Source organism: Cyclopterus lumpus, chromosome 18 (assembly GCF_009769545.1).
Source record: "Cyclopterus lumpus isolate fCycLum1 chromosome 18, fCycLum1.pri, whole genome shotgun sequence".
NCBI lineage: Eukaryota > Metazoa > Chordata > Actinopteri > Perciformes > Cyclopteridae > Cyclopterus > Cyclopterus lumpus.
The window spans coordinates 9,223,460-9,488,600 of record NC_046983.1 but is presented as its reverse complement, the minus strand read 5'-3'; the positions used below and the strand labels follow the sequence as shown (position 1 = coordinate 9,488,600).

The 265,141-nt window shown below is 40.7% G+C and overlaps 4 protein-coding genes across 8 annotated transcripts in view; 2 read left to right on the top strand and 2 right to left on the bottom strand.

Annotated features, from left to right (window-relative positions):
- The window catches only part of LOC117747994 (caspase activity and apoptosis inhibitor 1), a 6,448-nt gene extending 4,373 nt beyond the window's left edge, over positions 1–2,075 (top strand). For all 5 annotated transcript variants that reach the window (XM_034557558.1, XM_034557557.1, XM_034557561.1 and 2 more), the window contains exon 6: positions 1–2,075. This exon is cut by the window's left edge and continues 978 nt beyond it. The gene's annotated coding sequence lies outside the window, so the exon portion shown is untranslated.
- A 111,390-nt stretch (positions 2,076–113,465) lies between these two features.
- elavl2 (ELAV like neuron-specific RNA binding protein 2) lies at positions 113,466–140,460 on the top strand. Its single transcript, XM_034557170.1, has 8 exons — positions 113,466–113,529; positions 124,676–124,766; positions 125,661–125,904; positions 130,651–130,754; positions 134,209–134,362; positions 137,380–137,605; positions 138,265–138,303; positions 140,130–140,460. The coding sequence occupies exons 2-8, from the start codon at positions 124,695–124,697 to the stop codon at positions 140,458–140,460; spliced, it is 1,170 nt and encodes a 389-aa protein (XP_034413061.1). The 5' UTR covers positions 113,466–113,529; positions 124,676–124,694.
- Positions 140,461–158,404: 17,944 nt separating this feature from the next.
- Positions 158,405–259,537, bottom strand: LOC117747775 (glucosidase 2 subunit beta-like). The gene is made up of 15 exons (XM_034557223.1): positions 259,411–259,537; positions 258,115–258,231; positions 256,011–256,106; positions 254,379–254,436; positions 253,310–253,423; positions 249,266–249,399; positions 242,601–242,670; positions 238,738–238,816; positions 225,149–225,235; positions 214,118–214,181; positions 189,848–189,917; positions 188,144–188,233; positions 176,008–176,079; positions 163,036–163,135; positions 158,405–159,420 (listed from the first exon to the last, which is right to left on the bottom strand). The coding sequence occupies exons 1-15, from the start codon at positions 259,490–259,492 to the stop codon at positions 159,283–159,285; spliced, it is 1,371 nt and encodes a 456-aa protein (XP_034413114.1). The 5' UTR covers positions 259,493–259,537; the 3' UTR covers positions 158,405–159,282.
- A 767-nt stretch (positions 259,538–260,304) lies between these two features.
- On the bottom strand, positions 260,305–261,997 carry LOC117747765 (doublesex- and mab-3-related transcription factor A1-like). Its single transcript, XM_034557209.1, has 2 exons — positions 261,450–261,997; positions 260,305–261,214 (listed from the first exon to the last, which is right to left on the bottom strand). Exons 1-2 carry the CDS (start codon positions 261,919–261,921, stop codon positions 260,430–260,432), a joined length of 1,257 nt encoding a protein of 418 aa, XP_034413100.1. The 5' UTR covers positions 261,922–261,997; the 3' UTR covers positions 260,305–260,429.
- Positions 261,998–265,141: the final 3,144 nt, after the last annotated feature.

The following is a 265,141-nucleotide window of genomic DNA, read 5'->3' as shown; positions in this document are numbered from 1 at the left end:
CAGGGTTTCTTCACTGAACACCTGTTTGACTTGTCGGGCTGAAGTGTGCATAGTAAGAGCATGCAGTGCCTCTCTTTCATATTTGCATCTTCTATATTTCGAGGGTGGTTCCAGATAATGCAGATAAGGCAAAGACAACAGGAAGTAGTTCCCATGAATCCCAAAAAACGAAATAAATCCAAGATAAATTCGTCCCGCTGTCCCCACCTACACGTCAACTTACAGACGCTGCCAGAGTTACTTTTATGTTTGCGTTCTATTGGTATGTAGCAGCAGAAATATATAAATATATATATATATATATATATATATATATATATATAGCATCCTCCCGCTTAATAGAGCATCTTTTCTGCAATTTATTCTGACGCTGCTTTGTTCTAGTATACACTGTAATGCTCTGCTCTGTGGAGCAACATGGCTCTGCCCCACTGCCCCGAAGGAGACAATGGCACGTATGATAAGAAGCCAATTGCCTCCTAGTTATTTGCATTTAAAAAAGGGTTATTCCATTGGAGGAATGGGGGTGGGGGGGGGTAAATTAGTCACTATTCTTCTATGCGCAGGTGTCTTTGTACTTATTGATTATCAGAGTAAAAATGTCCACTTAAAAAAAACAGGATGCAACAATTTTAAAGTGCTCATAGTGTCTATAATTGGTGAGTTGTTTTTGGAATTTATTTTTTATCCCTGTCGTTTTACTGCAATCGGAATGCCGATTACAATTTGATATGAGCAGACAAATGGCTTTTTAAGTAGACATCAAAATGAGTACCCTAAAAACACGATTGGAGGTGAGACGATATTGTTTTGTTAAGTACCTTTTTCGATTTTCAAATGAACATCGTGATCCATGTTAACATATTGAGGTGTGATGCTTCCACCAATGGTGCTGTGATGAAAGTAAAAAAAAAAGCCTCACCTGACATTCCCCTCATTGTTACCACCAGGCCTTCGTTTGCATTTCTCCTTTTTTATTCTTATTACTACTACTTTTAGGGTGGTGTATCCTCTCAACTTTATGTTAAACTTTTTCTGTGTGAAAATCTCTCAAAACCTTAAGAGACTCTTTGCTTTTCTCCAAAGCCAAGTTTTCTAGACGGCAGTGTTCAGTGGAGCAAAGTGACTGTGCGTTGATCGTGCTCCACGTTCACTTTGCTGCGTATGAAAGTGTTCAACACTTTGGGACAGAATGACATGGCTCAACAAGTACTGAATTGATTGCCACTGAAATCTCGTAAGTCATCCATAGTCGTCAGAATATGAATAATTCGAGCCTCTTACTTCTCATCTAGCTCTGCCAATAAGGTGTCACATGTCATTTTATGTCTCAAACATTTCAAATGAACATTCGGGGGACTTTGAGAATTATAATGCTTGACATGCTAACATAGATGACCGCTTGCTCACTGGTATCCTGGATGTTTGCCGTACGTCGAGCCCACCGATGTGCAGGCTCGACGCGTACATGCAAACGTGCGCGTTTAGAAAACGCGCACAGCTGCAGCCCGGCGGCACGTCGACGCCTGTTCTGAGCACAGCTGTACGTGTGAATGGAGCACATCTGGATGCCGACAGCCGAGGCTGTTGCATGTTGCTCCTCGGCTTGTCAGGCTCAGCTCGACGTGATCGGACACGCTGTGCGATGTTTTGGGACAACCAAATGTTGAACGACAACACGGCACCGCGCTCTTGATTCTTTTCTCAGAGACGGCGGTGAGATTCGATGTAGAAAAAGCCGTCTTTCTGAGTTGTACTAATTCAACAATTTAGTTGTATTGTGTGCGGTGAAGAGAAAGGTTCCCGCTTCCTTTGTTTGTTTTGGTGCACATTGCTGCTATTGTGATATTTAGTATTTATTTGAGGCACTTTTTTTTTCTTCTTTTTGTGCTTTCCTTCTTTCTTTCATTCAGTGTTTTGGGGATTTGGGTTGAATTTCTCTTTTAATATTTGTGCTTGGTTCTTAGTAGCCGCAGGTACACGTTGCTGGAAGCACACGCATATTTTTGAAAAAGAAGACAAAAAAGGTATTGAAAAATGTCATTTCCCCCCTCTCTCCTTTTTTTTTTTTTTTCTTTTTTAAGAACACATCCTGTTTGCATAAATAAAATAATTCTCTTCAAATTTCCTCTCCCGTCTCTATTCTTTCTGCAGCAACACATTATGAATCAGCACCTCATGCTGACGGGCAATAAATAACTTGGCAAATGAATTGATTTCCCCATGCAATGGCTCATCAGACACATTTCATTTCCTTCAAGTTCCAGACAATGTTTTCCTTTTAAACTAGAAGAGATGTTTAATTTGAAAGTAGTTTGTTTCGATTACATTTGCAATTCTGTGTTAATGCCATTGCATTGGCAATATTCATCATTTGCTTTTTTGTAAAGAGGTTCTTATTCTAGAAATTATGGCTCCATGACTTGCACATGTCTCTGTTGATTTCTGTGGCCTTTCTGTTTTTAGATTTTTGTGGACTACATGTGGTAAGTAATTTGAATTGTGTCCCCAAAAAAAAGCCAGATCCATCTGTTCCCTGTAGTCTTCTCTGAAAAGAATGACCATTGTGGTCGTTTCGTCTCAGGTGTGCAGCGCACCTGTTCACTATTCATTTAATTTGCGTGCATTTCTTTTTTTTTCCCCCCTCAAAGAGTCATCTGCTTGGAGGGACCCCAAGCGGGCGATTGTACTTTGGTGCTATTGAAAGAGAAGAGCTCACTTTTTTTCTTTTCTTTTTTCCAGTCACACTCCAAAATCCCTAGAAAAAGATTTGAACATTTGATATTCCACTCCTGTGGTTTCTGCGTTTTGAGAACAATTCTCCCCTTCGCTGACTCCTGACATCTGACTTTCAGATTCCATTCATACTCTCATCGCACGGGTTCCCCCCCTCAGCTTCAGGGTCTGCATTTAAATGGTGCATTAATACCATGAAACAACCATTGGAATTCTGTCAGGTAGACCAGCAAGCCAATCAAGCCTCCTTCTCACCAACATATGCTGGTCGATGGCCTCAAGTGAATATATCTGACCACTGATGGAGTGAGCTCAGTGTACATCTGTAATACCTTTTAAATGTTCATGCTCTCGCTGGTTAATCTTTACTGAAATAAGTATGCAGACTGCAACCCTGATGAATGATAGTAGAGCAAAGATTTAGCACTCCTTTTGAGAATTAAGAGTTATAGTGCTCAACATGATTATGGGAGCATCAGATTAAATTTTTTCCTACATCAATAACACCAACAAAAAAAAAAAAAGCTCATTTGGTTATGATACCTATAAATCAACGTTCATGTCATTAAATATTCTGTCACCATGCCCATTGGAAATGCATCACCTACTTGTGCAGCCGTGGAAATTTGATTAAACCAAATTAGGAATATATTTTACGACGTGGATGTGTGTTAATTGGGTGATTATTATTTTTATTACTACTATTATTTCAAACGTGTTGAATTTTTAAAGAACGGTGTCTCCATTACAACGGCAACATTGTTCGTTCTAGAGGCGAGACAAAGTAGTGCCCAGGTAATAGAATAAATAATCGGACGGTAAAAAGACAAAGCATTGGATGTGATGCACCGTTAATCGGAGCGTATATCAACTCCCGTCGAGCGCGTGAGGTCGAAGGGTCACTTGAGTTCTGCTTGGTGGTTAAAACATTATTGAGGCGGTTGCCATATTTTTAGGAAGACTTTTCCCTTATTGGCTTGTTATCGAAGGCCTTCCAACATGAATTACCTTTCCAAGCTCCCTCATCCGTTGGTGGGGGGAAAGAAAAGAGTCTCTCCTCGCAATCATTTCCTGTCAAATAGTTTATTGAATTTCACAAATGTGCTTTTCGATTCGGATACAAATAACCACACAAACCTTCAAACTGTTCTCCGTCATCGCATCTTTTTGGTACTTCACTACAGCAAGTATAAACGGCTCGTTTTTGAGAGATCTTACGAACCCTCCGCGATGAAAACTCTATGCACTGTAATGGAATACGCACTTTATGTGGCGTAGAAGGAACAATGTTTAAGGACCGAGAAATGTAAGGAATACAACCTGAAGCCATTCTAAATCCAGTTTCTTTCAACGGTTTCTGTCAAGCTAAGCTTTAAACTGCTGTCTGGATACAGTCCATTGCTGTCCTATGAACAGCATTGGACCAGTGAAGTGTCCCCCAGACAGATGATGGGTCACTGCACACGGCCCTGCTAGCTCCCACTTTTATGACGCTGGGTTCAGACGACACCATTTGTGCTCTGGTTGGAAGACATTGAACTGTCAAATCCTGGTGGGGTGCCATTTATTTTATTTATTTTATTTTTATGATTTATTTCCCGCAGAAGCACAACAGAACTGAGCCGAGTAAATTACTTTTGTCAAAGTTGTGATGAAACTGTCAGATTTCTTCCCACCTCCAGCTGGCAAGCAATTGTATGACATAAGTAATTGTCAAAAGGAATGTCAGGAGAGGAGTATATTGCTGAATGAGTTTCTGTCTCTTTCCATGAAGGTTTTGTTTTTTACGTTTCCTTTCCTCGCTTTAATGGCCTTGTCGTGCCTTTGAACTACTGCAGCATGTAGACGTCGGCGGGGTGCAAATCCGACTTCTTTCTTTTCATTTTAAGTCGGACATCAACAGCAATGAACACATCTCTTTTTTGCATTTCTCTTTTGGTCCCTGCGACACAGCTCAGCTCTTGTTGCACCTTCTTTTTATGGCCCGCAGTGACAAATGGGGCTTTTTTTTATTGATGGCTGATAACTTTTCTGTACTTTTTCCTTTTTCGTAGAACTAAATTCTTATAATCTTCTCTAGCGTCTAAAAGCTTATAATCCAAGACGTGTGAAATATGTTGTCTTAGACGCCCAAATTCTCAGACGATAGGCATGAGTCACACAAAAGCTCACGCTGACGCCACTTCAAGCCCAAACTTCGAATACTCTCCTCTTCTTCATCACATGAAGCCTGTGCTATTTCAGTTGCACTTTTTGACAGCCAATTAAGCAGCCAGTGTCTACTTTACTCTTTCCCAAAAGACCTATTGCTGCAAGAAATAAAATAAATGCTAAAAATCCTCAAGCTTATCCTAAAAAAAAAAAGGCATTTGTACTCACCTTCCAGACGTTCTCCACAGACAGGAACGGGCTAACTTAGATGTTCCATGGAAGTCTAGTTTTTCACATCTATATACTTGTCTGTCTATATACATATTATGCAGTTTCAACATTGAGTGTGAGAATGCATGACACTTCCTGTGCGGTCGGTCAACCCTTCGTTGTGACCAGAGTTTTCATACTTTATTGGATTAGTGGCACTTAATTAATGCGACGTCAACATATCTGTAATTGTGAAAGCGTGCACAGATTCCGTGAGGGATTGGGGGAGGGGAACAGATGTTAAAATGTCGTTCCTGATGCCGCAGCAGGAACAGGTGTTACTGGGGCCTGCTGGTGAATAGAGTGCGCGTGCTGGGAGGAGAAGATGGGCGACCGTTCATCTCCCAGTTCAAGTGCCCTGAAGCTTCTGGACCGCCTCCAACTCCTTCGGGACCTGCGCAGCCTGCCTGAAGCGGTACGTTTGGCCGCACTTTGTTATTGGTTTGTCGATGCCCTCTGCAAATAAAGTCGGCGTAAAAACAATGTATTTGTCAAATGAGTTCATGCTTGTGCGACTGCTCGCGAGCGTCAGAAATCAACAATTTGTTTGTCGGAGGCTCAAACTGTTTGGCACACAAATAGCGACTTCCTTGGAATTAATCAAGGTGAGCTTGAAGTGACTCCAACATTAATCAGCGTTCCCTCGCCATTCAGATTAATCTGGCCCAACCCAAACTAATCAGTCGCAGGCAACGCAGCCCCTCTCAGGACTTCACGATTGAGCTTCGATGCCATTTTTTCCTGCAACGATGAATTGACTATCACTTTGCTCAATTAAAGGTCATACGGAAGTGATGAGTCACTTCAAAAATCAACATCTTAAAACCAAAAGATCCATCACGAGTCGTTCTGTATTCACAGCAAAGGTCCACCTATGATGGCGCCGCTCAGTATTGATGAACTCTCCTATTTCCGAGGTGACTCATTAGTCACAGAGGTAATGATATGTCATAATGGAGCAATCAGTGTTGAGGAGGTGAGTGATGCCTGTGAAGTAGCACGCGTCTCTTCAGAGGAGGGTTGGTGTTTGCAGTAGGGGCCAAAAAGATGCTCTGCTCCCAAAGGTAAACAAACAACACCCTGTCACTGGGAGTTAGACTCCGCATTCACCAAAGTCTTTTTTATTTATTTATTTATTTTCAATGGCCGAGAAGTCGTAACGGCTATTTTGGATGTTTCATCGAGGCTTCATCCTCTTTCCGTCAGCCTCATTACATGGATGCAGAGACGGCATAATAACAACGTGACTTAATCAAAAGCGAGCAGGCCTCCAGGATAATATCTCCCCACAGCAGAATATGTGCAACAGTCGGGCTACCGGTGTACTTAACCTCATCAAGGACCATTTAGGTGATGGAGGAAATAGATGCTGAGACGAGGGGCTGCCAGAGGGTTCTTTATTTTCAATTCATGCTTGATGAAATTAGTCAGCAGTTTAGTGCATTTTATTAATATGATATTCTGTATGAAGGAAAAAGTGCTGTTTTTCTTTCTTTTTGATGAAAACTACCTGGACAGCCTTAATGTTGAACAGAAAACCCTTAAAAGGCTCCAACAAAGTGTCCCACATATCGATTCAGGTTTCACATCTGAGCAAAAGACAATTGCAGTATTCTTTTACACTGGGATTGAAATCTTCCCCCGAAAGCTTTTTTTTTCGGAAGTGATGTGCAAGTGTCTGTTTCTGTAATGGGCTATGCCATGGGAATGTTTCCATGGTAACATGGCAAAGGCGCTAGTACAGCTCAATGCCGCTCTCTGGGGAGTATCTGGGGAGCTTCTGCTTAGTGGGAAATTATGATAATAGTGCAGAGTGTTGGATAAAGAGTCTTGGATAAAACTCAACTGGGGAAGACTAACCCCTTCATATTGCAGGGAAAGAAGACAACGTTCATCTTCTTTTTGCATCGTCTCTCGCCGGCATTTTAGAACCAGTCTCCCTAGTTACCATACGATGGATTGTTCTGCATCCATCGCTTTCACGGTTGTAATTTCAGGAATCGCACTTTGACAGAAGTGGAACTAACTCTCATAAAGATAAGGCATAAAGAGCACAGAGAAACAGATTCATACTTTTTTTTCTTTCTGTTGTGAATTTATTTCATTGCGAATGCCTCTTGACGTTTTTTCTTTTTACAATTATTTTGAACAGAAGAAGGAACGTGTCGTTAATGCAGTCGTTGCACATTTTGTGGAACATAGTTATTACTCTCATACATTAAAGACATCGACTGAAAGCCACAGTCTGTGAAACTCGTTGACCCGGCGACTGCTGGTGAGAAGCCTCAAATCAGATACCCGTTTGTACCCCACCGCCACACTGTTGCTCTTTCACCGACGCTGATGTGCGCGCACATGTGCGTGTTGTTCGCCGTTAGATGTCGGATTCCAGCAGCTTAGAAAACACAGCTTTGTATAAGATCACAACTGTGCATATATTACATGCGCAGCGAGTATTAGGCGCTGAGAAATAGCTGAAAACTGAAACTCTTTGGAGTTGAAAATGTCACATTAATTTCAAACATTACCCCCTGCTGAAAGACTTAATGAAGAAGCCCATTAGAATGTCATACCTGCTTACTTGTGAATTTTGTAGAAAGTTTATTTGACATGTCGGAGTCAATTATCCAAAGTCTTTGTGATAAGGAACTGCTCGGTGAACCTGAACCCCCCCCACCCCCGGTTCTACTCGGGGAGCACTTGGATATTTTATACACGGCTGCGCTTTGAATAATTTCCAGGTGCAAACGTGTCTTTGGCAAGGCACTCTATTTTCCCCCTGCCAGCTTAGAGGTTTTGTCCTTGACGTCACTTTGCAAACTGAGCAACTGATGCAAAATAAAGACTTACATGTGTGTTTTAAGAGGAGCCGATGCTGCTTATTTTTTCCAGACCCTGCATATAAAAAGAATGACGGGGTGAGGAAAAAGAAGAAAAAAAATCAATCGAGTAATAGTCTCATGTCTCTTAAATGGTACAAAAAGGTTCTTTTTTAAAAAAACTTTTCTTAAAAGCTTCCTTTTCTGTTGGAATACAAATGTTATTTCATGAGGCCACATTGTGGAATTATTCTTCACGGTTTAAAGGGATAATCTCTCAGTTTAGCTGAAGTTGTGGGATGCGACAAAGAAGGTTTTAAATTGCAGTAGAGGCCACCGTATCCCAACTTGGTCCTACATTTCCCATAATGCAACCGGAGGTCCCTCAACTGTTTTTACTCCCACGTTTACGTGTGAAATAGTTTGATAAAGTGCTGCATATCTTTACGTTTCAATGGACACACAACATTATTCCATACATGTTTCTACGTACAGAAGAGTGCTGCTTGAAGGCAGCCGGACCAACACGTAGACGCGAATATGCATTTTGGTCCAAATATTTGCGCTGAGTTCTTGTGACAACTGGCCTACTTGTATTTAAACTCCACCCAGAGTCATTCTCATTTGTCAGCATTCTCGCGGTGGAGTTGTGTCTCTCTGTGGACGGGGAGCGTTTCATGTCCTCCTTCGGCACATCGCGGGAGTGCTGGGGACAAACACCGGATGAGTGACTAAGAAAACAATTCCCCTGGATATGCCCGTTGTCTCGCTCTTCCTCTCTCTGTGTCTCTTCGGGGTTGAATCACATTTCTCTTGCTTCCCTCCGATGTGTTTTTTGTCATATATATATATATATATATATATATATATATATATATATATATATATATATATATATATATATATATATATATATATATAGGTGCATGGGCACATGCACACGTACACAAATACTTACTCCTCTGGCATACACACACAGACTGACAAATCCCCCCCTGTACCAAAAAGTCGATAAATAAATGCATTGTCTCTTCACTTTCTGCTGTCTAAATTGTCTGAGAAGGCAGCGGAGTGTGAAATTGGGTTCAGAACTGTACGCTGTGTGAGGGGTGGCATAAGATGAGCGTATGTTTGCTTATTTATTCATATTGCAGCGGCGTTCGGTGGCAGGTTTTTGCAAGAGAGGGTCAGTTAAACACGTCGAGGTGTTGTTGGTTCTAAATTTGACAAGTTTAAAGGACGAGTCTTTTAGCCTTCCAAGGGGAGCACTAGGTCATACATCTAAAGGGTACGCCTTTTTGAAAAGTGAAATCATGCAGCCACAGAGAGTCCAGTAAGTTGTGTATTCCTTCAGTCCCTGGGTGCTGTGAACCAGGGCGACTTCTTTTTGACAGTCGCTATCATTGTTCTAAATGCCATCGACACTGAAGCTCAGTAGTTGCATACAAAGCGAAAAAGGGTAATTTTACTTGAATCACTAGGCAGTGATTGAATTACTTCACAGTGATTTGCTCCCTCCTCCTTTTCTGAAAAGATGAATTTCTTTCTAAAAGCCAAAGAGATCATGCGAGAATATAATGGCACCTGCCCACACTAATTTGCCAAGAACAAATGATTTTGCTTGAATGTAACTTTTGTGCCGCTTCCCCCAGATTTAATCGGAGGTATTACGCAGACGTTCCCCTTTCCCTCTGCTCTTTACTTGCCATTCTGTGATGAATGTGTTGTTACCGGATGATTTATGTTTATAGATTGCCGGCGATAACTGCTGTTTTGAAGAGTTATAGCTTCCCCTCACATCACAGAAACTGCCTCTGTGTGGAAATCATTTCAGGTTTGTCTCTCCAGTTTTACTGAGCACAACACATGATGAATGTGCATTTGTTTAATAAAAATAAAAAGACATCCCTAAACTTTGTTTCCAGACTTTTTGACAACGCTGTTTGAATGTCAGGCCCCACTATAAAGGCTTTTTTTTAAATAAAGATTAAAAGTGTCCTTCACTGTCGCCACATTCACCAGTACGGAGGTCATCCTATTGAACATTTTTATTTTAGAGTGACAGAAATTGTAATGGCAGCATACATCCCATCAGTCTTTGCATTCTCACCTAAGAACTGACCAGAGGTCATCTGTTAGTGGAGCTTCCATTTGAGCTCATCCATCTGTGACGCTAATGCATTATCATTTAGAAATGTATACAAACAAGGTAACCACATTATTTGACTTGTTTCCCCTTATCTACATTTAATTAGATATTAAAAAATATAATATATAACGTGAAAGACAATTTTACAGAATAATAAATGGCAACAGAATATGAAACTTATATGTGAAACTTAAAGCTGCCCCTTTTTTGTTTTATTGTTTATAAACAATGTCATGTTTACATTTAGTCTCTCAACAAAAGGCTTTGTGTGTCCTCAACGTCTAACAAATGGATTTGGATAAAAAAATGTTTTAATGCATTTCCCTCATTTTTAGGATATTTAAAATAGTTTGCATCCATATTTAGTCGTCTTCTGCCTTTGTTGGATAATTTCTACAATGTTATGTGAACTTATCTCAATCAATCCAGGTTTCCATTGCTCAGTATCACTCAACATAGCCCACATATTCGTTTATTATCATACCATTGAACACAATGAATTAAGATCATAAACCTTGATATGGAGCGTGACCATGCCTGAGTGTGGAAAAAAAAAAAAAAGAAAGCTCATTTAAAGTTATTCACAGTACCTTGAGGACATATTGGCCATTATCTACTTTTAAGCATCTGCACTCATTAACTGAGTAAATGGATAATTAGTGTCATACTAATGAACGTGTCATTTGGCCCCGTCTTTAATTTGCACACAGCTACCTTCTCCTATTACCGCGACACAATGACACACAAGCTAGCAAACCGATTGCATTTCATGCTATAGAAGTAATTTGCCCTTTTTTTCAAATGCAAAGTTGTTTTAATGTGGCTAATGATGTAATTAGTTCTTCTTGAAGGAAAAAAAAAAACTATCCGCATCTCGAATGCCTGTGCCAGTTTGATTTTCCATAAGCTGTCACATTGAACGGAGAATATATTCATCTTGATTGGCTCGAGGCTTTGCTTTTGTGGCATGAACTTGAAAAGTGCAAAGCGCATAATAAACACCAGCGTGAAGCGGTGCTGTTTTTTGGGGATGTTCTTTGAACATATTATATCCTTTGGTTGATCTGATCTGTTCACCGTCACAGGCCACGGTGAGGAAATGCCATCCGTTCTTCCAACAAAGCCCCGGGCCTGCAAATGTCAACACTCTCTCCAAAATGGTTATCGTTGTTCGCTTTAACCTTTTTTTTTTGCTTTTTGTTTAAACTCTACTTGCTTCACTTGGACATAACTGTGATGAAGGAGTGTCAATAGGCAATTACCAATGCATTCTTTACAACCACTTCCAGTGTTACTTTTCACCTAGCCTGCTAAATATACAGTCTTGTCTGTATTCTTTGAGTCTCGGAACGCCATCCGCTCTATAGACACTGCCGTTATACCCCTTGGCGTTTACTTGAATCAATATTTTAGTGCTGAATGGCAAGTTTGTCCTTAAACAAAAATGATTGTCCTTGACAACCTGAACAAGTGTAAAGCCAGTTAGAAGAGGTTTCCCCTCTTCAGAGCCCATTAAACAGGTTTTAATGAGGGGAGAGTGGCAGGCAGCAGCAGGCCCCCCACTAGCTTTTGATACAATGCACTGTCACCTCATTAAATCCTGATGACGTTCAGAGATGTTCCAGGACAGTTGTGAGACTCGCGTGTAACTCTGCCGACACTCAGTCGCCATGGGGGAGCACCGGGGAGGGGGGGGGGGGGGGGGGGAGTACCAGCTGGACTTGGCACCGCAGCTTGGCCCTAGACCGTGATGACGGCCTCCCTGTTTCTTGTTCACATCACATGCTTTGTCATTTTAAACTGCTCCGTAATGGGATGCGCTGCCAACGTGCAACACAACCGGAATAGTAAGCATGCTGGGAAGTTTTAACTGGGGAGGCCGGCCCGGCGGTCGGAAGGTTGCTGGTTTGATGATGGCTTGTACTTCCCTAAGTCATCAAGAATGATAACTTAAAATGAAAACAAAAATCAATATCCGTTTCAAATGACAACTCTGTTAAAGGTGCCTTGACTATTAACTCCATGTCCAAAATCTCAGCATCCTCACCAGCTGAAGATCCATTTATCCAATCTAGCTCTTATATTTTAGTGTAGAACTAGTTAGTCTTAGTATTATGAGAAAACATGTAAGCTGGCTCCGGCTGTTTTGATCTAACATAACCTGCGTGCAAAGGTTTTCACTTCACGTTACAAGAGAAAGTGTTTTTAGAATATGGACTATTCAATGTGGTTGGCACACTTATATCAGGTAACATTGTGGTAAACTTAAACCAATAGAGAGCGTGACAGAGCTTCTAATTTCACTTTAAATTGAACACAACCTCTAATGTAGTTTTGTGAATGATGTGCACTTTGGCCCTGGAGCAATGCGCTGCTACTTCTGGTTAGCCGGGCACGCTAAATATTGCAGCTCCATCCTATGATGCAGTACATTGTTCAATTGCATTCTTTTGTTCTTGTTTTGGGGTTTGCAGAGGTTAGAAAAAAAAGACACCATCCTCAGAATTCCTTCCGTGACGTGCTATTAAAACACTGCTTTGGCATTTGGGGAAAATCTGTCAAGTTGTACAAGCTCCAAAGCTAAATTACATATTAAATGTACGATTAAGCACCTCAACATAAACTGTAGTGAACTCAAGTTTGAAGAAAGGATTTCATTTTGAATATGACAACAGAACTGATGTGCATCGTAGACCCTATTTTCTCTCGCTTTCCTCAGAAATACATAATTTCCAGCAAAAAAGCATTTCATAAATTGTTGTCGGGGGAAAAGAAAGCTTATTGGTTTGCTCGCTTTGTATGTAGGTTTTGTGCACGATACAATTAATATATTAGCATACAACAATATCATTGTTTTTGTTTAAAATACGTTAAGTGCCCCAGCTCCTCGATTTTAAGACGTTTTTCAGCTCAAAGCAAAGCCATCGCTAAAAACAAGCATGTGCAAATCATGTCACCCTTCTGAGCCGACATTGTTTTTCAATTTGAATCGGAGCCTAAATGAAGCATTATGATACACGCACACAACCTCTTGGTTTATCATCCCAGCCTTTTCTGCAGTGGCTGTTATTATAATTACCTTGAAGCATGTTTTAAGCAGAATAATAAAAGGAATGGAGAGGCTAATTGTGACAGCTTTCATTTTTCATTTGAGTCAACCAGGAGGTATATTTGAAGGCTTTTTGTTATTCCTATGCATGCTGAATATTATGCTGTTTAATGTCTTTAGACACTTGAGGCTCAGCAGCCCCATACTATAGACATGATATACATTAAATACAATCTATCTTCAAATGTCACACTGAGTTTTTCAATACAGGAATGACACATCTGCTTTGTTTCTTTGTATTTTTACATGGCCCCAGGTTGTATACGTGGGAATATCATATTACAATATTGAGACTTAGCAGGTGGGAAACACAAGGCAATATACTGGTTGAATATTATTTACCTTCAGACAAGCTTCTTTCTTTGTTTTGCTGTGTACCGTGTTGAACTGTGTATTGCATTCTGCCCTCCATACATTCCTATAAAGGATTATTCCAGTGTGATTGCAGTGCTGGCTTATTTCCTGCCTGCCTGTACTGTTTTACATCACATTGCATCACATGTATCTTGTACCAACGTGTATCATGTTGTATTGGTTTACTGGTCTCGATTTTATTTTAAAGTGAAATAGTCAGACTATTTATTCCCAGTGGGAAATGATAACCAGTTAATGCTAATTGTGTTAAATCAGGTTTTCCCCCCTGCCAATGTAATGAACCACACACAGCTCAACAAAGTGGGTCTGTCTGTGTGCTTGGATGTGCTGTGATTGACAGAAGCCAGGTCTTAATGAGACAACTGAGAGTGTAGCTTGATTTTGGAGTTAAAAGTCTGAGAAACTGGGTGTAATATTTCCACCTTGGCTGTCACTGTGTTCATCAACCTGTGCACCTATTTAAAAGATGTATGTTGATATACACAGATGATGGCACTTTCTTTTGAGACTGTATCACAGAGGTGGAGCGACTTGGTGACTACAGAGATGGACACTAACACTAAACCTTCTGTTTCTTTATCCTTCTTTACACATGCATCATACTCGTATTACACAACACACTGGAGAGACGCCCGTATGGCGTCAGTTATGAATTGTAACTCTGGGTTCTGTGAGTGTAGGCGTACAGACGTGAGGATTTTAGTTTTGCAACTCTCTTACATCTGCACTTGAGATATGTGACAGCCGTGAACCCTTTTTCTGCTCCCACTTTGATCGAGCACGTCTTCAGCTGGCGCAGGTGTAGCCAGAGGCGACCCCAGCTCAGAGGGCGATGCCTATACTCAGAGACTGGAGTTACAGTGTATTACTAACCTTCTATTTCGCATTCTAAGGACTTTCGCTATTCGGATTAGGGCAAAGCTGATGTAGTCCATGCCCCACTGTGACACCCAGGTCCGCTAGCAGACAACATGCATCACAAGCAATAAGGCAGGCATGCAGCGAGACTGAGCCACGGTGTACACCGTGTCAGCCCTGTGTGCAGAAGTGAATACGTTTCACTCTCTACACCCTGCACTACTGCTGCAGAAGAGTCCCCATGTAGCCCACTAATCCTCGATGATCAAATTAGAGGCGCATCGTCGCGCACATGCGTAAAAGCGCCAGATCGGGCAGCGCGGCATCTGCTGTATAGCACATTTACCACTGAAGGAGTCAGGAAGGCTTTATATCTTGCGGAAACGGATGAGCCCAGGATGCCACTGCGCAGATGTCTGTCTCTGTCTTCCCTCTGAGGAGGGCCTTGGATGAGGATAAAGTTCTCTCATTGTGCACCTTGGGGGCAGGCAAACAAGAATGTGTAGCCCCTTGAAATTAGCCTCAAAAACCATGTAATTATGGATAGCAGGCTGTGCCGCGCTGGGCACTCACTTCTGTGGAGCGTCTATCGAGAGTGTTCTCTTTCTCTTCATTGTCCTTCTCCGCCGTTGGCTACCTTCAGATGGGAAGCTGCCTTTTTTTAAAAAAGGGCCGGTGCTGGTAGTGAACATGCATGACCGCGTCAGCGTTGTGCGCTAGGTGTCCAAAACCTGAGACCGACACGGGTCGTGCTGGAATGCCACCAGTAACTCGCCCCGATGGGTGAGACCAGGCAGGGGCAGGCCGCCTGCTCTTAATGCCACGGGTTAGGATTAGCGGTGGCGTACTGGAGGAGTGGTCCAAACAGTCCACCAGGGGATATGCACCATCCAACATCTCCCCGTCTGGTCAAGCTGCGACCTGTGGGGCCGGCAGTAACGGTGCATCATCGTTTTGCTATGCCGTTATTCTGGACACCTCTATCGTCATAGCCGGGGTGAGGTTCAGCACAGCTGTCGCAGCCTTCCAGATGTCCACGTTTATGGTCTGGGGAGAGAGCCCCGGGCTTAGTGGTCATGGTGGAGATGTCGGCTGATGAAGTTGATGCTCTGCCCATCTGCTGTGCCACCACTTTCAACTTGAGGCATCGGGAAGTCTTCAACTCAACGCCACAGATTCCCTGAAGGCAAGCGGGCACAGACTGGCAGGTGGCCTACGGGGTATCTGTTGGCTAACCCAGCGTGGAAAGCAAAGAGGCAGCTCTACAGATGGGGAGGTACGACGGGAGGTAGAAGCCGACCTGGAAAGCCGGTACACTGGCGGACACCTGTGGACACCTTCATCTCTTTTACTTCTTCACTTGTTGACTGCTCGACGCTGAAGAAAAAGATGGCAGCAGAACTATAATCGCGCGGCTGTTATAAAGGACGTGAAAGAGGCCAGTGCAGGGATAGACCCAATAGCATCATCTCTTAGAGGGCTCTCAAAGCTCTTCTCCAGCCTTCCTTCGCTTCGTCTGCTCCTCTTAAGACAAAGCAGGGCGGGCATCAAGGATAAAGATGCGGTAACGAAGGCAGTATACGATGACATAGCATAGACTGTTGGTAATATCAGTTTTGTGCATTTATGGTCTTAAGTTGGTATTTTAAAGTCTGTATGACCTTGAGTTTGAGTCTGCCATTTTCAACAAATGCATGGCATGCTGTTGGATTAAGAGAAGGATTGTCAGAACCGAGAAGAGTTTGTCAGCGGAGTGGATAAGAAAGCAAAACAAGGCAAATTAGTGCTTATGGCTTCTTTCAAACACAGGCAATGTGAAAGGCCTCAGAAAAAGCAACATAACTTCAGCCGTACATAACAATAGGCTGGCTAGTTTATCGAAACGGATGCATTTAAAACAGCGAAGGGTGATTTACTGCTCATTGAAACCTGAAGCGGCTTATAGTTTGGTCACTCGGGAACAGCACGAACAAGCTGTTCACGGAACACGAAACCTTTATCATCTTTCAAGTTGATATCGCGAACTTGTTCGCATACAGACACCGACAACTAAAACAAGATGCTGAAAGACGCTAAAACGCTCAGTAGGGCTCAGGAAAACTGCAACTTTTCTCTGGGTTCAACATTACAACAGCAATAAATAAATGAAATTTACTTTTGTGGGTGACATACGCTCAGCTCAGACACTAATCTTCTTATGCCTCACGTTTCATTGAAAGCACCTGTATTCACCTGGTTAGCCACCTCCAGAAATGTTTTTTTTGACATGTCCTACATGTATCAGCAGTGAAATGATTGCGTTTGTGTGTATAATGTCTCACACATTAATTTGTATCAATGTTTGTAATATGGTTTCAACTTATTAAACCATACATACAGTGTTCACAAAAGAAATGAGTCTACGAACTGTCCTCTGCCTAATTTCCCTGTTTACATGTATAAAACCGTCTCCGTTTGACAACAGCCATTTGCCACTTTGGCATTTGTTGTAGCAATTAGATACGAATCTCCTTTTTCATTCCCATTGCTTTTCAGTCATCTGGACGAAGACAGAAGGCGCCATTCTTCATAGCATTCTGCATGCCCACTGACTCACTGACAGAGGCACTGTTTGTAATTGGACTACTATTACTGCCTGCCAAATTACTGCTTGTTTTTCCTTCAGAAGCTTCAAACCACCATATGCCTATATTTGCCGACTGAAACCGCTTTGTCCACACTGGGAGAGATCCATAATTGATATTGTGAATTTCATTTGAAATATGTAACTTGGCTGAGAAGCTGTTCCTGGCTGCTGGAGATTTGATAAGCCTCGTGCCCTTTTGTCAAGTTGAACAGACTGTAAAGGCAGAGCGATGCACCCCAGGGACCAATGAACAGCTAAACAGATGACATGATTCCGAGCAAGACTTCCAATGAACTTTCCTTGAACTGGAGACGACCGGTGATCCATGGCCATATCTTTCCTCTCGCTCTCTCGTTTCTCTCCTCGACTACAACTACTCTTTATGCTCCCACACACTTTTTTTTCCCTCCATTTTTGTTATTTCACATTCCCAGCTCTTTTCTCTCACTGAAGGAGCCAAATGCTGTAGTAGTTCTTAAGCTAAAGTCACTAACAAGGCGCTGTCACAGTGTAGTGCCACTTCACTGCTTTCCCATCATGTGGGATTTTGGTTTGAAAGACAGCAGATAATTTTCCAATGTGTGGGCTTTCACTCCTACCATCCCCTTCTCTCGCTCCCATTGCGGCTGACCAGGAGTGTTCCCGGGCCATTGGTTTGATTTATCCACTCTGCTCAGGCAGTAAGCAACAATAGACCACATAAAATGAAAATTCCCCAACCTCTCAAGATAGGGTTTTGCGTTTCAGCCTGGAGTATACGATTTGGCAGCATTACACAATGGCTTTTAAAGAGTCATATATTTTCAATAAGCCTGTGGATGTTTGTTTGTGTTGTCTAAATGGCACACAAATCGTGTCGCTATTAAGTTGGAGAGCAGAGCAGCCTGTCATCCCATATTTGATGTGCACAGCCATGTTAAAGGCCTGAATAGTACTTGCCTTGTAGAGGTACATCATTTACAGTGGCACATGTGGTCTGAATATATTTATTTATTTTTATTAAATGCCATAATCCTCATCTAAATAACCAGCCATTTTCAATAAGTTCTTAACCAGATGATAATTGCGTCCATGCCTCACTGTGCACGCCTGTGTACCTCCAACAGGGGGCAGTGTAGGAGTTCATAACAATGCCCACTCTTTCTTTCTAGAGACGGACACAGCTTGTCTGACACACAAAGGAGTGAAGAGGCATCTATTTACATACATCAGCGGTGTCTTTAAAATACTTTTCAGACACTCATTGCTCTCGCTGTCTTTGTGCTTTATTTTCGTTGCATCTTCATAAAAGGAGCAAGAAATATTTTTAACCCTTTTTCAGCTACTTAAATATAAGATATACCTGTGGTTTTAATGTAATGAGTGCAGACTAATACACACTAACATGTGCCATACGTTGCCCCGGGATTGGCTTTTAAACATGCTGCTATAACAACTAATGCTTTCATCCAGTAGTATTAGCACAATCTAAATTTGCTGTAATAACAAATTCACATTGGAAAAGCAAAGCGGCTTCTTGAATCCCATCCACGTACTCCAACAATAGACCCTTCGGCTGTGAAGATTCCATGTTTGTAGTTTTCTGTCGCAGAGTTGATTCTTGTTATCGAAACCTTTCTCGTCCATCTTGCGTGTTTGCATTCGTACTTTTAATGTTGGCTCCGAAAAAACATCCACATCTATGACATGTACACGCTTGTGTTGATTGCACAGATGTGCACTAAACTCATTGAGAGGAATTGCTTGCATTATTGTATTTGTTGACGACAGATCATGTACTCCTTAGTAAATTTAACAAAGCAAAAATGGCGATTGGGCATTTTGGAGTGAAACGTTATTTATGTGTTATCTTACCTATTTCTTTTACTTTTGTATCTGCTATTATGGCTTGTTGTCCTTAAGACTATATTGTGAATAAGAGCTTCACAGATCCATTTTGTTTCCTACCTGTTCCACCTCCCGGCAATATAAACAATTTACAGAGTGCATTTAGTAATTTATAACTTTCATCAACCTCTTTTGGCAACCAAGGAATTGGCAATAATATTGACACGCCTCGGGCACAGCTTTATGTTGGTTAAAGATGGGCCGTAATATGAAAGTGACAGTTTAACAATGGAACAAAGAAGCTAGCTAATTCGAGCAGAGATCCAATCGAAGCATTGAGTAAATATAACAATACTACTTTTAAGTAGTTGTTGGTAGTAATCAACAACCCAAAGCCCTACTTGTGTATTAAGGTATTAATAGGCCATGTTGTCCAAACCTCTCCTGATTTTTACATTTGTTAAATGTTTAAGAACATAGTATACAATTATTACTAATGTTCATGTATCATTGTTAATCCAAATACTTCATTTTTTGCATAAGAAAAGACAGTCCTAAATTGTTTTGCCTATTTAAACATATTTCGGTGGTCTCTCTGTACTCGGTTTGACTGATCTTGATGCCCTTTGGACCTGGTCTTGATCCAGAATCGATTGGACCTGGTCTAGTGACTTGCACATAACTAAGGTAGACGTCTTGGCTGCACCCCGGGCTCCCAAGGATGCAGGAGAGCGGTTCACTAGATGATTTGTTGGCATAAGAAATCTACACCTGTCAGTGCTAATATTTAATATAAGCAGTCCCTCAGGGTGAAAATGTCATACTTGTTTGCAAATCCCCTAGTGTTTCACCGTTTGCTGAATCTAAAGAACAAAACCCAAGAGAAATGTTACACTGGTGCAATATTTGCTCATAATACTGCCTAACACACAGTATATTCAGGGCCATGCTGTAATGCTTAATGATGAGTAATGAATAGATGATGAAGTATTACCTTTGCGTCTGACAATGCATTCAGCCTTGCATGTACTGGAAGCTCACTGAAATTATTAATGTAACATAATTGTAATTATGGACTGAGTAGTTAGTCAAGTTTTCAGGGTGGCACAGCAGGTAGATTACCCATTAACTGCCAATTACATATTTAATTGTTGTCAAGTAACTAATTGTCTACAAATAATCCATTGCACACAATAAACTGAAACCCCAATATAGATGTTCCGATAATTTATTTTCCTTCCCGACTCTAAAACCTGAACCAGTGTTTTGTCTAATACCAATTACTGATCGGATACCAGCACATGCATTTGTGCAACTCGCAACAGTCGAGAAATAAGCGCCATTGCTCACACGCGTTTATCCATTCTAAGTAAATTGTGTTAAGGCTGAACTAAAAGTGACAAAGTCAACTTCGGTTTCTTTGGTCAAACACTTTCATATGATTTCTTGAGAAGGACCTCTTGTGGCTGTGAAATAAGTAAGTGGAAGTAAAGAAGTAGCTAATGTGGTATTGTCTTGGCAGTACCAAACCTCTGAGGTGAAGAACTTAAGGCCTTTCACCATTGGGGACATTTGTTGAAATTTGTGCAATATATTTGCATGTCAACATATTGCCTTGACAATATATGTTTTTTACTGTTAATTTTGTCGGATATACTTTCACACGGAACGAATAAAATCAGGTACAGAGTTTCCATTTAGTTACATTATGGTGCGTTCATGCTCCATTCAGTGAAAACTATCACTGGACAAAGGAGAGGAAGTTAAGACCTTAACCTCCCTATCTAACACAAATGGCATTGTTTACTGAGAAGTTGTTGTGGGTTCTTTGTAAGAGCACCGGTTGACCTCTACTGGTTGGTATTTCTCTGTCGCTTTTGTTTATATTACAATTCTGATTTACCTTTTTCTATTAGTGTTTGAGCAAAAAGAAACCACTGTGATCTTATATGCCATTTGCGGACACATGCGAAATTTACCCACACTACTCCGCTCCTCCGCGACCTTCACTGGTTACCGGTGGCCGCCCGCATCCGCTTCAAAACATTGGTACTTGCGTACCGTGCTGCGAACAGATCGGGTCCGGTCTACATCCAGGACATGGTCAAACCTCACACCCCAGCTCGTTCACTTCGCTCGGCTTCTGCCAATCGGCTTGTAGCTCCGTCACTACGAGCTAAACACTCAACAAAGTCACGACTGTTTGCTGTGCTGGCTCCTCATTGGTGGAACGAGCTCCCCATTGACATCAGGACAGCAGAAAGTCTCTATATCTTCCGTCGCAAACTAAAAACACATCTTTTTCGACTATACCTTGAATAGGGAAGGTAGAGCCGGAGTAGCACTTTAGTAGCACTTAAATGTCTCTTACTGATAGCACTTTGTAGTTAAGCACTTTAGTAGCACTTAAATGGCTCTTACTGATAGTACTTTGTAGTTTAACGTTATTGAAGAAATTGTACTTGCTTGAATCTTTTTGTTCTGAGTTTGGACTCATGGTTTAATGCACTTATTGTAAGTCGCTTTGGATAAAAGCGTCAGCTAAATGACATGTAATGTAATGTAATGCTGGATACAATTTTTATGTTGTCTCTCGACCAAACTTAATAGTGTAATGAGCCAAAATATAAATGTCACTGCAAATAAAAAGTGTATTACCTGCACTGTAATTATATTCCATGGGAATTAACTAGCTGCTGCCAATGAAAATAAGTGATATCTTGAGGGTGTTGTTTTTAAAGGATCCCATAAACACTGATGCCCAGCTCAGCCTCTCTTACTTTTTAAAGCAATGATTTAAGACACATTGGAAATCATCACAAGTCTGTTTTGCAAATAGTCACCAGGAAGCAATTATATCCATAATTGTGATTAGAGCTGGAGCTTTCGCAGAGCGTTTTGTTTACATCACTTTAAAAAACAAAACATTTACTAGCAGAATGCATCATGATAAATTAGCAGAGTGGTACTGTAGAGATTGTAGTGGGTATTGGTAGACTGGCTGGTGGTACTGTTTCCTCTGACTTCCTGAGGCCACAGGAAGCTCCATTTGGGGGATTAAGGTCACACTATTCCTTATCTGTAGTGCAGTCCCCCCCACCCTTCAGCCAGCTGGTACTTACAGATGAGATCTGGACCTACACTGCTTCTGATAGCTGGATTGGCAGTCTATATCCTGCTACTCCACACCTCTTATCCAAAGCAGCAAACTGGACATCCTGAAGAAACTCGTGTAAATCCAGAATCCCAATGTTATCGTTATGACACAGACAAAAATGACAATCATTGCTTTCTCAAGTATGGATGGGCAACGTTGTGAAAAGAAAAAATAGTTGCAGGACTTGAGGCAAATGCGTATTCTCAGTGAGCAAAATGAGCTTGCGTGTTTCCTTTTTACCTCAGTATTGTTTGGAGGCGCCTTCATCAATTCCATATTCAGTATATGGGAAAGCGTTTGGCCTTAAATGTACATTTAAATAGGCTTCATTAAAGAAAGAAATAAAGCGTTCTTCATTTTTCCACAGTTCTGTATGTGGTGGATCATTAAAACAGCATTTTTTCTTCTTGTTCACAATGCACAATTAAAGCATAACATTGATTTTGCAAGTCATTAATGCAAATGAACACATTGAGAGTGCCACCAAAAACAAACCGCAAGGAAGGAATCTTGAACAAAAAGAGGTGGATTATGCCTCTCTTTCATGTAACAGTGAGGTCATGCTTTCTGGTTTCTACCAGTGTTGTGTATGGAAGTAAAAGATTGGTGGTTCAACTTAAAATGTAAAAACAATTACTACACCCTAACCAACAGCAGCTTTGTGAGTCTTGTACCAACATTAAGATTTGAGAGTTACAATAATCAGATAATAAATTGTTGGCAGATATTTTTTTATTTATTTACATAAATATACACAGGCATTTTTTATACTATTATATTTGTACCAAGCGGGACATTATAACTAACAAAACATATCTTTGGCTAGTCCATTACTACAGATTCTTGTTATTTATGAGATAAATGCTATGATATGCTGATATATCATAATAAGCCAATTTATGCCAATATATTAGTCTGTCTCTTGTATCAGTCTAGTTGTAAAGATCTCACGTTTGCACTTGTTTAATTTGACTGGTGATTTTAGTTATTATCATTATATATAGAATTTGTCTGGCCATTTCATTCCTTCAGATTGTGGAGAGATGGCAGGAACGGAGGAAAAGAGCAATGCAGCAACGATCCCGGGTAGAATGAACACTCGGTACGTTGTGGTTCATACATGGCTGCCATCTTAACCCCTGAGGTTTGAGGGCGCTATATCAACAGTGTTACAATATACCAAAAAAAAAAATTAAACCTGGCTTGGATGTGAAACACTGGAAGCAGCTACAGTATATGAGAAGGGGAAAGGTGGCGTATAACTTCCCGCTACCATGGCTATTTATACATTCCTGTCTTAGTCATGAGATGAATTTATACTTTAGGCTACTCACCAGTAGATTCCCTTTTCAACTATACTGGTTTCTCCTCTCAGCTGCTTTGGAATTTACCTTTTGTGACTAAACTTAAGCCTGGCTGCTAGGACGTCTGTGACTCGCTGTATGAACAGGTGGTGGATGTAGACGGAGCGTTTTCCTGGCACCGGCTTCCACGGGATCGTCCTTGTGTTTTCAGCCTCGCCGCTGAGCCTCAGATGTTACTCTGTTGTATTTGTGTTTTCATTTGTATATATATGACATTTCTTTGTCTGGTATTTTGCTGGCGCTGACAGTTTTCTCAGTATCTGTTCTCTGCATCTGTCTCCTCACACTTCTTCTTCTCAATATTTCTCTTGTGCATCATCAATAACTACCTTCCAACTTGTTCTCCTTTTATGTTAAAAGCCAGTTTGATGCAGGTCTTCTGCCAACCAGAAGAATTGCCTTTTGGTTTTCATCAAAACTGTTGCTGCAGAACATTTTTGCTTTGTCCTTGGTAAAAGCTTAACATCCTGACAGGGAGTCATTTTTTTAGACACAAATACACTTTCTATTGTTACAACAGTCACTACTAGACTAACATGTTAGCCATCTGCTCCAATAAGACGGCCCTTCCCTCTTGATTATTTTTAAAACACTGGGTTTTTTCTGAGATTGTTTCCAGGATGTGAAAACTACCGAGGTTATTGCTGATTTCTCATCTCCGAGCCCACATTTTAAGAAGGCTAAGAAATGTAGTCCAACCACATCTGAATACTTGTGTCCCTTTGTACTCCGTCACTGCGAGCTAATCACTCGACAAAATCACTTCTGTTTGCTATCAGACTATACTTTGAATAAAAAACGATTAGCACTTCAGTGGCACTTGAATGGCATTTATTTATGGTAATTTTGCATCAGCTAAATAAAATGTAATATGTAATGCAATATTATAATTTTATAGTTAATCTTACGCGTATGCATTTGACCTTTTTCAGTGACAACTCACTGGTTGTGTATAACATTAATGATCCTGTTGATATATATTTAGTTGAGTTATTTACTACTTTACCTAATGCCTATTAACCAGTGTTTCAAACTCCAAAAAGTGCACGCACACATAACTCAAGAGTTCCACTAAGAGATAAAATGGAGGCTGTCCAACTCCCCCTTTGTGGTTTCTGTATTTAAAGCTGTGTGGGTAAGTTCATAAATCACTCACTTAGCTAATGTGGATATCCTTTTTGGAGAAATTGACTATGGATTTGAAGGTGATGGTGATTGCAAAATGAAAGTAAGCACATTTGTCATTGTTATCATTCAGACCGGGGCTGGCCGCTGAGGATGCTATTCAGGAAATGATGACACGGGGGACCTGAATAGGCTGGTCGAGCTGAAGATAAATGGGAAATGCACTTAAATCCGTCCCTTACATCCGCTAGCTCTTCTTTTTAGGTGTCTTCAATGTGGCTGGATAAATGGTTGTGTAATAGAACTTGTGAAGAAAAGGTATCGAGGCAGAAAATAATTTGAAGCGGTCTGTATCCATAGTTGACTGCAGCACGGATATCAAAAAACCATCTTGAGATTACACATTTCCAAGAACATTGGCTTCAGTCGGAGCTGTATCACCCCTCGGATTGTCGACTTCAACCCAGAAGCTGTTCTGTTTGCTTTGTAAAAGGACAAACGTATTGACAGGTCCATCGTTTGAAAAGGAGAACGGGTCGCCTGCTTAAGACACATCCAACGTCGGCGCGTTTTAAACACTTGCCTGTGGCGATAAATGATAATGCAAAGTTTAGTATCGGATTGATACAGCTCCATTTAAAAAAAGTGGACGCAGTTTGATTTTTTGCATGAATGGGCGAATATTTGAATACTCCATTAGCAACTGTAGACGATGCTCATCATTCTCCTCAGTTCCTCATTCGTGGGCAAAGCAATCGCACCTTCAGGTCCATGCTCTCGATCACATTGCATCTATATCAGCAGTTTACGCAGCTGTAATGTAATTAGAGATCTTCATTTTTTTTCTTCATTTTTCTGACATCCATTTTATCTTAAATGATGAGGTCAAACATTTTTTGACCTTGGATACATTTTTCTAATCCCATGCGCAATTCCTTATTCAAGATGATATCCAGACACGTGTTTTTCTCATCTAACAACCTTGAAGAAAGGGTGACATCATTTGTCACTGCTTTCCAGTGCCTTTTACAAATTACAATTGTGTCATGGATAAAGGAAACGTGTGTTGACTGTTTGTATCGGAAACGGGAAGCCGTGGTCTCTTGTTCAAAAGTCCAACTTTTTATCAACTCGTTCATCCACCCGGACCGCCTCCCTCTGCAAACGTTGTGGCTCGTTATTTTGGGGGTTAAAAAATAGATACATCATTCATTTATCTTATTTTCTGAATTAATCACACTTCAATGTGAACATTTGTGATCTTCTCACAATTTAATATGCATTATATAAATGTGTTCTTTTCTTCAGACTGGAGAAGAGTAACAATACCGAGTAAGATGCACTTTTACTGTACTATGATGATGACAGTGGATGCCCACTTTCTGTTGTCTTGTATTCATTCGCCCTTTAAAGCCATTCCCGTGGGCCACTGGAAAGTTTTGACGGAATCAAATCTGATACAAATTGCATTTGCTCCCAAGGAGGAGACATTGAAGCCTTTTCGCAAGAATAAGCTGACAGTGATTTCATTTGTCTAAGTAGATAAATCATACATATTGAACTTGTCTCCGTCTCTCACGGCGTGTCACTGCTCAGAGCTGATTTAATTTGCCACTTTCTGCTGGAGCAAGAACCCGGCTTAAACATTAAACTCTGAAGGTTAAACCATTTCAGCATTTTAATTAGTTCCACAGTCGCCCTCCTATTCCCTTTCCTTCAACCAGATGAGTTCGAGCCCACTGACATTCTTCCTTTTCCTATCCGTGGAGTTCGTCGTCTACTTTTCAAACGTCTTTGAATTACAGATCCCCCCCCCCCACACACACACACACAAAAATCATTTCTCGTCATTTACCTTTTGAGACTTTGGACATCTGTAGTGTCTTTGTGCATCTTCCGCTCACTGTCGAGGCATTGCATGGAAATCCAATGAGAGAATTCAAATAGTCCTAGTGAATGCTCTGTGTATTGGGTGGGAGGGTTCAAGTGTACCTGATGTGAGATCAATTGTATTGAAGTGTGGCCGTAACACTTACTATGCTCTTAGCAACGGGGTGAGGGTGACGGGTGCCATGTCTGACAAGAGGACGGAGGCAGTCCCAGAAAAAGCGGTGATGAAAGACAAACCATTTGTGCCCACGATCGAATACTGAAAGCTATGTTTTACGGCTGCTATTCTACCAAATTGCTTTTGTGCGTTGGGGTTGGCTTTTTAAATAATGCAATCGGTTAAAAGCTCTCTGTGCTTGGATGGTGTGGGAAGCTGCAATGGAATGGAGTGCATTTTTAGGAGAGAGGGTTATAATTCATGCACCATTGAAATATGACCACGTTGTGCTTTTTCTTTTTCTGCCACTTTGATGCAACAGGGTTCACCATAAACACAATCGGTTTTGAAGAGGAGTTCAGAGACCCTTTGGTACCCAATGTCTTTAACAGTCATTCAGACGAGTCTGGACTGTTTTTGATAGCGGGGTTTTAAGAGTATTATGATATGATGATGGCAACGTGTGGCCTTTGCTTCATTTAGTCTTTTCAAGCAAATTATTCCAATTCACACTTCACACAAAACACCATTACCGTGTTTTGTATGTACTGAGCTGCATTCACCTCTTTTACCTCTGCCTCCTGCTCTAATGTCATTAAAAGCTGTAAATGGCTGTTTCTAGCATGGTCAGGGAGGAGGAGCTTGTTGACCCTCCCCACCACCACCGCCTCTGCTGCTGCTTCTCATTGGCTAAACACATGGTTCACCCTCTGGATAAAATGATGGATCAGTTCTTCTATATTGGCTTGTTGATCCATAGTCACCCCTCCCTTTGCCCCCACCCACAGAGTGGATATTGGCATTTGCCACTCAGGAGGCTGTGCCCCCGAGTCCCGTAACTGCTGATTAGTCAAATGAGTCCCGGCCCGCGGAATAATTAATGTTTAACATTGGGGCCTTTACTCTGTGGATGATCGAATGGCACCGCGGTGAGAGTGGCGGTGGAGATTTGACTGCAGGGGCCCAGCGCCCTGTGAGGAGGGAGGCTGATCAATGTTCACGTTAGCCCGGCTAAACCTGTGCATGCTCGTGAGCAGCCGCGTGGTGAGGCTAAGGGAGGGATTGGTGTCTGACATTGGACATTAGCATTTAATTGTCTCTTAATTCATTTGTTTATTACTTGTTGAATCACAACGGGGGCTCTTTTTTGCAGCAGGAAGGGGCCACGAGTGTTTGTCTTTGCCATGCCATCCACACACATTCATGTTCCTCACAGGAGGAATCCTAATGTCTTTGATAATCGTCTGACATTTGTGCCACCAGGAGGTTTACATTTGCGGTTCAGAGTGAAATACTCTCCAGCTGATGGATGGATGATTTGCAATTCGATGCAGACATGTACGGTCTTTGTTAACTTCCGTGTTCCCCTGATTTTTTATCTAGCAACCATCATCCAAAATTACAACTTTTCCCAATACCTTTTGTTTATTCAATAGTTTGGTTTTCTTTACAAGCATTACAGCCTCAGAGCTGGTGTCTAGACTCTTATGCCTGTTGGGTTTGTGCCCATCCATATCTAATGCATTATATGGCATTGACTAATTGTTCAGTTAAGCAAAGTGTTAACATGTTTTGGACTGTTAGGCAAACATTTGGACTAGGGGAAATTTGTATGCCGTATTAATCCAAAACTTATAAAACAAGATCTCTAAAACAATATACCTCTTCCCCTGTTTTACTAATCAAATGGGCTCATTCAGAACGCAACCTGTCCACTTTTAATAGTTACCTTGATGCCATATTTTCCATTTGAGATATTACTTATGATAAATCACTCTTGCAAGGATGATGGAGAACAAATAAACGCAATAATCTAAACATGACCAAAAAAATGAAAAGAAAAACTCAACCCTGCTTATATTGTAAACACAACATCTGAAAATCCCTCTGAATGACTTGCAGGTATGTTTAAATTGGATGTACTATTTTTCATTTTGAAGTAATGAAATATTTAAGGAGCAGCGAGAGGTCTATGCGACATGCTTGACCTTCGCACCAGAAATTCTGCCCTGTTATTACAGTATTTATATGGCTGTCCCCATCCTCGCAAGCAGGGATATAAAATATATTTAATTACTCAATTAACTGAGGTCGAATATAATCCTGTGGAAAACTAGTGAGGGAAGAGGTCACGCATTACCAAATTCAACAATAGAGGAACACATATTAAGAGAAAAGATGCTTTTAAAGTTATGCTATTTAGTCAATTTGCATGGTAACATATGAATTGAAGCAAGATGAGGTGACATTAAAAAGAACAGTTAGATTTCCATCATCATCCTGAGACAGTTCCACATTGAGATGACACCTCTGAATGACATTGATGTAGAAATAATGGTGGGCTCAGTGGATGGATACCAATGGATTCATGAATGGTGGTGAGTGCTGCATTGTCTTTTTAGTTTGTAAAAAAAAGAAGAAGCTCTGTGCACTGAGAGCATATTCTCTCATTAGCTCAGTCACTGCGTTTCACCCGTGATGTTATGGATTTATGGGGGGAAGAGAGCATTCATATCCCAGATGGGGGCTCTAATATGGCCACATTCAGTTCATTATCGATTGTTCCTCTTTTAACTGCACTGAAAGCGTTCAAAGGAGTGACGAGAAAGGGATTACCGCCAGCAGGTTGGAATAAAACTTTCATAGGGAGCCGTTTGCTATCCCTCAATGCTCCAAGCTACTTTAAAAGTAAAATTCCGAATTTGCATTTCACCGCCGATCCACCAACCGGTCTGAAACTATCCAGTCCATTGGCTAAAAGCTTGGTGATGAAAGATTGTATTTTTCTGGTGAAATTTCTTATCGACACTGAAGTTACACACTAGTTCAACTGGAAATATTTGCACAAACTTCATTGAAAGCCCGTCTCCTGCAGATTAGATTTGTTTTCTGAATCCTGCAAGTGACCTTAATCACCTCTAATGTCAATTGATTATTTGTCGTTAATTAATCAAATGGCACCTTTCATTCAGGCGGCGTCAAAGGTTCCTTCTGTATTCATTTTCAAAGTGGCTATTGACAATATGTGTGTCAAGTAAGGATGGTGAATACCAAGCCAGACTGAAAGAAATAACTTAATTATATTCTGCAATTCTACAGGGGAACTCGAAGCTGACAAAAGTCGTGCATTTCCCTGAGAAAATGAACGTTTTGTTCTGTATTCAGCAGACATTGATTAATCTTCTCTTGAGGAGTTTGAAGGTCGATTCCTAAAAAGGAGGCTCCGTTCCACATACTTTATGGGAGAGATTAATCATGTTGTGATTTGTTAAGACTGCTGACTTGAAGTTGTCACATAAACCAATTGTATCTTTTCTGTAGACATATTCAACCGCACAGTAATGTATTTCCTTCATTTTTACAAGATGATACGATACAGGCAAAAAAAGACTAAAAGACAAAAGTACTTTGAATACTGTGGTACCTTTTTATAGATTATAATGTTCATTAAACCCCATGATTTTTAAATATAGGACATACAAAAACAATGATTGTGATGATTTTCCATTTACTAAGTCCAACCAGTAGTTGCAAAAAATAGTATGTGGCCTAATAGGGGCGCTGTAAGAGCTTGAATGAGACCATGGATAGCCTGCCATTAGTTTTTGATATCTTTGGTACCCAGTTAAAACAGGACCTCAGGTTAAAACCTGATCAAGATTATGAACTATGAAGGTTGTTCCTAGGATATCTTCACATTACATTTACATTTATTTGACCTTGGCTTCTTCTTCTTTGTGTATGATGCCTCATCCTAAGGGCACTATGAATATCCATATCAAATTTCATGGTAAAAAAACTAATCCCCTGAAGTTTTTACTCTTAATGTCAGTTGATTTGGTGACATCACTCTTCATATGAAGCAGTAGGATGTATCATTTGGATTGGCAGTAATTTAATACAGCTTTAACAAAAGAAATAAAGGAACAAAAACTGTAATGAGTGAGGCTGTTATCAATGAAATTACATTTCCCTCGATTACGTGCTGAATAATTTTTCTGTGAATGCAAAGTGAGGCGGACTCAGCCACTAACGATAAAAAACAAAGTATAGAGAGATACTTACTTGATGTAGATACATTGAATGCTAAATGGCTGAACATTATGACCAAAAATCATCAATCTTTGTAAATAAATAAAAATGTTGGCCCTTAACGAAAAGTCACCAAACTGATTTAATTGATTCATAGGGACCTACATATCTTAGTTTTGGATAAACTTTCAGATGTATCCCATAAACCCAGCTGCTAGGACTGAAAATGTCACAACCTTATTAGCTTACATTTGCTAACATAAATATCCCCAAAAGTGAAGTACAGGAAGAGCACTGCATTACCACTTAATGGGAGCATACCAACACAACTGAAATGACATTTTGTGAGCATGGATCAAACCGCGAAGCGTGAGATCTCAAGGAGATGCCATGACGGAGGCATGATCAGGAATAGTTTAACACCTATGAGCACCCCCCACACATCCCGGTGGAGGCTAACTATTTGGATGTAAAGACAGACAACATCTTGCATATTGATGGACTCCCAGCGGTGTCGCCCATTCATCTTCCTCTTGTCACTCCTTCCCCAGTCAACAAGAACGGCATTCTGACCTTTTTGAGCAGTGACATTAATGTAGTGATAAATATCTGCACATTGTGGCATTGATAGTCATGGTCTAAAGCTGGTAACGAACCAAAAGGAGATTGTGTGTGCATCATAGACCGCCTCACTGGTAGATTTGGAAAGCAGTCTTCCCCCAAGCCAATTTGTTTAGGAGGACTAATGCCAGACAGCTGCGCAATTACACCTCAGCACAAAGCTAAGCCAATCTACTCTAGAGGGTAATGGCTCGCATTGATATGCCAGTGTCTGTCTGAACAGTCCCCACACACACAATTGTCAACATAATGTCACACTCGCATCTCAGGTTGAGCGGTGGAGCGGCGTCCCCTTATTTTTTTCTTCTTCTTCTTTCTCCAGCGCTTGTTACTTGATAATGCGAGCGAGATGATGGCAGCGAAATGCACCCATATTAATCTCTCGGCATTTTCTACCATGACAGCGCAATTTTCAGTGCCTCCTCGAACAATCAGCCGCCTCAGTGTATATGTCTCTCAGAGCAGATGCAGACTGCGCTCGCATCTCCCAGATCCCCAATTTGGATATAATGTTTAAGGTCTGTCATTGTGGAATGGAGAGAGAGAGAAATGGTCTTTTGACATGAAATACAGTGTGAAAAACATGTAACATTTCTGGATTTTTTCTTTAAAGTTATTCTGCACAAGTTTGATTGCTGTAGTTTTGTGAATATGTACTCTCAATTCATTTCCCATACTATGGATACAAATACGCACCTATAGGGAAATGACTGATTGAGGATTTGACATGCTCATAAGAAGAACAAAAAAAAGCCATTTCCTGGTCTGTTCTGATTACTTGCAGCTTCATTATTTGTCTCTGAAAAATTGAATGTAGTCCAAATTACTGCTGCTTACTGTTCATCTCTTTCTCCAGATTGAATTCTGTAGGGCTGATGGGAAATATGGCTATCTTTTGCTGCACTATAGTGAACAGAATTAGAAAATCATGCTGGTTCTATTCCATCATAGAGTACACGCATCATTTCCAGGGCGCTAACCACATTTAATGAAAGCTTCATGCTGTTTCAAGACCTCAAGAAGGCAACAGCATATTTGAACTATCTAATGATATTCAATATTTTCAACAACTCTTGTGAAAATACAAGAAAAATAACAATGATCTTTTTGAACAATTGATCCTGACTTTCTCTTGTCTATCCAAAGCCGGATATAGCTTTTTTTCTCCGTGCCATGTTATCCAAAAATAGTCAGCAAATGTGTTTTAATCTGTGCATTAAAATAGTCCCCAAGAAAAACCTACAGCATCCTGCTGTTTTGGGATATTATTGAGCCTTAAACTTCTTGACCTTCTGAAAAAATAAATCATATATTTCATAAACAAATATATCCAACTTCTGAGGGAAATATCCAGCTATTTTCCACTTTGGTCACCATCTAGTAAAGTTCTCTAACTTTCTCTGTTTGGTGTGCAGTGTCAACAAGTGACATCTTTACCGTATCTTTTTTTTCCCCATTGGTAATATAAACATATCGTTTACTGCAGCTTAAAGGATGTGAACTGAAGAAGTCATTATAAGAAACATTAATCTCAACCAGGTGGTTTATTGTCATGCATTCTTGCAGATTGTTACTATAGTGCAACACAAAACATCGTCATTGCAGCTGGTGAGATACAGTAAGTACAGCCAGCACACAAGGACGTTTGTATTCTTTCTGAGGTAGTTGTTGCTGCTTTTTTCACATTCGCTTGCTTGCTGTATATTCTTCCAATTCTTCCAATTGTTGCCTTTGTGACAAGTGTTGAATGGACTGAATGCAGAATTTCCAATGCAAACAAAACTTACCCCCTGTAGCCGAATGAATGCACCGCAGACAGAAACAGAACCAATTATGTAACGTCAAAGCAAGTATATATCTATAGATATCTCTCTCTCTCTCTCTCTGTATGTATGTATGTATGTATGTATGTATGTATGTATGTATGTATGTATGTATGTATGTATGTATGTATGTATGTATGTATGTATGTATGTATGTATGTATGTATGTATGTATGTATGTATGTATGTATGTATGTATGTATATATATATATCTCATGTAGATACCATCTTAAGTCATCATGCTCTGGAATTTTCTCTTTTTCAAATTCTGGTAAAGTGACAAGTAGGTGAAATTCTTTCTGACACTTTCTGAACATTTGTCTTCACAGTCTAACTTGGCATTGAGTGAGTTTATAGAAATCTAAAGCCAATCTTTTTCTGTGACATCGAAAATAGCAACAGGCTAACCGGCTTTATGAGTGACATGCCGTGCATAGAATAAATGCCGGCCGCCACGGTGTCTCCTTAAAAGGCAACATGTAAGCACTAGCATCAGAATTATGATGCCATTCTGTTTGCTTATTCTGTCCCACGACCACCAAGTTTTCAAAGAATCAATAAGAATAAGCCGTTTTGAATGTTGCTTTGCTCTGCTGTGCACATACACACCAAGGCTCCGTGATTGCCTTTCTGTCTTACTCATAGGTGTAGGAAAAATGGGATGAGACTGGCGATATAAGGGGAAGGCAGGGGAAACAACAACAATAAACCTGCTGTGGTTCTGACTGTGGACTGTGATATTTCCCATAAAGGTTGTCTGCTTTTCTCCGTTATCTCCTCTTCCTCTCACTCAGTCTCTTATTCACACTTTCGCTTTCTCTCCCTCTCCCACATCTTATTTCCCGGCACCATTTTCTGACAGGAAACATTACCGCCATTACAGATCGCTAGATACTGTTCGCTAGATGTCAAAAGAATCGGATTGATCACGTGGCACAGCAGAAGTGTTACACTGTGGCAGAGGGGACAGTCAAATGGCAGAAAATAATAGGGTGCTTGCCAGGCCTGACAGATAACTTGGAGGCAGCCATACAATAGGCAAGCAACAATGGAACAAGCAGGAAATGGTTTTGCATTTCAACCGTCCTCTCATTTCAGCTGACATCCCAAATAGTATATGACACACTGTAGAAACATATCTATGCAAGGGATATGGTGAATCACAGCTGCAGGCAGCCGGCGAACTCCTATTACAGCTCAACCTGCACATGTAATAAAAGCTCAACGGTTGTTTTTGCGCGCTCCCAATACGAAATGATTTCCCCGGATTTATGCTCGGTTAGCTTTTAATTTGAAATCAATTTAATTTGTATAAAAACATCAATCCTCATTAAAAAAAAAAAGAAGCAATTTATTCTCAATTAACAAATCCATTAAAGCATAATTAGACTTTCTCAATGAAAACAGAGCATTTCTCAGTAAATCGTCAATGCAGAGTCGTCTGTCACTTTCTCCAGTGTAGGCGGCACAGTGTTGAGACTTCATTAGCGCTGACATGATTAGTCAATTAATTGATTAGTTGATTGAAATAATATTAATCGCCAACAATGTTAGGTCTGTCCTCTCGGTTATTTTTAGGGATGGAAATATCGATTGCGCAGTCAGCCACTTTCGTCCTAATGGAAAAATAAACCATAACAACCAGACTTGAGTGAAGCGAATACTGTTTTCTAGATATCAATAATATATGCATACACATGTGATTCAGATGACCATGTCCTGCAGCTCAATGGTGGGGTCAGAGCGCCACGGTTGCGTGCCAAACTTGGTGGGCTCAAGTCGGGACACCACAGGTCCACAGTGAAATATATCAACAACTATCTGATGGACTGCCATGACATTTTGTACAGACATGTGTGGTGCCCAGAGGATGGATCCTACTGGTTTCCGTGATCATTTGACTTTTCCTGTGGCCAATCCAGTATGTTGACATTTTTTGGTGTTGGTAATGAACTATCTTGACAACTATTGGCTGGATTGCCATGACATCAGCATTACTTTTGGTTTGGTGCTAATTACAGTAGCATGTGTTAGCATGCTAACATTCAACTAAGAGGGTTAACATGTAACCTTCTAAACATCAACTCTTTAGCTGTGTCACCATTTGCCTAAGTACAGCCTCAAAGAGCCGCAAGCATGGCTGTAGAGTGAGTCTTGTTTTGAGGAAAATGCCAGAAATGTAGTGATTTCATTATCTCACATGTCAATACTTTATGGTTTCCATATCTTTGATAGTCAACTGAATCTCTTTGGGTTTTGGGGTGATGGGTGGGAAAAAAAACAAGCATTTTGAAGAAGAAGTCAACTTGGGCTTTGTGAACTTGTGATGACCCTTTTAGTTTTACTTGTTGTGACATTTTGTCAACCAAATGATTAATACAAATGAAATGATGCTTTAGTTGCAGCCCTACACAACACATATTCATTTCTTTACAGCTGATTGTCAGAATTTGGGCACATAAGAATGGTTTACAACATCAGGACAACATTGCATAAATCGTTGCCGAACCGAGCCGAAAAATAGAGAAAACAATTCTTAGCTGGTAAAAAAAAAAAGTAATGATCATTGATTTCCATTGAAAGCCTGATGGTTAAATGAATGAACAAATTGTGAAACGCTTCGTGTGGTGAGCACACTCAATTCGGCACAGGGTGTGAGATTGATCATATTGTACATTCGGTCTTCTGAATGTCTCAGCCATCACATCTCATCTGCAACGCTCCTTGTGCTGAGTATTTGTAGCAGCAGCAGCAGCATGCCCTGCAATAAAATCTCAAAGGCTTCTCCTCCCCGTGTGGGTGTTGGCGTCCCCCCACATCCCCCCCCCCCCCTCCTGTCATAAAGAACAAACTGCGAGCGCTGTTTAACCTTGAGCTGTTGCAGCTCGGGGCACATATCACCTTTGCAGCCCCCTCAACGACCGAGATCAATCAAAAATGTCCCCTCGCCGTTTTAGGATGAATCAGCAGTTTTGGGGGATTGATTGAATTTTATCTTGATTTCATAAAACATTTCGACAAACCAATTAAAGAGGTGGCTGACTGCAGCCACCGGCACTTAATCCATCATGTTGTCAAGGGGATGACATCGGATTGACACTAATGTAGTCGATATGTTTGTATATGTGCAATCTGGTACCAAAGTGGAAGTTAATTAGAATAACCCAAGGAAAGAGTCATGATTGGTATGATAGTGGTTGCTCCTTTGACAACTAACTTTGATTATTTTAAACCCTGAGGTGCACTATTTTAACTCTGTTGGTTTATCACAGAACTTTGTTGTGCTCCGTTTACTCCAAACCTTTAATGTTCAATGTATTCCACCTCACAATGCAGCAAATCCATTGCAGGCCAATGGTATTATACTGCAGTGCGGTCCAAATATTATTATAAGATGGATGGCTACTGCACATTTTTCTGGAGGACTGGCTTTCTTTGGTCTTGTCCACCAACTGCAGGTGAAATACAGCATAACCATTAACATGCAGTGGTCCTCCCCTGGAGTTAACGGCATACTCCCACAGAACTCCTTCTCCCTTTGTTTTAAGGCGGGCTTCTTAATTACTAGCTGTCCCATTCAGGTTGTAAATGGCCCTTTATTGCCATTCTGTAATCAGAATAAATCCTCAAGCCTATTCACTGGCCTGATGCCCCTCCATTGATTTACAAATGAACCATGTATTATTAATCCAATGTTTTCCCCCTTTTTACCTCATTATAAGCCCTATCTGCAAGTAAAGGGCACCTCACCACAGCGTTATCGCACACCACGGTGTTTCTCGAGAATTCTCTCCGAGGTTTTTTTTTTTCTCGATATGATACTGTGTTGTGTTGATAACAAAGAGCAGGCAAAGGACTGTGGTGATATCAATGTTTCTCCCTACAGTTAATATGAAGCATATCGCTTTTATCTGCAATGTTCCTTTGTGCCTTTTCTGCTTTACTTTAATCTTTGTCTTTAGGGAAAAGACAAAAATTACCTGGTGACAAAAGCCGTATAAAATGTACTTAGGCAGGAAATTAAAGTGTATAGCCGTATGTGGCAGCGCCAGGATTCATTCATTAATGTCTTTCAGAGAAAACAAGCAAACAAAAAGACTGCTGCTTTGATAAATGATGTTTGACAATCTTATCAAAATATTGCCTTTGGATTCACGAAATGTGCGCACCAGACAATGTTGTCTTCTGTATGTTAGTGAATCAGAATCATTAAAGACTTCAATTGTTGGACAGACATCAATACATGGAATATGTTTAAGAAAATTCAAGTTTTATGACATAATGTTTCACTATTATTTTAGTATTCTACTATTTGTAGAATAACATTTCACGCCTGCGTTGCTTCTGACTTGTGTGATCCAAATATTTAGAAAAACTGCAGAGCTGTAAAATCTAAAAGTCAACATTTATTGAAAAGAGATCATTTACAAAATGCACCACATATTTTTTTATCTGGCGATATATTCTGCTTCAATATTTGTTGACATTTAGCTTTTCAAAAACATCTCGCGTGCCGCCGTTCTCTTGTATTAACTCGGCGGTTTAACCTGCAATCTGACAGAACATTAAGTTATATCCATAACCAAAATAGCATCAAATACATAGTTTTTTCTTTTGCGTGTGATGGCATCATAACATATGACCACAATACCAATGCATAATATGAGATGCATTTATTTCAAGGTGTGCGTTTGCATTAAAACAGCTGTCTGGGCGTCTGCCTATGCATGATCTGAGGCAGTTCTACAGTTCGCAGAGTAAAAATACATTCAGGTGAGAAAACTCTTTTGAATCCCAGATTAGTCCATAAAACAATACACAATGTTTGTGAATGAGGCCTATTGTTATGACAAAACCTTTTGATAATGGCTTTCAAACCAAACAATACTGTTGAAGTCACTATCTGCTGCCATTTCTATGTCAGGTGGCACATATTCATTCAGCAATATGAATTTATCTTTTATAGTGTTTTGCAGTGTTTACGTTGTTAAAGAAAAACTTTTTAGAAATACAAAATCTGACCATTATACATGAAGCCAACAAAGACATGTAATATGCCAAGAACATGGAGACAAAGTACTATAACACAAGGCAAGAACGAGTGCAACCTGAAGGGAATTGTCATTTGAAACCAAGCAAACGTATCACTGCGACACAGCCGGTGATGGGATCGCCCGCTCTTCAATGAAACTGAAGATGTTTATCATAGAGATAAACATCTTCAGTTCCTCCAAACCACTGAACCAGCCATATGTGGGAATGAAATAAGACATCTTTATTGATCCTTTAGTTTCACATTACAGCCTGAAATGTGATCAGAGGAATGATATAAGCTCTGATCGATATCTCAGTGGAGCACTGGCATTAATAAAAGTCATTGCTGTATTGATGAAGCCTTTGGCAGAGAGGCTGTAAAGAGCATCGCAGTATATAAAATGATACCGTCCAAACATGTTTGTAGAGCAACATGCATTGACTCCATAGACTGAGGGAGGAAATAAATAAATATTGGGTTGATTACAAACCAGAAGGTTGCAGTCCTGCTTAATGTTATCGTATCTTAGCAGGTAACAGTAAGAAGTTGGTGTAGGACAATTTTCAATTGAAGTTATGCTCATTTGGTTGCCCAAAATGACCATGACATTTCAAGGCAAGTGTCTAATATGTTACATGGAATGTACTTTAAAGGAACTTAAAAGTTCACTTTTTCCACCATCTTGGAGCTCACCATTGACACGCTCGTTTCATTGCACAAGAAATGTAAAGACGCTGAATGCGCTCGTTGATTCTAATCAACATGCGGCCTCGAGTCCATTGTACTCAGTTTCTTCTCCTTAAATTTTTAATCAACATTAGTGAAAGTAGGTACGGTAAGCGTTAGTCACATGAACTTATTATCTTTTGATTGTATTTTATTTGAAGTGGATATGTTTTTAATAATACCTGCAGCAGATTTATTCTTTCAGGAGTCTTGGCACTTAAGAGGGGAACTGTTTGTATACATTGCACGCCACGTCTCGGCGTTGTTCAAACAATGAATAACAAAGAGGGCTCAAGGAATAATTCCATACGGAGAGCAAAGAGTGAAAAGACGCTTTGCATATCCACAGTCTGTCAGAGAAATAAATAAATTACCCCAGCGCTTCTACAAAAACAAACTGCTGTCAAAAAGTCACTCAGGGGCACCTCAACCCCCCCCCCCCCCCCTTCCGGAAATCAAATTCCAGCAAAGAGGAATCTTTTATTGTATTCCACTTTTTTTATTTTTTATTGCTCCATTCCTTTGTATGTTTCCATCTAAGAAACAAATCAAGCAAATGCCATCCGAGGAGGTGTCTGTGTTTTAATGTGATGTCTGCGATGCCAGTGTCTCTCTACAGAGTAATGCTTCTTTAGCCCAAGGATGTGCCTATGATTTCCGCTTTGAGGGAGACAAAGAGACTCGGCAATAAAAATGTCATTATTATCATGTAGTACCTCTCAGTAAATGCAAATAACACAAATGAAGGGGGAGAGGGAGCTGTTTGTAAACCAATAAAAGAGTCGGAAACGAAAGCGAACAAGTGTTTCCTCCTCTGTTTTCCGAAAATAGTGACGCGGGTGGATTTGCTTGTCCCCCCCCGCCTCTGAACTGACTGGAGGACGGAAACAGGAAGACTTGTAGCCTGCTTTTGTTGACTGGAGTATTTGCACATTGTTGATTCAATGATGAGCCAAAAGCTGCTGCTTTTGAGTTCTTTTTGACATTTCATAGAGCTCACATTCTCTCGGCTGAAGACATACATCGACTACATTACATATATGTGGGCGGGTTTAATTTACTACACTTACTATTTACTTTATATACTTCACATTTTGTTATTTAATTTTGTCACGGTTGGTTGTATCAATTTCTGAGTTAAGGCGCTGAGAAGTGGGTTCTTTTTAAATACACAGGCGGTGTATTTTGACTTGACATATTGTTCATTTGCATATAACCATATCCATTTTGTAAACTTGTTCATGTCTGAAAGGTCACAGAGGCAGTCGACTACATTATGCAGTCAGGTGCTCTGTAAATATCTCAATCCATTCTGACAACATCATTTTCGTCTGACATGAAGATGACTGCCGGCTCTCTGTGTTTCACACCCGCCACTTAATGAAGTCACCTGTCCATGTAAATCTAGATTACGTAGAGAGGTCTTTATACATCTGATGCAACGCGCATGACAACAAAACATCGAAATTATTACGAAACGTTGGAATACATGAGAAGTCAAACATAATTGAAATCTAGTGAACCCATGTTTAGCTACATAGTAAGAGTCGTCCATTTCTTGATTGTTCCGAATCACAGGAGCTAAATATGAAGATGGAGCCTTGACAAGTAAAATCCTTCTTGTAAAAATGAATTTCAGGTTTTATCTATTTCTTTTTGAAATTGTATTATAGCTGGAAATATAATGCAAATTAAAGAGATATGTCAGTTATTTTCTTCCCCTCAAGGTGTTAAAGACAAGTGGCAGAAATACAGACGGCAGACATGTATGCACTGGGCAGATTTAAAGCATCCGGGACTGGTGACAACAAATGCACCTATTATTAGTAGCTGCGGGTAAGCCTCCTGTCGAGGGATTTTAAGAGTAAATCACGGCTGATTTGAAGCAGGTATTCGACATCAGCTGTCAGACGCACAACACCTGCTTTGGCATATGATTGAGGTGTGGTGAGAGACGCAACATGCTGGGAAGTTTAGACGCCTACAAAGCAGCAGTCTTCCTTGATTCAGTGTTGATTTGCCAATTATATTTGGTGGTGAGCAATAGGTGTGGGCCAAGTTTGCAGCTTGAATATAATTTGTAGATTAAAGTACATTCTCTAAAGGGGGTCAGTGCGTATGTGTTTTTTATGTTAATATGAGCAGTTGTTTCTAATTAAAAGACTCTGGGTGTTGATGATTGAAAATGTAGGCTCTAACCCTGTTAGTGATTCACTCTGAATGCTGGACCACAATAGAAGATTATTAACTGAGTGATCCAATTTACCTCCCCAGCTGATTTCCTTTAAATTCCCACACAGTTTTATATCTCTCAAAACCGACCACATTTGCAATTCAAATTTAGACTCGATGAGCTGCACAAGCTATTTCAAATCTTGAGATAAATATGAGCTAACGATCATTCCAAACCTCAGTGACAAAAGCTTGACCTCTATTGTATCTAGTCATTTCATTTTGTTCTATTTTTAATAGGAATGTTGTAATTACCAAATCCAATTACCCACCTATTTGTGTCAATTTTAAGATTTTAGATAATCTAGCGGCCGAGTGCTAGAAGAAAGTTTGCATTACATTTTTAGACATGAGTAGGTGGTTTGCAGCTGGGTTGGCCAGCTCCCTTGGGGAATGAACATGTTTCACCCGTTATAACCACCTCTGCAGAGCATGTATGATTCCCAAATCAACAATGAGGCTTAAATGATGGTAATGCATCAATCCACTGTTTCCACTGCTCTATATAGTATTCGTTATGTTGGCCTTGAAGCAAATGCTAAATGGACTTTCTATTCTTCCAACCACTTAAAGCGCTGTGCCAACATGTCAACATTCACAACACAGCGTTTTGGAGCGTTTTGGAGGTTTAGTATCTTGCCCAAAGACACTTTGACATGTGGACCGTAGCTCGGAACGGACAAAGTAAACTCTTTTAAAGCCTGAAGGTGCTAAACGCCTTAGTAGGGCTGAGAGATCATTTTGTATTTCATATCGTCCAATTGTGGTTACTCAATTTCACAAATGGGAGATCCGATTGCCATGAGGTGTTGTGCCGTGGCTCAGTCTGCCGGAGCTTTAATAATTGGACCTGTAAGCTGCCTGCCACCAATACACTTAAAGTTACGTGACTAAACATGTACAAAAGAGTGTGATCACTTTATTTAATCATTTTAATAGCAGTAATATCACAATCCGGACCCGATGCATAACATTAACTACTCTTATGAAGTGCAGAGCAAACTAACGTGAGCAATAGTGGTGTTTTACTGCCGGTTGTTATTCGCCAATGTTCAATAAAACATGCGATCAGGACATCGCCATTCATGCTTTCTGTTCGCCGATCCCTGATCATGTCACACTGTAACAACCAATCAGAGTAAAGTGGCTGATGGACAACCAACACAGGTTCCATTTAGTTACAATATGATGCGTTCAGGCTCTGTTCAGTGAAAATGACTTCTTGGGCGAAATCATAACGTGTTCACATGTAATCTCGTTAAATGTTATTTTAGTTAGAAACTTTAATAAATCCAGTTGTTTGAAGGAGATGTTTTCACAACAACGTTAATAGATATTAGAGAGGGAACTATGATCTGTTTAAACTCGCTCTACACAGCTTATGAACTGCTAATGACAAGATTGTTTTTAATCAATGAAAACACAATCTTTTAAATTGTGTATCCTTTTATTCAGAGTTGACATTATGTTTGGGATGGTGGCAAAAAAAAAAAGCCTGGAGCCTTGCAGACCAGCTGCTGTAATCAAACAACAAAGCGATCTGTGTCTGCCAATATGCATCATCAGTGATCTGCAGTATCATCGGCAATACAAACATGATCCCTAAAAGTGATATTTGATTTTTCTTCTGTGCTGATCCCATTTGTGATCCGATCCATGAGTTTCATGATCCTTCGCATCACTAGTGAGCAGGCATTTGGAGAACAAAGATGTGGGGATTCATGGAAATAGAAGGCAAACTGATTTATAATTAAGGATTTAAAATACGTGGAGTTCCAATGGAAAGTACTTGCTTAAACTATAACTACTAAAAGAAATAATGCAGGAATTCTGGGCTCCAGAAATGTCCATTGTTCCCCCTATATTAGAAATGATAATGTTGTTGCTTTCAATTCTACTTGTCTTTAATAATTTATCCCTAGGGCCGGCTTGATAGCGGATTTTGTTACCCATCTCTAGTTACAAATGGGCATGGGAAGAAATATATAATTTAATATCCACAGTTGTGAAATGGATGGGAAAGAAAAAAAATCGATGATGGAAGTGTGAGAAAGTGTATAGGGAAGGAAAATTCAAATAAACTGAAAAAAGTTGAGGCCCATCAATCCTCTCAGCCAGGTGTCGGAGGTGACATTTCATTAGTACACTTTGTCAATAGAGAAATTGTCTGCAGAGAGAGCAGTTGGGTGCAAGTAACAAGGAAGGACAGAGACACATAGAGATGCAGAAAGCCTATAAAGATGAGGGAAAGAGCACAGTTCTTTTTCATTAGACCCATCCTGATTCCAGCCAGTGGAAATTACGGATGCTGTGGCTATATAGGCGTGATGAGAGTGAAGGTGGGTGTCCCACTTCCATTTTAAGTCTCCATCAATCACCCACCCTACGCTTTCTACCCCCTGCCGATGTGGCATTGGCACATGTCTTTCTGTCTGTTCAGGGTCCAAGAGAGTTGTTGTTCATTCTCTCCTCCACCAGCCAAGTGGTAGATACATTTGAAGGAAAATCACCGGCATAACGACTGCCATTTCCCATAAAATCCTCATCCATCAATTAAGAGGTTTCCAGTCAGTGGGAGATGGATATGGCAGAATAAGGCCAGACCTTTTGATGACTATAGCAGAGGGGGAGTCAAGGGCCCCACTGTTACCCCCATGTAGGCCTATAATCACAGCAAGAGGGGCACTGTTGGTCACAAAACTCACACACAGTAGCGTGTTGTCATCACTAAATGATTCCGAATGCAAAGTATTTGTTTTTTTCTTCAAATGTCAAATGCTAAAATAGTCCAAGTGGCATTTAAGTTCCTAAAAAGAATCTGCTTTTAACCCTTCAGTCAAATAGTTTTTATTCTTGATGAAATGTGTTGTTGATACATTGATGCATTTCCAACAGTAGTTGGGCTTTAGTTATGTCTATGGATGTGTCAGACCATTTTGAATTATCATTATTTTGTGCCATAATTCCAAGACGCGTAACGCTCTCGACCGCATTCATCAAGTAGAAATGGCTAATATGTGGATTTTGTTATGGAATATCTACCATATTAGTGACTAAAAGAAAAACATATTGCTTAGTTGCTGATATTTTTTGGCAATGTTATAATGGAAATATGACTTTTAGTCCTTCAAGCCTTTATGTTCTCCAGGCCTAAGGATTATAGGCCAGTTTGCGACTAGAAATTGAGCCTTTACTCACAAACAGTGACAAGACTTAGTTTCATAAGCTTTGATCAACGGCCAGTTTAATATAACTGACTGTTATACTCTGAATGACTCTGTCTTTCACACATTTATAACCATCCAGATATGTAAATAGAAGCGTCAACTTGTCAAACCCTTCACAGCCCACTTAGCCCATATTCCCCCAGCTCCTCAGCACATCCTTTGCTGTTACTAGTTCAACAGCGATCCATTGGGCTTCTCGTTGACTTCTCCTAAACTGCCTGCACTTAGAAGCTTGCAAGATGCACATCATAGGCAGCAAAAGGGGAGAAGTCGTCAGTTTTCAGTCTTTTCAAGTGCAGAGCAGAATACCTTGAGGCTCTCGCGGTGTGAGACGGCGATTCCAGACATTCCTCCTCACTTCTCTCCTTTCATATTGGTCCAAGATGTTTTTCTCTTCACATGTGCCCATCATGCTCCACTGGGTCTGCATCATGCTGGGAGGCACAACACAACAGATAGCAGAAATACATAGAAAAAAGGCTGTGTTAAATTGTTCTAGGTTGGGGGCCTCTGTAGATAATTAGACCTTTTGGGCTAAACAAACAGCACTCCGCTGTTTCGGAGCAATTGGCGCTGTCTATTATGTTAATTTACATAGTAGAAGATACATACTAATTAAGTACCGATAATCGGTATGAGTGCCGGAGATTTGTGTTGTCCAGAAGGACCTCCACCTCTGAGTATTTATGTCCATTGGACAAAGCTCTTTAGTCACATGGTTGTTGCTTCATACTCGACACTTAAGTTTCTTTACTGTTGAGAGAGAAACATTTTCTTTTTGAAGCATGCAAACAACAACGGTTAGTTCCAGCATTTTAAGTTGTCAACATGTGCATGCCTCTGTGCCGGCGACAGCCATAGCTGGAGGCATTATGCTTCGGGTTGCCCGACGGTGGAGTCCATTCTCGTCAATGTGATATCGCAGTGATGATGAGAGGGGATTTCTTCAAATTTGGCACAAAGTCCACCTGGAAACCGAGGATGATTAGATTTTGGAGGTCAAAGTTGAGTCCCATTCCTTCATTATCATATTGTAAATGAAAATAGGCAGTAAAGAGTTATTTTCCAGAAGGATGATGTATTGTATTTTTGCTATGCTAATAAGGTACGGAAATGTGAGTCTTTTATTAACAAGTCAAGTAAAATCAACATGCGCATCATCTACTGACACATTAAGTTCTATCCCGGCTCTACCATTCAGCCTATTAATTAGGGTTCGCCATTAAACTGTGGACTGTGCCACTTTGATGACTGAGTAATCTCTTGAAACTGTCAGATGTGGTCTGCTCTAACGCATAAGAAGGAAATTAGAAGACCGTGGGATTGTGGCACTTCTCTGTTCTCTGTCCAGGGATTACAGATGAAAAATAGCCTCTTGGCTAACTCTGGCGCATTTATAGTGATGCTTTATTAATGTGCATTGTCCCTACCAAATAAACCAATAGAAAGAAACCAGAAAAGACCTTTGTTTTAGGGATCTGACATGGGCGGAATTCTTAATTGAATTCATGATAAATTGTTTTCTTTCACAATACTTAGAACCCTCTTTGTTTTGTTATCACATCAGCCTTCAAGATACACACAGTTCTCCACACATTATTATAAATGATAATATAAATGCCCATTTTCAAGCTTGGACAGTAAAACAAAACACGTTTGCTATGCTAACACGCTGATGCTAAGCAGCTATACTGTTGACCACTTTCACCATCTAGCTATAAGTAGAATGATTTTATCTCAAGGAATCAGTAAATTGGAGAGAGAAGGTCCTAAAATCCACATATCAAAACACTCTTCCTTTTACTAAAGATAACAATCTTTTTCAGTCTATCCAGGCACGTGTTAAGTTAGACTTATTGACCCGGGGGTCCTGAGAACATTTTCTGGAAGAAGTTTTTTGGTTTTAAAGATTCTTTATCATTGTTATAATCACTTTTCACTATGTATCAGCTTTCCGTTGACATCCGCAACCATCTCTGTTATCATAAGCATCAATAGCCAAATCTACAATACAGTATCCAATACTAAATTTGCTTTTCAATAGTTTTTAATCAAGCTCTTTTTTGTTTTTGTTTAAATTGCATAGCTGGATTCTGCAAGATGGATTGCTAGCAACGTTGTTATTGTCACAAGAATATACTGTAACATTGCATTGTCCAACAAGCTACATCTCAATTCCATCAACTTTCTTTTCCTCATAATGTTTATCCTTGAGACAGACATGTCATGGTCCATTAGGGTGATCACGGAATTTCTGGATGTTGCGTGTGTGATTACAGCCACTCAGAGAAGCCGTTTATATCTCAACACGACATGAAGAACAGATTTTGATCAAACTCACTTCATTTATGCCCAGTCTCCTAGATGAATATGATTAGTCTTTGAAACAAATGTTCAACAGGATAATGGAGAAACTGTGAAAAATGTTTCCTGAGTGCACATTGTGTTAAGCCACCATTTAAAGTCCTGTCAATACTTGCGGGAAAGTATTGATCTCCTGAGTCTTCTTGAAGGCGCAAAGCTTTACAGCATATTGATAGATTATGTAGATGTGCGTTGCAGTGTTTGGATGAGCTGTCTGTGCCATCAGACCATGACAACAATCGCATCCATTTACATGACTTTGAGTTGTTGGGAAATTTGAAATGGGCCTTCCCATCGGAAAAATGCAAATACATTTTGATTTTTAGAGGAATCAAAATGGATGGAGAAGACACCGTATATGGTCCATATGACTATATGGACTTTATTTTACTATTCAGTCAGGAAGCTAAATATCATTGTTAGCACTAAAAGCGTTTTGAAGTGACTGAGAACACTATCTTAGTTCCCTTTAAGTAATGCAGGTGTTGATGCTTCTTTCGGGCAGGGTTGGGCGGGGAGACAGGATTAGGGAGTAAAATAAATTGCCCTGTCACTTTGTGATGGGTACTGAGGCTGTATTTCCCTGTGACACCAGTGCTGCAAAGACTGACTTCACCACAGATGACAAGGTGTTGCTATGGAGACCTTAGCGAGGAACCTGCAGCAGCCTATCCATGGACAATTTATGCAAACACAAAGATGAGTGTATCTATAGCACTGCTTTGTGGAAAACATCAAAGGCAGCTAGGTCAAAGTATTCACAACATTTGGTATTTCAATTAAAACAAAGGAGCTATGTGACAAAATATTGTTGATGAAATATACAGACAATACTGAATACCATTTTAAAGGTTAATGGACAGCATATCACATGGTGAATACTGTTAGACTTTGTATTCAAAAGGTCTCATTCGTATGGAAGCGTAAAGCATTAACTTGAAACAGATCAGAGTCGGCTTCACATTTGAATGCATGCAAAGTCCAGCGGTGCCTGCATCCAGTTGACAAACTAAAAATACCGAACGGGTCTCCCAATGTCTCCAACCCAAACCAGAATAAAACGTATGAACTAAACGGGCTGAAAGAAGAAAAAGAAAAAAGGAGCAGACATTTATTCCCACGAAAACGTTGATCAGGACTACTGAGATAATTATCTTGTTATTTCAGAAAAGACAAGAGTAGCTGTTTTTCCAATGAAGACTGTTCTCAGAATTGCAGAGATAATTATCACGACATTACAAAACAGATTATTTTTTACATGAAAAAAAGATAATAATCTTGTTAATTCAGAAAATTGGGCAAATATAGATTCATATTTAATACATTAACCTTTGATAGGTATTTGATGTAACATCATGATGCAATCTTTTTCTGGTGCTAATTAGCAAATGTTAGCATGGTAACACTTAAGAAGATAAGCGTGTTTAATATCACCTGCTAGCAGCTGCCATCTTCAGTGTATTACCTCAATACTAGATTATTTTTAAGATTAAGATCAATATTTTCGCCTTAGACACAAAAACATAGACACACACCCCGGTTTGTGGAGAGACACTAGCATGCAGTGGAAGCAGTTTGGGCGTAAGTGAACGCTGACTGCTTCTGAAACTGGTTCGCTCAGCTTCTGCTAGTTGGTTGGGAATGTGTGATTTATGGAAGTATTGGTATGTTATTGATGATGACAGGCAATGGTGAGAACTCTCAGCAACTTCCAACCGGCTAAAATGGCCAATTATTTTTCCTATTAAATTACAATAGTTAGTAGTCACCAAACTACCAAGAGTCTGCCAATAAACACGTAACGCCCTATCTTTTTTTTTAAAAATGTAGTCATGACCCACATCAAAACAGAGTTTATGACTTTATTTCTCTTTGTGGGTAAAATGACCTAACAATTAAATAAATCTGGGAACTATGCAAATAGGCAAAGCAAATGACCATTATGATTATGCATCATTGAAATTTAGATGAAAAAGATGAAGCGCCTATTTTGTAACATCCATCAATATGGTAATTTTAACATTTACTCCCCCTGTTCTCCATTTCTTGGTTCTGTACTTTATACTCTGAGACTTGAAAGCAGTGCAGCTGCCTTTTTTTCTTCTCATCTACTTTTTGTGATATTAACATCCCAAAATGAGTTCACCAAATTATCTTTACTCAAAGTTTCATTTCATTATCTCTTGGTATTCTGGTTTCTGAACTATTCCTGATGGTCAAAGTATGCAAATCGCTGAGGTAATAATGAAAGAATTAAAGAAAATAACGCTTAAACATAATGTCATCTCAAACAAACTGAGGAGATTAACATTATCAAAGACAAACAGAGGGATTTGTGCTGGTAGACTCTTTAAAATAAAAGCATGGCTAGGTGGAGGGATGCTGGGAAAAAATGTTGCAATGTTGTCCATATCAACAACACACAGCTAGGTTTCTCCTCTTCAGTCCTACTAAAAATAAAGCTGAATTGCAGCCAGGGAAGGTCAGTATGGATTATGGAGCTCTGCGCTCCCCGTGGAAGAGAGTTGTTTGTTGTCCGTCCCAATGTCAGATCGAGAATCAGGAGGGAAAGTGCCTCTCTCAGCAGGTCCAGACTTCCTGTCAATGATAATCCGATGGAATGGTTGATCTGGGCCTGATGGACCGAGGCCAGCATCGAAGAGACAAGCCAGAGAGTCTGCATGCAGCTTGTATAGTGCTCAGAAACTGTCCAGGCTGATGAAGCAAGCAGAAGGAATTGATTGTTTACACAGATTTTATGCTGGACGTGGCTTTTTTCTTCTTCATTTTTGTATTTAAAAAATAAAGCAGTTAAGCGATGGAACATTCATTGGATTCAGCGTGTTTGTAGTCCTTTAATTAGGCCTTAAGTCTTTAAATATAGTGATGTTGAGATTTATGTGTGTTTAAGAGGACAAAGTAGCTTGTGCCCTTTCAGTCTGTACAGGAAAGTTATTTCCTCTTATTCACTGTGGCACGGGAGCACATCTACCAACACCTATTGGGCTCTGAACATCACCTGGGAAGGCCAAACATTAATACTATTTATACATTCCCTCAATTTGATTCTAGGCCAACCAGAGTTGTAGTAGAGTTATATTAAGTTCCGTGAATGGAAGAAGAAGAAAAACAACTAATTCACTAGGGGACATGGAATAGCATCAATGGGAGCTTGGCAGAGATGGAGGTCACACCTGCGTTTGCTGATGGGACGGCATGTTCCACACTCAGGGCCACCACATCCAGATGGTGAAATCTCATCGAGGTATGAGGTGATGCCCAATTACTGGAGCTACCGAGTGAATCTTCTGCACCAGTATGCTTTTAAATAGTGGCCAAGATCTGTCTCTGTGTTTTGTGGAATGAGCACAAACAACACCTGGCAGCTCAAACCGCTTTGCTATGAAAAGGAGTGGTGGCTGTGCTCTCTCGTATCGCAGCAGTGCACGACCGGGTGCCGTCGAAGGTACGACGACACCTGGTGTGTGACAAGCAGGCCACCTTTTATTTTCAGAAATCCTGAAATGAGAATAGCTGGTCCAGGTCAGTCCACCTTAAGTGAGCCTGGGCCAAAGTTGTCACTAGCTTTGGGCTAAACCTCCCTTCTTTAATCGTCGGGTGCCTAAGTTGCTTACAATACACTAGCAGAAACCCTGCTAAAGAACTGAAAGGATATCTTGGCAACTATTATTATTATTATTCAATAGACTTATTGCCTCAGCTCTAAAGCAATACTTTTATTTTCATACAATTAGTCCTGGGTATCTGCAACGAATTATTAGGGTCCTACCCGAAAAAACGTTGTGGAAAACAGTGCCACATTTTTTTGCTTTTATGGTAATTGTGTTATTGCCTTATATGCAGAGAAAAACAAGACCCACCTTCACCTGCAAACAGCAACAGAAACGTTGCAACGTGCTATCCAACAGATATGGCCAGTGTTTGCCCGATATTAGTGCACAGAGGCAAACACTTCAGAGTCATTAATATCTTTTGCTCTTGTGTTTCACTGAGTGCGGTGGAGCCACATACACACACACACACCCACACACACTAAGGGCGAAGCAGAGGACATATGAAGGGAAGTCGGTACTGTTTACAAACGGGCTCGGTACTAAATGACACGTGTTTTCGAGCTAAACAGAAAATATTTCGTCAAAACAGATCGAGGATGCTGCTTCCATCCATCGTGAAAAGTGACATGTTTATTTCTGCTCGTGGAGTTCGTGAAGTGACGGATACATTTTTTGGAAAAAGAAACTCTTCAGTGTTCCATTTGGTCGGGTGGTAGCAGCTCAAAGTGTTATATGTATAGAACTAAAGGTATCAGAATTTGGTATTGAACATTTTTTAAACAATACCCAGCCCGACATACGAGATATGAGCCAGAAACGCTTTCATGCTGGCATAAAACCTTGCAAACTGTGATGGAAGGGAGACCGTTTATCACACCCCAACCTTCTCCTCCGCACCGCGCTGTGAGCACGGCTCATTCTGCTGATCATGTGTCGAGGGCCTTCGTCCAAAGCAGCAGATCTCATAGTCAAAACGCTGAGGTTAAGGGAGAAACGCTCTCAACCCACAATGGGATAATTTGTGATTTTCAGTCCCCGTCCTTTTAAAAACCTAGTTTCCCAGTCTTGATGCAGAGAATGGAGGCTCGTATAATTTGTGCCGAATCGACGCAGTGCAAGTGAGTCACTGAATAAATGATGCGCTGAACGCCACACATGCATTTATCAAACTCACCTCATTTTAAAGATCATTGCTCACCCTCGTCTTTATCGCCGATGTTGAATTACTTGTCTGCTCAGCATGACAAAGCATTAATGTCCAGTGTTACCAACAGTGACTCTAAAGGTTGACGCCGCCCATTTGTGTTCGCCCCCGTGTGATTCGGCCACTTAGGCAGCTGCAGCCTGTTGTCTTGCTGGGGAAGGAGAGAGAGGGTGTAATTGCGTCCTTGACTAATGCTAATGCATGAGTGATTGATGCTTTAGGTAGAAATCAATAAGTGTGCCTGTTCAGAATGATGTGCCTTAAGTTTTGTTTTGGTTCCATCTCGAGTAAATAGTTTGCGGCACAGCGGCTTGTATTGTTGATGTTTGTGAGCAGAATTGTTGTTCAAGTCTACCGCATTCATAATAACCCTGTGGAGCAGAGAATGGTTGCTTACCTAATGTCCAGTGCCAATTTTTCCACTTTGTTTATGTGTTCCATCTTCCCTGCCTCGCATAAACAGCTTCAGCAATGTGATTCATGCTCGTGTTCCACCAGTTGAGCTGTGTCTAAATGTGTTTCATCTTCAACTCAACTCCAAATCCTCTTTTTTCATACTCTTTTTATACTGTTTTGTTCAAATGGTTGTCATACATACATTAAAAAAAAAAAGAAATCTCTTCTGTTGAATATTTTGTGGGTTTGGCGCTGATCTGTACAATAATGTTGTACATGAAGGAAAAGAGGTCCGGTGTTATGACAGCCAGCATGAGTCCAAAGCACAGCTTTTACGATATCATTCTTCATCTGTGATGACTAATAAAATTACACTGACCCATGATTACCAGTCCTCTACCTCTGTTGTAATTGTGCTTTCGGATTTCCTCAGGTGGCAGATTTAATTGTAGACTAAGACATAAATATGTGGAAGGACAAAAGTTGAATCATTTCCGGAAAGCAGGCCATTAATTATGATGAGCAGTAATTGCAGATCTTTGGGGCAGGCCAATTATCATATTGAAGTGAGAGCTGGCAGGCCCGCTCGTGTTTTGGGAACAGCCAACTCTACTACCTGCTGGATTGCCACTGCTGCAAATCAGTCAGATCAGATCATATTTACCATGAATATAGCTGGGGTTATGCGGTTGGAAATGAGCACATGGCATGTCAGGACATTTCAGGGAAACATATTATGATGGTATGATATGATTTCAATAGTTTGTGGAACAGGGTTGGTGATGCGTTCATCTTTTCCAGAAATGAGGAGAAAGATATACTTCATCATTTTAAATATTATACAGACCTTTAAGAGTTTAATTAAATGATATTTGGGATGGATCTGCTATTAAAGCTAGCTGACTTTATGTTGTCAGCTCACATTACTGAAGTTGTGGAGAACTGTTGCCCTACGTAGTACCTATAAATTCATATTTACAATCGTATTTAGTGAATAAAGACCGAAACATTAAACACTTTTTCATAATGCTGGTGTAGAGTTTGGTTGTGTGGTTATTTTGAGCAAGATTCTGAAGATATCATATTTATCATTAACAACCACTGATTCCAGTTTGTGTCATTTGCATATTGACGACGCTAGAGGCACGGCAACATTATACAAATTCATACACCAAACTGTTTTTTTTTTTTTTTGGTGAACATTTTGAGAAAGCAGATGGCCGTTTGTGTTTTGACTGTTGATGAATGAAAGCTTGGTTTAGAATGCACCCGGTTCTTGTTCATCATTTCTTTTTCCACCCTAGTGCTTTTAAAAAAAAACAAAAAAGCAAACAATCTCTGGAAAACATTGAGACCTTCTGATGAAAGTTTATTGCACACTCGTCAGACCTTGAAAAGTTATTTTTACTGTCCCCCCCACAGACACACACACACACACTTCCCAATTACAATTCCTGCGTGTATCTCATCTGTTTTCGTTTAGCTATGCATACGCCTTCTCAACCCCCATGTGACCTGACTCGCTCACACATCCATAATGAAATCAATTGTCCTGAGTCACTAAACAATTATTGCCACCTATTAAATAATTCTCATGTTCAAGTAAAAAAAGGGATCCCTTAGTTGGCTGATTAATTTGCCATTTGTCTTGGATTTCCTATTGAATGCATTAGTTACCGTACACGGATCCCTTATGGGGGTCACCGCCATTAGACGGCGCTTCAGGCCCTTGTGTCCTTTACCGGTGCTAGTGGACACACATCAGTGACAGGGTGATGAGAGGGAGGCATGACTGCCCTTTCCTCTACGTCTTTGTGACCTTTTTAAAGTTTGGAAATAGTGCTCGGGGCTTTCAGTTGACAAATATTAGCCCGTGGTGCTGAGAAATGAGCTCCTCTCCGAAAAGTATGCAGCTCTTAAAAGAAAGGCCTTGGTACTTCTTTTGTCCAAGGAAGTGAGGGAACTGCATGGAAAACCTACCACGCTGTGAAAACACAACATCCCCTTTTAGAGATAAACTAAAAATCTCTGTTCTCCTTCGCTCCAAAGAAATCATGCGGTTCCGTTTTGTATCTCACTACATTATAATCGGAATCATGCGACAGAGTCTTATGAGTCAAAACAAACACTACGGACACAGATACGGAATTCTTAGCAAACATTAATTTTCATTTCAGTTCAAACCTGCCAGTGTCTAACATTTGATTTGACCCTGTACTTTGTGGCTGTAAACACACCATCACCAGCTAATCGCAATGCTCATGTCAAATTTTAGTGATGGAAAGCATGCTTTCCCTGGCGGCTTGCTTAAACACACTTGCCCTTTCAGCCATACTTACCTAATAGCTGTTGGCACATTGATCAACCCCCAAGCTGTCTGTCACCTCCCTTGTGCCCACCCCGAGCACTGATGAGCATGGACAGGCAGCGACTCTCGCATGGCGTTCCACGCACGGTACCGCGATCCGTGACCTTTACAAGTTTGGACCACAATTTACTGGAGATTAGCTGAGTCCAACACGTAAATTATCTGGAGAAAGGGCAGTGGAATCAATTTCTCTTTACTTTAGATATTACTGTATCGTCTGCGAGGAGAGGCAGTGGGACAGAACACAAAACAATTACGGAGACTTTCAAGCAAAATGAGGAGGGCGATGAGCAAAATCGAGATAGAGAGACATGACCTTTTTAGTTTGAAAAATAAAGTGTTGGGCTTCTTTCAGAACTGTGCACTTACAAGTGATCATTACCGCAATTCGTTCACGGCCAGCAGGGACATTTGCACACTGATGTGGTTCGCTATAATTTACAAAGTACAATTTTCAAGTTTTTTTTTCTCCTTATGCCAATGCATTTTCTCCCATTTAAGTTAGTTGAAGGTGCAGTTTTGAACACAGGAATGGTTTTGGGACTACATATGCTCTCCCCCTGCTTCATGACCGCTCTGCGCTTTTGCGGGAGACTTGCTCTTGGTCTGAATATCAAGTATTGATGAGCTCCTGCCGATGGTACGATACTTTTTAAACCAATTAGGTGGCCCGGCCTCCCAAGGCATAACCATCGACAAGTAGCCAATGCAATTTCCATAACAGAGCGATTAGCACCCTCAAGGCCAGTCCACAACATTGGGCAAGGCGCCGCCATGCATCTCAGCGTTGTTCTCCATTTACTCGTTTGGAAAGTCAAATTGTCAACAAGCCAGAAACTTAAATGTCTGAAAAGATTTCAGTCAGCAAAGTTTTGAGCTTTAATTGCCCGTCCGTAATAATGTTGTCAGTGTAACTCACGACTGGCTTGATTACTCAACCGGTGGTGTTTCTCAAGGACAATTACCAGTTTCCCTCCCTCTCTCCGTTGTCTGAGAACACTGTGACCCCCATATTACAGCAACGCAGTGAATCAGCTTTATTGGATTACCGCCCAGCCTTGACCCCCCGTCTGTCTGAGGAGGAGGAGGAGGAGCCCATCTCGATGTGGGAACTCATCTCCCACTAAACTGCTTCAGCCTGACTCCATGCTTCAGTAATGTATTAGATCCTATGGACACTCTGGGGGTTGTTTATGTTGACCTCTTATCAGGCAAAGTTGGGATAATGGATGTGAACAAAAACTTCAAATGAGAGTACATGGAAGAATTATGATACAGCAGATACCTAATTAATCATGAGAGGATTAGCCATTGTTACTAGTCACTATTTACAAGCTGGTTGTATCTTAAATATCATGGATACATTAATGCTTTAAGCTTGTCTGCATGTTCTGAAGCTCTGAATGTTTTTTTTTGTCTTTTTTTAATTGAGATGCAAATGTTGTGCTATAAAGCAATGACCCCTAATGGATCATTGGATACTTCTTAGAGGTCATGAGATGATTACCAGAATAAGACCAATGTTCTTCCTCTCGTTTCCTTTTCCGGATATAGTTTCACTCCTTCAAGCCTTTAAAATGATTAAAATAACACATTCCAAGAAAGAAACACAATTGCGTGCAGTAGGCAGCATGCAATGGAGGGTTGTATGTAGATATCGCTGTGTTTTAAACACTCGAGCATGTGACGGCTGCCTCGAATGTCCTGGACTGTATTCCTTAGTAGCATTGATTTAGCCCATTCTCAGAAATTAAATTTAAGGTACGTGTCCCCAAGATGCAATTAAGCCTAATTTAATTTTGGGTTTATTGGAAACAAGCTACTTGAAAGTATAATTATGAATGTGGCTTTAATTACATGTGCACAGCTTGAGTTAAATTTATTTAATCAACATAGAATATCGATGGAAGTGTTTCAACTTTCAAAAGGGTTTGTAAGTGACGGCATGAGTATAAATCCAGCACCCGCATCTACGGACGTTTTCCCTTTTTTTTCTCATGAATTGTTAGTAAATGTCATGATTCAAACATCAGCCTGTCTTCATGGTCACCGCTGCCCTTTAGAAAGCCTGCAACACGTTGCATTCACCGGCTCAGGCCAGCACATAAATAGATGGCAAGAGATGTTATCACAAACATTTCAACCTTTTTGAAGTATCAAAAGCCTGCCTAAACATGTCTGAACATGCGGCTGAATTACTTAAGCCTGCCAGGACCCCTCTGATGTCCTTGATGGGATGTGATATCCATGTAATCAATCCCGTATGGATGCCTCATGCTCCGAACACTCCTTGCATTGTAATTTCTATAGATGTATAATCAGGGTGACACAGACGGCGGCACAATAGGTGAGCTGAATGTGCAGGCATATGACATTTTACATTATATGCCTTTTTAAAACATCTGCTTTGTGATAAAAGTGTGTCTTATCAGAGATGGTTGCTGTGATAACAGGCTACGATGTGAAATCAGTCTCTTGGTAAAACTCTAAAGTGACCTTTGTGGCAGCTTTTCTATGACTGTTATGAAAGATGCTTGATTTAAGCCAGTATGTGGAAAAGAGCAACTGAAAGAGGAAAGCAGTCGCCTCCTATTAACGAATGAACATTTAATAACAATTTATTTTAATCAGAAATGGCAAAGCGCCCTTGTTCACCGTGTCCATCATGTTCCAGTTTTAAAAAGTACAAAGATCCTGCGACAACCACATACAACCATCAAAACAGACACATAGTCACTGAAAAGGAACCTCTTGACACTGGTCAGAGCATGTTGCTCTGTAATTGACACCAAAAAAAACCCAAACCCCAATTGAAAATCATTTCCAAACAGCAGGAGACTGATGTAACAGACATCCAAGGCAGCAGCAGTGGCAAAGAGCTGCTGCATCCACAGTCTCAGGCTCTTCAATTGAGTCTAGTCACGTAAGGTGCGTGGGCGAGTGAAGGCTCTGGTTTCTATGTCTTTGCCGGCCTGTCGGTTTCATCAGCGGGCGCACCGCTCTGTTACTCGGCATCCTCCTCCAGAGAAGACACCTGCTGTTTTCATCTTGGAATCTCATGTCGGCCTGTGATCAATCACTCCCTGTCAAGAGAAAGCAATATTGATCCATAGCTGTAGCGTTTGGCTGTTCTGAGTGTTTTGGTGACGTCGCAGCCTTACGGTCCTTCGGTTTGCATGTGGCTTCCCTTTTTCAATAACAGCAAAGATATCGGACATTTGAAGCGCTCGTGTTGCTACCTTTAACACGCCAGCACCACTTTCCCCCCCCCCCCCCCCCCCCCCCCCCCCCCCCCCCCCCCCCCCCCCGATAACTTTTGGGTAACGCAGAGCTTCAGATGCGCCACGAGCAAGAAAAAGAAAGTGAGGGGAAGACGGCCCTTAGAGTGGGTGACTTTTCTAGCTAATGGTGCTGTCACTGGCTAATCACACTGCCAGCTACCATTACCGTTAAGGCGTTCATCTTGTCTCTGTATCGCTCTTTAGCCTGAACTTTAAAGGACTTCATTTCTTAGATGGGCACAATGACATAAACCTTAAAAACCCTTTAAAACCTTTACTACATTAGATTGTATCTTTTGCAGGTTATTTTTCGCGTTTTATTTGCTGTTATTTTGCTGCATGTTTTTTTCTTTTCTTTTTGTCTTTGCATTGCTCTGAAGGCATAATCAGTTAATGCTCATGTGGAGTTATAGGTTTTAGATGATACTCCTATTAGCCCCCGTGGGGAAATTTTTTTTCTGAGCATTTGACCCTTCCTAGCTATGCAGGAGCAGTGTGTAGGTACGGGACAGTGCCAGGGGAGCAACATCAGTTCTGAGGCCAGCGTCTTGATCAAGGGCCAAGACCCACTCTAACATGCATGTCCTGAGAGTGGGGAGAAATCACTTCAAGCCACTCTGCTGCCTGTCTTACACACATAGAAATGAGGATAAGAAGGACGTAGTAACAGCCTCCCGCTGGCGTTTATGGTGTCATCATAGAAATTAAGTGAGAGAAACATGGATATGTATTTTATTTTATTTTTCCTCAAATTACTTGATTCGTCTGACCAACAGTGAAAAACTCAAACATGCTCAATTTATAATCATATAAAACAGAGAAGAGAAGCACTTTCTGTCGTTTGCGAAGGTGGAAAGAGGGAATGTTTGGTACTTCTGGCGTAGATAGCAATGTTGCTCTAGTGTTAGTTAGCCGGTCTTAGAATGCTAACACTAAGACGGGGAATATATTACATATCTTCGCTGCTTAACATCAGCATGTGAGCGTTGTCACTGTGAGCCCGTTCGCTTGCTGATTTAGCTCAAAAGCACAGCTTTACAGCCTCAGAGAGCTGCCGGCATGGCCGTGGACTATCTAATTTCGTCAACTGTAGATATCACAACTTGTAAGTGCTAACTTGCTACCTTTCCCTTCAGCAATGGCCCCCTGCAGACATTTCCCCTTGGTTATAATGTTTCCTTACAGTTATTGATGCATGGCTGTCAGAAACTGTATTGCATCCTCAATTAGTTCAATCGGATCAACCAAACCCACTTTTTGAGGGGACTGTGTGTCAGTTTTCTCCTTGCCCCTTGCATGCTACATCAAAGCGGCTCGTAAATGGATTCCTCCCCCAAATCCAGGCAGATCAAACATTGTTGTTTGTCACTGTGCCGACGTTTGAGTGCTCTTATTAATCTCTGTAATTTCAACAGACGTAAGTGGGGATGCCATCGTTTTTGTGTCACAGTCTGGGCGCTGGAACATTGGCTTATTGGTTATGGTTGAATAATTCATTTGAACCACAGGATTGCTGCTTGGCTATGTGGTCCACGTCAATGACTGTCTCTGGGCTGACGAGCCAAGTGCTGGGAACCGTACAGTGACTGTAGAGGTAAAAGGATCCATGCTCTCTTCAGCAGAAATGCTATACTTGTTTTTTTTTTTTTAGCAGCATTCAGCATTGCTTTTTAAAAATGTTTTTATCCACAACCATGAAATATTTTCAACATGCTCAGGTATCTGCTGATGAATTGATCTCAACCGCTGCAGCGACCGAGTAGTATGTCATGATGATGCGTGTTTTGGTGGAATTGATCATCTCAAACTGCTACGGCTAAGGCAATTTATGCCAACTGTTTGACAGTAGCATGTATCTAAAGGGCTGCACGGTGGTGTAGTGGCTAGCACTGTCGCCTCACAGCAAGAGGGCCGCGGGTTCGATTCCCGGTCGGAGCGGTCCTTCTGTGTGGAGTTTGCATGTTCTCCCCGTGGCAGCGTGGGTTCTCTCCGGGCTCTCCGGCTTCCTCCCACAGTCCAAAGACATGCTGCAGGTTAATTGATCTCTAAATTGCCCATAGGTGTGAATGTGAGAGTGAATGGTTGTATGTCCCTACATGTGCCCTCGATGGACTGGCGGCCTGTCCAGGGTGTCCCCTGCCTTCGCCCTATGTCAGCTGGGATAGGCTCCAGCGCCCCGCGACCCTAATGAGGATAAGCGGTATTGAAAATGGATGGATGGATGGATGTATCTAAAGGTCTTCTTTGGGCAGGACAAGGTGAAACTGTCATTGTCTTTGAGATGAAACTTTGATTGTGCTGGTTTCTTTTCATACATTTTCCCTTTTGACAGCTAATAAAGGAGTCTTGGGATCGAAAGGCAAAATTGTCTTTTTAGTCACAGTAACCTTTATTTGTTACTTCATCATACGATTATTTGGTACCACCTCCTAATAAGGCACCTTGGAAGAAAGGTTTCGAAGGAAATCATGTTTTTGTAATGTTTAAATCATTAAGCAATGCTATATAGAGGAGCTAAAAGCCATTAATATGATCAATATTTGTGTTAAGTTGTGAACAATCTCTGGTTGGTGCGTTATCAGTAGTCATGTTATGACTGACTTTTAATTGGCCATCAAATCAGCTGTTATGAATGTTACCAAGTCATTAATAAAGCATCGGGTCTGCGGCGCAGGTTGTTCCTGAATGGAGTAATACATTAGGACTTGATAGGATTCAGCTAAAAAGAACAGATACAATTAGTCAAATAAATTGATGAAATGACGGAAGATTCTGCGGTGACTATCTTGAAAATAATTTTTGGTTTCTCAATTTTTCATTCAAAAATGCTAAAAACTCTCAAGTTCCTGCTATATAATGCGTAAATCAAGTAAATGGTGACTAAAGTCCCTTTCTAGAGGGTGCCTTATTAGAATGTAGTGCCTAATATGTTTCTTTAGCGATCTGTTACTCTAGCTTGGTTGTCATATATTTAGAAAACATTTGTGGACAGCCAGTTCTGAAACGGACGTCCACATTGGTGCCAGATATGTTTGGCACTACTAGTTGATATGGAACTTTAATTCCATATGTTGACTAAAATGAATATCTGTGCCCTTAAGCCCACCAATGATAATGCCAAATAAAATGTAATATCCCCAGAGCCTGTGATTCATGACTTGATCCCTGCAGCTACATTAAACAAGCATTGATCGTCCCCAACGCCCACCCTAATCCTAATGCAAAAAATAAATACCGTGTAAATTCCCCAAGCAGATATTTCTCCGCTTTATCTGAGAGAGGGGCGAGTGCATGCAATCAATATGTGCTTTTGGGTGTAAAATAACCTTTTTGATGACCAGTGAGGAAATGCAAGCTATTCCAACCGCTTCTCACACACCATTATTGATTTCCCCATCTGTGTGTTTTTTTTTCCTGCCTCCTCTCTCCGTACTCCAACATGCCGCCGTGGTCTCCACTTTATTCTGGCGTTCAGTGGAAATCCTCTTTACAGCACATGTGGAGCTGTGAGTTTAACTGCATGTGTAGTTGTGAGTGTAGGCACGGGGGGGGGGGGGGGGGGGGGGGGGGGGGTCCTGTTCCACCCCTTCTCTTTGCCTCGGTGGTTTTAAAGGTTAGTTTTGCAAGTTCACGTCCCCTCTGCGGTGAGGGGATATCCGTCCTGCTGTGCTTCCTCAGCTGAGCAACCATCGCTACAGTCCACTTAGCCATTTATTTTCCAAATCAACACTTTCCCATCCCTTTTGGTTGGATAAGTAGTGGGAAATATGCAGTTGTTCATATTGTTTGTGTTTGTTAAACAGATCTCAAATGGGACTTACAGTCCCTGTATTGGACAATAGTGATTATTATAGTAATATAAATATATACATATATATATATATATATATATATATATATTATAGTAATGTATTTATATACATATATATATATATATATATATATATATATATATATATATATATATATATATATAAATAATAGTGCATTATTTAGGACTGGGCAAATAATAATGCAAATTAATGTGATTGGTCACCCGCATGCCATTTGCTAATAAATGTTCACATTCTGGCATTTCCTTTAATCATACTTTCCAATCTTTTATTCAATGTTTGGCAAGGGATGGTTTACATTCTCTAAAGAACATTTTGACTCACTGTGTCGTTTTGATCAAATTTCCCTTGAACTTCCCATAAGAGATGGCTTCCGGCTATTTAAACCCATGGTCCATGGCTGTTCAATATATTTAATGAAATATGTTAATACATCTCCCTTTTCCACCAGAGTAAGCAGTCCTGCTGCACACTCAGCTTTCTGTGTGGACTTTGGCGCCATCCAAATAAGATTGGAGCCCTACAAGGTGGTCATTTACTTTGTCCGACGGCTTTAATACCGTGCCCGTGTTGCAACATAATTTACAATGGGATGGAAGGCTAAGAATAATTTGCTAGGTTGTTAGGTTAAGGGTAAATCTGTCAGAGGGTACAGGTCTACTGCAGAAAAGCCAGTGAACAATACATATATATATATATATATATATATATATATATATATATATATATATATATATATATGTCGCCTCACAGCAAGAGGGCGGCGGGTTCGATTCCCGGTCGGAGCGGTCCTTCTGTGTGGAGTTTGCATGTTCTCCCCGTGGCAGCGTGGGTTCTCTCCGGGCTCTCCGGCTTCCTCCCACAGTCCAAAGACATGCTGCAGGTTATTTGATCTCTAAATTGCCCATAGGTGTGAATGTGAGAGTGAATGGTTGTATGTCCCTACATGTGCCCTCGATGGACTGGCGGCCTGTCCAGGGTGTCCCCTGCCTTCGCCCTATGTCAGCTGGGATAGGCTCCAGCGCCCCCGCGACCCTAATGAGGATAAGCGGTATTGAAAATGGATGGATGGATGGATATATATATATATATATATAGCGTGATTGGGGTAAGTAGGCATTTGGACATATCTCATTATTAGGTTTGTGGTTATGCATATACAGTAAAAACAAGTCAAATAAAAAAAAATCACTCATAATTCACAAAAGAGTGCTGAATGAAGCTGCAGGTGAAGTAATCGATCTACCCATCACTTGGATGTTTGCAGTACACGTGCCGGGGCCCCGTTGTCCGTGTTGGAGTCGATATCAGCCATTGATTGTACATGTGTGGAGTGCATGAACCTTTGTTTGAGCTGGGCAATGACAATCTTAAGTGCTTCATGTTAAGTGGTTTGGTTAAAGTGAGTGTCAAAAATATATGCAAGCTTCTGCTTTATGGAATTTTTATTATTTGAGACCGGTGTATTTGTGACGCAGGATATTATAGCTAATTTACCTGAGAGCCTGTACTTTACGCGGCTTCGTGTCTGGGATGCTTTTAGCGCGTTGGTGGGGGAGCTTGGCTCCCATCTCTTGGCGGAGCTGTCCCTGCAGCAGCTGCTCCAAGACATCGTCATCACTCTCCCCGTAACGAGCCCACGGTGAGATGGGAAGGTTGGGCTGTAAGGGTGGGCAGTGTCACTCTGTGTTGAGGGAAAAACCCTGCCGTCACACAAGCTGTCTACATGGACGCGTGTGAGCGCCAGACTTTCTGGGACTCCTCAGGTGAGGCAATGAGGTGTCCTCATTAATGGTGTTCCAATAAAGTTTTACAGAATCTAGGTCTGACTCTAGGTCTGTCTGTTCTCTACCTATCCATCTATCTATCTTGTCACGTGCAAACGCATCGTAATATACTAATGATCTCATTGACAGTGAGATAATACAAGTGCAATTAACAAACCTTTGACAGTGGTTGACAATTTTGCCACAGCACATCATAATTTCATGCACTCTTTGCCTCTAATCACTTCTAGCAGGCAATGACGCCTAATCGGCCGCAATTGTTGTTAATCAGTTGAACGATCCCATCATTTTCTTGAGCACAACTGCCTCTTTGTTTCCCCTCTTCTTCTGTTTTCTCAAGGCCCAGGAACAGGAACTCTGGGCAGAGAAAAAAGGCAATTAAACTAATGCAGTGTGGGTGTCATAAGGTTGTAGATATTTCAAGAGCAGAGCAATTTACCACTTGGAAAAAGAGGAGAGGGCTTGCATAAAACCTTCCACTCCCTCCCAGATTTATTATGCTTTTAGTTGTGTTATATGTGATATAATTAGCGGTAGGTGCCAATAAGGCTCGCGGCTCAAGGACGTGGTCATCGCCTGGCCATCTGTCATTAATTGCATTCTCTTGTTATGCTGCAGGTCGGCCGGCGAGGGGGCGGGCGGGACCAAGGGGAAGAGTTGAGCTGTGTGTCACTAGGCACATCACACCACAGGTGTGGATGGAACATTCATGTCACTGTGGATTTGTGCTTTAGTGAATGAAAAATAGGACGTTGGACTTGTCCTAGAAACAGTTTAAAGATATGAACTGAGGTCTGGCTGTTCTTCTGATTGCTATGTAACTTTTTGGGCAGACTTTAAAGGAATTCATATTCGGCAAAGATTGTATCATTGTGCATGGCATGTTTTGTATTTTTAAGAATTCATTTAAATTTAATTAAGCTTTTTTTACTAAAACGCCATCACGGGGCAGTAAAAGCCTGTCCAATTTAGAAATGTGACATTGTCATACAGCAGCCCATTACAGCCTTATCAACTCATTTCACTCTTCTTCATTAGGAAGCAAATGAGTGTAGAACTGCAGAGGGCAGCAATGATATATACAAGGAAGGCCCCCCGAGTGCCATGTTTGGGTGAAAAGGGAGGGGGAGAGCAGACTGCACATTCTCTCATAGTGCTCACACACAGCGGCAGCGAGTATGACTTATGTCTACTGTGCAGCCATGCTGGCTCTTAATCTACTCTTTTTAATCAGGAATCTGGGCATGCTTGCTTTATGGCTTCTGGTTTATGGGCTTTACATTAGCATGTAGTCTGATATCTGAGTGAAAACAGGACACCACAACACCCAGAGAATACAAAGCACCTTTTTACCACTGCGGTAATGGACATGTTTTTTTTGTTTTGTTTTGTTTCTGGCGAATGCCAGAGATATTGGTGTTCGTTTTGCTTTTTAACAGCTTGTTTCTATGACCCAGCGGCATGACAGTAACATCCTTTATCAAGAGCTGTTAAGGTGCACTGTGAAAATGTCAAAGCAGGTGTGAAAAGCTTCCTATAGGTCAAATAAACCCTGTGTCAGGCTAATGTGATCTCCTCTACAAAGTCTTTTGATTCGGAAATGCTCGCAATAAGCTTACTCACAGCCAAGTAATGTATTGTTATCTAAAAGCAACACAATCAGCAATGCAATACCGTACATTGCTTGGATCACCAAAAAACGGTGCAAAAATTATTACTTTTGTGGACAGCAGTACCCTATTGTTGTAATCTCTGCAAATATTATTGTTGAATTGCATGAATTGTACATTCAACACACATAATGCACTTTTAGTTCAGACAGTGTGTGAGAAGCATACTACAATAGATGACAACTGTCAAAGAGATAATGCAGAAAATAAGAGTGCAGTGCACAAGCATGTTGTATTAGAGTCCACACCCTCCAACAGTGTGTCACTGATGTTTGCAAGCTTAATGGGATTTGATCTAAATTTAGAGGGATCATGTCTCGCTTGTATTTAAAATTTGGATTGCGGCTACCTGGGCAAATTGCTACTTTGCGTAGCTTTCTGACAATGTGTCATGACAAGGAAGACTCACTGCTTCCAAGAAGGACGTGAGACACGGGGTCTATTTTGGGGGATTCGGGAGGGGAACGGCGGCGTGTCCCACCCCCCCCCCCCCCCCCCCCCCCCCCCTCCCCTCTCATCAGCGAGCGCGAGTAAAAGCGGGATGGCACCCCGTGGCGTTGTTGAAGGACAGGTGCGGAGATGAGTTCCTGACACACTTTGGCGTGTGCACGCAAAATTGCCCATCAAAATCAGGGCTTGACAGCATTCATTTTGTCGGTGAGGGTTCGACCTGACAGGTTGGCGGAGATGCAAATGATCATTTCCTGCTCCCTTTTTTTGGGTTCCATGAAAACCAAAGGTTGGCAGGTAAAAGTTACTTAAGCATTCAGGGCTCTAAGATTGGGTGTAGGGCCCATCTTTGGGTGGGTTGATGGACTTGTGATTGACAGATATTATTATTTTGGTCTGGTGAGGGAATCCTGTTGTTTTCATTGGCTTATTAACACATGTTGGTCAATACAACATGTATTCAGCACGCTTGTGTTAATATCAAACGGAAACTGTTGTATGAAAAACAATATGGCATCTACCTCAATCTATTATCTATCTGTTATTAATTAATTCAAACACATGTTCAAATTGTGTCACACAAGACACTTTTGGGTTGAGGGGTTCAGGAGAAAAAGCACAAAAGGGGTTTGCTGATGGGCCGGGGAATATCAGGCTGGAATACGCCATCTGGCCCATTCTGCATATTCTCTCAATTTAAATTGCAGATTGCAGGTAGAAGGAACATTTTGGAATCTGAGCGGTGGCACACCAAAGCAGCAACAACAAATGGTTTGAAGCCAGTAGTTTTACTGAACTATAATGCCTTCAGGAATACCATTGTATGGGCTTCGGTACTCATAAACAATGAATATTTGGACCTTTAGTCGGAGGAAGGGGCGACTAAAGCTGCAACGGGGGACCGCTGCGACTAGAAGAGCGTCTTTCACCTCCTGGGAGAAGGCAGCACAGACTCATATCATTAAAGCAGTACGTTTCCTGTCACTTCGAGGCTTCCCTCACACATTTTTTAGAACAATATTGTTTTTTGTCAAATATCCAAATGCCAAAAATGTTTATCTGAATACTTACCCAATAAACAAATATCCAAATCGTCAAAAAGTCAGATCCAGCCCTAAAGACAACAAAGACTATTTTTGAGAACATGTGACTTTTGGTGCTCTTTTTTAACTACATGTGTTTACATGTTATTCTTTTAGTGGGAAGAACTAACTGAAAAGCAAACTAAGAACCCATTGGCTAGCAGTCTGTCAGATATGTGGGGGGAGGGTTATTTCTCCGGGGTTCTGGTGTAGCCAGGGGATATCCGGGCTAATACTTCCTTTTCCGTGCGCCGCTCAATGTTTACACTCCGATCGGCAACTCAACATGCAGAGTAAAGAGGCGATGGGTACGACCAGCGCCTTTCAGAAGTAGCTAGTTTACAAGCTCATTTTAAACCAATCATTGTCAGGCGACAGCCGGTGGGTTCCCAAGATTGCCTTTCGGGCCCCTCTTGTGGTTCCACAAGGACGGGTTACCTGCATTCATTCTCAGAATTTCCTGTTTCTTCCTAAATTATATACATTTAAAGTCCTGCCGAGATGTCTTAACTACAGAGGTATAGTAGATCCAGACGGTCATTAGCCTAGCTTAGCATAACGACTGTAAGCAGGGGGAAACAACTAGCCTGACTCACACCTCCAAACTCCTTGAAAGCTCCCTACAAAGTTATTTCATGTGAAATCAAACAATTAGTTTGTGAACTTTAGAGGCGTTTGTAGACATATATATTTGAAACTTTGGATACATATGTCTTGCTAGTTGGTCATCTTGTTCCTAATTCAGCACACAGGTAAGAGAGTGGCATCAATCTTATCATTTAACCATATGCATATTCTCAAAACTATTCTTGAAATACTTCTCGAAAAAGTTTTTAGATGATTTAAGAAATGGTGAGTTAGTTTCTCACCATTTCTTATGACGAAGAATCATTTGGTGTTTGAAAAGTTTATTATTAACTCATGGTCCTCTTGCAAGGTCAATTCTAATCACATGACCAGTTTATGGGACTTTACGTGATGACAGGTTGTGTCGGGGCTTTATAACCCTTGTTTCTTAAGATGTATGGCTGTTTTCACAGATACTTAAACATTTCCAGCAAAATCTTTTTTTTATGTCCCGATTTGTTTATCAGTGCATGTATTGTAGATGCAATTTATTTTATTTAATGGTTAAAAACATTTTATTCCCAAGGATTTATCACAATATCTGTGATGGGATCCAAACACCCCATCACAGATCATTTCAAGGACTTTGTTTGACTTAACACTTTAAAAATGTCGCCCATAATGTGCAGCTGTGGTCAATGTTTATGAACACCCATAAAGGCAAACTTAGTGTAGCGTCAAAGCCAAGCTATTATACAATAAAAGTTAATGTGCATGAAGAGAGGGAAGAACAATGCAATCATTAAATACGAAATTACTGCTGTGTCACTCAAATGAATGCTGTGCATAATAAGAGCATTGTGGGTTTTACAGCAATGATAACTGCAGAACAAAAACTTCAAGCTGAACTGACAAAATGGGAAAATTGCTGTTTTTAGATAGCAAGAAAATGACGATGAAGACAAACCTAGAGTACATATTGCGATTTCTCAAAAGCAAAACACTTAACACCATGTGACATTCAAAAACATATCCGTGGAGCAGTTGTGTGAGGGAGCCAGAATGTATGAAACTCTCAAAACTCAGAGCAGACACAGGAAAAATCCATATTAGCAAATGTCTTTGTTTTGAAAACGGATATATATATATATATTTTTAAAAAATCCTGATCTTAAAAGGTTAATGCCTGTTCTCTCTGCCCATGTCGGAGCACTTGAGCCTGGGGACGCGAGCTCTGATGGATGTGGGAACTGGGATACGGTGCACATGATCAGCAACATCTCTGGCATTTCATCCTCAACTGGAAGTGATGCAACGCTGTCCGGACTTTACTCAGCCTTGAGACGATAAATCAAGTGCAGACCGAGCTTGAGCCACAATGCATTCTCTGTTTTTTGAGGCCATGTAAACCAGCATAATGAGGATGTCAAATGGATTTGATAAATTTAGTCGTCAAAAGCACTGTGAACCAGAATTTCAATGTTTTAACTCGGGGTGAGGTCATCGAGGATCACGGTGCTTTCCCGATTCAATCTGTGGCCAACGGGTTCATTTATAAAACACTTTCTATCTTCATAGCATTATTCAGCACTAAAAGCGGTGCACTGAGATAATGGAAAATTTCTGGAGGTTCACATAATATAAATCTTTTCTTGCCCTTGACCTAAAAGCTTTGCCGTATCGTAAGTTGCATGGTTTGAGAGGTTGAAGTAATACGAAATATTATCTGAATGAGTATCATTGGGTTCCAAGTGGGTTACGGGCCACTTGATGTGTGGGTGGCTTTCAAGAGGCATCGCTGTGAAAATGCAGTGCAGCTATACTCATCAGGTATCGACGTTAACTGTTTCTTCGCCTCGGTTCAAGGTCCCAGCCACTGTACGCCTTCGCGTCGACAGTTACTTCATCAAAAGAGCTTTGCATAACATATTTGTTTGCATGAAGCATTGCATCCCACGCTTCCCAATGGCTGCTTCTGACCATCTAGTTGTTAACACATGCTTTGGGGAAACTGTACCTTTTTTTGGATGATTCATTTTAATGGTGAAGGAAATTATAATCTCAAACCATCAACATGCCATATTTCAGACTTTGATTTCACGAGCTTTTCGGATAGAGGGAAAGACTGCACACGAAGGCGTCGAGCAGGCTGACCTCAGAAAAGGACACACAGCTCGCTGCCACAGACAGCAGATTACACTTTATCACATTTAAAGGACTGGGACCTTGAAATAATGCACCTTTAATATAATTACCTGCCAATGGTGCAGGAAGGGGAAAAAAACACACATCTTTTGAGTGTCACCTCGTATCTGACCTGACCCTCGGTGAGCCACTTAGAATTTCTGCTGCCGTATAATCTTTTGTCCGCGCGAATTTGATTTTCATTTGAATTGGGGACCTGAGGTGAAGCGAAGGCTTTTAATCTCAGACCAAAACGATTAATTAAATCTATTTCTTATCCGTATTTTTATGATAAGGCATGTAGAATTTGTTCAAAAAGTATATATTGATTAAGGTAAAGCTTATTTCAATTCTCAGCTCCTCCTAAGGAGTTGGAAGATCGTAGATATCAAGGAGGAAAAATGATGTCTGTTGGAGATGGGTTCACTTAGTATGAGTGAAAATGTGTAAAGAAAACTTGTATTAGAACTAATAATGTTAAATGATTATATAATGTACAAAACAACTAAAGGCAATGTTTCACTTCCCCACTCTGGTTGAAAAATTCAAGTCTGTTTCACCTCTGACTGCAACGCCGGTGTCATTGATTGGTAATAAGTAGCCACGCCCAATAGTGATGCTGCAGACTACTCATATATCCCCCACACTGCATCACTGTAGCAAACGTGATCAGTAAAAATGTTTAAAGTTGCTCTATTAAGTTAAAATCCTTAGGGTTTTCATTATGTCCAATCCTATTGTTTGTAAAATGTATGCGTTTCAGCAAACGCCATTCTGTAATTGCCTCTATATATAGCAGTTTATGGCAGAGATCGCCTTTACCGCACTAAATTGTAATTTTGTACCCAAATATTAACGATTCATGGGAACAACGTATGTGCAATTTAACTTAAGTACATGCAGGTATTTCAGGAGTGGAAGACGACGTTCATTCTGTAGTTCAGTGCTTTTTTTTGCCTGCCTTCTCCTTTTTGATGGGACCAGCCAGTAAAACAGTCCGTACAAGGACAATTTTTTCAACATTGATGAAGTCCTGGGAAACATTAGCCTGCTGTATTTCACAGGGAACAATTAGTTTCATGTAAAAGCTATTGCTTTTCCTGTTGGGGTCAGCTGCATGTGTTTTCCCGGCCAGATTACAACCTGATTGGCTCCGTCGGTGATGATCTGCATTAGACTCTATTATTGAAAACTATAAAACTCAGCAGAGAATGAACTCAATCGTGTTAATATCAATTTCCTTAACATGAAAAGCACTGAGGTAGATAGCTAATGGGAGATGTAGCGGAAAGGGAAGAGGAAAGAGATGCACTGCAGCAAAGCCAAAGCGTATCTAATCTGACACCTAGCACTCCTGGCTAATGTCTTGGTAGGCCATAAGTGGATCATTCCTGCCCTTAGATGAAACACATTCCCTAGTGCTGCTTGAAAGAAAGACACAATCCCTGTGCCTTTTATTAGCTGAACTGTGCCCCCTGTTTTCTTACTGTTCCTTTTAATATTTCCTCTGTCTCCAACTTTATTGATTTTGGATTATGTTTCCCTGTATTCTGAGTTTTGGGAGAGTAAAAAACACCTTTGGCCTCGTGTAGATTTCCATCTCATCCAGCCCAAGGGCTGTTTATAGTCCTCTGTTGCATCGTGTCAACACAAATTCCTTAACGCTACATTGTTCAGCAGTGTGTCTTCCTATATGAAATGCTTTTCCAAGTTGATGCAGGAAGTAGAGCACAGGCATCCATCACAGTTGCTTTGTCATGGCTAAAAGGGAAGTACATCTCGCTAGGTGGAGCTTGTTGGAGTGTTTGGTTACCCTGCCTGCCAGCAGTGGTGCAGACGTCTCCAGTTGCACTGCAATAATATGCCTCTTCTAAACTCCACAAGGTCGAGATACACAAATCCCTATTTTCTAATTATTTAAAGATTCGTAGCTGTGCTGTGAAGGTTAAAGTACCGAACACTAGCCAAAGTCTTCTCCTCCTGCTTTGCCGTGAAGCGAGAGTGAATGCTTCACCAGGAGAGTGACGCACCTCTTCATGTATGCTTTCATATGTAAATATTTGACTGATGCATTATTTAGGAAACGGTACCCACGCTTTTTAGTATTCGCAGGACTCATCACATATAGGAGGCGAGTGCAGACAATGAGGCGATGCTGCGAGTCAACAATTACCCAACGAACGGTGGAAATGACAGGGTGGACGTCAGCTGTTCCCGTGTCCGCACTCTCCAGAATTGATGAGTTCATTTATCTCTCCCTGGCCTGTCTTCTGCCTTTTCGCCCCTCTGTTGCTATGAAAATGAATAGCCTCCGTAAAATGGAGAAATCATGCGCTGGAAAAAAGAAAAAACCTGTCTTTACAATACCACAGAGGCATATTTATTTCATCTTAAAGGGGATGTTTGAGGTCACCCTCCAGTCCTTCCCCAGTGACATTTTCCGACTTGACATTCTGTGACATTTCCAGTTAAATGTTGCTGATATTCCTGCAGAGGAATTAAAAGCATGTCTGAAAGGGACACCAGCATTAAAGCTCTTTCTCTCCCTCTCTATCCTCCTTCTTTCTCCCTCTCTGACTCTTCATCACAAACACTCTGTTTGCCTCCTCTCCACGCAGCAACACAGGCTTACATGCACTACCTACTAAGTGCGGTTGACTTGCATCCCCAGGTATTAGAGGAAGTCTTTTTAATCCAAAAGGATTACCGAAAATTCTATCACCCAGAATATACAGGAGATATACCCAAAGTGTGTGACTGGAGACGGCTGATGATGCTATTTTCAGCAAAGAAATTCAACGATTAACATGCAGTAACATACCTAGAGGGACGCATGCAGGAGAGACAAAATAGCCTGAACAAGTGACTGATCAATCACAGTGTAGCATCGGCCAACAGGGTGCGACACGTATACGTCTCCGCTCCATCAAGTCCGATGCAATCGTTTACGATTTTCTTCCTTTTCAGTCCGTTTTTGTTTGATTTTGCGCTAGTCAAAGTTAGACGCGGTGCCTGGCGCACCTGTTATAGTGATACTCGCAACCCAGCAAACTCAGCATCCCCTATTTAATAAATCACTAGTTAATACGTTTAATAAGTCAGGTTAGTAGCTACTGAGAACTTTGGAGGGACGTTAAACACAAACTTATGGTCCACTGCAATTTAAGGTAAAATATATTGGTACAATTTGTCAAATTTAAAAGTGCAATGCTAATCTATGTTGACAACCACCTGTCAACCATAAGTCTTTTACTCCATTGCCTCTTCAGGGTTGCATGATTTAGCCTGTTACTCACTAAAAGTTACGTACATAAATTGGACCTCTGCTCTTAATGTCAATGTTTTTTGCATACAGGGTTCTTTAAGTGTTTCCTATTGATTCATTGGACCATTAGCTCTGATACACCACAGAATCCCTAAAAGCTATTACTGACGTACTATCACAGTCATTAACTTCGTTAAACAAAGCACCTTCTTAGTTCTGTCATCATGATTCACATCCTTTCCCACCCTAATATGACGTGAGCATGAACTATTGCTCCCACTGTTAAGAGTTTGTTTGTCATAATAACACGTACAAATACATGTGTTTAAGTATCTAATTTAAAGGAGGAATCAAAACATCCCTCCATACAGTAATTATAACAGTAATTTTAGACTTTGTTTGGCTGCAGATTATGACAGAAAAGTATAATTAATGTCATATTTCTATTCTGTGCCCTGTATTTCATTAAAAAAAGTTTCATAACAAATATTCAGGCTATAAAACCAAAACAAAGACATGAAAAACGCTGAAACGCTTCATCGAACTGAGTTGGGTGTACATTTTTTCGACACCTTTCATCTTAAACATATCTGAACATGTGTTAGCATAAACATATGCACTAGAGAATCTTTAAATCAATGCGTTGGATTTGAGTAGTTCTATGTTCGTTGTGTTTGTCGGCTTGCTCTTTTGTCCTTGTTGCTAGGGTCCGACAGTATCCAGCTCAGACTGATTCATGTGCCTTGTCTTCACTCCACACACATCATCCACACTCATCACAGAGAATCTCTCTGTGATAAATATGGTACGACACCCTCCTATAAATTGTTGTCATTAGAGCTCTCCGGATTTCATTTTTTACTTCCATTGCCAACAAGATAATGATCGGCCCGATAGGGTCGCTGAATGAAACCATAAATGCAGATGATTTCAAGGCCCTTTAATAGTTAGTGACTCAATTTTCACTATATTAACCCGCTGCTCGAGCCTACACAGTCGGGCATTTTAACATTTGGACCAAACCGCAGAATCAGATCTGCGACAGGAGATAGTAATTGATTGTAATCAAAATGTAAAGTAAGCCTGAGCTGTCTCGCTAATGGATTTAATAGTTTATTTGACTGGAGAGGTGAATCAATCTTAAAATATTGACCACAGGATCCTGAAGGATCAAGGATGCGCCAAGGGGTCGCAGGGCAGACCAATGTGTTTCCTGCGAGAAGGCTAGTGCTTGGATTAAAGTCCTGGGTTCTAAGCAGTTTAGCATATTGAATGGGAATTAACCTTCCTAAAAGAAGAGCCCAAGACAAGTAAATCCTCTTCCTTTTGTTAATCATTCATTATTCCAAGAATGGCAGGACCACTAAACGCACTGCGACACTCAGTTTGCTAAAGTTTGTCAAAGACAAAATGGTTTCAATAACTTACAGGGAGTTGTTTACCACATTCCCCCAATAGGACGTTATTAATATTGGATGGGTTTCATTTTGAAATGCAAACACCAAAAAAATGTAAGTGTTTATAGCCTGTGGCTGAATAAAGGGCTCGCCATTAAAGTTATGTGTGCTCTGTTGCCAGGTTCCACTGCGAATATTTCCTTGAGGATAATGGAGGATCAAGCGCTCATGATATTGACAGTGTAAGCATGATGGAGGGTCTCAGCGGTTAGTCGTCCTCAATGGAGCACAAACAATAACTTCTCTTGCAGCCAGTGTCAGGACCAATCAATGGCGCAATAATAATAATAATCAAACTCTCAGGAATAAAATATGGATTTTGTGCACTCTGTCTTCAGCTTGCATCCATGGAATCTGTACGCATGTGTCACATTTTCTCAGTAAATGGAGATAAACCAGCAACCTTTCTATTTACGTATTGTTGACGCTGGCAACCGACCATGCAATCAACACAAAGCACTCGCGTCAGTTTGCAAAATTAGAAGTGAAATTTTTGATTGTGCCATTAAGGAGGGCCCTCATTACGACTTGGCAAGGACAATTTGCATGCTCTATCCCACAGAATCTGAATGAGGGTCCAATCAATTATACTCATTAGCCAGGCAACTGATTGGTATGTGGTCAGACGCACACCCTGCCGAGGCAGTGCTGTGGTTACCGGGCAGGCTAACAACTCACACGCAAGAAAAATATTAGAAACAAAAGACTCCCCCCCCCCCCCCCCCCCCCTACACACACACACATAAGACCATGAAACAATGCGTGGGTAATGCATTATGATGCCACTGGCCCACATTAATTAGCTTTTTGAAGCATCTTAAGTAGGGTTTCTTTGTTTTGTTGTTTCTCAGCCCAAAGTGTGTGCGTGTGTGTGTGTGTGTAAATGTGTTGATCCACCAAGGGTTAATCTGCATATTTACACTGATAGGGACATATGCACCCTTCATTAAATCATCAGTTCCATATTGGACTTTTAATTCAAGCAGGAAAAGACATGGTAATATATTTTAAATTGTGTATATATATATATATATATATATATTGGCTTTGCTCTGTGCAATGTTGAACTCGTACTTTTCGAATGAAAGATGAAATATTCAGCAGCAGATAAATTGCATTGAGTGAATGTACTATATTTGTACTTCAACCTTCATTCCAACATATTTCCAATGAAAATATAATGCAGTTAATGGCAGTGGCAATCATAGCTATAGCTAATATAGCATGTCTTCGATGTGATATTAGTAGTAGTATTTTCTATCAGTGGGCTCGTCAGGAAATATCATAGCATTGATGACCTGTAACTGCTGGCAGCTGCTGGCAAACATTAAAAAGGTTGCTCCCGCCCACACACTGTATCTGTACTGTAGATGAGAGAAGCCTCACCCACCACCCAAGTTTAAATATGAATTAGAACGTAAGTGACCTGTGTTTTTTGGAGCTTCAGATGTATCCCCCTGTGAGCCTTCCCTAACAGCCAGAAGAAGTGCTTGCGAACATAATGCCCGCCGACACTTCGCCAACTTGAGGAATGCCTTGCCAGTTCTTAGGAAAGGTTTCCTTCGCCTTGTGCTAGCCGAACCAGACAGCTTCCCTGCCTCCGGCTCAGTTAGGCTGCAGGGCAATATTTGCTCTCATGAGTATCTCCAAGATCATGCTGCTTTTGGGAGGCTAATTGAGTGGATACCAGCCAAATGCAATGGCCCCACCACAAATCAGCTCACCCCTCTTGCAAATACAATTCTGAGGATAAACACAGTCGGGGACAGAGGCTGTGTTTTTTTGTGTTTGTGGGAGAAAAGAAAACATGGTGGCCTCAGTAATCAATGCTGGATTAACCTCTCATCAAAGAGATATTTGCAGCCTCAATTTAAGCTACTAGCACTCCTGTTGTGTGCATTAAACCACAAATGCCATGATTGCTTCACCTATTTGCGCTCATCTATAGAGAGTTGTTTCTGTCGACAGAGCTATTAGTCTGAGGGATACCACAAAATTCATCATAGTCACCCTGCGGTGGTTTGACAAATTCATCATTTCATTACTTTTCCACAGAGGGTTGCGATGGGGAAGGGGGGCTGGTGGAGACATCATGTTTGTGATAACATCAAACTCCTGGAAGAAAACGGGACCCGGTGGTGCTGTTTTGGGGTGTGGCGTTGAAATAGAATCAACAGCCTGAAACGAGGGCAGGAATGAGTATGTAAATTTGCGGGCGCTTGGTTGGAGAACCTCAAAAGGTTTTCATTATATCTTGATCAGAAAGCCATTTATCTCAAGGCTCTCAATAAGTCTGGCCCCCTAATCTGCCGGACGGATAATTAATATCTGCTTATTGAGTACATGGAAGTCATTACCTTGATTTCATTCAGATAATTTATCTCCCTGTGTTTCATGGAGATGACACTTCATGGTGTGGGCCACTTTACCTCAGCAGGTATTGATTACAGTCTAGTGCTATAGGGGCTTTTTGGATATACTTAGCTGCAAGGTCAAGGTGTCCTTTTGTCAATAAAAACAGATTAGCCAAACACCATCAAAGCAATACATTAATATATCTCTACAGTCTCAAAAAACACTCCAGACAGTCTGGAGCTATTCCTTCTATTCTTGTGAACATGAATCACAATCACTTTTCTTCTATTGCAATGCCCCCACATCACTACAAAGCCCACTCTCAAATGTAGATCTCAACTCACAGCACACATTAGGACTAGAAACCATGGCAACCAGCATACATACATTGATTGCCACTTTTACTGACTGCACAGGGGAAGTTCTTCAGACAGAAAAGAGAGGCTGTAATTTGAAAATGGGTTTTCAAATAATGTTGTAATCACTGATTTTCACATCTCACATTTACATAATAAATGCAGCTTAGGCCAACTGGTATTTCGCCGCTCTCACTTTAAATGTCACACACTGATGTGCATGAATGGTCACTGATTCAAATAGTTCTGGAGAACTTCAAAGCTTATTTTGATGGAAACACTGCATAACAAATTGGTTGCTTCCAGAATACATGCATATACTGCAAAATGATCGACGGTGTTTGTTTTTTATCATTCTACAGTTTGGTTTAGAAAGGGAGTGAGCAGATGTGAACTGTAAAGCACGTCAAATTCACCGGTTAGTGCCATCAAATACCTGCAAGAGGTCATTTTTAGGAGAAAATAAGTCACCTCAAACCAAAAAATGTAAGTACACTTGAGAAAATCCACTACATTTCCATATATATTTTCCTTATTTTTGGTTTGACAATTCTTTAACATTGTATTTGAGAGAAGCAACCGTTCCGTATCCACGACCTGCTGACAACTCAGTGGTTGGGGTCTGTGGTGATTATGACATGCGTGGCAGAGCTCCGTCTACAGACAGATTTCAATCAAAAGTGAATTATTTGTTGAGCCAAAAACTTAAAATGTATGAGACAATACAACTGCAGTTAGTTTATTTGATTTTATTATAAAATAACAACCTAATTTCAAGGTATGACAGCTGCCATACATCACCCAGATGTGCCGATAATCGGGACAAGGAAAAAAATAGACCCCAAATTGTTTATACTTTGCTGCTTTCAAGCAGCCTTTTGACGCAAAAGCAGACATAAACGTAAACAAAAATTACAGAAGTAATTGTCATTTACATTATAGCAACGGTAGTTTATTTCTACAGCATATTTAATTTGAATATTTATTACCATTCATATATAAATAGTCATACAAATTAAAACAATTAAAACAATGATAGCAGTATAGAAATTCAGTACATCAAATAGAATAAAAAAAATTTAAAAAACATAGTAGCTCAGTCATAGGCAGGAGGGGAAAGTGCTTGTTCAGTGTTCGTACAGTGTAATACAGAAGGGTTAGTTCATATTTTCATCATGACAAATACTACCAAAGTTGTAAGTTGTCAAACTGGTTCCTCGGTCCCCGTGAGGCGTAGTAGTAAGGATTGTCAGTGTGGATTTGGAAAAGGAGACATTGAGCAGACTTAATATTAAAGTGAAAAGAATATTAACTTGTTTAATAAAGTTGCAATACTGCATTTAAAAGCTTACATTAGTAAAAGTACAAAGGTATTGGCGTCAAAGTATACACATTATGCAGAATTCTGCATAATGTGTATATGTGTTAATCACTTTACTGTTACAGCTGGTAAAGGTGGAGTTAATTTTAGCTACATTAATTTAGCTATATTCTAATTAAAATACTCAAGTAAAGTACAAGCACCTCAAAATTGTACTTAAGTACATGCCAGAACAAGAGCACACTATTGATTACAAGACCAAGTTCTTGATCTAGTCTTTATTTTGCTCTCAAAGTGCACACGATTGATGCATTTAACTAAAGAAATGTACAGAATTCTGTCCCAAAGGGATGGAGCTCCACCCACCACAGTCTTACAAAATCCAATGTGAAACACTGCCCCGAGGTGACTTTGCACCATCACCACATGTCCCCGCACAACCTGGACACCCAGTTAAAAAACTGCACCCCACCAGCACCCACGTTATCGCCCCACGTAGACATCCAGCCAGAGAGGCTCCCTCGGCTGGGCCATGCGCACCCGCTGGCAGGCTTCTGGCTGCATTGCATGCCTTGGCTCGGCGGCGCCATGTCCTCTGGCTCTGCGGGTGGTGCTCGCTAACCGGGGTTCCCTCCCCACCCCCCCGTCAAGCCCAGTGGAGACAAGGGTGAAAAAAAGAAAAAAAAAGAAGTGTGACTTCTTATCTAATGGGCTGAGGAATTACAGCGAGATTGTGCAACTGATGGTGTTGTTAACACTTGTGTGCAAAGCCAAGCAAACATACAGTTGGTGGTTGGCAGGGTTGCGTGGGTTTGTTCACACCACGGGCATAAATTTAAACCCACTGTACAGTAGTAGCCATTGTAGCTGCCCTCCTTTATCGTGCAACTGATTACGTTTCTGCTGGAGACGATTCTCTGTTGGATGTTAGAAGCAAATCAGTGCACTGTCGGACGACAACATTTTTTATTTGTATTTTTTAAATGAAAAGAATGCAGCAGCAACAGTAGGAAGCACTAGGAGGAGGGTTAGCAAACTACCATGTGAAAATACAGATGTTCTGTACCCTTCAGACAAAGCTAGGCTAGCTGTTTCCATCTGATTTCAGTCATTATACTACGCTAACTATAACCTGGCTTTAGCCTTCTAATTAACAGATATAAACAAGAGTGATATCATTCCTCTCATCTAACTGGGCAGGAAAACAAAGAAATGTATTAATAAGGTGCCAAGTTATTCCTTTAATTTGGAGCTGGGGACCTGCACCGCTTAGCCTAGCATAGCTTGAAGACTATAAGAAAGGGGAAAGAGATTTCTCTAACACCTCTGAAGCTAACTAATACAATATTTTTGCATTTATTTTATCTGATATAAAAACATAGTCATAAGTTAGCATTAGAGTCGCTGGTAATTATTAATTATTTAACTTTGAAAAGAGCTAGCTTCTAGACATCATGCCAGGCTGTCCTAACTGCTTGCTGACTCCAGCTCCATACTCAACTTAAATGACTTGGCTCTTTGGGGTTGAATGCGAAAAGCGAATATTTCTCATTTAATTTTTTCTTTGTTGTCCCCTTTGTTTAAGTATATACAGTTATAAGTTGTAGGTCACCCGAGTCACTCAAGAGTCTTTATCAATGGGTTCTTGCTTCTTTCAAATACCAAACAGTTTATTTTGAAGGACCAAACCTTTTGCCCATGTCAATAATCTGATGTTTTCATCTTTGCTATATTGACATTAATGCAACTGCACATTACACTTTTTTTACTTTTTCCCTTTACATTTGCATATTGAGAGAATATTACATGAAGTGTAAAATCACATTTGAAATCTTCTCTTACAATCAACAATACAACAATCGTAAACACTGGTAAAGAAAGAAGAAATTTACGCTTGTATTGATCCCAGTGGGGAAATTCTTCTTTGACCCATCATTAGTTATTAAGGAGAAGTGGGAGCAACTGGGGGTTCAGTGCCTTGCTCAAGGACACTTTGACATGCAACTGTGGGGAAAGCGGGGATCGAACCGGGTACCTTGTGGTTACGGGACAACCACTCTCCCCCATGAACTACAGCCGACCCCAAATTGAAGTCGATTTAAATTAAACTGAAGTCGATTTAATTATGAATGAAAACTCCAAACCTGTCCTGGAGCTTTTTCTTGTCAGTGAACCATCTCTGTCCTGTCAGCAAAAGTCAAAACCTGAATGGTAATATAGATTCCAGGCTGCCAGAGCGAGGGAGATTGAAAAAGAAGCTGAGGGCTGATGCCTCTGCCTCTTTACTAAACAGATGTTTGGCTTGTGTAACGTTGAGGAGCTACGTGGTATTTAGGATCTCTTCTTCCCTGTCTGCCAGGTCCCTCGGGGGAAGCAGGGTGGTGGGGGTTGGTAGAGATGGTGGGCAACGCTTGCTAGAGACTGACAGGAAGCGTTATCTCGACATCTCTGTCACTCACCCGTTAGACCTTCCCTCTACATTCGGGGAGCTGTCATGCCACAGTTTGCCGCTCAACTCCTCTGCGCCCCAACGCTGCCTCTCTTTTGTTACGTAACCTGCCACCCTTATCACAAAGACCCATCACAAACCTAAGCCTTACACACACACACACACACACACACACACACACACACACTCAAACACACTCATTCAGAGCACACCACGCCCGGAATGTGATATGACTGCTTTGAATGCTCGCAGTATAGGCCGTTATATGGAATATGTGGGTGAATGAGGTCCTTTGCGTTGATAATACTGATCATACAGTGCTGTAGTCCAAAGCAATTTCCTCCTCTCTCCCCAGCACCTCCGCCTCTGTATTAGACATAACATCCTGAGACGGCGGAGATTGGTGGCCAGGATACTGAATTTTTCATGAGGCAAGAAAGGTTAGATAAGATCCTCCCACATATTCGTGATAGTGCACTTACAGATCTGTCTGCGAAATAGTATGAATGGAATAGAATGGCTCCGATTTTGAATGTGACCTCTTTACTGAAAGAACGTTCAGAAATGAAATGTTTCTGGAAGTGTCACAACAGGTATTGAAGTGGCACATGCAAGACAGGTTTGCCATGATTGTTTGCATCGTATTGTTCAGCCAGACTTAAGTGAAAATTAACTATTTGTCCTCATTCGAGTTGCGGATATGACAAGCATTACATTGTAAATATTGCTTGGCATTCAATCAAAGTTAATGTTTGCAAAGTGTGAACATCAAGCTCACACAAACGGATAACAAAACTTCCTCTGATACTTCATATTTCATTACCCACCAATTTCAATTGGTTACTTGGCAATTCAAAGAAAAAAGAAGAAATTACTCTGATTATTGGGTGTGTTGTATTTTTTTTCCATTTGCACAGAAGAGGTAAGAAAATAAATATAAACTGAGCCGAAAAGAATCAAACTGACAATGTGATTGTATGAGTAATACCATCGCTGATGCAATAGAAGGTGCTCGGTCACAATATTAGGTTTTGTTCTCACTAGATTGGAGAAAAAAAAAAAAAAAAGAGTTGTTCCTCAGTCACTTATTCAATTAGATTTCATTTTAATTAGGCATTGTTTACTTTTAGATAATACGTACTCCATCAGCCAAGGTTTGAGAGTGTGGATATAGGATTATTGTGTGAGAAGTTCCCTGCTTTTCATGTTTGAGAGAGAAATGTGTTACTTTTAAAACAGAAGCATCCCCATGGTGATACTTCTGTTTTACTCAAGATAGTTTGTTGGGGAGAAGATTACAGGCTGAAAAACGACCACAAACCCGCAAGGAGGAATCCAACACAGACATGGGGGGGGAGGGAGGGATCTTGATGTTAGCCCTGATAAATGCTCCCCTGGGCTTTCTCCCGGCGGAGACAACTACAAATATTTCCATAATCACCAAATGGCCCAGTGACTGCCAGGCGCAAAGCCCAGATGTAGCAGACAACATGTTATAGCTCTTAGTCGTAAAGGTCAGTAGCTGCCTCCTCAAACATGGATAAAAAGCCACGCTGCCATTTCAAATTGCGTTCTCAACCACCGGTTGCAGTCGTTTTCTCGACAGGGATGAGCCTTTTTTTTTCTCCGTTCACCACAGCAAAGACGAGATAAATAAGGCCAGAGGAGTGTTTTATCACTCAGGCTTCCCAGCATTGTGTCGATCTGTTTTTACTTGGCAGTAATTTCATGCTAATTGGCGAGATTTGTTTTGGCCCAGACCATTTGAACATTTGTCTGTGTGTGCGTGCATCCAACATCATTATGTTGTGTATCAATACCTCTGGTCATATTTAGCCACAGCTTTTCCTTGCAGGCATACAATACAGTATCCCACCTAATTGACTCAATCGCAGCTCAGCCTCTCACCGCCTCACCAGAGGCCCTTCCATTGAAGACATGTTTTGATATGCAGGTCAGCACTAAATTAAGCTTGTATGACACAAACAATAATCAAGAAATGGCATCCCATTTGCATTTAGCTCTGCTAGTTGAGCTGACCATTAACTGGCTATGACTCACCACACAGTGACGTGTGCCAACGCTTTTGCAAATGGTGTTTAAATTACTTTTATTAGAGTGAGCCTTTCATGTTGCGGGATAGAAATGACCTTTGAGTGCTTTTCAGAGTTGAAGAGTTGTCAAAGCATAATGTGGGAGGGTGAGTTGATGGGCATGTAATTTCTGGGGATGCTGTGAATTTGTTTTCACATTGGTGGCGGCAGAAAAGTCTCTAATTTCGGAACTTCATGAAAGATATTATTCACATAGCCCATTGTTAAGCAAAAAGTGTTTCATTTTTAATCATTCTTTTGAACAATTCAGGATGAATGTCAATTCCTGTCCACAGGGCTTGTTACCTCAGCTCATTTCACCATATTAAGGATCCCTTTGATAATGGTTGCAACTGCCAAATCAAGAAAGTGGAGGTATTCACCTCCTTTGACACTCAAGGACATATTTAGTATAAGCAGGCCGGGGAGCTGTGCGAGAGTCCACACGACTCGTTTGATAACCCCTATAAACGTGTGCTGATAAATATGTATGTGTTCGTGAGGTTTCGTGCAGCCGGGCAATGTTAAATGTAAAAAGGTGAGCATTAGTGAACCCAGGACGGACACTGTTGTCCTATTGTTATATGAATAATGAGACCTTTTGAGAGGTTGAAATCCTTTTGTCACAACCATGGCAGGACATTTACCATTTATTGTTATAACTCCATTGTGCATCCAGTTTCAGATAGGCAAAACAGCCAGGTTCGCTTCCTTATAATCTTTTTTTCTCTCGTTGCTCTTTTCTTGTACTGGCCATACCTTTTCCCAATTAAAATGAAAATCATAGCTACAATTATAAAACCGTAATCTGTTGACAATATGTTCAATGGCCACACTGAAGCTGATGGCTATTGTCTACTTAGCATGCTCTCTGCAAGTCGTCTATACTAAAAAGTTTATTTAAACAATGGCCAAATGCAAAGTTTATCAATATTGAGGTCGAAAAACTGACTTTACTCGGGGGTTTCTGTCTCAGTGAAGAAAGAAAACAAATGTAGGTGTGAAAGTGAAACGAACTAGCAGGCCTCACTGGCCACTGTTTAACGTTGCGCAACCATACCGGAACTATTGGTCAGATCACATCTGCGGATGAATAATATTGAACTCCAAGTGGTCCACCAGTGAAACTAGTTACCTCAATCAAGCTCCTCATGGATTCGGCTGCATGTCCTGATTCCACAAGTTGACATAATCAAAGAGCCAAGTGTTGGGTAACGGTTTTATAGTCACGACAAGATCATCAATTCCCCCACGTCACACAGGCAAACACGCATACATACACAAAACACACACACTGTACATACACAAACACGCATACATACACAAAACACACACACTGTACATACACAAACACGCATACATACACAAAACACACACACTGTACATACACAAACACGCATACATACACAAAACACACACACTGTACATACACAAACACGCATACATACACAAAATACGCACACTGTACATACACAAACACGCATACATACACAAAACACACACACTGTACATACACAAACACGCATACATACACAAAACACGCACACTGTACATACACAAACACGCATACATACACAAAACACGCGCACTGTACATACACAAAACACGCACACTGTACATACACAAAACACGCACACTGTACATACACAAACACGCATACATACACAAAACACGCACACTGTACATACACAAAACACGCACACTGTACATACACAAACACGCATACATACACAAAACACGCACACTGTACATACACAAACACGCATACATACACAAAACACACACACTGTACATACACAAACACGCATACATACACAAAACACACACACTGTACATACACAAACACGCATACATACACAAAACACGCACACTGTACATACACAAACACGCATACATACACAAAACACGCGCACTGTACATACACAAAACACGCACACTGTACATACACAAAACACGCACACTGTACATACACAAACACGCATACATACACAAAACACGCACACTGTACATACACAAAACACGCACACTGTACATACACAAACACGCATACATACACAAAACACGCGCACTGTACATACACAAAACACGCACACTGTACATACACAAACACGCATACATACACAAAACACGCGCATTGTACATACACAAAACACGCACACTGTACATACACAAACACGCATACATACACAAAACACGCACACTGTACATACACAAACACGCATACATACACAAAACACGCACACTGTACATACACAAACACGCATACATACACAAAACACGCGCACTGTACATACACAAACACGCATACATACACAAAACACACACACTGTACATACACAAACACGCATACATACACAAAACACGCGCACTGTACATACACAAACACGCATACATACACAAAACACGCGCACTGTACATACACAAACATGCATACATACACAAAACACGCACACTGTACATACACAAACACGCATACATACACAAAACACGCACACTGTACATACACAAACACGCATACATACACAAAACACGCGCACTGTACATACACAAACATGCATACATACACAAAACACACACACTGTACATACACAAACACGCATACATACACAAAACACGCACACTGTACATACACAAACACGCATACATACACAAAACACGCACACTGTACATACACAAACACGCATACATACACAAAACACGCGCACTGTACATACACAAACACGCATACATACACAAAACACGCACACTGTACATACACAAACACGCATACATACACAAAACACGCACACTGTACATACACAAACACGCATACATACACAAAACACGCACACTGTACATACACAAACACGCATACATACACAAAACACGCACACTGTACATACACAAACACGCATACATACAAACACGTATACATACACAAAACACGCACACTGTACATACACAAACACGCATACATACACAAAACACGCACACTGTACATACACAAACACGCATACATACACAAAACACGCACACTGTACATACACAAACACGCATACATACACAAAACACGCACACTGTGCATACACAAACACGCATACATACAAACACGCATACATACACAAAACACGCACACTGTACATACACAAACACGCATACATACACAAAACACGCACACTGTACATACACAAACACGCATACATACACAAAACACGCACACTGTGCATACACAAACACGCATACATACACAAAACACGCACACTGTACATACACAAACACGCATACATACACAAAACACGCGCACTGTACATACACAAACACGCATACATACAAACACGCATACATACACAAAACACGCACACTGTACATACACAAACACGCATACATACACAAAACACGCACACTGTACATACACAAACACGCATACATACACAAAACACGCACACTGTACATACACAAACACGCATACATACACAAAACACGCGCACTGTACATACACAAAACACGCACACTGTACATACACAAACACGCATACATACACAAAACACGCGCACTGTACATACACAAACACGCATACATACACAAAACACGCACACTGTACATACACAAACACGCATACATACACAAAACACGCACACTGTGCATACACAAACACGCATACATACACAAAACACGCACACTGTACATACACAAACACGCACACATACACAAAACACGCACACAAGCAATGACGGTGACCAGATGAGCAAGTCGGTAATTGGCGTTGAACAACATCGAGTTATTCGTAGTCCGAAAATACCCACGTCTGGACTTCAGTCACCTCAATGGTGGGTACGGCCATGCACTCTACGGTCAGGAGTGGTCCATGTGTTGTGACTTCACTGGTGCCATGGTGGTTGTGGCAATCACACTGGTGGGCTAGATTGCTCGTGACATCAATGACGTTGTAGGACTTGTGATTGCTGCACTTGCTTTGATATGTAAGATGCATGCATGTGTCGTCCTTCCCATTGCTATCAACTGTCTACCGTTTTTAAAAGAAAAAGTACTAATTCCATAATTAATTCATGTTTACTACTGAGAGTCTCAATATGGTTCCTGAAAATTAGTTTATTTAAGGTTTTTTCTATCAGTTTTGTTCTTCATATTTGGACAGAAGAGTCCCTCTTCCGAACGCTTTGGCCTTCTCAAGTCCCAAAGGGGGCAGTCACAAAATGTCCCACTGAGGCCTGCTCGGCTAAGCAGTTTTAATACACAAATCAATTTTGCATTACCCCCTTCTGGCTGTGAGTGCTCATAGTGTGAGAGCCATGAAAAATTGATGGGCCTTAGCATGCAGATTGCAACCCCAGTGAATCTTAAATCTGGCCTGGCCTTTCTTTTTTTTTTACAAGACAATGTCAAAGGGGTGGGATGACTGTTTGTTTTTCTTGAAAAAAAAAGACAGCTGCTTCATTATGAAAGAGTAAAACCAAGTAAAGTAAAACAAGTTTTCAGTAACCCCAGATGTCACACACACACACACACACACTATAAACAAGTAGTCTTAAATATGATGACCAATATCTTAAAGAGCATTTGTTTTTGCCACGGCAATTATAATGTTTCATTTGGCGAGCCGCTCTTTATTTGACCAGCTGATGACTTCACTGCAGAAAGAAATTATAGCGCACATAATTAGCTTTCACTATGAAATGAAGCTATCATGAGAGAGAATGAGGAAATTTCACACTTTATAAATTACATTTTGCAAGGTGCTGTGCCGATGTCCTTGAGTATCGGCACATTAAAGGTCCCTTTCTTCCCCTCTAACGCGGCCCTTTCTCTGATATATATGTACAGACAAAAATCTGCAATGAACAGCAAAGTCATCTTGAGGACCTAACTGCCACATTTGTTAATGTAATGATTCCTTTCAGAGACCTCTTCATTGATGCATTGCTATTTAAAGATGCGGCATTATTAATCCAAAGTCATTCTTTTTTTTTAAGCATGACTTTGACATTTTGTGTTCCAATCTTTGTTGAACATAAATTAAAATCACCTAGCATGTTTATCCATAGCAGTGTTAAGGTACGTGAATGTACAAAAAATAAACTAAAAGTTGTAAAGTAAAAAATGACCCTATGCTTGAGGCCTAACTTTGTGTTTTCTCTCTCAAAAAACATGTGCAGTCATTAACTGTATACCTAAATGTTTACATTGTTTACATCCATGGTTGCTATCCGTCAGTTGTATGTACTTGTATCTGTGCATTACTCAGTATTTCCTTATCAAAACTACAGATAAAGGTAATATAGCTATAATGAACGATATATTATACACAAGTCTCTTCACAATGTAAATGTTAGAAATGCCCATAGAAGGAGGTTGCATTCGTCCAGAATATGTAGTAGAGATTGTAAATATAGTATAGTTTCCTCCAGTTTAGCTCGCATGGACGGTGCAGGCAAATTGCATTTCTGCCATTTAATCTGTCAAAGGCATTTTCTGTTTGGACATGGTGCCGTGAGCAGTGTGACATGCAGACAAGCTGACTGACATAGACGACCGTTCACACAGATTGTCAACCTTTAGTGTACCGGAGGATGTCTTTTGTGGTAAAAGTCCTGATTTGTAGTGTGCACAAATCCATAACTGCTCTACCTGACTCCGAAAACAGGATGCTGCGCTCTATAGTTTCTCTATGGAGAAGGGGCTTTGTTGCCATGACAATAGTAATGTTGCTTCAATTGCAGAGATGTTAAGATGGAGGGTGTGTTGCATTTCATATGCAGGTGCTATGCACAGAGGAGAAGCGTTACAGATAATGGAATCAATTTCCTGTGATTTCTGATGCAGAGAGCTTGCTGAGAAATAATAAAGGAATTAAATGAGCTAGCGCTAAACATAATCCACCGGTTACCGGCGGCTATTTGACTTCAGATTGCTACTTAGCCGGTAGAATTGGAAAAAAAGGTAGACTTTGCTTTCATTTTTCAATTGTGATTCCTTATAAACTCACTTTTACCTCCATGAGCAAAATGTACAAGGGGCTCCTGCATCTTTTTGAAAGAATGTGGAGGAGCAGATTTGTATGAAGAGAGGGGGGGTGCTGACTAGAAAGAGGAAAGAGGCCCTCAAGACAACAAACTAAAAAGCCCCTTAAGACCTTGTGCTAAAATAAAGATCCGTAATTGACCCAGTGATATTGTTCCCTATTTAACGCATGGCAGACTCGCGGGTCGTATTATTGGTCGTACAGTGGCACGTAATCTGATCACTTTGCTGCTGCATGTGGATTTCTGGAAGTTCGTTGCAGCTCAATGACAATGATTTTCTTACCATCTGCCGGCTCGATACTAACATGCTTATCTTGTACTTTTGACCTGCCCGGCCTCGTGAGCAGCGATGTCACCAGAAACGCACACATCTGTCCCGATTGAATTTTCTACGGACACAATATTCTCTACAGGCTCAGCCGTGCACACTTTTTATTGAATCTAATTTCAGCTCAAAGCAAGAAGTATAGAAACTGACAACTACAAATGCTACTGTGTCAACATCTTTTCGGCTGGTATACAAACGGACAGAAACACATTCTTATCAAACTTATGGTTTGATAAGAATGTGTGTGACTGTGGGAAGTTGGTTCGGTTATACCTTCATGAATTTGCCTTCTTGCAGTATTTGTGCTTCACTGCACAGCAGCATCCACTTGAGCCAGGACCTGTCTTCGCACGTCACTCTGCATACTAGTTGTTGCAGAGAGTTGTCCCTATTGAATTGCTACAACGGCCTTCTTTGAATGTTTTTTTTTCTTTCTTTTGGAGTGTTACTATTTTCACAGAATATATGAAGAATGTAAATCTATGTAAGAAACCCAATTGGTAGACGTAGTGGATCCCCTTATTTAAATAAAAAATTGTTATTATGATGTAGATAAAGAGAAGCAAAAAATGTTAAAGCTGCATCTATTAATAGTTTCATATTAACAATGGATTAAATGACTATGTGTAATGTGAAAGGGGCCGTCTGTCGTGCCGAACCCTCAGAGAATTATCACCACACTTCACAGTTCCTTTCATCTCTTCTGAGAATGTTGGCCTTTTTCAGCTCAATGTTATTTTTTGTCCCTTTTTATGCAGCTTCCCGGTTTCGGGTCCCTTTCACTGCTCTCATGAACCTCAGCACCTGTTTGCGAACACATTTGACATATCAACGTTATACAGTAAGGTGAGGATGTCTCAATGTCGCGTAAACAGCTTCCCCATCGTGGCGGATTGCACGTTACATGCAATTATCATTGGAAAGACGAATCTTTACCTTTTTTAAGGCTTTTTGGATGTTGATGGTTAAAAGTAAAACAAAATCAGAAATCTATCTTTATATGTTGCCCATTCAGAATATGTCTTAGAAGATCGATAATAAATAGAAAGTGTATAGAAGCCTAATGTGTGACAGCACTAATCTAAACTTCTACATTTGAGCCCTTTTTTTATGTTTAGACTCTTTGCAACCTTTCCAGTAATTTCATTAACTGTCTTCCATCTTCTTCATCAAGCTAACACACTGAGGCTGTAGTCAGTTTTCGTGTCTCCTACACTGCAATTATCTTTGTGCTATCTGGAAATAGCAGAGGAGAAAACTATCTTCCTCCTGCTCCTGCCAGACGACTCCTGCAAAGACCAATTCGGGTGCTGCAATAAATTTAGCTCACCATTATGAAACACCGACTCATTTGGCTGCAAGGTGGCTCGGTCTCCCATCGCTGGACAGTCCCATTGATTGGACAATCCTCTGAACATAATTTCAGACGTGTTGAAAGGAACATTAGCTGCCCGTGCAAGCTGTTCCAGGGAATATTGGTCCTCTTCATCAAGTCAAAGTGGCCGGGACGCCAAGACATTCTCTCTGTCTGCTCGGCGGAGCCGCATTACAACAACTTATATCACGACGGTCATTATGTTTACTGCATACATGTCACTTCAAGGTGTGATTAGTGTAGCAATTAGGCAATTGACAATAAATTGGAACGGTTGTGGCTGAAACGTTTTCTTCTTTTTTTCTGTTTTCCGGCCTGAATTTTTCAATAAAAAAAAAAAAAAAGGAGTTTCAAAGCTTTTGCGCTTTGAAAATAGATTTTTGGCTTGAATTTCCATCCGATTTTGACTTTACTACATCAGTTAAAGATCTATTACATGTTACAGTATCCGTGGTATATCATCCTATTGATTTCTGCATTTGAACTGGGCTGCAGAAGATATAATGGACTTACGGTATGGTTTGCTTCGTAGCAACACCTAAGTCTGTAAGCCAGGGATTATCTTTCGCATCTTTTTATATAATGGACTGTATTGTATGACATTATATGTCTATTTGTAACGAGAGCACTTGAATATGATTGACCTATTGCATAACTAAATCTTGACAGTGAGAGTTAGGTTACATTCATCATCAGATAAGTGCCATGTCTGTACAACAAGGTACACAAAACCTTAGCCACATACCAAGGATTAACTTCTGACTAATAAATAGTTGTTTTTTACTTTATTTTTATTTGGGTTTGCCATCACAGTTGCTTCCACATAGCGACTGTAAAATCACAGAACTGGTGGAACAGAAAAAAAGCAATTTAAAAGGTAAACAGTAGATAATATGCAATGAAAACCAAAACAACAAAGAAAAGAAATGGTCCCCAAAGGTCCCTTTTATCAAGTAGATTAGGGCTACAATTTACAATTTGTTTTATTCATTGATGAATCCACCAAATATTGTTAAATCTAATTAACTGAAATTGAGGGGGAAAATTAAAAAATTATTTGCATCAGGCAGTTAATTTAGCTTTATTTCTTCAGGAGCTGTTTCATCTGAGAACACATGACGTCAACAATATCAACAGGTCTGTCATATATTACTTATTATTCCCATCACCACCGCTTTAAAGCCTTTAAGAGGAATAACTTAGAGTGCATTTTAATGTCTCTACCCTCAATTTATTTAGCATGTTATTCATGAACTAAGGATGCATTTCCTTTTTAAAATCTCAGCAGGTATTTACTTACAGTTCTTTAATAATAGTAATGCTTTAGAAAAGGTGACATTAAAATAGTAACTAATATGTAGTAACGTACTGATTCATTCGTGGTTATGGGCTGTTAAGCAGCTGATTAGGAATTAATGAAAGAAAATGAATCAAGAAAGTGTTCAATGTGATTTACATATGTAGGAACTAATCACTTTAGTTAATTCATGCAGCATCTAGCAGTATGTTCTCAAGTAACTTCTCTCATAATTTTTCATTTCAGTCAGTTCCTGATTTGTTCTGGTAACTATGCTCCAGATGTTGTGTACCTTATTATAAAGGGTTACCGGTTAGGATTTAATGCTTCTTATTAAACGATGTGTGTGTGTGTGTGTGTGTGTGTGTGTGTGTGTGTGTGTGTGTGTGTGTGTGTGTGTGTGTGTGTTACAGTACATGTGCTATATTTCTACGAGTGTGTGTGTCTGTTATCGAGACAGGGGAAGGGGAAAAAATGGTGAAGGAGAATGGGCGAGATGTGAGTGTCCCATCTATGAAAGCGCCATTAAATTGTCAGTTATGATGGATGTTCCGCCTTTTCTGCATTAACTGGTACATTAGAAGTCATTAATTCTTCAGGATGTGCACTGGAGATCAGAGCCTCCCAGGGGGGTCTCACTGCCTTGATAAAGCAGGGAGGGAGGGAGAGATGGAGAGATAAAGAGGGTGGAGTGCACAAGCTGAAAGAAGAGAGCGGGGGGGGAGAGATCCTTGCAGTGTGAGGACCATTTTTGATTTTGATGCCTGCTCGTTTTGTTCCAGTGGCCTTGAGCAGAGAGACGCATCCAAGGGCGACTCAGCCTGTAATGGACAGCGGAGGAGAGACGCCTTTTGTTCTGTCAGAAGACACAATTAGCACTTTTTCTAACAGAAAATGATACGTCGGCATGACATCTATCACGGCTCTCAAGCATGCTTTTAAGATCACATCGCATTTATGTCCTCTCCTTCCACCGTGCCGTGTTAGTCGCACCTCCAAAAGGGCACATTAAACCGGCAAAGATAGTAAATAGCACGCTTTTCTTTTTTTATCTCATAAATTAATCCTCAATTACACACCAGGGGGTGCTTTCCATTATACAACACTCTGTTGCAATTAGTTACCTTTAGTTGCTCATAAGCATTAGATGTGGATATAGTGGGATCAGTGGAGTCACTTCCCTCCTAGAATCCTTTACAAGTTGTCAAACCAGAAAACAACATTTCACTACCAATTAAACCACAATTACTGGACATGGTGCACTTTGATGGCTGACTAAGAATTGTTCACAACATTGCTAATGTGTCTCTCTCCTTCTCCCACACACAGGCCACTCTGTTTTTAGTTTTTTTTTAGCAGAACCTTGAAAGCAGACGAGCGCCGAGCTTGAACTTCATTAAAAATAAATAAGAAGGAGCAATCTAATAAGGATTGAGCATTGCTCTTGAAAACTAAATAACACCCTGATGATTTCAAATAGTTTTCTGGCTCTGTGTGATTTTATTTTTGTGACCTGCGTCGTACAAGAGCAACCCCAAAACCATCTGCTGTGTTTAAAGGCTGTAAATATGTTGAGTCAGGGGGGGGTCAAGAGAGACAAATAGGGGAAGTGAGCACTTCCTCCTGCCCAGCTGAAACAAAGCTCCCATCAGTGTCCCACAATCCCCCAGTGTTGTTCCAGTCCACCGTATAGTCAGCGCCAGGTATTCATCATGCCGTAACAGCAGAGGCACACAACTATTGGTACTGTCCTCTGTATTTGCTGTTCCACTTTCCTTGATCAGGCCATAGCAGCTTCTTCACAGTTTTTTTTAATTTTTATTTAATAAGTAACCACCCTAAAACTAAAACATAGAGCGGAATGAAAACGTGAATAAAAGTCCATGAACGTTAGCGGTTTTCTTCTTGCTCACCTTCATCATGCCGGTGTCTCCAATATCCTGTATACAGTTTAATAATTTAGTCATGTAGTTTATGAATAAGCATAACTACAAAATATTCAGAATAACATAATCTGCCAAAATCAAAAAGTCCACCAGTTGGCAAAAAGTTTGAATCTCCATTTCCCATTACAACAACTTATTTCAATACTCTGTATTCAATCTGCAGTTATTATGAACACATCCCTCATTTAACCAATGGTTATCTTGTTATCTCAGAAAACAATATCTACAAAAAATAGTCTAGCTCTCCTGTTTGACCCTCTTAGACTAGATGACTCGTCCTTATAATGCCCTACGACTGGATTCATCTTGTTCCATTTGTTTTGTTGGGTCCAGTTGTTGTTTTCCATGTATCTGTTAATATGTATTTTTCCACATGGATATGTTTTACAAATAAATTGCACTTTTCTTATTACATGAAATCTCTTTTTTTATTATTGAACCTGTTTACCCACAATGCCAAGGGTCAGCACGTCTAGGTCCCTGCCTTTGATAGCCGCCCAGTTCACAATGCACCCAATAGATCCCCCAAAATGTTACACGCTGTTCATTTTAATTGGCCGTCTTGGCTATGATTATTAAAAATGAATGTTGGAATTTGTATCAGATCGATAAACTCGCGCTAAGTAGCTCCATGGAGACCCAAGGTGATTCAAGATCTTCAACGGCTGATCACATGAAACATTTTTTAAACTAAAATCCACCTTGTTTAAAAAAAATTAAAAAAAACGGTCCTGTAGTTAAACTCATTTTCTCACTGCCATGGAAGTCCTCAATGTATAAACAGTGCGAGGCTTCAGTTCAGTGAACTATTTTCAGTCACCATTGCTCATTTTCACCGGTGATAACTGCCTCACTGGGTCACACCTTTTTTACTTTTGCTCTCATCAGCAGAAAACCATACGGTCCACAGCTGAATTTTTCCCACCTATTAAAATGTGTTAGAAATATTTCATATCTATTACGCGGAATAAAGTCATCTTGTGAACCTGCTAGATCTTTTCCGCCAGCCCCCTTCGTCCTATTTAATCTGTCAGCAACAATGTAGTAGCAGCATGTAGAAGGAAAGGAAAGCCCTCCCAGTGTTGTTTTCCCTTTATGGTTCTTGTCTGATGATGATCGTGGCTCACCCCGGGGGGTGGTAAGCGTGCCTAACCTTCACTCCATTACTCCACTTCAATGCAGCCCACACATTTGGAGCACAGAGTTGAATGGACAGGGCCCCTCTAAACACTACACCCTCCGCTGAGCTGGCTGACCTGTGGCAGATCTCTCTCATCTCCCAATACCCTCCTGGAATACACACTGGGCCTGACTAATTACTCTTAAAAACAAGTGGGATGTGGGTGGTTTGTAATTGGCAAGTGTCAGCATTCGGTGAAAGATCACTCGTCTTGAGGGCACGTGTGTCTGAGTCTCCCGTTCATGTTTTCTCTCCGCAGCCGGCTGATGTCTATGCTGCTGCCCATTACCACTGTTTTATTACGCACGTCAGGAATTTGTTTAAATCCAGGACTTTTGTAATGATGGGATGAAGAAAAAAATAATACAGATATACAGGTGGGAATATGCAGAAAAATACGCTTTTTTTTTAGCGTATGCATGAAAAAGGAAATTGAAATTGAAAAAACAAAAATTGTCTGTGTGCCCATAAGTAATGTGGACAACAAGCTCAACATTGAGCCATGGTGTGATCTCAAAGTGAGTGGGTGAGATGCCATATATTACAAATGGCATCTCCACTGACATGAGGCAACCAGAATAGAGCACTCTGTTTCCAATTAGAATCCAACAGGAAGCACATAGCCAGTAATTACAGTGAACCATGTTCTGGTAAACTGGACTTTTATTTTTCTCTTCTTAGAACGACCGATAATTATTACGTGGATCGGAAAGTGGTGCATCCACCGGGAGATGTTTTATTTTGAAAAGGAGCATTGCTCCTTTGGGAGCTTCTCTTTTTGCACTGTGGCTGGGTGGACGTTGTTTTACTTGGTACGATAAGGACTTGCATGGATGTGCCCTGAAACTTGTGGGACACCATCCGTGGGAAATTGTGATATAGGTTTCCCCCGCCGCACAAGGAGGCAGCAGCCGAGGGACGCTGTTTAACTCAGCATTCATTGGTTCATCATTCTCAATAAAGCCGTGCGTCCAATACCCTTTTGAGGGGATGTATAATTACAGCTCATTCAGGGTGATTATGCAGGGGCACAAGATGGCAGGCAAATAATGAAGGAGATTTCACTTTAGCCGTCACATGTCATCCGGCTGAAAGACGAGGGGGAAACACAAAACGAAGACGAACAAGGTTTCAATAGATGTATATGAGATATACGCCGAGCACATGAAGAGCGACCTTAAACTTTTAAAGGAAAAGATATTGGAAATGAAATTATGGACCGTCACGAGCGGGAAAAAAAAAAAAAGCAGTACGTCATTTAATTTCCCCTCATGGCCATGCATGGCCTTTTGCAGTGACTCTCATATTAGAAAGTATTACTGCAAGAAATATTTTCTGACATTCAAATGTTATTACTTCCACCAGGATGTGTGCGTTGCTGCTTGTTCATTCGGATAGTTGACAAGAATGACGGATAGAAAAAGAGAGACGACGTTGGGGATGTTGTTTCTTAAGCCAGTAACCCCCCCCGCGACGTCCTGCTGGCCTATGTCTTGGACAGACCATAAATGTATCAATAATTGAGTGAATTACTCAAAAGGGTGGGGTGTGTGTGGGGGGGCATTACAAATGTTATGGCTTGTCATTATCTTCTCTTTTCCCCCTCCGCGGTGTCTTTCTTCCTCTGCAGCAGGAAGCGCTGTGATATGGAGACGTCTCTCAGGAGCGGAGTATTCCCACTCCAGTCAATGTCCTCCGCTGCACAGTTGACTTTATAATGTGTTGATATGTTTGGGAGAAATTTTCGGTTTAGTTTGGTTTGGTTACTTTATTAGTACCCGTAGGTAGACTTGGTTTGCAGTAGAAAACGAGGCATCCATCTCGACATACATTACAACAAACACATACAACCGGACAAAAACGATAAAAGTACTCAAAGCTACAGATGTATAATTCTAATAATAATAATGTCACCTGCGTGGTGGCTGCTGGAACAAAGCTGTTTTTTATACCGCTTTGTTCTGCACCGTGGTACTACATGTCTCCGTCTGGAGGGGAGAAGCTGAAATTCCCTGTGCAAAGGGTGGGAGTCGTCCCTTAAAATGGAGCCGGCTATCCGTTCTAACTGTCTGGTGTACAGGGACTCTGGACTAAGTTGTGTCTCACCAATCAGCTTGCTGGACCATTTCACAGTCTGATGCAGAGAGTTCCTGTTCTTTAAAGACAGGTTTCCAAACCATGACACCAAAGAAAAATATCAAATCGATTCAATAAAAGCACAATAAAATAAAGTCATCATGATTTTTCAATGGTGTTTCTTTGCAGAGTTTGATTTGTCATCAATATGTAGTCGACAATGCATTGACCTTTAGAGTGCTGCGGGAACTTCTCCCAAAACACAGAAATGAGTTAGCATTTTTTTGCAAATCCGTTTTTACCTCGTCTCAAAGTCAACAGCTTTGGTTTTAATTGGGTTTTTGGTGAGATGTCTATTTATTAGTTTTATGGTAAACACCATTTTAATGTTTTGGCAGTAAACACCGCACTCGTCAGCTGACACAGGTGTAATGTGGAGGCCCCCATGTGAAATAAGAGGGTTTATTGAACTTCATATGTCAAAAATACAAACATGTCAGACACATTAGTACTCAAAAGAGAATTTGCATATGTCTGAAAACACATGCGGAGCCCAGTACCTTTATAAAGCTGTCCGGTGGTTCAACAATGTTGTTTACTTTAACATTTATTTTATTTCCAAATTCATTGCGAGGCTCTAAGGATAGTGAATTCAAATGTGTGCCTGTTAAAAATGTTGAATTCACATTATAGTTAGGTTTTGTATTTATGTATCACATGAGAAAAGGGGCGTAGTTTGGAAACCTCAACAAAAACATCCCAAATTAGTCTGTTTTAAAAGTATTTTTGACTTACAGTAATTAAGTCAAAATGCTCACTTAAACATACAGGACATGGGAGCCAGTCACTGTAATCAGAGTCCATCTGGCTGAGCAAATATGCAAATACTTGAGTGCTGGCACATCAACCAGTCAAGCGTTGGTAATACAATGTTGTGTCTAGACAAGGCATTTAGGGTTTTTTCCCCCCTGTGTTTTTTTAGGGGGTTTGTCAGACGTTCAATAATGTATAGCTGTTTCCCATTTCCCCCTTCTTGTATGTTCTCAGCTGGCAAACAAGCAAGACGGCGAAAGTCTTTCTGCTCGTGTGTTCAGGTTTTATTGTGTTAGGGAGCTGTGTGAAAACACCGTGCTGTTGAACACACACTGCCTCACACTCTCATGTTGACCACTCTGCAAATGGAAGAAAAAAGGCTCCAGATTGACGAGTTTCCTTTGAGTCCGGTTGTGGCCGCACTCGTCCCTCTGACCTCTCTCGACGGGACGCCATTTTGTGTCTCTCGGTGTGAGTCAAGACCCTCTACTTTTTTTGCACTTCGCGGTCTACGCTGTGGCGCGGTGGTCCTTGCATGTTTGCCGGAGCATGAAATGCTGTCGTTACAGACAGCAGGACTCTGGTACGGTACCTTCGACAGCCTCTCACACTGTCTCTGCATTTGATGACAGTGCTTCTGTGCCAGCCGCTGTTTTTTTTAAAATTTATTTCACCACGCATACAGATTGGGCCTGCGTTTTGCCCCCCCCCACCCCCCCCACCCCTCCTTCCCCACCCCCGTTCCTTCCCTCCCTTGTCAGAAACTGTCAAATGTGGAGTTTTGTAAGGTGAGACTTGCACACTCCCACCATCAACACGACTGTGTATGTTTGCGATGGCTCTATACATATTCGGAGGAGGAGGATTCCTGCGTGTGCATTCTATTTACACCCACAGAGACTTTTTTTTGTTTTCAAACTGTGGGGGCGGCGTCTCCCAGAGCTCACCCTGCAGTTGCAGTTACCTCCGGAAACAGCCCTGCTAGTGAGTCAGTGGGTCAGGGGGATTCACCCAGCAGCCTGTCATGCCACAGCTTCCAATTACTTGTCTTTTACCCACCCAACCTTCCTCTCATGGAGCTTTGTTTTACCAGCACCATTCCCCTGAAACATATCTCAGCTACACCAAAACTGTCGGTGCTAGGGCTTTTAGGAGCCCACTTTGCCCTTCCTCTTCTTCTCTTGTTTCTTGCATCCTCCTCTGCCTCATTCCCAGAATCCTCCCCTCTTCCTACACTGCCTGTGTGTCATCCCTCTGTTCTAATGAGAGGCAGGGATCAGCAAGGCAGACCCCTGGAGTTTGACAGAGCTACCTGTTGTGCCTCCACATTTCTTCCTCCATAGCTCGCTCACTGCTCTCTCTCTCTCTCTCTCTCTCTCTCTCTCTCTCTCACTCACTCTCTCAACACCAGAGCTGTCGACTCCTGGCAGTTTGATTCTAAACTGTTCCCCCGTGTCGGGAGTAGCTGCCATGACAGAAAATAAAACGAGTGAAATGTTGAGTTTGTAGTGCAACAATGTGAGGATTGGCTTCTTCTCCATGTGGCGTGTGGAAGGCCATGATATTATTTTTCTTCAACCAGTCTAGGAGGCATTGTGTGTAGATTTCTGTGAAGGAAATAGTTCAAATTAATGTGGATCTTATGTCTGCATTAAGTACAGACCTGTAACCAGGACCAGATTAGCCTTGTGTAGCATAACCACTGACACCAGTTTTCATGCTCAGCCAGACTCGACGTCCTGACACCCCGCATAATTATTCCAGACTTTAGCATCATACAGAGCTGCCGTCGGACCATGTTGAGGCTAGCACTAAGGCATCGGGAACACATCTAGCCTGGTGCTGTCCAACGTTCATTAAAGGGGATAGAAGCCTCTCAGCAGCTCTACAGCTCAAGGATTAACATGTTGTATCTCATTGGTTTATTCTATACACAAACTAAAATATAACACTGACAATTTGTGTCCAGTATCTTTTGGTGGTATTTCTGGCTCGACAGCAGTTTACCGATGTGCGTGTGTCTATTTCATGGACGCAGCAATGTGCAGTTGTCTGGTTTGGCATCCCTTGTCGTATCTGGCAAAGCAGCGCTACAGCTGAAGATACTGGGAGGACAAACAGAAGCCGCTCCAACACATAACCCATAACGTTTGTTCATCCAGCCTGCCAAATACACTTTTTTAGGCTTTTTTTTGTGTGTGTTCCACAAGTGAGACAAGAGGATTCATACCAACTGATATCAATCTTCTGTTTTTTCTGTTTCTGGTCACATTGTTGATAGCAGAATGAAAGAAAACTTTTTTTTCAAAACAAAACTTTGGTGTTGCGTAAAAGTTTGTCTGTTGGATCCGGCTTGTGTGAAATTCAGAAATGTCACTGCTCCAGTGAAAAGTCCAAAAGTAGCATGAAATGCAAGCTGTAGGATTCAAATCCCACGTCCTCTGCCTCGACACTTACTCACTCGCACATCAAACCACTCACATCCAGGTACAGCCACGAAAAAAAGAGGAAAAAACTATTTTTCATGTTCGGCCAAAATGCTATTTAATAGGGTTTTTAGCCTCACCAACAGTTACTATGGCAACCATATAATAAGTGACAGCAAGGGTCTCTGAGCAATTATTTCTGTCTTGATATTTCCAGTGTTGACGTCAATCTACGTCAAGTCAGTTTATCTTCCTTATTTGAACTGTGACACGTTACCAGGAAAGCTTTAATTGCCTTCAATATACAGTGAAATCAACATGTATTTACTGTAAGAATTCAAAATATGATAGCAGAGGTGTAAAAAAAGTTGCAGCAGCACAGCATCGTGTTTACCAACTCGCTTTCAGTGGGGCCCTCTGCAACTTCTTCTTCTATTCCTTCTTGTCAGAGACGTCTCAGCCAGTTTTCCTTCCACCCGAAAGCTTCTGATTTGATTCCTAAATACACCAAATCAGAGCTTTGATAGTTATTTAGACTCATGAAACTTTGTAGTCAAAGTAAAATGCCCACTTTTCCCTTTATGGTAATGGTTTTATTTATGTTGTGATAGACGAAAAGCAGCGAAACAGAGAAAAGAGGAAGAGGAGACAGTGAGGAAGAAAAAGACAAGACACTGACTTCTCATGCGCAGCTCACACTGTCAAGTAGGTCAATGCGACAGGCCTGACTGATTTCTCTTCTGTAGTGTTTTTGCTCAGGCTCTCGCTGAGTAGGTGCCATGGTGGATTCACCTGTTTGATAACGCTTACACAAATGCAGAGTGAACTGCGTGTCTTGTGTGGAAAGCCCTCCGCGGCTTCGTTCTGCCAACGCAATAGTTCTCCATCCGTCAGAAAAAACACGGGAAACAATCGCTGGATCATCAAGAACTTTAAACACCGCGATGAAGTTCGTCTGAAGTTCATCGAATGCCGCGGGACATATGGTGTCCTTTTAAGCTCGACTGCTTCTTTTCGGGACACGTAATCTCCATGGGGGGACCAGCTGACCCATTGTTATTGAGATCATCTTCCCTCACAATTGTACATTTTGCAAAATGTTGAGCATAATGACTTGTGCCCTCCACTTCATGGGCCCTCTTCCTGCACACTCGGCTGCTTCAAAAAGACTCATAATAGACCTCATTAGACTTGTATTGAATAAGCTCTGAGCCAGTGTAACTTAGCCTCACTGTGTGTATGTTCCATTAGAGAATTAAAGATTAATTGGCACATTTCTTTCCTGGTATAAAGCATTGATTAATTACAGTGAGAATCACTGGCGGATCCAGAAGATTGATGTTGTGAGATTCGCCCCCTTTAGATAGCTATTGATTTTGATTTGCTCAAAAAAAGCCTGTCTTTTCTTCCCAGGAGGGCAGAGGCTGTGAAAGGCTCGAGCAGTCTGCCAGCCCACTCTAAATTACATTTTGTAAAACATGGCTTAAAAAAAGAGCGTTGTGATTCAAGATTTGCTTTATTGGGAAGCAAGTGGCTGTACAAAACAGGTTACCAGTGGCAACAACGGATCAGATATTGTATTACATAAATGCAACCTTTATTCAAATTAGGCATTAGGCACAGAAAGATTAAATGTAGCCACTTTGACATGTTTCCATATGAGAGGCGACTCTTGATGTTTAAAATCGAGATACTGTCTGCAACATTTCTATTTCAAGATGCAAGTCTGTCTCCTCCGTAGCTTCAGTTTATGTTGTCTCCTGCTGCCCACGAGTGATGCACATACAGAAGCAGAGGCAAAGACGAAGACAATTGTCTTTTTGTGGTTGTCACATTTTCTTACTGTTCAATCTCAGTCTCAGTCACAACAAATCAGAGCGACTGAAGCATTTCATCTGTTGGAGACAGAGGGTTCTTTATTATTTGTGCGCCACTGGGAGGTAGTCTTCCAAACACGGGATTATGCCCATTGTGATCTGCCTAAGCACACCGTATTAGCCATATTTTCGTGAAATCGCATGAAAGCCACTTTGAAACGTTGGATGCTTCTGATATGCTTGTGTCGAGGGAACAGGCGCTATATCTGCGAGCGCGTGATCTCAGATTCAATTATGGTACCATTTTAAATGAGAAGTTTTCACTGTAAAAATCCCAGATTGTAGCGCTTTGGAAAGGAAAGGGAGTAATGCACGAGACCTGTGTGTGTGATCTGCCAAAAAAAGACTTGTATCAAAACGATTTGTGATGCCAGTCTCTGTAGACTATTCATCCTTCTTACACTGCAAGCACAGGTATATTTAACTTTGCATGATAATGGAGGCTAGATATAAGAACATATATGAGACTGTGTCCATGGAAAATTACAAATGCATGGTTGTGCTCCAATTGTAAAATCAGAGCATACGCTCGTATTTCGAGGCCTTGGCACTGGTCTCAACAGGACTGGCTGGGTGGTTGAGACTTTCATAAATATCTTCTTTCTTGTCGGCCCTCCTTTCATTCCATTTCCTTATTTCAGAGCTTGGATATAATTCTCCACTGGCGCAACTCTTCCACAAAGAAAATGCCTCCCTCTTTCTTTCCAGGTTCTGACTTATCTCTAAGTTTGTCTTAAGCCCACCATCCCAAACCTGTTGAACTCAATCAGTGGAGCTAAGACGGACCATTGGTTGCAGGTCACGTAAGCTATGCTGGGGGAATGTTTGTCTCTGTGATTGAACTGTCCCCTGGGTCTACGTTAATTGAGCTTCCTGTAATCACACGCAGGCCCATATGATCAGTCTGCCGCCCTGGAATAGGTGCTTGAGATTATCCCCGGCTCGGATGTTCCATTTTGAGACTGTAATCGAAATGGATTTTTGTCTTATTCTTTCACATTCTGACAGACATCTAAAGATCTCCGACTCACCAAGCTCTTTGCGAACATGTTCTGTATGACTGATCCCTGAAACTTTTTGGTATGTTTTCAGTCGAGCTTGTTTCATTGGCATTAACGCAAGCTAGCCGCGTGGCAATAGGGATGGCAATGTGGGTCGGGAAGTCCACCACTTTGGTCTTGACTGAGCTGTCTCTGCCGATATACTGTAAAATGGATACAATGCATTTTGTAACGGGCGTTCGTGGTCCCCAGAGGGTACATTTTAATAGTGTTGATGAGCTATCATCGGCTAAAGAATGTAGTTCGCAACCAACAGACGAGCCTCAACTCTGCATGGCGTGTTTGCGGTAATTAATTTTAGCATGCTAACACGATAAAAAAACTCGTGACACGAGGATTTTCTACTACCGCAAATCTGTCTTTCCCTTAATTCGCACCTCCCAGGGTAACTTTAGTGTTTACATTGACTGTATATGCAATCTTACTGTTTTTAGTCTTAGCTTGTCTTGAAAGAAAAATCAAAGCAATAAGTTGAAGAAAAAAAGGTGTACATGTATACAGAAAATCCCCAAATGTGTTCAACATTTTTTAGATCTCTTTACTTGATTACTGTGAATGAAGGGGTGTAAACATATAGGCTGTTTTCTTCGAGGCCTTGGACCAAAGTAATTCTAAACGAGGGAGCAAATCCTCTTTGCCCTCTATGGAGGCATTTCGAATCACATCACGACATCACTTTGCTATAATCAACGAGCTACATGCTCAATTCATCTTCTCAGTAAAGCTGGGCGGTCTAATTTGTACAAATATTTCTTTGGGTGAAAGCAATTAACTGTAGGGATGCACTAATGTGACACCACAGAGCTGAATCATACCTCAGATGGTGAACCCTAATAGGATCCAACGGGTTTCTCTTTAGTTAAATTCATCAGGGTGGAGAAGCCATTATCTCAGCAAACTGCCATGGCTGAATAATTAATCATCCCATCACCTGTTTGTTTGACTGTATAACATTTATCCCCCACTTTTCGCATCCTAATGAAATCTTTTTTTTTTTAATTGGTGAAAATAGTTAGCTCCTCGTGTTTAGTCCGGCGAAGGCCTGGACGACTTTTGATTTGCCTAATGAATAATAAATTACAATTGTGTGGCACTTTTTAAATAGAAGGTCAGCAACACCTTGAGATATAACGAGGCCTTTCAAAGCTATGACCTCATAACTCTTTGTTTTGCATGTTTCTTTTGCCACTGCTGAGCCAGAATGTGAATAAGAAAACAATGTGACATTTGAGAGGGGTTGATGAACCTCCAGAAAACAATCACCCGAATCTGCAGCTCCTATCGGCTTTACGGAGCTTCACAACTTTACTGTATTGATTGACACTCTGTACTCGAAAAGAAAATAGCAAAAAGAAGAGTGAATATTAGACTTCAGGTGGGATCACAAACATGACGCCAAATGAAGGATGATGATGATATAATGTGAAGAGATTACAGTGTTGACATTTTGTCAAACACGTCTGTGTATTGCATTGTAGAGCTGTACTGAGATGAGCTGGCTAGCTAGCTAGCTAGCCACGGCCCATCCTGCCTTGTCATACCGCTTGTACTTCGAAGGGGAAGGCTTCACAGTCACGTTGAAGGTACGGGGTCTGTGTACGTTTGGATAGCTTGTTTATTGGATTAAATCCAAAGTTGCAGAAAAAAACCGTGAAACGTTTGGTACATTTGCTTGGAAATGGCGCATTTGATTAATCAGTTATTGTTGTGGTTGCCAATAATTTCTGTCAATACATGGATTAAATGATTAATCATCTCAGCTTTTTTTATTTTTTTATATATATACACTGCATCAAATTGTACAAGCTCTTTATGCGTGTCAAATCAACACAAAAGTACAATAGCTCCCTTTTTAAAATGTAGTGCAGTATAAAAAGTGCCTTAAATGTGTATTTAGCTATAGCACTTGAGAATATATACTTGTTTACTTTGCACCACACGGTCCTTTTCAGAATGTTGTTGATACATTTTGTGGCTTTTATGTAAGAAACACAAAAGGCCATTTGTTTTTTTGGAAAGCTGACATTTTGGAGCTTGAGTAGAAGGCTTTCACATGACAATGACCAAACACCATAACAATAGCATGCAAAGGTGGAAATAGGTCTCGGCTGACAATAACCAAATCTAATCATGCATGTGCCTGCAGTACAACAGGGCTTTCATATTTTTAAGCTCTCGCAAAATGAAAGATAAACACCCTCTGAGCTCTGATGTGTCACTGATTTTCCCCGGATTGATTTTCACACATTGATTAGTTGGGGAGGTGACTTGAGGACGGCCTGTGCAGTGTGTTGCAGGTACATGCGAGTTTTAAAGGCGCAGATTGTAAACGGTCATGTCTTTTGTTGGTCAGGTGGGCAGCTGCGAATACATAACCCCATTGAAGGGTCGTACTTTACTGGCAAATAATTGTTTTGTGAGTTTAAATAAACTCATTAATTTGATATAAATTAGCTTGCGACTAACTTTGCACAGTTCACGGTATAACCCCAGAGTCTTCAGTGTGCACACTATGATGCTCTTGATGAAGCAACACAAGGCTGTGTCATCAATTAAGACACACTATGCTAAAGCGTTACTGTTCTAATGAGCATGTGCTACAGAAAACTGAATAGATACTGGAGACGCAGGAAGGGAAACGCTGCTGATCAAAGAGCTTATTTTCTCAAAAGTCAGTGCATTGCTTGTGTAAAGACTTGTGCCAGAGGCTGAAGGCAAAGACAATTGGCTTTCAATCAAACAAGAGCCCATCAACTCCCCCCTTCTTCTCAGACATTTGGATTTAAAAGGGAGCCAAAGATCAAAATCCACTTAAGAAACCAAGTGTGAGCAGTCTAGAGCTGCTGTTTAATGATACCCTTTGCCTGTTTTCTGGGAACTTCTCTTTCTAATCTCCTGGACTATGTGAAGGCCTGCCAGGGAGTGGTGCCACACATAAAACCTCTTGATTTCTTATTTTATCTGTGGACAACCAAATCGATCATTGTCTCCCCTGCACCTGCTCCCCTGCACCCCCAAAGAGATAGGCCCACGCTGTCCATCCCACTCTCCAATCACACCATTTAGAAATAGGCTATTTCAGGAGGAGAATGAAGAACTGGGTGGTCAAGGGCTCCTCAGTGTCTCCCAGAGACGAGTGTTTGGGGAAAAAAAGAAAAAAGAAAAGACATTGAAATTTCCCAGGATCTTGACACATCTAATTGAGATTTCATGCCCTATTTTCTCAGAGATCCGAAACCTCGCTCTGTTCTACCGCAAGCAGTATTTCCCCAAGGAACGAGATGAAGGGAAATGTTTTCAGGTTTTATTTGGTTTCTGTTGCTTTAAGGGCTTTTTCTTTTTTTAATCACATTGAAGCGGCTTTTCAATAAAAGTCCCATTTTTGTTCAGTAGACAAAGTGACTGCTGGTGATTCGGTTTGTCTGAGAGGTAGGGGAAAATATATTTAAATTAAACTTTTAGTTTATTTTGTCAAAATTATCCATTTGACTGCATGCATAGATTAGTCATGATTGTTGCATAAAAACAAAAACAGTAATACTAGTCACAGCTGCTTTTTCCAATGTTTTCTGATGGATTTAATTAATTCAATAATGCTCCCTCTAGCCTTTATTGTTTTGTCTAGGTTTTCCCTAATATGTATCTCTGGCCTGCGAAGAAACTTGAATTGGTTAAATATCACAAAACAAACAAAATACATATAAAACACTCAGTGTACCATTCTTTTGGGATACATTGATTGAAATATATATATACTTTATATATATATTTAATAAAGCCCATGTGTCTGGTTCCCATATTATTAATAATGTATTATCTGATGCCATGACGCATTACATTTGTGTCTTTATGGTCCCCGTGCTCCTGCAATGACATCACCCAGTCTTGCATTACATAGCCTTAACAGTCACAGTGGGAGCTCTGGCTTCCCAGCAGGAACCCATATTGGATGGTCTACAATCAATGACATCATGCACCAGCATCAACCTCTAATTCCATTGGGAAATATACAAAAAAGGGGTAGTGATCTCAGCCCCCCTAAGGCTTTCTCTTTGGTTTTAAAAGCAGGTGAAATGACAGCAAGACATTAGCATCACAAGAGCAAAGGCATTAAGAGATCGTGTTCTTCTGGGTTTGAGTTTTGATGTTCTTCCTGTTTGTTCTTTTTTATGCTTTGCTCCTTCACTGCTCACATGAAAAGTGCTTTATCTCAAATGTGTAAAGTGCACTGAGCTACTTTGAATGAAACATTATTGTATCCAAGAAGGGCCTACGATTGATATGCAATACTGTAATATTGTATCAAAAAAGAGATTATGCAAAAACATAAACTGGAACCTACAGCTCAACGCTTCCAGAATTTAATCAAATGCAAGTGTGTTTATGATGCCAGATTATGTACTTTGATGGTCCAGGGCAGCTAGTTTGAGACTGGACCGAGGTGGTTTATGGCTGTTGTGTTACTAGTGCATTGTTCTTTACCCAAAGGTCTTTAAAGTAGTGTTTTCCAGCCACACTAACACTAATGTGTTTGGTGTTGTCTGAAATGTTAAGGTGTTGTTCCGCGGAATGATTTAGAAAGTATTTTGAATGAAATGTAACACTTTTTTTTAATACTGTATCCTGATGAACTTGACTTTATTTTATATGGACATCACAGTGGCATTAGAATGTGCACAATAACTAGATGCACTGTGTTAAGTGTTAAGGTAGACTTTTTTTAAATAATGAATGTACTGCTTCGATGTATTGTTTATGATATGCTGCGCTCCAAAAGCACCAAGACCCTCTTGAATATCGCTTAGTATTTGTGATGGTGTTACTCTTTGTGTGAATTCACACTGTGACCTGTCTGACTTGTGTATGTAGTATCAAGAATCAAGAAAACAAATTGTGTGCTTCAGAATTGCGAACAGATATTTGACAAATAAGATTAGGTATGTTCACATTGTGTTAAACGAAACATGCTTAAGCCAGGTGTGCAACATGGGAGTTCTTTAAAAGGGTTGCATGGCCCTTTTGCGTTTTAATTTCAATGAAATGGAGATGTAAAACAGTTTTGCAAGGAAATAATGGAGCTAAGCTGTAGTTTTTCCCCTAAGAGAGTCCCTGCCTCTACACTTCTGTCTGATTATAGAAATCCTTGGGATAAAAGATGAAAAGGCATTCAAAGAGACATTTTACTGAAGTTTTGCTTGTTACACTCTGTCACAGCCTTTCAGGAAGCTCATCTCGACATATTTGGTCCAGTCCCAGCAGGGAGCATTAATAATCACCTCCATGCAACGCTTAAGACCATTGTCACACAAGAGGCCCGAGCACAGGGAGCGTTAGTGTCTCAAAGGAACCTCGATTGACGTCTCAGTCCCTTTGCTGGAATCTATTGGAGAGCCAGGATGCCTGTGTCTGATACAATGCTGGCCTGTCAACCGCACATGCTGCCAGTAAGTGTGTGGGGAAGGACTCTAAGCCTTGACATTGAATAGCAGGAGGCGGGACCCACTGGATCAGTTATACGGGTTAACAATGAGCACGGAGGAGATGAGAGGGTGGAGGTGGGAATGTTTTATGAGCTTTTACCAGGTCGGTTCCTCGGGACTGGAGGCAGTTTATTTTATTATTGTTTTGCTTCATCGATGTGGTCATTTGCAAAATAAAGCATACATTTGTAATAATATAATGTATTTTTCATCACCAAACCATAGAGTAGAACATGAGTGAGTACAGGCAGTCATTTTTATTAATTACATGCATTTTTATTTTTGGTGTGCAGTGGTCGATAATTATTATGAACTTTTAAATAAGTAAAACGGTACCATACTCCACCCACATTCCCCATTGAACAGTTTATCTATTTTCTTCTGAACTTAGTAGAAGTATAAATAAAATACAAGTATAAAGTGCAACTACCTCAAAATGTACTAAAGTACAGTATTTGGATGAATGTAGATTCCACAACTGAATGTGACTTTTTGTTCTTCTTGTGTACCAGATGAGCGACAGACCGCATGAGTATTTGTGGATATTTTCGTGGTTTACGGCATGTGTCAATCAGGAGGTTTGAGGAGCCAGCGCCTAATTGTTGTCAGATGAATGCTCCCGATCCCCAACGGCCGAATGGTTTGAGACCTTGGCGCGCCAAATTTCAGAGATGGATTATGTGAACGACCCCAGCATTGATCTATATTCCCTCCAAGGGGGTGTACACATTACGCATTAGTTCATATTTGTGGCCCTGAAATATAGATGGCTACATGATCCGCTGTCAAGTTTGGATGCTCGGGCGTTCTCTCCGTTAGAGCTATATTGCCTTACAGTAAAGAGTCCCCTGATGAACCTGTTTGACACCTTTTAGCTCCAGTAAGCACATCAGCATGACATAATCGTTACTGCCGGATGATGTTCGGTTCTTGTAACCAAAATCCCCTTGGATTATTGCATTCTGTCTGATTACATATGTCTAAAGATCGTTCTGTATTTACTTCATTCAGGCCACACCCCTGGCACTGTCCATCATGGGTGTGGTCAGGAAACTGCTGTCAACCCCAGCAAATGTGGTGAGTAACAGAACGGGGCGTTGATATCAACACATGTGTCCCAATACTTCCAGTTTGCCTGTTAAACACTCTTATTAGCGTTGAATATGTAATGAAACCATACTAGCTGAAAAACTGCCGGTTGAATCCTTTCTCTAAAGTGGGACGAGCAACGTGCGAACAAGCAGTTGTCAGTTGCACAAGACAAGGCAGAAGACAAAGGCGACAATGAACTGTTATTTCTTCATCAATGTGATGAACCTGCTAAATCCCTTTCTGTGTGTGATGCACCAATTTATATTTCATTGGACCTCTGATGGTGCTTCTACGTGGACAAACGTGTCCAGTCTCCCACGCTGCACTGGGCTTCTTTGTCTCCTCGGTGGAATCAAGATGGTTGTTTTCTTACAGCTCCTTGGGTGTGGTGTCGCTGGCCAGGAGCATGCTGTGAGGGCCTGACAGGAAGATGGTGTCAGACCAAAGCTACAGAAGTCTGGTGAGATTCTCTAATGACTGTTGCCTTGGCTGCCACCCAGGGAAAACTCCAGAGTCGTAGTAATATTTAATACACCAGCTTTCAGAGAGTTTTTTGGTATGTATTTAACCCCGAGCCATTATTGACTGCTAGACTGTGATAACGTCTCTGGGGATTTAGTTTTAATGTAAGTCAGACTTTAAAAAGAGGCCCAGCAGTACCTGAAGCGAAAGAGTTAATTTGTAAGTGTGTTCAATTGACCCTTTATTAGGTGTTAATTTGCTGCCTCCAATTCTATTCCTGGAAACAGAATTACTGATTTATCCTGATGTATTGAGCCCCCCATGTGTCTGATCTTTAAAATATAATCTTCCTCCCCAGTATGTCTTCCTGACATTCTTTTAAGACACACTTTCAGAAATCACCATTGAAGACACGGGCAAAAGGTCCATGTTCTCTTTCATTATTATTATATGCTATCTAAATGCTAATCATTTCGTTCATATTTGTGGGCATGAATAACTTCCCCAAAACCAGAAACTAGAGCAGCAGAAATTAAACATAGTCTCAGCCAGAAAATGTCACCTACATCAAACTATCTTTACTGATTTCCAGTGGCGCTGTACTTCAAACACGACATCTCGGATTGGAACAGGAAAGTACGGTCAGTCGCGCATGCTTCATATCCTTTTAGATCACGCATGTTAATCGTGCACTACTTTGTTTTCATTCCTTTAACTCTCTAAAGCGCGAGGGGACATCATCCATGCTGTGACTTCAGAATGCTCACACCAGTTTATAGTCGAAAACGTCTTAACGTAGAATAAATAGCATTCTGCATTTTAACTTTTGTGTGTGTATATATATATATATATATATATAAAGTTGCTGATGCATGATTGGATTTACACTGATACATGTCCTAAGGTGTTCTGCAGTGAGCTTATATTTTACTACTGCTACTGTACAGACTTACTTGTTTGAAAGCATCGATCTTCCTTTTCACTTGTACCCATGCCAGCCCAACTGTTGCTCCACCCTCTGAAAGTCGACAAACGATGCTCGTGGGATAAGCCTGCTACCACTCCTACTGTAGAGGGTAAAGTGTGCATCGTGTGCTATCCTCACACTGCTGTGATGTTACTACAAGTAAGCCGTAAAGGCCAGTGTCTCCTATTGTTTGTAAATGTGCCAAGGGAGCCCAAATGAACGCCCACCTTTTGTTTCTAGCCTATAGGTCGGGTATCGAGGGCTGACCATTGACTGTAAGTGAGGCAGGCAAGTGGAAGCATGTCGGCTGCTCCACACTGGAGACCTGCGCTGTCCGTGGTGCTGAAAGCAGAGAAGTCGCCTCCAGCAGCGTAACAAACCGCGTTGCAAAAGCAGGCACTGGTTTTCAGATTCCTTGTTCCTGACAAACGATGATATGAGAGTGCCGAAATGGCGCAGACAGTGAAGGGGCGCATGATGGAGCAAAACAAAAATACGGTTCACGACGAGCGCGGTGTGACTGCGAGGGTAATAATTCGGAGCTGTTTTTATTGTCTTATGTGAGGGCTGAAGTGGAATAAAACGAATGCTTGAAATCTGCACACATATGAATACATAAGTATAGCTGTTGTCGTCTTCTTCTTCCTTTTCTCGGGTGATGGTGACATTGTGGCGATGTGGTGCGAAACACATTTGTGACCAAAAGAAAAGAAGAAGAAGAAGAAGCAGCGGAATACTCTCCAGCCACGGCGTTACTCCCGCCCGATGCACTGTGCGTGTCTCGGCAAGGCGATGTTTGACTTTAAATGCCATATTTCGGAAAGCATTCTTTGAGTGACTGGGACGAGGACGAATGGCGTCTTGAGCTTTGGAAAGACGGCTGAGCCCAACGAGGACCGCGTCGGAGCCAATCGTATTCGAGAGCTCCTGTGTGCATAAGCGGTGGATGGAGCTTCTCCGGGTATACTTCCGCGTCCAATGTGTGTTCATGTGTAGGTTGAATGGATGAAACGGAGAGAGCGGAGAGGTATAGGCATGCTGTGATACGGCCCTATATATTTGCCGGCAGGACTATCTTCCTTTTAAAGACAACCTCCTCCTCGCGTCGGTTTCCACTCAGTGATGTCGCGTATTTGTGTGGCGCACCTGTAAAGAGCGAGACAGGCAGAAGCCGGTTTTTTTTAATGATTTGATTCCTTTTATTTCTTCTGTTCTTTTTTCCTTTTTTTGTTTCACACATTTGCTGAAGGGAACTCATTTCTGTGTTTTGATTTAATAAATATTTAATTTCTTCATTTTATCTTGTTTGTGTTGGCTTTTTATGTTTCCAAGTTTTAACTAAGAGAGCGGAATTCATCCTTTTACACGCTATTGACCAGGTGTTTCATTCAGAGATTGTTTTGCCAAAGGACGTCCATAACTTTCATTTATAGAAACGGTAAGATATTTTTTACACATTTGCTCATCCAACTGAAGCATTGTAATCGCTATTTCATCCTGTGTCAGTTCTTTTTTGGGACAGTGTGTGGAGCCGATCATCGCTGCAGTCTCGGGCTGTCTTATTGCATGCAAACGCGATGGGAAAGTAACCGTTATACGTTCATGTTTCCAACGACGGTTGATTGTCAACTCTGAATTGCGGTGCTTTGGTATATCTTACGAAGGGCTGTTTCTGCACATGGGCTCATTTAAAATCGTCCAGGGTTTCCAGATATGGACGTATTTCTTGCTCTTGTGTGTTGATATATAGGCCTTGGTAGAGTGCTGAAAACGTGGGATCCGCATAGTTGTCGGTTATGTTACTGCATCTAGTAAAAACGTTATTGTGTTGGAAATATTGGATAAAATAGGCTGTTTTACATGGATAATTCCACATTAGTTATTGAAATAACGGAAGATTCTTTTTTTTCTTCTTTATCTGAGCTCTTTATCAACTTGCATTTTAATACGGATATTTAATGTAAAACACATCCGTTGCAAGGACGGCTTCTTGGATACAAAGTTAAAATAGCATAGAGGTGTAACTTCAGTGTAACTCTAAAATGAGTAATGCTATATAGGTTAAGATCAGCCTGTGTTGGAGTAGCCGGATGACGTGTTCCAAGTTCTGCTGTCATAAACACATCTGTATGGAATTTTCTGAATTCACAGGCAGGTCTTAATTGTAAAGTGCAGACAAGCCTATAATTCATATACTAAAAGAAATCACTCTGATTTTGGATCTTCGTCTTTTTATGCCAAATGCTACTGATCAGCATTTCCATTCTTATACGGTTTTGCTTGTTATACCCAGGCATGGATTAATGACACATACATGTCTGTCCTGTAAAAAAGTAACAGTGGAGCCAACTAAATCTCAGCATTGCTTTTACATGCATGTCGTAGTGGATCATATTAAACGAGTTGTGATGCGGCTGGTTTCCCCTGAATACCCCACGGACTCTGGTGCCACCCTGACACTGCTTCAGGAAGTCCATTGGTGTGTTTTTCCCTTTGCATTGACTGTTTAGCCCAAATGCCTCTCAGACTAGGGAGCATGAAGTAAAAGTAACGTTACACCTGCAGCAAATCAATTACTTAGTAGTGTATTTCCGGGTTTGAGACGAGGTCTCAGCTGATTGGCGGAGGGTCTGATTAGTTTACTTGGGCTGGCCGCGTTCCCGCCACCGCCCCCTTTTCAACTGCGCAGACTGCGACCAAAAGTTTGATGTCTGCAGACTTTACCTCAATAAATACCCGTGTCACCGATTCAACACCTTAAGGTAAGACGCAACAAATGAATAGTGCAAAAAATATGAACTTGCTAATTCAACTGTGCAGACAATGTGCATAGAAAAATAGGCATTTAACAAGTGGCGGTAGCTAGCAAGGTCAAAGAAAAGCTGGCCTGCAAGTCACCACGTCGGACATATTCGTGTTTTATCGTGACACTACAATGGCCAGTATCCTCTGAAGTCAAGCTAGCCAACATGTCTCACTGTTGTGGTACAAAGCGCATATCTAAATATCGGTGCCGGCTAACATTCAAGACTTGTTCCGGTGTAAGAAACGAGCACCACGAACTTAGTTCCTTAACCGCGGGTTACGACGCGAACCGCGGTCGACTAAACCAGCACGCCGCTTGCTGGTGTAACCACAATTAAGACTAGCATGGAGGTGCAGTTTAAAAAAAAAAGGAGAAAAAAAGTTGGAGTTAAATCAACTGTAACCCCATTTTTGTCCATTTAGTCCATTTAGCGTTTGCTTTCGGCCAACCGCGGTGGAGAATTCAGTCGGTAATTTGCACTTTGCATGAACCGAATTCTGTCGCAGCTGGTCTTTGTTGCGCAGATTGCCCGCAGTAGCACAGGTGTCACAGATTAATCAATTAGCAATGCAGCTCTCAACTATCCCCTTTGAGCCAATTCACCACGTAGTTCGCTCATGTCACCTTTTTTTTTTTTTTAACTTTCATCAACCGTCACCAATGGCCTTTTTTTAATATGGCAATGGGTTTAATCCAGACTATTTTTTATTTTATTTTAAACATTTATGGATGAATTGCTGTGTGGAGAAGTTGTACAATTATTGTTGCTTATCATTTTCTTTATACTTTTAAGAAACATTTAGAATTACAACATGAACAGAACACTTAGTTTGCTGTCCAACATTGTGCATAATGGCCATTATTTTATCAGTGCATGAAACCAAATTTATCAATATGTGATGTTTGACATTAATGACGGTAGTCATAATTTACTAACATGGGGAGTGACGTGGTTATGCATTTACCTGTCCACTTGAAAATTGTCGAAAGGCCAGTTTTTGGGGTTTATACAACTCCAGATTCAGGAACAGGTTGTAGTTTTAGTGCTCAAGGGCTTTGGCGACAATTGTTGGAATGTTATCTATGGTATAAACAAAGGCATATTCATTTTTAGCATTTTCTTTTGTGTGTTTATGATTTCTGGTAGCCTGTTTTGGTAGCAGGTGAAGCCACAGACATCTGAGTTATAGTTGGCAGTCTGCGGTGAGTCATTTTCAGTAGTTCATGAAAAGATTACATATCATCGAGCTAGCAATAAAAAAAATTGACCAGTTAATTTACCTGGAGGTTGCCAACACACAGGACATCTGTGGGCATAGGGGGACAGCTTGGCAACAGGTAATGGGGGTGCTTGATAAGGGTTTAAATGTGTGAAATACTCTACTATTGGTAGAGATTCCTGGTATTTGTAAGTTTTAATATAATTATAGGGATATGTTTAGGACGTTTGCATGCTGAAGTATGCTGATTATTACATGTGGTTTCTTAATCCAACATTTATTTTACACTATGTGAAAAGTGAGGCATTATAGTGAGATGGCTGAAATGGATGTGATTAAAAGACTAGAAATGCAAGTTTTGTCCCAAATTAAGTGGTTGGCTTCTCTGCTTTTCGTCCAATCACCTAATTAAATAAAGTACTGCAATTCTTTATATGCAACATATATTTTTATTTTATGTTACTTAAGTAGTGATGTTTTGCAATTCATAATACATTTTATCAGTATAATGCTTTAAAAGGTTCTCAAAAGGCACTATCAGTTAATATCAGTTATATCGACGGCACAAGAGAATATCTTAATTAAAATTGAGTATCTCATCCTAAGTCCAGCCTCCCAGATGGGAGTGGCCTTCATGTTCCTATTTATATATATATGTGTTGCTTTGAGGTATGTTTCCTCCTCAGTGTCCATGGAACTTCTACAATTTCAGCAGCCTCTGCTTGTGAGAGCGACAAGAGATAAGAGCGGCTGTCTTTATGTATTATTGAGCCCCCCACATTTGCCTTTCTAAATAAAGGCTGCTGACAGAGGGACTAAAATGCAGGACAGTGAATGAACTTCCAAAGGCCACATCACTGTGCTCTGCACAGCAATGGGTGCTGCTGTCAGAATTGGGTTAATATTCAGTGGTTGGATTTAGCAAAAAAAAAAGGCTGTTTTGCCCCCTTTTGTCCTTCTTAAATGCCCATCCCCCTTTCTTCTCTTTATGCCCCCCCCCCACACCTCCCTGCAATTGATCTAGTCTGTGGATGCTGCACAGGACAGTTTTCATTTGGTCCTCAATTTCTGTTGCCCACGGGAGGGGTGTGTGTGTGCGTGTGTGCGTGTGTGTGTGTGTGTGTGTGTGTGTGTGTGTGTCAGTACTGGAGGCCAGCGATGCAGTGTTCTTGACCCTGTCACTGCATCACGGCAGCTTTTATAGATCTCATCTCACGCTCTGTATAGGTGTTATGTGGTGTGTGTTGAATGTTTGGCTGATTTAGTGTGTAGGCCTATGATGGTGAGAAGCAATGTAGCATAAATAAACCTAGTGGTGTCTAAACATTCCAGACATTCATTTTTAATTTTGTTACTGTATTGGAGCTCATAGCGATGGTATTGTAATACAACGATACCACTTTTTAAAAACCATGTACAATTGCTTACATTTTAGTACTTAATCACACCATTACAGTTCTAACTGACTTTAAAACATGTTTTATTTTGATCAGATGTTCCTGACCTTCTACTGTAACACATTAAATATACACTATAAATATGTTGCTGACATTTATATTTATATATATATATATATATATATATATATATATATATATATATAAACACACACACTGGAGTGGTTGGAGAGTTGCTGGTCCACCTGAAAGGTCTGCCACTTTGATCAGTAGGTAGCTGGCAAGCAAGACACAGAAGTTTGGCTTGGGTCTCCTGAGGAGTTTTTGTAGTACTATATTGACAAATAAACTGTACACGCACTGTACTACTACATTTACAGCTATAACGTTACTGTTTCATTCTCTTTTCCCTTGACTAGACACTGGCAAACATTACGTCGGACTTGCAATACACTGGTGGAAACCCTGATGGAGTAAGCCAGGAAGGCACACAGCTGACAACTTCAAAGCTAGACTAATTGATGTGTTGGAAGCTAAAGTGGCTGCACATGTCCATGACAATGTTGGCAACAGTGTGGCTACTTACTCCACCTGACTGGGGAACTGGGGACTGCCTAAATGATAGATTTAATCTGTTTCTGCATTGGGTTATTGTTGCAGCTGGGCGTCCCTTTAGACTCAACTGTTGATGGGTAAATGATACTGGTGTCTGTGCATTCCTAGATTTAATGTTTGGTTGGGGCTTGGCTGCTCGGTACAACATTGATGCAACTTTTTGCTCCTAATGGTGATATCTGGGCCTTGGGTATTGGGCAATACAGAGTACCAATTTGATACCGCTGTTTAATTAATAGAGCTGTATGCTTCACTGCGTGTAAGTGACTGGGAACCTTATTTCATGCGAGGCAACATCAGGGCCGAAATTTTGCCATTTCGAACTAATGGCTTGTTGTCCTTTCTGTTGGGTAATTGTGGCGCACTGGCATCAGCATCTAATATTAAGTCCAGCTTTAGCATTACATTGTCAGCCTTTGTATGATATGCGGCCTGCACACCTTTTTATATTATAGCAGAGTGGCAGTATCTGAAAATGATTTACTTTGTTGCAGTAGGTTTCACTATCAATCCATTCTTTGGTGGTGTTACTTTTAGAGTTTCACTTTCCAAAATCTGGCATTTTCAGAATAAATACACGCTATGATTACTTGGTCGTTAATAGTAATCAAAGTACCTCCTGAGTTAAGTTATCCATAACTAATACCGTTTAATTTTAACAGTTGTAAGAAGCTGCAATTCAATTAATCATAACTCTTATGAAATAAAAGAAAACAGAGTCAGAGTTGTTGACAATATTCTTATTTACAAGCAATGAAAACTTGTTTTTTTTACATTGGTTGAGCATTAAGACAGAAGAATACAACTTGCCTCTGGTCAAAATAAGTCAATATTGATTAACCAGTGCTGCAGTCTCTTGAGCAATACAAACTACCCAACTGAATTGTATTTCAGGCCGACTCTGTGGTAGAAAGGTTTTTTGGTTTAAGGTTTTTTTATGGTGAGGAATCTCACTTTTACTTTGAAAGCAGACTGCTGTTTTATAATTCAGTATTGCATCGCCTTTCAGTAGTAGTCTGACTGGTTCAGGTATGAGCTGCAGCATAACTAACTCTCTCAACCCTACCCACTGGTATTTTTTTTTAACAGAATATTCCGTTTTTTGCTCATATTCTGAAAAGGGCAATATTCCTTCTAAGCGGTTAACATGGATAAAATGAATATTCCATCATTATTTTGTTTACATGCAGCCGTGCATACTCTGATAAACATAACCGGTGGAGGACTGTTCCACTGTGCAAATACAGACTCCCTCTTTCATTCCTTCAACCGCTCTCTTACAAAGGTTGACTTTGCGCTATCTGTGCAAATCCAAAAACCTGTTATCAAAGTCTTTCATAATTTCAGGTCTGTATCTCCTTCCAACCAGAAATGTGGAATTTTCTTTTGGCCGTGGATCTCTGCAAACTGTTGGTAATTGATTTTGTGTATAACTACTGTACAACGCAAATACCTAACCGTAGACAGGAAAGAGGTTGTGTGATCAATTACATGTTGGTCAATGTGTCCTTGTTGTGAGCAGGAAAGATGGCCTCCAGAATTCATAGGACCGAGTGCAATTAAAATCAAATTATGAAGTCATTTTAAGGTAATAAGTGGATTTGATGCACACCAGGGACAGCTGCAAGAGCCTATTGATTTATTTGTTTTACAAAAGGCGACATTGGTTAAGATGTACATGTTTGATGCTGACATCCAAACTTATTACCTCACCATAATTAATGATGTTACAGTACAGCTTATTTTTCTCATGTTTTAGCATTTGCCTTTGCACACTTCAGTGTTTGAGTAGAGAACTGGTCACGTCTGTGTTTTCAACTGGGATATTTTAAACTGTTACTTGTGGGCTTTTAGTTTTCAAGGACAGGCCGTGCATGTCAGTGTGTGCACTTTGGAGTTTTTCACTCTGCAGCTTGTCACGCATACTTGGTCAATTTAATCCTCTGAGGAGCAAGTAGCAGAGATGCGTGCCTCCTCACTTTAAGTGCTCAGTGTCACATCAGTACATGCTGATCTTGCTGTTAGCTTCAGGTTCTTGTTCGAAAGGTTCTACTCTTAGTCAGATCTGTATATAGGCAATTTTGCCTATATACAGATCTGACTAATTGTTTTTATTTGTCAAAATTATGAAACTTTTTCCTACTGCATTTTCCCTAATTGATCTATTTTGGCAAAAATACAGAATTGTATCTCGTGTCTTGATCCCATAAAAGGTGTTAAAAAAAAGATGCCAAAGGCCTTTTCAACCAATGTGTAATCACATATTACTATTTTGTGCAAAATTAATCAATTAGTTTAGTGCATTTAGTGCATCCCCTTATCGCTCAAATCTTTCAAAGGAATACAAATGTAAAATGTGTTACTTTTTTTCACATGTTTCTTAACTAGATTGCTTGATGGCCTTCCACTGAAACTGCGGTCAGTTGGAACTAATCACATAGCTGGCTTGAGTTGTCCAACTAACAGTCGCTAAACAAGAGTAAAGCATGTATGTATGTATACAGATTGTAAAGCCCTTTGAGGAAAATGTGTGATTTTGGGCTATACAAAATAAATTGAATTGCAATGTTATCAGGTTGATTTCAAGCCATTTTGCTTCCTTTCACCCACTGCAAGTCACTTTTCCATGTAATTTATTAGCACAATTAGTGAGCTGCTAACACAGAGCCAGCACCACCAGCTTAAGAGGTTGAAGCATGACACATGGGCAAGGCACAAAACCAAAGTATAGTACCTGTAAAGTTTGAAATGTCCCTTACGTTTTTTTGCATTTTGCAAAGGATCAATATAGATAACGCAAGCTTGTGTAAGTGAAGTTGAAATGTTCACTTTATTTGAATAGTGAATCTCTGTATTCTCTTCCTAGTAACACTGTGTGCGAAGGCCTTTTCCCCCTTGTGAGAAGACTGTGGGATCTGAGAGTACCAATAACTAAATACGCTATACTTTAATGAGTCCTAAAAGGCACCAAGCACAGTAAAACTGGAGGTGGGTGGGTTTATCTAAGCAATGATGGGAAAACAAAAAAAGAACCTTGTGGTCTTTATCCGAGGCTGGTTTCTGATGAAAACTGTGAGGCAAGCAAGGCCTCTAGGGAAACAAGATGCTCCGCACTCAAATGCCTGTGCTAAGAGGAGGCTGCTGGCTGGCTGCACGCGGTGAAAGCCTTGTATGACATTTTTGGGGAGAGGCATCTTGCCAAGCTTTCTCTTCCAAGTGTTTATCTAATGAAATATTTCTGCCTTGTGGCACTATCTCAAGTGGGACAATAGCCAATGTTTGTGCTTTGTACTTGGAATAAAAGGTGAAACATATGAAATAGAGATTGAAGTAAGTCATTTTCTTCAACGCAATATGTTCTGTTGTGGCTGCCTTTCTCACATTTACTATACATGTGGAGAGGCCTTCTGTAGCTTTAATTAGTATTTTCTTTTGGCATATGAGAAACTGTCTTGACTATCATTGAGGTTTTTTCAATGCTTTGTCTTTGTGCCCTTCTTTGCCATCTTAAGTGCGCGTGACATCAGTAGGCTACTTATATTTTGAAGTCACCGATTGGTTTTATATTTTGAGACACAACCGATGGAAAAGCAGCGGGAGGGTTAAGTTGACCTGCAAAGTTCAAGCCCCCATCCTTGCGTGACCAGGATGCTTGCAGTGTGCTTGGTTGTTGACTTGTTTTATCAGTTGAAGTTGAAAACTGATGCGCAAACTCTTGATTTGATATAGAGCATGATGGATATTGTTAATGTTGCATTTGTCTAAATCAAATAATATTTGGACTAAACCGATGTGTATTGACAACTCTTTCATTCAGTTTTTGGGACTCCCAATAATTCAGTACTACCATTAAGGATCAAATGATGGCTGCTATTCTTTAGCATGTGTTTGCGCAGCATCACAATTTATTGATCATACTAACATTGTGGTCCCTCTAAAACCTTTTTGCGAGTATTTTACAACATTCGTACAACATTGATCCTAAATAATGCTCCGCCCACTTTGTGTGCAAAGTTCTAGTTATTCTTATGTAAGAGTATTTAAATAATTGACAGTACCACACAATCGGTCACATTGTTTTACTAGACACCAGAACTAGTTGTGTATCGGACCATTATCGAATTGTGATCCTTGTGGATACCTCCTCCTGGTTCGGGAGCATGTAAACCGTTCATCAATTACAATTAAATACAATTGTTATTCACTGAAGCATGGTGTTATGACAGTTTCCCATTTCTTCTTACACTATATATTACTTTAACAAAGTAAAAAGATAACATTTACAATTGTTTATGTTTACACTGACTTCAGAGTGGTTTGAAATGATTGTTTTGGACAATGGCATAAAAATACATATACATAGTCTGGAGCATTGTAGACCAGCCGATATAATCAAACAACAAAGACGTGAATCTCCCAATATGGATCTTCAGTGATTAGCAATTAGTATTGTGGGCCAAAAAATATTATCAGGGATCTTTAAAAGTTATATTTGCTTCCTCTTTCGTTTGTGCAGAGCCAATCCAAGACTCGATCCAAGAGTTTTAATCCCTAGTGTCCTTAGCGCATGACATGCCATGGTATCTCATTGTTCAATCCTTTGGGGGATAGTCTGCAAATTAAATATTCAGTATACTTCTCTTCTATTAAGTTGTGTGGGTGGCTGTTGTGTAATTTTTTTTATCACAATGTTTATCCGTTGTATACAAAACGTTTTTGATATTGGTGTATTTTTATATTTTTTTTGAGGATGTGTTGATGCAGTTGACCCTTAGCTAATCTTACTAGCGCGAAATCCACAAAACAAGCCTGAAAATGAAGAAGCTCAGAAACGATTGCATGAGTTGGATAGTTGTTTGACATTGGTCAGAGCTGGTCGATGTTGCGTTATTATTGGCCAGTCTGCATCAGAGAAGCGGGAGCAGGCAAAGGCTCAATTAACACTAGTATGTTTTTTACTTATTACTGTGAGCAATGCTGCCGTAATCCTGTAATTTCCCCACTGAGGGACTAATAAAGGATTATCTTATTTTATCTTATTCTGCAGGTGTCCATCAAATATAACCAGATTACTGCTTCAGCTCCATTTACCATTTCTGTGCATGATCTGCTGCAACACTTTAAATATTTCACAGTTAACATCACTACTAAGCAAAGCTCATTGCCCATAAAACATGCAGACTTTCATAATATTGTCACTTGGAAGATGAACTACTCATCTGCGGTTATTGTTTCTTCTAGTGATTTACATTTATGTGGTAATGGGTCATCTGGGTCAAAGCTCTTTTGTTGTGCGGCTGTTTTTTTCCTTTTTTACTCGGGTTATGGAGTCGTGTGGTTTGACCTTGGTTTAGGGACATGCCAGTGAGTCAAATGAGTCATGTGTTAGCACTTCAGTTGTCTGTAGCATTCGGATGTGAATGCACTGCTGCGAGGAGGCCCTTTTACAGACTTCTCCACTCAAACGCAGCTTCATGAACACAACCAGCCTAACTTGGCCTGAGTTCTATGTGGTCCTGTCACAACAATGGATGCTACAACAAATGATGTATCAGTAAAAAAATGAACACTTTCTTTTTTCCTTGAAAGAAATCACACTGAGACCACTCTTGTTTTACTGGCTTTATGTATTTGGAGTATGGTGCTGGCAGAGTAGTCATCTAAGGATTCATGTGTGCTATGTTTTGAGATTGGATTGAGGGATCTGCTTGGAATTCTTTCCTCTTTTAGAAGGGACTAAAACATTGGTCAACTTAAATGTGATGTTTGCAATGTTCTGTCTAAATTATGTGCCAAATGGATGTTTTGCATCAGCTTTCCAATCTTGAAATGATCTGAATTCAAACAAATTTACCGTAAGTTCAATAACGAAAAGATTTCCAGTATATATCTGCTTTAAAATATATTGTTTAGTTTTTGTACAATTTGTAGTACATTTAAGATACTCAACAAAGCTTACAACAACATTTAATGCTTATGATGCAAATACTTCTGCTCTTTACAATCCTGATTAGTGTGCTATGAGCTGTGTTCTTCTGTGCACAGAGAATAAATATATGTAGATAAATAACACTGTTAAATACATTGTCATTTTTAATCAAGCTATCACAGTTGATCTAACACACTCATAGTACACCTTCAGTTTTCACACTTGGATAAGCTGGGGACGTGATTATTTAATCGAATGAGGGTCCAGAGCAGATCTACAGCTGTTTGCTCTGACTTGCAGTGAGCTGTTTGCTGCAATTTGTCATTTCACGTGCATTTTATGTACTTCATGATAGCAAGTGATGGCGACAGCTGAGATGTGGCAGTGTTGAAACACCATTAACAGAGAAAAGCAACAGATAGAAGATGGTTTGTTCAAAAATCAAGGCTATCCTTTTTAATCATGGAAGCTGCACTGACTTAATTCTGTCAATATTCAAATACCTATTAGTATTTGTAAAAAAACAGTATTTTACTGAATGTGTAAAAGGAAAAATATGAAATGTCTGTGAAAGCAGTATTATTGACATACAGTTGCACTTATGGACCACAGTATGAACAGTACAAAGCAGTATATTTTTGATGGCAGACATAGTTTTCACAAAATGCAATTGAGATGGCATAAATAATTGAATCTCTTCATGTGGCCTTGTGAAATAAGGATTTTGTCAAATTCATTTTTGATTCATCCATTATCCTTTTCTATGGCTGAGTATGTTGAAACACTAAAGTGGCACATTGGCTGTGGTTTGAGAAGCTCTACACTAAGAAATATTGATCAGGTTTAAGCCTGTACAGTGCAAAATTTGCAATGCTGTTTTCATCACTCGAGTAGAGAAAATCAATTTATTTGAGTTCTGGCATGTTGACATTTTCACAAAATGCAACCTATGGAATACTAAATGCCCAGTCATGTGTGCTGCATTTCTGAACAAAAAGCATGCAGCCTAAAAATCTGCTTAAGTTGTTGTAGATCTTTAATGTAACTTTAATTTACCAACACATAATGCAAATGGGACAACAATAGTCGAAACAAAAAATGTCTACAGTATAGTGACATGGTTTTCAGGCCACAGAAGCTATGCTCCTCTTATGTGTTTCCTATTGAACATGGTGGCACTGCAGTGTGTGGCTTAGTGTATACCCTTGTGTAGTGGACAAATCATTGAATTTTGTGTAAATGGCAGCATGTGACCCAAATAATGCAACATTATATTGGGCGTCAACAATGATAAAGTTTGTGCATTCTTAAGTTGCTTATATTTTAAGCAAATGTAAGAACTTATTTGAATGGTAACGTAAATATGGTGCACTAATTATGTTGATGTTAGTGATAGGAATTGCTTAAATTCAGAGTGTTTTACCTTGTAGATTCATTTCAGTGGTAAACCTTAGTTTAGTTGTCTTGTTGCCACTCAGTTGGTTTTTAAGGCTTATGGGAAACTTAGTTCACTGGGGATTACGTTTTAATACTTTTTGTGTGCTAAAGACTGGATAAAAATTGCAGGATATGTCAGCGTGACTTAAATATCCTCTATTGCAGGATGGAAGTAATCAGTGCTGACCAATCGAGTTGTACTTTCCTATTTCAGTGATCATCTTTGTGCAGCACTTATCCATTAGACTAACTTACCATTCTTTATGATGGCTGTCAGCGTTGTGGCCAGGTTTTTTACTTGACTGAACACTGCTTTTTGCTCCTTACAGAAGATGAATTGTGACGAAGTGAAACATTACCTGTTGCTTCTCCCTGGTTTAAGTCAATCTGCATGGACAGCTAGTACATGACCCACTCTCCAACAATGACATGTAATCACCTCTGACTGTTGCGTTTGTTCTTGTCTGATCTAACATGAAGTACTTTTTGTGTCCACATTTTCAGACGGCAAAACAAAACAAACATGGCTGTCAGACTCTGCGATGTGGCTTCTCTGCTTAGAAGTGGTTCGTGGGCACCTGAGCCCTGGACTGGGGTCTGTGGCACTTCTCTCTTGAAATAATTCCTGCTTTCTGTCTAGATGCTTAGGCCATACCAATGACGTTAGCTCTCGGTCATGTTTTGACCCTGGAGTCAAATTCATCACATGTTCAATTTGGAATTCAGGCATTGGTATGGTCTAAATCTGATTAGTTAATCTCAGACTTACTTTTGAATATGATTGCCTATGAATAATATGCATAGTGGTGTGATTACACATATCTGCTTTGTGCACATCGTGAAACAAAGGATGCCTCTTCATATGTTAACTTGTTGCTGGTTGCTTTAACTCATTACCATATAATCTAAGACCTGTTTACCTATGCTAACACACTGGTGACTGCAGCTGTAGACTTTGCATACTGTATCTAGATTATTTTGTCTGATAAAATGTCTCACTTTAGTCACCACATGTATCCTTAAAAGACATGTTTAAACATTCTACTTTCCATCTTGAATATTGTTTTATCAATCGTTGAGCTTCTGACAGATTAATAGACGATCACATTACTTTTTCAGTAGAAAGTGTCCTCTGGGTTCCCAGAAACAAAAGCAGCTGTCATGAATGACAGAGGGAATTCATTGTGCCTATATTCAACTTCTTATGGTGGTAGCACTCTAAGATTTAACATTTCACACTTGATCAGACAACTACGCTAAAGTCACACATTTACATAATTGAAAAGCCTGCCCTAAGCTCTTCTGAGGACAAAGTATCTTTCTAAAAATGGATTGCCCTGTAATGTTGTTTCTATTATGCTACACTAAATTATGTTAATGCACAATAAAAAAAACAGCAGTCTTTGTCTGACGGTCTGTACTTTTGACAGATGTTATTGTCTAATTTGCATGTGATTTTGACAACATTTTTTTTTTTCTGTCTCTTTAGCAGGTAATTGCTGCCATGGAAACACAGCTGTCCAATGGGCCAACTTGCAACAACACGAGCAACGGGCCTTCAACAATCTCAAACAACTGCTCCTCACCTGTAGAGTCAGGGAGCATAGAGGACAGTAAAACTAACTTGATAGTCAACTACCTGCCTCAGAATATGACCCAGGAGGAGTTGAAGAGTTTGTTTGGGAGCATCGGAGAAATTGAGTCCTGTAAACTAGTTCGAGACAAAATAACAGGTAACACAACCTTTATTGCTTTGGTTCTTTATTCGCTTTGACCAGACAGTTGCTATGTGCTTTGAATGTATTGGTTGCAAGTATGTGCATTTATTTTGCCTTTAAGTTGGCACACCATGACCATTTTTAATTTTTATATAAAATAGATTTAGTGTAACATTGAACCCAATCAGTGAGGCCCTTAAAAGCAGGAGTCATAAACTTTTCTTTTTTTGCCTGCACAGTATGACTATCTCTTTTGTATATCTGACATTTAGCATCTCATTATGAAGAATACCAGGCACCGTCTGTACTGACTGATTTATTTGTATTGCTATATTTTAGAGATGCACCAATGCTTTTCTCAAAGGATATTTCCCTGGTTCTTTACGACACTCAAATTAAATGCATTTTACATTTCTTTTATTTGGGCAGCTAGGCAACTTGCAAATTATTTCTTTCTTCTTTTTTTTTATGAGAGGAATACTGGCAGAGACAGACATTGCCAATGTGACATGAGAATGTATATAATGGCTGAAGCTGCTGGATTCTTCTGCTCTGTTACCTAGACCTTCCATCTGCTGCTTATAGTGCAGTCGACTGGTTCATCGGCACATAAGGCGTTTTGCTTTTTTAAAGGCTGTATATACACACTTCTGTTTCATTTGCATTTGCTCTTGAAACATCTACAGCATCAGCTCATTGAACAGATCACTCCCTTGAAATGAGACTGGAGGGTTTGGGGGGCTCCTATTGAGAAGTGCTGTTGAACTAAGATGCTAGAACTTCAGTAATTATCTTTTTATTTCCAGGATGCCAAGGTAGTCACCATCATTAAATTAACTTTGAAGTTGTGCGCAGCCGCATCTGACTTTGTGAAACATTTAACAATATTAATTCAATTTCCTCCCCTTGTAGTAGCCGATCCCTGATAATTCTACATTTAACAACAAATCTGTGTTGAAATCGGCAGTAGAGCCTGTAACTTAGATGATGCGTTCATTCTCTACTCAGTAAATTATATCGTTATCACGATTTGTGTTCTAATGTAATCTTGTAAAAGGTAGTTCTTGGCTGAAAATTATTAACACACTCTCATAGAGTTTTGGAGAAGTGTTCACAGCAATATAACAAAGAGATGGAAATATTAGCTGTTAACTTCCTAAAACAAATGCTGAGCATGTTATTAAATCTACCAAAGCCAAGAGTCTCGAATATATAAAAATACAATCTTTTTTTTCTTCTAATCTTTAGAATTGTGTCACTATAGATGTTTATAAAAAAAAAACAAAAGGATACATTTTTGACCATTTATGCTGACTTGAATGGTTCCAATGATTTTTTTTGGGACACTGGTGAAAAAAATAGTTTTTAACCTTGAAAACTAGTTGCTCAAACAACAAAACAAATGTGTGTATTGGCCAATATGGCTCATTGACAATCAGCAATCTGTATTCGTATGTATATGTATTTGTGGAGATGGAAGGCATAGGGGGGCTATCATTATGTATTTACTGAATTTAGACTTTTGGCATGAAGGAATGATGAAAATTGTCAAATGTGTTGCCTTCCATGAAATAAATGCACTAATTTAGTCATGCATACAAAAAATGCATTTGATTGTTGATGTGTGAAATGGTCTGAGCTGAATTGACAAGTGAGTCTCGTTTTAAAACCGGTGTTGAGCACAGTCTGCTTGGGTGATTGAACATAAACATGCTTGATGGGTTGCATATTTAGTGAAGCAAGTGTGAACATGGCACTCAAAGTAATTTAAGAGCAAGGAAATAAATGAAACAAGTTGTTTGAAATCAGCATGCTTTTTAGTGAAAATGACTTGAGGAGATACTACATGCCCCATAAAGTGGGGGAATTTAGATTCAGATTACACAAGTAACATATTTTTATCCTTTTTGTGATTTGACCAAGGAAACTGTTTTTTGAAGCACCCCGATGACTGAATCAAGTTTCGTATTTTAGATGACCTGCAAGGTGACCTGTTAACTAAATACATAAAAACATTATTGGATAAACACACGTTTTACCAAAGCGAGGGTCCCTCTATGGTGCTGTTTGCCACCATAATCATTGCTTTAAATTGGGATGTTCCAATGCTGCCTTGGATAGTATAGTAATTGTATGTCAGTTGTTTTTTATGCTTGTCCTCTGCCTTATGGGCTATATTGTTGTAGGAAATAACAACCATTGTATACAACTGGCTGCTAGAGCTGTGTTTGTCGGTGTAGTGTTGCAGTCATGTTCATCTTGTCTTTGACTGGTGGATAGTTGCACACATCTGTGAAAACTTGTATGCGTCATGGTATTTTATAGCTTATACCTTTTTTACAAAAAGAAACCAGTAATGTAGTATATTGAAATTACAGCTTCACTTTGTTTTCAGAATGTGAGCCTCTGTTAGATTGGATTAGGGATGACCGTTGCACCGGCATCTTTAGAGAAACTAAGTGTGTGGATGGGGTTTGTTTACGTACAAATCCAAAGCCTCTTAGCATCAGCAGTGATCTTATTAGAGTAATTAGCCATATAAAAAACAAATTGCCTTTTTTATTAAAGAAGTACAAATGTAGCCAGCTGGAAAGAGTGAGTTCTTAGCTCTGGCATTGGCTATAGATACTTTCCAAACAGAACACTTAAGGGATGCACATTTCTTTTGATGTAACTGTATAAACACTACTGACATTAACTGTAACAATGCTTGCTCTGACTGAGTGGCTTAAGTTTCAGTGTGCTTAATATTGCTTAATGTGCTAATGTCAAATGGATTTAGTGTCACAGTTTCAGTTATATTTGGTTTTTCCTTTTTTTTATCCCAGGACTGAGTAAGAAAAGGGGATTGATTGACTGTTGAGCAGATGTTTTTGTCAATGCAGGTATTACTAAAGCACCCATTTGATCGATAATGGATTAATGACCACCTTTTTCCCCATCGACACTCGGTAACCAGCAGGCTATTATATGTTAAGCATCTAAGCTAGTATTATTTAAAGTTATTTTTAACCGACAAAAGCTTGAATTGGGTTGAGTAAAGACTGACTTCAAAATCAGTTGGAGAAAAATGTGTTATTCAAAGCCTCCAGTCATTTATTAGGAATTTTGCCTTGATTTCAATTTCAGCTCTATATAAAACCCTATCCCCTCCAGACTGTGTTGCTTTTGTCTCTCCCTTGGCCCTGTGGCAATGGATTTAAGCCAACCTACATCTGTGTACTGGTGCTACATCAGATGTTAAGTAATCGCCAGAGAGATGCATGCTTCCTCTTTGCTTTAAATGTTCTTGCCTTGGCTGCCGCTGCAGCAGCTTAGTCTTTGTGTCATTTCACTCCCACTATGGGCAGCACTAGTCTTTTACTGGAAGCTGGGTGCAGTTATCTGTTTGAAAGTGCATCCCAGCATGTCTCCTCTACTCCTTCACAACAGCTGAAAGTGAGAAGGTTGTTTGTTATAGGAACATGGCTGAGGCCCCCCAGTCATAACAGCAGATGAAGTGGCTATTTAGACGTTCCATAGGAAGACATCACTATAAGGGCATAGCATGCCCACATGCACCATGTATAGTAGAACACACTGAGGAAGGCGGTATGCCTGCCAGACTTAAGTAAAAGTGTCAATTATACCAGCTCATTTCAAAGGCTCCTCAGCATGTCTCCTGACTATAACAGTCCCTGAGATTCAAGGTGAAATTAAGTTTATGAACTTCATTTGATCACAGCATAACGACGCATGAGAGCAGTGACTCATAGTGGTAAGACATGATAAAGCCAGCATGGATGCATATAGGCTGTACAGATGTACAGTAAAGCTAAATTGATAGCAATGCTGCAAGTATTATTTGACAGTTGGATGGCTGTCTCTTTCCCTTATTTAATACACATGTTCTTGTTTTAACATTGAGTTTTAAATTCTCAAATGTCTATATTACATACATTGTTTTTGTTTCATAGTCTTTGCTATTCAACATGTATGAGCTGATGTAGCCAATATGAAAACCTAAGACAAATGGCCATTTTAATTTAAAGTCTTGGTTCAAAAAAGGAAAGGACGAATATGGACCTCTCGTGAATTTCACATCACAAAGGCGATACTCTCTCACTCATCTCTCTCTAAATGTATCTCAGGCATGTATGCGATACTGACTTGTGTGGAAAATATTAACCAGGTGTAATCATCAAGTTGCTTATGTACTGCTTTAATAAGCTGAAGCTGCTTGAGTTGGTGAACTTGACCGGCAGTGGAATTGCAGAGAGACCCAGCAGTGTGGGTGGAGGAAATTGAATTGCCTCTGTGCAAATAAAGAGTGGGTGTCAATCTATTGTACATTTTAGAGATAAACTGTGGAGGGAGGGGAACACATTGAGCCTCGGCTACTGCGCTGTGTCAAGAGATGAGTTGGTGTAAAAGCAGAGCAATTGCCTGTCATTTTTATTTTAAGACATGTTTGTCAAAGAGTTGGTTTGCGAATATACTGTAGGTTGTGAGCCAAAGATGTTGGGAATAGGCTTGTGACCTCCTCTGTTCTCCATGCTCTGCCAAATAAGAAATAAAAAACGACTGTTTTATTTTTATATCTTGGTGTTACTGATTGTGATTTATTTCTTGAGAAAACTGGATTCATGTCATCCACAATTTATAAAAGGCAGTTTTTTTCATGTTTAATTGTCACATATTTTCCTGTATTTTTGTTGAGCCGTCACTTTTTAGTTTCTATAAGTGTGAGGTTTTATGTATGTTCTGGTCTTGTGATTGCAGGGCAGAGCCTAGGCTATGGATTTGTGAATTATGTGGACCCGAAGGATGCCGAAAAAGCCATCAATACCTTAAATGGCTTGAGACTGCAGACTAAAACTATCAAGGTAGGATGTCATGCATGTTTTTTTTTCCTAATCTCCTAATCTGTTCATTCTTATCTCCAATAACCTACCTAATCAGACGGTCATATTTTAAACTCACTCAAATCAGTTACCATTCATGACTGGTTGCAAAAATCCAAAGTATACGCCGTTCATGTCTAGCTCTCTGGGATGGAGTCGGAAGCATAATGAGGCTGGAGAAATGTGGGTTGGAAAGGGAGAGCCTATTGTTAATCTGGGCACATGCAGCTTTGCCTTGGCCTCAAGTAGAGCAGAACTGTTTCTATGGTTGCATGTGCTGTAGCACAGCTGTATGCCTTTTGCAGGGAGGTGGCCCCATTAGCATTTATCAGGCAATGTAGCACTCAATGGGCTAGTGGAAAAACTAATGTGCTTCATATAGTGCTGCAAGATGTTTGGATGGTGGAGCCAGATATTTTTTCACTGGTCTTACAAGGAGCTTGCCAGATACCTTGTCATCGGGCAGAGGGTTTTTCATAAATATGTCTGGGTGCAAAAGACATGTGCATAAGAAAAATCATTGAATGCTGTATGTTTGATTACATCTGTTTTTAAAACTTAAATACTATATTATTTTGAAAGTTGAAGATGAGGCATGTTATGAGCCATACCACTTCATTCCCATGAATCAAACTGAACACGTCTTTATCACCACCTCTCTTTCGCAGTTCATACCTCTGAAAGTATAACATAAGACTTTAAGACGGCCCGAAATCTCTAGCTGCTCCGTCAGAAGTGCAAATAAACCCTAGTGGGATAGAGGAATGTAATTTGCAAATATTAGCATCAAATGAAGTGTGAAGGTGAGACAGGGATGAGAAGGAGCTAGGGAGTTGCCTGGCTGTGGGCTGGGAGCTTTAGATTTCACGTTTACTTTGTCAGCCTCCCCTCCAGTGCAGGAACTTGGTTAGTTTTGGGAAGTGGATGACCAATTGGAGTTCTAATTGATCCAAGAGAACAAAAAGGAAGGCTTTGAATGTTTAATTATGAGTGATTTTTCTTTTCTTATAGTCCTTTGCAAAAGATTATAAGGACTTGTTATAGAACCATTTATAGGACACTGTAATTAAATGCAGCTGTCATGCTAGTTGTGTTGTTGACAGTCGAGTGGCAAGAACCTGGATCCACCAGACGAAAGAAAGACAGATTCATGTCAGCAGATTCATGACTGTACTTTTTCTTTTTTTCCTCCCTCCCTGTGATCTTTCATTTAGCCCTCCCTATAAACCAGCCTTTAGTCATTCTTCCACATCAGCTCCTAAATGTAGGCTATATGGGACCCTCTACATGTCATTGTATAGATGACTGAAAATGGGATGCTGCTCCAAAAATATAATGATAATGTATGACAACTCGGGGATGAATGATGTTTTGATCCACAGGACCTGATGGAGAACTCTCTCTCCCCATTTTCTATTACTCGGCTGTGTTTATGGACAAATGTTGATTTATGCGGCATGTTAGCCTGGTGCTGGGGGTTCTCCAAATATATCCTGAATTTAGAGAAGGAATGAGCGAGATTATTTTTAATAGGCAGCTACGCTGCTCTGTTGTCTCTAGAAATGTGCAAGTTATAATCAATGAATTTTTATAATGAGAGCTGTCGAGACAGGCCTGATGCTCTATCCATCTCGGTCGGTGTTGATGGACAAAAATGTGCAAGTTTAACTTTTTTCTTTACAGACTGATTTGTCACTGTTCATTCAGCTGATGAGAGTCAATATATATGGTGACAAACAGATTGTGAAGCACTATTTAATTGCATCATCCTAATGATTATAAAAACAATCATAATGGAGAAAACCTGGTCGAGCAATGGGATGATGCATTTGTTTAATGTATAGTACATTTGTAAAAGCACTGGTATTAACCCAATGCTCCATAACAATTTGACTATTTAGTCCACTCTGACAGATTTGCGTGGTTCTCTTCAGATCCGTTCAGACTCAACAAGAATAACTTTTTTGTTTTATTTGTGTCAATGTTATTGTTGTGCAGTGGGTTTATTAGCCATAAACAGCCAATGTCAGCAGAGATGTTTGCTGTAGCAGGCACCAGCTGTGTGCGTGTAGTGTGCCTGTGTGCTACAGCTTAGACTGTCAATTCTTAGCAGGAACGCCATTTGTATATTTTTTGCAGACTTACTCCTTTCGTCTCTATATTCATGGAGTCTCAAAGCATTGGGTTAAGGAAGAAGTTTCAAGTTGAAACTTTATCGAATTGAACAGATTTGTTTTTCCTGCAGTTGTGCAACCTAGAGCAAATTTATGTTTAACAATTATATTTCACATATTAATGGATCCAATCCCATCAATATTTGGGTAATTAAGTCCAAACACTTTTAAAAGCATTTTCTTGACAGTCATAACACATACTTTTATTTGAGCATATTTACTAGAACTAGAACTGCTAGTGCTTGAATTGTAAATGCTACCAATTAAGGTTGTCACGATACCAAATTCTAACTTCGATACGATACCTGCCATAAATATCACGATATCCGATACTTACGATACCAGAATTCGATACGATACCACAAATACGATACGATACTGGTATATTTATCTATAATAGTAATAAATAAAACATTTGTATGGTTCCCTTTTTACCAGCTTGTTCCTTCCCAACTTTTTCAACACTTAACAAATGGCATTACTATTAGTATTAGCCTACTGCAAGATATTAACGAAAACTACATGGTGGCATCATAGCATTGATTATACACGGCTATGTAGGCCTTTTGTCCGTATCTGACCAGATGACTACATAGTGGCTTGACATAAGTCATAAGTATGAGCAATTGTAGAGTTCATATTTCATCTTAATTTATGGAATAATTATTTTTCCTTAACTAAAATAAAAAAGACTTAGCTGAAGATCCACCAGCATGTAGCCATTTTGCATCAATTGTGTTTAATTTAGTACAATATATATATATATAATCACATTTGATTGCCTGTCGTTCTTTAATAAAGTATCGATACTAAAAATATGCAAAACCGTATCGTTTTGAACGTACTGGTACCGCGTTACCTTTTTAGTATCAGTACACTGTGCAACCCTACTACCAATATCAATTGTTGTTCCCATCTTAGAATCCCAATGCATTCATCAATATACTGAGATATGATACAAACATTTGAACTAAGCATTTTAGTTTGTATATTAATATTGATAAATGTCATACACAGTGACATGTTGGCTCCTTAGCATGACTGTATTTAAAGAAAACTCAGACAGTTAAATACCCGTTGGTGTTTAATTTCTTTCTGGTAGAAATGGGTCAGAGCAGCTGCTCCTCTGCTTCTGTTAGTTTAGAAAACCTAACATAAAAGGTGATGTCCTGCCTTGATCTCAGAAAATGTACATTCGAGGAATGCATGTTCAAAACTGTCTGTAATGTACTCGTGGTCATGTGAACTGTCTCCATCTATAGGTTTCCTTTGCGCGTCCAAGCTCCGCCTCCATCAGAGATGCAAATTTGTACGTCAGTGGCTTGCCAAAAACCATGACTCAGAAAGAACTGGAGCAGCTCTTCTCTCAGTATGGACGCATCATTACCTCACGCATTCTGGTGGACCAGGTGACTGGTGAGTAGGACATAACTGACCCCCTTCCCTTCCTGCTTTTCTTTTCACCTTCCTCCAGCAGTGACTCCTGAGCAAAAAGAAACAGCCAGGCCTGAGAAATACATTGTCAGTTGTGGTATGAGGTCCTCAAAAATCCAATTTCCCACTAGAGGTGTTCATAAATATGCATAGATGGACAGAATAGGAAAGGGTGTTAAGTGGCAGGACTCAATACTTCATAATTTATTTTCCCCTCCAGTCTCCCTTCTGCCTGCACCTTATCTTGCTTTCTTCCCATGCAATGCCCGTTTCATGACAACAAAATCAAAATACATTGAGATAAGTTCTATTTTCTAAATCTTAACTATCATGTGGCAGCAGAACCCTATGAAACACTGAACAGGATCTGTAACTGAGACATTTCCCAGTGGTTGTGTTCCCATGTGCTGCTGAAATACATGATATCCTTTCTGGCATGCATTATGGGAAAGGTTAGACAGACACTTATAAGGGTACTCGTTCTTCCCCATGGCTTTTTACTACAGTGGCTTTCAATGACAGCTCGTACAAGAATAAAAACTAAAATGCACTCCAAAATTGATCAAAATAGCTAGGCACATGGTCTCAAAAAAATTTACTCTAGAACAGCGTTCCCCAACATGTTTTGCGGCACTGATCGGTTTTGTGTTTATATTTTTACGGACCGGCCTTCAAGGTGTGGGGGAATAAAATTATATGACCGGCATAAAAACAAATATATAGTACATTAAAAATACAACTCACCATTACGCTAAATTATCGCTATATTATGGAAGTCGTAGGCTCTTTTTCTGTCTCCTCATTGGGCCTTTTCCTCTCCCCCAAAGACGTTCTAGGTAGATGACAACGCTCACTTGCAATCACTTCACACAGATTAATAGCGGCAGTTAATGTTACCAATCTTTCTGTAAAGTTTGCTTGGCGGTTTAGATAAACATTGTTTCTTACTCTTTTTTTTTTTTTTTTTTGTCTCTCCTCTTCTCTATTTCTGCCGTCTTGTACAGTATGTCCATGTCACGATCTTCAGACTTTAAAAAAAAACAACCTTCCCCGTGTTTATTCTCCAGTTATGAATTTGCAGCTTTTCTGGATTTGGAATGGGTCTACTAATAATTTAGCGGTGCAACAGATCACGGATCGGATCAAATATCTGAAAAAATAGGATGCAAATATAACTTTTGCCGATTATTGATATTGTTTGATTAAAGCAGCTGGTCTACAAGACTTCAGACTAAAACATTTTGCCACCTTCCAGTTACACCATTACTAATATTCTTGTTTATGCATTGACATGAGCAGTATTTCACATTTAGTTAATCAGTATCGTTAGTAAAAAATTAATTGCTTCCCACATAGAAATGTATTTAAGTTTCTTTTTATACCTCAAATTGTGCTAATCGATAATTGTATGCCTGCTACAGCAAACGTTTCTGCTATTGTATTAATCCAATTTTTAGCTGTCAAATGTATTGTGTTGGTCTTCACTGCCACAACGCACTGCGTTTTGGGATGCTTGATTGTTTTCAGAAAGCAAAGGTAAAACTATCATGAGATAATATAATCACACTAGGGTTGTCAAGATACCAAAATTATAACTTCAATACGATACCTACCATAAATATCATGATACCCGATACTTCCGATAAGATACCAGAATTCGATACAATACCACAAATATGATACAATACTGGTATATTTATCTATAATAGTAATAAATAAAAATTCTGTATGTTTCCCTTTTTTTACCAGCTTGTTCCTGCCCAGCTTGTTGAACACTTAACAAATGGCATTAATATTAGTATTAGCCTACAGCAAGATATTAATGAAAACTACATGGTGCCATCATAGCATTGATTATACACGGCTATGTAGGTCTTTTGTCCGTATCTGACCAGATGACTACACAGTTCCTTATTATTGTATGAGCAATTGTAGAGTTACATAATTTTACAGATGTGTGTTTGAGGTGAAAACCCCTTGGTCTGTGTGGCTTTGAAACAAGTTTTGCAGTTTTGCTTTCCTTCACTGTCTGTATGTCAGTGGGCTTTCCTTCACTGTATGTCAGTGGGTTTTCCTTCACTGTGTATGTCAGTGGGCTTTCCTTCACTGTCTGTATGTTAGTGGGTTTTCCTTCACTGTCTGTATGTTAGTGGGTTTTCCTTCACTGTCTGTGTCAGTGGGCTTTCCTTCACTGTCTGTATGTCAGTGGGCTTTCCTTCACTGTATGTATGTTAGTGGGCTTTCCTTCACTGTCTGTGTCAGTGGGCTTTCCTTCACTGTCTGTATGTCAGTGGGCTTTCCTTCACTGTCTGTGTCAGTGGGCTTTCTTTCACTGTCTGTATGTCAGTGGGTTTTCCTTCACTGTCTGTATGTTAGTGGGCTTTCCTTCACTGTCTGTGTCAGTGGGCTTTCCTTCACTGTCTGTATGTCAGTGGGCTTTCCTTCACTGTATGTCAGTGGGTTTTCCTTCACTGTCTGTATGTCAGTGGGTTTTCCTTCACTGTCTGTATGTCGGTGGGCTTTCCTTCACTGTCTGTATGTTAGTGGGCTTTCCTTCACTGTCTGTATGTTAGTAGGCTTTCCTTCACTGTCTGTATGTCAGTGGGCTTTCCTTCACTTGTCTGTATGTCAGTGGGCTTTCCTTCACTGTATGTGTCAGTGGGCTTTCCTTCACTGTATGTGTCAGTGGGCTTTCCTTCACTTGTCTGTATGTCAGTGGGCTTTCCTTCACTGTATGTGTCAGTGGGCTTTCCTTCACTGTCTGCAATGTAGCCAAAGTACTTCCAGATTTCACTTCTACATTAAATCACACTGCTGTTTGAGGAAAAATAATATTTGTAATGTGTTGCGTGTAAATCTACTCCAATTACCTTGTTTTTTGACCCATAAACTACTCTTTAAGCCATGTCGATGAAGTTCAAGTTGCATATCACTACTGAATGTTTTCATGGCTGTGAAGAGAAAGTGCGACTGATCTTATGTTAATTTTCTTTCCTCAGGCGTTTCCAGAGGGGTTGGCTTCATTCGTTTTGATCGGCGAGTTGAGGCTGAGGAGGCCATCAAGGGTCTTAACTGCCAGAAGCCGCCTGGTGCCACTGAACCCATTACAGTCAAGTTTGCGAACAACCCGAGCCAGAAGACCAGCCAGGCACTTCTGTCCCAGCTGTATCAGTCACCCAATCGAAGGTACCCAGGACCCCTCGCACAGCAGGCACAACGCTTCAGGTAAAAGGGGCACACCAAAAAACTAAATTAGAAATCTGATTAGAGCCAAGTCTAGTTAATACTGCTAGTGATTTATGAGTCTGACCCTTTGAGACTATTTGGAATTAGCATTTAAATTGTCTCACAGCAGTGCTTTGAAAATATTCTGTGTGGAGTCATCAATACGCTGGACAGAATATTCCTGCCCATATTTACATTTTCAACTTTGCTGTGTTTCCCCTGATGCAGATGTAGGCATATGAAACAATTGGGTTTGAGCAGATTTTGATAAATATGAAAAAGAGATGAGCAAAACTGATTTAAAAAAAACAATAGATGGTTTGAAAGTTTTGCATAGTTAGTGGCCTAAATTGTGAAAATGAATTTGCTTTTCACAAAGAGAATTCATGGAAATTTCCTATTTTTAAGTCTTATGCTGTGAAAGTTGAACAGAATGTCTCCGGCTAGCTCTATTGAGTAGGTTGAATATTGATAAACGGTACCCAACAGGTTAATAATGACATGATGGTCTTGGAATTCACTTCATTGGAAAAACTGACTTTATTATGGATATCAGAAATATTACTCATCTGTCATCCTGGAAAAAATGCATCATTAACCTCATAAAAAGCTTTTTATATTGAAAATAATGTTGGTCTGTGCTTGTTCTTTTTCTGAAGGTTGGACAATCTGCTGAACATGGCCTATGGAGTGAAAAGGTAATTTTATTTTAATTTTTTAGATTTCAGTCTGCTTACTTGACCCTGAGGGAAATGTGAACCTAACATGAGGGAGTCAATGATGACTTTTTTTTATTGCTCTTTCTTTTCCTGCATGCAAATACTCTAATGTTCATGCATTACTGTGTAGTTTGTTTTAACACAAAGTGGTAATGTACATATTTAGCATGTGTGCAAGATGCAAAAAGGTAAACGTGTGTTATGGATTGGGAAGGGAGGACCAGAGCTACTCATTAAACTAGGAAAAGACGAGTGATGGGTGTCACTAAAGATTACCTGCTTTTCTGGCCTGTCACAATGACTTTCCCTCGGCCACAATACATTGGAGTTCGATTTTTGAGGATGTCCGTTGATTTGGGGGATAGAAAACCAAATTCACATGATTTATATTTAAACTGTAACTTATCTGACTACCACATGTGCACCTTTCTCATACATTGAGCCAATTATCAATACTTAAGTTCCAGTGCCCTGGTGGCATTATAACTCAGGACCTTCTGAATATGAGGTGGCAGTGCACTGAACCTTGCTATATAGATGGGTAACTGAGGCAGCATTTCAAATTCATCCAGCTGCATTGTATTGAAAGCAGTCTGGACTGAACTGTTAAAAGACTGATAATTAAACATTGTAAATTACTCCAGCATACCTTCTGACATATAAGCTGATGCTGTTTATTTGATTAGTGACCATGCAGATGGCCTTCTGTCATATTGGCCAGACTCTACAACATACACTTTAATTCCTAATGTTCAGTAAATATAAGCAAATTTAGTCATTTGCGCTTGAAACATAATTTTGATTGGCAATTATTGTATGTCACTCTCTTAAATAAGGTCAGTGCCTGTATTGGATAAGATCAGTGACAGTGATGCAGTGGAATGCTTTATTCTCTACATAATGTCACATGTCTAAATTTCAGTGTACACGGCTTGTCTACATAACAAAGGGCAGAATGTCTTACTTGCTATTGCACAAAATTGCACCTTGTACCTTGATCTATTATGGACAGCCTTGTCCTGTTTTAAACTTTGTTGCGTCAGATGTCTTTCAGGATTTGCCAGGATACCAGTTTGTCAAAGTTCATTTTTAAGAATGCCTTCCTCAAGTATGATTGAAGTCCAATTCCCTGAAAGCTCAAAGGCCCGTCACCGGCGACAATAGATTTTCTCTTTCTCTTCTGCCCTGCTCTTTGGCTGACGTCTTCGTTGCCAAATCTCTCTGCGTGCCCTTGATGCTGGGAGCACACCTGTCATGGTGGATGTTCCCTGAGAGGCCAACTGGAGCAGCTAATCTTATGTGACACCTGCTGCAATAATTCATAGGCTTTCCATGCACTTTGAATTTTGTTTCTTTAAACTGCAATACCACATTTACCAAAAGCCAGGGCTTTTGCGTGGCTTGTAATTAGTCTTTGCACAAACTCCAACTTCCCTTTCTTTGTAGACTCATGATGAGCTCAAAAAGCAGCAGCAAATTCCAAGAATTGGCTTTATATTCTCCAACTCTAATATGAGACTTCTGACTGAATGCATGTTGACTTGAAAACAATTGTTGACTGCTCAGTCAAAATGACAGCTCACCTTGTTATTGTCCAGCTGAAGAAAAATATTTACTTACAAAATGACTTCACAAGTTCATAGCTTAAACTTCTTTTTTTCTGAAATGAAAGCATGGCTAGTGCTGATCTCTGTAGAGTCAGATTCTGTTAGGCTTGATGTCAAAATCTCCCGTCTTCTAAAAAGGTCCAATCCATCCTAATTTTGTCTCTTGCCTTGAACCATGTTACTTTTGGTCTTTTACAGCCGGTTCTCACCCATGGCCATTGACGGGGTGACCAGCCTGGCCGGCATCAACATCCCGGGGCATGCAGGCACTGGCTGGTGTATCTTCGTCTACAACCTGGCTCCAGATGCAGATGAGAGCATCCTTTGGCAGATGTTTGGGCCGTTTGGTGCCGTCACAAACGTCAAGGTTATTCGCGACTTTAACACAAACAAGTGCAAAGGATTTGGTTTTGTCACCATGACTAACTACGACGAGGCAGCCGTGGCCATCGCCAGCTTGAATGGATACCGCCTCGGAGACAGAGTGCTGCAAGTCTCGTTCAAAACCAACAAAACACACAAAGCCTAATACCCACTGAGATTGTTTCTAGAAAACTCGGCAGAAAATGGAAACAGAAAATGGAAACAGAAAATGGAAGCGCATTGACCGTAACTTTCTACATTAGTAAAAACAGCTTTGTAATCAGTGTTACGAAGAAAAACAAAATTTAGCGTCCAATGTAATTTTTATTTTATTTTTCATTGCTACGCTTTGAAACATACTTTAAACAGGAAAAAAATACTGCAGGTTGTAATGCCTGTGATGTTGCAAGGTTACCTTGCTGTCTTTACAGAAGGGCCATTTAAAATGTTACTATAGGTTTTTTGTTAAGTTGCACATCTGCTTTGAACGGTCAGTCTTGTAAGGTTATGTGTAGTGATTTTCTTTGTATTTTTCTGTGTCCTGATTTGCCTTGGTGCATTATGCCTTCAGTGGTTAGCAAGTACTTATTTTGAACTATTCGCAGTTTTGTTAATTTTGTAAGTATTCCGTTCATTGTAATATGAGTTGGTTATTGGTTGGCTGCATAATGTTGCTTATTGTAAACTTAATGGATAAAAGACAAAAAAATTATTCTTAAAACAGTACCTTGCCAAAGAGCTAAGAACCTCTTTGATGTGGGTTTAAAAAGCATCTATTTTTATAAAAAGAAAAATTTGGAGAAACTTTTTACTGGACCTGGAACAAAATATTTTGACTTGGATACTTTGAAAAATATCTTCATATGACACCTTGTGAGCTTTTGAACTTTACAGGAAAGTTTGCAGTGGTTGAAATTTCTGGGGAGATTTATGATGTAAAAGATACCTTTTGAGATCTTTGTATTATCTTTAGATTATAGAATCAATGGCAGTGCTGGTTTCATTTGTAAAATCATCTGTGGGTCCCCTGTCATCCTGGTTGTTATATAACTAGCAACTTGCTTTCCCGATTTTGATTTGGAAACTGACAAAAATACAAAGGTTTATTCGCAAAAAGTGCATGCAAAATTATAACATGGAGATATCTTAAAAGGTAAATAGAGGATAAAAATCAGTTCTTCCTAAAGGATTCCCTTCAGACGGAGCTCATGGTGTACCTACAATATATCATTAGACTGATTTTTGTCTTAACATCAACCAATAAAGGTTTTTACATACTTTGTATGAAAGATTGAGGACAAGCCAATGACGGCAGCAGCTTAAGAAAAACTAGTCTGAAGAATAGAACGGATTACTCCTGAGCTTTGAGCAAATGTAAATAAGTCCTTTTTATGTTGAGTATTTGGCAGACTTCTTTTGGTTCTAGTTTGGACTTCATCGGAAAGTGTGATATATATTGTTTTCTTTTTTGGAGTATGTAAGGTATTTTCATTTTGAATATTAATCTTTGAGTTTATGTTTTTCCCTTGAGTTGAAATACTTGATTTGTTGTCCCATGGACTAGCATTACAGTGCATCAAATTTGTTGGTTGTTTGGTCTGTAGATAGTCTTGCTTCGTTTAAAAAAAAAAAAAAAAAAAAAAAAGCTATTAAACTATAGACATGTTTTTGTTTTTTATATATAAACATTATAGATATATATTTATGTGGTAAAGAATGGATATAAACCACAGTTTTGAACTCTTTGTTTTTTTTTGTTTTTTTCATACTATATATATATATATATATATATATATAAATATGTGTGTATATATATATATATATATATATATATATATATATATATATAAAAATAAACGTAATGCATATATCCTGTCTTTAAAATCGTACAAAGGTGTATATTGCTTAATTCACTTTGGGGGAAGGTCAGTGAAGCAGTTCCATTAACGATAGCAACATTTGTTGCAAGAGTTTGTCGAAGACCGTAGTCTTGAACAAAGGAATGGAGGCTAGTCGGGCTTGAGATGCACTGAATACTGTACCTGCATCCTGCTTGGTATTAAACCAATTACTAGTCATGCTTCCCCTTAAATGAGCAGTGTGCTATGCATTATAGGATAATCTCTGCAACTGTTTTTTCTTGTTTATCTATTCCTTATTTGTGTTACTTGTAAAAGTTAAATTTAATTCTAGATGAGTTGTGATACTTGCTGCCGTGGGTTGGAAACTAATGTTTTCATGCCTGACCTGTCATTGTTGACAATATGTTTTGCTTTTTGTAACTTCTTCACAATGATTTGGTCTTGACAAATTGTGCTGATGGTCCGGCATGAAAAATTGTTCCCTCCCACTCCTCTTATCTCAATTCTTAATATAAGAATGATTATTTATTTGAAGTTGTATAGTCTGACTTGGTTAACAGCGTTTTTTGGAATAGAATATCTTTTGTTGAATATTTAAAAGGATGTACATGTTCTTTATTTTGTGTTTGGATACTTTTGGATTTTTTCCATGTTCAGTACATCAATAAATAAGTTGAAGGGCAATGCAGCATTGTGAATGGATCCCATCCCTGTTTTTCCAATTTAATTAACTAATGGTGTACATTATTTTCTCTCTATACCTTTTGATTTGAATTCAAACAGAAAGCACACCCATTATCCTTTTATGGAAAACTTCTAATTGCATTGCTCTCAAAAGAAATCTGGTCTGCAATGATGTCCACTTGACCTCCTGTAAAAGAATAGTGTCATATGTTCATTAGTGAACTTTAGAGCTGTAAGCCTCCCCCCCCCCCCCCAAAAAAAAAAACCCTTTAACTTTTGGCATACTTTAAGTATATCACAAAATGTAAAAGTTTCCTTTAATGTACCATGATTCAAACTTTTAATTGTACTGTATTTAATCAACTTTATTTTATTTTTTACTTTGAATTATTGACATCTCATACTTTTGTTTTATAATGTTGTTTATTTTTCCTTTTGTTTTCTTTTTCTTGCTAGACCCTTGCAAAGAGGCCTAAACTCAAAAGTCAGTCACTAAGTGAAGGAGTCACTAAGTGAAGGAGTAATGACGTTATTGGTCGGTTGAGTTGGAATGGCGCCATTGGCTGTGGCTCTTTAAAAATGAATAACTGCGCCAGTATTTCTGCTGGTAAAGTCTTTTCTATTAATCATCTGATCCACTTTCTCAGTAAAACAAGAAAGCCGCATTGAAGAAATTAAGTAGCTTTGTAACTTTAACGTCTTATATCTTAAAGCCATCTCCCAACAAGAACAGGTCTGATGGATAAAAAGATTTACATCGATGGTTTAGAGCGTCAAGACATGGACACGCACCACAAATCTGCACGCAAAGACAGGTGAGATATTATTTTCCATCAGGTAGTTACAGATGGAAAGTTGAAGACATTGCTTTTGGCAAACCGTTATACGATTAAATCTGACGACCCTGTTTCAGCCATACTTCTCATATGTTTCACCGGTACACGGTCACATCTTGGTAGTAGTGTTGGCCTCGAAGCGTGCTGCAGTGTGAATGACTGTTGGTATTCATGGTGGTCATGTTCGCCACACTTGTCGATTAATACTTTCTTGTGTAGAGTTGCACGGCGTTGAGGATAAAGTTACTCGCTTGAATGCACCGTCAAAGAGTAGCACAAGGCTTGGAGGAAGAAGCCTGATATAGAGAATTGATTTTTCTTTCCCCCCTTTTTATGTTTTAGTCTCATGCTCCACTTGAGGCGGGCCGCCTCGCTGAAGATGGAGTGGCTGCTTTGAAGCGGCTTCCCGACTGCGTCGCCACCTTGTGCTGCCCGAACCTCATTTTCGGGGCATTGCAAAGACACAGATGGGAGCTGCTGGAGGAACCACACTCCTTTTTGCAAATCAAAGCTTTTTCAAAGCATTCACAGTTTGGGTATGAAAAAAAAAGAAGAAAAAGGCTCCAGCACGTCGCCCATGTAAACCATATTTATGGCACGCCGCTCGGTCATGACGTTTGGCTAGCCGAAGATAAGCAGGCTAATCTTAAAAAGCTTTCAGAGGCTCCCTTTCACTCGTCTATTAGCCTGCATGTTGGACGAGAAATAATCTTTCATGACGGCATCATTTTATCAGTTTTAAAAGCATCCCATATGTCAATGTTGAGGTTGCGTGGCACTTCTTTGGTTTGTCCTTAACGGGAAACTGATATAGATTTGAAAAGCTTTGGCTGAATGACGGCATATTGAGATCTCTCATCAAGGCAGATGCGTGATGTCATTCGGCATCCTCTAGCTATATGTTTGGATTACATGCTGCTAGTTGAAATGGGATTAGGCTTCAGCAGTTAATGGCCATCACTGAGTGGGCACAGATTTAGTGCACAGAATCATCAGGTTTTGACTGTGGCTCGGGAATTAGTTTGACTCGTTTTTGTGAATGCTTTGTCCAAGCAGTCATTGAGATCACAAAATGAGGTACAAGTGACCAAGATGGGCTTTTAAGTTTGAGTAGCGTGCGTCCCTGCTTCCTATGCAAAGGGCAAAATATTACATTTTAAAAATCTGAATTAAAACTCCCCCGGTCTATGAAGTAAGAAAGTAATTAGCAGATGGCAGCATCTGAGCCGATGTTCCCCACAGAACTTGAGGATTAACTCGGGTACTTCAACAACCTGCCGTGTTCTGAATGTGCTTATTTGACATTGTTGATTTTTAAACCAATCGTTATTTGACATTATTAATTATATAAAAGTAGATATTTTTATTCAGTTAAATCAGTGTTTAAGTCTTATTTGTAAAGTATGTTCTGCCAGCACTGAGTGGCAGAAGCATACGTAGCAGCCATTTATTACATTTAGCCAACTATTTAATTATCCAGCACTTTCAGCTATTTGTTTAAACATTTCCATTTAATTTGGCAGCATAAAGGATTCTTTTTGTTCTTTCAACAGAACTCTGTCACCTTTTTAGCTAAATGGCTCAACCTGTTATCTGTTACTTCTCAGCTACCGTTTCTCCATCCCTTTATAGTTCACGACTTCCCCCGTTTTGCTTTTGATGAACTATTTCCTCCATTTCCGTTCCATTTAGCGATTGCAGTTTTGATCCGTTTCTTTCAGCCAACTATTTAAATTGTACCCTTTTGTTTTCATTTCCTGTATCAATTTTCAACTAATCTATTTCTTGTAGCGAGCTAATTGTAATTTTGATTGTTCAGACCTCTGCTTGCTTTAGTCCACACATGGTGTTCTGACCTTTGACCCCCGGGAGTTCAAGGTCCTCAGTTTGGGGATAAGGGGAGGAGTTCAATGTGCTTGATGTCGTGTTGTGTTTGTGGTCAATATACAGCAGCTGGAACGTATGTGGAGACTTGAGCTTCAGCCCTGTGTCCTCTGAAATATAGAGAAATTATGGTCTGTTAATGAAGAAAGGGGTCAAACAGATGGTGCCACCATTATCATGCCACCCATTTGCTGCTCACGCCTTGTGCTTGTGAAACCTAGCATCCCTTAGCATGGGGCAAAGACACCGGACATGAATAAAACATGCGTCTGCGTTTTGTGCTGAGCTGCTGCTGTCAGCAGGTGCACGTAAACATATTTACATACCGTCTGTCCACTGATGTGATTAATGGCCCATCAGGTTTTCTATTACGCTCATTCATAATTTGTACATACCCTTTTGTTCAGATTTCACAGTTCGACTGAAGCACAAAGCCTTCTCCAACTCCTGCTTTTCTCCTATTGTGCGTGTTGTTTATGTATTGCTCAGATAAACGGGACAATAGCAGAACGTTAATGACGCCATGTTTGTACGTTTGAGCACAAAAGCAACAGATCTGCAGAAGTTGCAACATCAGCATACCAATGAATTCCTTTCCAGGGTCACCACGATGAAGCTGGTATACAATGGAAGCTCAATAAAGCCAAACTATTCTAAAACATGACATTAATAACTAGTTTATATTTATATGGCATAGACCGTATTCCATATCAATTGATGTTTTTTTTTCCCTTTCTTACCTTTACTCCAATTCCAACATTCCCAAGCGACGTGCTCTTTGTCCACATGGTCGTGCAGCTCTATTGTTATCCCAGACTGACCGGCCTCCACTTTTTCCCCTTAAAATTGTTGATTTCCAGGTCTGATCTTAACACCGACTTAAAATAGTGTCATTTGCCCCAATAAAATTAATATAATACAAACTTTCTTTACTTTAATTGTTGATAGGTTTTTTTAACAAGACAATATGGCTGTTATTGAGATATATTTCCGATACAGATTTCTGAACTGTAACTGAACTGGCCTCATGCCCATCCTGTAAAAGAAATATGTATTTTATTTTGAATAAGAATGCATTTGAAATTGATCACAGGATCATTTTATACAGATTTGGTGTTTTGGGTGTGCACAACGTGCAACACTCCAGAGATTAATTTTGAAACGATTAAACATATTGAGATGCATAATTTCCCCAGTCACCAATATTGCATAACACAGTCGCTGCAGTTTATTAATTTCTGGGCCAGAGTTGCATCGGATTGAATGAAAGGAACTTTCCCCACATAACCCGTTATGGGTGTATGATACGAATAAGGTTCTACTTTCCAAGTGAGGACATCATCTAAGTTCAAATGCATAAAATATTGCTTAAGTCTGATTTTTGCCTGTGTGGCTGTATGGGCCAGAAGTAATTTTTAAACTCATTTTTGTAATATTTAGTTGTTAAACGGGTCTTCCCACCTCGTTGCCAACAGCTCGCCTAGCTTCATGTTACCGAGCTTGTTGCTCTGGTCCTCAACAGAATGAGCACTGGAACTTCAGCGCTTGACCCGGTTCAAATGCATTTGTCATTCATCTCATTCTCCTCTGCCGTCGCGTTCCCGTTGCTCACTTACTCGGCGAGTGTTTGTCCTCCGGAGAACAATGGCTTTTATCCATGGATGAAACGCTCTTGAATGTTTTAAATGAAAGGTCCTTAAAGCTGATTGGGGTGGAGTGGTTGACTAGTGGTTCTTTATGCGACTTGTATATGATCCCCTTGGCGGCCCAGAGTCACGGGTAATTAATAAGGGCCTTGTCTTTGTGTAAAGTACAAATTATTTTGAACAAGCAGTTATGGAGAGTTGGACATCTTGCTCCTATCCATGTTGGACAATAAGTGGCGGTTGCACGCAAATTCAACTTTGAGTCAAATGCAAAATGGGAAAAAGTGGAATGTGAGTTCAAACAGAATTGAATGGTGAAAGTGAACGGCAATAAGACCCTTTTTAAAAACTCCCCACACACAGAAATGTCCCTCTATATCCCCAATGCCACAATTTAGAAATGCCATGCGGCTGCCATCGTGTGCTACAGGATGTTGAATGCTACTCTTTTTGCATCATATGTCCATTTCTCCAACATCAAAGACGTCACTCTGCTCAGCGTAGGGCCTTGATCGGCCGTCTTCCTATTCCGTGCGCTCCACGGTCCAACATGCTCAGTGATTGGATTTAAGTTACTACATCACAAAGCGTTGGAGCTCGGCTTCCTCCAGCCCCGTTAGATCTTCCATCAATCACATCTTCTGTAAACAGGCTCAATGTCCTTCTCCCGATGAGGCCTTGGCACCTCCTTCCATAATGAAGCCGTGAAGAAAAGGGGTGCAGATTAGAATAACAGCCTTAACTAATCCATAACAGGCCGATGAGGCCCCCCCCCCCCCCCCCCCCCCAACACTCAAAACAAGCCCCCAAGAACAGCGGCTGAGGCAAGCTGCCGACACGACGCCGGCAATCAGCGAAACGTAGCTTCTTCCCCATCTCGCTTCTTTCTCTCAGCTCAGAGAGAGAGAGAGAGAGACACATTTGAGCCCCATGAATAGATGATGATGCGTCAGACGGCTTGGACCTCATTAGGTCTGTAAGATCTGGGGAAACAAGCATAATTCCTAATTGTTTTTTTGTCAGTTTATGCTTTGACAAAGATGTCATTGATAAGTATGCACACGTATATTCATTCAGTACATGTTAAAGAAACAATGCCAGTTTGTAGTTTAAGACAAATTCTTCTTTTCTGCATTTAATCCAAGATATGCTCTAGATATTTCTAAAAGCAAGGTTGCATTGAGCATTAATATTATATATATGCTGATGACAGACTCGTATTGTACCTAAAAGCAGTATACTTTAATTCATGGCTAGTGGAAAGTAAAGGACCCCAAATAGATCTTAAAACTAGTCTATAGAAAACAAATGTAGGAAAGCCTTTTTAAAAGAATACAATCAAATATTATCAAATAATGTATGGGTTGAACAAATCATAAAAAATACCATAGTTGCAGCAGCTGCATTGTTGTGATATTCTTGTCTATTACAAATGTTTATGAAACTGCTCACTCCTGATGTGCAGCTGGATCCAACATCTGTATCGGGTTCTGCTAATGTTCCATCACATGCAGGCAATGATACGATTGGCTGATGCAGACAGAGAACCGTCTGTTGCACACTAGCTGCAGGTTGCTACCGCTAATTTCAATTGACCTTTTTGACCCAGGCACGGCTCATGCATTGCACAGTGCGTCTCCCTAATATGTGGTTTTGAGGACCGGTACTTTTTGGACAGTCCTGACAGATTGCAACACACCTGTGTGTGTGTGTGTGTTGGTAAATGCGTGTGGCTGCGATGAGAACTCGGCATGAGTGTGTCCGTTTGTCCTAGAAGTCTCACGTATGCTGCACATCTGGATGCTTTTGTCATTTTGATGATGAATATGTTTATGAGTGTGAGTTTTGCATCTCAGAACAACGTCGCTGCTGGCTGCCTCCCCAGAGCCTGTTCTCCTGTAATCAGGCCTGATTCAAGGGGGACCGGAGCACACCAGTAATAGTGGCTCGTCCCTCATTTCCTCTGCAGCCAGTGGAGATGAGATCTCTTCACAATATTTACCCGGGGGAATAATGATGTTTGATTTGACTCTCTTCTGGGTGTGTCTGTGCGAGGGCTATTTTCTCCCTCTGAGAGGAAACAGACAGAAGCTGTCCGGGGGAAATGTTCTCATCCCGGTGTCTTTGTCTCTTTGTCGTCATTCCGTTTCTCTCTTTGTCCGTCTGTGGGATTTTTGCATCTGTTAGTAGTATCTTCACGTTTCTTTGAAGTCACTTTGTGTCTATCTGTGGTCGGCGTGTATTTATTTTGCGTTGTAGTTTAAAGTCTCCTTGTTGTCATGTTGTGTAGGTGGTTTTGTGTCTGTGTGTACTTGTGTCCTTGTGGTGGTGTCTCTTTGTGCTCTCAGCGGTTGTTTTGCATCTCTTTGTAGTTTTGACTTCGGAGTCACTTTCAATCTTTGTGGTTGTTTTGCATCTCGCACTCTTTGTGTGGCTTTTGGCCCTTTTTCATCTTTTTTTGTGTTTATTCGTAGGAAGTTTAACATCCCTTTCAGGTAAAGTAGAACCTTCAGGTGTTGATCTTGATCTAACTTCAGTTTATGGAGCTGAAGAGAGAGATTCTGTCTAGGGGCGCCTGCACTTCTTTGGGGCCCCTGGGCCTTTTCCCAGTCGGCCATGAAAGTACTGCAATAGATCTGCATCAAAACTTTTTGAGTGATTTACTGATATGGACAGATTTATTTATTCAAGAGCTGAATCTGAATGTTTTATTTGGACAAGAATCATTTATGTGTTTGGAGCAAATTAAAAGCAAATATTCGTTGCCCAGGCTTTAATAAACCATCATTCATACTAATTAACCTTGGTATACACATTATGCATACTCAGGTAAATATGGCTTGTAGGGGAAATAAACAAAGCAAAGAGAATACAACAACTAAGCTTTTCTAACAAACCTTTTTTTTTTAAATTGCCATTCTGATTTATGATTTATGATGCTTAGTGGCTATTCAAATCAAAGCCAAAGTAGGACTTGTGAATCTCTGAGTTTGTGGGTTGTATTTACCTGCCCTGTCTCTCCTCAGCAGCTCAGTTCCATTGCCACTGAAACGCACCGCAGAATTTACCTCATTATAGTCTGCACACTCTGAGGAGCCGAATCATCCGCATGGCTGCTTGTCAAACCATGTTAATATTGACAAAGATTTGCAGCCATTTTAATCACGCCACGTACAAAGCCATACTAAGTTGTTTATGAGTGCTCCACCGCTGAGCAATAGGCCCCGCCCCTTACTGCGGTGCACATTGAAGAGATTGCACTTTGTTTTCCGAGCAGCGATCGCAAATCACAGACGTCAGAAAGGGAGAGGAGAAATAGAAGTCTGCGATGGCATTTCCATATTAAACCACGCGGGCAGCGAGGCTCTGTTGGGATGGCACGCCGTCCCTCACGGGGGAGGAGCAGGGGCCTCGCCGCGGTGACTGCAGTGCCGTAAATCTGAAGTTGTTTACGGATGCTGCCATCTTGGTGCGCTCCAGGAGGGAACCTTGGAGCAGGGCCATTTACCGGCAGCTTGATGAGAGTGCAGTGAGGCGAGTTAATTAATACAACATCCCTGGGCCCACGGGCAGCTAAGCTAACCCAGGAGGGAGGTGGAGATAGATGGAGCAGACGGAAGAAAGGGCAACCTATGAAGCGTGGGAATCCTAGATATGTATAAAACGGTGACGAGTAAGGCTTCACAGTCACACAAGTATATTGCACAGCTAACATGAACGGATTTGATCAAAGCCTACACGTTTAGACTGCATATTAAGTCTTTCGAGATTGTCAAATTAAGTGATCGTACATGTATTTATTCTTTTGCAAAGATACACGGCAGGTGTTGGAGCCCGACCAAGCGCAGACTGACGTCTTTCATGACCTGCACACGGGTCACCGGGAAGGTCATGATTTGACCGCTGTGTCGGTCGTCTTCCGAGACACAGAATAAAAAGAAGCCCGTCGAGTCAGGCCATTATTGGTATCGCACAGCCTGATTTTGGCATAAGTGTGTGCGATGTCAGTCACATTTTGAAAAGGCAAGCACTGGATCAGAATTGACATTGATTTGGGGCGTTTTAGTGTTTCGCTTCAACCCAACAAGCTACATTGTGTAGAATATGTTAGACTGTATTTGAAATGCATCTGGTACAATCTCACTGTCTCAACTGGAATAACTGGATACCACTGGAGGTAGAGTGAGAGGGAGGCTGACGGCAGATGTCTCTGGGTCCAACCCACACCAACAGAAACTTGAAGCAAACCGATCTATTGGCCTCCGTGACCTCTTGAGAAAAGTAGTAACTTTGGTTTCCTTTCCCCTGCAACCGTTTTTTGGTGGTGAACAGAGATGTTTTTCAGCCGTGGTACAGCATTCGAGGCTTCAGCGTAACTTTGCCTCAGTGAGAACACTCCTGCTCTCTTTTGAGCTACACAAAACCAAAAGACACTTGCCTGAACGAGTGAGAGATGGAGGACCTCCCTACGGGCTCCTCCATCTCTCACTCGTTCTCTTACCGGCTCTATCCATATATTTTAACTGGCAAAACACAACTTTGGGATCAAGGTTGTCAAACAGGTTGTTTTTTTGTGGGTTTTTTTCCCACTGTTGAGGAAGTGAAAAGCATCTGCAAACTCAGCTTTCCAGTATTTTTTATTGTAATACATAACGATGTATGTAGTCTATAGAATGAATACATGTCATGAAGAATAGCCGGTGCTCTGTTATGCTTTAATTTTTTACAATGAGCTCCCTCATTCATTGACTTTTATCACAGTGGGAAATCAGCCATACGAAGGCAGCAAAATACAGTAAATAGCGCGTCTGCCAGTAGACACAAAAGAGATCGGGGCTATAAATACCCTGAATAAATCCTCCTAATCTGGAAGCGGGAGAAGCGTGAGCTGTGTTGATATAGAAAACTGGTGGCTGAATCCCATTTTTAATGCTTTCGCCAGCTTTTTCTTTTGGTTAGAGTTTAGAATTCACTTGATAATTACCATATTAAAATGCATGTAGAAGTCTGTGCAGTTGTGGTGGGAAAAGATAAGCTGCGAGAGTCGGGAGGGAGAAGAAGAAAAAAAAAAAAAGAGTCCACCGGAGGCCTATCAGTCAGTTCTGAATTGCTTTATAATTACTGAGATGCACAGACGTAATTTTATTCTAAAAATAATGCAACGTTTCATTTCCCTCCCCCCGTCTCCCTCTCCAGAGCATGAAGTTAACCTTTCCCTGTGTAGGCGATGTGGTGCCATGTTAAGCGCACTGTAGCCTAGTTTCTGCGCAGCATGAACGTTACATGCGCCCTCTTTTGGGATCGGAGGAAATTTGAATTCTGACACATTGGGGTTGTGTTCATGAATATGACATACTGTCTAACTAAAGTTATTTAAACTTCTTGGAGTTATGTTTGCATAGATTTCTCATACGTTTGAATCTTTTGTGAACGCCTACAATAAGCGAGATGGATTCTGTGCACAGACGACGTTTCCCACCCCGAATAGCTGGATCTGTCAGCATCAATCAAACTGAACCTGGAGCCAGTGTGACTGGCTTTGTGATTGTTACATTGTACTATTATTATGTTTAGGCAATTTTCAGGCCAATGTTCTCTTTTTTTTAAACGGTTAAAGTAAAGGTTTGAACTCATAACATCTACAATTGAGCTTACAGACACCCCGAGGTTGACACTGGTGGTTTTCTATAAAGATGGAACAAAAATGGTTTCTATTTGTCGAATGCCACTATACAATAATCCAAAGCGTTTCTTTTTTTTCTTGGGAATTGTTTAGCAAATATTAGAGGGAAATATATAATAAGAATTGCTAGTTGCTGTTGAGCTAAAACGCTAAACTTCAGCACATATTCCTTCTCGTTGAGAGCATGTGGGCGTTTAGCTACCTGAGTGCAGCCATATTCTGTGAAAAACGACTGCTTTAATATTTAAACGGATTGTGTTCACCAAAGATGTCTCAAAATTAGGAATACAGAATGAACAAAAACAACCAATTTTTAAAGTTGTGCAGTATTGCCAGTGACCAGGATCTGATTATGGATTTATGGGTATCTACAATAAGTGAAACGTCAAAATCTGGGACGCTAATTTTTACTGTGAGAGGCCTCTCACCCCCCAAAAAATAGTAGCATAGGAAAGGACAGAAAATGAAAGGTTAGGAGGGGGGGTGCAACGACGAGGTTCTTCTATGATGAAATATTGATGGCGCTTTGATTTTGCAATAGGTACTTTTGATCCAGATCTGTCGCGGCAGAGGAGCCCGACACCCCCCCAACATTCTTCCTCAGGTGTATCGAAAAAAGATCCACTCCCCCTCCACCACCACCACCACCACCACCACCTTTTGATCAAATGTGTAGACTTTGAAGAAGAACTTATAGAGATCAATGATGGACCGCTTGATTCAGAAGGTCTGTAAGTCAGTGTGCTGCAGTGGGGGCTGGGTGGGTGCCAACAATGGGGCTTTGCAGTTAGTCAGCGGTTGTCTTTTATTTACCAGACTGCTGCTGTAGTAATTGATGACTGAATCAAACAGTGTGTGGAAAAGTAAATGCTGACTTCTTTTTTTTTCTAAGCTGAGCAGCGATTGTGTCTTTTCCCTCTCGGTGCTCGTCTCAAATTCAAATCCAATACTTGGCAAGCAAACTCTATTATTTAAACAGACAGATTTCATTCAGAAAAAAAACAAAGTGTTCAGGCTACACTGTCGGTGTGTGTTCGCATCTCTTGTTGAGCTCTTTGCAGATTTGTAGCTCAACTTAATGCACGCGCGCCTTTCTGACTCTTTTTCTGTGTGGAGACGCGAGCATGATGTGTGCCTGGGCAATGGAGCCGAGAGCCGCACGCCCTCAGGTGGGCTCACCTGCCGGGTGGGGGCGGCCGTGCCCACTCGGCTCTTCTTCTTCTCACCAACAAGGTCATAGCCCACAGTCTGGCTTTTTTTTTTATTTTTACTTTCCTAGAACATAATTTCTGTATTTTTATTTTTTTTAAAGCTTAATTGGCTTCTTCATTGTTTACCCAGTTGCTCAGAAGAATGCAGTAATTACTTGTTCCTCGCCCCTCCCCGGGAACCTGTATTATGCAACGCTAAAAGAATGGCCGGGCCACGCGACATGCTTGAAATGCAAAGCAGCAACGCGGAGACCGCCGCTTCGTTAATAATTGCCATAATTGTTTAAGTATGAGGAAACTGCTCCGCAAAATGGAGCAATGACTATTATCAGGTTGATAACTAATAATTACTTACAAACTCGGTCTTCATTAAGCAGCTCCTGTGGAGAAACTGAGCTCAATATAGCCCTCCAGAATCCCATCCCCATCCCCATCCCCGCTCTCCCTCTTGTTAAATCCCAGTCTCTCTCTCTCTCTCTCTCGTCTTTCTCCACCCGCTCTGCTTTTCAGTCCAATTGTTATCCAAGTTATGTTCTAATCATTTTTCATCTCTTTAATCTGACCTGGCTTCTCCCTGTCATCTTTTTCTCACCACACATTTTCTTTGCAAAATCCCGACATCCTGTTTATTCATGTCCACGGCATGCTGCTCCTCACTTCCCTCTCCTCTCAGGTCTTTCTCTCCCTGACAGATTAACCGTCCTCTCTGCATCTCTTCTCATCCGTCATCCGAACGGGGGAAACGAGCAGAAGAAACAACATTTGCAAAGGGAGAACGGCAGAAGGGAAACGTTGTTGATCAAGGTCCAGTCCTGAAGTGCTGCTGGAGGCACCGGACCAGACCTCCTCTTTACCAGCTGAAAGGGGACCGATATGATATCTATGCTCCTGTTAAGCAAATGCATAGGTACATAGGATAAAAGATGGTCATGGGTGTGTTAAAGAATGTATTAAGAGATGATTTAAATGTCCATGGCATAAAGGAATATAGTGATTTGGACATGAAGTTATGAAAAGAGAAGCACCTGGTGAAATAATGGCTTATTACCTCCCATCTCTCAACTGGTCTTTGGTTGATTTTAACATCCGTTGCACTTTTCTTTTTCCACACTTTAGGATCCTCCTACATTTCGTGACCTGTCCTCAATTCTTCGCTAAATGGTGGAGAACTGGAGCCGGGAAGGCAAACATTTTGGGTGCATGAATTTGGTGAAGATTGGCCACTTTTTTTTATCTTGGTCAGTGAAGTCTAATCTTGTTTGATGTGTCAGATTTGTCCACATGACATTTGAAACCACTTACGTTACTTTTCTAAGCAATGCATCTGCACTTAAAAACAAGCTCAAATAGCAAAGTGCTGATTACAAAGTGACATTAAATACAATATAACTGCAGTGTCAGTAATTATCCTTTAATTCTTATGCTTTGTGATTTATGGGAACTAAGTAAACAAAACATGTTCTCCATGGCTTCCCAGACCCCGAACCTCCTCTCCAACAGCCTCCTGTCAGTGGGAGCAGCCGACTGCAGGAGGCCCCCGGTAACCACATGCTATCACAGCTCGGCCTTCCAGCCTCCAACCGTGACACGCTTACACTCATCCACTCCACGGGGGAAGTGTTGAGCCTCGCTCGCCGACGTGAGAGCACAAACACAGAAACATTTACCCTACACTTGATAGGCATTACTGCTTATGCCTCCCCTCCATCCATTTTTTGTTTCTCAGTTTCCACATGTCTCTCCTCCCCCATACTGCTATTTTCTTCGGGTCTATCATCCCTCACGCTTTCCAATCTTCAGGTCTTTTTTTTTTTTTTTTTTTTTTCATCTGCAGCTTTAATTCTCTTATTCCTCTTCATTATTGTATGATGTCAACGTGTGGCGCTGAAGTTTCTGCTGTTACAGGATCTCTACCAGTGTTTTGACTTGATATTATTACAAAGGACAGTGTAGAAAAAAGAGGGTATGACATGCACAGCTTCTCAAAAAAAACCTTAATTAAGGCAGAATGGAGCAACATTTTAGCCGGCATATAACATTTAAAGAAGAATAAACACATGTTGCCTCTAAGGCAATACATGCAGCGTTGCTTAATTTAGTATGACCAGTAGCTTATGTATTATGCTCATGTTAACAGTAGATAATATTAGAAAACATATAAAATATATATTATAAGATATAATTAGATATCCCCTACACACTAACCGATAAAGTTCACAGAATATTAATAGATAAAGACAAAATTAACCGAAGAGGGAATTAAGCAAAAGTTGCAATTACGAGTTACAAATCAGCCAGCATCATGGATTTATCAATACGGCACAATAAGGCAATTTAAATTTCAGAGACATTGTTGGGGCCATAGATTTAAACTCTCACAATACGTAAACGACAAAACTAACGTAAAAAGTAATGTTATGGCATTTCAAAAATAATTATATTCTACAATGTAAAAAAAAAAGAAGTAATAAGATGGTATGTTGAAAAAGGTTAGCCACTTGTCAAAGTGAATAACAATACAAACCAATACAGTACTTTGTTTGATACCTTTCTACTTCCTTCGATACAAATCATGTAAATGGAAATATTAAGTGGTTTTTAAATGGCACCATCTATTTATTTTCGAGCAAGTGTAGGCCTGAATATGTATATACTATATGTACTGTATTTTCACAACCCTAACACCTTTAAATGGTGTTTGCAAAAATGATGTGGGCAAGCAAGAGGCTGACTGTGAAGCGTCGGTATCGTGACTAAATAGATTGGAATAAGTGTGGAGGGAGACGGATGAGACTGTCGCATGCCGACTCAACGCAAACGCCCGTTACCCCCTCGAGGTATAACTGGCCTCCCTTCAACAGAGGGAGCTTAAAACAATCACCAAAAAGAGTGAAAGAAGTGCCGGCGTGTGGTGGGCGTCAGTCGGGCGAAGGCCTTGCTGTCTCCCACTCCAGATCACAGGTACCCTGAACCAGTTTCTACAAAGCTGAGTCTGAGATTTAATGCAATATAAAGCCTCTGGGCCCGTTTAGCAATTTGGAGTCAACACACAAACACGCCCACGCGCAACTGGAAAGACTTTCCATCCCTGCCCCTTCATGTGCAAATGTACTGAATGGAGGTGAGTGTGTGATTGTGTGCTCCTCTTGACACTTGATTGGCAGTATTTCCAGCGGTGGAAGAGTTTGTTATGCTGACATCAGCTTTGGGATCTGTTGCATATCTGAAACGGTGAAAGAGGGACAGATTAAAATACACAGGGATATTATGTTTCCTTGAGATGGTGGGGGCATGCAAATGTATTACATCCTTAGAAAGAGAGATATATATATAGATATATATATATATATATATATAGATATATAGATATATATATATATCTATATATATAGATATATATATATATATCTATATATATAGATATATATATCTATATATATAGATATATATATATATATATAGATATATATATATATAGATATATATCTATATCTATATATAGATATATATATATATAGATATAGATATAGATATATAGATATATATATATATATATATATAGATAGATATATATATATATATATATATATATAGATAGATATATATATATATATATATATAGATATATATATATATAGATATATATATATATATATAGATATATATATATATATATATATATGCGTTGTGAATGCAGCGAGTTGTCTAATTTTGTTGCATTAAATCGTCTTATTCTGCTCAAATTCTTAAGTCAAATCACTTAAGCAAAAAAGAGCCACTTGGTATTGTATGCAAGGTTCATGATGAATGTCCTTTGTCTGACTTGGTTGACGCCGCGTACGAACCTGACCGTCGTTGTAAAAACCGAACGGTTTGATTTTTCCATTCAAAGAGAGAACGTAGATGGGAGCTGAAGCCGGATGAATAAACACTGCAGCCCCTGAGCTACGAGCTATTGCATTGCCAACCGGCAAGCAGCCACCCAGCTGCCCCAGCAGGGTGCGAATGTGTCAGGTAGCTCATTCCTGATCGCTGATTTAGCTCCCTCTTAATGAGCCCTGCTGCAAAACACACACACACACGTTACATAACATCATAAGAAGCAGACTGCTAACGCTGGCAGAATCTTGTGGAATCCAGAGATGTTACATTCAGTACACAATGCAACACTAAGATAGTTGAAAGTGTAGAAAACTGTCTATACTTTATTTAAACCACCTTAAAAATGTTTTACGGTTTGATTGTTTAGGAAATGATGTAACATGACAAGTAAAAGCATAGATGAGACTTAGGTGAGGTTATGATAAAGTAAGAAGTAGTTTTATTTGTGCTTATGAATGAGTTTTTTGATACAGCAGTTACAGTGGTTGCACTTTAAAATAATGTTAATATAGTGAAATATAACGCGGCTCACTTTGTCAACAAGAAAATACCATGAACATCTTGGAAAGACCAAAGCAAAACGTCTCTTAATACTTCCGAACTTCCTTAACCTGTCGGCTATTTGTTCTTTTAGTTGATAAAAAAATAAATACAAATTGGCAATAACGAGTCACAAATATATATCGTTTTATTTAAAAGGCTAAGTCAATAAAACAGCTGGACACTGCAGTCCGAGCACATTTAAATGGTGCATTTCAGCTGTGGAGTAATACACATTTAGTGTAAATAAACTTCATGTTTATCATAATGAAGGAAAGTCTAAACCTGTCAGTGTCAGATAACAACATTACGTGTCATTAGGCAATACTATAGAGGATCAACATAACGTTGGTTTATAATGAAATAGAAGGACACTGCGACTAAATAACTGCTTATTCATGAGACTGTCATTGTTGTAATTTATCTAGTTTCACTTTATTCAATTATTTACATAGTAATCGCTTTAAGTGTAAACCCATGTAAAGAATATAGTGCAATTTGAATAATACTTGTCTCAACTAAGTCATTCATTAAACGCTGTATTCAAACAAGTGACAATATGAAGCAACTCTGTCACAATTTATGAAAAACTCGGTGCAGTGGTACAGAAAATCAGATTCTGACCTTAGTAAGTCTTGCTTGGAAGTATATATGTTCTGACAACACAGATGTCAGAGGGGACCCTCAGGACCCCAGCCTGTCACCCAGGGCTAGCCGAGGGGGGCTAAATTAATCTAGACTAGGCCAGTAAAGGAAGGGGTCACAGTTCACTGTGTATGCCCCGCTGCTTCAGCACCGGCTGACAGGCCACAGGAGTCTGAAAGTCCATGATGTACTGGCATTTGCTGGGCTCCTTCACCGATAGCAAGGCTGTCTCTGTTCCGCATGTCAGCGTGACCTAGAAAAGCACAAGGAAGGAAAAGTTGAGGTGATGCAGGGAGAGGAGCCGTTGTTGGCCCGAGTCCAAAGCAATGGCAGGTTCATCTCCCACAGGAGGCTGTCCTGTTTGTCATTTCCTAAGCAATTTAAAACTTTGGTCAAGACATGGGATTCACTGCAAATGGTAGATTTATGCAAAAAGACAAAAAGAAAGACAAATCTAGCACTAGTTATTGAAACATAATCAGGTCCATTGTCAAATGAAATGATCACAGTGTACATGAGGAGTTTCATCAGGTGTGAACAGTGATTAGCACTGTCATGTGACTGTAACGGGTGACGTTGACACCCTCTGCAAGAGAGTAGAAGGGAAAAGCTACTTATTTTACTTCTAAGGGGTTTCCATAGCAACCCATCACATCATACTGCACCCTGAGCAGAAAATCCCTCTGACGAGCACGAGCACCTGGAGGGAGAGAGAGGGAGGAGCTGTACAGGTGTTATTGTACTGAAGTTTCAGGCTGGTACAACCAGTGATTTGGGTTTGTACGTGTTGCACAGAGATATTAAGTGGAGGTTTTCTTCAGTGTGTGTGCAGGATTATTGTTGATTCCATTTTGACTTGCAGGGGCCAGAGCGATAGGTCACTACTCCACGAAAACATCTGGATCTTGGCTTCCGCCACATCAATTGTGTACATTCTCTTATCAATGTTCATGTTTTAAAGCGACATTGTATTCAATGTCACTTTAAAGCATGAACATAAAGGAAACAAAATACCCTACAAATGGTACATCTGAATAAATGCTGGTTGAGGAAAAAAAAATTAAACTTCGTCTTTTTTTCCTTGGATTAGTTTAGACTTCTTTTGGCAATGAGTGCAATACAAATGTCAACAATACAAATGTCAACAATAATCTTTAATTGCACAAGAAAACGTCCGTGTGTGTGCACAACTACATCATTAAGCGATTTACAATCATACACCGTAGACACAGCTATGGGGAGCAATTCAGGGTTAAGTGTCTTGCTCAAGGACACATCGACTAGGGCCGTGAGCGGGGATTGAACCGCCGATCCTGATTGAAAAACAGACCTGCTAACCACTGACCCACAGTCGCCCACATCAAATCTAGTTGGTCCAAGTCACTCTAATCTGTGTTTTATGTTTACAACGGACAGTTTGGGTAATACTTTGTTTTCTAATCTGACTTTGGCTTCCCGAGAGTTTCTTTAATGTCCCATTCTCGCATATTGTTGAATATTATCATGAGCAACAGAAATTCTAGTGTGCAAATTCTCCTTTTCTTATGTTTACTCGATCCATCCATCCATCTATGGACACGTGGCAGTCACAGTCCAGCACTTTGACGAGGAGCTGACAGTTGAGCTCACTGGTCCCACGACTCCAGTTTACCGAGAGAGGCGTGTTTCACCGCAGAAAAAGGAGAGCATTAACCAAAAGACCAGATTCAGCATTTCAAATAATAATGAGCGTTAACTTCTGACGAGGCTTCATTTATGCACTCTGTTAGGGAGTCGCATCAAAGGGATTCAATTTAGTCTTTTCAAAGGGAAGACATTATGAGTTCATACATTTGCAAACAAAATTTATTGGACTCTGATTCTCGAACAAAAATGCGAATGGTTCTCATAAAAGTGTCTGAGAGACGAGTCGATAGAGAGAAGAGTACAGGAGAATGCAACAATAACCATAAAACCAATGTAGACTGACAGAGAGAGAGGCAAGGCAGCTTCTATCACTTGAATTTGATAAAAAAAACATTTTTTCCAACTGAGTGACTAACTCCAGTTTTGAGGTGCACATGCAGAGAAGGCTTCTCATTGTCCCTCTGGAAAGAAGCCGTTCATGGCCGCTCTGTACTGTTAACCCGAGTTATATATCTTACTGTTACAGTATGTCCGGGTTTCTAAACTGTGTCGCTATAGAGTCGTCTTGGGCTGATGTAAAAATAGGTTTTGATATAATTTATTAATTCATTTACTGTCTTAATTTATATAAGACAAAAAAAGTCAAGTGAGTGTGGATTCATTAATCGAGTTTGAGCAGATTGAGGGTATCTTTACTGGAGTACAGCAAAGAAGAAAGTATGAAAACATTATTTCTGCGATGGGTGACGACAATCACACGACTCCATTGTTATAATTATGGAATAAGTGTTGTGGAAATTAATATTACACTAGATTTAGTTTAAATGATCCAATGATCATATCCTAATTCCACCCCTCTTAATGTTTGATTTGAACGCCCCACACAACTATTTGAGATTCTGGCTTTTTTTTTGTGATTTATATTTTTATTCATTTAGATATATTAACATTTTATACATAGATACAAAATGTAGGTTTGTCCGGTTCCCCTTTAATGATCTTTTACATTTAAATCCATATAGACAGCCATGTTCCTATTCACACAAATCACGGACCCCTACTCTAATTAATAATATAATAATAATAATATAAGCCATCAGATTTCTTTCCAAATGCAGCTTTCTCTGCATGAGTTTGAGCCCTTCTATGAGCGTGGGCTTATGTGGGAAGCCTTGCCTGAAACCTGTTAATGAACCTCCTTTAAGGCCTGGTTGCACCAACCATTTGTCACCTATATAATTGTGTGGAATTCTGACATCAGCTCTCATATGAAAAGTATACGTTTAATTTACAAGCATACTAATAATTCTCAAAAAGGGAAAATAACCCAGTCCATTTATTATTTAATATACGTCTCGTGCCATGTATGGTGACTGTGATTGAAGAACTGCAAAGTGAAAGCGACTATAAATAAATAAAAATGATGTTCGATAAGAGAAACTAAAAAGTAGTTGCACGTGTCCATGACAACGCACGCATACCTTATAGTACTTAGGCTAAAACCAGCATTTACAACCAGATAGTGTTTGTGCATCCGTTATTATTGCAGCAAGTCGCCTTCAAGCACAGCATCTGTGCACAATCACCACGTCGGTTACCTGTTGGAGGTGCATGAAACGAGATTGGGAGAATTTCGATTGCTTCTCAACGGCTCTCAACATGGCGTAGAGATGCCGAAAACGTCTCTGGTAGCGCCAGTGACCTGTCAATCTCAGTAAGCCCGCCCTAAAGAATACTCTTTATGGTTTATTTGAATCTAAATTGGACCAGACTGTACTAAATGAACATCAGGCTGTATTGAAGAAGACTTGAAGCTAGCGATTGAGATATAAAAAAAATCCTCATGTGTCAATGTTTACTGACAGACTCTAATACAATCGGACTTCTTTTTGCAACCGGAGGTGTCGCCCCCTGCTGGTCAGTAGTGATAATGCATATTTTAGGACACTTCTGCGTTGGCAGAACCGGTGGTTTCCGCCTGGAGCTAACCAGTGGGGAACGTTCACATGCACGAAAAGAACACACAGCCGGCAAAGCAAGGAGAAGCCGAGATAAGAAAATTAATATGAAACAAAAAAGATATATATATAAAATGTGCACCTCTAGTATGTACCATTTTTCTATTCATTAGTTTATTGATGTCTGCCTCACTATGCTCTCATATGCTCCCATTACTGAGAGTGTATGAGTGTGTGTGCCTATTGCGTGTATGTATGTACTGTGAAATACATGTAGTACTTACTGTAGTACTGCGTGAGCCTCCTTGCCAGCAGGGTTCTCCATTCTCATACACCATCTGACTGTACTGGTGCTTTGGTGTTGCTGCCCACATCCCCCACCTCCTGAAATAAAAAGGGACATTTTTTTAAATTTTCAAGTGCATGTGGAAAGTTTCTGTCTATTAGGCAAGCCAAACAAAAGTCCTACCCTTTTGAAACAAAACTCTTTTTTTAAACACCACAAGGTTGGCTTATTGAAAATCTGTTCCTCACGCAAACATAAAAAACTGGCAAGATGGCCGGCCTGGCAGTGCCCTCCTTTGTGTCCTGGCACCAGCGCTCACGCCATCACCTCTTCAACAATGGAGGGGAAATATTAATTAGCATTTTGTCAGAGTAAAGTCTGTGTGCAATACCACACAAGGGAAGGAGAAGAGAAACACAGACGCCAGTATCGGCCATCTCAAATGAGGCTGCGCCTGCCCAGTGCGAGCTAATTACATTCTCACCAAACATTTCAAGGGGAGTTAAAACTAAAGCAAACCGGGGTGCAACACTGCTCACAGCACTGACAGATGCCATTTGGTTACGCTTTCAGCAGCTAACTTCCTCTGATCTTTTGTAGAACTTTAGAAGCTTCCTTGAGGTGGCATTGACCGAAGTCATGCTGCTGCCAAGTATTGATTTTTGTAAAACAGTGTAATCCTGTGAGGCATTAGTGCACGGTCGATTGGAGATTTGACTGATCTCTAGTCCTTCATAGGCGTTTCTGTCTGCAATGCTAAGTAATCAGAACAGAGAGCAAAACATGAAATTAATCAATTAATTAAGAAATGAAAACCTGATAATCGGAAAGCCTTTTTTTTGGAAATGGCTCGTCAATGTTCTGTAAATATTCTGGAAAAAGAGCTACAAAAAGCTAATAATTCCACGGTGTGTTGGTTTAATCTGCCAAAGGGCTTTTTCTTACTAGTACAACCCTGTCAATCAATGAGCCCACATTGACCTTTCCACAGGGCATTAAAGTAGCAAAACGTTCTGTTTTTGGTGTTATAGAGCCAATGTGCTATATTTCATGGCTTACTATTATTACATGTTTTATTGATTCTGTAATAATAATATATTATACAACAAATAATAGTTTTTTTGTAACTATAATTCTTAATGACAGGCACAAAAATACACCTTTCTCTCCAGTAGTTGGTTGTATTAAATTGCGGCCTACAAATAGAAATTCTCCCGACATGTTTTTAAATGCCATTTTATTGTCATTTAACCTTGACGGGAGCAAACGAGTCCTTTGATTTCAAAGCTGACTCTTCAGCTTTTACGCTCTATCATCAGGTCCTCAAATGTGGCTTTTCTGCCATCCATGATGTCCATGGATTATTAAAGATGCCAGAACGGGTTCAGTCAGAGGTCAGGTGCTCACACAAGTGGAAGCTGGCTGGGCCCGAGCGTCTCGCCTTTTCCTTCCAGCCTGTTTGATTGGGTTTTAGCACTCTGTTGGTACCAGGAGGCCCTGAAATGGATTGCTGTCAGGGCCGGCAGACACGGCAGATGGTGAAAGTGACGTGCTCTAGGCCCTCGCTGCTAGTTGACCAGTGATCGCCGGCACATCACCTTCATGCGTCCTGGTCTGCCAAAGGGGAAATCGCCGGTGCTGGGAAAACAAAGCCAATGCGGAGGTGCCAAAATCTGCAGTGCTTCAAATTGGCCACTTGAGGCTGGATCCAAAAGACACGGTCTGTAGACACCCGTGTTATAATGCTCAACATTACAGCACAAATAAATGTTTACAGCCTGGCACAAAAAAAATATAGTTTTACCCATTTAAATTATAAAAAGGCTTAAAGTGAGACATAATGGATGAGAGAAAGGCGGTCTCAGCAGCCGTCTCCGGCCGCTCGCCGTTAGCTCTTTTCCATTTTTAGCGGTATGCTGTGTTGTCACAGCCAAGATGGAGACGGATGGAGCCACCTTACGTTTCACATTCCATGCAGTCAATGCGTCTGCTAATAAATTACACCTTACAGCTGTGCTTTTACACACGCACACACACATAAATTCCCCGCGATGCGTTTGTTCACTTCCTTCCTTGATCTCCATTCTTACTCTGTCGGCCCGGCTGTGGCCCACGGGGCAGCGTGTGCTCCGTCAACTGGACACAAGTTATGACTGCGATGTGGCCAGAGCTCCGGCTGTAATAATCTCCCTGCACTGGTTGATTGGCTGATCATTACACATTTCACCACACTAGTGCACAGCTCGACTGTTGCACCTGTGCAAAAACATCCAATTGGGCCGTATAGCTTAATTTCATGGCACCGAGGTGAATCAACATTTCGGGCTTTGGGCCACTTCCTGTTTGCCTGCACCAAATAAATATGTCTCCCATCCAACTACTAAAATGTTCAGGATTAAAACAATTGAAGCAGACACATTGCCGTTTTAAGTCCAATAAGGTAAGATAAATGAAAATAGTTAAAGTATGTAAACAGATTAACGTTGGCAGCCGAGAGTAAATTGTATTTTAGCTTTTGTAGAAAATCCATTTCTGACCACATGGAGACAAGAGAGGGGCCACAAATGCAGACTTCCTTTTAATAATTAATGATGGATGATATTGAACATGTTATTTTTAGGCTTAAAACCTGAATAATCTTATTTACAGAAATCTGAGTTCTAATTTGATCTGTCTGGCCTCCTCCACTGCACCTTAAATCCCAGATAAACTTGTAGAAGTAGCATATCCAGCCAACTAAATTATATTATCCTACATTGGCTTTGCATTGTGGGTGGGATAGTGGCCTTGGAGAACAGACACACCTCTAATTGCACACATTAGGGAGTCAATCTCATTTAATTTTCTCTCAGAATCACTAAGTTGTGATTTCTATTGACAAAGAATAGCTGTGATTCAATCACAAAAAAGATAAACTGCTGTTTCACCTCCTCCACCGATAAGACAGTAACACACACACACACACACACACACACACACACACACACACACACACACACACACACACACACACACACACACACACACACACACACACACACACACACACACACACACACACACACACACACACACACACACACACACACACACACAATGGAATTAAGCGCAAATGGAAGAATACATTCAAATACATTTATACCTGACTCAATGTCAGGTATAAAAAAGGGTTCATAAGTATAGTACTGAAACATTTCTAACAATAGCCAGCTCTAGGGTGATCTCACGTGAGTTTATGTTATAACGTCAACATCAAGCCGGGTCCTTTAAATAAACTCCATTCACTTGCAGCAACTGTCAACGATCCGATGTGCCAACTCAGCATCAGATTACTTGTAAATACTTCTCACCTGCTCATCCTGAATCCTAACCTGTGTTAAGATGGTAAGTCTGTGCTTATTACCGTCACCTTGCCACTGTAGCATCATTAGCTGCCACTGCAATAAATTACACCTCACAGCGATGCTTTTAACTGCTTTAACAAGCGGTGTGAAGCAGCAAGTTAGTCCCCCCACTATACTCTTAATGTGCTAATTATTTACAGCATGACACGCCGCGCACACACGAGAGCAATTTGGGAGCCGCTGGTTTAATTCGGACTCTGTGAAGCAGCACTCACACAGCCAAGCTAACCTCTGCCTCTGGAAGGTCACTCGTCAGAAAGCAGCGATTTGAGATCAACGCAGACACCGTCATTACTGCCAGTCAACGATGTTCCTCTCACCACAAGACCACCAATTGTGCCCAGCACCTCAATAAATAATTCATACGCATTGGAACTGGTGAAGGGCACATGCATGCTCAGACAGAGCGTTCACTTTATCTCATTCCATATGACTGATATACAAAGAGAGCATTTATAATTACTTCTTCCAAATCGTGGGGGAACAGAAGGGGATTAAAATATAGTATATTATAAAATAGTTGTGGGGATATAAATAAATCTTCAACAGGTCAATTATTTAAATTGCACACAGCATCGTGGATGGATCTCGGCCAGCTTTATGTGTAGCAACATAATTACTCTTAAATCATCGAGTAACATCCACGGCACATTGGATTTTGGATTCGCCACATGAACAGAACACCGATGCCATTTTCCGCGTGGTTATAAACAAACGGGGGGAGCGTGTTTCATCAACACCTACCGACAGTCAGGAATCAGGGCTGATGTCAAACCCAAATCAGTATTCTGTTAACAGCTCACTTGTGCCTCATTAACGACTGGGCTAGATGTTGCCATGGCTACCCAGCAGAAAGGCCATCAGGGGTTCACAGTGTCATCTCCCCCCCCCCCTCCATCCTCCACTCCCTCCCCCTTTAACCCTCTCCTCAGACACTCATGATTCATTACCCCTTCGCCTTGAAGCCAGATAAAGTGTGGACTGTTAGATTCAGGGCCCATGCAGCACAAACATCTGACGGACACAAATATAGGCATCACTCTTACTATAATAGTGAGTGTGTTGTATAAATGCACCTGCCAGTGGCTACATCGGCATGCTCCTCTTCAGCATTGGGCATTACGTGGCTGCCATGGTACCAGGTAAAGAGGGGCCCGCTCTACAGTAATGGCACTCCAGCGAATGACCTTGACAGCTTGAAAATGAGCGCATTAAGTAGAACACTTCAATGTATAATTATGCACTTGTCCCAGTCGAAAAGTCACTACTCTATAGGTTAAATCGTTATGGCTTAGATAAGATTTGAAAACATAATAGTAAAATAAAAACATAAATAACAAATACCCATCAAAACAGTGATGAGATGGGACACCCTTTAATATGCAGCCTTTATTAAGCAGACACATACAAATAAAGAGAACCAGTTAAAAGTAAAGCAACAAATTAATTAATTAATCAATTAACACAAAAGAATAGGAATAGGAATGGAAATGTGATGTAAATGGCGAAGTCTTCCGGCAAGTGAGAGAGCAAACATGAACATTTTGAAAAGCTAAATGCCAACAAATACAGATTGAAGCAGAATATATTGCTCGATAAAAATATGTTAACGATTTTGAAATGATTACATCTATCTTTTTCCAATAAATGTTGACTTGTAGACTTTACAACACGATAGAGTTATTGGAAATGTTTGGATCACGGGTCTTGGAACAATGCCGGCACCACTGAAATATAATTCTACACGTTGTATAATACTCATAATATTAAGTGTAGGCTGATCTTTAAATTACATTGTACAGATAAACAGAATGGCGTGCAAAAGAAGCTGCGCAGCATTCAAATGTTGATTTAGAATTTGAATGATTCATGTCAACGTAATGAAGCTTCAAACAATTTGATACAGCCCTAAAGCAATTATGAAATAATTACCTCTGGATGTCATCACTTTCACCCTCCGTTCTTGGAAATATCCCACTTATGGATATTTGTCCATATTTGACTGCGGAGAGTCTCAATTTGGGCTGACAGGTTGTCCTCCTACTTATATTAAATCTGCTATGTTGTTTTCTTTGTTTCATCATTGTTACTCCCCTGGAAACACTATCGGACACTATTGTCTTAATTTCTACAATAGTTGATTAGATTTAATTAAGGGGTTGTGCTTCTCTCATTCACAACAACGTCACCACTTTCTCAATGATAACCCTCAAAGCAAACATATTCCCTTTCATAGAGAAAAGGGGGCGTGCCAGTGTGCCGATTGTGAAAAGCGGGCAGGCTCCATCAATGTAGAAGGACACATTGGTCAAACCACGGGTCATTTAAGGGATTGCTACCAGTTCATACGTGACTGTAATATCTATGGGCCATAACTCAATGTGATCATTTAGCGTGTTTCCATTGAATCTTAACGTGATGTAATCATGTAACGACATATTGTGAAACACAATCATGTACAAGCCCATATTAATTCAAAATGTCTCCAAAAAAGCTAATAAATCTCAGTTAAATCAAACTGTTGTCTTAATTTTGCATTAAAGTTCTTTAAGTTACTGAGGAACCTTTTAACTGGTAACGTCTCAACGTAATATTGATGCCTCTATACAGGTACACGAGACCATCAGCGAGAAGATTACATAGTTATTCTTAATACTCGCCATTGGCGCTAGAGGGTCGGACTCAGATGAACTCCTGCTGGTTCCCCAGAACCTCGGGCTTCACCGCTGCCTTTGACCTGCAGTCAGACGCTCCAGCGGGAGGAAGTGACTTCCTGATGTCGGCTCTCTACGTATCAGCTTAGCAAATAACGACACAACGTTGGGCCGTCGTTCAGCTGCTGTGGCGCTATATAGTCTTTGCACCGCATCGCCCCACCGTTTGGCATCTTTTTGGGCAATTGAGCATGTTTGAATAGGCGGCGGAGCTCATCGATGCACGAGAATAGAAACAGAAGTGAGGAAGGCAAGGAAACGACTAAAGTCAACAGGGCACACACAGAAGGCTCTTCTCATTTTGTATCTTATCATTCCAACACACACACACACACACATAGTCACAATGTCATGGCCATCTGGAATCAAGCATATGACTCGCATATCACACAAAGTTACACTTTTTTTCTTCAAATATCAACCTTGTTAAAAGGCCAGATCGTGCGGTATTTTTAGCCGCTAACTATGTGAGGATATTTTGTCAAGAGGTGTTGAAGTGTATCGTTCTCTGATTCAATCCCAAGCACATGTTCATTTTCTTGACGCTCACCTGCTTGTGATAATCTTAGAGCTCCCTTGCGATTGCTGTGCAATAAAATGGCAACCTATCAAAAATAATTAGACGCGGTGCTTTTTCTCCTGTTTATACATGAAAACTGCAAGTGAACGGTAATTATTCTTGAAAAGGAACATGATATATATATTCTCTGTCAGAACTTCACTTCTTTAAAACACAATGGACTTTTAAGCTGCTCTCATAAGAAATTGACTCTTATTGATCAAATGAACATATTTCCATATTACCATATACCATATGTCGAGTCTCCTTTCTTGGGCATTTGCCAGTGAACCTGCTCAGCTAAGCCATTCATGCTAAGGCCCCTCAAAGGACATCGACAGCCTGGAGGCATTCACATCGCTGCACCTCTGTCTTCCAGCATTTGTTCTCTATTTTTTCTTTTAGGTATAGTGCATTTGTCTTTGTTTCTGTTATTCCATGTTTTACATGTGTGTATTGTTTGTATTACAGTACCCCAAATTGCCCCTTTGGAGAAAATAAACGTTCTAAAAACGTCTAAAGTAGCCAAACAATACAAGGTCACTCGGACTGGTTCTAAAGTAAGCCTGGCATTAGATGAGCGAGAGCGTTGTCATGCTATATCCGTACGTGCAGCTCAAACAAAAGGCCATGTGTAACAGCCAACCCGTCTGTATATTCCCCGGTGGCCGGCGTGTCCCACTCTCTCTGAGGTTGCTCTGTGCTATCAATCCAACTGCCGGGCTCCTTTGCAGTGGGCATATGCAGTGGTTTCAATGTTGCTAGGCTACCTTACTTCTCCACTGCTTTCTGTTTGAAAACCTACTGTTCAATAAAGCAGTTCAAGGGAGACATGTGGGTTTGAATACTGAGCGATATGAACCTGCAGACAACACTAATAGCCTTTTCTTTTGTTTCACAATACCCCTTTTCTTCCCTCCCTCGCCTTGGTCACACAGCAGCACTGTGCCTTCCTCTGGAGCCACTGCCTCCGCTTCAGTCATACAACGTTCATAGGATATACTCTTTCTGGTGTAAAACTTCACAATCTAGAGTCATAAATCTTCTTCTGTTTGAAGTCCTTCACTATTCTTTCACGGTTTGTATATTCAACCCGCCAAGCCAGTGTCTCGGAGTTACAGTCCTCTTTTTGTCCCTCCTATCAGATTTGGATGTTTGGGGTATTTCAAGCTCGTACTGTCAAACACAGCGTGTGCTCGCCAGGCCCTGCACAATTTAAGTATTCCTATTTTCTCTCTCCCTGTCTTCTCTCGATGATGACGAGCGCAGAGCAGTTTGACCCCAGCACAACAAGAAGGCCGAGCTCCTTGAACTTTGCGGGGCGACACACGCCGACCCTGTGACCCCAACATCGCAGCCACCTGATTTCCCTGGAGTCCCAAAACAAAAACTCATCGGATGACCTTTCAACTGATCCTTTCCTCGTCCGCAGATATATTTAAATCATGCCACCCTGCTCTAGAGGAAATATGTATCATCTTCTTCTTCTTTTGTGTACTTTCTCTTGCTGCGGCAGCAACAATGTTTGATTCTACATTTCTTCTCACAGCTTCCCTATATTACATATTAGGCTTAATATAGAGAATGAAGGTTTCTGGGATCAAACTTTGTGTTCTTGTCCGAGTCCAGACTGTTCCATGTCGTTGCGACTGATGTGTTCATCCTCAGCTAACTTTGAAAAGGGCAACATAAATATTTTAAATGCACTTATGGCTTATGGTGAAAGGTTATTATGGACACGCGCTGTTGTGAGGGCACACTTTAAAGGAGTCGTTTTCTATAGTTGTTGTGGTCGTTAGCAGGAAATGACTTGAACGCGGAGCCAATTACTGGATGTTCACAATGTACTTCCTCGGGATTGTGTTTTAAAAACTTAAAAGGATCAGACTGATGGCGAGCTGTGGTGCTGCATGTATTTAAGCCATTAGAGTCATTTGAGGGAAATTAAAATGAGGTTTTATATTAGGTGCTCACTGTTAACTGGAAAAGACTGCTGGTGTATAAACCTGCTTCTTGTTTGTAGTTGACGGCACACTCCGTGTTTCCGCCGATGAGAATTTGAAATTACATTTCACTGTATTCCATCCGTTGTCGTCAATAATGAAATACCATCAAATATTAGAGTATTAAGGAAAGGTTGCAAGCGTCAAAATAGATAACATGTTTCTTCATTCTATCATGTTACCGCAGACACACAACACGCAGATTAGATTTCTTGCTGTAGACAACCACGTCTCTGTAATTACGAACATGCAGTGGACATTCCTTTCTTTTCGGCCGTGCGATGTTTCAATTGGCAAATGTGAAGCTTCAAGAATTTAGGCAGCAAGGACAAAACAACGTAGTTAAAAGAGTACTAAAAGTGAAAGTTGAGCTGAAACAAAATGAACAACGTATCAACTATAACACATTTGACAATAAGTGCTTTCACGGAAAAGCTAAATATCTTTGGATATTTGCCAATTCATTTTCTTGCAGTTAGATGGGAAGGTTAGTACAGATCTAGGAACAGGAGGGTTTTATTTGAGATCAGAGTAGAAAAAAGACTGAAAGTCGCTGCTCCTTGGCCAAAAAAGTTGTGTGGCACATAACTCCTAAACACCACGTTGTTTTTACAGATTAAACAAATTAGATCAAACTTATAAGTGAGCTTTTAAGGCGCTGGTGAGTAGATGTTTACATTATGGAAAGAGCCAGCGTGGCCGTTTCTCCTGCTTTCAGTCTTAATGGTAAACCAAGCTAACTGCTTGTTTCTAGCTGCATACTTAAAGTAGACAAATGAGTGGTATTTATATTCTACTCGAAGCAAGAAAGTGAATAAACGGTATTTACCAAACTCTTCTATCACAATATAGGTTGTTTAATAGCTTGATAATGACATATATCACACTTACGGCTTGTTTTTAAGTAATTTAATAAATAGACTATATAAAATATATCCTTTTATTCTATACTCCTGTGTGGATTTAAATACTTGACATTTGAAGAGTATGCACTTTTTCTTCATTTAATTATGCAAAATGAACATCAAAGTTTCAAGAAGACCCTCATCAACTACATCCAAAATACACTTCAAACGGAGGCCTCAGAAATGACTACCAAGTTGAATCGAAACCTGTGACAGACAGCAAACATTATGAGCTTCAACACATCATTATTTACTATCACTATTAGCACACACACTCCAATGGGATATTGCAGAGAAACATCGATACCACGGGAGGCTTGAAGGAACTGAATGTGACAAAGTGACAAAGGGAGATCAATGTGGTGTTTGCATGTACAGTACACGTGTGTTGTTTCTTCCTCCAACAAAGAGTTAAATCAATGTTACAGTAGCTCATAAACACAAGACGGTAAACAGAACACACCATGTGATGTAAATCACTGATATACATATGAGTGTGTATATTTGTCTTTTCAGGTGGAGGGCATTTAGTAAACCTTTGTTTGACGTCTTGTCCATGTACCCACCATGTGTGCCTCGGGAAGGGAGGGGGGTAGAGCGGACATTATGAAGATGGACGACGCTGTCACAGCGGGATGGTGTTTGTCGCAATGCAAGCATTTCCTTCTACTCTATTATCATTATCGGGGCTGATGTTATTGTTACAATAGCCATTTCGGGAAGCGGTTGAGCTGATGAGACCAAAAGGCAGAAAAGCCAAATGGAAAACAGACATTGCAATTCCGGAAGTGAATATGATTTGTATAATATCTACATTTACAGATAATTGGGAGCATACAGTATGACTGCTGTGACTTATCAAATCTTTATGGCTATGTGTGTGTGGCCATAATATAAGAGCCAGCAGTTACAAAAGGAAGTGTTCTCAGGGTGACTCACTGTTTCTTAAGAACATTTGTAAAGTTAACGGTCTAACGCCAACTATGTTGCAAAACCGAGCATGAAGGAGGGTTAGGGATAAGGGAACAACTTGAAATTTTATGAGCGTTGACACAAACGCTGGCCAAGAGTGGTAATCAAAATTATGCAGCAACCCCGACCATTTAACGCTGCAGAAATATCACATAACTAAACCAAATTAGCCAAACTGGTACAAGTGAGCGTCAGCGATGTCGTCGCCACAGCTCCAGACTTTCATTGACAGGCCACACGTGTTAATGCTGTTTCTCCTTCACTTTCCCTATTCTTCCTTTTCCCTTCTCTCATGGTTGTCCTTTACAATGCTGGAGCAGGTGTGATAAATGCTGCCGTTTAAATCAAAGTGCCCCCCTCACCCCCTCTGGGGAGAAGGAGGATGGCTCCATGCAGATTGATATCAGGAGGCCCAGCTATATCCTGCGAGGGCTGACTGATGGTCTGTCTGGATAAAAAATGAACTTTATTCCCAGCGTGCAAGCTATGATTCATGTACCTCCCTTCCCCCCTAAAACCATTCCACATATACCTTCACTACACACTCTCTGGAAACAGTGTAGTACATCATATCGTGCTGCACCACTGGCCTACACCAGAACATACCAATGAGGGGTTGTTGTCTGCACATGATCAAACAAAAACTAGCATTATTCGTCCATTATCGCATTGAGGTAAATGACAAATCGAACATCCTTCTAGCCTCTCAGGAAAGGAACATGGCCATCTCGTTCTGGTGCATTCTGTCCTATCTAAACAGTCCTTTCTAAAACGTTTAATTTGGAAAACAGACAGTTTATATACGTGAAATCATTCCTTCAAGGTCTGTTTGGCAGCGATTTTGTTCCAAACAGAGTGACCAATTCAAATGTGTTTGACCACTGGTTCTGTTTGGTCCTTCTGCCCTTCCATACCATCATGAGTGACAGGCAGGCAGAAGAGCTGGGGTCACATTACTCACAGTTAGCATTCTGTTCTTCCTCTTTCCTGCGCTAAAAACATGGTGAAGCATTGCACTTCCTGCTCCAAAAGTGAGTGGGTAGTGTGGTAGGTGGCGGTCGCAAGAAAAAAAGAAAATACAGCCCTGCTTTAGATTCCAATTAATTACCATTTGAAAGCAAAAGTACAGAAAGGGATGATTGCTAATTAATTATCTTTAAGGTCTCACTTCAACTGCCACGTAATGGCATCACATCTCAAGGAACAAATGTTTTGACACGTCGCACATGTCTGTGGTCATTTATGCCGTAAAAGTGTGTGCCCACTACAAAACAAAACACCATGGCAATTGAGTCCTCCTCTTTGGGGAGGAGTTGCAGCAATTCATAAAAGCTTTTGTTCCAGAGAAGTTTTCAATGTTGATCGAATGGTTTCTATAATTGAACCCTATAAAAGTGTCACTGACGGTTAAGGCTAACGAGAGAGTGGAAACCGACAGCAAGGTGACATCCCATAATTATCACCTCAAAATCTAAAATTCAAAGAGAAAACATTTTTTTTTGGATGATGTATTTACTTATTTCCTCGATCTGTTTGACAGAGATGTTTCAACTGTTATGTGATGAGAAAAACTCAGCAGAAAAATTGCATTGTTTCAAACTCAGTGTGTAGAAAATTATTAAGATCCCATGTTTGACCAAGAAAGTTATGTAATAATAATAATAATAATAATAATAATAATAATAGTATATATAGGCAGTGTTTTTGCTGATTGTTTAGAGCAACTTCACTTGCAAACCATCCTGACACTCTTGGGTAAGGAAGAATGAAAATAACTAAAAACTAAAATCTTATGACATCCAAAAGATTGTTTCTATGGCGACAGTCACACCTTTCACAGCATGTCGGCATTTTGATACACACCAATGTCGAGCATTCAGCACAGGCAATCCCAAGGGGATGGTAAAAGGCTAGAGTATAATCCTTTAGATGAAATTGAAACCCTTCGCGTCTGAGGAAATAAAACCCCAGCAGTATATGAAACCTGCCCCCTGTTTGTCATTGATCAAAAGGTATTAAAACTATAATAGAGATATGTAAGCGATTGATTAAAGGTCATATGAAGCCAAACAGAGATTGAATAACAATTCTAAAAAATCAATAGCGCAAATATTGGTCTTCGGTTTAACTTTGTATGCGCACTGCAAGAATGATTAAAGGAGTGCAGTGGTGGGATTGGTTTCAGGCCCATTCATGAACTAAAACAATTTCGGATTCCGAAAGCTGTCTTCCAAAAGAGCCTCAACCGTGTGAATGTGTCCTGCTATGGACTAAATGTCACAGCAACACAATGCACACAAAGCTCATTTAAGGAATTGTGTTTGTAATATATCATGACCCTGAGATACGGACGGCGGTCATTGTTTGGGATTTTGTCTATGGAGACTAAAGAAGAGATGACGGAGGTACTTACCCTAACGAGACCTCCGTTCCTGCGGTACTCTTTTGTGTGACTTGATTGAATGGGCACAGGGTGTAAGTATACCTGCAGAGGGAAAAGAAAACCCAACATCCACATTGAGTAAACTGGCACACAAGGTTTAAAATCCATGGTGCTTATTCTTTTCCTGCTTCGTTTTGTTATGTTGTCATTGACGAAATGACAACATAACAAAACGAACATTTTTTGGGTTTGTTTTACTGCCAACTTTCAGGTTTTTGTTTTGTTATCAGTTTTTACCGCTCTCATTATTTTCTCTTTGGTTCTTTTGCAAAACACTTTGGTAACCCTACTTTATGCTAATTGTTCAGCATTTAGTGGCAGAGAGACAAAGTTAGCGTAATAGTGGAGCATTTAAAAAAAATAATAATTTAAAAAAAAGACCAGATGCGGGAGACCTAAACAGAGATGAAGTGAATATTGGATTCCCATTTGCCGGGAGTAAATAAGCAATTGTTTGTGAATGCATTAGCCAAAACCACTTCATAGGGTGATAGTTTGTCAATGTTGCGTTTCCATTGACCCAGTTGTCCAAAAGCACCAATAAAACTGTTAACACAGCTTTTGAAAAAAAGGGCCACGAAAAAACAAAACTTTCTCAACAGGCAAGTAAACTGTGGTGAAGACGTGTCAAGTATCAAAGCAGGGTTTGCTAAGCAGAATTATTGAACACTGACACTGGTCTTGACTGGCAACCAAGGAGCTACCAGTTACCCGGCCTCCCACAGCTCTTCTACGAAGTTAAAAGGAAGTCTAAAGGAGTTTGCAATTAGTAGAGACCATCGCTAAGTGGGGATAAGGCTGGAGAGCCGAGAAACAACGAGCAACAAACTGATCAAAGACCTTGATGGCGAAACAGAAAGTGGGAAAGGCAGCAAGGCACCATCACACATACTGTTATAAAAGAGCAGAGGATGTCCAGACAACCACAAGAGCGAGATCGAGTGAATGAGAAAATGCAGACTGGAGGAGTAATAAAATGGCTGCAGCGTAAGTGGGTGTGGGCTGGGAAGTGCAGGGGTGATCAAAAGCTGTACGAGAGAAAAACAAGATGAAAGAAAAGACAATGATGAACATCAGAGAAAAGGGGATAGTGGGAGAGGTAAGTGAATGGCAGGCGACGTCTTTTGCTCTTGCAATTGTTTGGGGATTTTTTTTTTTTTTTAAATGCTTCTCATTTCAGAGACTTTCATATACTGAAGGTATATATTCTTTCATGTCTACTGTATGTTTCAACAGGGATGCCCTCATCCGCCACGTATACGGGCGAGGGAATCTTTTTTTGACTGCAGAGTAAGCAGTTCAGCTCGGAGTAGAATTAAATAGGTCTCACCATGACTAAGCCTATTGAGAATCCATTCCCCTCCAAAAAAATTTGACAGTGCAGCAATGTTCCTCTTGAGATGTTTTTTTGTTATTATTCTATTAGTTTATTCTCAAACTGTATATCTAACAACCATGTTAGCAGCAATGTTAGTGGTTTGGTCCATCTCCAGAATATTTACTAACTTGATGACTCCACTTAAGTGAACAAGATTGTGAATGACAAATATTATATGTTAGCAATGCCATTATGAGCATGATGGCATAACCAGTTAGGTAAAAACACACTGTGGCTCAATCCAGCCTCACAGCCATGCTAGCATGGCTAAAGACTATTGTCTTGTCCCTCTTTAGAATATAAGAATTGGTTAAAAGGTTCTTCACAGCTATCTTTCACCTCTTCAGAGATACTCATCACCCTTAGTTCACTCCAGCATCATATGACCAGTTGAGACCTTAGATAACTGCTGCATGGTTCACATAGTTTAACAGAATTGGAAACTCAGCAGTGCTTTGGTCCAAAACTTTAAGATGTGACACAATTTGTCAACCAAGACCTTTAGATATGCAATCAAATGCCAAATAAATTGAGGTGAAGTTTGCCAATCAGCCTCCCATACAAAATTAATAAATATAGAAACACCCAGGCTAAATTGCTGTGGCAGTGAGAAAGCAATCAAATTAATCCCATAAGGGAGTACCCCTGTATGTCTGTACCTCTCTTCCCCCTCTCTCTTACCCTCAAGGCAAAGCCATCCATCCCTGCCCACTTTTGCTGACATGCCAGCAATGCACACTTTCACGTGCACACACACAAAAAACTAGGCTATTTATGAGCGAGGGCACTGCCATCTGACCTTGGATGCTCGCCTCCACGCGGCAGCTTGTGAGAAAACAAAAGCAGGCACGGCAAACACAGAAACGCTGGGTAAAAAACAAAAAGTTTGGCGAGATAAGAAATGCCGAGCCCAACGCGCAAACAGAGGCGCGGGTTGATTAGAAGTCTGTCTCCGAGACAGACACTTCACATTCCGCCGCCTGCGATACATAAATGGGACACGGTAGAAAGGTCAAAACAGGCACATTTATACAAACTGTGGCCAGCTATCCTGAGCAAATGAGCAGTGTGACAAGGAGGAGGAAATACCCAAAGGCTTTGTGGAGAGACACTGACAGCTATAGAAAAATAAGGTTAAAAAAGAATAGCCAGGAGAACAAAGGCAGAAGAAAGAGGAAGATGATAAATGATAAAAATAAATAAAAGTGTGCAAAAGAGAGTGGAAGGGAATCAGAGTGTGCTGGTGGTGACCCCGCACATATGAATCACCAGCTCAACAGGTCGTGAATATGACGGATGGCGACGCCATCAAAGGGGACACTGGGCGGAGGAAACAAAGGAGAAAGCAAGATGAGAAAGAGAAAACTTGGTGGGTCACTAATCAAATCTTTGACAATAATTGGAAGGCTATGATGAGCAGCAGATCCTAAAATGACAACAGCAATCCTCCCATCTGGGTCGTGAACTCCACATGGCATGTCTTTCTGTACCGTGTGATCCGTCATCGTCAAGACAATTCGGCTCTGACGCTAGTCATAATAAGTCGGTAGCACTGTGTCTTTGGCAGGTGTTCCTAAACCTGAAGGTACATTGTTACGGAATGAATATGTTAGATGCAACCACTCAGGCCCTCAGGCAGTATTGCACGCTTCACCGGATCGGACAGCAGGTTCAGTTTGATACTTTCCAATTAAAGCTACTGAAGTTAGACAAATTATGGCAATAAGACAGGATACAGGTCGTTGTGTTTTCTATTGTTCACTATATGGCTGATGCGGGCTGCAAGTGATATACCGTTGATAAAAGTGAGGAAAACTCAGCTTCGTTGGGCTTTTAAGGGAAAGCTGTATACGTTGGTTTTAACTCTTTATGATAGTCTCACTTACTGATCTCAGCTATTTATTTTGCTGCGTAACATTTAGCTATAACCTAATGAGTCGCAGTTGGATGACTGTCAGATCTCTAACAGAAAAACACAAAAGCATATAGAGTTTGGCCTTTCTTGTGATCCAAGAAAGGCCAAACTCTATATGCTTTTGTATTTAACAGTCCACTGTTAATTAGAGATCTGACAGTCATCCAACTGCGACTCATTAGGTTATATAGGGGGGGAAAGACAAGTGTATGTATTACTTAGTCCACTGAGATCCACTCAAGAGAAGGAGAGACAACAATTAAGCCCCTCTCCCTCGAGACTGCTCTGTGGCGCCGTGGGTGGAGCTCACCGACGCTGACACTGCAAACTGCAGCAACGCCAACACTAGCTGATTGGTTTACAGGTAGCGCTGTGTATATAAAGTGACGTGGTTGGTTGTTTAACAGCACATGTTGGGGGAAAACCAACACATTTAAAAGCAGCATATGTTTCAGTAACGGTGTCAATGTTGCAGTACGTGCTGTGCTCTCGCTAGCTTTATCGATATATTCAGTCATTCATATTCAGGAGGGGGGGCGGGGGGGGGGGATACCAGTGTGTGGTGTGTTTGGCTAACAACTAATGGAACGACCATTACACAAACTGCTGTGCAACTCACTTTGATTGTTTTGGACGGTGTGTTGGGCTAACCACTAACAGCTAATGGAACTACAGGTACATACACTGCTAGCTAGCCTCAACTCAGCTGCTGCTAAGTGGGTAGACAGCTTGGAAGGATATCGTTAGGGTTTTATCAATGCTAGTACGATTATCAATATTCCAAATTGCTTCGGTTCCTTATCGATACTCTTATTGGTTCTTAAGAATGGGACGGACTAAGCAATTAGCCTTCCTCGATTATGGTGTTCTTCTGATCAAACTCCGTACGTCATCACTAAAGTGACGGACGGAAGCTCGACAAACAGTAGAAGACTGAGCCTTTCTGCACATTCATGCTCTGCATGTTGGCCACATGTCGTGATAGATTGCTGGTGTTTCCTCTCTTACTGGTGAAGGTTGTATTGCATTTGTGACATCGAGAATTCTCAGCATTCACCGGAGTAAAATGTATCCACACTTTAGGATCTTTCTATTCTCTCCATCATGATGAGTCTTGCGCTGTACTGAGTCGGTGTGAGTGTCAGAGTAGAGCACGACTCCGCCCCTCGTGCAAAGACGGGAACAGAGACAGAGAGAGGAGGCAGAAGCGCTAACTCTGCAACTAATTAACAATTGTTACTGTTCTGGGTATTACAATCGTCTTTCATGCAGATGCAACTGCCTCCTTGTTACAGGTTACAGCTGACCACAATACCAACTCTATAAGTGTAATGCTGCCTTATCGAAAACAACACTATAAAGTTCACACTATTCTAAAGTATTCTGGATTATAACCCTGACTGTAAAAGCCTGCATTGCACACTTGCAGACTTCAACATGCTGAATAAGAATGATGCTTATCTGGAAATGTGAATTCCCTGACCGAACGCAGATAAGGAGCTTATCGATTTTTTTTCTGTTTCAGTCCTACATATTTTATTATGCTCGTTTGTGTTCGTTTCATTTCTGATTTTTCTTCCCTTTCAGCTCGCTTGTGACCTTGTATTGATATTATTTTACTTTACTATGAATAATAATGATATCAGAAGGAGAATTCATGCGTGTGCTTACAGTATGTTTTTTTCTTTTCATAGGGTGATGCATTTCAAATGCCTTCAATCAAACTTTGTTAGATTGATTCCTGCAACGTTACACCTTCAACTAACACACAGACAGAAACAATCGCTTAAAAGAATGTTTTTTTTGGACAAAGATATATACAAAACATAAATCATGTTACTCCTTTGCAGCACATATGAAATCATTTGTTAACAATTTAATGGAGGCATGTAGTTTCTTGAAAATAAAACCAGATGGTCATTACATGCAGTTAAATCCAACTGTCTATGAACATATTGTATGATTATTAACCATGCCATTTATATTACAGACAGAGAACAACGTATATTTAATTGCAATTATAATGCCATAAAATCACTGCATGGTAAATGTAGTTACTGTACTTTTATTAAGTAATAAAAACAGATACAAAAAAAGGCTTCTTATTTTATGAACAACTGCCTTATGTGTTTATTTTTCATAAATGCGTCTCATATACAAGCAACTACTGTAGGAGATGACGGTGAAAGACACTTAATGTCCGCGGTGAAAGAGTTATGCATAGTTTGGATCTCTCTCCTCCAGTAAAAGACTGAAAGTGCCGCCATGTCGAGAGCTTTACTTTGAGCCCCCGAATGGTCAACTCATCAGGCCTCAAGTGCAATTATGGAATCCAATTCCAATGTAGGCCATTTCTCAGTTTACCTTCATTTTCCACATGGAGGACCACAAATGCAAGTCTATATAAAATACTGTAAAGAGTTCATAGGTGGTGGAGGTTGGCTTTTTTGACAGCTTATCATATTTCGGCATTGGAATTCTTTATGCAGAGCCGACAGTCAGTGCACAAGATATCTTCTGTGAAACAACACGAAAAGGTACGATGGATGCATAACAGAGACCCTCTTTCCCACATAAACTACTCAGGGAAAAAATAATAGTCATGCAAAGCGAAAGAGCCTTTCAAAAAGATGGCTCAATTTATATGCAAAAAAGCAAGGAGACAACACAAGCCAAACTTGAAGCTTATTTTGTTTTTAGAGCCATCACTAAGGACAATGAGGAAAATAGCCTCTGGCAGATCCTTTAAAGTTTCATTTTTCCACCCATCTCTCAATATATTACATTATTATTGCTGCTACTTTGTTCTCTAAATAGGTTAAGGCTGAAGTTTGTGGAAGATATGCTAAGTAATGGGTCTTTCAAATGTCTAAAAAATGCACTTAAGTGAATTATAGAATCCTGCAGGATTTAAACCAAATTGCCTGTTCTAGTTGCTAATCAATTCAATAGTTCAATAGTGTAATATAATGAGACTATTCTAGGAGGCTACATCAATTGGCTTTCATTTTATTTTTGTTAACAGCGGTGGTGCCCTGAGGTGGTTTAATGTAAATTAAATATTATTCAATATCATTCATTATTATTTTTGATAATTACTGAATATTTTATTTTATGGCCATTTTAATGCATCTTTGACTAATACCTTATAGGTGGTGGTGCCCTGTTATTAATATATATTGTCAATCTTATTATTCATTTTACTGATCATAATAATCATCTATATGTCATCCTTTTACATTTCAAATGGAACATCCAATTAGTTTTCTCTGCATGTTTGAACATTTGAGCAAAAGTAGCAAGAATGTCTCTCAGGGTGGGAAGTTATTATGTGTTTCTTCTGGTTGTTAAATATCATTCTCAATTACGATGTTTTGGTGTAATAAATTGAAGAGAGTTATCCATTTCAATAATTTACTTAACATACCATCGCCACTCCTCCAAATACATGTAGAAATTGTAAAAATGCTCAAAGCCCCATTTCCAGGCAGAAAATGCTTAAACAGGTTAGTATATCAGAGCCTGCACTACTCAAGTAGTAGTAGAAACAGTTGTACCTCTAGGATATAATAACACTTTCTCTGAAAGTTATAACAGTTTCTGAATGTGATCTTATTAGATATCATATAAACACAAGGATAGTACTTTGTTAACATGAAGACAATGTCACTTTCCATTTTAGCTACGGGTTCAAACCAAATCCCTCAGCACTTTAAGGGAGATTATTGTTGCGCTAACTGTCAAGACCTTGTCTGTCTGACATTGTTGAACGTCAGATTAACATATTTCTCTCAAATTGTGTCACAAAATATTTCTTATGCTATAAGCCAAACTTCATCTTGCTCAAACAAATTTGTTCCGTCTTCTATGCTACCAGTGTAACACTAGTCGGTTACAGTTCTCCGAATTAAAAAGGAACGATGGGGAATGTTCTTCCACTATGAGTGTCAATAATATGCACATTGACAGCTGAATACCCACATGAATGCCACACATGCTGACAGTAGGATACTCATTAGATATTTTGTCAGTCCCTGCGTGAAACACTGCACTGCAGGTTATCAAACAAGTCGCCTATACTACATACAAATACCTTTAATACGGAAACCTCATGTCCAGGCTGGCCCCGGCACACATGAACACAGGCGAGCTGGTGTCTGTTTGTGGTTTCCTCCGTGGTAGCTATGTTTGGTGTGTTTATGTACTCTGTGACTAAAGTTGTATGCCCGTCCAACAATCAATATTAGATGAAAATCTAACTTGAGCTGCTACAGTACTAACAAATAGAGAAACAAAAAAGTCCTTAAAACGATAAAAAAAATATAATTTAATGATCTAAAAACTAAATTAGAAACAGGAATTCCTAGTGTGCAATGACAAGCTGGATAAACATAAAAAATCTCTGAGAAGTTGAACCAGACTGTTTCAACACAACCAACCCACAGATAATCCGCTCTTGCCCATTTCTCGAGCTATAAAGTTGGCAGCACAACAAAGTCTGATGAGATGTGATGATTTTATGACCCCAGCAGACGCACACGAACTCCATGCCAACCCACAGGTCTACTGAACCAACGGAAAACTCCTGCTACTTCAGATGACGGCCCCTGCTGTGGATTGGGCAGAATCTCCAGGTGCCTTTGGGTACCAACAGGGAAGGACCGGTGTCTTTGTTGAAACACAGTTGCGTGAGGGCGGTGATTTCAACCGCAGGACTGTGCTCTTCGTCATGGCATCCAGGAAAAAATAGGACGACTAAACCTTCTCCAAAATTAGATGCGCCACAAACAGGGTAGGGAAGTTGGAAAGTATTGATATAGAAACTAGCACACTGGCATCCGTGGACAATGGGCGCTTTCGGACCAAACAATCCTGGGGATTCCTTGGGAGGGACTGCCAACTGGGGATCGACCCTGATAATTACATACCTTCAAGGTTGTTTTCTGTTTGCCTTCACACTGCAAATGGGAAGTGAAGTGATGTCGGCCGGCCTGAGCTGCTCGCACACGTCTCCAGCTGGGAGATCGGCAAGTGGCGAGTTAGCTCCAAACTCCTTTAGCTTTTTTTTGGTAATATAAGCATAAATAAAGAACCCTACATGCCACAAGCATATTAACGCAAGCAAAATAGCCACCATGAAAGCACCTTTAAGGATTTCAGACTGCTTCGGCTTAATAGGAGTAAAATAAACTACGACCTAAAAAATTACCCTCAGGTAGGAAAATGCCAAATAAGAAATGTAACATTGTTGGAAGATGAAGCTGGCAATATTTTATATATGACATGACAGAATTGGCATCTTAAAGCAGGTGAATGTAATCTTTCTGGCTCCTCCGTTCTTGACAAATGACCAAATGTGAACCTTTGAAGGTAATTAATTGCATGAGCAGCACATTAATAGTAATGCTAAATTTCATGCTTTAATATAACAGCAGTGTCTGTGCACATCTATCACAATTTGAAAGCTACTGAGTGTGACAAAGTGCCGATCCTCTAAGGCATGGACCTGCATAAACATCTATTGTAGCACAGCCACTCGTTTCAACAACATTCCAATTATGATTAACAAGAACCCTCTGCCGCTCTGTCCCCGTGATAAACCAGAGCAAACAAGATCCTCATTTCATTTGTGTACCTGCATGCATTTCATTTTCATGTAGTTATGTGTCGTCTGGTTGGCGTTCTGGCATAACTTCAATTATCTAAAAACAGTAGGCCTTCATATTGGGCATCATGGATATCCGTGTTAAATCACATTAACAATGAAAGCTCTTATGAAATGCACCACCTATGACTCTTCATTTTTTTGTACGTTACATCTCGGACTCCACCCCACCCGCTATGCCGTGGCTTTCGTTGAATTTGAAACCCCCCCCCCCTCCCCCCCAGGTCATCCAGGCAGAGTCTCTTTCTTCCCTAGAAGAAACCAATGCACCGTTAAGGCCATGTGATGTTCCACAGACAGTTGGAAGTGTCACTTGTGCTGCGTTATCCCTCTCTCTTCTCTGTCAAAGCTGAACCACAGTGGCGGGCATGACTCACTGAAGTGCTGTACTTTCTAATGACACAACGGCGGAGGCTGAGTCAATCTGACCTGACAGTCTTGCATAAATCACGGCCCTGCGATTTAAGTTGCTTTGAGGAGTGTCAACAAATCCACAAGAGGAATATTAGACTCTGCTGTAGGTAGGGACTCCGCCTCTGAGAACTCATTATGGGGAGTCTTCCTTCATGCCGTGCCAGGCTGTGTTGACTGAATTGCCAAGCTTATTTCTGATTCACTGGCAGAAGCGTGCGTTTTAAATTCCCCACTAGTGATAAGGGTCCACATGCACCCGATGGACCATTTCAGGGGGAATACATGGATTTTTAATGGGGGGATTTTTGGAAGTGAGCTTCAACAGCTCAAATGCGAAATAATGAAAAAATAAATAAAAAATACAGCATTTAGCTTCTAATCTCGCTGTTAATCATCACACATCCACCGAGAGTTCAGCCCAACCAATGAAATTAAAGTAATTGTTTATTTTCCTTAAAGCCCCAATTAGAAGGGATCCACACCAAAATGAGGCAAGGCAACAGCAAGAATAAATAAGGGCCAATCCAGTTACTGTGACTCAAATAAAATGCAACCCGCTCCTTCCACTTCCTTGCTCCATTAGTGCAGTCTAATCCAGTAAGTTGCTCCACACGGGTCATTGTCATGAAGCGATGCCTCAACGTGGCAGCATTTCAAACCTTTTGTTTGCCACACCCAGCAGCAGGTAAACATGTACAGCTAATATTTATATGAAAGATAGACAGCATTGTAACTCGGCAAACTATTATGGCTCCAGGCTCTTTTCTCTCATATTGTCTGCCACTCAAGAAAAGAAAAAAAGAAGGAGCAACTTAATCAAACGTGAGGGATCTAAACATCGGGGGGGGGGGGGGCATTGTGAGATGGTTTCAACCGATGATCAAGAAGCTGGAGAAATAAGTGCGTTATTCTCTTTCATTATTGCAGAGGAACTGTAGCCCTGCTAGTTCGCTACTCGAGGGCATCGGAGGGAGTGTTATAGAAAGCTGTTGGTTTATGTGTCTGTCAATGTCAGGTCTTTTCAGGATCGCAGTTCAAGGCGAACAGCAAGGATAAAAGGGGAGCAGGGAGGGGAACTGGTACATTGCAGGGAGGGGAACTTGTACATTGCTGAGAGGGTGCTGGTAGGTCAAAAGACCTTCAATTGAGGTGATGCTAGTGGATATAGTGCTCTTCAGTCATTTGAAGGCTGCCTGTTAGATGACACCAATAGGCCAGGGAACGAAAGGTAACGGAGCACAGCATGGGTTTATGTGCAGAAGGCTGAGGGCGAGAGAAACTGACAACTTGCATGACTTGGAGTACTTTTACAAGTATCTTGTTGCTTTAATATTCTGACTTTATTTGAACTGTTGTTTCCAACTTCATATTGTGGTTTGGTACGGTTAAGGCTTTGCAAGACCACGTACTGCAGTTAACATTATCCCCTTCGTTAATGTTGCATCGCCGGTCGAGCCTTTCATTCTCACACAGCAGCCAGTGGACTTACTTTATGTCAGCAGCATTTCACAATTAATAGGCAGTAAAAGGGGTGTGATGGCTACATATTTGGCATTATGCTTAAAGACTGAGGCTCAAGCTGCATGAACCAATCAACAAGAAACTAAATCAGCATCCATGTAGAAGAGGTGCAGCATTGTTCTTGTAACGCAGTGAGTTAGTTAGTCGTAGTACTTCAAGTATGATATAAAAAGAAAACACAAGATCAGACTCATTTCATCCAAAATCAACCCGTGACAGACTTACTGTGCCTTGCATTATTGGCCTATCACTGAAGTGCCATTCATCTATTATTGTTTTGATTGCTCTGGCATAATCTTTCATAGCTCTCCTCCAATTATGTCTCTTTAACCGGCAAGAAAATCTTTTGTATTTCCAGAAGTAAAAGTCGATCAATATCATAGGAGCTAGCTCTCCATCCCAGACGTCATTCAATTAAATCAAATAGCAACCCATGTGCAATATTGTTATCTAACACGGTCTAAATTAACAGATAGATTTTTCTGGCTTATGTACAAGAACTGCAATTTTCCTTTTCAGATGTTGCCTCCAAAATGGAAAACTAAGCAAACTAATCACACCGGTGTATAAGGCCATGGGAAAACCACAGATTCCAAGAATGTCTGAAAGATGTATTTTCAGTGCAGATCTCAGATAATTTTCTTTCAAAACTGAAACCACCCACAGGCTTCTAAAGCTCCAGCTGGCAAGTAATCCTGAGGAGAACAGATTCTACCCCAGCAGGGGCCATAGGGATGCAGGGGGAGATAGTAAAAGAAGCTCATTCTGTTGATTAAATTAAGTTGATCTAGCTGCTTGGCTTTCTCCTGGGTGACAAATATCAACTTGAAATGGTAGATCTTTACTGAGATGGTTCATGTTTGGTCCAGATTAAATGTATTTTAGTACAGTTAAAATCAAAATAAGATCCAGCCTGTGGTTGAAATATTGAGTTCACAATGATTCTTTGGAACGTTATTATCCAGTGTTTTTATGTCTACCTACAGTGCATTGTATTGCACAAATAAATTGCTTTCCGTGATTTCCATTATTGACAGTAAACATAACTGTCAAAAGCTTCAATAGTTCATGAAAGGTGTGTTTTTGTAATATATTTTCACGACAGTGGATGATGCATGCCACCACTCATTTTAGGACCAGTTTCCATAGTATTGCTAGATTAAAAGAAGTATATACATTTTAACAAAGCAATACAAATCATGTCAATACTTACCCATATACGTTCAGCTTGTAACACTGGCTGTTCAAAAACAGAAACTCCCAATCTGGTCCATAGTCTATGGCCAGTTTTTTCCGGAGATCACTAAGAAAACCAAAAAGAACATATTAGACCACGAGCACACTTTTTATGGAAATCAGTTTTTACTGATGCAAAACATTAAGCAATTACACTCAAAAATCTGAAGTTACACTAGCGGTATAGTTTTAAGCATTTAACTTTAAGAACAGGTTTAAAAATATGCCTCAAAAAAAGTTGTGTAATTGTTTAAGGACAACATCTGGAGCACAACATAGCAAATAATGATTCCCCTTTCAATATGAGAGAAACAATTGTTATTGGGTGTAGTTCCATTGTTCCAAGTCCCTGACAAGCTGCTCTAATAACTTCTAGATGACTCCTAACAGTGCTGACAATGTAGCTTTATCTTCCTTCCTAGCTTTAGTGACTGACTTCTTGAATAGTGTTCTGATGAGGTGGCCCTTTAAAGTCCATTTCTATGCAGCGTCTCCAATTATCTGAGCTGGTGAGGTCTGCTTTTCTCCACTAATCACAAACGTGGAAACTAAGCCATATCTCTAATGGTGCACAGGCCCTTATTTCCATATTAATAACCCAGAATTGCTAATGGGGTTAACTAATGTTTGGAGCAGGTGATTGTTTTGCTCAAGGTTTATAACGTAGGGTGGCATAAGGGGATGATTCAGGGTCAGAAAAGCAATGCAGGTTGCGTAACTATGTGTGCATGCGATTCTCTGGAGGGCAGGGGTCATAACATTCATGCATAGAGTCCATTTTACCCTTTACAGCACGCTTAGGGGAATAAAAGTTGTGGACTAAAAAGGAAGACACTTTAATTTCATGCTAGTTTCCAAAGGCATGAAATGCACGAGCGCTGCATACTATTAAAGGGCATGGCCTGAACAGAACATGGGGGATCCTCTCCAACACACATTTATAATGTGAGTAAATGGCCAGGAGCAATGTGGACAAAGAAAGAGCGAAAGTGAGGTCATGCCAGCTTATTTTCCCTTTTCCCCCTTCATGCAGGCGTTTGTTTAGGGGGGAAAAAATCTTGACCTTTTGGTAACAGCCATCTCTGTGGTTGGCTCTCCTCTCCGCCTACTGTAATGAACAGTTTGCAGGCCTAAGGGCCACAGTAGCTACTTATCAGCTATTGCTGGCTGGCTTAGAGCTCTGAGAAAACATCTGAGAGGGAGAAAAAGCATGTCACAGGCATTCTCACCCAATTTTGCTCGATGGAAATACACGGGCGTAGCTAATTTGTTATGACAGGTGTTCCTTTTTCTTTCTTTTTTTTTAAATACACAAATAATTACAGCGTTTACCACACTAATTTGTGCTATGTCTGTCTTTAAAATGCCACAAAGAAATTTGGACAATTCATACCCAGGAAGACACTCAAATAGGCCTACCCAGCAGAGCACGGTAGGCAACCAATAGCATTTGTTTTTCTTCATTAAAATTAGGCTTAGGTATTACAGTATAAATGCATTAATGTGCAGCTTTCCTCACTGCTAAAGCACAAACAGATGGAGTCTATTTTAAGGCCCAGTTACAAACGTAGCAATATGAGAAGCAAATGCATCGTCCACACAAAGTGGAAAATGTTGATTAAGCCACAAATATGTGGCAACGGAAGCTAACCCCTACTTCTTTTTTGCCATTTGCCCTTACCTTATTTCCATGTTGACTGTCTCATAGGCTTCTTCTACTTTCTTCAGATTGGTAGCCTCCCACTCTGCAGCTAGACAAAACAAAAGGTCGCACAAATTAACACTGTGGAGTTGTTGCATCTCAACAGCTGCCAAACAGTGGGCACTAAAAATAGGCCGTTACAGCTAGGACTGGGCGAGGAGCAAAGTTGCATATAAACAGAAAAATGCTATTTCCAGGTGTGGAAACTGCCGAAAGGCCCGCAGGCTTATTAGCCTCTTCACACCGATAACTGTGTTTACCAAGAAAGTAATGATAAGAAGAGTGAGCGTGAAAACAGAAAAAGGTTCCACAGAGATATGTTTGTCTCTCTTTGTCACACAAGGTAAAATTAAACATAATAACTGTAAGTTGTGAATCAATATGCACTACGCCCTGTTTGCATATTTTGTCTTGCCACTTGATGAATTTACATTATTTACTTTCCTGTTAGCTCCATTTTGGTTTTAAACAACCCCTGAGGGAAATGGGTGGCTCTTTTGCAGCTAAATGCTCCACTGGCTTTACTAGTTAGTTGCTAACTTTGTCTCTGTCATGTAGTCCTAGTCAGGTGAACTAGTGTGTCATTTCAGTTTTTCAGGGCTTTTTAAACTGAGCCTCCTGACGCTGCTGGAAATGTGGATGGAAAGAGGTTTTTTTTAGGCCATAAAACCAAACAATGAGATGAAAGACACTTAACACTCAGCTAAGCTGAGAGGAACTGCAGAGCCGAGTGATAATTCTCTGTGGATGTGTAACTACAAGCAACTCCTTTCATATAATTGTCGCCATTTAATCAAATGGGATTAATATAAATGGTATAGTGAAGCTTTAAGTCCTTTATCAGGGAAGAGGGAAACATTTGCTGGTTCCACCCTCTTCAATTTGAGGGTTTGCCCCCTCACTATTTCATATAATCGTAAACTACTTTTGAACTTATATGAGGAGGTGTGCACAACTCTGTTTCTTCAAATGACACGGTTGGTCTGTTATGGATCCCTCTTCAAGGAGAGGTTGACACAACAGCAAACGGATTCCTATCCCAGGTGAAGCGTGTGGACCTCACGTCTTTCACTGCAGGATTACACCTGAACAACTTAATGAGAGAAATAATGACACAAAATAGAAGCGCCGACTCCAGTTCAATGGTCTCGTGCCGATGGTCCTGGGGATTTTACTGGGGTTTCTACAAGTGGAAAGGTCCAACTCTGTCGTTGAGTAAACTCTGGCTGGGGCATGGCGCCGTGGCAACAGAAGGGAAAGTTTATGCAGTAAGGACCATGTGGGAAGCTGTTACAGCCCTGGTCTGAAAACCAATTAGCATGTTCCTTGCATGTGGTCTCAGCAGGTTGACAAGATACACTCCCCCCTAACCAATTCCCCCAGCGCCTATGTCTTGTTGAAAAGTGTGCAGATGTGGTGTGTCCAAGAGGCAAGATGGGATTTGCCATGCTGTAATTGCCTATTTTTATAGCACCAAGAAAGGAAGCTGTCTCTAACCCACCCCTGATTCCTTAAACTCCCTCAGAAAACCTCAAATATACACAAGATAATGTTCTCTCTTGCATACTCAGATTCCCTCTCTCTCGCTCTCTCACCCCAATCATGAGGCTCAGCAATGACAAAAGGAGACGCAGAATCCCAATTGGGTGACATTTGACCCCTTGCAGCAACCTCATCGTGTATGGAGAGAGTGGCGACGGTAAAGGGGGAGCAGAGGAAGGAGAGGACTGAGAAAGCAGCCAGGCGTACAGCAGTAACCAGAGCAGGGAACATAGGGCGAGTAAAGCCTCTGGAAAGGCCTCTGCACCAGTCAGGCCGACATAACCCTAGGCCCATGTACAGTATACCAAAAATACCTCATGCTTATGTTCTAATGAGTGCCGAGATTAGAGTAACGGTCATATGGTCAATGGATGCCGTGCCATTACAATCCCAGCCCGCATAAATTAACTGCTTAAGCTTGTTGTTTTTTTATGGACTCATGCTACATCTTTTAAACCCAATCAACATAATGGTTCACTTCAATAATCGCATCCTACAAAATATTTATTGTGGTAAAAATAAGTGCCTTTCATTCAGCGTTGGAAATACACGAGGGCAAAGCTGCCCCTAAGAAATATCATTTTGCCCCTGATATCACTAGGAGAGGGGCAACAAATGTCCCCATAATTTCCTCTAATAATTATGATAATTTAATGAACTTGTCAAAAACATCGTAGCCCTGACCCGGTCCAGTTGCCATATCATGTTTTGGATTTTCGCCTCGATGTTGCGTGTGCGTGATGAACCGAGTGGAGCTTCTTGAGCAGCACACGTTGAATTCTTCTGCAGACTTCATCAAGGGGAGCGACAACGTCAAGAAATACGTGGCCATCGCCTCCGGTGAGTGATAACTAGTAGTAATTATTTTGAACTTATTTAGTTCGCTTTAGCTAGCTAACTTTAGCTAGCCAGCTAGCTCCGATGGTGCGTTAGCTCCAAAGGCACGCTTGCTAGCTAGCTAACGTTAGCCAGAGTGCAGTCACATCCTCATAAGTTACTGCCATCTTGTGGTTCACAACTAATCCTCTATGTGGGGATAAATACAATTAGTTGAGACTGCAGTTGACTTCAAGGGTTACATGTTTAGCTTAAGTCCCTTATCACGTGTAACATACTATTGTTGTTTTTGTTTGTTCCATCTCAACACAGTGGAAGACATCATGATGATCTCACTGGAGGGACCAGAAGAAGAAGATGCAGCATGTGTAGAATCTGCTGTGAGAAGAAAGCCAGGCGGCCTCACATAAAACCCTCTGAGCAAGGCAGCAGGTCAGACCAGCAACTTCTCCAATGGCTGACAGTGACACAGATGACGATGATGAACTGGTGCTCTTTGACAAATAAGCCACTCATATGTATATGTACATATTTATTATTTGTCTACACTGTACATATAATTTAATATTTGTTTTCATTTTCTGAAAAATTGGTTGTAAATTTAATTTAATTAATCTATGTATAGCCATTTTATTACGTTTTTTTTTTAATTGTTATGTATGTTATAATATATAAAACATGTATAATTGCTAATAGTTGTTTAAAAAATGTAATAACAATAAATAACCACAAAGAAATAAGAATAACATTTAATATGATTGTGTGATTTCTGTTTTTTGTGTTAAAAAAAAATCTAAGAAAACACTTTGAATCTGTAGACTACTGCCTAATAGTCTTCTTATTGTCATTTGATGACAGTTGCTCATATACTGTAAGCCTAAATAAGTATATTTATTATTTTTAACAAAGGTTAAATGTTATTTCACAAGTTTCAAAAAGTGCCCCCAATTTTTGTTATTAATGCCCCTGGATTTCAGTCAGTGGGGGCAAAAATTGCCCCCGAAAAAAAAAAATCTAAATTTCCTACCCTGCTTTCATTCAAACTAAAACGTCTCCCTCTATAATTAGAGGATATTCATATAGAAAATGTCAGACAAATGATTTAAGGTTAAGCAAAATTGACCAGTGGATGACATTTTCCACGTCCACAAGTGTACTGTACTTCATTTTTAGCACAAGACGCTATCAAGAGGGTTTTTAAAATCACAGAGGCCGTGCACAGAAATAGAAGACGAGGAATGCGCTGCATAGTATATGCCATCTTCTGTTGGGAAATCTCCTGTGCATACATACCTTGAGCCGGAGATCAGAGATGCTCTTTCTACATGCAAAACAAATCAATAAGCAAGGCAATTTTTTGCTGCAACTCCAAGAAAAGAAGCCTGTGAGTCTGTGCAATGTGCGGCGCGGCGATGCCTAACGGAACAAGGGCAATGCAGTGAGGCCGCTAACAGGAACCTTTAGCGAGATTACGTCGGCTATCTGGCTCAGTTTTGTGTTTTGAGTTTGCTTTGTGTTCTGTAAAACCTGCTCTTTAAAATAAAGCCTGGCAGTGAGCTCAAGCTTCCATGTTGGATCCTATTCCGTTTCCTTCACAACCTCTTTTAATCACCCTCATACATCAACCCTTTTTTTTAACTTTTCGTTTATTCTCATCTCCAATATTTTCAGCATGAGCTCCTCAGAGTCTCTTTGTCACCCCCACCTCCCTCCCTCCCTGGCTCCATTTTCTCCGTTCCCTCAGTTTCTTGGCGAACTTGTTCCGACTGCAGAGTGGAGAGGGATAAATATAGGTTAAGGATTCCTGTAATTAAATGTTTATGGCAGGTGGTAAGTAACAACAAACAAGAGGCCTTCCAGATACTGTCAACAGGGCTGGCTATTGCATTAATAGCCACCTGCAAGCACCAAACACGATGGCCCAGAGGTGCTAATTACCCACCTTTTTTTCATTTTTTTCAAAGAAGCTATTCAACAAATGTAATAAGAGAACAGTCTGGCCTTACTTGCCCGAATGTTCACAGTTGTCGGTGAGATACATACGTTTGCATTTTAATCATAAATAGAACGTGTTCAAAAACAAAGAATAGTAATTAAACAAACATTCAATTGAAATACAGCTACCCTTCAGTTTCTTTATGTTTCTCTCTTTATCCTACAACATCTGAAACTGCAGCACTGGCTGCTGGGAGTTAGGAAGAGGTCAGTCTAGCCCCCTGCATAATATTTGTGTTGGGAGTGTCTGATTATATTAGGGTTGAGTGAATAACAGTAGCTGGCAGAAATAGCATCATGTTTTGAACCATCAGTGCAATTCTTAGCCTTGTGACTGACTCAGTTTGTATTTAGTCTCCCACACTCTCCCGCAACACAGTTTTCTATCCGCAGTAATTGAAGGACAAGTGCTGGGATGCACTGAAACTAAGAATGGGTCCATTCACTACACAACCACAATTTTATCAAATCACCAATAAACATTCAACAATCATATCAGCTTCACAAATGTTTAGATTTGCTAGTTTTCTCTATTGTATAGCATTGAAAATTGGATATTCTTATCTGTGCTTTCTTGCCAAAAGTTAGAGAGGAGATTGATACCACCTGTCATCAACATGTGGCTACAAACAGCAGCTGGATAGCGTACCTTAGCCTAAGGAGTGCAAACTGGGAAACAGCTAGCCTGGTTCTGTCTGAAAGGAATGAACCTACCAGCACATCTGGTATTCTACATTTGTTTAATCCGTAAAGTATCACAGTGTAAAAATAGCACATTGTGGTTTTACAGGGTGTCATGCCGAACAATTCCTTGGCTGGGAGAGGGGGCTTTCTGGATTCTTGTCGTCATCATTAAGTTGCCAGGGAACCAGCAGAGTCATTCCTCTCGGCCAAGATATAGTCTGGCACATAACTCCCTGTAACCCCCCCCCCCCCCCTCTACCAGCCTCGCTGGTAACCACAGCTCCCAGTCTTTGTGCCAGGCTAAGATAACTAACTGCTGACTGTAGTTAATATATAAGATATTCTCATGTAACTCTCATATCTCTCAAAATGTCACACTATTCCTTTAAATAATGTATTCTTGTAACTTAAAATAAATAATAATAATAAATCTGGGAATGCTGATGTTTTAGACCCAATTTAATGCATGACTTACTGAGATGAAGAGGTGTTCATATGTGATTACAAAGGCATACAAATCATGTTACAGCGGTAAAATGCATGTAAATGCAGCAGAGCCAATTGCTCGTATTATCATTGAGATGCGTAATCACTATTTAACATTTTAACAGAGAATGAGGGGCCCAATGAACAGAATAAACAGTCTGCGCGGAGCGAGTTCACTCTGCAACAACTGGGTGCTGTTTATGAATATGTATGATGTAACAAACGCCTAGAAGCTGACCTACTTCTGTGCCTCCTCTGCTCATGACTTGGTCCCCTTCCGGGGTAACTCTGTCATCTTGCAACATACTGTAATAGCAGGAAGGATGTGGCTCTCATGTACAAATCAACATGTTCCCTTTTGATGGTTTTGCAAGTGATGATAAACCATCGGCTGAGGGAACGTGCTCGGCGTAAGGTCGTGCAGCTTTAGGAACAGAAGACGTGCTAACGGCAGGTTATTAATTCTGCGCGCGTGAGTTTTGACAAGTTTATAATTTTTCACTTGTCTAAATGTAGATGTTAAGATGAAAAACATTGATTTGCACTGGTTCTGAGGGAACTTTGTTTAAAAATAAACAACAAATGATTGAACGTGTACCCGAGTAGTCATGTGACATGAATGCAAGGAGATGCAGGAAATGGAGAAAATGTGTGATACAAGTACGCGCATACAAAAGAGATTTCTCGACATAACTGGGGCTGCACACTGGAGAGTACTCGTCTGCACCATCTCATAAAATATCTTTATCTGGGATCATCTTGGTATGGTGCCAAACACTGTTAGCTTCAGGAGCTGGGAAAGAAAAAATCTATTTCAGACAACATGAGACACAGAAACCTGGCAGCCGCTCAAATCAGACTTCCAACATTTGATAAGTGAAAATGAGCTAATTTGGTGTATCCCTCAAATGGTTGCAATCCAATATATTCCTCCCGTGGCTATCGAAACACACTGCAAGGGTGAGCGAAGGTGAGAGGCAAATCGTTTCAACCTCTTACCAACGAGAACAAATGTACGAGTAGCTCATTCTGTAGCAAAAAGAAACTAGTACATTTTCCAAACCCGCTCCTCCCTCGACTCTTCCTTTGCTCCATCTGTTGAACTAGCACTCAAGGTGAGGACAATTATGTTTTAAGGACGCGTCGCCCTCGGCCGGGGTCAGGGGTCTCCACAAGCACCATATTTACGTCAAGTCCCTCCTGCTTGACATTTCACGTCTAATTTGGAAAGTGCTGATCGGAGCCTTTAAATACCATCGGCCCTTGCCAAGGTTTGCAACCCGCTGAAGCACCAAACCCAGTGCTCTCGTACGCGCCGAAGCTCTGGGGTCTCACACCACATGCCAATTCATTTGTTGAGTGCTGCGATGCGTCGTCTTAGAAAAGCTCCCTCGTCACGCCAATGTGAACTGAGGGACATGTTGAAGCGTTTTGCATGTGGGGGGGACAGAGGTGTAGGAATGCAATTTATGTGAAGAGCCATCATGCCAGCAGCAGAGGCCTGTTAATAGAAAGCATAATACCAGAATGATAGTAATGTTTAAGAAGAAAAGAGGTAATTATGATCAAAATGATTATACCACCTTCATTTGTGGTCTCCATATATCTATGACTCTTACATTATCTATTTATTCCTATTCTTAGACAAGCCCTCGGATCGTTAGATGCAACCTCACTAAAGTAGAACAAAGTGAACCCTACTTCACACAACCCATACGTGCAGAGCTATGTTGTTTAAACTACAGAAAGAAAGACATCGAGACAAGTAGCATGACAAAAATAACCCCCGTGGTAGACACAATTGCCTCTCACAGTTTTATTCATATAACTTTGTGTAAATGTTTGTGGGATCTGGCATTGATGCACTGTTATTCCTGTGCTTAACCGCATCATATACAAAGTGTGTGAGCAACACCGTAAACTTTGTTTAGTAACGAATTAATAAGATATCAAGCTTGACCCCTGCTTCCTGGCATTCTTTGAAATTAATATATTTGGTTAGATATGAATAATACAAGTTAAACCACGAATTGAAGAAGTAGGTAAACTGCAATTCAATCAAGAAAAGGCCGTGGAGTCCGAGTGAGTCACGCACTCCACACCTGCTCAGAGCAGACAAGCAGCAGACGGCGCAAAATGTGGTTAAAGCAAATTGCAGGGCGCCACTAGATTGCCAGTGACACCTCCCATAATGCAGTGCGCAGTGAGTCACCAAACTACAGGGAAAATCCTCACTGCACCTCACGTGTGCCTGCACAAAGACAAACTAGTGCAATGACACACTTTCTTCCCGATACACATTTAACTGGCAGAATGTGAGATTGAGATGGAAAAAAAGGTTGCTCCTGAGCATTCAGAAAAACGGATCCAGAGTGCCAGTTAGCTGCTTATAATCTGCCCCGGACATTGGATCTGCTTGCGGTTAGTGGTTACCGGGCAGCTCGGACCGCATCGGGGCTCAAACCAGCAGCGTTAGCACTGCAGATGGCATGCGCTCCGCCCGAAACCGATGAGGTAGCACAAAGGACAGCAGACAAAAGCCAACACAGTCAGCTGTAGCTCAGCAAGGACCGACCAGCTGAAATAGGACCAGTGATGATAGCACCACGGACAGCACCAGTTCGCCCCGTCTAAGTCAGCACCACGGAGAGGGCTTGCTGAGCAGGCATCTAGGAAAATTGACCGCACAGAAAAAGGCTGGGAACTCACTGAGCCGCAACTACCCCGAACACAGCAATGACAGAATAGAGATCCAGATTTATCTTTTTTTCAGTCTGTTTTGACACTAAATCTTGCCTGAACATGTGTGTGTGTGTGGTAAGTAGAGTGGTAAGTATACACTGTGAGAACAGAGTCAAACAGAAGAACTCCATCAGTCCGTTTTTGTACAGGAAATGATTTCTTTAGACACCCCTTCACGCTGAGCAATGCTATACTAATGGCTCTCCATATGGGGGCTTTTCAGGACTTGTGAGACAAATTAGAGACACACACACACCACAAAGGCTGTGAGCGTGAAAGAGTTAGAACAACAGAGAGTAAGGGGGAAGTAAGCGTGTGTGTGTGTGTGTCAGCAGTTGTTGGATTAAACTGAACGTCATTGACTGGCTAATTTAGGCAGCGCCGCTATCAGCACAGCGAGGGCTCTGCTGAGCAGCACCAACCAGCTTCAGCGCCCCCGGAGGAGGAGACGAGCCCGGTGATCTATGGTCTTCCCGAGAGCAGCAGCGCTTTGTGAATATGCTTTTCACGCGTGCGTGTCAGTGTGTGCGTCTGCGTGTGTAGTCCTGACATACATCTCCACACTGCATCAGTCTAATCAGGGGAAAAGAGGGAGGAAGAACGACAAGTGTGAGTCAAGTCGTCACGCTACAGCTGGCGATACACTTCGGGATAGCTCTCACTCTCAGCCCTGAAGCATAGCTCTTTATAGCGGCAAGCTCGGTTCAGACACACACACACACACACACACACACACACACACACACACACACACACACACACACACACACACACACACACACACACACACACACACACACACACACACACACACACACACACACACACACACACACACACACACACACACACACACACACACACACACACACCTTTTAAGCAGCAGACTGATGTCTCCATACAGCTGAAGCAGAAGTGGTTGATGCACAGGCTGCTGTATATTGCATTACAGATCAACTATCCATCAGTTTCTATGACTTTGGGCTAGACAATACAGATTGATGGTCCTTTCTCTGAAAATATCAAATTGAAGGTTGGTAAAAGCATGTAGATTTATATTATTACTGTACTTTTATTCAATATTATTCCTACTGTAGCTGTGCCAGCGCAGTCCTTCAACTTAACAAGCGCTTCAACTATCTTTATTCCTCTAAGGAGCCTTTTAATTTTTTTCACACCACATTTCAAAACAGATCCATCTGCCTCATTTACTTTTACAACCATGCCCAATCCCTACTGGGACAAGAGCGTTACCTCCCTCTCTCCTGGCAGTGTCACAATTATGATCAAAAGCTGCCTGTATGTGCTCGCATCTGTGTGTTAGTGTGTGTCAGGGACAAGTGTGGACAAAACAAATGGTGAAGCCAACACCAAACCCTCTTGTGTCAGTTCATTTCTTCTTCTTTTTTTTTTTGGCGCTCCAGATGCTGTCACTGACTGAATACACAGCTTAAGACTTTGCTAAGGGCACTGCTTTGTGAAGGCGCGCCGGCCCTTTAAATAATACGAGAGCTAAAAGACAAGGGATGGGGCTCTGGCTACCAACACTGATACATCAGCCGTGGCCTGATGGCAATTATTTAGACGTCCACTTGCTAATTATAATAGAGGATGACAGGTGCCCAAAACAATTTGAGCGCAAACTGCCTGTGAGCTTCTGCGTGTGGTTCTCTAGGCTTATAGTTGGAGATAAAGATAGCCGAGCCCATGTCTCGTCAAACAAACATTTATTTTACTTCTCAGCTGGAATCAGCTGCACTTTATTGTTACTGAGATTTGTTGTTTCACCAGTTACCTGTAATGTTTGTAATAAACCTGTGGGGTAAGAAGGGGATAGGAAAGGCAGGAAAAAAAAGTCTTATCAGGATTTACATTTTTTAAATCCTGTGTAATCACCTTCTAAAGTGATGTGTCTTAAAATGTGTCTGGAGAGTATATTTAATCATTGTATTAAGGCTATTAACAGAATGTTGCTTTCCATTTTTATTTTTGGAATGTACTCATGTATTGATTTGTGTCCTTGCAACTTTTTCTTTGGTCAGGGGACACTATTAGTTGGAAACCGTGTATTAGTCAGGATGCATCATGGTACTACGGCAGACCAAAAGGGGTTATATTCTACTGACTCACAATGTGCAAATGTAGAAAGTAGCTTAAGGAGGACAAAATAGGAAAAAGTCATTAAAAAATATATATAATTAGTTAATGTTTTTTAAAAAGTCCTTGAACATTTCTGCCGGCTTTTTTCCTGCCTTTTCCTTTTCTTTTAAGGATGGGTCACGATGAAATCCATCTGCTCTCTGCTCACAACCCAAACACCTTATGACACACACCAAGCACCATTTATCGTGCATAAAAGAAACATGCACGCACACAAACAGAACTATCGACTCCAGAAGCTGAGAGAAGACAGTGAGCCCACCCATGGGACTGAGGGAAGTGAGGGAGGAGCCAGTAGGTGGTAGAGGGTATATCCAATCACTGAAATCAAGGCTGTTGACTGGTGAATAATGAATATAAATGGTATGCTGCTTGCTGGCATCGCTGTGCGTGGCTGCAGTGAGTGGGAGAGCGAGCTGATGCACAGCTGTTGACGGGCTGGGGGGGGATTGTGGGGTGTGTTTAAACACACTTAAGATAGGACTGCTTTACTGCCTGGCTGTCTTTCCCTGCTTCTCTCCTTTATTGCTTTACTTTGTGTTTGCTTGCGTGTGCGTGTCTGAGTGCGATTATATGTGTGCTTCTCCGTGTCTGCGAATGAGGCCTATTGACATCCTCCACTGTGACCCTCTGACTCCTGACAACTCCAATCAGTAGGATGAGGAGGAGGCGGAGGGTGTGAGTCCAAAGCGAACAGTTATGATGAGTGCTTGTGTCTATGAGAGGGAGTCTGTGTGTGTGTGCGTGTGTGTGTGCATGTGTGGGAGTAAGAGACAGAGCACTGCACGCACATGGTTGCAATCCACAAACAAAGATTCACGAGGAAGGCTTGCTTTTTACATGAATTGATATGTATCCACAGTAGTGTAACAGGCATGTTCTTGCAGATCTAATTTTAGTGAAGGTGTCGTACAGTCTCCGCATTATCATGTCATTTTCAAATGAAAACACAGAAGCAATATAAGGAATATTTGATCAGTAAAATATATGAAGAAAAAGACTAATTAAAATATTGTTCAATGCCTCCACCTGGAACAGAAAAAAATTATATGGAGGTTGTATTTTCAATAAATAGTCACTGGCTCCGAGTGCAATATCACACAACATCTCATCTCCTATTAAGCTAGCAATTATCTATTAGCACCATTGCCTGCAAAAGGGTTTGTGAGAATCACATGCCAAATAGTGTGACCTGCCATTTTCTATCAACAAGGTCCAGATTTAGATTCCACATTAGTCCCTACATGATGCCAGGCGCCTGTGTGTATGAGAGAAGAGAAAAGCGTTGCACTTTGCTTAACACAAACACAATCCCAGATGGTTTTCTCCTCTGCTCAAGAGGAGAGCAAACCCGACACCAATCACGCACACGTATGTGTGACTTTTAACACACACCCCAAAAGGAAGGGAGAAAAAAAAAAAAAAAAAAAAAAACTGTACACTGTCATCCTCCTTTATCCACTTGTAGAAATGGGCAATTGTACTTGCTTTTAAACCACACATATGTAGCGTTGTTGCTGGTAGCAGACTTAATACATAATAATGAATTAATATCACAATATATAACGATTATAAATAATTCAATTAGGACTTATAAAACCATACATTAGTCGCCATTATAGACGCCACCCGATATTGGATAAATAGGGAAAACTTGTATATGAACCCCTTAAATCTTAATATCAGGGTTGCTACAATTAAATTAAATTGAATAAATAGAAAAGATTACATTGAAGTAGAATCACACATTATGCCCTTTATGTGATGTTCTGCAGCTCAGTTTGAGATGCACCATTATATATATTAGTTTTAATTTAGATCACTAGGCCTAAGATATTTCTGAATAAGTATAATAATATTTTTATCATGGAAATTCAATTTATTTGGCTTAGAAACATCAAACTCATGTACATCTGGGAATGGTATTGTTCCACCTGACGGCTCTGATGGGCAGATTGGAGGCTGCTGTTCCTCTTTGGAAATCTGCATCTGGTTGGATGACTGGAGTTCGTTGATCGCACTCTCCATCTTCTTCGTTGAGGTTCAGCTGGAACCGCTCTGCCTCGTCTTCATCTCTCTCAGCAGGATGCCGAGTCATTTTATCAACCCCCCTTCGTAGCAGCGGGGGTCATTATTGCTCTCAATAGTTGCCGGAGTAAATCTTCAGCATGTGGCGCATCACAGGTCGGCGCTGCATGGCACGGCGTCGGCGCGGGTTTGCCTATGTGGACAGGTCAGAAACACGAGGCCAGAGAAGAGGCGGAACCGGCAGAGCGGGATTCAAAGTTACCAATCATATTTTTGTCTTTTAGAAACAGGTGGAGGAAGATACTTCATGTTTTTCAGCCTGCTGGAGACGTTCCTGTACGCAGAAGACGGACTTGGGCCTGACAACGATAACCTGCAACTACACTGACACCTTCATTTACTCTGGCGGATTTGCAATGAAATAGGTCTGAACGGTATGTAAATCAGAGCCATGTGCATCCATGAACTCCACTGAATTAAGCACATGATGTGCTGAATGGTATTCACACAAACAGACATGTGTTCAATTTAAAAAGGGAAATGGGAAAATTCACAGGGCTTTATGTTGTCGTATTTCTTTCCCAGCAAAAAGAAGAGAAAACATGTTTGCTCGGAACACAAAAGCCTGGCACCCATATTGAGTAAAGATTGAGAGGGCAAAACAAGACCGAATTGATTTATGCCTAATCTAGGCACTCCGTTTCATAAGGCTGTAACTGCACTTTCATTTCAGAGAGTACTTTGTTACCTAGAGAGCCCTGTAAACACCTCTGCGTCACACGATGATATAGTAGAGGTACGTGGGACTCGTGGCGCACCCGGTCTTTCCATATGGGTGAAAATGAGAAATTGAATATAGTTTCAGTCACATGACATTTCAGCCAATAATAGGCTTTCCATTGTTTACAACCGAAGAGGAATTTTCCCTTTCTTTTTTTTTTGCCAGCACTCAGGTACTCTTTCATAGGCGCGTGAAAAGCATCACATTATAAATTGCCTGGTCTATTATTACCTTTGCTGTAATGACAACCCACACAAGCCGGTGCCAAAGAGCTTCACTTGGGAACAGGTCCAAGGCCCTATGTTGCACCTCGCTAACAGCATTGTTGTGATTGAAATCTGAAAACAGAGTACTGTACGTCATTTCCCTTGGTTCTGTACTGGCATGCTCTCCCGTCTTCTGGTCTTTATTCTTCGGCATTCTAGAGCCACTCGCAAAATGTGGCTCAAGTACACAATTATCTTGAAGAAAGTCACTTGTTGTTGCAGTGCCATGGGCCTTAAACAATATGCCACCAGCAGACGACTTGGTGGTTGTCAAGAAAAGCAAAGGTAGCACAAGCCAAAACCAAAATAGTAGTTATTATCTAAAAGTAAAAGGCGTGTCACCATACTTGTTATTCTCCTATCTCTGCAAAAAAATCACCCTATGCATCCACCACTAATTGCTAATTCAAATGTACAGTATATGAGAGCATGTTTTGACATGTAACCCCAGTATCTCCAGCTCCAGTATCCCCATGGTGCAAGTGTAAGCAGCCATTGTAAAATGGGAAGTAATCAAGTCTCATCTCTGTGCATGGGAGAATATTTAGCACCTCAATAAACACTAGTCTGAAAGACAACAGCATGCAGCAGCAACTATGATTGACTTGTCTAATCCAATTACATTAAGAAACCGTTGTTCATTAAAGATGTACATTAAGCTCCAATTTGAAGACTATTTTCTGATTAGCAGACGGCAACAAACAGACTAATTGTTGTGTCTGGTGATTTGTGCTGCATAACACGATTCATGCACTGTCGATCAAGCTCCTCTCCTGGATGGAGGGATGCACTGCTGCTGTCAATCGCTACAACCCCAACATGAAAATGGAATGTCGGCAAACCTTCATATAGTCTGCACAGAGAGCATATCAGTACATTGAGCTCGCTTAGATTTGTTTATCCATAGTTGTATTTAACAGCCCTGACATATAGCAAAATTGATTTCCTTCACAGCCTTGCATTTGTTTAAACATACAACGGCGATGACTCTGTAATCCCATTTTAATTAGGAAGATGTAGCGAGCACGCTAAGCTCATGCGCTCTATTCCCCGCAGCGATGCCACACTGGCAAGGAATCAATCACCAAGGCACCGGTTGCCAGGGCAACGAACGCCGGGCTTCTGCACTACTGTCTAAGTGGTAAATGATTGCGGCTGTAACTCATTGGCGGATGGGAGGAGTTTTTTTTATTTTTTATCTCTCTGTTTCTATCACTCTCCTTCCCTTTCTCTCATCTTGTCGCATATCCATAGAGTTAATTAAAAGCAGAACACGTGAAATAAATCTAAATCTGAGTATAAATGAAACATACAGAACAAATTGAATTCCGACATCAAGGGGTTTGAGGTTGGCTGGATAGGCGGGGGGGTACCAGAAAGCCAATAGTAGTAATAAATGAATGTGCCGTGTGAAAGAAGTGTGAAATTGAGAAAAACATACACATGCCTGAAGAGGCTGGTTAATGGAGAAAGAGAGGGAGGGGCCTCATGAAACAGGTGTTTGCACATTTCAGATTGAAAACCTCCTTGAGCCACAATCGACTGTTAATCGTTAATGTGCCATATTCTTGTCTCACCTACACAGCTCGTGCACTTTCTTTCAACGCTGGAGCCATCATGGCCGGACAGCGATCAGATACCGTGTTGCATCAATGTGACTATTAATCTAGAATTGCAAAGAGGACAGTTTGATGAAATGTGAAACTGTATTTGTTAAAATAAATTCTAAATCCCAAGCTGAGGAACCCTGAAAAGGGCAGGACATTTAAAAGATGTGCACGTCTCTACAGTCGGATGGTAATATATTTAAACTGCATCTCCCATGAATTAAACCCGCTTCAGAAAAGGAATAACTAACACTGCTGGCTTCATCCATCTCAGAAAGTGACAGCTTTTTGTCATTCAGACAAAAGCCATAGGCGACTTTTACATTAATGTTCCTTATGGCTTCATTCAGACATGACAGCACATTTACTAAATCTGAGTGAGTGAGATAAAAGAACAACAACATACAAAAATCTAAATTCGAGGCTGCAAAACATACAAAACAAGTCGGCACGAGGATTCACAAATATGAGTTTTCCTGAATGAAGTATGGCTTCACCGAGGCAAACAGAAAGGTGAGACGAGCAAACCATACGCCAACCAACCAGCCCAAGGGGTCCTTTAGCACCGCTCTCAGATGGCCCGCTCAGAAACCACACACATTGTCTGCGAAGATTTAATTCTGCCGGGCGTCTCCAGACATTGTTCTTGAAACACTGAGGAATGAGACTGCTGGGCAAAGTTGATGCAAGACAACTTTGCACAACACAGGATGTGTCGATTCAACATTTTGTAGACGCCCGTAGAACAGATTTTGCAATTCAAATGAATAAAAAAGGCAAAGACGGCCACTGCTGCACAACTGCTTGTTTTTTTTACTACCCAGAGTATCAACAAACCTACAGTACACTTCTCTCTGTCTCCTATAAACAAACTAATGCAACATTTGAGACAACATTTTTAGAAATGTCATTATTCGTTTCCTTTCCGCTAGAGAGATAAGTAATATGTATAGTTTCCATTTAAAAAGTATATTTTAAAAAGTTTTTTTTTTTTTTGTGTGCTATCTTTTTATATTTGATCATTTAAAAAAGGTGCAACATCTGAGATTGGGAGCATTTTGATCATTAACATGAGCGCTAATACAGAGAAAGTGCTGACTAAGCAAAACCGTTTTTTTAACAGCACAGACTTTAATCTCTGCTCAGGTCGACATTAACTCCTTAGAAATGGTGAACTTAACAGGCTTAAAGCTGGATCACCGAGCTTAGACAGCGGATATAATAGCTGAAGTACGGGGTTATTACTTCACATGATGGTCAACAGACATTAACAGTTACAATTAATCAACACCTCCAAAAGAATATCGAGCATTCCCCCGTGTCTTTATTCTGTCCTGTGAAAATAGCAGCATTGTTGCAGTATCTGAGATGTCTTTAGCCTAACTATGACTCCAACGTCTCTTTGTAAAATACAACACACATCGGCCCAAAAATGAAGTGGTGTGTACTCGAGCAAACTCAGGTTGTCCATCTGGCAGCAGGCAGCGCCCGTCTATCCACTGGGATCCTTCCTTCCTACTCTTCTGCCTCCCACCACTGTCTCTCCAATTAAAAGTTACACATCAGCCTCAAGTCTGAGCCAGACTTCCAGATGGTTGGAATGATAGAGCCAGCTTTTCTTTTGCATTCTCAGTGGAGAAATCAGTTACCTGTGTGTCTATTTTCCAAAAGTGCTGTGCAGTTGGCGGATGGTTTGGGAATTGAGTTCTGGTGCTTAGTTAAAACCCCAAACTCTGCTCTGTACTGACACGCAGCAGTCTGGGATCTACATGTTGTTCCTCGTTAGGTTGGATGAGATTGTTCGATGTTCACGAGTTGCACACAGCACCTCTAAAGAGACGCCTTGGTGACAATGTCAACTATTGCTGCGATTTGACAAGACTTCATTTAATTTGGACCACTACACGCCGTTAAGTAATCCATCAAACTACGAGGCAGACGAAAGAGTTAAGTAAAGGACTGAGCATTTAAGGAAATGCTGGCTTACATATCAAATATGTGCCTGATAAGCCGACATGAAAAGTGATTTTAAAGAGACACAGAGGCCTTCAAATCCTGAAAATCCATTAATGCAAGTGCATTTTAAACAAGCTCTGAGGCGCTGACATACATGAAGTCGTCAGTGACCAAAGACCACAGGAAAAGCACGTCAGCCTTTGTTTTTACCATCGCAGCACCTCGCGTATGTTAGCGCACGTGCTGAAATGCAGTTGACAGGTAAATCCCATGGCTGAGCATTTCTGCTGCTCCCACGCTTCCTCGTGAAAGTCTTTCTGCGTACGAACGACCGACATGTCTCTCGAGACCAGGAGGACTGCAGCTCTTGCAACATGTAGAAACCAACATAAACAACTGGGAATACTTTTCCACGCAAGCACCAGCAGCACAAAGGAGAGTGCGTTGTCTTCGTATGGTCCGCATCCCCTCAATTTATCCATAGCCAACACTGTAATATAAAATATAAAAAAGCATCAGCTCCAAATGTAGCCTGCAATTAACACCAATCTAATGTGGGAGACAACTTATGTTATTGATGTATCATTACAAGACTGGCAAACGCCTTTCTCCATCATGTGCTATGCTTAAATTCTTTAATTCTTCAGTTAAGTATGAGTTTTTGTTCCAATAAAATCTGACAGGCACATCTAATGATAAGCTTATATGGCAATAGCCCAGTTATTCAAAGGGACTCGAGCAGAATTTCAGTTTCTTGAACTGCCTTTCAGTCGACTAGTGCCAGAATAGATTGTAACAGAACTTGAAAGCATTGGATTGTCAAGCTGAATATCACCGCGCTAGAAACTCGTACAGTTTGACACAGATTGCGACCAAGACTTTATTAGCCCCTTCTCACGCAATGTGAAATGCAATAAACTTGAAAGATTGTTGCTATTGCACAGACTATAGGTGCCTTAATGCTATCGGTTTTCTGCTGTGCTGTTGCTAACTGAGTTTAAGACATCCAAGAGAAAGAAAACAGACACCTATCAAAAAGCACTGTAAAATCTCCAAGGGTCCATACAAATTTAGGTCAATTAGCAATTGACCATTGCTACCATTCTACAGTCAAATCAATACAAACCACCTGGCATTCACCACGGTCGCCCCTCAATGATCTCTGGCAGGAAATGTGTCTATCGGTGCCTCTTCCCTCAAGCTCATTACCTGCTGAATATGGGCTGAAGGTGAACTGTGTGGGTGAGCTTCAAGTATGCCCTTAATAAGTGCTAAAGTAGCATGGTGGGCATGGGAGGGGAGAATACTCTGATAATCGAGAGCATAATGGTCACTTACAGCATGTTTACCCTGTGTGTTAAATATAGTCAGGAACAACTTGAAGTCCAAGGTGAGCAGCATATCAGAGAACTGACTTTCACAATGTGCTCCGTGGGGGTTATGACTGAAAGGGGTAATTTCACTGAAGGTATTAAAATGAGAAATTCTTGCAGGATTCCAGTCTAGAAGTTTAGATGTTAATTCCAGAAGAAACTGTTCCTCGTGTTTCCACTTGCAACCTGCAGGGCTTGCTTTTACGAACCGCCTTCGCTGCTTCTGTCGTGCAGAGATTCCAGAACAATCACTGCAATTCAACTCCAGAGAAATTAGAAAATTGTGTTGTTATTATTAGTGTTTCCTTTTTCAGACTATGGCGCAGCATTGAAATATTTCTCTACTATTAGTGTCTGACACAGGAATTACCAAAGCTGGACGCAAGTTACAAAAAGAATTACAAAATGGCTTGGAAAAAAAGGATGTACTGAGCTGATCGGTCATAAGAAAGTCATTTTCACCATTGATCGCAACTTAAATTATGATTTGTGAGGAAAAAAACAACCTTGTGAGTTGTAAAAAACTATGTAACTGTGTATATACATGTGTATGGATGAATGCAAAACATATCTAAGTCTATGAAACAGGAACAGTTTTTCAACGACGCTATGTACAAATTATTACTAAAATAGGGGATATCTGTATTGAGAATACTTAAGTACATGCCAGTGTATTCCTCCAAAACACAAACCACAGAATATTGAAAATAACTGTGCGTCAATTAAACGTTGTATTAACAGTTACACTCTTACGTGGCATCTAAAGAGGTTTGAATAGATTCAGTACACTGAGCTAAAATGCTGACAGCTGGTACGAGAAAGAAAACTTGTGAACATGTCTATAAACCTCAGCTCCAAAAGGCCTCGGAAACACATCTCAATTGAATAATCAATGTAACAATGTTACAGGCGTATTAAGAAGTGACGTGCTGCACACCAGAAGCTCAAACCGCTTTCCAAGGGAAACATTTATTCTGGAATGAGCAGATGAGAGAGAAGGAAGCAAAGTGAGTGCACTTAGGTTTGTCACTGACGATTGCCGCGCAACAATAATCCAACATAATTAGTAAGCTAGCTAACTGAAGCTGAAGAACAGAGAGCTAAACAAGAAAAGCAATAGTGCCAATGTGTTTGTTTTTTATTATTATTATTATTTTTTTATCATCACCACAAACTGAGTGCCATGTAGTCCCATTATATATTGGCGAGAAAACAGACATCTCTCGGACGAATATCTTAAAAACTAGGCAACTCAGACCAAAACCAGATGTATTTTGATTTTGGGTTAGATCTAACTCTAGGTAAGATCAGTTATTGACATTTGGATCATATTTCAATACTTTGATTAGAAAATCGGATTCTGCTATAATGGTGCAAAGAGAGAAAAAAAAGTTGTGAAATACAATATCTACAAATATCAGCAGAGAAACATACAGACACAATGGGTTGGTTATTGTGAGCAAATCTTATATATATATCATACAAATATGTACAATTATACACAATTTTATACCGCAAGTAAACAACTGCTTTTAAATGACAGATATTTACAGTGCTTGTCTCCTAGGAAAGTCTTTGTTGTGCCAGCAAGCACTGAAGGTCAAAGCAAAGTCGTTTTTCTCTGTTGAGTTGGGAATTAACTTCTGCCTCCGAGCAATTCAACCTAGTAAGAGCCCTGCTATGCTGCTGACCTCTCAGGCAACATGTGTGTGGCAAATATAGCATTGTGGAGGGTGTATGACTGCAGCAGATTAGCATCACATTGTTGATATGACATACATTCACAGGAAAAATGAGAATGTCTTCCAGCCATGTTAGTTGCAGTATGAAGATAGTAAAGGAGAGGAACCTGGGTTATTTACAGGACAAACAAGAGTGCAAGAACTTGGAATTATTGCATATATAGAAAATCTAAGGGAATACATTAGTAAATGTGGTTCTTAGTTTCATAAGCAATAAGGGCCGTGTCTGTTTACAACTCAAAGTGCCGTTCCTACAGACTTTGCCTGCTAATGCACACAACAAGCCTTCGCAAGCCTGAGGAGATCAATTTTCTGAGCTCTGCTCTCTTTTGTGTGGCCTCAGAGAATCTGTTAGAAAGGATAATTGTATCTTCCATACACTCGCGCGAGCTGTAGGGACTCACCTGGAAAAATACATGCAACTCCGTGCAGCGAAATCAATACAGCAGCGCTAATTGGGCTCTCAGCAGTCAGGAAATGGCTGCGACTCGTACCCGTTTCCACAACCCAACGAAGATGAAGAGGGGGACAAAAAAGGCACAAGACCTCTTAGTTACCAGAGAAAAAAGGATTCCGATCAAATTCAAGTCTGTCCAACTAACATCTAACAATGGACGGTTGCACATGGAACACAACATTTCATTCACAGTATATAGAAGTCTTTTGAATCTTTTAACACGCTCTATTTTTGCTTCAGCATGTTGTATAATCAGATCTCCGGTTGTCTTCCTTTTCGGCAATACACTCCTCGCTGTCACAAGCCTAGCTGGAAAGCTCATGTACTCATTACATTTCTAGTGGACATAAAGGCAGAACTAAGTCTTGCTATTAGTGTTTTTAAAAGTACAGGTAAAATGATTTGTAACACACAAGGAGTCCCGTGGCCTTATTTGTACCGTGGGTTGCTTAAATGGTAAATCACCCCATTATCATATTTGTTTAGATCTTTCTTTGTGGGATATAAACCAGCTTCTCTACAAACCGCGTTTTCAATTAACAAAAGACACCAGACTTTTCAAATGATAAATAAGAGCAAGTAGCTGTACAAGCCCTAGGTATAATTCAGATTGTTACATATTTCGGTTGGTACCAAATAAGTATTTTAAAAAAAGAGCAGTAAACTAAATGATAAACTATAATTATCTGTACTGTGATGAAACGCATCAATGCTGTTGTTCATATTTGCACTTCTTTCTAAATATATACCAATCTAAATGGCTCAGAGTCGTCACACCATCCACTGTTTTAAATCTGAGCCTTGCCAGCCAGTGTCGACAGAGTCGACCAGTCGGGACGTCATGAGATAAAAAATAGAACGTTACCGCCCACTGAGACGCTCCTGTCTAACACATCCATGCACTCCCCCTCCTCAGCCCAATGCCAATTATTTGTTTTTTAGCATTTTCAAGTCATGCAGTGGGTGGAGTTTGGCTCAGACCTGGGGGTAAAGTTACACTTTACGTTCCATTATTGGTGTAGCGAGCTCTTTTCATGCCAACTATCAGAGTATTTTATCATTGCGGGCTACAGCATGTCGTATAATGGTATTTAATGAATCAAAAAGCTCCACATAATAGCTTTGTAAGTGTTTGTTTTTTTTACTGCATTTACATACGATAAGATGATGTTTTGCATATAACCCTTACACTCTTTACATCAGCAATCCAGCTTCACCAAAATAAATGAAAAGGTTTTTGAAGCCGTGAAACAACCAAAAAATTGTCCGACACCCTTCATTTTCTGATTCTAAGGAAAACCAGAGATTTAGTTGCTGGTGCTTAATGCGTGCACTGTATGTTGACGTCTATGATTGGGATTGTCTTTCTCTCTCCCTCCCTCTCCCTCTCAGACTCTGAATCAGCAGGTCCCTTTGGTAAACAAGGCAGAGTGATTGTTGGATTTGCATATTCCTGAATAAATCATATTGCATTTATGAGATAAGCAGTGCTCTACTGTTTGGTAGCTTTTCCATCCTGTTTTTCATCCTCCTCTCTTCTTTCTACAACATTCATGCATGCTGCCACAAATTAACCCTGATCATGAGGGACCGTGAGAGTGAGAAAATGCTGCTCAAAATTCATGTTTTTGGTGGTACGAGAAACCATGCCGTCGGCCCCTGGTGGGGCCCCGACTACCAACGACGTGGACAGTTAATCAGGCCTGATAATGATGCATGCCTATCTCCTACACCAAGGACGGCAGCTATGCTCAATGGTGGGAAGGGGAGTAGAAATCCTAGGAGGAGAGGAGGTGGAGATCAAAGAGACTGAAGCTACAGAGAACCAAGAGAGTTCAAGAGATAAGTGGTGGAGGTGGAGAGGAGAAGAGAGGAAGAGGACTCCCAACGATGAGTCGACGAAGGAGTCTCCTCTAGTGAATGAGGGGATCTAATGTGGGTGCAAATTACTATTTTGTGTGTACATGAGCCCATATGGACATGTGTGCATATTCACATCCCTGTCTCTAATGGGGCTGGGGGACGTGGTTGTTAATATGAACACACCCACGGACTGCAGCCCCTGTTTAATTACAGCCTCGGTACGCTAAGGAAGCCACTAGGAGAAAGAGATTCCTCCATTAAAGCCGCAAGTAGGCCTGAGTCTTCTCCCCCATCAATTCAGCTGACGACTGCTTTTTTTTCTTCTTCGCTGTCCCCCTTATTCTCCCCAAGCTTCCTTCGGAGAATTGGGATCGTGGTATTTTGGCTGTGAAAAGGAAACCATCGGACGGCAGGGGCATGAATATTCCAAATGACTAATGTTGCACATGCTTATTTTTGACATATCTGGCTTCCGCAGGGAAATAAAACACTTCTAATGCAGGGGGACCATCTGTTATCTGTTGCTGGTGTTTCAGAGCAGGCGGGCTCCGTGTGCACGTGCACACACACACACACACACACACACACACGGGCAGAGAGATCGACACATTTTCACACAGCAAGAGGCGTACATAGACAGCGAGACACATGCGCACACACATGTACCAACAGCAGGATCCGTTGGGAGCATGCTCAACAGACAGGCTCTAAACTCCTAGAATATTGTTTTTAATTCGGTGTGTTTGTCAAATGTGCTGTAAATCTCAAGCTGTAAGGTGACGGGGAACGCACACTTTTTATGCTCGCCATAAATACCTGGGCCTGTCTCCTCGCAGCAGCTGGAGCGGGATAATATGCTTGTGGTGTGAAGGGGGAATAAACTAGCTGCATCACCTTGAAACCAAAACATGAGACACACACATCTACACTAAGTGCATTATCACTTACATTTGTTTGGAACTATGGCCAAAGGAATAGAAAGCCCTCTCATGCATGGGTAATCTGTTTGTTATTCTCAGACAATAGCCGAGCTTCCAGGTACGCCGCAATACTTCTATTTCAACGGAATATTTTTGAAAATGTTTGATGGCTACGTTTGTTGTGTAGAATTCCCTTTTGCCCGCACATGTCAACACCACAAATGTTGTGATGCCATGTTAAAAAGATTCTAGCAATATCAAATGTCCCAAAAGTGATGCAGAAATGGTCTGTGACTCTTATATACAGTATTTAGAAAAACCTCCAATCCCAAATATGTTATGTTAATACAAACACATTTTCGATCAACTATAATCAAGTGATTATTAAACAGTTAAAACCACTATTTAGGATTTGTCCATTTCTGGCGTGGGCACCTCCCAATAAAATAAAATCACTATATTTGCACCTAGCCAATCCGTATGTCACAAACTATTAATATGTGCGACGGGACTATACTCTCCCAGCCTCACTTGAGGAAAGTGCTGCAAATTATTAAAACGCAGAAGCTCCAGTCGATCCACTGTGGGTACTTTGATACAATCTTATGCAACCGGCATGAGGCAAAATAGCGCCACACAACCCGCTGAGCTCCCGTGTTTAAGGGCATAAGTAAACTTTTGCCGACGATACAAATCTGTGACGCAACGGAAAAGATTCATCAAATTCTGTACAGGAACAGGACCACATACAGCGGGGGTTCACATGAGCAGTGGGGGTTAAGTGGACACTGAGAAGGTTTAATAACTTACCTCTGTCAGCTGCCTTTAAGTGAGGATCTTCACCCACGCCTGGTGCCCCATGTGCGTCTTTGATCTACATGCACGTAATGGAAGCAGAGAAAACAAGGTCAACGCTCTCTACACTTGTTAGACCTTGGGTATCGCCCTGCATTAATGTATAAAGCGACAATGACAGCATGGGAGAAAAGTGATTTTAAAAGCTCATCAACTTAAGTCCACGACTCTAATACGCAACCCCCAGCAGACATTGAAGACACTGTGCGCTTGATGTTGCAAAACACAAGGTTGCTTTTTGTGCTCTAGGAGGCTCCCAGGAGCCGCTGACAGACAGTTTGATGATGAAAGACAACATGCCTGGATGCTAGCGTTCTGTTTTAGGTCACGGGGGAAAAACAGGCAGAGCCAAAACAATTTGAGGTATTTAATTTTCTTTTTGAGATACCGCATTCATTTAGGAAGATCCAAGTCATATTGCAGATCCTCACCTCGTGGAAGGTTTGAGGGAGATAATCACTAAATCCTTGATAGAGTAAATATTGTTGATTGCTAAGCTGTGGCTGTAAAATATTGATGTACCGCATATCAAAATATTGACTTGTATAGCGAGCTGGGGAATCTACCTGAGGTAAGAAAAATGTGTGCTTTTACAGATGTGCTATATTCTGTTGTTGACGCTTGTAGGCATTATGAAATCTAAAAGAAAAAGAAAAAATATTGTGCAGAGCATCTTTTCAGAGTGTTCATGATGCTGAGGAGGACTAAACTGACAAGATTCCCACATATGGGGCAGAGGAAAATATGGGTCTGATTTGATGACTTGTCGCTTGCTGTCGTTTTTCCCTTCACTGGAAACCAGACTGTAAACTCAAATGTGAAAGTGAGAGGCGTTGCCAAATGCAATGTGACTCACCACCTCTGGAGGAGAACAAAACCCCGCTTAAGATCACTGTGACATCACACGCAGTATTTGAGGTTAAGAATATTTTTTGACAGATTGAATACAAATGTGAAAATTGCCACGTCAAGAAAAAAAAACTTGGAAACATGGCAACGATAATAATCCACCGCTGTTATTCCCATGAAGCTTTGTCAGCTCAGGTTTGACATCTGGAGGGGAATTTATATTGATGCTAAAATTGGTTATGTGAAAATAAGCACGATGAACGATAAAAGCTATATAACTGTGTTCAATCGTAGTGTAAAAGCAACACATCATGGTTTTAACGGAGGTTATGTGCCATTTATTTGCAGACTCCGCGGCTCCCAGCGGGGAAACGAGTGTGCCAAATTACAAATGAATGCACAATAATAATAAAAAAAATAAAAAGTTTGTGAAAAAAAAATGTACCCTCCTCTTACGAAGTGACATCTCTTTTCTACAAGAAAGAGATGAGGCTGGCAGCTCTGTAACGTAATAATTATTCGCAGGGCTAGCGGCTAGCTGGCCCGCTAACCGCTAACCAGCCGGCCCGGGACAGGCGCTCGTATTCTTACCATCGGCACAACTATCAGCAAACCGTGGCTCTTAAATTCACCTCCTTAAGGATCCTCTCACTGTGGTTTCATGAAGCAATTTCCTGGAAAGTCCTAGTGGAATCGGGCCTTTATGCATGCTTGCTTACATATGAAATACTAATACATTATGTATGTGGAATTACATACATTACTATCCACCGCTTCTGGACATGGACACACAACCAACAACATTTATGAATCATTGAAGAATGTTCACTTTTTGATGTGGAATAAGCTTTTGCTCACCTAGCCACAATGGGCTCAATGAGATGCACATATTGTTGAGCTGTGAGGCAGAAATAATGGAGGCCTCCCATTCTACCTATCTTTTCATGTCCACATCATTCTCCAGCTCTTGTTTGTGTCTGAGAAGGAGACATCGGCAGAGAAAAGCCTTCAAGCAGCGACATGTGCCGCTCCAAGAAGAAGAAAAAAGAAAGAAAAAAAAGAGAGAAAGAAAAAAAAAATCAGCCAGCACATGAAAACTGAGGCTCTTGAAAACTGTCTGCCTTTGAAGGATCTTTATTCTCCGTTCACCAGCTGCGGGAGATGCATGTAACGACTTAGACATACAATGGGTGCACCGCGGGTATTTGTCCACCGAGAGCCGGGCCCTGGTAAATGAAAAGAGGGGCACACATACCCAGGAAGCGCCTAATTAATTGACAAGCAGATATTTCTGAGTTTATAATCATCAAACAGACTTCATTTTGTTCCCCCACCACCATCCTCGCCAACCCATCTTCCCAGGCGACTTACTTAAGAGACTTATCTTTTAAATACAGCCCTAATCAAAATAAATGACTAAAAGCTCTAAGGGAGTTGAAGGCTATACACATTTACATCAGAGGAACTGATGCAATTTAAATAGCCGCCTGTGCAGCAACTTAAGGTTGAATCACAGAGAATCCTAACTTGTGTAATACTTTCAGCGTTTTTGTGTTGTGTTGTTGCTCAGTTTGGCAGACCTAAATTCATGACAGCCAAGTCGGAGAGACACGGCCTCCTCCTATGTGTGTGTTGCTATGTTCAATTCCCTCAGCAGAATGCTCAGTTGGTGAGTGTGTCACCAGAGTGTGTCACAGATATTACAGAATATCTTCAATATTTAATGCGTGGCATGCTTTATGTCTCTGAAAGCACTTAAGATGTGTGTGAAGTGCTTTTAAGTCTGCATGTGTGCTACACATGACTTTGGAAAGGACCGCCAAAGTCTATCTTGGTGTACGGCAGGTTGTGAATGGGGAACATGTTTGAGTTATTAATAGGGTCTTTCATTATTGTTACTATTGTTTATATTCCTCTCTTTTATAAAATGGGGCGGGGGGGAAGTGACGTGAAAAAAGACCATAGAGCACGCAGACAGGATGATTAGTGGCTCAATTATATGTATGTGTGTATGTATGTATACACTTACACACACACACACACACATACATATATATATATACTTCCCCCCTGCCCCATTTTCTAAAAGAGAGAACTCAAACATGTTCCCCATTCACAACCTGCCGTAAGTCATGTGTAGCACACAGACGCACACATGCAGACTTAAAAGCACTTCACACACATCATAAGTGCTTTCAAAGAGACATGAAGCATGCCACGCATTAAATATATCCACCTGTTGATATTATTTTTGGCCTTAACTGGGGATTCATTTAACATCGGAATATCAAAGTTGAATTAAGAAACTTTGGCACTAATGGGACTATAATGGGGTATAATTTGTGAATGTTAAGTGTGTTTATTGTGTTGGAGTATAGGTGGTAGCCTCGCGGCTTTCATTCGCTGTATGCCGTCCAGATGAATTTCATTTGATTTACAATAATACATAGTGCTACATGCAACAAACAGTGTGCCTTTCGTTGTTGTTGTTTTTTACTGACAGTGGGAATAAGGGAGAGCCTGTCAGTGTAATCTGGTAGCTTTCAAACGTATTAGAGGGTCATATTTTAGTGTCTGTCCTCAACAGGGTATCAGATCTGCCGGTTTCCTTAGATGTCGCAAATGTACTGTTCCCCTTAGGTATTTTTCGTAAGGTGAATTGTTACAAATTTCCACATCCTTCCTGCTCCTCTTCCTGCTGTAGCAGTGACAGATTTTAACAGCCATCATCTTAAAGGCTTGGTTATCGCCGGGCAGGCGTATGGATCGTTATATCAAGAATCCATATCTCTCTCCATTTGCTTTAAAACTGAAACAGCAATTAAGCACTCAGGTTTCAGCCGTGCTGAAGTCAAAAAGTCAGGCTTTACGTGGAGACTGCAGTGTTCGCGGCACGACCGGTATCTCTGCAGAGGAACAGAGTTTAATGGTAAATGTGACAGCAGCACAATGTTGGCAGAGTCTCCTCTGCCTCGGGACACAGTTGCTAATGCAAACTGAACTCCACTGTGACATTTGTGGGAGCCTCTGCAGAGCTCAACGTTTGGACGGGAGCGCAGCAGAGTGGAGGGTCCATGTGGACCCTGCGTAGACCTTTTGAAGAGTTCCACACCGACATCAGGTTTTTATATCTCGTCGGTGAGACGGGTTGTTGATCTGTGCCTTTCAAAGCAATCCTGTGTGACCAGTCCAAGGAGGAGTCATGAGCATTTTCTATCCTGCCAACAAAGTCACTTGGTGAAGGTTAGAGAAAGACCACCTTCAAAAGCATCTGAATTGACAGTAGGAGTGGGAATGCACAACATGGTCCCAGGGCAGGTCAACCTTCCACCTTGACCCCCTCTCTAATGTCCAGTTAGACCCCACAAGTGGCAGAGCTTCTTCGTGATGTTCAAACTACTCGTGAGTCAGCTTCCTCAATGCTGGACTCTCGGATTTTCTCTGTTGGTGAATATTTGCGTGTCATGCGTCATCAAAAGTTGAACTCTTCATGAAACCGCCGCACAGATCTACTTCAGCTCAACAAGTGATACACGGCTCAAAAGCAATTTTATTGAAATAAACCGATTTTGGTTAGAAATACTGCGTTTTAGTCCCAAATGGCAAAGAAGCTTGAAGCGAAACAAATCATGCAACGCTTCTCGCTGGGGATATGTTGACGCTCGCCAGATGGTGAGTAGCTTCCTTGTTAGGCAAACACTACAGAGTTTCGAGGAGAACAATGCTTTTTTTTTTTTGCATAAGAAAAAAACATTTTAACTTCCGATCCCTCCCTCTGGTCACGCCACTGGTCAGTCGTGCATCAGCGCTTTGAAAGTCCTTACACATACCAAACTAAAACAAAAGGGACTGAAAATGATTTTCAACAATGCAACCGTACGTCAGCCTGATAGGTTAGCTATTTGTTTACATTATGACTACAAGACTACCCTTTGACAGATTGCCATAAGTCTGAGAAAGTCAGCAATGTTAAATCCTTTCTAAGGGAGCTACTTGGTGTACAGGTCTATCCGTTTTAATTCAGTTTGAACAACATCCAATGCTGACACCATGAACACACCATGAAACCAATAAAAAAAAGCATCACATTCAAGATCAATCTTTCAGGTCACACTTTTTGGTTCGTCAGTGATGCACAAAATAGTTTGAGAGCACTTTGTAATAACCGGGTAACATCGACGAATTGACTAACTTTCGCATGGCATATATTCTAATACAATAGCTCAATAGAAAATAAAAAAGGGCACTCAAAAATATAAGAACAAGTAATAACAAATATTAAGAGGCCAGCTGACCACGGTAAGAAGAGCTACAGCTGTCAAAGCACATGGGCAACTTTAATGATTTAGCCACTACATGAAGGCATTTTCATACTTCTTTCCCTGGTGTTACTTGTTCTTATATTTTGGAGTGCCAGCTCTGCCTTCCTGTTAACTGACACTGTGTTCCATTCCATTTAAGTTGGCCATGTTTGAGGATCTGATGCTGGCGGCATTTAAGTGTAGATCAAGACAGCACACACAGTGTGTGGTGGTGTATGCGTGCATATGCGTGTCTGAGGGACCGGCGTGCGTGTGTGTGTGTGTGTGTGTGTGTGCTCTGTAAGAGGTAAAATAATGACAGGCGAGGACGATGGCTGGTGACGCAGTGACGAGAAAAGCGCCACATATTTTGGGCCTCAGGCTGGGCAGCTGTGAGAAACCTTTTTTCTCTTTTCCCTTCTTCTAGTTCCCCCCTCAACCCCCCCCCCTCCGTGGCACTGTTTAAACAGAGGACAAAGACGCCCTGAGTGGTTTTCTTTTTCCCCATCCCATACACGGCTGCTGGCACTTTCCTCTTCTGTATCTCCAGATCCCAGGGAGAGCAGTGCATGGAGGTTTTAACAAGCGAATCTTTTGATTAATTTTAATGGCACTTCCTGACAAAATCGGCTTCCTCTAGGAGAGTATCTTCTATCTTCCTGTCTGCGATTACATGTTATCATGAATTACTTTCACCTATAAGTTACGTTTGATAGTGAAAAACATTACAGTGTAATTGCACCTTTTATTGTCATGTCGTCTGGTAAACCATGTTTAGACTTTAAACGGGGCCGAGACAGTCACAGGGCTGCCTGTGATGAATTTGTCTGTAGTTTGTGTGTCTAAGTGAGAGAGAATGGTATGATGCCAGTTGCTTAAGCAGTATGTTTGACTTTGAAAACTAAAGTCAGCGGTAAATTCATGGACATATGGCACATTTATGTGTGACTAAGTTTGAGGAAAACACAATTTTATGTAAATGAGGGAGACACATGCACAAACACACAGCATCTTTTATACATCACTGGTACCCGTTGCTGCATTCTGGGACACCAGTTCAGATTGAGGGCCAATTAGGGTTCTTTAATCTCGAAAAATAATAAATACATTTCTCTGTATGTATGCGTGCGTGCGCATTGGCCATCAACGGGGGAGAAAGAAACGGCAGCTTGCGTGTCGCAGTCGCACTTTCAGGTCATGCCAGTTGGCTTCTCCGACGCGTGACAGCGGTGAGATCCAGACAGAGCAGGAACAAGAAAGTAAAAGAGCAGAAGGGGAGAACATGGCAGCCGAGGACTACCACTCCCACATCAAACAAATATTGTCACAACAGAGATACCGCCCCTGTTAACTGTGACACCATTCAGCTGCTCGTCACACTGAGCAAGGCGAGGCAGAAACCGACGTCAAGTCAAGCAAAGCACAGTGTTTATTAAATGAGAGAGCAGGGGGAGAAAGGAGTGCGCGGAGATGGCAAAGTGAGCAGACTCTAGTGTTGTCAAACCTTCGTAAGTAGCACGGAAAGGCAGCATTTTCTCATCCCTGCATGAAATTGGATGTTGGGGAGGGAAATGAAGTGAGCCTTCGAATAACAGTAAAGGCAATCATTGAAGCTCTCCCTCGAGAAACACGATATTGAGAGGTGGCCGCTGGAGTTTGAGTAGCGCTGAAATAAACAGCTAAAAGTGATTATTTAGTGGTATTATTTTATGGTTGATGCAGCATATTTCTATAGTGTGTAGCTGAGTGAAGAGGAAAGCTTAGGTCAGCTTTAAAGAGAAAGGTAGAAAGAATCATTCTCTCTTGTGAATTAGGGGAGGGGAAATACTCATAAGTCAGTAATACACTGTACACAATGATTTGAATATCAAAGTTGGCAAAAGAAGCATAGTAAAGTTCCTGTGTGATCTTAAAAGCGTGTACTCAAATCATTAAGTGCTATAATTGTTGCAGTCTGTGCAAAAACAGATTTGTACCCATATGTTGGCATTTTGCAACAGTATCAGATGGATCGGCAGAAGTTCTGTAGTCAGACTAAAATTTTAAGTAACAGCTAAATAATCAGCCGCCAGACTCTTGCCCGAAAGAGCTGTTGTCTGTGACAGAAGGAAAAGTGGAGAGTAAAAAGGAGTAGGCGTGTCAGGAAGACAGGCCCGGGCAGAAAGGCTGTCTCCTCGAGGACGCTGGCATGTGGGCCCGTCAGTCGTCATCGCGTGCCACTCTCCCCGCTCGACACAGTGAAACTGAGGCAATGTACCCCATGAAATATTCACCAAAGTTGTCTTTGCTTTAAAAAAAAAAAAGGCAAGGAGAGCGTGGGGGAGGGAAGAAAATGTCCCCAAAATTGTTCTTGATGTCAGATTTGTTTAGCCCTCTTCATAAGCAACAGGGAGACCCAGCAGGGGTCCATTAAATGTTAACACATTTTACCCCGAACCGTCTCCACAGCAAAAGCACACAATCTCCAGAAATACTCAGTTAATTCCCCTGTACTCTGGATGTCCGAGGCATGCTTTTGCTAGTACTGCCGAGACAGCTGGTTCTTGCTTTTACAAAAGATTTTGAAGCGTAAAGACAATTATTTATTCCAATTGTTGATGCTTGAGGTGAATATAGCGCAAGGTCACCGCCCTTGCTGTTATTGTGGGTATATTACAGACAGTGAATGGATTGCTTTCAGCCAGGACGCACTCTGAGGTCCGAGGGCGATCATTTGCAATTGTTTAGTGCCAATAGGAAAAAGGGAAAATAGATTTGTTCTTTTTGGAGGAAATGCGGTATGAAAGTGTGTAATGAAAAAAACGCCATTAGCCGCCGCAGCTACTGTGCAAAATGTGTCAATAATTAGACCCGGTCCAATCTGTTACTCGTCTTGAGACATCCACACTACTACGTTTCCATTTTTAAACACATATTTCTTTGCTACATTTACCCTGAGCGTCCACAATAATCCGGAGGTTTAGGGCACCGGAAACCGAAGAGTATAACGGAAATGGTTTTGTAAACGATGCTGAGACGCCTGTGTGGACTGAGATCGTTTATGTTTAAAAAAAAAAAAAAAAAAAAAAAAAGCCACACTAATGCGGCACATTCTATAATTCACTCTTTTCGTGATCCGTTTTATGATTTAGGAAAAGAATGGTGTCACATACAAATGAAATATGGCTGAAACGGATGCAAGGGCGTCGCTTGATCCAGCAGCGTATAGCCACCAAACTGGAACGCTTTCAAGTGTTTCGCGACTCCTTGAGAATATCAACACTGATGCGTTGCCATACTACTGTCGACAATATAGAGAATATCAGTCTGTTGCTCTCCTGAAGGTTTCTTCCCTTTTTTCCCTGTGAAAGGTTATTTTTGGGAAATAGAGGTCCTGGGACAGGGATGTCGTATGTGTACAGATTGTAAAGCCCTCTGAGGCTAATTTGTAATATTGGGCTATACAAAATAAACTGAATTGAATTGAATTGACACGTCTCATGCCGTAAGAGAGGCAAAGCTTAAGATTGCTTGAGAGAAATGTTGATCACTTATAAACCTTTTTTCACAAGCTGGTTTGTGGTCGTTTTGCATATAATGAGGAATAAATCACCAGCAGAGTGAAAGATGCACAAAACGGTTAAAGTAATAACAGTAGCATTGCAGTAGTACAGTCAAATTCAGATGTCTGATTATAGCCTGTACTGCTTCAAACCTTCATACTGTATCTCTAAGAACTGAGGATCAACAGCTGTCCTCACCTAACACATCGAAAAGAATGAGCTTCTATGTGCCACAAATGATCACATTTACAAATACAATGGCAGTCCCCCCCCCCATTAACCAAGCTTTGCACCACCTTTGAGCACCTAGTTGCTCTGTAGCCATGAATAGATAAAATAACCTGTACAGGACAAATACTGACTAAACAAAAAGGGCAGTAAACAGGTAGATGTCAAACACCTTAAGGTTCACATCTACCTCAAAGGTCATGTTTGGACACCTCCGTCAATTGAGACCGTCAATGCCGGTAAAAATCGGGTTTGAATGAAAAAGCAGATTTATTTCACGATTATTTTTCAGATTTTAAAATTGTTTTCTATCAACTATTATTCAACCGAGAGAGATTTTCTAAAGGGGTGACGCTGAATTTTGGATGATTTTCTGTTTTATTTTGAGACCTCGTCTGCTTGGGCAGAAAAGAGAGCATTACAGAAAACAACATTGCGAGCAATAACAGCATCCTGTAGCAGAACATTCGAAAAAGGTAAAAATATTTCTTAAAAAAGTGGCAGTTAATGGGCATTAAATACAATTCAAACCTGCGCTGCTACTGCCAGCAATAATAATAATAATACCGTTCCATTTCAAATGGATGCATTTCAGTGGTGGTTCCATTAAAAGACGGGGGACAGGGGTTTGCCTTATAATTCACTTTCTATGATGCAGCAACACTAAGATAAGCCAGGCGGATGGTGCAATATTATCTGAACCCCAGTGTTTTTTGTCTATGGAAATGACTAGCTTCTTATCGGCAGAGTGGGTTATTTGAGCAGGTCCTCACTCTGGCTTAGTGAAGGGACTCAATCACTGCTGCCCAGCGATAGGCCTCACTTTCGTACTCTCGCTGTCTCATCTTTTTATCTGGAAGAGCGGAAATGAAAGGATTGTATCTCATACTCTCATGTCCTCAGTTCAGGAGACGGAGAGAGGCACGGACATTTTCTTTTCGGCCTTAGCCGTCAGATGAAAACATGTGGTTTATAAACCTGTGCTCAGTATATATGAAAATATGCCGCCACCTTAGGGAGTCGACATCAGCACGGACTCAAGAAAGGAAGGTATTATGAGGTTATTTGGGTTGAGGCTGTGAAAGTAGCATAGAACCGTTACATAAATCGAATCACGCTGCGGTAACTAGAAGAACATCACGGCTTCAAATCACCAGCGGCCACGTTTACAACTCTGGAGTAATCAAGCTTTTGCACATTTCGGGTTAAAGGAAAACAATTTTTCCTCATTTTGTGCGTATCGTCTGTTTTCACTCGTCTCTACATTGTTCCCGGAGTCATTGAAGATACCAGTGCTTTATTTTATTCCTGGGTACATCTACCCAGCCATTGTTAGCAAGATGTTTTCAAATAGCCAGAGGAAAGGTTTTTGGACAAAAGCAAAATGGCAGACAGGGAAAGGGTTGAGATGAGTCTGCTGAAGGTGGATGGAGGAAGGGAACAATGATAGAGAAGGGTTTGGTAAAACAGTGCTTACATAGTCAATTAAAGCTAGGCTTTGATTGACATTCCTTTAACATCCCAACAGGAATCCATTGATCAAATGCTCAGACAAAAAAAAAGAAAAAACAGTAGGTAAGCAACAGTAGTCTGGCTTTTTCAATTGCATAATTTGCTGGTTCTCAGAGTCTTTAATTTGACCAATGCAGCTGGAGTCACCAGATTCATTAACAGAGCCAAAGTCAATTTGCACGGTAACTTTGCCCTGCAAATTCTCACCGTTTTACCAACTACAATGTGTCTTGACAGCCTTTCGACGGAATGGATTGAGCCAAACTAGAGGAAACTGTCTTGGAAGTATGCATCTGCAATGATAGACATAATTATCTTCTTGAACGTCTTCTAACGACACCCTAGCACATTGATAAGGAATGATGTTTCCACATTCACGAGACCCACAGATAGCCACTACCGAATGTCACCAAGGTTCCATCAACACCCATTTCGTGAGGATGAGTCAATTTATTATCTGGTGTAACTGGGAACTAACATATGGAACAACGACATGAAGGAGTGAATGAAGAATGTAGTCAGCTTGAAGAAAGATGAAGAAGGATGGAGCTCACCTTGACACTGTCTCCCTTTGTCAGGATGTCCCAGAGTGTGTGCTGAAACTTGGTAAGATCCATCTGATCGCCTCCTCCCAACAAGGCCTGGGGGTTAAGAGGGTAAGAGGACATTCTTAGTCAAAGTATGATAAATACTGTAACTGAGCAGATGAAGTCAAATAGCAAACAATTAAAATCAATGTGCAAACACAGTATATAAATCAAACACATCCTCTGTATCTTTATGGGCACTCAGCATGTCAGGCTCTCTCTCCTCTTGTAAATTCTTAATACAACACGATACACAACTTGAACCAAAAGAGTACACATCTCCTCAAAAGCATGTATACTTTCTGACACATATCTTAAGATGCACACAGAGTGCCTGCTAGCCCCACATGTATGGTCTTATTAAAAAAAGTGCATTATATAACTGATAAACTGCATATCATCCATCTGCCCATTCAGCTCACCTCCCAATATTCCCCGCTGCCATATCTGCTTATCTATTCAAGTCACTCTCATTAAATCAGTTTTTACAGCCAAACGGAAGAAGTTTACTGCTTATTGAAGTCAGATACCATTAATCACCGGGTAGGTTGTACTTATACAGATATACTGCATGTTTTAATTCACTGGAGGACAAACACATCGTTCTTCCCATCTGAATGAACCCCTGCAGGAAAGAGAGAGAAATTTGACAAGCAAATTAATCTGCTGCATTTTGCCAGCTGAAATGGAAGTCAGTGAGGCGATGCGTACCAGTAGATGCCCATCAGTCACAGGACCTTGTGCAGAATGTGCTGCACATTGGGAGGTAAAGGATGGGGACGGAGGGGTGGAAGGTGGTGCAGCTTTCAGTGTTTATTCATCTGAAACAGTGTCCCCTGGAAGCGGCTTTGGCAGCAATGTATCACAGCAAACAGTGACCTTTAAATAATACGCACAATTAAGCTAAGCTAATAAACACCACTGTGGATCTGGACATTTGTACCGGGAGGCAGGTGCTGTGAATTACATTGGACGTGTGCGGTGAAAAGTTCTTTTGTGCTTAGGTCGTCTTTCCGAAGCCAAATTGAAATGTGTTTGTTTGAAACGCATACAAAATATGCTGTGTGCACAGAGAGGAAATGAGCCGAATACTGCCCAAGTTCCCCATTTGCAATGCAGTGTGTCTTTATCGTGAGTTCGACCTTTGTGAAAAAATAAGCAAAGGTGTGGTTGGATAGCGAGATTCTGTACTGAAATAATTAGTTGATTAATCCATTAGTCAATTGACAGATAATCCATGTTCAACCATTTTGAGTATTAATCACTTAAGTAATTTAATAAGCAAAAATGTCAAATATATTTGCTGTTTTTCTTGAACTGGAATTTTGAATCCATCGTCACAATGGGTTTCGGTAATTGCATTGACAATTAATTGAAAAAACAAGAGACAGATTTAGTGATCATAAGCATATCTGCCCAGTACTATAGTGTGTTACACTGCTCATTAAATTCAAGCTTTAGACACTTGTATGTAGCAGGCTGCCCAGTTAACTTTCAAACTGCATCTAAACTGCAATTTCTGAGAGATTTGACTCATGTAACGAGAAGATTCACCAACAATTCCGACAAATAAGCTCTACAGTTGATTTAGTTGAAGTGGTGCGAGGGATGATATAACAGGATGCGGAGATATTGCCTTCCAGAGAGAGGGAGAAAAGAGAGGAACGATCAAATAACATTGCTACATACTGTGTTATGTTATTTAATAGGTCGAGGTAGTCCCAGAAGCACAGTTCTACCAATACCATTTATATCTACCTGGGAAGAGAATATTGGGTTTCTAGTTATGAAATGCACCTTGCAAATATGTGGAAACAGCACAAACAAAAAAGATGAGATCTATTACCATGATCTTACACAACTAAAAATATGACCACTTCCATGCAATATTAAAGCACACATACTGTGTGTGCATACTGAATGTACACACATGCACGGGCAGAAAGTCATATGTAATAACGTTGCCAGCTGCTTTTGTCAATTTTGCCTCATAGAAGCACCATTCTCATTCATTTTGGGCTTTTATCTTCGGCCGAGTACCCAGCCATACAAAGACAGCCCGTGAGGATGTTGTTCAGAGAGGAAAGTTCTCGCTAGTGATCCCATTTGACAGACAAGGACAGAAACATCAACCAAAATAATAGAAGTCAGTGGCAGATTTCCCAAGGTAGCAAGAACAGTGCTCTCAGCTGATACCAAAAAGGTCCAACGGTCCAGTTGGAAGCCCAAGTGGTTTTCACTGAAACCGTCTACGGTGATTTCAGCTTGGGCCGTTCTGGAACAATTGAGACTCAAAACTCCAGTTTAATTTGGTGCTTAGAGATTATTGAGGCCAACCTGAAGTGAAGGCATTCTCCAACCCCAGCAGTGGTAAACTATACGTCAGCCTAAGAAGTACAACCTGAGTCATGTGAAAAGATAAAGGAAAGAAATGTCCCACATGTGCAGCAAATATTAACAAGTTGTCAATGAAACAACAAACACAACTAAGGGAAGAGAGAGCAGGCCATTTGCTGACAATTTATTAGAATGAGACCGGTTAAAGTGAGCTTTTAACAAACTAAATGCATGATGAGAGTAATTGTGACTTAGGCGTCAATGATACATCCCTGTAGCTGATAAACCACATAATAATCTTGCAATGCACCAGCCTGATTAGGCCACGCGAGGCAAAGTAATTAGGTAGAGCAAATCAAACTTAATACTCTAAAGCTTTTTTTTTTAAGTGAAAATGCTTTCAGCAGCGTATCCATCATTTGTTTGCTTATTCAAACATATCTTAGTGTTCTGTATGTCACTTGAAGTGAGAATCAAATTCTTGGTTTTCAGACTCAGAATCCAATGAAAGTCAACTAATCTACACGGCGCCACAAGAAAGTATCTAAACCTTCAGGCCACAAATATCTTTCCTAGATTAACATGATCCCTGTGGCATTTATTTATCTGTGATAACGTGTCACCATCAACTCTAACTTCAATTAAACAGCACACCTACTGCATCATTCCAGCATAAGCTCAATTTCAGCCTTTAATGATGTAAAAATCAGTTGTTGGTGAGATTGTTTAACCACGCTAATGAACAGTGTCTCTTTCCTTAAGATAAAAGCGACAAGACAGGCAATTGGATCAATATATAGCATCACATCAGTCTATATTTTGCTCAGTATCCGGGCCCAGTGAACATTTCATAAAGGCCATAGGGTCGTCTTATCACGAAGCTAAATGCCAATGTAATTATTAGTGTCTGGAGATAGTGGAAATGGAGGCGCATCCTGCGGCAGTACACATATTTAATTAATAAATGTCACTCTGTAGAGGGAGTGGGGGTGTTGGAGTGCGTGAGAAAAGGTAAAGAAGCAGGAAAGCAATACTGATCCTGACTTAAGTGCACAGCCACACAACCAGACCCGGTACACGTAGAAATGCACTCACAGGAGCAAAACACAGGAGACTGAGATTATACAAGCACATGAATATAACCATGTTCTTAGTTCAACCTTGTGTGTGTGTATGTATGTATGTATGTGTATGTATATATATATATATATATATATATGCAAAATCTTTAAATGCCTTAACATTAAAAGGTAACGGACAGCTGTCCGCGCATTAAAATGAAGCACAAATGGTCAATGTTGCTAATCTGCGTGATTAGGCAATGTCTGTGCCAGCTCCCATTAAAAACTATGAGAAACTATGAAACACATTCATATTATAATCAACATTTCTTGAAGACAGGGTTGAAATAGTTTCATTGAAGCATCATTCTTGGGAGGAACATTTCCAATTATGGAATTCCGCTCTTCCCTGGGTGTTGCCTTTGATGTGTGATTGACAGCTCTATTAATTGGCTGTTTGGACTTGAAAGAACAGGTCAGCTGTATATGGAATATTACACGTGCTGTTTGACATTTGGCTGAATCTTCGCTCATAAAAAGCAACGGATTATGAGTGACAATGGCAAACAATATCTGCATGTATGCATAGCACATTTCAGCCCGGCATCAAAATCAATTGGGTTTAGTAAACAAGAACTGACACAGGACTGTGTTAATTTATTTGAGCACACCGAGGATTTTCCCTAGAGGTGCATTTCACACAACGTTTTGGGAGGAAAAAAAAGAAATCTATGAAAATGTTGTTTTATAATCGTGATGGCTTGTCTAAAAAGGGAAACAAAGCCCTGTGAATTAGAATCAAGATAATTAATTCTGCGCTCTGCCAATACCAATCCTAGTAGTATATTGTATTATTCGAGATGTACGTTTCAGTTGATTTCTGCTTCGAGGTACCCACCAATCAAAGTGGCTCATTATTGCATCGGAAATCTGCTGATGAACACGCTTTGTGTGTGTGTGTGTGTGTGTGTGTGTGTGTGTGTGTGTGTGTGTGTGTATATTGAGATCAACCGATATTTAAAAGTCGGCATACAAAAAATATCTTCCGATAGCATTTTGGCCTTTCCACACAGCAAACATTTCTGGTATTTGAACACCGGTGACGTCAAACTGTTCGACCCAAGTTTACCGAAATAAATGCAGAGACAGGAGAGCTGCACACTCATGCCACTGCTGTTCAGTGGCAGAAATCTGAGTCCCGTCTTGCTTTGGTGAAGGTCAAAGGGGTCAGGTGTGCTGTCTCCTTGCTTTTCCTGCTGTCAAGCAGTATGCACACAACAGGCAGCTCGTCACACAGGACACAAGTCTCCATGATGCCCCCACGCTACTTTCTCGCTCCTTGCCCCCTCGAACACAACGCCCCATCTTGGAGTGCTACTTGAGTCATGACAACACCTGGGACCCTCTCGCATCGGTGCCATTTCTGTCATTGGATCAGCTGCGGACTCCGGCCCTATATCTGCCGTCTTTTGTTCTCTGCCCACGCATTAAATCTGAACTACCTGGAGAACAGAAAAGGACCTTGAGGCAGCTAAGAAAAAAAGAAAATAGACAGAGCTCCTGGAAAGGTGCAAAAAGAAATTCTCTAAATGTTTCTTATGGAACCATTTTTTATCCCTCTTACACGCGTTTTCTGAAGGCGACACTCCTCGGCACACAGAGGTGGGTATCCTTATTTGGAAACAATAGCAGGCGCGCTTCTGAGGCAACTGTTAAGCTATTGCAAAGCAGATGCTTTTTTTCACACGCCCATCAATTTAACACCTACACTCTCCTCCTTCGTGCTGGCTTTGGCTCATCAGTTTTAAATGGCACAAGGCTTTTCTTGCATTGTTCTTTTGACTCACTCAGAGGACGAGAAATGTCTCTGCTGAAGTAACGGCCCTATCACGCCTTAATCACCAATAGGTTGGGTCAGCACAGACAAAAAGAATAAAGCCGGGCAAGAAAACGGAACGGAGACACATTGTTGCAGTATGTGAAGACTCACTGGATTCTTATACATTTGTGGAGGCAATTATATTTCAGAGAGTAAAAACAGGATGAAGATTTGGAGAACATTTTTTTCGCCTTCTGAATCTTGCGCTCGACAGAATTGCAAGGGAAAAAGCCATCTGTGTTTGACTCTTATCCCTAGCTTCTCCAGAGCCTGGATGAGTCTGAGCCAGCAAATGTCAGTCGGATAAAGAACAAGCCTGACAGACAGACACAGGAGTTTTGTCATTCTGTGTGTCATCCCTTTGCTAGCAAGCCCAATCTTTGCCGTCAGGTTGTGTAACTCCTCCAAGCGCCACGATAGCTGAAACGTGGAGGACGTGCACTATTCTGGTGCCCCTGCGGCCTTTGAGAGCTTTCATTAATGTGTTATGAGCTGCAGGGTGGGGTCACCATGGAAACACAAAACACATCAACCGGTTCAACACAAAATGATATGAGGTTCCTCAACAACATGTTCTTCCAGGAGCCAGTGGTATGTATGGGGTCAGAGGATATTAGATGTGGCTTAATATTTAAAAATGAAACGCGGCATATTAGTTTACATACTTGATGTGTTGCAGTTTGATTGTTTTATGATTAGAAAAATCGTCAAATACATCTAAAAACTATTCTTATTACAAAGGGAAACCTGGGTCTTTTATTTCGTGATAATGGCCATTCTAACTGTCATAGATACAAGTGCAGTTAGCAACAGAGCAAATTTTAGTTTGGAGTCAGGCATTCCTGCACTGGAATGAAATTGCCTTCCCAGGAAACTATGCAGCATGTAATCCAGCAATACACCTTTGGTATATGACATATCAGCCTTTCTGCTTACTGTAGACTCTCCATCAGCCGTATCGGAGCAGTATGACTTTACTGCTTATGCACACCCAAAACGTTGCCCTGCTGCTATACAGCTCTTATTAAGAGCACTCAATTGGCAAAACATGGGCAGCTTTCAACTTGAAGTCCTCCAAAAAAAAAAAAATTTGATAAAAAAATTCACATACTTGTACCGCAGGTTAGCACTGGTCATGATCGTTTATAAAAAATAAACTGTGCAAAACAAGACAACCCCTTTTTGAATTAAGCAAGTAAACTAACTTGTGTTGCCAGTGCAGAGATCTGCTTTGAGGAAAACTAGTCGCACAGTGCACGTCACGAATCGCAACTCGTTAAGTTGACCTGCAAAGTCGCTCCTCTTTTCTATTCCTGACTAAGTAGGTGCTGGAGTTTTGTGCTGCAATATTAAACCAGACTTGTTGTGACAACAAGAAGGCACAGGTGTCATCAAATTAACCAGAATAGACATTTTCAAGGTGCCTACTTTAACATTGCGATACTGACTTTTAACTATATCAACGACCCCAACTATACTGTAAAATGAAATGCGTGTACATAAAATAAGCCGATTATCCACTTTGTGTCATTAGCATAATTTAAGAATAATCCCTTTTCCGGAAATGCAAGGGGAGTATTTAAAGACTGCTCCCACCGCTTAAATTTCCTTTCCGTTCTTGTGATACGGAACAATATCACTGATCAATGCATTCACCTGGGAAGCCCTGGCATAGATTGTCCCAGAGGAAATTGATGTCTTGTCTTCCCGGACGCTGCTCATTGCACAGTGTGTAGCCTGTTCTTGGGAGGTGCAGTTACAGAGGAGCAACATCAATAGTATTTGTCAAGTGGTTCAAGCTGATAAGAATACAAACGATTGCCTTGAGCTTGCTTTAAGGCTGGTTTGTCAGCACAGCTTGTAAGACAGAGTTTTCAGCGATTGAGTCAAAGCGGTAGAAACACAGCTGTGCGATTCAACTTTTAAGTGTTGCACTTATTTATTTATTTTTACACATGTCCCTATTTACTATTGTGTTTTCCAAACTGAAACAAACTGTAAATAGAAAGTAAGTAAAGAAATAAATAAACTGTCAGAGTGGGTAAACAGATGAGGTAGATGAATACAACTTAATATAAAAAGACCTTTTTCAGGGCTTGGAGGAGCATCAAACAATGCCTCTTCACTTTGCTCGTAGCCTCTCTTGCCTTTGACCTCCCACTGGTCCCATTACTTGTGCCACCCGTGCAACCTCGAGCGCATCACTGCAGTTACATAACAAAAGACGAGTGCGGAGAAGATTAGCGGTGCAGAGGAAGAGGGAAAGGCAAGAGGATGAGGAGTGTCAGGTGTGCGGCCTGAAACAAATACAAAAGTATTTCACAGTTAACGCCCAAATCACTCTCTGGGCCCCTCCTCCGCCTCCCCGCACTGTCATCCCATCATCACAAAAGAACATGACACAAAACAGCGAATTTTAGCAGGTCAGCTTTCTCTACCTCAGTTCTACAAAGCGCATATCACTCCACTTCTGGTTTCAGCCTGTCATTTCACATTATATTGCTTGAAAGCACTCCAGCTGGGGAGCAAAAACATGGCACGTGTGATGGGAGGTGGTGAACGGTACTGAAGGCGATGAGGAGGGGGGGGGTAAAGGCGCAGACAACACCCTTTTTGCCCTCAGCCTCATAAACCCAGCAGGCTTTTTAACACAAGCCCATAATCTTGTTGGAATACACAAACAGATATGCAAGCCCCACATAAGGTAGAGGTTTGATTCTGGTCGCCTGTACAATTTTACCATCTAAATGACTGAGATCATTAAGTGTAAGCGGTGTTTGATTTACCTTTGCTACTGTGTAATCCACAAGCAAACACACCATGGTATGGCAAGACTGTAAAATGCCATGTCCCATATCCCTGGTCAGTTCAGTACGACTAGAACCGTAAGTGCAACTTAGGTCTGCTTCGTGCAGACCTCAAGGTTACTCATTGACGTAAAAGCCTACATTGCTCCGAATAAAGGCATTGAGTTAAACAGTAAAAAAATGTTGTAGCCCTATAGCTCTCCTCAGAACACACACACACACACACACACACACACACACACACACACACACACACACACACACACACACACACACACACACACACACACACACACACACACACACACACACACACACACACACACACACACACACACACACACACACACACACACACACACACACACACACACACACACACACACACACACACACACACACACACACACACACACACACACACACACACACACACACACACACACACACACACACACACACACACACACACACACACACACACACACACACACACACACACACACACACACACACACACACACACACACACACACACACACACACACACACAAAATCCGAGAGTCATTGCAAGCGTTACACAAAACCATCAAATGCATGAGAAAGGAAATTCTTGGAGGCAGTTGAGAATTGTTTATTTCTGAACAGGAGGGATCTCTCTCCGTTTTTTTGAGAGAGCGAGGCAGAAAAACAGCACCAGAGGCCCAGCCCATGACAAAACAAAGATTAAATGACCTGTGAATGTGACTTTCCATTTCTCCATTAGCTCGCACTCAGCTTAGAGGCCTGCTGCCCCCTTCTGGAGGCTGGCGAGACGTCGTGGAGCAAGATGTGCCGTGACGCCGGCCTTCCTGTTCACGTGGCAGTCAATTAAAATTACAACCGTGTGGTCTTTTGGCGTCGATGAAATGTGCAACCATTACAGTCATGGTTACATCTGGACTCTAGATGTATTGGACAGATTATGTGCAGTATTGTATGAGGAGTCAAACCCCCTTTATACTGTATATAACACTTTAAAAGCCTACACACACAGATTCAATATGCATCACTAAATCCCATTCACCGAGTGCAGTCAGTTTTTTATTTTCTTTTTATTCCAAAATCTGCCCCCTTGATATACATATAACAAAAAAAAATTAAACTGAATATAAATATGCTGGTCCCCTCTGAAGTGAGATTTTTAAGTGTTGGCTGAGGCCAAATGTCAACCAGCCCAAGCAGATGGTGTGAGGAGCCGGGCCGAGGGGCTGGTCTCGGTTGGTAGTGAGCGACTCGGGGTGGGAGGGCATCGCGAGGTGCCGGGTGTTTGTTTTCTGCGTATCAGTGGATGTTGTGAACATCAAGAGAGCTCAATGTTGTTGCCAAGATGGAACGGCTTGCTTTGCAGGTGTTTTCTGGCTCTGTGTGACGCTGTCAATCTGTCACTCACTAGGACGGAAGATGGATACATGGTATTGGGAAGGTTTTAGCTGTAATCATGTTCTTCTGAGATAAAAAATATTTAGCAATTAATTTGTCTTTTTGGACTATTTAGGTGATAAAATCACAATTTCCCAGAACTCAACATGACATCTTCACAAATACTTGTTTTGTTCAACAAACCAAAAGAATATGCAAAATATATTCCTATCATTTGTCCTGGTGTTTAAAGTAACACAATGGCGATTGAGCCAATAGCCCACTGATGGAAGCCCTTCCATTTGCATTGTTACCAACAGGTTGTCTGTAACAACATTCTCTGGGAAGTGAAAGCACAAAATATATCTGCAATTACCGCTTAATGTCATAGGTGCCACCAAAGAGAACAAAGCGGAGATCTTTGCGATTGTAACTTGAAAATGCCGACTTGATTGTCAAAACTGTTGTATTCAGTGACGACCGATTGTTTCATCTCTAAATACTTTATTTCATCTGTATTTATTTACTGTTATAAAGTACTCTTTAATATTGAGTGCTCAGAGGAGAAAAAGTGGAAATTTGAACCATTCAAATGGTAAAGCTCATGCGATATGGTCAAAAGCTACTAAATTAAAATTAAATTAAAGTGACACTGTTTAGTCAACTACTCAATATAAAACTAGTTTGACGTCATACTAGTTCACAGCACAGTGAGCAGACATCTAACTCGTTTGAATGAGAATAAAATATAACTTCAAAGCACTGAATTTGAATATTGAGTGCTATTACCATACAGGATTTCTTGAAGCTAGTTATTCGCTATGTCCACGCACCACTACATCTCAGCTATACTGTCTTCCTTTCTGCCTCGTTACCAACTAATGACAGCTCTTCTGGAACCCCTGAGGTATTGCAAATATTATCAAACTATGAAGAGAAAAAAAAAAAAGAAGCCAGATTTACATACCCACTAGCAAGCGGTTATGGGGAATTCCCAACGTCCCATGCACCTACAGTAATGTTTCTTTCCTCCAGCTTTGCTCTCTACCACCATCACCACCAAAAGATGCTCTCAGGGTATTTATTTAGTTCCTCTGTTCAAAATAAAAAATAAAAATATATTCAGTAGACTGATTAAGGGGCTTTGAAGTGAGGCGAGTGGGTAGTAGATGGATAAGTAAATTTCACCTCGGCACAAATGCCCATTTCTTGAGAGAAGGCAATTTCCTCAAGCTCTGTTCACCAGCACATAACTATAGACCAAGCTTGGTCACACGTCAGTGCTCCTGAGAATGGATTGTACTGTGGTTAATGACCAAAGAGAGGACAGTCCAATCTTTGCAAGAGCTAATTTAGTGCAAATGCTCCAGTTTGAGTATTGAAATGATATCCGTTCAGGTCTCCGTGCTTTGTTTAAAAGGAGACAACTCAACAAGAATGGAGCAATTTGTTTGACAAGACATTATTCTTGAATACCTATGATTACCTTCTGAAAAGTGAACAAACTTGAATCTACATTAACAGTGGTTTCTACAGGAATGGAGCGCTATAACATAATGATAGAATACTGAGGGAGTGCCGCATCAGAATATCCCTTTTCCCTCCCGAATGGAGTGCCTCCTTTGATCATCAAATTGTTCTCTTGAGAATCCTCTGTTCTTGAATTATCTGGGCCGCTGAAGTGGAAACTACATTTACTATGGAGGCCAAAGCTTCTTAAGAGAAAGGGGAAAAAAGCAATGGGGGAAATAATAAAAAGGTTGGAAAAATAAACCAAGACACGGCCTTATCCCCCAGTGTGACAGAAGAGTAATTACAACTGAGCATCGATGAGGAAATACCTTTAATGTTCCTTTCTGTCCACATATACTGTGAGAAATTGACATGAAGACCCAGTGTTATTGCGTTCTCTCAACAACCATTGTTTTTTCATCAACGTGAAAGGATTTGCAATATAATTGCAATGTTAAAGTCGTCAGCAAATGTATTTCTAAAATAGAAACGCACAAGTGGCGATAGGAAATCATTAGAGGAAAAGTGTTTATCTTAATACCTCCCAGTACACAGAATTAACTTCTCGTATGGCACAACTGTTGCTGCCCTTGGACCTTGATTAAGGTGCTAACACAGGACTGCTTGTCAGTTCTAATGCAAATTATATGTTAACTAATGTCAATGCCCCCCTGTTTAATTTGCCAGGCTTGATCGCCGTTTGTTGTGGTTGCAGTTAAGTACACATTTTCATATTCATGCATATTCATACCTATTCATCTGCTTTGGATACAGATGAATTAATTATGAATGTCTTTCCGTTCGCCAGCAGAAAGAACAAATGAACACGGATTGTTCATGTTGCTTACAGCTTTGGTGCAGCTTAACATTTCTCTGTCACATACACACATTGCACCACAAAATTCAAACATTTGTCTCGTTAGACATGTTACAGCCATTACAATTAGCGAGCCGATGGATGATTCACTTCACCCCCCCTGACAACAAACTTAATTTGTGAAAACATTTACACATCTCAGTAAACACATTTTCAGCAATGTGACAACCAAGCTGAACCTTTCCTGCCCGGCCGTAGGAGAACCCGACAGATTCTTTTTTTTTTTTGGGTGCGGTAGTGTATGATTGCGCATATCAATTGACATTTATATTAGAAATAGGAAGAGCGACAAGAAGTGGAAAAATTGAGCTCTAGCTATTTTGTTTACAGCCAGAGATTTTGATATCTGCTGCGTGGTAAGAGGGATACTCAACAAGTTTAAAGTGAAACCGACAGCCGCGCTCTCACACATTGCAGCTTCAGGGAAAATCACTGTTGGGAAACTGTGCTCATCCTGTTCAGAATTCAAATTAATTTGGAAGGGACCCTGTTGTATGAGGGGAGAAAACAGACAACCCGGCAAGATACTGAAACCACAGAGAAGGCCAGGCAGATAAACACGTATATCGGCTTGTTGTTTATTTAGCGACTCGACAATACGGCTAATATTGGATATCTCAAAGCATTTACATTAGATTCAGATCTGATGCCTATACACTACCGTTCAAAAGTTTGGAGTCACTTCAAAGAAAAGCACTGTTTTCTTCAATGAAGATAACATTAAATTAATCAGAAATACACTCTATACATTGTTAATGTGGTAAATGACTAATCTAGGTGGAAACGTCTGGTTTTTAATGAAATATCTACATAGGTGTATAGAGGCCCATTTCCAGCAACTATCACTCCAGTGTTCTAATGGTACATTGTGTTCTTAGAACACTAATGGATGATTAGAACACCCTTGAAAACCATTGTGTAATTATGTTAGCTATGCTAGTGAGAGAAGCTATAAAACTGCTGCAAATGGAGCATTCTTTGATGAAAGCAAAGTTTGAAGAACAAAATTAATATTTCAAATAAAAATCATTATTGCTAACCTTGTCAATGTCTTGACTATATTTTCTATTCATTTTGCAACTCATTTGATAAATAAAAGTCTGAGTTTTCATTGAAAACACGAAATTGTCTGGGTGACCCCAAACTTCTGAACAGTAGTGTATACGTAATACGTCTGCATGTGTGGGTGATGGTTGTGGGGTGAGCTTGTACTTTTGATTTCATCTCACATACACAACTGTAAATACTCACTTGTACACTGACTGTGTATTAATCCGCAGATAGTTACTTAAAAGAAAATGTACTATTCATTCCTGTTAGTCATATTTGCTGAGAGCTGTCCATGTGTTTTAGGATATTACTAAGCCATTATAAAAGAATAAATATCTTAAGCGTTTCATGGGATGTATTGACAATAAGGAACATATAGAATAAAAGCCTCTATTATCCTTTGAAGGGTATTTCCACAATAGAAAAGTGGACATGCTGAATATCAATATAGTTAGATGATATACTGTGGATCACAAATAACTTGCAACACTTGTTTTGTCAGGGAAACCAAGTACTTCAATGGCAGGCCTGATTACACAACCTCAGTGAAGGCCGTATCTCTTTGCACCCTTGGTGGCCCTGAGAACTCATCAGCACTGTACAATGAAATGTATGAATAGCAGACAACTCACCACTGCTTCATCCTCAGAGAGAACCCGCTCTTCATCATGGACAAGTGCCACTTTAGCCTGGACTTCATCCACAGTTATACTGTTGTGTACAAAAACGACAGATAACAGCCGTGTCTTAGTCTTTGTATTTCGGTACATCAACTAGGAATGTGATCCTACACGTAAAACATAAAAAAAAAAAAAAAGTCAACAAAATTAAATTAAATAGAATCCGTCTCCAAAAAGGTGAGTTTGAGTCTTAGGATGAGCTGAATGAATCAACTCACGTTTATAACAAAATGCACTTTATATATTAGCATTACTCCCAGTTTTCAAATGTTTTTTTATTAAAAACACAATTGGTTGCTATGAACATGTCAATGCCTTCATCGCTGCAGATAACACAAACAACCTGTAAACAATCTATGTATTCCAGAGCAACTGAGGGCCAGCAAAACATGTTAGACTTGTTGGAGGTGGTTGCAACAAAAGGAAAAACTAAAGTACAAAAAATAAACTGTTGTACTTTTGGACCCAAAAGCAGATCTTTTAGCTTTAAAAAAAACCTGGATTATGGTACACGAGCTGTTTGGCGTAGGACCAGTCAGTACTTCTGGATGTGACAGAATAAAGCCGCACCAGCTAACTCACTTTGAAATGCAAACAAACGTTACTGGCGTTTTAACTGATACCGAGGGAAAGTTGAACACTACTTTTTTGGGTGAGCTCATTCTTTAGGTCAGTTTGGGCTTTGTCAACATTCACGCAGTTCCCCCATCCGTTTAGCCCATTTCCCTCCACATGGCAGAAAACAACACAAAGCACAATCAAAACCATACACACCACCTATTATCCTGGAACACTTAGATCTTTTCTTAAAGCCACACTTCCCTGCTGGGGTCTTTCTCCTAGAGGTTCCACCTAAACTAACATTACTGAGCCGAGATAATGACTGCATAGGCAGGATCAATCCCGGGAGTCCATCAAAAGCAGAAGTGGAGGATAACATACAAAGCGAATAGCTTGTTCCACTACAGAGGATCAATGCTCGGGGTAAGTGCTAGAGAAAAACAATGGCTCTCTCTATTGTGAGGCTGCAGAGCAGCGCTCTGAAAATCTTGTTAGGAAGAAAACTGGCTTCGGCTCCAATCACAGAGGGCATTTATACACATATAGATAATGGCATCTTAAAAAGGAGGTGCTTGGCAATGCACACCTACAGTGGGTTTGACTAATATAGACAGTAATAAACATGAGGGAACTCACTCTTACACACATATAGACTTATAATCTTGAAAGAGACGAGGGGATACAAAGCACAACCTGCTTGTGGGCCTTTGGGAGGCTCCATCATGGTTCATTTCCTGAAGCAGTTGGTAGACTCTATTTATAGGCCAGCATACTGGTACCAGTTAATCCTGCACTGGGCTGCCAACTGCCTGCCAGCTGGCACAGTGGCTTGCGTGTGTGTGTGTGTGTGTGTGTGTGTGTGTGTGTGTGTGGCGCTTGGGAAGGGATGAAATGATGGTGAGGAAGTTCACAAGCTGCCTTAATGACCAATGTGTGAGGGAGATATTTTTCCCCATAGTACAAACTGATAGAAAGTTTCAGACGCATATTTACTTACTGCATGTTTGAGATGTGGAAACAAAAAATGTCTGAACCTGCTAACCCACAAATCCCAGGAACAATGACATTTCTACTTTGTTAATATTTGTTTTCAAATACAATTATGATGATAATCAGCAGCCTTGTGAGCGTCTGACATATTCCTTCATGTATTTTGTGTGGATTCACAAAAAAAGGGTTACTTTTGTTTTTTGTCGTGAAGCAATTATTGGTGGTTAAACAGACACACAAATGTGATGTGTTCACAGTATGAATGAGAGAACAATTATCTGTAAATCTGCATTAAAGATAATTAGCAATTCCAATCGGGTGGATTAAGAACCGGGTAGTGTTTTGCTAAGTGTCATTAGGGACAAAGCCAAGAGCTTTTTTTCTCCTTCTCTTTTTTTAAACATGATAAAGAGTCTGCAATGTGCATGCTAATCCAGTTCAATGTCAGCAAATTGCCTGGCAATGTGCAAGCATCAGGTATACCGGTGACTTTGGACTTGCATTTATCATAACGGCAACTAAATCAAGCTCGACACTAGCGAGAGCTGCAGAGCCGTCCAAAAAAAATGGTGATGTAGCATACATAAACAAAGCTATATTCAAATGGGCATCAATACATGTCCTGCCTCAAGATGGCCAGCTCACCGAACCACATTGACTGATGGACTGTAAATAATGGCTGTATAGAAATAAGCGGCGTTTGTTTAAGCGCACTTCGCGAAGAGAGGCAGCTTGGGATGGAGTGGATGGATGGATGGATGAATGGAGGCAGAGCTGGGGAGGGAAAGGGAAGAGATTGGGGGGGGCAGAGGGGCTAAATAATGGTACACATCCAGGCGCAGGAATGCATAAGCGGACACATGGCCCTCCCTGGAAGAAAAAAAAAATCGCTGCACAAGCACTTCGACCTCAATGCAGCCATATGTTTTATAGCGCTTTCAGTTTACTGCGCCCAGCCCTGCTGCCTTTCTAGGAGAGTATGCCTGGTTAGCTTAAGCAGTATTGATTTTTTTTTTTCTTCTTCCAGGCGTGGTGTGGGAAGGTGAGAATCGTCAGGGTGGGGATAGCCGTGGAGAAGCATGAAGGAGACAGGCTCATTGGAGATGGCGCACGCTGGTTTTCTGAAAAGCCTCCAGCAAATAGAAGTATCTCGCTCGGAGGCAAAATGGATGCCGGTCTCTTTAATATTATTCAAGTACGCTGAAGAACAAATAGGTGTCGAAGTTTCAAGGAATGCAATGTGTGCACTCAGCTCAGACTGATGAGTATTCGCTGCATCAGAAGTTAAGGTGGAACTAATGAGTGTTGTGCCGACACATATTGGTGTGAAACTCAAGAAACACCCATTTATCTGAAAGCATGAGCAATAAAGGATACTATAAATGCGAGCTAAAAATGTGTCATTATTTTAATCCAGTGGCATTATGGATCTTTATCTCACTCATTTATGTTTCTTCACATTGGCAGGATTTCCATTGAAGACTACAATAATTCTAAGTGAGTGGACATGTTGCCTCACGTGGCATGGTAATATACCCCCTTATCCAAGTCGACAGAAACCACAGGTTTACACACACACACACACACACACACAGTTTGCCATTGAAAAAGCTTTACAACTCAAACGTAGGTTCACTCTTCCGATAAGATTTCAGTCAGATATATTCATCAATAATGCTTGCTCATTTTAGAATCCAATGGTTAAAGTACAGTTTAGTAGAAGCACAGTGTTCAAGGACAGTAGATAATTTGATAGAAACCACTGAATTATAAAGCCAGATTGGAAACCTTCAACCTTGTTCCTTTGTTTCCCCCACACTCCCCAGCCTTCAGGCACTCTGGTACATTCTTTTAAACTGCACAGTAGGAGGAGAAAAGCCTAAACTGAGAGCAAATATGCTTTAGGAATTTCTTTAGTATTGGATTTCATAGCAATCTCAATACTGTGACAGAAACCTTTTCACCCTGGCAAGAGTAAAATCCTCTGGGAAAAACTGGTTCAGTATAAAAATATCAGTGGTTGGTTTGGTTTAAAATAAATAAAAATCTGTGGATCCTTACATCTGAAAATCTTTGCCAACACAGTTTTGAAAACAAAATGTTCAATTTGTATTAACATTAGAAGGCTAACATAACAAATAAATATAATTTGGAGGGTTGTCATGGTGCCCTGAGTCATTTAAATGGGTTAGAGTCGGGCAAAGCATGTGCATGAGAACTGGAGCCTCAATGGTCAAAGAAGAAAACATGTGCATGTTAATTACCTGCCATCGTTATTGCTGTCCAGTAACTGGAAAGTGCTGATTACAGTGCTGTTCTGACGTTTAAAAAGACCTAAAAGGAAAAATGATATCTGGGTTAATGCAAAATAATCTGATAGTTTTAAGACACAACATTCTAGCTCATCATCTTATAAACACAATTAGTCATGATGAAGAAGTAATATGTTCAATTACAAAGCTATGTCGGATTTGCGTTTTAAATCAACAATCACTGCTATAAATCTGATCCAACTAATTGCAAAACTGAGAGGTGGGGATAGAAAAAAGGACAGAGTTGTAGTTGGTTTTAAAGAATATGGGGAGCGGGGGGTGGGGGGACTTGTTGGCCAATCAGGCAAGGAGTCAGTCACACTGTGCAAGACCATTTGGTTTCCCTTTAGAAAAAGAAGGATGTCAAGAGTCCAGAATGCAATCAGGAGGCTTTGTGCTGTAACGGCTGGTATGACAGTGATTTCCCTCTTTTCCATTCATATTCAATCTAGGCAGATGAAAAGGAGACCAAAAAAAAAAAAAAATAAATCCTCAACCCCCTTTCCAGCGAGCATGTGACCCCAACTGATTCATTTTGTGAATCGTATTCATCGGCGTGGGAGGGAGAGGAAGTTCTCTTATGTTCAGCTGTAAGCATCTCCCACATCATCAGCAGAACGGAGAATGTAAAGGGGCAAACTGATTGGCCCCTAAGTCTGGGGAAAAGCACTTTACATAATACTAATTGCACATCCGCCGCAATTACCTTCCCGTACTAATTACAGAAAAGCTAATTGTGAAATTAGCTCTCTTTTTTTTCTTCCTGTGTACAGTAGAGTGCCTGGGTTGAGTGTGTGCTGTAGGGGTGTACCAAAAAAAAAAAAAAAAAAAAACTAAACCCTAGTTCATAAATGCAGCACGACAAACATGAACCTTTAATTCATATTCATAAAGCCATGTTGTTTTGGGGGATTTAAGTTTAAAAAGATTGTACACCTCTTCTCGTCAACAACAACATGAACGGAGGCAGCAAATATCTACGGAGGAGCCAGATTCCTCACCCCTGTTGTTGACTCTACTCAGCCAAGGGGAAAAACAAGATTTGCTAATATTCTTCTGCAATACACACAGCATCTGTCATATTAGTGGCCTGTTCTTTTGTTTGAACAGCGCTCTATTCCCAACCTAATGCTTGACATTCTGAACCCGTTCTCCGGTCTCTGCCTTGCAAAAAAATTAGTGCACAAAAGAGGAAGAGAATTGGTCTCATCCCTCCCTCTACTGCAGAGCTGCAGCAATGAAAAACAACCATAAGGAGGATAGATGGAGAAGGGAGGGGAGGCAGGCGAAGGATAGAAAGATAGAGAGTGTGTGTGTGTGTGTGTGTGTGTGTGTGTGTGTGTGTGTGTGTGTGTGTGTGTGTGTGTGTGTGTGGGGGGGGGGGGGGGGGGGGGGGGGGGTAAAAGGTATGAGGAAGAGTGGGGTAGAATGTGGAAAATAAGTGACGAGAGTGGGAAGGAGGTTCAAGACATTGGCTTTTTAGGCCGATGGCACATATAGGGGGCTATGTTTACTAATGGACACCATCACTCATCCACCCATGTTGCCCTGGCGATAGCGCAGCATACTCGTAAAATAAGAGGGGAACAAAGAACAGAGAAAATGGAACACATCAGCAGGAGACGGCAGATCTACGCCTTGGCTACAGACTGTGTTATCCACAAAGAGCTTTCTTTGTTATTGTGAGCTGTGCACTTCAAGGCTAACATAACACACATTTGCTTGTTTTTATACAGTACAAGCAATATTTTGAGGCAGAAAATTACCTCTTTCTGAGGGGGAAAAAAAAAGCTTTGAGATGTACCAAAAGGCTGCAGGTGTTGTACTGAACCTTTATTTTACTGGGAACAGCAGATACTGTAAATATAAGGATAGAATGTGCCAATAAGTGTTTTAACCTAAATGGTGCATCAGATGGTGCCGGTTTACAGAATGACTCATGCTGCTTCACATTCAGAAAGCACTGCAGCACTATAAGAACATTGCCGTGTACAAAATCAATTGCTCACTCGTTTAAATTTGATCAGAAATATAGGGTTGTGATTAAAGTTGTTGAGCCAATTGCCTCATTCTGTTTTAGGTTCCCACATGTTAAGCCTAGAGCGGATATCAGACAGAAATCACAAATGACAAATTAATGCGCCAAATTCACATTGTCATCACAATGTTAGTCTTTAAATGATTTAGTCATACCGCTTAGCTTGTTTTGTGGATACACAGAAAACATAGATCATGAACCAAACTATGTTCAGCAGCAGGACAATCCACAATTAATACTAAAGCTAACAATAGTGACCAAACTAAATAAAACTATTTTATTAAATAAAATCTTACTTAATGCCCCGGGGGTTAAGGACCTTGAACTGCAAAGTCCCTAGTTTGCCGCTGGCTGGGGACTTTGTCGACCTTTGTCTCTACCATCTTCTATCTAATAAAACCGTAAAACGAATATATTTCAAACCTAAAAAATGTAAAAGCATATATAATATTCACTGAAATAGATTGTATGATCAAATGTATTAAAGGAAAAAGAAAGCAATACCAAAAGTGTATATAAAAATATGGTTACACGCATACAAAGACACCCAACCCATCTGGAGGAAATGCGTTGATTTAACGCACTGTTCAAGCAAAACTGGAAGCATGCTACAAATTTTCAAAATTCATAAAGACGTTGCCAAACAGATGGCAAACAGGCGTGAATGGTGCTCTCTCCAGTGCCAATAATAAAACAGCTAAAATGTATCTTCCAATAAGGCAAACCATAACCACACTCAACAAGTCCATCAGCTCCACCCACCTAATTTGCATATTGAGATCTGAATACGACGCCGGAATAATCAAGACAACCAGAGCAGGTGTGAACTCAAAAGGCCTGTGACCAGATTTTATTATCAAGATAACTTATTCAGATAGAGTGCAACATTTTTTCTTAGGTGTAAATTGTTGTCTTAAACCATCACGTCTTATTTTTTCAATATTGGCACTTTATTATGAAATACTTCGATACCTCTCGGCCTAATTAGTCAGATTATGTCAAAATCAGTTATCATCTTCCCCGACAACAGCACTAATGATCTCCCTTAGGCGAAGGTATGATAGGAGAAAAGATAAGCTTGTGTTATTCTGTGAGAATGTACCTGTCCCAAACCTTCTTATACCAAATTAATGCCCATGTGGTTTACTTATGCATCAATATGTTACTGTCAGTTGAACAACACCATCTGACAAGAACAAGATGCTATTTTGCTGCGCTGGAGTCCGGATTTATGATTCGCTAATGATCAAACAATTCAAAAGGGGATGGCAAACTTTCATAACTAAAAGTGGCATATCTGACTATGTAATGACTTAGACTCTGCGTTGGCTGGGGAAATTAATGAACTCACATGACTGGATATGACATCAATTTGACATCGTCGAATCATTATGCTTGGAAAAAAAATATAAATTGATGCAATTGGTAATGGAAATTGCACGATTCTAAAATTCAAAAAGGATGAACAATGAATTGTGCCCATATTTGACAGAACAGTTAAATGATTATTTTCATAATGTTCAGTTTATCTAAGAAATGAAGAAACATGAACCGTAATTAAAGAGTATTTTGTGATAGATACTGATTTGGCTGCTGAGGCATCCTGCCATCTCTGTACATCTCATTCATGCTATAAGATGAGGACATCGTGTGTCTTACTGCCCTCGTGTACCTTTGGAAACATGAGTAACAGGGAGGTGGAATGCAAGAGAAATGCCAGAGAAAATCAGGTCAACCGCTGGATTAGTAATGAATTTGTGGAAATCTCCTCAAACTGTGGGTGAACTCTGAGACGGTGTAGCTTTGCATACTGGGACGTACCATTAAAGAGAGGAGCAGACGTAAATCCAATGTGTCTCTTTATGAGAGGATCATATCAAATAAACATCAGAGAAGGAAGAGACCTCCACGTGAACCCAAAGCTTATTGAGGCAAAATTATTTTTTGATGTTTCTAAAAGACAAACAAACATTACTGTTCTTTCCAAAGATCCGGCACATCAAAGTCTTTGTTATTCAATGAGTATTTAACCAGATTTCCCAGCATGCTTTGCAAAGTGTAACAGAATGGTAGATACTGAGCTACCTAATTTAATCACAGGATACAGCGCAATAATGTGGTCTTATTTGCGAGAGTACATTATTCTTGTATTCTAACGCAATAGTAAATTATTACATAATACAGTATGAGCATTATTAGTTGGTGTAACAGTATCACACTGCAGTTCTCAAACATTTCTTCCCAATATAGCACCTGCTCATAGTCCTGTAAAAGCGTGTACACAAAATGAATTTATGGAATATAATTTTCTCATGAAATAGAGAAACTCATACTGTAACATCCAATATCTCCAGGTCGTTCAAGTATTGTCTCATTGTACTCATTGTTTCCTTCATATTCTGACACCGGCTATTGACAGGTCATGAAAAGAAAGCCTAATGAAAAAAAAAAAAAAAAAAAACTCTTTCATGTGATATTTATTAGATAACTTAAGATTTGTCCTCAGGGTTCTTCTGTCATTTAAGACTTTAAAAAAAAAAAAAAAAAGTTTAATTAATAGCGGGGGAACATTTAAAATGCGCACGACATGTTTAGACAATATGTGCGTTAGTCAGTGAATGGTGGTGAAAATAAGTCGAAAGGATGTAAAGATTATTAATTGTTGGTCCTCTAGCCTGATATTCGTTTGACTGGTCATGACAGCAAAATTACAAGATGTTAAAGAGCTATAATAAAAATAATATGGAGGAAACGGTGGCCATTTACTTTTGAAGACCTTTGTAATCCAAGAAACTCTCAAGATTTGGAAACCCGAGCCGATTACAAATTGGCTTGAATATAGGTGTGGTGTTACCGTATAGACTGAGGCGTGAAACGACATTTCAAACTGTAACGCAAGTGATCTCTAACGCTGCGATCCAAGTCGATTTCAATGGAGCTACAAACCGTGCTGGTGCAACAAAGAAATTTCCCCCTGGGGATGAATAAAGTATATCTAATCTAATCTAAACCGACACCTCTCATTGAGTGACGGGCTACAAATTGACGAGTGAACCAATCGTGTGTTTTTGTTTCACCGGCTTCCAAACCACCTAAAAACCACTGTGAGAGAGTTCCCAGTGGTATTCAACAACACAACCACATCAACAAAAGCTTGGGCAACACTTCCACGGCGACCCGCAGACGATGTAGCTGGCCACGCTCGGCCGTGCTGTCGCTCCTGTTCCATCGTAGTGTGAACACATTATTACTGTTGCCTTGCACAGGACTTTTTTTTTTTTTAAAACAACTCAGGGCCATGCATTAGCCAGATTGCATTAAAAAAAATACAGATCTAAAAGATTACACATTGAGAAAATACTTCTTTAATTAGTTCACTATTTTCTTAAAACAGTATCAACTTGCTGCCCCAAAGTAACAGTTAGGCGAGTCGGGGAGCCATAAAGCGTTTGCTTAATTATACTGTTGGCAGATTAATAGTGCTTATTCACTCAAATTAAAATATGAGTCAACAAGTAACTACATAGGTTGCAGGCAGGATAAATGGAACTTTCCTTTAACTTCAGCACACAGAAGCCACCGCACGCACAATAAAAGCCTCGATGGAAAGCCAACTTGGACATGACTCGCAAATACGGACATGAAAATGGATTGATGGTTGTTACGCCCTGAAGATGCGCAGTAATGGAAGCAAAGATTGACAGACTCAGGAACATGGGGGGCCGGTGACGTCTAGCAAAGGTCAGCTGGCACAGTGGGAAGCATGATGGATGTTTGCTCAGAGGAACCAGCAAAGTCAAATGACCTTTATTGCAATCAAAACTTTAACTTGAGGGCCAGTTTGTCACTCGACAATCAATTGCCAGCATTTCATGGCATCAGAGAGGAGCATGAAAAGCAAAGAAAACAATGAAAACAAAGCATGGAAAAGCATTCAAACGACCCGTGTTTGATGTATTTTGTTTGCATTTTGTTATATTGACATTAAACCAGCTGAATATGTGTTAAAGAGACAAAATAAATTACATATTAGATCTCTATCCCCTGCTTACCAACACACACACATATAGGTGATGACTCCTTATGGACTTCAGTGCAAAATTATTGAGCTCATTTCCGATCTATAACTTTCTGTACATTCACATACGCAAGTCTGAACGTCACTAAAATGCCGAGCCAGCTAGTGCTTAGAGCGATAAGGGAATTTTCCTGTGAGTCATAAGCAACTACTCTCTGAAGGTTTGAGGAACAGAAAAGGAGAGCTGTGGGACTGCAATATGCTGTTGCTTAGCACTCCTTTCCTAGTCCATTTATTTCAATGGCACAGGCATCTGTATTTAACCCTTCCAGCGGTTTCTGATGTTCTACCATTTGTCATCCTGACTATCTGGCCGGAGGAGCTGAGGGCAATTTACTTTTGTTCAATGTAAGGCTGAGTTGAAATAAAACGGACGCTGCCCTGTGGTAACCGCAACAATGACCTATGATCTACAAACTGAAGCAATTCTGTGGATTGAGCAAATTGCTTTGAATGGACTCAAACCAAATCCTGGCAGGTTAAAGGTGGCAAGACACTTACTGCTGTCCCCTGCTTGCAGCCCCTTTAATGTTTGCTCTTTGAGTCGGTCGGCCTTGTGTTTCTTCCTTCTGTGCTCCTCTAATTTGATCTGTAGGTCCTCGGCTACCTGCTGAAGCTCTCTGAGCTGAGCCTGAAGAGAGACAATAGAGGGACAAAAAACATCAACATCACTTTCATCCTATTCAATTACAGTTCTAGCACAGAAGGTCAGTTTTCTAGATTACAGTCAGTCATTGTGCAAGTAACTACACAAACAATGTGACATTCTGATTGTGTCTGAATAAGATTAGGTTGACCAAAAGCCACCAAAAATAAATAAAAATCCATTACCATCTCAAAAGACTGGTCATTCTGTTTTAATCAAACCACATGTGTCCTTTCCCACCATTCAGCTCCAATCATAATCTAAAACTTGGATCCATTTTTTGTAAATTGCAGCGAACACCCACCGCATATAACCATAGAAATGATACAACAAATATGATATCTATTTGCATGTTGATAATTCAAGTGTTGACAACAGGACAGTTGATTTATAACCTCAAAGGTTTTTATAGAAAGTTGTGCCTGATTTAACAGGCTTTTAAGAACCGTCTCTTTTCTTACCTCATCTTTCTTTAAGTATCAGTACATCTACCTGCAGACAACAAGCCCATGTATTTACTAAAACGTGTACGACAGCGGTCAGGCCTGCACAATGGACTATTTAAATCACTTGCGTCAGGAGCTGTTGCTGTCACACCAAATATGACAGCTTTTGACAAACAAGCATAACCCATCATTACTCCCTGTAATGGACCAATTAATATGAAAGAGCAGCAGCTCCTTGTTTGCGTGTTTGCATGTGCGTGTGCGCGCACGTGTATGTGTGTCTGTGTGTGTGTACAGCCTTCCGATCTTTCCTCAGAGACTCTCATAATGCAGTGATGGATTCTGCTTGGTTCGGATAGGGATGACTACCTTTCTAGGCCACGCTGCTTGCTTAGCCACCTTCAGTTGGCTGCAGTGATTTATGGGCTCCATTTTGAGCGAACGAAAAGATATTCACTTGTGAATAACACCCAGTGATGAAATACTATTTTGGTAATAGAACACCAAAAACTAATGCACAAAGTATTTGTGTTTCTACAAACAACTTTCTACAAATAATGAATCTAAAAAACTCTATTAAGATGACACATTAATCTGAATATTTCTATTGGGATGAGTAAAAAATGTTCAAAAGATGAACTCTGCTGATATGACAGTTTGAATAGATAAAGCAACAACATTCAGACAAAGCTACATTAGGGTGAGAAAAAAAACATTTAAAAAAGGATTTAAGAACCGCAAACCCTGCACATCATTCCCTGATGTAAAATGTACAATTAACGATGTGGGCAGAAAGATAATGCCGATCCTCCTAAAAGCAGATTTTATTGAATACCGATTAGTATTCAATTAACAGCAGCAGTTGGTCCTAGGGCGTGCGGTGCTGACACGCTACATTCAGCTCCCATTGTAAAAAGGCTTATAATTTATTTTTTTACGTTTTCTGGCATCCTGTTTCTTCAACAGCAGATTCTTATTTAACCCTCGAACAGCAGGAAGAGTTCACTTTCGAGTCATTGTGTAAGTCTTTCTGAGACAAGGCCCATGAGGTAACCCTGTCATATCAACAAAGACACACTGAGAGAAGAGGATCACATTGTGCCAGGAGGGCTGGGTGACACTGCAGCCTCGATCTGCCAATCAGCTGCCACAGAAGAGAACATGGAACAAAAAAGAAAAAGAAGCGAGGAAGAGCGCAGGGTACACACTCAGAGACCTTCAGCTGGCAAACCAGACATGCGTGAGACTGCATTGTGGGCGTGCGATAACAAGCGTCCTTCAGTCAAAATCTCTTGAGTTGAACAAGTGCCATCTTTGTACCTGTATCTTGCATCACAAGTAATATATGTTTAAACAAGTCTGACATTCTTGAAATGTACTTCTTTCCACGAACATCACTGTAAAGTGCTTCGGAATACCTTGAGATGAAGTAAGTCCTCACATAATCAATGGACAATATAGAAGGGTTGAGGACAGCCATGAGAGACTCAAAGAGCTGTGAATTAGACCTTCAGGCTTTTGTCTAAATGACAATAACTACATATTGGTACGCCATCTTGTGTGTGTGTGTGTTTCACCTCACCACTCCATCTACGCTCTCCCGGTTCTGTACAATAAACTATTTACCTCCACCCAACCTTGCCTCCCCGTGTCTGCGCTTGGGTCCAGCACAACCGAACACTCACAACCGATCTCTAACCTTCTCCTCCTCTCTAAGATCCTTGAGAAAATAGTCGCAAATTAGTTGTGTGACTTCGACAACATTGATCATGACATCCTATTACAGAGACTGGATCAGTCGATTGGCATTTCAGGTACCGCACTAAGTTGGTTTAAATCCTTTTTATCAGATCGATCTCAATTTGTATTTGTAAACGATGAAGCCTCAATGACCACCAAGTTCAACAAGGTTCTGTTCTTGGACCAATTTTATTGACTTTATATATGCTTCCTTTGGGCAATATTATCAGGAAACACTCCATAAACTTTCATTGTTATGTAGACGATACTCAATTATATCTATCGATCAAACCAGAGGAGAACTGAACACCTCAGAGATCAATTATCTGGTGATGTGGTTTCTGTAGATGGCATTGACCTGGCATCCAACACCACTGTAAAGAATCTTGGCGTTATCTTTGATCGGGACTTGTCCTTTAACTCCCACGTGAGGAAAATCTCCCTCTCGTGTTTTTTTGGGAGTTTTTCCTGATCCGATGTGAGGTCCTGGGACAGGGATGTCGTATGTGTACAGATTGTAAAGCCCTCTGAGGCAAAGTTGTGATTTTGGGCTATACAAAATAAACTGAATTGAATTGAATGTGCAACAGACAGTGGGTGAGCAAGACTGATAGTAAAACAGTGTGGAGACGACCCGTTTGTAATTTCTCAAATGAAGATAATGCATTAAGTAATGAACTGCACCAATAAATATATCTAACAAACATCTAAAGAGTTTCTATGCTGCCAAATTTACCAATTTAATTTGCACTGAACTCCGGGGCTCCAGTTTCTAATTTGGCCTAGTGCTTGTTGAACGAGCAAACAGAGAGCAGCGGAAACTGTGAAGTAGTTTCTTGAAGCTCTATAAAAAGGAGCATGTTGATTCAAAAAGGGCTTGATCACTAAGGTACTTGTTTACTTGTGCCAATTTACCCCCAACCATTTACTCCTTACTGTTTTAGAGTGATGCAAATGAAGCATAGTTACAGCAGGTGGAGAACATGTTATGGGTTATAAATGACTAGAAACTAGAATTGTTTTGATAGGAGACATGATACATTTGGAATATAATCATATACTGATATGTTTGTTATACTAAAATGAGAGGCCGCTGGTTAAGAAATATGCAAGGGCATTAGCTTGCAGTTCGTATTTGGACAGCTTAGTGATAGAAAACATTGAACGTACAGCAACAGGCCAGTGATTGATTTGCAGCCTACAGGCAACACTTTGCACCCTAGTGTGTGGGGAAATAGGCTACAGGTATAGAATTGTTCTACCCTGAACCATACAAAACTATATTTAAGAATTAACATACCAAAACAAAAAGGTTTGACTCAAACAATATCAAAGCCAGGCTGTGAAACGAAGTCTACATTACTAATACAGTCGACACACTATGAATATTAACGCTGGTTCCAAGTCAGCTTCTACTTTTGTGGAAGAAAACTGACGATTAGAGTTGGTTTTTTTGTATTATTTATCATGCACACAACATTTTTGCTTTAGTATTTTGTGTATTAAAGATCTAGGGATTAAGTTAAAATATATAGGCCGCCATAGACTATATATAGACCACGAAATGAATCGTGTGTACATTCTGGGCAGATCAAGTGAAAGTCACTTGTTTTCTCACAAAAGGAACAGGATAAAGCGTTTTAGGGAAAACCCTGATGAGTACCCCTCTCTTACTACAAAGCCACACTGTAGCAGTTACTTTCAGTGTACCTGTTTTCTCTCCAGAGCAACAGTCCCTCCTCAATCAGTTGCTGCTTGAGTTGCAAACCCTCGTCCAAGGTCCTCATCTGGCCCGCCACGTATGCTCTCTCTCTCTGTCCCAGATTCCTGGAGGAGAGAGAGAGAGGAGAGAGAGAGAGAGAGAGAGAGAGAGAGAGAGAGAGAGAGAGAGAGGATTTCTCTTCATTACAGAGAAAACAGCAGCCACCCCTTCTATAGTCATCGAGATGGCGCAATCCAATTTTAAGGGCCCACAATGCAACGGGAGCCAAATGGGAAAATAGAAGAGATAAGATGGGAGCTGATGCTCTGTGGATGAACTAAATTGATTTTTGAAGTCTGGCCAAACACAATAGGAGTGCGGACCTTGTGAAAACATAATGAGATATACTCTGCTTGTATTTGGTTTTAAGGAGAAAGGCAGTGACTGAAAACAGAGGACTGTCAACAAAAGAAGTGGGTTACCTTAATACAAGTTACATGCACACACACCGGGCAAGATTTCAGCATCAAAGTATGGCCCATCTGTGCATCTCAGATAAGATGATAAACATGATACGGGAGGGGCCTGCACTGATGTATTCGCAGACCTACCATCTATGCAGTGTGCACTTTATATTGCATAGAATGAATGAATTATCTGCATGAAAAACATATCAGTGTGGAGTTATTGAGAGTATAATTTACACTGTAGAAAGGGGTAGGTTGTCAGAATCCTTCTTTATCAAGGATCAGCTGTTCAAAACAATATTGTGATACATATACATTACAAGAGTAGGTCTGAACCGCATCAAGATTTTAAACCATAGTGACACCATGCCCCCTGGTGGCACAGTGCATCACTCTCTATAACAATAATACTATGATAGATACCTTTAGCAAAAAACAACTTGGATTTATCTGCATTTTTTTATCAAATTGCCCAAAATGTACTGGGTTGATACATTTGCCCAACTAGGCTGATTGAATATTTTCATCATTAGCGATGTGTGGGCCATATTTTAAGTCAAACTCTGTATGTGTTATTTTATAAATATTGAATCTCAGTTTTGATTCAACTGACCAGCAAGTGTTCTGGCAGTGAGCGTGGCTGTTGTATTCATCTGAAGCATCGCAGCAATCTGGCACGAGACACAGGAGAAACCAATCCAACGCACATACAAGAGAATAGAAGAGCATTCAATAGATCAGCAAGGAGAAAAAAAATTATTCAGCAACTATGAAAAGAACATTTTCAGCTCCTTTTTGAGCTTAGTATCACTCCCTTGCCACTAGAAAGTGAATATGTGAGAACACGCAATTGCTTTCCAACACCACATTTTCCCACAGCACAAGACGGCATCTTCAAAATATATTACTGAAGGGACAAATCTATCTATCAAAACAGTCACTGATCAGTTTTCCGTCGATTTTTGACAAATCAACTAATGGATTTAGCTCTCTGATTATGCCATATCTTGTTTTTTGAATAATTTTTTTAATCACTTAATGTTCATTAATATATTTTGAAGATGCCGTCTTGTGCTGTGGGAAAATGTTGTAGCAATTTTCTGTATTGTCTGACAATTCATTCATGGATAAAATCAGATTCAAGCAAGCTTTTTTTCTTTTTACGATTCATGTCTGTACGATCATCTTTAAGCCACGGACACAGGAAACAGCCTGGCTTTGTCCAAGGGCCTTCTAGCCTCTAAAGCTCACTCATTAACATGTTATTGTTTGTTTAATGTGTACAAAAACTAAGGAGCCAGCCGTTTCCAGTATTTGTGCTAAGCTAACCGACTGATTGCTGTAGCCTTATAGCTAACCACCAGACATGAGTCGCAACAATCTTTTCTTTAAGACTTTAGTCACTTTTCAGCCGCAATGGAAATTAGATCTTTGTGCCTGCATGATATATCTACTCTAGTTCAGAGAGGGTCTCCTTGAGATCAACCACTTATCAAGATCAGCTGCGTGGTGTTTGGTAAGTGCTCAGATCAGTTTTTTGTTCAGATGTTTCACCCCAGAGAGTAGGCAGAGTGTGATATTTCTCAATTACCCTCAATGCCATTGGTGACCGGTGGAACAAGGGCTTTACAGCTCAGAAAGGGAAGCCAATGAAAATCTCTCTCAACAACCAGCAGAAGAGGGAAAGCGATGTTGCATTAGCCATTAAGTGGCTCCACTCAAGGGAAGTTATGAGAAGACCGGTGGGAGAAAAATAAAGAAGGGAGGAAAGGGAGGAGGGGGCTTATTTTTTATTTTTTTTTACCAGCGATGGTTATATGCTGTTTAATGCTGCTGAAAACACTGGTCACAGATAGGAGACGTCAACAAATGTATTGATTGTATCCAAAGTCGAGAGCTACAGACACACAAGTGGACGAGACGGGGGGGGGGGGGGGGTGGGAGGAGATTCCTGTCTATGTTTGCAACTTAGTTTGAATAAAAAACAAAAAAAATATACAAGTTGCAAGATCCACTTTCAAACCTTTTCACCAGCTATTTTGAACAAAGAAGACAGTGTCTCATTTTCTGAGTCATAAATCTGTTTGTCACTACATCACCAGTAGCACTGTCCTCGTTGTCCTTGAAAAAGGCTAAAGCAGAAAGCGTTAATCCATGCTTCACTTCAGGTTCTGTAAAGTGAATTAGAGTCACCTCTCAGGAGAATATTATTTCATCCAATATAATGCAATATAAAAAGCCATACCACAGATGCCATCGTTGACTCGCGATGACGGGATGTAGTGTGGGCGAAAACCCAGATTGGTGCAGTAGAATCGGCCACGAGGGCAGGCTGAGGTGCCTACATGGAGTCAGGAGCAGAGGTCAGCACTATGTAATAAGCTATCAGAAACAAATGTATCTAATCAAAGCTATTCATAATACATGAGAAACATAGTACGACCCTTTTTCAACAGGCACAGATGATTCGCATTGTTTTTTGTTGTTTAATGATTATGCATATTTAACAGCCTGGTTTCCACCCGCTTAAGACTAGAACATGTTGAGTGGCAGCAGTGTGCAGTTTAAAAGTATTTGTACCAGCTCGAGAAATATTTTGTTGTGACAGTGAGCTGACCGTAGGAATTAACCATGTCTGATATACAATCTTAAGTGAATACCTATATACCTAATTCTTTCTTTTCCCACCCCTGTCTGCAATGAGTTCATTAGGAGGCTCATATTTATGTTGCATACAATCCCAGCAGTATGGGACAGCATAACAGCAGTAATGTGTACGATGGACTGTTTTTTTTTTTAAGCAAAAATGTGTTTAAAAGGAGCATTAATATAGCAGCAAACAACTATTTGCTATGGACATATATGGTGGAGTAATGGCTACCTGAGCAGAGAATTAAGTCACTGGGTGTTGTTCTCCGTGCTTCACTTTGCTTTTAGTGCATGTTAGCGCATGGGAGCATGCACCACTGGTTAGCTCACAGCCACCGCTCTGCAATGCTCTCATACGGGAGTCAAAGTTCATATTGTCGTCCCAACAGAGTTGTAATGGAAGCACAGCACCCACCGGTTCCCCCTTAGGTAAACACTCCAAGCTCTGTCAGCACCTTCAGCTATGAGCCGTCGGCATGTTGAGAGACACTGTGAAGCAATCGAAATGCCCCCAATCTCAGATCTTGCAACTTTACGTTTAGTAAGTTAAAACATGCTAAGTACGGAAATCAGAGCATATCTATTGCCTCCTCATGATTCTCAACATGGAGACAGTTGCACAAACAGTGCAAACAGAAAAACTGTGCTGACTGAACTAACAGTGTTTACCCGAGGGGTGAACCAGAAGGTGGGCGCTAAGCTTCCGCAACAACGCCAAGGGTCTGGACTGAGTTATCAGTGGTAACCGCCATAATGGTGCAGTTAGCTAGCCAGAGACTCACATGCACTAACATTCATGTGAGGACGACGACAGCGCAACTAGTGATGAACAAATGTATTATTTTCAGAAAAATATTTGTTCAAAATGGCTGGTTGAAGCTGAATTTGCTCCAATTTGCTGGCAACGTCCTTTATCGGTTTAATAAGACGATGGCGACCGACCGACCGAATACCCAAAGTACAAGACGCTCCGATTACAACACAAAGGGAGTTAGACTTCATTCTCTGCTCAGGCAGCCATTACTCAAATATATATTTTACATTGCAAATAGTTGTTTGCTGCTACATACATTTTCAGTTTAGCGCCTTTAATCACCCCCTTTATTATTTATTTATGGTTTTCTTTGACATTAGCCACAAATCGTCATTGTTCAACCACGTCAGCAGTTTAGGAAGGCTTCTGGTTCCCCAAGGAACAAGAGATTAACATGGTGATATTCTGAAAGGGAACCTAAAACCAGTGATGAGTTGATAAATACGATATTGATGTTTTGTAAACATGAGGGAGAGGGAACCAGTTGACATGTTACCTCAATAAAATGTATTTATTCCTTCATGTCCTTGTCTCATGAGGGCGGGGAAACAAAACTAATATCGGGCAATAATATAGTCTGAATAGGATATGGTCTGTTGGGGAAATGTGGGTTTAATTGATAGAAAGTGCAGCCTATCCCGATTGGTGAAACCAAAAAGTCAGCTGGCAAAACTATCACAAATAAAAACGCGCACAAAAGCAAACTTGGATGTCTGCTGTGATGAATATTTAACCAAAAGGCTTGCATTCTCAAAAACATTGATATGTTGAAAAAACAGAACATATCTGAAAAGTCAAGTCAAATAGTATTTATTCACAAACAGTGGTCACAGTGGTGAAACACTTGGTAAACAGACACCCACTGGGCCATACGTTCACGTTTTACCTGGTTCATCAGAGCCATCATCACAGTCACAGTAGTCGTCGTTCACCTGCTCAAAGGGAATGATCTTGGACCCATGAATGCACAGAAAGGACTTCCTCTGCCTGTAGAACCGCTTGTCTGTTAGGGGATGAAAACATTACTGAAGGATGCATGTTGATGGCCTTGGAAGTGCAGCTAGAGACGCGACCAGACAAAAAGGAGAACACTTCGAATAACACGTAACATCCACAGCATTTATTATTTCAAGACATAAGCTCGATGCTTGAGTCTGTAAATAAATGCTACTGAAACTATTCAATGAAACGATAGGTCTGGTTTTTATGGATGCCACCCAGCACCAACTTTAAATGCTGATTGCGGTTGTTACAAGCCGTCTGCAGCGATGACAACGTCATTGCAACTTGCAACATGTTGCATGTGTTGAAGCTAAATAGTTGTTAAGTTACATAATACGATGCCTAATTAGCCTTTAGCTAGCTGGAAGGCGACAGTGAACTTACAGGACGAAGATATTCCTTTTATTTTCCGTGAGTCTACGAAACCAAACCAAAAGACAGCGGCGATAATAACGTGGAAACGCATGTCAGGTGACACCATTATGAACTGTCTCCCTCTCGCCTTAGAATAACCCGCTTAATGGTGTTTCAAACTCATACATACAGCATTTAAACTGGCCATGTCCTTACTTCCTGAAACATGCAGTCTCGTGTAGGTTCTGAGCCTTTCTATTGGTTTCTGTCCCGGCCACATGTGATTCCGTCGACCAATCACGAGTGAGAACGGCTGTCGCCCTCAATAATACGTTAGTTCACGTTCATATTTTAGACTGTAGACGGTTTTTGAAACGGAAAGACGAGACATGTTCATGCTGTGTTGGCTTGTTAAACCTCATCGTTATGAATACCAGCCACGTGTTCTAGTTTGTAGGAAGTGCTTGACGGTTAACGTGATACACACAGTGTGACCAAAGATATACTTTCCTAAACAGAACAAGCACAGGAGATAGTCGGGATATATTATTATAATACTGCGAGGCAACCTTTACTCAAAGCAAACATGTCGACTGGTCATAGAAGGACAAGCAGGAAAAAGTTATAAACAACACGAACGTATCTGTTCCAATTAGGTGTCCCAGTGATCTACAATGATGACAACCTCATAGAAACGTGCAACATGTTGTGTGTGTTCAAGCTAAAGAGCTGTCAACAAAGCACGGCACACCATGCAGTGTACTTTTCAAATGACAGGACAGCTACTTAGCGTTAAGCCTGCTCAGAGGGGGGACAGTGAACTTACAGGACGGAGCGACTCCTCTTATTTTCCGCGAGTCTGCGAAACCACACCAAAGGACAGCGGCGATAATAACGTGGAAACGCATGTCAGAAGGCACAGTTACGAACTGTCTCCCTCCTGCCTTACAACATCCCGCTCAAATGGGCTTCAAACTCATGAAAAACAGTCGACGTTTAAACTGGCCATGTCCTTACTTCCTGAAAAATGCGGCCTCGTGACTGTTTTGAGCCTTTCTATTGGTTTTCTATCTCTAGCCACGTGTGATTCCGTTGACCAATCATGAGTGAGAACGGCTTTCACGTTCACTTATTCTATTCGTTTTATACTTTATCGACGACTTTGTTAAACGTAATTTATTTGCAATGAACAACTTTCACGTGTTCTAGTTTGTAAGAAGTGCATCAATCTAACCTTTTTCTCATTGCAAATATTTTGACTGGTCATAGAAGGAAAATCATGTCTTATTAATAACACAAACGGTGGTTCTGTTCTATAGACCTGAACTCAAAGCAGCGAAAATGATTAAACTCACCTCTGGTATAGGCTAATTAACTTCATTATATTATATACTGTGCACTTTTGTATTTCAAAGCTTTAACATTCTGAAGGTTAACTCATTCATTAAATGCACTACTCAACTCATTCACTAAAATGTAACAGTGTAACTCATTGGCGTTTGAATTGTGATTCTAATTTGTAGCATGCATCACTTTAATATATATTTTTATCTGATCATTCATTTCATAATATACTTTAATATTTTGTTATGTCATAATAGATCGATAGATAGATAGATCGATAGATAGATAGATACAAAATCAGGAATAAAACGAGAGCACCTTTTGGTAGTTTTATTAATAATAAACAATCTTTACAACATTTACACCATAACAAACATGTGACTTCAATCGGCAATTTAACTAGGTTTGAGGCACTTGAAGGGAATCTGGAGGTAAATCTGAAATCCAATTCAAAATAAGATTACCTAAAGAATTACTTATTTACCTAAAAATTCTCATTAGTCATTTGTCACTGTTAAGTCTTGTGTAAAGACCTGCAGTACTGCATAGTGACTCCTTGCTCTGAAGGTAAGAGAGGTCTCTGATCATGCCCGGGAAGGAATAGGAGTCCAGGGGTGGACGTAGTGGAAACACTGGCATCAGTCCAGATGTCATGTATGGTGACATAAAACCTGCCATACCACCGTTTGCAGAGGAGTAGGCCAGCCGTAAGGGGCCGACACCGAGACGGGGGTTAAGCTCGTACAGACTGCTTGTCGGAGGTGGCATGTGGAGTGGGGAGAAGGCAGACTTGTTCCCCAGACCACCAAGTGCTCCAGGCAGTCCAACAGAATGGCTGAGCGTGTTTGGTTGGTTAGACAGAGACAAGCTATCAGAGTCAATTTTGTTCTCTTTGGAGCTCAGCACCAGTTCAATGGTTCTGACAATGTCACCTTTGCACGTTCTCACCATAGACTCCAGGGTGTCCCGTTTCTGATGAGGGAAGATCTTGGCCATTATATCAGTGGGGTCCCGGTTCGGGCTCCGGTAGTCCTTGGGTTTCTCCGACTCGCTGCCGGACTCCGGATCCGAGGAGGAAAGCGACCTTTCTGGGCTCTCTATGTGGTCTGAGCGCTGATCAAACACCGGGGATGGACTTGCGCTGCCCTCGGTGAATGAAGTGGTGTTGTCCTTGTTTGGAGACAGGTCGTTCTTGTCTATTGGAGAGGGCAGCCGTGAGGTGAGGGGTGCAAAGAGGGGTCGGCCCATAAATCCGTTATAAAAGTTGTACTTGCTCAGTTTGTCATCTGAAATGTGGACAAAAGAAAACACATGGTTTCAAACTGGATGTGCAAGATTGTGTGAGTACAATTCTTGAAACAATACAAGTAAATGTGCCCTTATAGGCCGTCATAATGTGAGGTTATTGAATAAAACAAACTGCAAACAAACATCTAACTCTGAATTTAATAGGATTATTTTCTATTTATACAGAAACGGGTTAAATACTCTTCGAGCTAAACATTTGTATTCATAATTTACCATCTTGTTGGCTCTCTGCTCCAAAAACATCAAAACGGTTAGCTGTCGCAGTGTTTCCGGTAGCTGTTGGCACCCCGGGGCCCAGGGGTGACGCCTGGGGAATCCCTGTTTCCCCAACCATCCCAGAGACGGGGTACATGAGCCGAAGATCCCGGGCCTCGCTCTCCTCCTGCGCCTGCTGCCTCCTCAGTGCCACCTGTGCGGCCATCACCCGCTGCCTCTCCGCTATCAGAGTGCACTTTGCGCACACGCAGTCTCTCCAGCGACAGAAGCGCTTGTGGCCCTTCAGCGCCGAAACCACGCCGTGGTTCCTGCATCTGGCGCACTTTGGGGTGCGGGGGTATCCCCTCTCCAGAGAGGGATTACAAGCACGGAGGAAGAGAGACGCAGGACGCAGGTGGGAAGGAGGCACGTGCAAGCCGGTGAGAGGATTGTGCGTGGCCAGGCCAAGCGGTGTGATCCTGCCGTCCATCGCCTGAGAGGTTGCAAACACAGAGTCTTTAAGTCCAACACAAGTGTACTCAGTCTCGTGATGTGGCCTTCTCTTGAGTGACTCTCTCCACTGCCACTGGCACCCTGAAACAACACGCCTTAAGTGCCCTCTCCCCAGGTGGTTTGGCACGTAATACAACACCCTGGTCACACCCCTTTCCGCTTCAGCCTCTTAACAGCCTACCCCCTATATCATATGCATTTGCATGGAGGAGTAGTGGACTAATCTGATGGAACTGAGCCTATATGCAAGCCAACCATGACCGGACGTTGTACAATCTGAGGGTTGCACTTTCTGATATTGGGATCTGCAGGAAATTGTATTGATATTTTCATTGGAGTTTCAGTTGCTTTAATAGTTAATTATGTTTAGTACGAACCGCCAGTAAAACCGTGATGTATATATATATATACTTTGTTGATGCGGGTGTGTGAACAGAAAGATAAATATGTTGTCAGCGAGATACAATGAGCCTCTTTGGTCACCCTACTGAGCATTGAATATTCTTATTTTTTTAACACAACAATGGCCCTAATGGACACAAAGGCAACAAGTAATTATCTACCTGGTTATTCTGTTCAACAAATTACCTTGACAAAAGAGCCATCTGTCAACAAACACCCCGCAAGATCGGTGGATCACTAATCACACCTTGTCACATGTTTCATTCATATCTCTCCATTCAAACAGGATCCAGTTACACGCAGCAGATTGCCTTACCGTTATTACGTGGTAAACAACTTGAGCATAATTGTCACAAACACAGTGGCAGTCACCAAGGGAAACGCAAACCTCAAACACTGTTTAGTCCTGCATTTGCACACGTGCACTTCCTCAACTTTTTTTTTTCTTTCTTTCTTTTCTTCCTCATTCACCGCAAATGTGAGCAACTTGACTGAGATGTCACATTAAAATGGTCACTAAAATGTTAATAATGGTTTTGTCCCTTAGCTATTAGACACTAATCATCTGCAGATGTAGGAGTGAGACATCAGTGGCTTCTCTTCGTCTTCCCGTCGTTCTGACTCCACTAAACTCCATTTGAATAATGGATGCGGGTTAAAGAGGCGGTGGATGGAAGCACTCAACCCCTTGTGGCGTTTTTACCTAGATAATGATTCCCTGAAGGGCATCTCCGAGGAAGGTCTGCTACTGCTGAGGCAAGGACAATTGCTTACAGTATAATACACAATGATTTGATGCAGGCATAGCTAGTATTAGTCATTAATATAACTACTTACCACACATACAGACTGGTGAGAGTTTCAATTTGATAAAAGATGTTACTGCTTTTTGAGAGTGACAGATAGTACTAGTACTTTTTTTTACCTCTACCTCACATGGATCCATCTGTCCTCAGGTGACGGGTCTTATCAGCAGCATACCTGCCCACCTGCCCCATCACAATCATGCCTGTGTGCATACGCAAACAGCAAACACATATTGTGCAAAAACACAAGATCTGTACGTGTGTCCAGGAACTTGTCGTAACAAAAGCGTCCTGATAATAACGAGGTTTTGAGAAGCGACTCTGCTATTTGCAGAAAGATGTTCTGCAAGTTAAAGAGCCTGGGTGCATAGGGGTTGGTACCGACTCACTACAGCTGTGCAGGACATGAAGAGGATTCTAAATGCATCCATCAACACACAATGCCTAAAAAACATAAATAAATGCCAGTGGTGCAGATGCTGTGTGGACGCACATGCAGCGTTTATCATTTCATCCACTGTGAAGTTGAACTTGAGGTTTGGATTTGTGGCTGGCAAGTTTATCCAGGCCCATTAAGCTGCTCTCACCTGACTTTACCTGCACACCACTTCACCGGTTTATACAGACCATTGACAGCTTTTTCTTGCAGGAAGGGTGGCTGGAAGCAGCCGTTAACAAGCCAGCGTGAACGTGTGTGTGTCACTGCACAGTGAGCTTTGGGAAAGGCTCTGTTTCAGTCTTATTTATAATCACCCTGAGGAGGGAAATGGGACAAAAACAGCTGTTTCGGAAAAGCCTTTATAAATTGGATTATGGATAAAAGCTGTAGTGTTATATTTACTCATTTACTGCCTCTTCTGTTCGTCTGTGGATCATAGGATTACTACAAGGCCGAGCCAGGATGGTTGTTTGAAGGGCCTTCAAACCAAATCAGTTTCCCCTCGAGACAAGGTAATTTCTCAATTAGTTTGTCATTCTAACCGTTTATCATAATCTGCCACACAAAACAACTATACACTGCAGTTACCTCTGCTATATAGAAAACCCTACGTCCAGTTCCACGGTTTGTCCGTCATTCTGGTTCGAATTTCCTTACACAGAACAAAGGGATCATGGGATAGGTGAAGTTAGGATAGAAATGGCCAGACAGTGTCTTAATTGTGTTCTTAACAGATCTGCTCATGTCAGATATGGTGTTTCATCACAGCAATGTGCCTCAGAGGACAGGGCTTTATCATTACAGCTTCTTATCTGATGCAAGGTGGCTGCTAATCTACCCACAAATCTCACAAAACCTGATTATGTCTCCCACTGTCAGAGAGATGGAGAGGCGGAGGGAGGGAGGTGGAGAGGTATAAGGATGTAGGGCAGAGGAGCAGAAGCCCATCATTAAATAGTAAATCATTGCATCAGGACTTATATCTTGTGTGTCCTTTAAAGACATGCGCATTCAGATTGCATGTCACATATTGTCATATTGTTATCCCAATTGGGTTTTAGTCTGAGATTATTGCCCTGCATCTGCAGGTCCTCGGATGCACAAAGGGTAAAGATCAGATCATGTTACTGTTGCCAACTCTGAGTCACAGAAAGAAGAAATCCTCATGTGAACCGACTTTGACATGGAAACAGTTCAGCGCCTTAAGTTTCAAGACAGCGGCATTGTTTCAGAAAATACAGCACTCGAGTTACAAACAAATCCCCCCTCTCTTTCAGCATTTAAAAGGTCTTAACCCTCGTGTGTTTACTTTCTCATCTGTCACTTCACACCCTTGTCATTTAAGTGCCACACAGTAGCCTCCACTTCAGTGCTGATGGGTGAATGGCCACCAGTGATGGCCATCGGGTTGGTCAGATTGCTGCGGCGATCGACAGATTGAATCACTTGAATTTACCTTTATATCAGTGCACGTCTTAAAATCCTAAAGCAGCATGTGAGATTTTTTTAGTACGTCCGAAACCTTAGTGTCAAACATTCACAAATCCTTG

Excerpts from the sequence above, each read along its gene's own strand:
- elavl2 (XM_034557170.1), top strand. The coding sequence starts at position 124,695 with ATGGCTGTCAGACTCTGCGATGTGGCTTCTCTGCTTAGAAGTGGTTCG. Across the intron at positions 125,905-130,650 it reads AGTTCGAGACAAAATAACAG|GGCAGAGCCTAGGCTATGGA; the intron begins GTAACACAACCT and ends TTGTGATTGCAG. Across the intron at positions 138,304-140,129 it reads ATGGCCTATGGAGTGAAAAG|CCGGTTCTCACCCATGGCCA; the intron begins GTAATTTTATTT and ends GGTCTTTTACAG.
- LOC117747775 (XM_034557223.1), bottom strand. The coding sequence starts at position 259,492 with ATGCGTTTCCACGTTATTATCGCCGCTGTCCTTTGGTGTGGTTTCGCA. Across the intron at positions 189,918-214,117 it reads CTTAAAGGCAGCTGACAGAG|CTGCAGAGTGGGAGGCTACC; the intron begins GTAAGTTATTAA and ends TGTTTTGTCTAG. Across the intron at positions 188,234-189,847 it reads ACAGTCAACATGGAAATAAG|TGATCTCCGGAAAAAACTGG; the intron begins GTAAGGGCAAAT and ends TGGTTTTCTTAG.
- LOC117747765 (XM_034557209.1), bottom strand. The coding sequence starts at position 261,921 with ATGGACGGCAGGATCACACCGCTTGGCCTGGCCACGCACAATCCTCTC. Across the intron at positions 261,215-261,449 it reads AGCAGAGAGCCAACAAGATG|ATGACAAACTGAGCAAGTAC; the intron begins GTAAATTATGAA and ends TCCACATTTCAG.